Source organism: Gallinula chloropus, assembly GCF_964237585.1.
Source record: "Gallinula chloropus genome assembly, chromosome: 18".
NCBI lineage: Eukaryota > Metazoa > Chordata > Aves > Gruiformes > Rallidae > Gallinula > Gallinula chloropus.
In genome coordinates this window covers 999,234-1,227,393 of record NC_140103.1, presented here as the reverse complement: position 1 = coordinate 1,227,393, position 228,160 = coordinate 999,234, and the positions used below count along the sequence as shown (strand labels likewise).

Below are 228,160 nucleotides of genomic sequence, written 5' to 3'. Positions count from 1 at the left end.
GGCTGCGGTGCCCGGCCGTGTGGGATGGGGAAGGGACACGGGCTCCACCAGGTCCAGGTGCCAAGGGGGCCTGGCTGCCTCCCATGCCTGCTCCAGGGTGCCGGGGCTGCCCGTGGTCCTACAGGTCACACGCAATGACCGGGGACCCTCCAGCCATTGCCTGGCCAGGCTCCCAGAGCCCCTTGGCAGCCAGATCTGTCGTTTCTGGGCGGCAGTGTGGCCGAGGGGCCAAGGCTACGGTGAGGCCTCGCTCCACCGCCCACGGTGAGCAGAGCTTCCATCCCCATGCCTGCTGATGGGGACGGGAAGCAGAGGCCCACGCCAAGCCCTGCAGTGTCCCCAGCTCCAGCCTCGGCCGCCACCATGCTGGGGAATGGCGGCAGCGGGTGGGGGACAGGCAGGACGGGGCGACCACGGTTCTCCCCACAGCTTCATACTCACCGCCAGCTGAGAGCTGCCGCCCGAGGAGTCTCCACGGGGTGCTGGGCACCGCTGCCCTGTCTGCAGCGGGCTGGGGGATTTATGGGACCTGCGTCTGCCGGGAAGGTGTCGGGGCTCTGGCTGCGCACACGCCGCCCCGGGCAGGACACCAGCCAATCTCCTCCCCATGGGGGCCAGGCTCAGCCGGGATGGACCCACTTTGGTGCCTTATTGGCTTCTGCGGCCACGTGACCGTGCTGAAAAACATCATAATTAAGCTACAAAACGCTGCCCATAAACTAGCATTAGAAAGTGACAGCGGAGATAAGTTGGACCCCCGCGGCAGATAACACTCCACTGGAGAGAGACCCCGTGGGGAGGCAGGGGGCACTGGCGGGTGGCGGCAGGCACGCCAGCACCCCGGCCATGCTGATTTACAGCCTGGGGCAGGAGGAAGGGGGTGATGAGCACGGGGTGGGACACCTCCAAAGAACAGCACAAGCCCACAGCACCCACCCCACATTGGGACCTGCAGCCAGGGAGGGGGCCCCTCCACGTGGGATGGGGCTCTTCCGAGCATGGGGCCCTGTTCCTAGAGTCCCTGTGAGCTCACAGCACCCACAGCTGGCAGCTCTGTATGTGCTGAAGTGGAGAGGGAGGATACAGGGTCTCCCCCGGGCTGGGGATGTGTGGGGCAACCAAAGCCCCGGCAGTGGAGGGGTGTCTGCTGCGTGGGTTCTCCCAGCCTCCATGGCCGGTACAGTGCTGGGCCGTGAGGCTGGGAGCTGGGGGAGAGGCCGTGACGACATCTCCTGTCCTGCCTGAGCAGGGCTTTGCTCCCACCGCCGGCCCCACGCTCCAGCCATCCATCACCGCGGCGTCTCCCTGCCCGCTTGCACACAGGGCCTTGCTCTTTGCCTTGTCCTGCAGTGACAACAGCCCCGAAGGGGACTTGTCACCGTGGCCCTGAGTCCCTGTGCCAGCACAGCCAGGGCTGTGCCGTGGCTCTGCCCCAACCAGGCACCCGGGGTGTGGCACAGCAGGACACACGATCCCGGGCTCATCGGGGAAGGGCTGATCCCCCTTCAGCACTGACCCAGCCCTGACGCGGTGTGACGCTGGTGGGACCTGCAGCATACCCATGCCAAGTTGGGGGGGTGGGGGCAGGGACCCCCCCCACACCCAGTGCTGCAGCCACGGGGAGAGGAGTGGGAGCAGCGAGCCGCGCAGCCCTGCTTGTTATTTCCTCACTCTGCAGCTGAAGAGAGGAGAAAAACTAATGAAAACAGAGCTCTGGAAGAAGCGCCAGGCCCGGAGCGGCTTCCGCCCCGATCCCCAGCAATTATCAGCCACATGCCAGATGTTCCGACGCGATGCCAATGTCAGAGAAAATAAATCTGTGGCAGGTTCAAGGTCCCTGCCGGGCCGGCGCGCAGCGGCTCGCGGCTCAGCACCGCACGAGGCGGGAACGGGGCTGCCGGCCGGCCGCGGCCGCTTCCTCCTGCCAGGCATTGTTCCCCCGGGAAGCCCCGGCCTCACACCGGCCACTTGCTATTTTTGCAGCAAGGTGCTTTCGGGGGTAAATACGTCCCCGCCGGCCTTGGGCACCTTCCTCTGCAGGGGCCCTTGCCAAGGCCATGGCCCAGCTCCTGCAGCAGGCGCACAGCCCCGGGTCAGGGCCAGTGCATGGACCACGGCGCAGCCCGGCAGATCCCGGATGGCAGAGGTGGAAGGTGGGTTTGGGATGGATGCTCCAGAGCGGCTGCACAGGGCCTGGGAAGAGCCAACTCCCAGCAGGATGGGTGCATTGGGAGCACTCAGGCCCCTCTGCAGCACAGGCGCCAGCACCAGTGCCGGCCCCCTTTGCAGTGGCAGCACCAACCTCCTGCCCGTTCTCCTGCTCTCCTTTCCCACCCAGTGCTGGGTTTGGGCTGGGACATGGGCCCAGCTGTGCCTGAGGGGACCTGTGATACCCCTGGCAGCACGTGGCACCGTGCGCAGGCAGCATTGTGGAGCCTGTGCTGAAAGCTGCGTGCAGCCCCGTGGGTCCCGGGACAGGGAGAGGGTGCAGACTGGGGTGACATTTCGCTGGCCACAACAGCCAGGAGAGAGGGATAGGGTGGCCCTGGGCTTCCAGCTGCACAGATTCCAGGGGACATGCCAGGGAGGGGCGGCTGGTAGGATGACCCCCAAAGTTGCTGCCCTACTGCAACGCCGTCACGGCCAAAGGGCTGGCACAGCCTCTGCTTTGTGCTCCCGACGGGCTCAAGCACGGGCACATATCTTACCAAAGCCTTGGCTTTTGGCCCAGTGACCGCCCTGCCCCATCTCCCTCCAGCTGGGCCATGGGGCGGGCACAGCCAGAGCCGCACCACCCGCTGCGGGCCGTGGCCATGCTTTGGCTCCCTGCTGGTGCGTAGCCTTGATGCTCAGCAAAGCATATCTCCCTCTGGGATTTTATCTCCATCCACTCAGCTTATCGGCGGCGGGGCAGCCCTCCTGCCTGCGCCACGTTCCCGGAGTGTGTCTGCAGCAGGTGTGGTCGGCACTACCGTTTGCCAGATCTCTCTGCCGGCACCGCGGGGCTGCCCGCAGTCCCTGACTCGGGGCCCCGCGCCGATAATGCGCCCGCAGCGAGGACTTTGGCGATCGCGTTGCCGGTGACATTACCTTGTCCCCCGCATTCTTCCGATGCCACACACGCCTTCGCTCGGGGGCGCAGGCGGGCCCGGCGCATGGCGGCGTGTGCAGATGGTGCGCAGGCAGCGCCGGGAAGCGCTGGTGGTCTCCTCCCGGGGGGACTCATTGACAGATTAGTCACATAGTTCTGCATAATTGGGACTTGGATGCAGCCTCTCTTTATGTTTCCTCTTGGCAGTTGCCAACAACATGAAGCACTCCTGGGTCAAAATGACAGCCTTTTGTTTACTATTCCTGCTTATGTGCCTCATTTTCTTCAAGGATAAGAGCTCTTTATAGGAATCTTTATTGTGATGAGGTTAGCAGAGAGAAAGATTTCTCTCCAGCTTTCTCTCTCTCTTTCACAGCTGATTAGCGGGGTCGGCCCACGGGGACAGCGACGTGGAGCTCAAATCCAGCACCCGCCTCAGGGTGCCCCCAGCCGCGAGCCGCGTCTGCTCCGGCACAGTCCTCCCCTGCCAGCCCCGTGCGGGGTGACCAGGCTGCCCCAGCCCCCGTGGCACCGTCCCCCTCCGGCTCAGGGGCCCACAGGGACGGGATGCCTCTGGCCTGGGCAAAGGTACTGCCAAACCCGATGCCAGGAGCTGGGGCAGGAGTGTACTGGGAGCACAAACCTCGTGCCCGTGTTACCATCCCGGCCGTGGGGGCCCATCCTTTGTCTGATCTCCACGTTCAGGATCAATCCCATCAGAAATGTCGAGAGCGATTCTGGCCCCTTGGCAAACTCTGGCGTGAGGGACTCGTGATGGTCCAGCAATGGGCTGGGCTTCAGCCCTTCCAGAGGGACAGTGGCTGGGCAAGAGATGAGGAGAGATGTGGGAGCAGTTGGTGACAAGATGGGGGGTAGCTCAGGGAATAGATGTGCCCAGTGATGGACACTGGTGTCGATCCTTCCGCACACGAACATCCCAGCGGCTCCTTCACCCGTTGCTGGGCTCGACCCACCGCAGCAGCGCAGTGACCCAGTCTCACCGCGCGGCCCCGTCCCAGCCAGCGGCCGGGGTTGATGCTCCTGGGAACAGCAGCTCTTTTTGAGAGGAAAGCAGCTTATCCTTGAAAGTTACTTTCCGAAGGTCAAGAGTGGGACTGTGACAGAGCAGCCTGACAAACGCATCTCCCAAAGTCCTTGGGCCGGTAATGTATGTCCCATGCAATGTTGACACTAGTGATCCACCAAAGATCAGGTTAACAAGTTTGACGTTAGTGACAGCGTGATTTGTTCAGTGCTGGCTCTGAATTCATAGAGCGCCTGGCCTTCGGTGATAAACTATTGCACCGCACGCACGAGGCTGTGGCAGTTGTCACCGGCCCCAGCACCGAGATGAAAAGGAAGCAGAGCTCTAATCAAAATACAGTGGTCAGCAGAGGTTGAGCTGAAAATTAAAATGTGCTGGTACTTTTCCCACTCCAGCCTTGCTCGCCAGGCAGCCCTTTGTGCTGGTGTGGGGCAAGGTGAGAGGCCACCCCATTGCCCCATCTCCCCATCACCACATCATCCCATCTCCCCATTGCCCCATCGCCCCATCTCCCCATCACCACATCACCCCATCTCCCCATCGCCCCATCTCCCCATTGCCCCATCACCTGTGCAGCTCCTCTGGCTCCGTTTGAAGGTGAGGACAGACCCGTCACCCCACGTGCATGAAGCATCCTCCACCACCTCCCAGGGAGCCCTGCCACCACTGACCTTCAGGGCCCCCTTCCAGGGAATAAATCCAGGGTGGTGCAGCAGCAGAGCTGCTTGAGCTGCACCACAGAGGAGGAGACCCACTGGAAATCAGAAAAATTAACCCAGGAGAGAGGACAGGAGCCATGAGAGGGCTCGGTAGAGGAGCAGGGCAGCACAGCTCATGCCAGGATCGAAGGGAGGATGTGATGAACCCTCTGGCAGGAGCAGGGGGGGGTCACAGCTGCCCTGCAGCGAGCAGCCTGGCAGGCCCGAGGCAGCAGAGCCATGAGGTCTGTGCCACACAGGCACAGGGGCAGTCGGAGCAGGTTTGGGGCATGGGGAGGGCAGGGAGCCATCCGGCTGCTGTCCCTCTGCATCGCCCCAGCAGCCTGGGTGCTGCTGCAGCCTGTGAGCCCACTGTGTCAAGCACATCTGGCTTCACCATGGCCAGTCTCTGCCACATCTGGTCTGCAGAACACATGGAGAAGGGCTGCTGGAGCAATTCCCCCTCCTGAGCTAGGCCTTCCCCTCCCTCTGCCCTCTACTCATCACATGCTCCCGTGGCACTGCGGGATGTGCAGGGGCTGCGGGACAGCGCGAGGTCATGACGCAGGGCTGGAAGGAGCATCCTCCCTGGTGCGAGCTGGGGACCAGTGGCAGGCGATGCTGAAGGTGCTCGGTGCTGACCTGTGCTCTGACACCTTCATCACATCTGCTGTGAGGGACTTTTGCAGGCCCAGCGCTGCAGCTCGGGGGACGATGGCTACACCAGCTGCAAAAGGCTGTCACGGGCCCAGGGCAGGGCAGAGCGCAGCTCCACCAGCTCCCTGGCTCTGCTCTTCTGAGCTGCCCCCAGACCAAAGCCCCTTCTTAGGTCTGAACGAGCAGATTTCTGTTGTCTCCAGAGAACAGACACTGGGGAGTTTCCCATGCAGCAGGACAGCCCTGCCCTCCCAGGTGACCATGGATCCATCTGCTCCATGCAGGACCCAGGGCCACCGAGTCTCCTGTGAGCATGGTCAGGGAGGGCCGAGCTCTTCATCCACCACCCTGCCTGAGGAACCCACCCTTCCCGAGGGCAGAGACCCCCCAGTGCCATCCTCAGCCTCCCGAAAGGGACGGCAGCACTGCAGATCAGCTGCCCCACAGCCAGGGGTCACGGCAAAGGGGCGAGTGATGGAAAGAAAACACTTCAAGTGCCCAGCGCAGGAGAGCAGGATGTCATCCCACACCCCGCTGCCCTGCGCTGGGGCAGGCTGGGCCCCACACAAAAGCTCCTTGGTGCAGTCCAGCAGCTTGGTGCTCAAACCCAGGAGCTCTGTCGTGACAAACTCCTTCAGCTGAAGAGAAACGCGGGGAGGACTGCAAGGCAGACACTCAACTGCTGTTGCTTTGCCACAGAATCTTCCATTATTAAAATAAGTGGGGGAAAAAAGTCCTAAACGCTCTTAAGCACAAGAGCTTCTAAACATTAAAAAGGAAGAATTTCCATTTTGATGAGTTTAGCAGCACCAGGAGCCCCATGGGAGGGGGCAGCGCAGCGCCGGGGCCGGCTGCTCACTTGGAGCCGCCTTTGTGGCAGCGCAGCATCTCCCTGAGTGGGCCTTAATGTGAGCTCTCTAATAGGTGTGGAAATGTAAATATGAAAAGTGCTTCTTAGTCTTTTAACACGCACCCACCTCGGTGACACGAGATCGTTAAGCAATTCCTGCAGCCTCTCCGGAGCACGCTGGTCAAGGATTCCTGGTGTGTTTGCTCGTTCGGATTATTCCTCCCGCCTGCAGCAGCCGCCGCCGCACGGGTCTCCTCCTGCTGCTGGTGCAAACCCTCCTCCTGCTGCACCCCGTGCCCACAGCACCCCACCCAAACCGCTGCGTGCCCCTGGCCATCCCACAGATACCAACCTCCCCGGTGACAGCAGTGGCGTGGCCGTGCTGCGTGTGCCACAGTGGGCTCTGCAGGCTGCAGTGAGACCAGGAGACAGCCAGTCCTCCTGTCTTCAGCTCTGGGATCTGGGAAGGAACCCAACTGCAGGAAAACTTCACATTCACGTTGCCCCCACTGCCACCCCCCTGCAAGGTACAGGACCCCCCTCAGCTCCCCCAGCCGCCCCCACTCGCTGCCGCCCGCCCAGGGCACGGCTTGTGCACCCGCCCAAGTCCCCAGCTCGCCCCCTTGGCACCAAGGCCACCCCCATGGCACTGCCCTGGCTTCCCCCCAGCCTGGTGCTGGGCTCCATCCCCGGCCGATGCCTCCCCCGAGGGAGAGCCGCTGCTGAAGGGGGAAGGTGGAAGCGATCCGCAGACGCTGTGGGTGCAGAACAATTCACATTTATTAGTTCATACAGCTAACACTCACTAAACATGCGTTCAACACTTATTGGTCACATTTCCACAGGTAGTCAAGTCACGGAGCAGAGCAGCGGCGCAGGGGCAGGTCGGGCTGACACGGGCCCGTGCCGGTGCCGCTGCGTGCCGGGGACTGGCTGTGCCACGGCCGCCCGAGATGTGCCAGCAGAAACATTCATTTGGTCGTAGTGTAGTGACAGAAAGGGGCTCCCGAGGGGCGCAGCACCATGCCCCCTCCTCGGGCGCTGCGGGGCGAGGGTGGCAGCAGCCAGACACGCTCCCCTGCCCCAGCCCCGGCTCTGAGCGTGCCAACGTTCACCGTGTGTCATGCCGAGGCAACATCCTGCTTCCCTGATTTACACAAGGGATCATGGGAAAAAATAAGTGGTTTACTTGGAGAAACCATCAGCTGGGACATCAGCAGAAGGTCCTGAAGCCCAGGGCCAACCCGGCTGGGAAACATCCCGCAAACCAGTGATGGGCTGATGCAAACACACAGCAGCAAACCAGACCTGCTTCCTCCTGGAGCTGCCCCCCACGCTCACACCTGGGACACGCTGAGAGGTCCCAGGCTACGACCGCAGCCTCTGCATCATGTCTGCACCAGGACAGAGCGGGAACCGGGCCCGTGACATGACGGGCACCAACAAAACCCAAACTGGCAAGAGCCAGGTCCTGCCCTGGGGCTGCAGGGGCTGGGGGGGCTGCACTGCTCCAGCAGGGACACCAGAGCCCAGCCCTCCCCTGCAGCACCGCAGACATCGGTGTTGCGGTGCAGGGACACAGCTGTGGGACGCTGCCCAGGCTGTGGCAAGGCTTGGTGCAGCAGTGGCTGCGGTGGTCATGGCCACGGCACACGGGTGCTGGGCGAGAGCGTGGTGTGCTCAGCCTGGTGCCTTCCCCGGGGCTGGGCTCCAGGTGGGATACAAAGCCAAACCCCTCGGCTGCAACACCAGGAGCCCCAGCCCAGGAGAAGGGAGACCCAGGCCCAGCCCTGGAGCCCCCCATGCCAGCCAGAAGCACTGGCAGTAGCTTGTTTTTCACACGATCCCTTTGAGATGATAACCAGGATGTCACACGAGGTAGTTTTGTTATGGAAATTGAGTCAATAATGTTATCAACTATTACAAGACATTTTATATATTGAAAGAAAACAATGAATCACAAAAGGCTTTGTTAAGGTTGATCGTCATCTGGTTTCAATTTCTGTCTCTTTCTGCCCTCGGGGGCATTTCTCCCACTCAAACACCTTGCTCCTTTCATGGACTTGCTGCTTCCACACTTAGTTCTTCCGGGGAAGCTATTGCCTGGATGGGCCCCACCATCTCCGAGCACAGACCCCCTCAAACCGCCCCGAGGCTGGGTCAGCCCTGAGGATCTCTGCCCAGACCCTCTCCCAGCAGCCCTAAGGGAGCTGGTGTCACACCCCAGCACCTTTCTCGAGCGCCCCGACTCAGTGTACCACCTTCCTGGCCCCCATGGTGAGTGGGGGCCGAAGGCTGGGTGCCCGGGACACGGCGAGGAGCTGCCCTGCTCTGCCAGCACTCACATGAGGCCACCGGTGGCAGCGGGATGAGGTAACACAGACAAACCTCTCCCAGCCCCAGGAGCTGCTGTGCCCTCAGCGAAAGCAGGAGGTTACCAAGCCCAGTGGTGTTCCACACTTTGCCTCTTCCCGTGGGAGGGAGGGCTGGGTGCTGCAGGGCAGCCCTGGTGCTGGGGGGTCCCGACCCTTCGGCCTCGCTGCGCTCCCAAAGCTCCTCTGCCTCCCCATCTCAGCCTCGCTGTCCCTGTGAGCCCCTCGGGTCCCCTCACCACGGCCTCACGACAGCCCACACAGCCAAGTGCACCTTTGGGATGCTCAGACCACACCCTGGCCTTGCCCAGGCAACCTTCCCCCCCCTCAAAACCTCCTCAGGGGGCTTTGCGCCGTGTCCAAGGGCCCCTCCAAACGAGCCATGAAAGAAGCAACGGTGACAACATCAAGACCAGGGTTTCTCTGGGCCACATTTTAAATACTTATCCCTGAGCTGCCGTGCATTGCGAACAACACACCGTGAACCCAGAGAAACACCCCAGCCTGACACTGACGCCCTACCTATTACCCTCCATTTACACATCATCTACAACGTAAAAATTAGTTTCATACTTCAACTACTTCCCCAAGTTTCCCCCTTTCTCCTGCCTTTCCCGTGGCAGGGATGATTGCCGCTTATTATCCTGAGAAATAACAACATTTTCACAGACACCAAGCTTCACAGCTTCAAATCAAAGCCAGGAAAGAAGAAAGAAGGGATGGGAAATAGCACATTCATGGGAGAACTGGGGTGGGGTGGGGTTTTTTTTTCCTTTTTTTCATTTTAAAAAATGTAGTAAAGAGAAAAGAAATTCAAGTTTTGTTTAAAAAAAAGGTTGGTTTGAAGGACAAGACTTGAGCTCCTTAACCTGAGGTGGCTGCAGATGCCTGAAGAGCAAGGGTGGGTTGTGCTGTGCGTGGCAGAAGGGGGGATGGACCAACTGCTTTGCTCCCAAAACGCCACGTTCCTCCCTTGGTCTTTGTCAGGAGATGGGAAATGCTGGGATTTAAGGATGCAGAAAAATCCAGAGCTGTGCCTGGGTGATCCAGAGCAGGAGCAAGGCAGGACAGTCAAATGTCACTGTCATAATTAACAGTGACAAGGTAGCAAAGCAGCTGGAGGGTTAACTCCCACTGCATGGATCCTGCCTTGCCCAGAGCCCACTGGCTGAGGTACCCGGTGTCTCTGAGCATCCTGTCCATCCCTCCATCCCCCAGCCCTCTGGAGGGATGTGCTGAGGACAAGGACTCACCACTGACACACACAGGGGGGTCTGTGTCTCATTCATGGGACAGAAGCCCGGGCCACAGGCTGGCTGGGGGAGAAGACCCACACAAACTTCTGTGCAGGTCTGGGGTCCTGCCCAGGGGGCAGCAGCAGTGATTTCCGCTCTGTGCTCAGCACTGGAGCCACTGGGATACCTCACCAGAGTCCCTGGGCACAGGGGAGCCCGAGTGCTTCAAATTTATGTCCCGAATCTCTGGTCAGATTAAAAGTAACTCTTCGGCTTTCCAGCTGCACAGATGCTATGGGGGAGAGGAGGGGGTCAGTCAGCCAATTTATCTTTCAAATCGGGGATAAAAATTGACTTGTCATGGCAGAAAATTCTACCAAAGACTATTATTGTTGATTGATTCCTCCGTGACAGAAGGTCAGATAAGCAAGAGCAGATAGAAACCCAAAGATAATGAACTTCCCCCTACCAGCATTAAGCACAAATAAAATATGAGTCCCTGTAAACCGAATGTTACGTGAAGAATGGAACAAAAATTCCAGCCTTTCCGGGGTGTCCTTCAAACCAAATTCACAAATACATCTAGCGACTGACCTAACGTCTCTACATCTCTAGCTACCATCCTACCTTCTCATAATACCTGAGTTTGCAATGCAACACATTCACTTTACCCTGTTTAAAAACCACAAGTCGTTAGAGGACTCGGTGCAGAAGATATTCAGATCGACTGTCGGGTGAGCCAGATTCCCGTTCGGAACGTGAGCTTTTCCTTACTGGTCAGTTCAGTCAGGCTCCTCCACCCCCTACAGCAAATGGGTCATTTGGTAACGGATCCGGCTGCCAATCAGCCTTTGCCAAATTGGCTTTTTACAACAGAGAGTAGAACATTGTCCCCTCATCATCATCATCCATGAAGGAGGGGTCTTTGCTGTTGCTGCTGGTACAGCATTCGTCTCGGGAGTCTGCTTTGGATAAACACAGAGTATCTAAGAGATGATTCTTCTTGGGTGTTTGGCAATAGGATGACCACTTTTATGTACACTAATTAAAACAAACTCTTATTCATCAACAGATTATAATAATTCAGTAACTGTAGAATAAAATTACTCCTATGCAATTTTAACAATTCCTTGAGTGTATAAACAGCAAAGCCAGGAGATAACCCGTAATAAAAAGTTCATATCAAGCTATGGGGAAATTAAAAGCTGAGAAATACATCCTAACTCACACACAGACACGCTACAATCTTCCCACTGACACCTGAGGTATAGGCTGTATATGCAGAAGGCTTTCCTGAGAAGTGTGCGCTCGCCAGCAGAAAGCAGATGGGATCCACGGAGCCAGCGCTGGGCTGTGAGGCTCCCTCGAGCCGAGCGGCTGCTGGGCCCAGCAGCTTTACCCGTAACATCCAGTTAAATAATGGGAAGTGAGCAGCTTGTGGGCTGGGAGAGAAGGGAAAGAAACCATCACGCTGGAGGATGCCCAGGTGGGACTGCAAAGGGGCTGCGGTCAGCCAGCAGCTCTCCGAGGAGAGACGGGCCGTGGCCCGGCTGCTGGCCGGCACAGACGTGCCAAGCCGGCGGGTCACAGCGCCCGCGACTGAGGGAGCACCCACTGGGACAGGGAAGGACAGACAGCTTTGGTGAAGGAGGTTTTGCTCCGGTTCACCATCACATTCATCTCGCAGCAGTTGGGTACCTCGGAGCAGGACCCGCTCTGTGCTGTCACCAGGACAGGACAAAAAGGGAGCGACCGCTCCCTCCTCCTGCCCTGAGGGAACAGGAGTTGGTTCTCAAAGTCTCTTTCAAACAGCATCCAGACATTTGCTGATGAACCCTCTTGCTACAGAACATCAGGTCCATACCTAAGGACACGGGGAAGGAAATCCAGCCAGGGCAACACGGCTGCCTAGGAGAGCTGCTTAATTCTTAACGAAGGAGATGAGAGCAAGAGCATCCCATCCAACCTCACCATCACCACCAGGACACCACAAGGTCACCCAGGAGAACACCCATGCTTCAATAAACAGCTAAGGGCTGCTGGTAAGCCAGTTCTCCATGCAGCAGGGTGGTGTGGAAGTTGTGAGATGGAAAATCCCAGCCTTGAAACACCGAGGACAGAGCAGCTTACCAAGTACTGCTGGGACACCCTTCCTCCTGGTGGGAAGAGGCTCCACAAGCAGCCGAAGGGCCCTGGCAGGATGTGACTGTGGATCACATGTTCCCCGAGTCCAGCCAAGAAAGCCATGCCAGAGGACACTGGGGTCCCTCACCCTGTTACAGAGGTCACATTCAGCCTCAGCATGTGCTAACTGCCCCCAGAAGCATGCTGCTTGGGACTGCTGAGGTCAGATCCCACCTCGGATCCCACCTCAGAGGAATACACTAGGAGGGCAGCACTGCCTCTCCTCCCAGCAGGCTTCTCCTGCTTTTGGGAACCTAAAATGGATGTTAAGGAAGGAAAGAGGAATCACAGTTCTCCAGCAACACGAGTACCCTTGTGTAGCGCCGGGGGCCTGCCACGGGCTGCAGCAACACACGTTCAGCCCCGCGGCGGCACAGCAGAGGCCGGTGGTCAGGAGGGGCTGGGGGTAGAGCCCACTCCAGTGGCACTCAGGAGGGGATGGGGCAGTGAGCCCCTCGCAGCCGGGAGTGCTACAACCCCGCTGAGGAACCACAGGAGATACCACCAGCACCTGAAAACTGCCAGGGGAAGGGAACACCCCTGGCTAGGCAGGCTTCTCCCTCTCCCCCACTCCCTGCCTTTTTAACAACGATTATTCTAAAGAAAGCAAGCTTGGCACGTCTCTAACACCCACCTCTCCACACTGGCCCGTTTGGGATGCTGACAGCTCTGTGAGGCAGGGAGGCCGTTTGCTCTCTGCGACAAACGCTTCTGGATACAAATCATGGAAAGAGCAGTGCGCAAACAGCATCTTCTCCTTGAGGTAGTCTTAGTCATCTTGGTCCCCAGCCCCAAATACAAAAGCACTAACCCTAACAAACACTGTCACATTAAACATCTTCACATTCTGTAAACCGCTGGAGAATGCATCTGCTGCATTCATACAGAACCATGTGCATCGCGTTGAAGATCATACATTCAACTCTGTCGTGAAATAAATATATAGGAAAAAGAGTAAAAAAAACCAAAACCAAAACAAAACAAAACAAAGATTCTTGCTACAATGGCAGGGACACCCACCACCCTGTCCCCTGCCCGGATCGCCTCTGCCCCTCTGCGGGGTGAGCCAGCTCCCTGCCCGAGGCACAGAGTAAGGCACCGCGGGCCAGCCTGGCTCACTCCTTGCTCACGCTCGTCTTGCAGGAATGTAGCACGGCCTTAAAAAGGAGAGGCAGCTGCTCCAAGGGGACACTCACCATTTTTCCTGGTAAGGAAGAAAGAAAACCCAGAATTAGCAGCCACTCCTGAATCAGATTTCAGAGACACCTAAGCCAGCAACGCCGGAGATGGTTTTACCTTGAACCTCTGGCAGAAACAGTTAATCATCCCCCTGCTACATTAGACATTTGATATTCATTCGGACACAACGGGATTTATTATTTACCGAATCGAGAGCAAAATAAATGGGTGAAGTCAGATCACAGCGATGGCTCCACAATGGAGCAGTATTTATAGAAACTGGGAAAGACTAAATACCATCTCTCCTCCGGCTCCCCTGTTGATCTTGATGAGTAAATTACAAGAGCTACTCTGTGATTATTATCTAGTTGGTTACAGCAGAGTAGGATGAAGCATACGAAGCCTTGACACGAGGAGGCGAGTGTCTCCCTTTGCCCTAACATTCAGAACAAACAATGTTTTGGTAACACCAGACCTTGTGGATCTAATGAGCGACATGACTGCATTTCAGAATCAACCTGAGGGTTTCAGAGGTCCAGAGGAGCTGGAAACTGGGTGTTACGCTGCACAACTGCCCGCCGCTCTGCTCATCATCCGGCCCTTAATTAAGCAGCATTTCAGGGATCGCTCTTAAGAGATAACTACTGGAGCCAGGACAGCACCTTTCTGAGGCAAAATGCCTCCGAGTTGGGATAGAAAGGAAGAAGATATGATGAGAACCTGACCGAAGTGCTGAGGGGGCACCAGGTCAGAGCAAGGCACATCTGCTCAGGAGCAGGGAACGTAACGCCGCATCCACCAGCATCACAGGGACAACCTGCAAAGAGCCGGCCTGGCTGGGCGAGCTAGGGAGGTCGGCTTAGAGATGGGGGGAAAAAGGTCCCCCACAAACATCCCCCACCAAAGTCAAGGGGAATTTCACTGTTACAAATGAATTTTCTTTTCAAAAGCCAGTTTCCTGACCCGCACCCGATCCCGGCGGGAGAAGAGCTCGGAAGGTTACCTGCAATGTATCGGATCTCTGGCAAACACATCATTAAATCCGGGAAGCGGTTTGGCTGGTGGGGGTATTTGTACTCCGTGAAGTCCTGGCAGACGTACCAATAGCGCTTGTTCAGCTGCTCCAGCTGGGACGCGTTGGTCAGACCCCTGATGTCTGGAAGGGAACAAGAGAGCAGTGAGAACACGGCGGCAACATCCCGCAAGAGCAGCAGGGGCACGCTCACTGCCAGCCTGCCAGGACAGACAAACTGACCACTGAACCTCTACGCTGGGGCCCTGTTCTGAGGACGGGCTCGGTTGGGCAAAGGCTACAACAACCTGTACACACCAGCTGGGTATGGGATTTCCTCCTGTGAAAGGCCAGGATGGGAACAGCCGATGTCCCGAGCTGCTCATCCGCAGAGCACAAAGGATGCTCTTGGAGATAACGGCTCCAGAGCCTCAAATCCCCACCCGGCAGCTGGAAAGCAGCTGCGTGTCAAGGTTTAGTCCTCACAGCGGATTCAGCGTAATACTTCCTCAGGCAGGAACACGGTGGTTGTAGCTGGATCATCTTGGCTGGGCAAAGTGCCTGGCTTGATAATTCAAGGTATTATCATGTTTCTCTCCATCTGCTTATGAATTATGTCACATGAGCTTTACACACTTGTCAACTCCTTATTTATAAATATAGTTTTGCCAATATCAGGCAACACACGCAGAGGACAAATGGGCATTTCCAAGCCATCAAATGGGCAGCAAGGCCCCACGCTGCCGTTCAGCACGACCAACAGCATCAGCACACCGCTGGGCTCCTGGGAAGGATCCAGCACGGGGGAGCGGGGAAGCTGTGGAGCCTCGGTGCAGGCTGGGCATTGTGGGCCCATCTGACGGAAGAAGCGTTTCTCTGCTGCCCAAAAGCTGACTTTTAAAAATAATACTCAGGTATTTCACATAAAAAATTGCAAACTTCAACTAAAAATAAAAGAAGACAGGAAGTTAATGAAAATACATTTTGGAAAACAATGGGGACAGCTCGAGAAGTGCATTATCCAGTGTCAGGAAACTGCCCAGGGAAGCAAACCGGATCCTCAGCGCGGCAGAGAGTGAAGTGTCAGCACTATCTCCTGCTGGAAACAGGGGGGGAGGAGAGCGCCTGCACCACCCTCCGAGGCTGCGGCACACAGAAGGCTCTGGGGACATTTGTTTCCAGAATTACAGCTGAACACCATCCATTAAGCGTTTGCCTCTCAACAGTTTTCTTCATGTGGTAAATGAAGAGATGTCCTGTGAGCCCCACAGATGTGAGGCAGCAACAAACGATGGGGAACAGGGACCTGCAGACAGCGGGTCGAGACTGTGTACAGGGGTGAGACAGGGAGCGGTGCTACTGAGGGGCAAACCCCTCTGTTCCAAACCATTTCAGCCCACTAAAGCTTTGGGAAGCAACCAGGACCTTCTCACATGTTGAAGAATTACTGTGAGTGGAGTTTGAAATGCCCAGGGCCTTGCAGCAGCCTGGGCTGGTACGCAGGTTAACCGGGGGCAGGACATGGCCCCTCCTCAGGCAGCGTTCATCACCAGCACACAGATACTTCATTCCTGATTACCCTTCACTTTGAAGGGTTAGCATGAGGGATGGAATTTAAGGAGCAGGAAGCCAGCTAGGTGATCCAAGCACACATGCTGAGGGCCAATACTGTGGAGAGTCAGAAAAGCTGGGAAAGGGCAGGGCTGGTTTTACAAACTCACCCCTTAGAGCAGCAAAGTGAGCGAATACTTTTTCTCCCTGGGAGCTTGGAAAGGCTGCTACGCCAATACTCGACGTTTACTTCAGGTAAGAGTCATGCCAATGAACTGGTTCTAAACCATCATGTAGTTAATTGCCAAAATAGGCAGGTAAAGTAATAATTCTTGGAGATGAGACACCTTTGGTAAGTTCATTAGCAGCTGGGGAGTCACTGCTCACCCAAACCTTATCCAGGAAGGTTTCACCAGCCTCTCTTCTCTGTCCCTACTCTGGAATGGGCATCTTGCTACGCATGTCAGACGACACACTCACTGTCCTGGTGCTGATGTTTAAAGGCAATAAAAATTGTCTGAGCAAATGAACTCATTAACCCCTAGGTGTCCCAGTCCACACGATGGCAAACATGGCCAGAGAGGTCTCAGAGCTCGGGTCTCCACATGGCTCTCGGAGCCCTTCCTCCCAGTTCTCACCAGGAAGCAAAGACTGCTCTGACTGTTTGAGAGAACTTCTGCAGCAGGGCCAATACCTTCCCTGCGTCCACTCACCCTGATTGAGGAAGTTAATGGCTTTCATGCAGGCGTACTCCTCGTTGCTGACCTTCAACTGGTTAAACTTGCGAAAGAGGTAGATCAACCGCTCCATCACCTCCATGCCCTCTTCACTGAATCTGGAGGACAGAGATCACACATCAGCGTTACAGGGGACAGTCTGTGCAGGAAGGGCAAGAAGCTGACCAAAATAACCTCAAGATTTTAACATCTTAAAAGAGAATTTAAAAAAATTGTCATCAAACCTGCTTGAGGTCTGCTGGCACCATTAAATTAACGTAGAAGAGGGAAAAGGACCCTGCTACAAACTTGACTGTCACAGATATTGGAGCAAAACACCATCCCCTGGTGATTCAGCTCACATGCAAAATCTCCCTGCATGCTTGCAGGCACCATGCTATGCCTCTCCAAGAGCCTCGTTTAAACATGAGGAATTACACCGACCCACCACTTATTTGTCTGCCAGAGGTGTGGGATCTCATCACCCCACAACTCCCAGAGTCCCTCACCCAGATTCCATACTTCCACAGTCATGGGCATCGCCTGTTCATTAGGGTTTGTTAATTTGTCTTGGCTGAGAGCTTCTGGGGTGGGACATGCTACAGGAAGGCTGGGATCCTTCTCACAAATCCAAACAGGTGAAACCACAGAAGAGCAACGTTCAGGGATCCTCTGCTGGGATGTGGATCCACCAGCCCGACCAGCCCTGTGGCACCCTACTGGGAACAAGCCACACGTTGCTCCTGAGCATCCCCCTTCACCAAGGGAAGCCGGTGAGGGACCGGGTGCAGAGGGGATGCTGGCGCACGGGCATCTCCATCTCCCCAAGATCTCCCAGGAAGTCTCCTGATGGAGACTCTGTGGGTGTGGAACAAGGTCCTCCCATTGAAGGGGGTACTGGCTGCTGCTTTGGGAGCGATGCCCTGCACACACCACGAGAAGCCACGGTGCAAGCAGCAGGCAGAAGCAGCGCTGGAGGGTGTGGAGCTGCCGGTGCCCACGGGCACGCTCCGGAACCATCCCACGCGTGCCGACAGCCAGAGCGGCCTCTCAGGAACACATCTCCCAGCAATAGCCCCGTTTCAAAGCAACCACATATTGCAAAAACCCTCAGAAGTGGGACAGAAGTGTTTAGGGAAGCTTCAGCTGCGCTCCGGCATTGTGCAGCACAAAGCCTGAGAGCACAGCCAGAAAGCCAGCTCTGAATAGAACAAAAATAGAACCTTTTTCAGGGAATAATACCTTATTTTGGCATGCGTGTTTGTTTACTTCAAAGTTATTTGTAAAATGCATGGTGGAGTTTGACCCCAGGAAAGTGAAAACAAGCTATCTGAACCCTGGGTCGCTTCTTCAAGAAAGTAATATTATAAGTGATGAAAGCCTTGTCGGCTAATCTAAAGTTGTACAAGTTTTCTTTGCTCTCAAGTTGACATTAAAAATCTTGCAGGTGCAAGATTGCAAAGCTCAAGAAGTTAATGAGCACAAAGACCACTCAGTCGTCTGTTGGGTTTAATTGTTTTTAGAGCATGCACATTTTTACCAGCCACTCATCACTTCATAAATCCAGGAGAGCTCTTCTCTCATTCCTGCAGTTGAACTGCCTTACTTTTCTGTGCATACTTTCCTCCCCCTTTCAAACAAAGCTGTTCTGTTTTTCACAGCCCTATTTCTTCTAGAGGACTGACTCCTCCACACACTCTTCCTCGCAGTTTACACCAGGCAAGTTTCTGGCTGGGAATTATCGGGATCAGCTGGGGAGGAGGGGGAAAGGGAAACACTATCAGGAGTGCTGGGGGAGGTCAGGAATCTATTCATTTCATATTCATCTCCAGAAAAACAGCACAATAAAAGAAAACATTTGATCTAGCAGGCAAACAGAACATTTAGCCAGTTGTTAGAAGTGATTAAACACAGGGGCTGGGAGCTTGTCCTACGCCACCATTCACTGCAGCCCTGAGTGTTCGCATCGCTTAAGTAGGACCAGAAATTAACCCCACGGTGATGGGCTATGGGTGTAACGAGCTTCCATCGGCCATTGCTACTGACTGACACCAGAGCTCTCCAAAGACAGGGGCTCGAGAAGCCCCCCAGGTTGGGCCTCACTCCGAAAGGGTCCCTCACAGACCCGAAGGGACCAGCTTGTCCATGAGCACATCCAACACGGAGACTGCTCTCCACGGGCTGGTCCCAGCCCCTGCTCCCCACAGGCTGGTCCCAGCCCCTGCTCCCCACGGGCTGATCCCCACGGTCAAGCGATGGCTGAGCTGCCATGAAGGCAGCAGAGAGGGAGCCGTGCAGCTCCAGGCTCCTCATCTGTGCCGCTTCCCGCGAAATGGCTTTTTGGTGTGTTTTCCCCTGTTCCTGAGGACAATGATGCTCGAGGAGCTGCACCAAAAGAGACTGCAGAAACATGTGCTCCCCGGCACACCTATTTTCCTCCATGTGCACGGATCGTCTCTGAAGGACTTTCAAGGCGATCTGCTCTGAATTGCCCGTTTCTGAAGGGCGAGGATTCCTCCTTTGTCTGTCTTTTCCTTACCTCTCGCTCGTATTTATCGCAAACCCAAAATGAAACAAACACTTCTCTGCTGAGGCTCTGACCAGGCCGGCAGGAACAAAAGGACAGCTGAATGCAGAACAAGTGTTATTGCGGTTCTCGATGACCCTCAGTGCTCCTCGCCGGAGCAGCACCAGATGCACGATGAATGGCCGGGCAGAGCAGCGCCGCGGCAGAACCTGCCCCAGGAAATGAGACACCTGGGCCCAGCTCTCGGCTCCTCCACTCCTCTGCCACGGGCTCAGCCCCTCTGGTTGTTGAAACAGACGCACAAAGGGACCTCAAGGAGCCGTTAGGTACGGCGGTGGCTGAGGACCATGGCAGAATTGTACATCTCTGCTGCTTGGACACTTGGATCTCATGGTGACTCTGGCAAAATCAGCAAAGGAGGAGGAGGGCAAGCAGGGTGGGTGTGACAGGGAGGGTGGGCAGCGGTTCCTGTATATCCTGCCTATTCGGCCAGAACACCATGAGACTGAGTCTGCCACCCAAAGGAGGATGTGTCTGGCACCCAGGCTGCAGAACAAAACCAAGCGCCCATCCCAAAACCCAACGCCCTGCCCGAGATGATAAACGACCAGCAGGTTCCTCAGAGCATCAGATAGCACGTACCATGGAAAAACCACGAGCTAAGTTGCAACATCTTTAAATTTATGTAATCAAAACAACAAAACAGCAATTAATAACCAGCACTTTGATAATGCAGACAACCAGCTTTGTGAGCAACCTTTCCTCTGGCCCCACGGGTTTTCAGTAAAACCTTCCATGCTGTATCTCAGGGTTACCCAAAGCAATGGCCAGTCTTACTGTCCCCAGAAAACAAAGCTGTTTGTAGGGCTGTGCTAGAGGAGGGCAGCATAGTACAGGAGCTACAAACGGCACCGCATGGCACCCACACCTTCCCCTGCAGAAAGAGGTTTTGATTCAACACTGGCAGGCCATGGCACGCTTTCTAAGCCTGGAACAACTGCTCCCATCAAGGAGGGGTGGTCAGACACTCACAGGGAGCAGCCTGACCACCATCCTCCATCCCCAGACCTCACACCCAGAGCCACGGGCTCAGCCCAGCATCTCACCTGTGCAGCTCATCGTCAGAGGGAGAGTACTTGGAGGTGACGTCCGCGAGGTCACCGAAGATCTGCTTGCTGTAAAAAGTCAGCGAGGAGAGCAGGATCAGCTCCTGCCACGTCGAGCTGAGCAGGCAGGTATAGTCCTTGATGGAGAGTTCACAGAAGAACGGCAGCTTCTTGATCCAAGCAATCTGCCTGAAAAGCAGCTCATCCGCCAGGCGACACAGCAACGCAAACAGCTCTGCCTGAGTCACTTTATACCTGCAGGCACAGTGAACAGGAAAGCAAAAACCAATTAACAACATTGAGCGACATCATCTGAGGAGGCCTTTGAAAAGCAGGGCAAACACCACAGGATGTTGTGTTCAAGCACCCAATGTGCCGGTGTCCACGGGGTCACCTGGCAGCAGGAGCCACAATGGCCAGCACCCAGCCTGCTGAGCCGGGGGCTGTTGTGATGAGAGCCCCCCACCCCTGGGGACACCCAGCCTGCCCGGCCAGGGGCTGTGAGGGGAGCCCCCTGACTCCTGGGGACACCCAGCCTGCCCAGCTGGGAGCTGTGAGGGGAGCTGCTTGCACTGTGGCTGCCTTTCTGCACCCCAGGCTGCACGCCTCCTGCCCCAGGCCGCGCACACTCACCCGTCCTCAATGAGCATCGGCGTGCCAAGCGGCTCCAGGTCCTCTGCTGACACCAACTGATTGATGAGACTGTGCGACTGGGGGTCCAGGCTGCGCATCTGGGGGGGCATCAGAGCCAAGTGAGCAGAGTAGCTAAAAAGGTGCGGGAGGTACTGATAGTGCGTGGACACCGGCGTCCCGATATACTGATCCCTGAGTGCAGTGAATCCATTCAGCTCCACAGACCTACTGGAAAAGGAAAAGCCTTTTAATATACTCCACAAATCCCCCTCAATTCATGAAAACACCGGATCCAGCTCCATCAGAAACATTAACAACCACGGGGAGGGGAAAAAGGGGACTGGGAAATGGCTTTGTGTTTAAATCTCACCCAGGAATAGCTGGGCACACACAGAGCAGGTCTGCACGCCCGCCTCACGGTGAGCCTGGCTCAGTGCTGGTTCCACTCCACACAGACCTGGGAACTGCTGCCCTTGGGAGAGCGGAACGGGACCCCAACTGCACGCAGCAGCCCCACCCCAGCTCCCTCAAAGGGCTGAATTTAGGACTGTACATGAAGTATTTATGCAGCCAGAGAACACAAGTGTCTCCCAGCTTAAGGGCAGCTGAAGGCAGGTGGAACCCACGCCTGAGATGCTCACTGTGTCTGCAGTCAGAGGCTGCACCAGGCTGGCACTAATGGTAACTGACATTAATGAAACACCAACAATTAGTAACCTAAGTGAAGTCATTCGTTTCCAAAACCTGAGTGCAGTGGAGGAAAAGAGCTTATGCAGAACGAGCAGTGAAAGGTAACCAGTGTCTCATGATCTGCAGGAAAACCACCAACACACACTAAAAGATGTATTTTAAATACAATTTTAACTGAACATTGCCTTCTTTTGTTTGCTCACGGGTATTTCACCTCCCAGTTCAGTTCTTTTCAGTCCAGGGGCTGTCTTCTCAAAACACAACTAGGGGTGCAGGAGTCTGTCAGTCTACACCAAGATGCACTCAAGGTGTATTTTTCCTATATCGACCCAAAGTATCACTCAAGAAAAGGCAGCCAAGATGACTGCAAGAAGGATGCTTCCAGGGGTCATTCCCACCTTGAAGATGGAGTCGAAACGGGCGAAGGCTGGTTGCTCTCCAAAACTCCATTTCCAGGGGAACTGTGGTCACTGTCTCCGTTGTTGCTCCATGACATGTTGGCCTCTCCCTCAAATTCTTGCCCAGACATAATTCTCTCAATCTCTTCCTCTGATATCTGTCAAAAAACAGGACAGCTGTGAGAGCAGAAATGAGTCAGAGCCTCTGCATGGGAACACCTTGGCCATGCAGCTGCATCCACCAGACCTGAACCCACCCTGCAGCAAGAGAAGCACCCGGGCACGGCGACCGAAGGGTGTGACAGTGACCCGGCCTCACCCAGGAAATGGAGCTGATGGCACAAGCTCCATCGCTGACCGACGACACGGGGCCTGTTCTGGGCAGCAAAGGCTGTTGTGCTGCAGCTGCAGTGCTCAGGGAGGCAGCAAAACCTGTTACCTGGCCAGCAATTAACTGTTTGCTGCTCGTGCACAGACCCACGCAGACTTTACAACCCGTAACGGACGCTGTCACACACTCAGTGTTTGCACACAGTGGAAGATGCCCAAAGGCTTGTGAGAGACTTTGTGGTTTGTGCTGGGCTCCCCCTGATGTGGCCGCAGGCACAGCTGCACCCACTCCTCCTCGCCCAGCTCCCGGCTCGCGATGGAGGAGCTTCACCAGCTCCTCTGGTTTGGTTTTGGACTGGGGTGAACCCGCTCCTCACGGGCACAGGGAGCCACAGGAAACGCTTCCAGCGTTCTTTCTGTTTTATTAAAATAAACCATAAACTTTTAAAAGGCCTCTTTTCCAGAGGCGAGCTGGAAATGGCCATCATTCCTCACGCACGCACGCAGCGCGAGCTGTTGTGCTGAATTACCTCGCGCTTTACAAGACACCTCCAGACAAGCTGTGCCATCAATCAGGGAGACATTTACTGGGTGCCCCGCTCACAACAGCCAAAGGAATTGCAGCAGGCAGCCTGGGAGATTTACTGGGGGCTGCGGAGGGACGAGCGTCCTTGTGCGGCTCACAGAGGACAGAGCACTGCGATGGAGGAGTATCCGCACGGGCACCCCGGGACAGTGCCATGTCCCCTCTGGGGACAAGCACCCAGCTTTACGTACACACCTGCTGTTCATGAGGTGTGTTCCCAGTTCTTGTGGGAGTCCAAGCCCTGCCACGCCAGCAGAAGGCATGGGCAGGGCTGAGAAGGGCTCAGGCAATGAGCCCTGGCCCATGCTGAGCTGCTGCCACCGTCTGAGCTCACCACGTGTGCCAAGGGCGCAACCGAAGGGAACGGGTCGGACACACTCACCTGGACAGGTCCGATGCTTTTGTTTCTGCCTCCGGGCATGCCATCCTCTCTGATTGCTGAAAGGAAACAACCAAAACTTGGTGAGACCGTCCCTGCTCAGCATTCCAGCAGCGCATAGGAAGGCAGGCAGCTGCTACTTTGAAAAGCAGTGAGCATCCTTGTGTGTTAAAAGATTCATCCTGTCACCAAAGCCATCCACAGAGAAACCTCCTGTGCTTCCCGGGGCGCTGGAGAGCTCGAGTGATACACACCATGACCTCACCCCGAACGCATCGAGGGGTTACAAGCATTACTTGGGGAGCTGAGCATTCCTTCATGTGCTCCTTGAGTGGCAGGTAACGAAGGAACAGCAATTCATTGTCCCAATTAACCCCAGGATAATTTGGAATGGCACACAGAAAGCAAACCTCCCTCTGCTCCAGAAGAAACACCAAGAATACCCCTGAATGCTGGGAAAGGAAACGTGAGTCCCTGCATCCTGAACTCCCACGTACACAGCTCTGATCCCACTGGGACAGACCCCAACCAGCACAGAGGTGAACACCTCACTGGGAACCAGTAACACTGCTGGTGCTTCAGGGGTCAGATGTCCCACAGCCAGCAGGGACATGGAGGGGAGTGGGTGTCCCCAGCCAGCTGGACACAAAGCCGCTGTGTGAAATCCCAAGTTACTAGACCGAGCTACACTGTGCCGGGCCAGAGGGGCAGCCTATTCTCTCAGCACAGCAGCTTGCTGTTTTAAGACTCTTTAAACAACTTCCAGGGAGCTCCAGCAAAGTCCAATTAAGGGGATTATCCTGGAACTGCTTCTCCACCATCCTCTTCCCTCTGCCTTTCCACACTGGCAGAGCAGCTCTGCTGAACCCGGCTGCGCTCGAGGACCAGCCTGCTCCTTGTGCATCCCCTCTGCCAGGCTGGGTCCCCCCGTTTATCAGGCCCAAATCTCTTTCCCACCACGACCTGGCCAGACTTGGCAGGAGGCTCTCCCCAGCTGCACGGTGACCTTGCTGCTGCCGGCCAGCCCCAGCCTGCTTGGTGCGCGGGGCCGCCGGATGCCCTCCCAAAACACGCAAAATGAGGCAAAATTTCAGGCAAGGTTTCTGTTCCAGAGAAGCCACACTGCAGCTTGACTTAGGCACCCTCAGCTAGGATCATGCCCACCCGCCTCGGCGCTGCGCCTGCAGCTCAGGGGTGACACACACGGGCTCGCTGGCGGCACCACGGCGAGGCAGAGCCATGCACACGCTTGGTGCCAAATCGCAGCCGCGGAGGTGAGCGATGCACATCACTACACACAGCCATCCACCGCCAGCTGCACCCAGCGGTCCCTGCGGCACCTCACATCGCTCCCCTAGAACCCACACAGCTTTCACCCTTCTGCAAGCTCTGCCGCCTCCGTGCAGCTCTTGGAATTCAGTTCCCAGGCAGAATTCGGTGGGGCACGCCGGAGAGCCGGGAACACGGGATATCAACCTGCCTGGTTATCGTCTGCATCACTCAAACCTGGTAAGACTCGGGGAGACCACAAACTCCTTTTAACAAACAGGGCTGGTCGCTTCCTATGAAAGCTCCTTCCAAAAAGCTTTAGTTCCTCGTGGAAGGGACATGGCCCATGTAAAACCACGCCATCACCAGCAGTTCTCCATCATTCCCTTTGGCTTTTTCTAACCTAACAGAACTACAGCATCAGTTTTCCGATTCTGGGGGTGTTTCTCCTCTCCTTCCCTGCTCTCCTGGCGCTTCTGCCTTGCCTGGAATGGGGCTGCAGCTCCGGCCTCCGGCTCAGCTGAATGGGGCTGATGGGCAGAGGCAGCTCCCTGCATCACTCCTGCGCCCAGAGATGCCACGGGGCATGCAGGGGTGCCCAGAGGAACCCAGAGGCACCCAGAGGCTCCCAGGGAAATCTAGGGGCACTGGAAAGCACCCAGGGGCTCCCAGAGGCTCCCTGGGCACGCGGAGGTGCCCCCTGAAGCCTGTACCCCTGCGTGCCGAGGGGGTCTGACTGGGCAGGTCGCAGGAGCGGTGGGTGCCGGTCAAACCCGGGCTCTGCCCCGTTTCGGCCCAGCTCGGGTCCGGTACCCGCGGCGGCCCGGGCTGCCCGGCGCTCCCCCGCCCGGGCTCGAACACCCCCCCCCCCCCCGCAGCCGGTGTTCCGGGGCGCTGCCGGTGGGATCGCTGCCCGCGGCCGGCAGGTGGCGCTCCGCCCCCGCGCGTGAGCCGCCGCAGCGCGCGCTGCCGGTACCGGGCAGGGCGATGGGCCGCGGGCGGGGCCGCGCCGGGCTCGGCGGAGCCGCGACACGCAGCTCACGCCGGGGGAGCGGCACCGGAGCCACGTTCCCCGGACAGGACCCCGGGTGAGGCACCGGTGGCGGCAGCTGGAAACCAGGAGACTTTGGCAGCCAGGAAAGGGCCCCCTGTCCCCCCTCACATCCCGTCCCACTGCAGCACCAGCTCCTGGCAGACTCCCACCCGCTGCCGTTAAACCCAGAAATCCCCCTGGCAACGGGAACTGACCTGCCCTGCGTTAGAAAGCAGAACCACCAGAGGGAAGCGCAGACACGGCACTGAAACTAACCCCAGCCTGCCCCTCATCGTTAATTTGAGCTACAACAGGTGACACCGCAGCATCTCATCACCCCTGCACACGTGGGAGGAGGTTGTTCCTCACCCCGACCACACCTGTTGCCCCAGCAACCCCGTACCTGGCAAAACCACCCTGGGCATCAACCAGAGACCAGCGGGAAGTTGAGACCCTCACACCGTGTTCATCACTGGGCAGCAACTGTGCGGCTGAGCGCCCAGGACAGTGAACAGGTACAGCCTGCCTGCGTCTCCTGGGACTCTCAAAGCCTGTCTGTCCGTTTTGCCATGTTATTACACCGAGGCACAGAAACAGCAACCGCCTGGCTCCGGATACACACGTGGACGGATCCATCGGGAAGGGCAGCGACACGTAACGCTGCTGCAGTTTCACTCTTCCCTGTCAAGGGTCTCAGAGGCAGAACCGTGATGCACAGTGGCAGCTCGGGCAGGGCAGTGTGTGTCTCTAACTCCATCCCAATCTCTACCTCTGGTTTTCTTTACCTTTTCGGTTCATCCCCATCTGGAGGCATTTGAGCAGCCGGCAGTACTGGCACCTGTTGCGCTGTTTGCGTGACATGACGCAGTTCTTGTCCCGGCTGCATCTGTAGACCCGCTTGTTGCAGATGCTCCTCTTGAAGAACCCCTTGCAGCCCTCGCAGGAGATGATCCCATAGTGCAGCCCCGTCGCTCTGTCCCCGCAGATCAGGCAGGTTCGCTGATCCACCCGCTCATCTGCAAAAGAGGAAAGGCTTTGCAGTCAGCTGAACAGCTTCACTGGGCCATTGGGAACTCTGAGGGGACTGGGAAACACTCAGCACCCTGTGCCTGTCCCCAGACAGATGCCTGAAAGTGGGGTGCAGCACAGGGCTCACTCAGGGGCACCAGTCTCAGCAGCCCTGCCCAGCCCAGCCAGAGAGGCTCCTCACCACCATTACTTGGTGAGCAGAGGTGGGGGTGCAGAGGGCTCACCCCCCTTCTCTGGGGCTCCACAGCCCTGCCACAAATCCAGCTCCACAGCTGCCAACAAAGTCATTTCGACACAACATACTCCCGGGGTACCAAGCCCAGAGCAGTGGCAAGAAGAATGAAGTAAAGCTGAAGCTTGTGCCCATACCCAGCCTCTGGGTGATGCCCTGGGTCCCACTGCTGATGAACTGTTGAAGCAGTCTGGGAAATGAAGAGGTGTTTAGATTGTGAGGAGCAGGCGTGCAGCCGTGAGAAGCCACATGGCTGCAGTGACAGGTCTCCTCCTCGGGCAGGAGGTCAGAGCATCGCCTGGGGACCAGATGAGCCCCGAGCGTGTCCCTGGCACCACCTGATGTGCTACATGAGGAACGGAGATGAGAGCAGAGAAACAGGCATGTTGTGCCCTCAGCACGGCCCCAACACACTGTGCTGCCTCACAAGTTTCATTATTCCCATTTTCCCCACCCCAATGGCACAGCCCAGGGTGTGCACACACAGGGGGTGCTCGGCTGGCACCAGTGACTGTGAAACACTGTCACACCGTGAGCGTTCCCAGGGGCAAGCAGGGGGACCCCCTCACCTCCTCCCTTCCTCCCACCACTCCATTGCTGCCAGCACACCCAGGCCAGTGTTAGGACAGAAACAGCCGTACGGGTACACCACAACAGCGTGACCTTACTGCCCCTTTCCCAAATCTTTGGAAAACCATGGGAATGCCAAAGCCATAAACTGCAGCACTCCCAGTAACAGGAGCTGTCACAGGACATCCATTATCTTCAGCCCCCAGCGCTGCCTCTGGGACAGAGCAGGGACAAGGCTCAGCAAGGGCCTGTGAGCAGGCAGCCATCTCCAGCCAAAGGGAAAGGGAACGTAAAGGACGGCTGGAGAGGTGCAGCCCCTGGCTGCACAGGGAGGCCTCAGCCCTGCTCCACCTTGGAAGTCAGCGAGCCTCCAGCAATGCCAGCAAGTTGCAGCCCCAGCTTTTCCCCCAGCAGATGTTTAGAGCAGCCGAGCAGCTTAACCCCTCCTGTGCCAGGCCAATCCCAGCGCTTTAACCTGCTGGTGTCCCGCTGGCTGTCACCACTGCTCTGAACGCTGAGGAGAAACTTCCCTGCCACCGGAGCTCGTGGGATAGCGGTGACCAAAGTACCAGGGAACTCGGGACTACGTGGTGGTGCTGGGGGTGACACCACAACACAGTCAGGGTGTCCCTTGGGCAGGGGAAGGTGGGACAGCCCAGAGCCTTTTTGACCCCAGCACGAGCTGCTCTTCTCCGTGAGCTGCACAGCAAAACCACTCGAGCACTGATGGTCCCATGGGTATGTCTGGGTGACAGGGCAGAAGAGAGTGACCCACACAGCCCCTCTACCCCTCAGTGGGGACAAAGGCTCCTGCCAGGCAGCACCCAAGTGGTCACGACAGCGACATGTCCAGGTGCTGTGGGAATGAATCCCAGTGATGCTGCAGAGAGAGCAGCAGAGCGTTGTACAGCACTGGAGTTGATGGGTCTCCATGGATAGAGGGAAGTGGTTGAGGAGATGAGTAATAGGTGGGGAGAGGGCAAATAAGAGGCAGACAGGGCGGGTCAGGAAAGCAAGGAGACACTGTAAGGGGCAGAAAGAATAAAAAAAACCTTGAAGAGCAAGAAGGAGGAAAGGAAGAGCACAAATTCAAACCAGAGAAAGCATCCGAGATGATTCCTCTCAGAAAAGATGGCCCGGCCAGGGCAGGAAGGAAGGAAGAAGCCAGTGATGTCCCCACGAGTGGGCAGGGGCTGAGATGGAGCAGGGCAGGGCAGCTGCCTGTACCCACTGTCCAGCAGTGTGCGGATAGCTCAGGCTGGGCAGACACAACTACACAGACCCGCATGGTGCCTGGTGTGGTACCCGCACCCCTCGGTCCCCCCTGGTATCACTCCGTGAAATGATGTGGATGGAGAAAATCCCCAACCTTGGGAGGACGAGCTGCTCCCAGGTCCCTTCAGCAGCACACTGGGCCCAGCTCTCCTCTCAGGTTTGATGAGGGAGTTCCAAGACAAAGGTGGCTTTATCTGCAGGATTTCTGGAGCAGCAGGAGGTAGAAGTCACAGCAAAGTCCTCCCCAATCTTGATAAAGCCTAAAGCGACCTAACAAAACAGCCTGTCGCTTCTTACTACTGGATAGCATGTGAACACAATGGGAATAGATGAGCCAAACACACTGGGCTCAGAAGTGAAACCAGCTCTCGGTTACAGGAGCCAAGGAAAAATCTGAACCAGCTGCTCGGTCACAAGCGGCTCTCTCCACAGTTTAACCCGAGCAGAAGCCAGAACCGGTCTGGTTTCATCTTTAAAAGGTTTGTTGATGCACAGCACACAGATCTGCACTCTGCAGAACCATCACAATTGCTACAAACCCTTAAGACAAAAGACACAAGCTCTAAGGAACGGTTCAAGCTGTCAGGAAAGGTTCGGTGCCATCCCAGTCTACAGCACTCCCAGTCTTACAGGACAGACCGGCTCCAGTGTGTGCTCAAGGCATCCCCAGAGGAATCCTGCTACAGATCAGGACGGGGCTATCTGAGCATCTCGCTGAAGGGAAGCAGCTCAACATGACTTTGTAGTTACCCATTGCATAATCTGTACCTTTGGGTATCTGATAAGCACCCCCTTCAGCTGGGGGGGCAGGGGATTAGCTGGGACAGAGGAGTCCTCTATCTGCAGGGTTTAGCTCAGGCTCAGTTAACTCCTGGCCCTCCCCCTGCTCCCACCAGCAGTGCCATAAATCGTGGGCGCCGGGGGATGCCGGGGTCAGCAGCAACGGCCACGCTGGCCGACGGGCACGCCGTGCCACGGCTGGGCCGGCTCCCACGGAATTAGGGAGCCAGGAAACTACCGGCTTACGCACGTGGCAAAGGGCAGAGGAGGAGGCGGCTGCGGGTTGCTGCAGCATGGCTGTGACCCAGCCCGTGGTGTCCCGTGGCGGATGAGGGGGTCCCTCCTCGCGCTGATGGCGGGGATGTAAATGAGGGCTCATTTCCAGGAGCAGATTTTTTGTTGCAGGAAGAATAGGGCCTGGAACACGGGAAGCCGGGAGGAATAAAGCCGGGAGGAACCAGAATCCTTTCCTGGCCATCCCCATCTCCCCACGAGCGGCACAGCAGCGCGAACAGGCCCCGTCACCACAATAACCTCACACGCCTCCCTGCAGGAACTGTTAATTGGGTGGGTTTCCCGATTAAAACGCACGTCAGAGCGGCAGCACACAAAGCCACAGAGCTCCGGGGACCGGAGAGGTGCCTGCAAACCCCGCAAACTGCCGCTCCAACAAACCCACAGAGAAAAAACAGTGGGTTCCTACAGAGAGAGTGAGGGCTTCAGAGGTTTAGAAAATCCTGTAGGAACCGTGACCGGGCCCGCGATGCTCCCCGTGGCCCTGACGGCTCCTGACCTTTGCTGTTTTTCATCCTACTTAATGCAAGCGCCTTGTGCAGGCGAAGGCCGGGACAGCCGGCGCGGGATCGCACCCAACTTTACAGAAACACTAAAGCACAGACGAATTTAAAGCAGTTTTGCACCAGGGATGCTCTGCGCCCCCTCAACCTGAAATTTCACAAGAATATCAACACGCATGGCCAGTATAATAATCCAAGGCGAATAACCCCTCCCTTGCTCCTCCCCGGCTCTGTCATCTCTCCTCTCACGACTCTCCGGTTTTAAAAGCCATACAAGACAGCGTAGATCAGGGAACAAAGCAATCGATAAGAAGAGGGTTTTTCTTCCCCCCAAATACCTCTCACGCGTTTTATTTCAGAGAGAGGGCCGAGGAAGCTCCCCTTCCCCCACCCGCCCCCAATTTTCCTAACGGGTCCTACATTTACCCAACTCATACGCGGGATATTCTGGCTTTGTTCTCGCAGCCCATTGTGGCAGGGGCCACTAAATCAAACAGTTGCTGCTACGACAAAAGCACTCACAAAAATCTCAACCTCATCTTGAACCCTGAAGATTTTTATGGCTACTCCCTCGCTAACCCCTCCCCGAAGGCACATTAAAGGACGTATTGTTTTCAGAGGTCATGGTGGGTTTCATACCACATTTTAATACAATGTAAATTCTTCAAGAATATTATGATGTCGTTACGCAGGAGTTGTGGAAAGCAGTGTGAGAAAGAGAAGAAGAAACCTCTGTGTGTAAGTGTCTGATCAGACGGATGGTCGGAGGGATTCCCTTAATTTTAAGTTACTTTTCCCTCCCAGCAAAACCAGCAGCCTCAATTATTTTGAAGAGCGAATCCCTCTGAATTTCCAAAGGGAAATACCTTTGAACCCGCTGTGGCACACGGCAGAGACACACACAGAGAACCCCCAGGCGCTCGAAGGAGCACATAAAACACCCAGCAAAGTATCAGGACACGCATCCAGCCAGGCCCAGTCTCCCTGCCGCTCCCACCTGTACCGCTCCTGTGGAAAACCCCCTCAAAGCAGAGCTGGGGGAAGCATCACTGGAGCTCTGAGAGCAGCTGAGCAGCACGGCTGCCTTCCCAGACAGGACCAGAGGCTGCTTGGTCCTGGCGGCTTCTTGGGCTGTGAGAAGGATCCCACCCACCCCTGCAAAACGCAGCTTGGGACCGTGCAGCTCCCTGGGAGAGATGTACCCCAGAAATAAGACAGCATGTGGGGGCCACCAGCTCCCGTGGGCTGCAGGATCGGTGCTTAACAACAGAGCCGAAACAAAGACTTTTATTTCCTACGGCGAGGCCAGAAGCGAAGGTGCAACCCCCCGCCCGAAGGCCCAGCGCAGGCGGTGCTGGGGCCTGGTCCTGCTGAGCAGCCAGAGGCTGGACGCAGGAGGCCGTGGCCTGCAGAACCATCGCTACCATGGAGCGTGGTTTGCAGCGAGGGGAACAGCTGGAGAGAAAACAGCTTTTTGTAGCCGAGAAAAGATTGCAGGGCGAGACCCAGCACTGCAGCTCGTTAATGCATTCAACGCCTTCTCAACAGCATATCGTATATTTGCTTCGCGATTAACGTGCCCTACCAACACCCTCCCACTCCCCCAGCCCCCCCCCGCAGCACCCTTGAGCCGGGTTTAAACCTCAAGCTGCTAAATACCAGCTGTTTGGGGAGGGGGCGCGGGAGGGGGGATCTCACAGATGTGTTACTGAAATCCTAACCCTGTCTCCTTCCCTCTCACCTCCGATGACGCCTCCAACACAAACAAACGCGTTAAGGTTTCTTTTCCCCCTGTCTTCCCTACCGACTCCTGCCACAGCCAATCCTCAGTTTCAAGAAATCCATCGCATTAAATTCAGGATGGAGAACTGGGATGACACCCCACCCCCCCCCCCATCACTGCAGAGCGCTGCATTGTGCAACCAAAGCCCCCCCCTCCCCAAAACCAGGCGTGCCTGATTACAGGGCTTTTCTTTAACTTATAATCGATGAACACAGGGATTAAATTTTCTGTTTGCTGGCCCCTCCCCGGGACAGCAGCGACCCCGGCAGCCGAGCCCATCGCCGGGCGCATAATGGGCCGGGGCGTCCCGCTCCCCATCGACCCCGCAGATGGGGGTCCCAGCCCCCACGCCGGCTGGGGGTGAAGGCACCAGCTCCTGCCTGGCCCGGCCGGGCTCAAAGAGCAGATTGTGTGCCCCGGCTCAGGCCGGCCGCGCTGAGAGCCTGAATAGAATTAACCCTCTGTGAGCTAAACAAAAACATTTGTGTGCCCAGCTGGGATAAAGGTTAATTTAAATGGACAAGGCTCTGCCAGCCCTAAAAAAAAGAGAGAGAAGGGGGTAAGAAGAGACTGCTGCAACCTTGTTCTCGGTACTGTAAAAGGCAGTTGGCTCACAGACACGCAGCGAGTGCGGCTGCGTTTTAAAAAGCACCACTGAGCACTGAAAAGAAAACAGCCGGTGCATCTCGGCTTCATTCTCCCTTCCTGGTGATTAAATCCAAACCTCGGAGTCTTACTCCACACTGATTTTGTTCAGTCAAAAGAGAACCCTCGCAAAACCCCACAAGTCACAGGCTGCTCTCTGCCGTAGGTACAAACCCGAGCGTGCAGCTGATGAAACCCATCGCCCTTCCCTCCCCAGCACCATTTGCATATCAAAAACTCATCTGTGAAATGCAACTTCTCCAGGCGGGTAGGAGCCCCTCTCCCCCCGCCCCGCCTCTCCCACTCACCCTAACGCCCGGCCCGGCACCCCAACACACCCCCGTCCCCCAGGACCCCGCTCAGGAGCTGGCCAAGGGACGAGGGACACAGCGAGACCGTGGCCCCACTCCATTGTGCGCCGCAGGGAGGACGGGCGACGGAGCCTGATCCTTCACTCCGGCCAGTTGTTGCACAAAGAGTTTGGAACAAAAGCCCACTGCTCCGAAATGTGCCCCCGGTAGCGAGCCGGCAGCGCTGCTGCCCTGCACAGCCTCAGGGGTCTCCACTGTCCCACCCGCGCTTTGCCGGTCGGCTCCCAGTTTAGTTTAACTGGTGCTTTCCCAAGCCACCAACTTTCTCTAACCCGACTTAAAGAGAAATAAAGCTCTCCACACCGCGCCCTGCCCTTGCTCCAGCCACACGCTCCGGTTTAAAGTCTGCCTTAGGCTCTTGTTTTTTTAAAAAAAAACCGATAGGCTACAAAAGGGGCAAGATTAAAGCCCGGTTTGGCTGCCTAAAAACAATTCCCTCAGACCCATCCCAGGCTGGTTAGGTGTGGAAGGGCTTAAGGATGCTGTGAAATTAAGAAAACCAAAGATTAAAGCAACAAGACCCGGCAGGAGGAGGAAGAGGAGGAAGAGGAAGGCAGGGCCTAGGTACTTAGCTAAAACTAACGCCTTTCCAAAGCACTCATTACCCAAACAACCCTTATTTCTTTAAATATTTTGCTCCAAAGATGGGCTCCTCCACCGACCACAAAATAAAAGGGAACCACAAAAAGAATGGGAACAAAAAAGAGATGCAAAACCATCTCCAAAACTACCAAAAGCTGTGTCTCCCCCCCCCCCTCCTCCTTCCCATGATGGGGGGGGAAGAAGCCGGAGCTACCTTACCGAGCTGCCTACATGACCCCGACGCTATCAATAATTAACGACGCTAAAAAAAGCTCTTTTTCCAGATGGCCGAGGGGATTAGGAAGTTTAAAATCTAAACAAATTAAGCCACAAACCAAACTTAATACCCCTCACCCCCCTTTATATATTCCTTGCCCTGAGGGTCTGCTCCAAACCCACACCCCCCGCAGCCGCCTCCGCACCGGGGTCGGGGCTGACCCATCCCGGCCGCGCCCGGTCAGCCCCGTCCCCCGGTGCGGAGCCGGCTGCGGGAGGCGTGGAGAGGAGGAGGAAGGAGGAGGCGGGGGGGACCGGAGGCGGCATCCCCGGGGCCGCGCATCCGCGCATCCTCCCGGCCGCCCCCCTCCAACAAAGGCCCATCGCCCCCCCCCGCAAGCCCTTCCCCATCCCACCCTCTAGCCCCCTCTCACCTTCCATGCAGGTCGAGTCCCGCTTCATCCCCCCGGTTCCTACGGTTTTTAGGGCCCCCTCATAGCGGAGGTTCGGCGGGGAACGGGGCCAGAGGCACGGGCGGGCGGGTAGCCCGGCTCGGCCATCGCCGCCGACCGCGGGCCGGCCTATGCTAACGAGCCCGTGATGTCAGCAACGCCTCCGGCGGGTCGCCCGCACCGCCCCGCAACCGGCCCGCGGAGAGGGTGTGATGGGGACGGGACACACACACACGTATTGGGAGGGGACCGTCCAGCTCGGGGACCCCACCAAATGTACGGGTGGGTGGCATCGGGGGTACCGTCCCCGCGGTTTTTGACTGAGTAGGGGCAGGAGAAGCATCTGCTGAGGTGTTAAATGAGTTCCCAGGGTGGGAATCGCTGCCATGAGTGATGGCCGAACCCTCGGGTGTGGGGTGTCCATGGGGGTGCCGCTGGAGCTCGGGATGGACGGGCCCCGCTGCCCGGCCCGGCAGTGAGAGGGCAGAGCTGCCTTGTCTGGCTGGCAAGGGAAGGCACCGCGCTGCCACGGCACAGCCGGCAGCCCCTGGCATCGGGAACATGGGCTGGGACTCCCAGTTCCCACAGCAATGGGAACTTGGGTGCTGCTGCAGTGGTCACTGTGGGGCCAAAGCCCCTCTCACGGGGTCTGTCTGAGCCAGCCTAGGAAGGGATGCTCGCTGCAGCTTCCTCACCCAAGGAATGCATCCAGCGGTACAGAGACTTCCACAGGGAAACGTGGCGGTTACCAGACAGGCAGAAGCACAACTGGCTCCAGAATCCCCCTCAGCCATGCCCAGGGCTGGCTTCCTGGAGGAGAGCTGAAGACACCGACGCACAACCCATCCTCTGTCCTCAGAGGCTGGTGGCACGGGCGCGGTTTCGGGAAGTGGCACGAGCATCGGTTTGTGTTTTTCCATTGGCCTCACAAAACAGACTTGAACATGGAAACCAAACCTGCCCTAGGAAAAATCCTACATCTGCTGAGCTGTGTGGGGTGATGGGGTTTCTGCCTCCTGCCTGCATGTACCTCCTGCCATCAGCCCTGGAAGGGCCACTGCAGCAGCTCCACACTGGGATGGAGTGGGGCAAAACCCAGCTGCCTGAAAACCAGCAACGGGCCAGGCAGTGAAAGCAGATGTGCCATGGGCTCTCACCCCGTGAGAGCACGTCCAAATGTATGACCCTTGCTGACAGGATGAGGGGCTGTGGGGCCCAGCTCTGGCCGCTTAACGAGCGGCGGCCGCCGGCCGGTGGTGTGTGCCGAGGGCCGGTGAGCAGCGCAGGGCTGGTGCACACGCAGCCGCTGACGGACGAGCACAGAGGTCAGTCCAACGATCAGATTCCATCAGGAAAGGTTCGTTTTCCCCATGGAAGTCATCTCAGCAGCAGCACTGATAGAATGGAGTTAAAATCACCCTGGCCATAGCTCCAGCAGGGACATCAGCTCCAAGATGGAAGGCACCACACTAGGCTTGGGGTGTTTTGGCTTTTCCCAATTTCTCCCTCACCCAAGAAAAGACAAATCCATGCTGCTCCTCCTCCTGGGGCGGATCATCTCAGCCTTTAAGCTCTCTACAAGCTTTGGTGACAACAAAGCTGTGGCAGATGCAGCTGCCCACCTCAAAAGAGGGACAGCCATGGCAGCACTGGTAATGGGCAGCTCTTCTGCTGCCTGCTTCTCTGCAGCAGGGAATGTTTTCAGGAAGCTTCCCTGCTCCTTCCTCCTCCTCCCGGGATGAACTCATCCTTGGATGTTGCGCAGTGCTTGTGTCCTTAGTGTGGCAAACTTGGGATGCCCAATAACCTGTCCCAGCTGTTGCCTGTGTGTGACCATGCCCCAGCCAACGCTGACCCCACCAAGGCCACCAAGGGAATGGCCAAAAACGTTTCTGCCAATGCCTGGTTCAACCTGAGCAACAAATGCCTACACTGACTCTGTCCACAGGCCAGGGAGCTTCTGCTCCTCAGCTCGAGGACCTCAGGGCTCAGCCGTGCTCTGATAAACGGCTGACTTCAGATAAACAAGGCGCAGAGGCAACAAAAGAGGTCGTGTTTCACTCCATCCCTCGCCGGAGGTTTTATTGCCTTCTGGTGACATCCAGCAATGCAAATAACCCCCCTGTGCACACGAGGGCAGAGCACAGCAGCATCCTCCTGCCAGTCTGGGCATGCTGCTCCGGCTGACCCCAGTGGGACAGGGGGGGTGTCCAACCAGGCAGTCTCAGAGGTCCCTGCCTACCCCAACCCCTCTGTCATGCTGTCTAGTCATGGCCCCGTGTTCAACCCCGCATTTCTGCAGAAGCAGGTGCGTAACGCAGGACCCAGCCCTCACCAGGCTCCGGTGTGCTCATGCTGCCAATCTAAAAGCTGCCGTGTGAGTCCTTGACACGCTCTTCGGATTGACCCCTCTTTCCACTCCGGAGGGTACCGCAGCGGGGCTGTGTGAGCAGCCGAGGCAAGCCAGGGCCTGGCGGGGCTGTTTACACTGCTGTGCGCGGCCGTGCCCGCTCCCCAGGCTCCGCATTCTTCATCCCGTGCGAGCGGCGCTCGCTGCCAGCACCGCTCCCAGGAGTGTGCCCAGGACGCAGCGTGCTCGTCCTGCAACACCGCGGTGTGACACGGACACGGCTCCGAGACACAGCAGCAGCACCTCGGAGAACGCACCGGCACAGAGCTGCTCACGGATCGGGTGTCGGGACTTGGAACAGCGGCACAGGGGGAAAACCCCACTAACTCAGAAATGCAGTGAGTACAGGGAAAAGGGTCACTGGCCAAACAACCCAAAGCTCCCCAACTACTCAAAGCTCCCGTCCAATACACGTGTCACAGTTTGTCCATAATAAATCCTCCAGGGCAGGAAATAACTGCAGGGATCTGGAGCTGCTCTGTAAAGAGAGGAGCCAAGTGAGGAACGGGCAGAGGGCAGGGAAAGAGACAGATTAATCCTGAACCAAAGAGCCTGGAAGCAAGGCTGGTAACGGGAAAAACGAAGGGGCCGGTTCTTATCTCAGCCTGAACCAGCCAATTACCCCCCAAAACAGAAAATCAGGTGCTGACATTCAGAATAGCACCAGGACACCGGGCAAGTGGCACTGTGGCCAGCAGCAGGTTCATTGCACGGGCAGCACAGTCAAAGAACTGTGCATGGGAAGCAAGAGGAGGACATGGGATGTCCAGAGTGTGCTGGGCACTGCAGGGATGATGGCTGTGGGGATGGGTGGCTGTGGGCATGGGTGGCTGCGGAGGTGACAGCTCCGGGTGCTGCTCCTCTGCCCAGGCACAAGCTGTGGCACTGCAGTTCTCAACAATGCGACTTTCCTGGACATAACTGGAGTGAGGAGCCAGCACTGAGTGTGTCAGACACGGCCAAGCCAGTGCAGGCCTTGCAGGACGCTGTGCTCACAGGCACCATCGCTTGCCACAGCCGACCCCTCAGAACTGCCACGGAGAACCCAAACGTGGGTAGAGGGGGTCACAGAGCTGGGTGGCCCCAGGGCTGGGGCTGGGGGGGCAGCCCTTCCTCACTCACCACCATTTCATAATTCCCCAGCGAGGCTTTGCCCAGTTCCATGACAATCAGGGCTTGGCCCCTTCGTGCCACAAAGTCGGGGCTGCAGCTGACACAGCGGATCGCATCCCGGCGCTGAGGGCAGCACGGCCACGCACACCACGGGCCAAGAGGATACACTGCACCGGGCTGGAGTTCAAGCAACAAACAGCACAGAAGCAAAGAGCAGCAAACAGCAAGCCATGCCCCTGGCAGCATCCTGCCTGGCAGCCCCGAGGGTCCCCAGCCCCTGTGGTTTGGTAGGGGCAGGAACAGCCCCACACGAGCCGGAGCCTGGGGATGGGAACAACAACATCCAGCACCCACAGCCAGAAACAAACTGGTTGGCAAACATAGCTGAATAGATCTTATAACTCACACTAACACATCCCAGCAGCCTCGGTACTGTGGGCATCCAGCCACTGCAGCAGGGAAACAGAGCACACACCATCCCCAAAACTCTACTCCCCTCACTCTGCCTGTACAGATATTTCAGAGAAAAAATTTAAAACCTGAAACTGTTTCCAGAAGCCATGGAAGGAACAGCAGGAATAAACACCCACCTGGTTTCTGAGAAGTCCTGTGATAAAGGTTTCATACCAGATGTGGGTAATTCCTCTGCTCCCAGCAATAAACACGCTGGGAACTGGTGTTAACAGTCCTGGTGGAGGCACTCTTGTGGAGTACCAAAAATTTGGCATTTTCTTCCTCCTTCTAGTTCGGTTGGTTGTTGCACAGAATTAACCTGTCTCCCAAATTTCCAGGGGTTTTATTTATGTTTTTATCTGCTCGGCCACCCAATTCCCATCCCAGCCTGTGGGCTGCCTTGCTAGGAGCATTTCAGCTCATCGTGCTCCACGGGTGATGAGCAGCAGAGCCCAGCTCTGCCGAGCAGGGGGTGTTAAGGGCTCCTCAGAGCCTTCAGCGGAAAAAGGGAAAACAAATGGGGCTGTGGGGCTGGGGAGTATATGGCTTTACTGCCTTAAGGGCAAGGACAAGAAAGGGGAATTGCACTGGGACAAGCTTTACATTTCTATGAGCTGGCAATCCAGCTCCTTCCTGCACCCTTCCTACTGGGGGACTTGATCCCAGTCTGGGAGCGTGTTTCCTGGGACTTTCCAGATCCCAGATTGGTCCGGAAAATGGGGGTGGGGGAGAAGTCCTGGAGCTGGGTGTTTGCTACCAGCCCCTGGGCTGAAAGGCAAACGTTCCGTGGGACGGAGGAATGGGAGAAGGCAGAGAGCATCTCCTGGGTCTGAAGAGGCAGGAAGAGCTCTGTGCATCTCAGTGGCAAAGTGAGAAGCCAAAGGATCCCTTGAGGCCTGCCTGGTGATGCTGAGCGGTGCAGCTACACCGTCTGCCGCAGCTGGTGGGGTTTTTACACCAGTAACACCACCAGACCACAGTTGTTGTTGGGACTGTTGTTGTTGTAACTGCTGCTGTTGTTGTTGTTACCATTCAGAGCGTTATTTCCAAACAGGCAGAACAATTCCTGGTATCCCCAGGAAAAACAAGCAGTGGGAGCCCCTTTCCCCCGATGCCAGGCCAGAAGCAGAGCGAAGAAGCCTCAGAGCTAAAGCTGCACATCCTGTGCCGGCACAGAACACACTGTCAGGGCTGCAATTGCTGATTAGCTGGTTGAGCTCATTAGGAGTATGGAAAAGCCCCTGTTTGTGAACTGACCGACTGCTCTGTGCCTCTTGTGCATCAGGGGGATGGGGCAGAGGGGACGGGGAGGTGACACAGCGCAGGGGGCACCCGGAGGGCCCCTGTGACACCAAAGCTGCTGAGCAGGAGGGCTGGAGCATCACCTCTCCTAAGCAGGGCTCTGCAAGCATGGATAAAGGCACGTGTTCCTCAGCCAGAGAGATGCCCCCCACAGCTTCCAATCCCCACAGCCCTTCAGAATCACACTGCCCCCAGCATCCCTGCGCACGCAGCGAGACGGGACCCAGCCCTGGCTCCCTCGCAGCGCCCGCAGAGCACCCCCCAGCACGCACCCGCGCAGGGATGCTCCACCCGCTCCACCTCCCCAGCCAGCCTCCAGCGCTGATTTACAACGCGGAAGGGCCGAGTTCTGCGGCCGCTGGCTCGCAGGGATGCGCGGCCTGGGCAGGGTGCGGGTTTCCAGGCTGATGGCTGGACAGGAGAGGGCAGCATCCGACAGACGGACCGGCACCGCCGGCGGGTTGGCGTCACCCCAATTGCGCCGCGCGGCAGACGCGCGGTCTGCACTGCGCCATCCTCGCTGTGCTCTGAAGCTGAGCTCTACTCAGGTGCAAACTGAGGCTTTAAAGCCATCTCTCGGCATCCTTCGGAGCAGAAACCGATGAGCTGCGGGCAAAGCTCTGGAGAGGAGCCCTCGCGGCCACCTGGTTTGTGGGCGGCAGGGGATGTACCTGGCCCTGGTGTGTGGGGTCCCCTTTTGCTGCCTGGCCATATCGCAGCCAGCTCCCAGCTCCTTAGAAAGCCACTTGCATCATTTCCAGTTTCTGCTGCTGCAGATGACAGGGAAACGTTCCCATCCACTGCACAGGTTGTTCTGCCTGACACTGAACCCTTGGGTGTACAGTGGGCAACGTGAGTTCAGCGTGACCCCTCAGAGCAGGACAGTGCTCTGGAAATCAAACCCTTTGATTCCACGCAGTCCTTTGGAGCAGCATGGAAACCAGGGTGCTGCTGCACTGCCACCCCCTGTGACTGGCACTTTTCAACAGGGCAAGAGCTGGGTCCTGACAAAAGAACTGCTACCACTCCATCTTCCCCCTGCACAGCCTGACCCTTCCCTTTTCTTCGGATAAATCACCTTCCATTTCCACACGATCCGACCCAGCAGCTCCCAGGCCCCAAACACCCACTCCCCAGTAGCACGAGGTCCCCACTGAAGATGTACATGACTGCAAATATTTTCCTAGGCTAACACTGGGGAGCTAAAATACATGAGCATCTTGCAGCCTGCTGAGCCTGCGAAGCTGCACGGGGAGCAGTGTTGGGGTGCTGCAGCCAGCCAGGCTGCGTGCCTGGGGAGGGCTTCTCGGGGTCTGAGGGCTGAATCGAACGTGCAGTGTTTAAGACAATTAGATTTCCAAAGAAACCACACTAAACATTTCTTTCATGTGTAATCAAATTATGTTAAAGCAAACCTCATAATTCAAACCACGCCATTGGTCAGCTCCTATTTGTTTTCCCTGCACCCTCATTTTTGCTCCAGATCTGTCACATTACATTAACACCTTTCCTACTCACTGCCTACAGAAATAACAGCCTTCGACATGCCTGCACAATCCATTTGTCCTGCTCTAATTACTTTTTGACATAGCCTCTTTTGCTGTTATCTTGCCTTTTCTGACCTCTGTCTGCATTAAAGCCATTTAAAACAATCTTTAAACTCGGCATCTATTGTGACGCAGCCTGTATGATACTACCAGAGCATCAGGCAGCCACATTTTGCAGATCAAATATTTAAATCTATGGTAATAAGATAATGTACTTGAGGAGGAAAGCTACCACATACTGGTAACAGCTACAGGGGCTGCTCACAACACGGGTGCCCAGGACTGCAGCACGTTTTCAGGATGAAATTTGTGAAGCTGTTCTACACAACCAGGAGGCACAGAGATAAATGGGGTCTTCTCTGTCCTAGGGACCCTTCCTTAATTTCAGTGATGGGGAGGGAGGCAGGGGAAAGGGAGAAAAGCCATTGTCTGGCACAGAGAGACCCCAACAACCACCGAAGGAACTGAGTGGACAGGAAGAGGAGCAAGCAGGAGGCAGCAACAGCAGCGCGAATGGACACAGGACAAACCAGACTCTTTGCCAAACCCCGAGTCTCCAACCCCAATATCCCTCAGTTTCATCAAGCCCATTGAAAAAATGTGTCCTCATTCTCTTCTGCAGCTGATTCAAGGAAGATGAGCCTCTGATTACCAGCTACATCCCTGGCTTGAGCAGCAGAGCATCTGCTCCATGCCAAGTATCTGCTTCAGAGTCCAGAACTTATTCCACGTGGTGGAACCAATTTTTTGGCTATCAAGCCGATCCCTACGTACATACATCTCAGGACCCAGCCTGAGTACATCTTCACACGTTACTTTCCACATGACCCAGCCTCATGCTCACTTAATGGGGAGGCAGCCGATGCTTCGGTCACGTTAGAAGACACTTCACAAACCTGTGTTTGCTCTGGTTCACTTGGAGGGTAACTACCCCGTTCTCATGGAGCCTGGTCTGAGGCACAGCCCTACAGACACAGGCACAGCTCTGCTGGGAAGGCTCAGCTCGGTATTCTGTCCTCCAGATGACAGCACTATAAAACCAACGGGGGACAAACCAGAGACAATTAAAATGCATTAACTGTAACGTAACGATGCTGTGATTTGTCATAGCCATCCGGGAGAGCTGCCTTCTCTGCATCCCTTTAGCTTTATCCAGATGACATTACGAGCCCATGAATGCTGTGGAAAGCTCGTCCCACGACACTTCCCTACACGCATTTTCATTTCCCCCTTTCTCTTTCCTGTCAGCAGCCCCGACCGCAAAAGCCACTCTCATTAAGGCATCTAAACATAGAAGGGACCCGTGGATCCAGGACCAGACCAGTCTGCTACTGCTCCACTCACAGCATCCCCCTGCAGAGCTCGTGGGGCCTTCGTGCAGCCGCACGCCGGCACCGGGGACGGGCAGGATGAGGCAGACACGGTCTGTAAAGGCTCAGGGCTGCTCAGTGCCCCCCATTTCCCTCCACCAGACCCCCAAATGATGCACAAACCATCTAAAACTGGACAAGCAGGAGCCCGAGGTGATGCTGTGTTGGATCTGCTTGCACAACATCTGGGAGCAGGAGCAGGTCAGTGCTTAATGACTCTGAGTGTGCATATACAGGGCCGAAAGCAACAGCCCAACGGGCCTGGAACTGAGACCCAAGAGATGCCCAGCTCTTTCACCCTGCAAGCACAGAGGCTCCAAGCTCCTCTGTACAGCCAGAGCAGCACCTCTGCCAGCAGCCAGCTCGAAAGCAGCTGCCTGGCAAAGGTCTGGGGCCTGAATTCCTCTTGTAGGAACACGGTACTTGGAGGATGCCCACGTGGGGACAGGGGTGGCATCTCAGCAGATGCCTCTAAATTACCTACCAAAGGAATCCACCTTTCTCTGCGACTGCCTGGGGACTATGGCCCCTGAATTCGGGGGTTAATTTCCCCTCATTAAGCGTGTCCTGAGCTGCACCAGCACTGCAAACTCCAGAGAAACACCAAAACTTCCCACGAGAACGTGGCGATGGTGGGTTGTCTGGCCCAAGAGCCTCTGCCATCCCTCTCAGGGTGCTGAGGAGCAGGAGCACCCGAGGCACATCTGTGGCTGTGTGTCTGTGTGTGCTGCAGCAGGACAGACAGACCACACTGCCCTTCCCCAGCTCTGCCAGCTGAAACCCGGCTCCATAAATACTCCTACAGTGCAGCGCACCCGGGCGCAGCCAGAGGGGTCCCTCTCAGCACCAGGTGCTGTGAGAAATGTGAGGGAATTTTGGAGGAAACCAGGAAGATTCAGCTGGGAACTCAAAGTGACCTACACCAGCAGCAGCTCCCGGATTTCAGCGCTGCATATTTCAAATTCCAGCTGCATGATGCTCTCAGGTTGCTTGTTTAAGATAAGCTGCCCGTTTCTTAGAAGTTAAAAATTAAAATCCACGTTGGTGTCTTGGTCATATACCTTGAAAAGACGGCAGATAGAGACCTCCCCGTGCTTCCCACCAGGCACTGTATCAGCGGGGGGCTGTTATGCTATGCTGGGGTGACTTGGCAGGGCAGTGCTACAGCAAGCAGCCTTTGCTGCTCACCGGAGACGCTCTCCTCACGGTCAGACACACGGACGTGAGCACAGCAAGCCTGGTGTGCGTGTGTTACCGCAGGCAGACTCACACCCAATGCAGCGAGCCCCTCCTGCACTAGGCTTCTAGGAGGGAATGTGAGGTATTGGATAAAGGCAGCACCAGGATTGAAACACGGTTAAACCAAGGGCTGGGCTTACATAGCTCCATAGATACAGAATGGAATATGAATACCCACAGGGCAGAGACCCTGCTACTGAAAGCAAAAAGACACCCGTCTCTTCCTGTGTGAACTGTCATCCCGGAGAGGAGCCTCCCCGAACCCCAACTGCATCACTGTGGGTATCTGTAACCCAACACAAACACTGTCCTTCTGCCCGCAGACAGGCATCACGGAGGAATCCCTACCCACGCCTTCCTGTGCTCCGACCGAGCCTCAGCCGCCCACCAAAGTGCTCTGAACCTCTCCCCACACACCCTGTCCAGAGGTCCCGGGAGAAGCTGCGACGGCAGCACAGCGAGGGCAGGGTGACAGCCTGACATGGTGTCCTGCTGGGATCCAAGAATAGCAATGCCTTAAAAGGCAGCAATGTTGAGATCACAAGGAAAAGAGAATTAGGGCACAGCTGTGGAGTTCTGTAGGCTAAAACATAGACTCAATATGTCAGAGAAAATTAAATCACAGAGCTACATGTAATTTCCAGCCTCGCTGGTAACTTCACTGTAGCTGTGCAGAGTTTCTGGAGGGGTCAGACATGTGAGTCGCTGGGCTTCTGCACTTGGAGATCAAAAATTAAATTCACTTTAAAGGAAAAACAAAGGAGTCATGTGCAAACACCCACGTTCCGAGCGGTGCTTCCGTGCTGCTGCTGCTCCAGCACGGCTGTACAGCCAGCCCACTGCCCAGGTCCTGAGGACCAACAGGAAAGGCACAGCTTGCTCGGGAAGCAGGCAGAGCTCACAGCCTTCCCTGCAGCGCAGAGCAAAGCAAAACTGAACCAGCACACGGTGCAAGCTCCAAGCTGCACTTATCTTTACAATGCCTGGGTTTGTCTATGGTTGTTGGATAAGGGGAGGAGACCCTGCCTCAAAGGTGAAGGTACCCAAGCCAGCAGCACCTTCTCCATAGGCTCTCCTCCCCCTGAAGAAATGATGTCCCTACATTATCCAGAACAGCACCTGCACAGGAAGGTGCTGCCATTCCCCTGTGCGGGAAGGCCGGTGCTGGATACCCCTCCAGAAACATTCCACACCCCTGGCACCCGGTGTCCATACCTCTGCGAGGATCTACCACTGCGGCCTGTGTCCAGCCCACCGGTCGTGCGGGATGCCGGGGTCGGCACCCATCGGCTGTGTCTGCAGCCAGGAGGTTCCCTGCCTCCTCATGTCTCTTCTCCCCAGCCCCAGCCAAACCTCGGGAAGGCACCACCACAGAGCTGCAGAGGAGGACAGCAGGACAGCCTCTCCGGGCCGAACACCATCCACCCGGGAGCAGCTGAGCTGTGCCTCTCCCAGCACACGCGGCTCTGAATGCCAGGGATGGGTGAGAGGGATGATGGAGGAGGAGGAGAAGCTGGAAACCGGGGAACAAGAGCCTGACTGGGACAAGGCAGATATGCTGAGCTTTCCTAAGCAGCTGGTGCTCGAGCACTCTGTGACACAGAACAGCAGCAGCCGGGGTAGGAAGCTGCATGTAACTGCTACTTCGTTCAGCTAAGTCCACTTCCCGCGGCGCTGACGAAGCCCGGCCGCACGCACAGCGTGCAGATTCCTTGGTATCAGCTCTCCTTTGTCCCCGCAGCGGTAAATCAACGTCTGGTTTGTGCACACAAAGGAGAGATTTTACAAAGGGTGCAGAGTCCAGCAGCCATCGGGTGGGAGAAGATAAAACAGGGACCTGGCTGGGCAGCCCAGCGAGTGTCCAGCCCGAGGATGGTGCTCAGTGGGATGTGACCATCGACCCCATCTCATGCCACATGTGGCATCTCTGGGCAAAGCAGGAGCATGCCGTGACAGCCATCCCGTGGGGATGAGGGCACTGAGGGCACAGGGCATGAGCAGGAGGAGTGTGCTGATAGTTTCCAGCCGTGGAGGCTGCTCCGGGACCTGCTGATGCCAGGAAGGGTTAATGCCTCAGTCCTCGAGCACAGCCCTCCACACACAGGGCTACACACCACTCTGTGACTGATAGATCCAGTGCCCAGCGCTCGAGAGGGGCTGTTTCAGCCACACCAAACCACACCTGGCCTCCTTGAAGGCACAGCTGGTCCTTACACACACAGTGCTCCTCACAGACCTGCAGGAAACCGTCCCGCAGACCAGGGTGCGGAAGGAGGCCGGTAATGCTCTGGGAACGCCCTGGGAGCCAGGGCTCACCGCAGCCACACGCACCGTCACCCCCGGCCCGCTGCGGTGGGCCCGCGGCCGCTCGCCGTGACCCAGTTTCCTGCAGGGTTTCTGCACAGCGACAGAGGTCCTGGCAGGACAAGTGTCACCTCCCAGCCCGCGGGATTCTCCCTCTCCCAGCGCTTCCTCCCGAGGCTGTGCTCGCACTGCCACGCCAGCCTGGCCTCACACGCCAGCCCACGGGAAGCGTGCCGATCCCAGGGAGGGAAGGAATCAGTGCAGCGAAAAAACCCTGTCCCTGTTTCCAGAATATTCCTCTAAATCAGACAGAGGGCTGCGGCAGCAGTGAACATCCACCCAACCCCTCAGGAAGCCTGGCTCGTCCCTTCTGGCTGCAGCTCTTTAAAGGGACTGGGCTCGTTTCTCTCCAGCGGGTTTGAGCATCCCTATTCCCTGAATCGCTGCCACCCTCCAGCCTGGGCTAAAGGGGGCACGAACACAGCGAGCCCACCGGTCATTTTTCCTTCTGTAAGGCTGTGGGGAAATGCATCCCCACAGCGAGCCCCACACACCTCCCTGGTGTCCCACTCCCTCGGCCCCTGCAGAATCCCAGGGTCCTGCCTGCGGATGCACTTGCAGTCCTGATGTCACCTCCAGTCCCTCTCCTTTTTCCACCCCGAGGTGAAGCATCTCTCTTCCCCCTGCTCTGAAATCTTGCGCTGAAACTATAACAAGCCGCAAATCTCTTCAATGGGAAATTTCACAAACAGAGGATTATGACTTCAGCCCCAGAATAAGCAGCAGGAGCAGATGGAACTCTTCAGAAACAATGATTCCATTTTCATGCAAATTTCCTTAGTAGTTAAAAAAAGACGAAGGAGAAAAAAAAAAAAAAACCCACCAAGATATCAGCCGGGTTTCTAACCAGCAGGGTTTTGAATGATGCCAGGAGCAAAGGGCTGGGAGCTCTCTGCAATCCCAAGCGTTTTACCAGCAGCCAGGAGAAGAAAAAAAGCATGACAAACCAAAAGCAGAGCCTGTGCCTCCTCCAGCCACGCCAGAGCAAGGGAGAACGGGCTGGGAGTGTATTTTAGCTTTCGTGATTTCAGCATCTTCCCCAGGCTTTGTGACATCGCTCCCTCAGAGCTAATTCTTATGCTCTCTAAGAGCAGGGGCTTCATTCATGGAGCAGCATGACAAAAATTCTTTATCCACTTGATGACTACAGAAGGTGACAGCCGCCGAGGAAAAGGCAGCCACGGGGACACCGTCAGAGTGCTGACCTGCAGCGTGCCCCCCCTGCACAAGTGCTCCCCTGACTGCCAGGGTACAGACACGCATCTCTCAGCGCTGAAACGGGGAGACAGAGCCAATTCCTTTGTTATTAATACTGGCAGCAGACCCTAGAAAACAAACACACGCAGAGAGTTAGCAGACCCTGCTGCTGGCTCCTCTGCTGCTTGGGTTTGGTCCCGTGCCCTTGGTGTTCCCTCCCAGCGACTCCTTGGGCTGCTCCCTCTCCCCCCAGGCTGCGAGGACATGGGACCTTGTGCCCATCTCAGTGTGTCTCTGGCCACGCCGCAGCGTGAGACACGATGCCCCTTCGTACACAGAGCTCAGTGCAGTGGCAGCGAGCGGGGATCCTGCGGGAAGCCCGTGCGGTTCCACTTTTAAAGGCTACTTTTAGCTGAGCTTTTAAAGCAGAGAGGAAGCTGCATGCCCAGAAAAGCAACAACGAAATCCATTGCTGCTCATCACCGCTTCCCCCCACACGATGAACCAGGGGAGATGCTGCAGCCGAGCCTCTCTTGGTGCAGTGTCCGGACACCAGCCCACAGCCAGCCAGTGGGCAAGGCTGGCAGGGACAACCCCAAAGCCAAGCATCCTTCCTAACACAAACCTTCCCTCAGGCTGCTCCCGAGGTTTTGCAGTGAGTCTTCACACCTATCACATCCATCCCACATTCTCTATCTCACTGCATCTCGTGGGTTTGGTTTAGGTTTTTTAATATTAGTTTTCTCCTCCCTTTTTCCTCCAAGAGAGACACAAAGTCAGCTCTCAAGATGACTGTGAAGAGTGTTGGAGTGGACAGTGCCATGAATGCCTCTGTTGAATCACATCCTACCCACACTTACCCTTTCCTCAGGTCACCAGCCAAATCTCTACACTTGGAAAGAGAAAATGATCTTGCACTGAATCCCCTTCCCTCCTCATCGAGGGGTTTAAGTAGTGGCAACTACCAGGAGGACAGATGAAATAACTGAAGAACGAGGCTCAGCAAGGTTCATTCTCGAGCTTTCCCTTGCAGGACACACAAACAGGGACCATTTCCATGCTTAATCCCTCCTCAACACAGATTAACTATTCCCAAAGTATTTTCTTAAATTATTTGTTTTACAGTTGTGCCTGAATGAACTCGACAACAGACACGTTCCTGCGTCCCAAGGCCAGGAGGAGGGGCAGCCCTGGGGTGGGATAGGAAGGGAATGGGGCAGGTCTGCCAGGCACAGAGCCCTCGCCGGCCCCGGGAAGAGCCAGGGTGCTGCGGGGCTGCACTCCAGGCTCCTCCGGCAGAGCCAGGGTCTGCTCGCTTGGTCACAGCGGCTTTTGGCTCTGCACAACTTAATTCACACTCTTCAGAAATGTGGGGAGAGGAAAAATAGTGGCCAGGACCATGTACCTCCCTACCGAAAGGGAGAGGCTTGTGCTCCAGCCCGAGCAGCAGCAGCCGGGAGGATGACACAGGGAAGAAGACGACACGTATCCATCATCCAAGCTGCCTGGCCCTAGGGAGTTCTGAGGCTGTCACAGTCCTGCCTGAGGCAGGCAGCTGTAAGCACGTGCTAATTCAGGGTCTGTGACGTGATGCAGCCTGGGCTGTGGGCCCAACAGTCTTTCAATAAAACCTGCCCCACTCGTCTGTTTTCCAAAGCAAGTGTTGAGAACCCAGCACAGCAGCGATCACAGGGGTGCAGCATCTCAAGCTTCCATTCCTTGGGCATCAGGTGGGGCCTGGGAAGCTCAGGAGCCCTATGAAGGGCTATAAAAAGCTCCTAGAGTTTGGTGGCCGCTCAGACAGCTTGTAAAGGCCACAGTGCCCCCACAGACAGGCCATGGTTTATTACCCATGCCTAGACTGCACGCTTCCCATCCCACAGCACCCTGACTGGTACTCTGCAGCACACTGGTACCCCCGTGCACAAGAACATGATGTCTCACAGCAGCATCAACCACGTGCTAGAGCAACCATCAAGTGACTCCAGAAGTGAAAGAGAACCTTTGACAGAGGAGGCAGAAAGGAAGCCGTCTGGAACCCAGAGAAGTTACTAGAATGCCTATTGTGGGGCAGAGTGGTGAGCAGATAGGAGCTATCTCCTCCACACTCACGACAAGGAGGCGGGAACCCCTTCATCCACAGCAGCAGCAGCTGCGTGACAGCGATATGAGCCCGGGTCACCATCAAACAGCACAGTAACCTTTTTTTTCTCCCCCTTAATTGCTTCCTTTTGGATGAGTTCCATGGATCTGTCATTTGCTTCTCATTTTGTTTTCCATTTATTCATTCATCCAGCCCCTGGGTGTGGCTTGTACAGGGGATCCCATCAGGAATGCCCCAAAGTGACCTCCGACCTGCGCGGCTCCCAACACAGAGGTCAGGACACTGAACCCCAGCTCTGCAAGACCAACAAACAGGCCCGAACCGCATCACACCTTCCTCTCAGGAGTCACCTGTGGCTTCACCACTGCCTGTTCACTGCCTCGGGGAGCTGGGACCATCCAGCTACGAGGTGGGACTGGAGAAGGACCGTCCAGCTGTGAGGAATCCACAGTCCCCGAAACACACAGCGAGAGAATGGGCTCGCAGGGCTAGAAAGGGAACCTTTCCAAGGGGCAAAGAGAACCTTTCCTCCAGGATCGCAGGTCGGAAGGGACCTCAGGAACCATCTGGTTCAACCTCTGCTCCAAGGAGGGTGCCTGGGACTTTGGCCTCCCTGTGTCAAAATGTCTTTGGAGAAGAAATGTCAACTGCTGGAAATGAAGTGGAGAAGACTGAAAGGACCAGAGAAGAATGAGGATGAGGAGACAAAGTGGAGCAAGGACATTAACTGCTCCCCACTTATCTCCATGCTCTTGGGCTTGACAAAACCGAAGTGAGCACATCCTCATTACACTGTTCAGCAACACCCCAGCGTCCTGTCACTGGCTGCAGCACGGAGTGGGGTACACACAGGGCTGTGGGAGTAGCTTGGACCTACAGCAGGCTAAACCCGGGAGAGAGACAGGGAGGGCCGGGGACTCCACCCAGCGCCCGGTGCTCCGCTGCAGAGCGTGCCCAGAGGCATCTCATTTCTGTTGGGCAACGCGGGGCGGCCGCAGCGCAGCCGGGATGCTGCCCCGGCGCCCCGCACGGCTCCGGGATGGGCCGGCAGCCCCGGAGATGCCTCCCGGCAGCCCGCCCCGGACTCGGCGGCGGGGGGACCTGCCCGTGACGCGTTACCCCGTGACGCCACCGACACCGCAGCCGCCTTCACGTGCCGGGGCGCGGAGCCGCCCCGGCCGCCCCGTGACCCAGATTCCCGGCGGCCCAGCACGGCCGGGAACAGCCCCCGCTGCGCGGGCCGGGGGGGCCCAGCGGGACCCGGCCGGGGAGGCAGGGAGGGAGGGAGGGAGGGCCGTGCCGCCGCTGACAGCCCGGGCGCGGAGCCGGGCGGCGCGGTGCGTTCCGCGGGGCTCAGCCGGCCCATTGTGCGCCGGGCGCCGCGCAAAGCCCCGAGCGCTGCGGCGGCGGGGCGGGCGCCCCGGGGGCGGCGGAGGCAGGTGTCGGCGCGGCGGCGGAGGGGAGGGGAAGGGCGGGGAAGGGAGGCGGGGGGTGGTGGTGAAGGCGGCGGGCGGAAGGCGGCGCCGGGCCCGTCAGACGGGCACCCAAACAAGCGGCCCCGCGCCCCGGCCTGCGCCCCGCCGGCGGGGGGGACCCCTCCGGTGCGCGGGCGCGGCCCAATCAGGAGGCGACCCCGCGCCCCGCCAGCGAATCGGCGTCGGCGCAGCGCGCACATGACCGGCTGCGCCCCTGCCCGTCATCTGGGCCCTATATAGCGGGGCGGGGGGCGGCGGACGGGGCTGCGCGGCCGGCGGGGGGACCCGGCGGGGGGACCCGCGGTAGAAACTCCCGCCGCTCTCCCCCTCCTAGGCCCGGGGAGCCGAACGCTGGGGGCGCAGCGAGGGAGCCGCCGTCCCGCCCGTTGTGCCGGCAAGGAACTTTTCGGAGGGGGGAAGCGCGGAGCCTCGCCCGGGGAGCGCGTCCGCGGCGCCAGGTAGGGCGTGAATCGCGATATAAGCGCCCGTCCGCGCCAGCGCCGCCGGGGCGGGGGGGAATGGGGGGGGCCGGGCTGCGTCCCGCCGCGCTGCCGGGGTGGGGGGGGGGGTTGTTCTCCTTATTTACTTGCCCCCCCCGGTCTCATTTCTGCACGTGTTCCTTTGTTCTCCGCGCAGAAGCTCTGCTTTAATATATATATATCTGCCCATAGCCATATCTCCCGCGCCGCAGCGGGAGGCAGCCGCTCCCCGCCGTTACCGGGGGAAGGAGGGGGGTTTTTGGGGGGGAGTGTGCAGCGGTTGTTTCCCTCTCTCACCCTCCCCATCGCCCACTTTTCCCCCGAAGAAGCGATCCCCCCCCCCCCCGCCCCCGCCGCCCCGTCGGTGCTGGAAGTTGCTCCCGGGTCTGGGTCGGTAACCAGACACGCGTGTCGGGCGGAGAGCGGGGGGGGGGGGTCTGGCGGGGAGGAACTGAGCCAGACGGGGACACAAAGAAGGGAAGGGGGGCAACCCCCAGGCGAGGCGCGGCACCCCTGCCCCGACGTAGACCCTCCCGGGATCCCCCCCCCCCCGCCGCGGGGGGGGGGGGGATCCCGGGAGGGTCTACGTCGGGGCAGGGGGGCCCCGGGAGCGTCTGCCGTGGAGCAGGGGGGATGCCCAAGGGAGAGATGATCCCCCTTAAGTCCCCCCACCCTTTTGTCTGGTTCCGCCGCCCCGGTATAGCTCGGTTCTTCTCCGGTAGCACCTGCGGGGGGGGGTGTGTGTCTGTGAGGGACTGAGGAGGGGGGTGAGGAAGGAAGAAGAACCCATTCATCCCGCCTCTATCGCGACTGCTTTAGCGATAGTTGCTCCGCGAACAGGTCTTTTTGCCCTGCATCCTCCTCCTCCTGGCTGTACTTGGGGTGGATTAACTGAACCCCTTAGCCCAGAAAACGCGACCAGCAGCCGCAACAACAAAAAGCAGCGGAGCCCCGAGTGGGAGCGCTGCCGGTTCCCGCTCAAACGGCAGAGTTCCCACAGCACAACTGGCCCCGCCAGGGATGGAGCCGCCGGGAGTTACTGGGGGTGACGCTCGCCATGGGCTCTGCGTGCGATGGGGCTGGGTCAGCACACGTACCGACCTGGTACATCCTCAGAAAGTAACCGCCAGAAACTTTTCCCCGTCACGTTTTCTCATGAAACCAGCTCTGATTTTACTCGTTTCTCACTTTTTTTTTTTTAAAAAAAAAAGCTCTAATTGGAATCCTTCAACAAGTTTCTAAAGTTGGGAGGGGGCTGATTTACCACCACCCCCCCCCCCCGTTTTATCCAGCAATGCAGGATAGCCTATTTCTCAAGTTAATAAGTATTACAAAGCCACGAGGAGCATTAAAAGGCTGTTCCACACTCCGGCGCTGGCCGTGGCCGTGCCACAGCCCCGCCAGCCAGCCCAGCGCCGGCAGCCTCCACGCAGAGCAGAGGTTATTCACATGGCTGTTCGAGAAACTCCATTCATATCTCCGACTACCTGGATTTGAATAGAAACCAGACAGCAATTCTTTGGTCCCAGCCACTATTCGCCCGGCTGGACAATAGAGATTTGTTAGCACACAGGCACAAGCCCTGGGACACAAAGCTGGAGGCAGCAGAGATAGGGGGGCTTCAGTGCACAGGAAATTACGGCTTTTGATGCACTGTTGGCAGGTCTGCCGGTTCAGAAAAGCAACATGACCGTGCCATGTTTAAGAGCTCCTTACTGCCATTTTTAACCACCTAGAATGTCATAAAAGCTTTATTGTCACAGTACATAAAATCATGGAGTCCATATGGTTACTTTTGGGCTGCGGTCGCTGCCCGGTGCGTGGGAGGCAGGAGCATGATCTGGTGATTTTATTTTGGGGGGGGGGGGGCGGAAGGGGGAAGAAATTAAAAGGATTCTGAGGACAGAAAACCCTCAGAGTGTTTATAAAGAGCAGAGATTTGTTACTGAGGCAGCTGATGTCTGGCGTGAGCGGTGGTGTAATGCACTTTGATTTAACAGAGGTGGGATGAGGATGGGGCCGGGCAGCCGCCCCCAGAGTAAAAGGCTCCGTAAATTTACTCCTGTATCAGTTGTGTAGGAGAACGTTGTTTGGTTGTGTCAACTTGGCAAAACCCAAAATAAATAAGAGAAATAAACCCAAAGCATTCGGTGTCTGGTGCCTCCCATTTCCCCTACTTTCCCCCCAGTCTAGAGTTAAAGCCAGAGCTCCTCGGAGACGGGGCTTTAATCCGCTGATTGGAGCCAATGAGCAGAAATTATCAAGATTAGAAAACCAACCAGCGGGTTTTATTAACAGAAAGCCTGCCCCTCGCTGCGCCCCGAGCCTCAGCGGAGGGGCAGGCGCCCGTTTGGGCTCTGTCTGAAGAGCAGGAAGGTTGGGGGGCTGTTCCTTGGGGGGGTTTATTTCCCCATATTTTCCCATAAGTCTTTCCTACTGATTCTGCAATCCCCAGGGGGACTGGGTGCAGAGCTTTAGGGAGCAGCCAGGAGCATCTCGCTGCGAGCGCAGCAGGAACGCCCGGGCTCTCCTTCCCCTGGGAGCAACAATGAACCAGAGCGTCCGAAGGCGCCGCGGCCGCCCGTGCAGCGTGCGCGGTACGAGCTGTGGGGGTACAACACCTCCTAATACACCAAATGCGAAGGTGGCTTGGTGCCCTTCACAGCTCATCCGTGCAGACCTCGTGGCCACGGAGAGCAGGGAAGAATTTGGAAGTGGGGAAGAGGGGTCCCTGTCCCAGGGCACCAGCAGGTACCTGGGGAGACGGGTGGTGATGCTCAGCACCAGCCGCTCAGGCAGACGGTGGATTTGCTCCCTTGAGCAGCACGGGGCACAGAGCAGATGAGTGAAAACCCAAAAAAGTAAACCCTCCCCAAGGGGCTACAGGCCAGGGACAGAGCAGCTGGTGAGGGGACACCCCAGGCAGCTTTCGGCTGCTGGTTCGCAACACCTGAAACGCAAACGCAACTGCAAAGGCTTCTCACAGGAGTCAGTTCTGCCTGAATAATTATATAATTTCCTTGAATTCTCTCCTGACGTGGTACAATGGCTTGGGTGTATTACTTCTCAGCAGCACTTGGGTGATAAGGATCAGGCCAGATAACAATCGAGTTATTTTGATTTCTCATTTTTCTCTTGCTGGTACTGACAAAGGCAGAAAGAAGGTTCTACCTACAGTGAGCCTCTGAATGAAAATATTACAGACTGTTTTTAAGAAGGTTAAGTGTATCAATGGCTCTACCCACAAAGCACTCCAATTAAATACCCTGGTATTCTTAAAATGCAGCAGTCTCTCCCGGTCCCTCTCAGGGTGCTGATACCGGGTGTTCACCCAGAGCCTGGCTTTAAAGCCTACTGCTTGGCAGTGCTGCCCTAAAAATCCAGCAGTGCTGGGAAGTTCAATTCTGCCCTTGCAATGAGGCCTTGGTGTTTGAATACCTGTGAAGCGTATCGCTTTGAATGGAAACCAGACCAGCCAAGGGTGGGAAAGAGCTTCTGCCTAATGGAAACGGCCACAGAAGGAATGTCTGGACATAGCCCATCCCTGTCCTCGTGCTCAGCTCGGGCACGGGAGCGATCCCATCCTGCACATAAGGATGCTGATGGCTGTTCCCATGGGGCTGTATTTCTGGTTTTGTAGCTTTGTTCTGGGTTTTTTAACTGCCCCTAGGAATAACTGGTAACTCAGATGCAAAGAGCTGGAGCTTTCCCAGCTCCAGTTCTGGCTGCTCCAGTAGGAAGTTTACAAGGCTCACCAGAAATTAGGAACCTGTTGACCCCTGGCAGAGTGGGATGTGGCCAATGTGAGACTGACCCATCCATACTGTGGCTGCACAGTGACATGCAGCTCGCTGCAGGGTCAGCTGCCAGTGCCCATACACAGGTAGGCTGGAATCCAGCAACACACTTGGCGACCTGACAAAACACGTGGAATCTGAAGAATTTCACTTTATCTCAGTAATAGCCAGCAGATGCTGTAAGTGCTTCCAAACCACAGTATTGATTGATATCACTCAAAAGTTTCAAACATTGAGAACTCAAAGGCAACAACTGGGTATTTTTATGTAAAGGAGAAAATGAAAGGGCTGCTCTATTTTTTTTCCCTGTAAGAAGCATCACCAACACACTGATGCCATCACCTTTTCAAACAGACACCCATCAGGCTGGCTCTCCCTGAAGGCAGTGCCAGCCATCAGCTCAGGCCGTGAAATGAACCCCCTCACTGCAAACTGCCATTGCATCAAACTGCAAAGGGCGAGTGCACTGATGCTACATCTCCACAGCAGAACCCCTCCTGTGGTACTGCGCTGCCCCACCACCTGTGGGGGAACAGATGCTGGGGTGTGGGGAGGCAGGCATCGCGCCTGTGGGTCACTCTCCACCTTAATCGATGTACAGGGGAACCTGACATGGTTTTGCCACACCACGTTACTCAGACCTGTGGTTAGATTAGCCTGTGCTGACACGAGCAGCCGGACTGTGCGGCGTGAGACGCTGCGATAAGGGCAGGAGGGCAGATGGGCACAGGGCAGCACGGGGTGCAGGGCCGTGTCTCCCCAGGGGATGCTGCCATCGGCTGGCAGGGGCACAACCCAGAGCTGCTTTAGTGCCCAAGAGACCATCCGTGTGCAGCTCCGGTGCCAGGCGTGACCAGCCTCAGAAGTGATGTCACTCCTTGCCAGACAGAGCAGCCCTGAGCTCTGTCGAGCCCCAGGTCACCGTTCCAAAGCCTTCCTGGGGTGCCCCGATTCTTCCTTTGGTAACACCAGTCAGTTTATAGCCGCCTTGAAGCGTGTCCTGCCACAGGAGCATCCGTGGCTGCCCTGCACGGTTCCTTTGGGCTTGCTGGCAGGGCACACCTTCAGCCCAAAAGCACTCATCCATCTCTGCACACACCCACAGAGTGGATGCTGCTGCAGTCTGGAGTCAGGACTGCAAAGGGTCGGTCGGGTCTGTGCCCCGAGGCAGCCAGGGCTCAAGCACACACACAGGGTGCTTCCAGCCCCCGTCACACTGATGTCACTGCAGTGCCCTGGAGGAGCAGCAGCTCCATCAATGCCACTGCAGTGCCTTAAATCCGGGTACCACAAGGTCTCGTGCTTCAAGCTGAACCCACCAGTCCAAGGGAACAGGTGAGCTCCCTCAGACCTTCCCTGAGCTCCATCAGACCTTCCCAAGAGGGGCCAGGGAAGGCTCAAGGGCAGCTGCGTGACACAGCACGGTCCTACCAGGCACAGGAAAGCTCTCCCCTGGGACTGGACGTTACGAGCAGCTGCTCACACTCAGATCTGTTTCCTTAGCTGGAGTCTCAAATTCAGATTTTGAAGCTGATGGAGGTGTTTGCAGGCAAGGTTCCCACGGCAAGCACAGGTTCTGGCTATAAAACACAACACATTCAAGTTTGCCGTGTATTTTTCCTGCTAAAGATTTAAATATCATGTGGCTTTAGCTTTCTTTCTGTTCACTGAATATCAAGGTCAATTAGGAATGATGTCTGGCTAGTACTCTCAGAGCAGATTAGACAGTTGCATCAAAAACTAGGACCATGTATAGGTCATCTGTTCCTGTGACCTAGATTTCCCAGAATCTGTTCAATTTGTTTTATTGAAAGCCTGGTCCTGTCTCAGTTCTGCTCCTCGTAGTAAACCCCACTGTAATAGCAGAAAATAGCTTTATTGGGTACTTACAGACATTGCTTACTACTTCTGCTAAGACACAAAGAAAATCAAATCCATGCAGCAGACCTGTGCCTCTCATCCATTTAATTTTAAAATAACTGAAGGTTCTGAAAGGCTTATGCCTTATAATCTGAAGCATTTGGTCCACATGCCAAATACTCAGCAATCTGAAATACATCATAGCTCAGCGCCGGCTTTGTTTGCCCTATTTAATCCCTTTCCTGCCCTCCAGTAACCAGGGGATGGGTGTGATATTTCTGATGCCCTCTGTGTCACCCAGGGCAGCTTTGGGTGCCCTCGAAGGACAGCTGGTCTGGCTGGCTCAGCCCCAGCACAGTGCCCAGCTTCCCTGCTACACCCAGGGCATCGGGAGGGTGTGCTGCCTGGGTCTTGATGCCGCTGTGTGTGCCCACCTACGCTCTCCAGGCTGCTGCTCCGAGACCACAGCAGAGCAGATTTCCATTTGGAAGGGTTTATGGCAAGTTTCCTCTCACAGCTCTGAATCGTTCAGTTAAAGCAACTACTGAAACACAGGGCATGCAGAGAGGTGGGTTTGTGGGTGTCAGCATCCGAGGGAGGGGGTGCCCTGAAATACTGGGAGGTGTTTGGAAAACACCAGTGAGTTCAGGGTTAAAGGAGAACCCTGGAGATCCACAGTTTGAAGGACGGTCTGCCAGCCACAGCTTAGGATGACTATCACCATCAGACTGTGTGGTTTAGGGTACCAAACACATCCACAACAGTTGTGCTCTCATCACAGTCCAGGGCAAAAGGTACCACAGAACAGCAGGAGAGGGCAAATGCACACAGAGAACACTGGAGATCTGCGGCTGGAAATCTCCAGTCCGTTGCTCCCTCAGATAAGGTACTTGGTAAATCTGGTCCAGTTTTACCCAAAATTCTCAAGTCAGTTCTACCAAGTCATCTGAGTTTCATATCCAGACCGTTCGTGCACCCCTCAGCACACTGGGACCAATTTATTTTATGGGGGAGATAAAAACCCGGCAAGACTTGGGTGACGTTATCCACAGATCATTCTTCTAAATGAACATCAGGACCCGTTCTCCTGTGGGGGCACATGAGGGCTGCGTTTAAACAGGCTAGATGTAGAATTCAGGAAAGAAGGGCTGAGTCCTGCTCACCTGGGGGTCACAGCCACGTCCATCCAATACTCAGAAGCACGCAAAAGCAAAGGAATTAAATATATAAGAGGGGGAGGAGTAAGTCTTCCAATGGAATATCTGCCTGGTAACCAGACATGAGAGTGCTTTTTTCTTCCCCAAATCATACTTAGTTGTTCTACAAGAGTCTTTGAAGTTACTTCTATGCTAAATTTTAACACGTGGAGAAGAGCAGGGGCGATGCTGCGGCTGGCTGGCTGGGGGGAGAGGGGCAGCTCAGCTCCCTGAGGGCAGCGCTGTGCTGCACACTGTGGTTTAGATCATTTGCAAACAGGGATAAATTAATTTGGTGTGAAAATGGGAACAAAGAGCAATGAAATGAGTGGAAATCCATCCGTTGTGTGGACTGGACCAGGTGTAGGATGTAACTGCGCTTTCCCAGCAGCGAGGAGTTCCACACGTTGAGTCCCCACTGTGACTGGACAGGAGTAACCATCCCAGGACTGGGAAGGCAGCATCCTGCTCGAGCCCAGTGAGGTCAGGGCAGGGGTTGAGCTCACGAGGAAGCCACGCTCCTCACTAAGAGAGCAACATGCTCCCAGCTCAGCCAGATAGCAGCACAGGATACAGAATCTCACCACAGCTGGGAGGGATAGAATGGGGAAGGTGATAGGGTGGATTTTTCCTGCTCATTACAGTGTCACCATCATCTGGTCATCTTCACTTCAGTTACTGGAGGCACAGCCTTTACTGTATGACACTCATAGTGACACGGAGTCTGAAGGTGGCAGCATAAAACTGACCCAGAGGTGACACGGTGCCGAAACGGGACCAGAAAGGGAGATCTGAGATGTTTCTTTTAAGAACTCTGAGTCTCAAAATCCATCAGATGAGACTTGTTAGATTATAAAGCTGAAAACCAGAAACTAATTCTCCTCAAAGAGACAGTTATCAGTGAGCCGGGAGGAGATGCTGTGATGGTGAAAAGCAAATCCTTCACTGGATCCCTCTCCATCCATACTGCTTCCCAAGCAGGGGCCCTAAGCTCTTCCCAGATGGAATGGCTAATGTTCCAGAGTCAAACATAAACATCACAATTAATGTCTTAAAATTGAAGAACACCTCTAATTTGACATCATCACACACGACTGGTGTGTGAACACAACGTGCTGCAGCAGGTACAGTGGGGGTCGTGTTGCTGGGCTGGGGTCACAGGAAGCCACCTGTGAAGCATCCTGCTCACGAATGCACCTTCCCCTTGGCAGCAGGGATTGGGGTTTGGTCATCTCTGAAGATCAAGCCACACAAACAAAACAATGACCTCCAACTTCTCTCCCAGTTGCTTTTCAAGATGTTTCCCTGTGTTTGGCAACAGCACACGAGGGTTCTGGGTGTTTCTGCAGCATCTTTACTTTGCAAAACGAAGATGATCCCTTTAAGACACACCTCCCAGGGCAGGCACTGTACCTGGGCACATGCTGGGTCATCAAAGCAAAGGAGACCTTAACTCCAAAACGCAGGAGCCTCCAACATTATAGTCTGCAGCTACACTGTACCATTGGGAAACAATAACAAGGAATCTCCATTTGACTGCAGAGAGGAGGGTAGGAGCAGAAGGCATCTTCTGCCCTCCCTCCCTGAGAGCAACTGGCAGAGCCCAGCCACTGCCAGTCTTGGAGCAAGAAGGCAGTGTGCCTGTCTCCAAAGACAGTCAGGCTGGTTTCTAGGTGTCACATTTCTAAACTGCTAAAAGGCAGAAAACAATCTCAGTAACAGCATCACCCGTAGCTGGGACCATCTCCCTCCTTCCTCAAAACAAGGCACAGGAGCTGTGCCTGAATCCACAGCTAGTGAGGAATTGGTTTATCTTCACAGAGACACAGAGCTGCCAGCTGAGAAGAGCAGTCGGCACAGGAGCATCTTCTGAAGTACTTACCCTAAATCCACCAGCACCAGAGACACAAAGCACCCAAAGCCTGGAGCAATGGGGTGTTTCTGTGATGGAGAATTATTAGTGTGTTTGATACACCACAAGAGATGCTGCTATTTATATCTACAGAAGCTGCTTACCCAGCATTAGATGTGTCAGGGCACAGGACTGTGGCAGGAATTCACGAGGAGAGCACCCAAGACTCCTCCACTAAAACCCAGTAATACAGGCAGCAATCTTCCTGGCAGCAAGTGTTCCCTTCAGAGCTGGGGGTGAATGTTCCCTGGGAAGCTGTGCAAATGCACAGACAAACACACCTGTGGCTGCTGCCATCTCCAAAAGCCACCTGTGTGTGTCCTGAAAAACCTCTGGAGGGTGGGGATGATGAGTAGGAAACACAGGTTTCTCCTGCTGAGATCCTTTTCCACACATCCATTAGCCACCATTCTGATTTTGTTTTGGTGTCAGAAGTGTTTATTGATCCCAGCCAACAGCTGGGATCCAGCAGTGGTCCCAAAGCCCAGGTGGTGTTATTCCAAAGACAATCTCTGCAGTTGAGGTGATATGAAGATACACTGTTCCTGAGGCATCCTGGCCTGGGGTCGTTTTTTGGTACCATGTACCCTGCAGATACCAATAGCTCATAAACACAGCCTCCTCCAAACCCCATCCCTGCTGGGTCTATGTAGGAAGGCATCCCTTGTGCCACCCTCAGGTGCCGGAGAGCTGGTGGGGTCCTGACAGCATCTCCTTATCTGCTCCCGGTTTGCCTGGGTGAATTTAAACTTAGTCCTTGGAAAGATTTGGTAAAGAGTTAGGCAGGTCTTGTGATGCTTAGTGTAAGGTGAAGGGATCAGACACACAAACAACTCTGGAGACAGGATAGTGAGCTGGAGCCTAATCCAGTCCGATCGGTCCTGGTTAAGTAGGTCAGCAAGGATGCTCTAGACCCCTGTAACGTCTTCCAGCCACCCTTCTCACTACAGGCACAGCTGACAAACACTCCCTGCAGCAGGTAGCAGGAGATGGAGGGTTTGGTCCCAAGAGCTTGTGTGTTTGATTTTAGAAAGGTACCACAGGTCTGGTTCTATAAACACAACTATTTCAGTGGCTTGGGAAGGGTTTGAGTCAAGTGCTTAAAAAAACCTAGAGGGCATCTGATCACTCAACCTGGGGTGCCAGACGGCAGGAGCATCCTGACCAGCTGGTTTATAAACACCTTATTTAAAAATACTACTGTGTTTGGCAAAAAGAATCAAAACAATTTTATGTTTCTGCTAAAATGGCTTGTTAAAACTTGGTCCAGTACTTTCCAAGAACAAGGGGTGTGCAGTATCACTTGATTTGCTGCAAAACCCCCTCCCTGTAGTTCAAATCCGGCTTTTTTCCCTGCTGCCACGTGCTCCTGAAACAGGAGGTCAGAGGAAGTTTCTGCAGGGCAAGTAAAACCATTTCCCCTGCTAACACCAACCTTCAGTGCCAGCTTTCCCCTTGCAAAGCCAACCCGTGCCCCAGCCTGGTGCTGCTGTTTGTGCAGGTAGGATGCTGACAGCCAGGACCCAGCTCCCTAACTGCCCTGGCTTAGTTCAGAGCACTGTGTTTCCCTGGTGACAGCCCTGCTGCTGGCTGGGCTGCTCTGCACAAGCCCGTCCAGCCTGGTGATCTCAGGGCAGCCTGTACCACGATGGGACAAAGCGGCACTTCAGCAGTTACAGACCCAAATGCAGATGCAGCAGCCTCTGTCCCTGTGGAGCCTTTTCTGTTTGCACAGTAGTAAAACTCAGGTTGTGCACACACGTACAGTTAATTATCTACCACACAAGTATCACTTCATACAGCTGAACCCTTTTTGTTCACCCACAGTGTGTATCCTGTGTTCCCAGACACCTAACTTTATATTTGACTACACCAAAGCCTTAATTTATGCTTGATTTACCTACAGCCCTAGATTTGTATCCCTTTTCTATCTTAAAAACCCCCAAATGTGCCGATAAAACACCACCCCAGGCCAGTACCAGCAGTGGCAAACAGCCACACTGAGCCTGCACCAGCTTCCCGGTGCATTCAGACCCCCCCATCTGTCACTCTGTAGCCCTTTCAACATTTGCCACAGCAAACTGGTGTCAGGCCAGTTTAAGCTGTCAGACAGTATCAATCCAGCCACCTTGCAGAAGTCCCATCCACAAGCGAGCTTATCACCTCACTCCCAGCTAACAATGCCCGGCACGGCCTCCCTCAGTGGCGGGGAGGCGGCGTTAATGGCATTGTGCTGGGGCCCTGGAAGGGCTCTGTGCTCGTCTCCTCCTGGGCCACCACTGCAGCACGATGCACGCAGAGGGCAGCCGGACATCCCCTGATGTCACAGAGCCCCAAGACCTGGGAGGCAGCGGTGCTGGGAGCTTTGGGGCAGTTAGAGATCCCTGCAGTGCTAGGTGTGGCAGACTCCTGCACCAGAGGGGTTTGGCCATGCTGCTGCTATCCAAACGTCCACCCCAACGTCAGTGAAAGCAGCAGCAGTAACTCCCTGTCATCTCCCCCAGGTGTATCTGCATGCTTACGCTGCTGAAGTCATTTACATCTCCAAAGAAAACACGTTTTCTAGAGCAATTAAAGCTTGTTACAGGACAGAGTAAACACGCTGGCACATGGATGCTTTGAGGCAGGTACTGACACGCTGCCCCTGCTGAGCACAAGCCCAGCCCTGATCTCCACACACTGAGGTCACGTTCCTCCCTCCTAAGAGTGGCAGGTACAGCCCAGCCCGGGGTGGAACAGGAAGGGAAGCCCCTGACTGCTGGGTGCACACACAAAAGGGGGCAGTGCCATGGGAGTCCAGTCCTGCTGCAAATCAAAGCCTCGCAGCAGGGAACCAGCAGAAGGATGGGGTTGGGGTGTGAGAGTTGTTCAGGCACCACAGACCACCAGAAACACCCACCAAAGTATCTACTGCTGTGAACAGCTTCACCTGCTCAGGGCTGTACACATAATCCGATGGTCTTTACACAGAAACCCATTCTGAGGTGCAAGGTGAAAGAACCCCCACCCTGTGCTCTGAATCTGCAGTAGCACGAGGGTAAAGTTCCCCTTGAGCAACCTTCCACCTCCCTGGTTGTCATCACAGCACCCACAAACCTCAGAGGGGTTCCAGTGTGTCACAGCCCAACAGTCAGGTGCTTAGAGCACCAAGCCTGCCTGTGGCATCTAGGGAACGTGTCGGGTCCACTTAATGCTCTCTCCTCCTTGGAAAATAACACCGAAGCACCAACAGCAGCAGGGGGCTGGTTTCAGTGCTTCTGAGGCGAAAGGAGCCTGTGAGGAAGGTGTGCTGAAGGTTCAGGGCAGATACAGCAACAACTTTCAGGCTGTTCCTGAGCAAACTGAGCGGGCTGCAGAGGAACAGCCCCAGCAGCACCTCACTGGCTCTGCCACACTAATGCAGAGAAGCAAACAGAGGTTGTCATACGGTGGGGCTGGGGCAGCAGCTGCTCAGCACAGGCATTTCCCAGGGCCCTCCGCTCCCCCAGCTCAGAGCTGCCAGGGTGCTGTGTGCCCCACGGCAGGGCTTGCATTAAGCACAAGGAGATAGCAATAGGGAAGCAAAACAGGGAAGAAAATAGATGAAAAATGACCTGATGTGTCTTGTGATAGGACACAGGGACTCACTTTGAGCAACAAAAAGGAGAGAAAGTGCCAAGACTCTGCAGAAGAGAATCCTGTCCCCGTGCCGGCAGCACGACTGTAGTTACCAGATGGCAATAAGCCCCTCTCAGTTTCTTTACACTATAGAAGTACAGACATATGTACATACACTACCCTCCACCCCCCCAAAAGAGAGAGAAAGGACTTAGAGAGCAAAACCAGAACACGGAGGTAAAACTGGAGGTAAAACTTCCAAGGGCAGAGCAGCTGTAAAGATTTCATCTCTGCCTGTCCCGAGCCATGCACATGCTCTCCAGAGAGTTACTTTATCATCTCGGAATCTCTCCAGAAATACAGAGCTGGAGAGCTTTGAACTTTGTGAGAGGGAAGGGGGTGCAGCCAGGATACAGAAATAACGTGGACAGTTTGTTTTCCACATTCAGAAGAAACTGAAACTCTCAAATGATAAAAGGAGAAGATGAAAGTTACCACACTGAAGGTCAGCAGAGGTACAAAAGAAGGAGGAAGTAGTGAACTGAGGAAAGAGCCCCTCACACAGTGCAGTTTATATCTGAACACACCATTTTGGTTTGATAAAACCAAAATTTTATGCTTGACTTGAACTCTGTTTCCTTGATTTACATTACACCTACCCCCCCCCCCCCCCTCACACCGGGACACTCACGGGGCTTCACACACCAGGCTGAGCACTGCTTGTTATTAATTCAAGTTCTCTCTGTTCTTTCCACCAGCTCCTGCTCCAAAAGGATGGCAAGAAAAAGGTGAGACTCATTTTGAGAGAATTCTTATTTTCTGTACCAGTTAATGTTTGATGATGCCATTAAAATCAGTCTAAGTGCAGACTACAAACTGTACTGTGGGAGCAAGTTCAGCTCTCAAACAGCTTACTCAACGTAGTAGATTGTTTAGAGTACTTTATTGGACAATACACTTACTGTTAAGCTACACCTATCAGCTCAGGATACTCAGACACTTCACAGTCCCTGTGACAAGAGAAAACACTCTGAATGAAAAGCAAGTCTCCAGAATTTCAGAGTGAGGGATCGTTCCCTAACTCTGTGGGCTCCCCTTCCCTCCCAGCAGTTATTCCAGGCACAGCAGCACATCTCTGTAACAAACAAGCTGCAAGTAACTCCTCTTTCCAACCACACAAGCTGGGGGTAAGGAAGATAGTTGGATGGATGCAACATAGAGATTTAAAGAGAATAGCCCCCTTTGTTGACTTTTCAGGGGGAGGCAATGCCATTCAGTTATTCTAACTATACACTCTTAGGCAGAGCTTTCTGTGTTTAGTTTAAACTTGCAGTTTAACTGCCCCAGTAATGTTAAACCCCCTCTGAGGACCAGGGCTTCTCATGCAGCAGCCAGCTTTGGGCAGGACATCCCAGGGCCCTGCAGGTCCAGCTGCTCCAGCACCACAGGGGATGGTGGAACCTGACTGATCACAACTCCATCACTGAGTGCCAACCCACCCATGGTGTACGCCTCAGTGATGACCCTTCCTGCCTTCCACTGCCACACACCATCTGGAAGGTTTGCTCACAGGTTCCCACAGTGCGTAGGCAGACAGCATCTTGGTAGCTCTGGGTATCAGACAAGTAACTGAGCAGCAGCATCAGAGGGAAGAAATGATGGGGTGAAGTGTGTTTTGTGCTGCCTGCCCCAGCAGTGTGTGAGCATCGTCCCAGCTACACAAAAGCCATTCTGGGGTCAAGTTAATCCAGCTGGGATCAAGTGACTCAGCAGGCATCAGGACCAGTCTCCACCCCACTCTTCAGCATCTCTGCCCAGTAAGATGTTGCTGCCTCTGAAGGTGAGCCTTAGTTCAGCCAAGCACCTGCCCACCCCCAAGCGATGGCTCAGAGAAAGCCTTGACCAACCCAGCAGCCAGCAGAGCAGGGACAGGAGCCACAGGACTATGCCCAGTCTGTCCTGCACTTGGGAGCCATCCCCTTGCCCTCAGTGTGCTGGCTGACAGGGATGGGTGTCCTCCCACCTTTTATTTTAAGTGAACTTACAAAGAAACCCAAAACATTACACACACCCCCAGCACAGCTATGCAGAGTACACATATCCACGGGAGGAAAGGCTTTTTCAGATGTGTTCTGAGCTGCTCTAGGAAACACCAAGTCAACTCCATGTCCGTAACCATAGCGGCACCCTTCTGCAATTCATTAGTCCTCATGGTTCCATTCTGCAATTAAAATACTTGCAGTTTAAGACTCTGCAATAAAGAATGTGCAGTCCTCAGCAGTGTTTCCACTGTTAGTCTATGGAAAACATATGCATGGAAAATATGCACGGTGCATGTACACAGCCATCTTTGGATAGCTTCAGCGAACATTCAACGCTGTCGGTGAGTTTGAGAACTAGAAAAAACCATCGACCGTTGACTGTACCTTGAGGTTTATCACAACCCCTCTGTTAAACGGAAAGCCCGAACCCTCACAGGCTCTCACATATGGTTGCCATTAACAGGTCGTGATTTACAGATTATATTAAGGGCTGCAAAGGCTGAGTTTTTCCAGTTCTACTTTCTCCAGAAATGAATTGGGGTATAAGAAATGTTTGGTCTTGCTTTAAAGAAGAAAAAAAAAATATCCCACAACTTTATAGTAGAGCAGAACTTCTGCAGAGTGTCTGAGAGGAATGGAAGGGTCCTTACGGGCAGTACAGAGCAGTAACGTATCCACGCCATATGGTACACTTGGAAACAAGTCTAAGCATGGTGTATGTTCAAAATAGCAGAATACAGGCCAGAGCAGGAGGGAAAACTCCTTCCCATTTGGGCTGGCAACTTGAGCTTTGCTGGAAAAACCTTTGGAATGTCAGTTCCTTCACTCGCAGGAACCTGCGCTCGATTTCAGCAGCTGCTCCCTGGGAACGCTGGCCGAGGACTGGACCCCTCCTAGCAAGGTCCAGCTGCTCCTGAGACTCACACTGCTGCTTTACAGCCAGGCAGGCACGAAAGTGTCCTTCCTCTCCGAGGAACAGAAAGCCAAATGCCCACACAGCAGCCACATGGCACCCTCCACATCCCATCCAGGCGCATCCCTTCAGCAGCACCTGCCTTCCCAAGGGCACAGGCAGCCAGCTTCACCCCTCTGCGGCTATGGAACCCATGAAAGGAGCAGAGAATCAAAGCACATGCTGGGGAACATCGTCTTGTGCTGCAACCCAAAGGAAACAAGTCACCTGTACCCAAAAAGGGCAATTTATATCATATTTTAACGTAGCTTCTAAACTGAGGAGGTATTTTTCTACTACTCTTCCTGTGCAAGTGCTCTTTCCAGAAGCCACTGGTGTTCTAAGCAGCCCTGAAAAAACTGCACATCCCAAGAACAAGCCGCAGGGACTGTCCCACGTGAGGACAGCGGGGCGGTGCGAAGGAGCGGCGCTGCACACCTTCCCTGTCTAATGGCTGCAATCAACATTCATTGCTGTCGGTGGGTTTTTATTCCTGTCAACTCACTGATCAATGAATGCAAACTGCGGACCAGCTAGCTAAGAGACTGCACGGGGGGGCGGCTCAGGGAGTCTTCCCACCACAAAGAGGGACCTGGGCTTCTGGCTGGAGCAGCATCCACTGGAGCTGCACCTACCGATGAGGTCTGTGGCTCTGCTGGTATTTCAGAGCAGCCCAGGACACGCCATCCAGCTCTACGTGAGGGGTCTTTGCCACCCGACAGCCGCTGTGCAGATTAACATCTTAGTTAATAAGTGGGTGAAAACAACAGCCCTTTACTTCTGTCCCTCTCCCCTGGGTGCCCAAAGTCTCTGTTCTAAAGAGAGCAAGATGATGCTCTCATCACAGATACTGCCGAGGGCTTTTCACTGCACTGGACTCTGCAGTATGTAGCCCATGGTCCTCAATCACTGCTCTGCTGTGGGGTCCTTCTCCCTAGAAACCCTTCACCCCCTGCTTTCCTCCTCTCCTTCAGAGCTTGGGCTCTCCCTGGGCTCTGAGCAGGTCTCAGAGCTGTTTCAGCAGCAGGAGAAGCATCGCAGGGCAGAGCAGACCCAGCATAGCAACCCAAGAGAAGGGTATCAGGGAGCCTTGTAGTGCAGACAAGTCCTGGGAAGCCCAAGTTAGTTCCAGACAGCTCCACACATGGGAAGGAACTGAGCCCTGCCACGCTGCTACTGATTTGTGTGTTGATTAAAAGATACTTCAGATGTTTTTCTAGACACCTTAGAAGTTATTTGGGTAACTTGTGATCTTATTTAGCACAGGTTGGTAACAGTTACATCGTGGTGTCACTGAGCTGCACAGGGTTTGAGAGGGGCAGAAGGGGCACAGCAGTTCATGGACTAACAATGTTTTAATGAGTAACACCTTACTCCATGGTCCTTTGCTAAACCTCTACTTCCACCATCAGTAAAGTGTGCACTTACAGATGAGATTCACATGGTTATAGGAAATTAAACTTCCTCCTGCGTGAGCAGCTGTGGATCAAGGTGGGACCTGTGGGGATCAGCAGATGTGACAGAAGACTGGGGGCACACAGCCTTGGGCTGATGGGGAGAGGGTGAAGCAGAGAAGTCTCCCCAGCTCAGGTGCTGGTATAAGGAGTGGGGTCAGCTCTGGTTACGGGGAGAAGATTGGGGTCAGAAGAGCGTGTGCAGGAGGAGGCCCAGTAACAGCACTGGGCAGGCAGGATGGGACACAGCTCCCACCAGTGCTGCCTCTAGCAGAGCAGGGTGTTCTCAGCAGAGACCTGTCAGTCACCGAGCAGTAAAGGGCCCCAGTGCTTTTCTTACACCTTGCTTACTGGAGTGGCTTATGGGATTAGAGGAGAGCAGCCTGTTCAGACGTGCTGTGCTGATACCCCCCAGTACCCATCTCCCTGAGCATGCTGCACCCTTCCAGTCAGAACAACCTGCTAATGACTCCAAAACACCAGTTAGGTGAACACTGACAATAAATCCCTGCTTGCTGGTCCTGCTCAGAGACAGAAACTTGTTCAGTTTTATACAGGAACAGCTTCAAGTTCAGCAGTTACAGACCAAACAAAGTCTTTGCAAACCCAGGGCTTTAGAAAACCATCTCCCCACTGCCCAGTCTGACAGCACAGGGCTCCATGCAGCACCCTCAGTGAGCATTTCTCAGCAAGCTGACAGTCTGAAACAGAGACCTTACCAATAAAAGTGAACAGCCTGAAAGCACGCCCGCTGCATTGTTTAAGCATCATGCAGACTTGACAAGTGACTCATTTCTGACGCAGTTTTGACATTTTGCCTTTGTGATTTCAAATGTTTCAGCCTCTTTGGAAAACTCATTCAGAAAGAGCACACAGCATGGATTTTTTCCAGTGGCAGCCTACATGTACAAGAAAGCACTGTGCATTATTTACAGACACTTCAGCCTGATGCTTTCCCCCCACATACACCTGTACAAACATTCAAGAGAAAAGTCCTGACAGAGGTGTTCATCCTTACTGCAAGGAAACGTGGAAGTAATTCACTGTGATTACTCTGAATAAGACATTTCAGGCAAACAGGAAAAGCTACAGCACAGGGACCATCCCCACAGCTGCTGACATGCCAAGCAGGAGCCTTAAGCAGACACTCCAGATCTCAGATGCTCTGGATGCTCAAATAAGCCTGGCAAACAAAGTTTTCTACTCTGCTGTAAAACCCCCTACATTGTTTGCTTTAATCATGTTTAGTAATAAGACAGCAAGGGAAAAAGCTTACTGGGGAAAGCAGGTTAGCAGACAAGCTTGGAGTTTTTAGAGTCCATGCTTAGGAAGTTTTGGATGTTTCTGGCACCAACTGTTCCCTCCCTAGCAGAGATCACCACCCTCAGAGCTGCTTGCCCTGGACACTGGCCAAGCCAAACACATCAGGATGATGCTGAGCACCTGCACACTCAGTGCTGCTGCTACAGGAGCTGGGTAGCTGGAGAGGTCCAGTGCCCCAGCAAGTCCTCGCCTGGGTCCTCTGCCAGCTCCTGGGTGCTCTGGCAGGCTGGCCATGGCTAAGCTTGTCTCAGCACTGGAAGGACACCAGTGCCCAGCTGCCTGAACAGGAGCTGAAATCACGTGGTATTTGCACGTGGAATGACCTGTTTGACACAGGAGTGAGCAGGAATACCCAGCTGGATGCACACAGCCTGTGCTGCAGTAACTCAATAGGCAGGGGGGCTGCACACATTTGCCACTCCAAGCCCATCACACGTTCGCTGCACACAACCGCTGCCGTCGCAGCGCAGCCACAGGCTGCCCGGGCCAGAGCTCTCCAGTAAGAGTAAGGGCAAGTCCCCCAGTGGGATGACAGGGGTGGGAAGGACGATGCCCTGACTCCAGAAAGCCTTTAGCATTATTTTAATGCTGCTGTCAGTTAGTAGTCTGCCACACTCAAAAAATCCAGAGACTTCTCAAGCAGTGACATGAAGGGATGCTTTAGGTGGGAGCACAGCGCTCATCCCTCTGATGAGCACATCTCTGCACTTGTGCCAGTACCTCCTGCAATTCCAATGAGGACTTGTTGCCATCTAGTGGATTATAATCAATGAAATGCATTTGATCCTGGGACAGCAAATACCACTAGATGGAGTATTAAGAACTCCCAATTCATTATTTTAGGTGTTCAGCAGCTCAGATTTTCAGTCTCAAAGTTACAGGCCCAGAATGACATGCAAGTTAAAATAGGATTCCAGCTCCTGCTTTGTTGCACCAGGAGTCCCAGGCTGTGGATTTCCACATGGAACAGTAATACACTTTTCTGTCAGCATAATTCCCCAGCACCTCAGGTGCTTATCACTGACACAGACATCAGCCTTTCCACTTCCACCAGTGGAAAGACACTGTGCAACCTGCATCCTGCTGCTGTGAAGAGCAATGTACAGGCCTGGTCTACGCTGCTTTTTGAGAAAGACCAGATCAGCCATCAGATAGAGGAATCCCCACCTCCACAAGTAAGCACGAGCTCTGAAACTGCTCTCTACTGTGAGGTATGAATTCACCACCTTGGATTATCTCAGGAGAAATTCTGCCTCGTCGCGTGCAGCAAGAGAAGGGGTACTTACTGCCCATGGAGTTCACAGCAGGGACAGGAGAGGAGGAACTCATCTGCTCCACATCTGCAGCTAATGGGAAAGTGAAAATGAGAAAGTTGTGATGTGCACGTCACCAAGAGGTCTTTAACTTTAAAAACTTTCATTTACATTGAATATACATTTCGGATCATCTGAGGAAGCTGCTCTGAGACAGTTAATTTAACTCTGTTGTCCTTTCTTCTAAAAATATTTCAACCCCATACACATTATCCACTTCTCCAAGCAGTCACGGTGGGAATCTATAACTTGGGATGCCTTGAAAATGTTAAATCAACAATTCCCAGTGCAAAGAAACCTTGAATATCAGCTTTATGACATACAGAGTCAACTCATAAGTGGAGCATTACTGTGCAACACAAGAACACAGTGATCTCCACAGTGTGCCCAGTGCACCTTCAGATCCTGCCAGGAAGGGACATCCCCTTCCAGAGCCACCAAAGTGCTGAAGCAGCAGCAGAAGCCAGAGTCTTTCAAGACAGACACTCCAAAAGCTTTATTTTAAGAGCTGAAAGAAACAACTACCTTCCCATGTCTTGCCAAGGAGAACCCCCAAAGGTGGAATGCAAGCTGAGCCAGATGCCCTCTGCATTCTGGGACCCAAAGCAGGGAAGAGGCAGCTTCACTAACAGGGAGGCTGTCAGTACCACAGCCTCCCTAACTTTTAACCTTGGATGAGCCAAAACAAGATACACGTTCTGTGGGCTTGGTCTCTCCACACACCACACTCGCTCTTAGCACATCACCACAAACACTCAAGCCAAACAAATCACTTGTGTCATGTTGATGCCAGCAGATACCACATGATTACCTGTTATATAGTTCTCGTTTAGCTTTAAGACCCAATAAATGCAGACTCAGAGCCGCAGAGCACAGCCCCAGAAACACCAGCTCAGCCCAGAGCCAGGGCTGCTGTCAGGCCATATCCTGCCTTTCACATTCCTACAATTCCACTGGGCAGCAGGCAGCTCCCCCAAGACCCTTGTTTACACTGCAGAGCCCAAAGTCCTGCGCTAATTAGGCAGACCACAAACAAACGTAAACACTTCAGCAGACCTTTCCTAGGAGCTGTGAAAAGCAGACACAGGCCCAGGCTGGTGTTAACTTCATCCCCCTGCCACCCTTGGCTCAGGACCCTACTTGGGGTTGCTACACAGCACTGGCAGCTCCAGCTTAACACACTGAGCACCAGCCATAGTCAGGAATGGCAGCAAACACGGCCACAGATCTATTCAGCACCACCCTGGGCTATCCCTGCCCTGCTCTCTGCTGAATACCACTGCCCAGAACATCCCAGCCTTCATGTATAACCTCCCATGGCTCTGCCCTGCAGTTCTTGGAGCAGCGTTCAGAACGCTGTGTGCCATCAGCAGCCTTCCCCACAGCCACACGCTGGGGTACATGGGAAAGGGCTCTGGGCTGCTTACAGGAAAGTAACTTGGATTTTGCATCTTCCTTTTGCCCACCTTAACACCCCAACCTCCCCGACGTGGGAGCTGCTAGCTCTCCTGAGGACCTAGCAGCTCATACCACAAATGGTTTGTAAAGACTCCACGTTGCAGGACAGCAAATGCAGGTGCCTGGGAAGAGTGATGCCTTTTTGCCCTATTTAAAGCTACATGAGCTTTCCCCTTACAGCCAAATAACCCAGAAGGTGAGCACAGCTTTGATGTTACTCTTACTCTTCCCAGAGTGGTGAGAATCAGCCTGTGTATGTCTAAGTACAGCTCAGCTCCCAGGAAGGTTGAAGCAGATCAGCAGATGGTCATGTAAAGGTTACCTGCTGCTCCCTGGCAAGAAGAGGTCAAGAGCCCAGCAAGGCAGCCAGATGGCTAGGAGCAGCCTGCTCCACTTGAGAAGGCAGGGCAAGAGGAACAGGCACTCAGGGTAGTAAGCTACACCTGCAAACATCTGGAATAGTTTATCAAGTATCATTCAGAAAGCAACCAAGTAACACACACACCCTGGGAAGAGAAATTCCCGGGTGGTGAGCACAGAGAGACCCAGCACACGGGTTTCAAGTCCTGTAACCTTAGATTGCTCCCTATAGCACCGTGTTAGAGGCTTCATGGAAGCAGAACAGCGTTTCCAAGCTATCCTTGGAAAGGATCCTTCCAGTTACGTGTTTTAATTCCTATTTCCAACATGTCCACCAAGGCTCAGGCTGCGGGCACAGCTGTCGGGTGGCTCCAGGTTTGGAGTTGCTGGAATCGCCTCCACGCCAAGTGCTGCTGTGACCAAGCGATGCCGCACCCAGCAGCAGGACGCGGGGACATGGAGCCCGGCACGTCCGCGGTGCCAGCAGCACAGGAACACCCCGACACTTCCGCTGGGGTGCTACAGGCAGACAGGCACTGACAGCCCACTGAGCTCAACAGTCACACTAAAGGTTGTTGGGTTTCTTTAAATAAAGTACCTAAGTGCAAGCATTTATCTTGCCCCTTGCCTTCAACGTTTCTCACCACATGAATTAATAGTGAAAAGGTCTGAGGGCTTTACATGGGACACAGCAAGGCTGGTTTGCTTCCCTTACCCACCCCCCAGGCTCCCCTCCAGCCCAGCTCACTGTCATAATTATACACACCACATTAAACCCCAAACAGTCCAGCAAGGAAAGGGGATCTGGATTGAGACCCAGCCAGGATTTTGGGAACTGGCTTGCTCTGTGGGATAAAAAGCCAGAAGCTGGCGCAGCTTTGCCGAACAGCTGCTGCCAATGCAGCTATTTACCCTCTGACCTCTCCCCTGCCCATACGTGAACAGTGCCAATTGTTTTCCTGTATTATACACTGTTTACAAGCCCTGAGTGGCATGAAAGGAATTAATAATTTAGCTCAGGGAGCTGACGCCCTTTATTGGGGTACCCCATCCGCTGGGCAGGAATCAGAGCAAACAGCTCCCTTGAAGCCACGGGGTTTCTTTAGGAGTTCCTCACTTTACAGCCTAATTGGCTGCCATAACATAAATCAATTATTTCTCCCGTTTTAAGCAACAATGCTACTTATTCTCAGGCCCTCGATTCCCGACTTCCCTGGGATCAAGCCAGGCCTTGTTCTTTGACTTTTACAGCTGTATAGTAAACACGATGGCGAGGACGGCTCGGGGAGCTTCGCAGGACTGGAACCCTAGCAAAAGGAGGTTATGCTGTCCTGAACTCCTCTTGACCTTTGACTGCCCTTGTCCCAGTTTATGCTAATTGAAGGGGTGCCTGGGCTGCTCCTAGGAATGAACTTAGCCTGAACCTGTGCCATAGCATTGGACTTTGCAATACCGGTGCATGAGTTTTGGTACCCCCTCCCCAAAGGGCAGCATCTTCCATACAGGTTGCATGTCCTGCACAGATGAAGGACACCCAAGGTCACAATAAGTGAGTTGGGTCATCTTCCAGTGCTGCTGACCAGCTGAAGGTCACAGGTGTGGATCTGTTCAGTGAAAACACAGCAGTGCTGGGGGGCTGCAAGCAGGAGGACAGCGTGCAGCAGCACTGTGGGAAGTTGGGTAGCCCTGTAGTAAGGCTTCCCAAATTGTCCACCTGCAGCCTGACCCTGGGAAAACACTGATAACACAGGGTTAGAGACCTCCCCTCTCACCAACAGCTGGAGGCATCAGACCTTCAGGGTAAGAGGCACCAACAGCATCCCTAAGACCTTTCAGCTGTTACTATACTTTCACTGGGCTGTTGGCAGAGCTGCTCCCCAGCCTGCACCGCCCCACAGGGCTGTTCAGTTCCAGGCTTAACACTCCTCTGCTTAACTGAGGTTCAACCAAGCTTCCCTCCAGGTTAGAGGTCCTTCTGAATAGCAGCTCTGACCTCCAAAGCATCAATCTGATGTTTTTAAGTCTGATGAGCATACTCCATCCCATCATCCAGATGGCTGATGAAGTTACTAAATAGTATTGGCCCCAATATCAACTCCCAAGGACCACCAGTTAGCCTTTGAGCTCCTGACTGCTCCACTCTGAACCAGTTCTTCACCCACATGCACCTTGCAGCCCAGTTTGGCTACAAGGAAAGTAAGTGAGACTGCATCAAAACCTTGCTTAAGGCTCATGACACAATTGCTCGCTCCTCAGTCAGGGAACCCAGTCATTTCATGGCAAAAGGAGTTTGGTCAGGCATGACCTCCCCTTGGTAACCCCACAGCAAGTGGTCCCAGCTACCTTCCCATCCCTTCAAGGGCCTGGAATCACATCAGGAGGACGTGCTCCATAGCCTTCAGGGACTGAGGTGATGCTGACCAGCCTGCAGTTCCCCGGATCAGTTACGACTCAGCAGAGCTGAGTTAAAGGTGATTCATTACCCCTTATCAGCCCAATTTTACTATACAGAGACATTCCTCCCCTTTCCCCTACATCGGGTACAGCTCCTTGTCTCACCTCAGCCCGAGCACACGTGCTGTTTGGAAGGGTGAGAGGGAAGTAAGGAATTAAGTGTTTTTAATTGTTTTCATTAATATGGAAGCCAAAGCACAGCTCCTGCTCACTGACATAACGGAGAGGCAGCACCCTCCCCGGCAGCTCGGTGGCCCCCATACCTGAGGAGCTGTACCTGTGCTTCCCACAAACACTGCACAGGCCTTGCTGCTTGGAACGCCTGTTTACATTCCAGCAGAACTCTGTGGGCCTGGTATCTGATTTATTGATGCCATCAAAAGTCACGGGATTCCTGGGATGCCTCCCGAGACACAAAAATCAAAGCAGGAGACGTGTTCCCGTGGTATCAGCCTTACCACATACACCATGGGCTGCATTGCCAGAAGCTTCTGCTTTTTTGGAAACAGTGCCATGCCCTGCTTGGGCGCTGGCCACGCTGGGAGGGCAGCTCAGCCACAGGATGGGAGCTCTGAGCATCACTGGGTAACAGCAAGCGCGTGAGGGCCGCACCGGGCTGACCCAGCAGCCAGCCCCCTTCTCAAAAGGGGCTCCAGCACAGTCCTCATCGTGTTTTAGACTTCCAGGAGACAGGAAGGGAAGCCTGGTGCACATCAAGCAGCAAAGCTTTTTAGAAAAAGAACTGTGATGAAGAAAGCCCCCAGCTCAGCCCAAGCGAAGTGACGCTCAGTCCTGCGGTGCAGCCCCCGGGGAGCTCCACGAGGCGCCCTGGGTGCCCGGCCAAGGGCAGCTGGCACCTCGACAAGCCAGCCTAAGAGCATGTCTTGCTAAAACAGCCCATTTCTCTGCCTGTAAAGGGACATTCCTGTTAATCTTTCTCCACAGATCAATACTGAAATGTTTTACCATCTTCTGGTGACATTTCCGTTGCCTTTCATAGGCTCCAGTCAGAGCCCAGGCCATGTGCTGACATGCTGGCTGCTCCTGACGAGGCCAGGCCTCTGACCACTGTGGCAGATCAGTGTGTGTGCACATCTGATCAGCACCCACAAGCCAGGATTTCAGGATACAGCCTTCCCCTTAGTCACAAGGCTCGTTAGTTTAAGTGGCATTAGGTATATCCTGACTTGAGGGCAGAACACCTACAAAATGAAGTAATAACTAATGGCAAGTTATATGCAGCTGAAATTGCATTCATAATTTGAATTCAGAGTTTCAGTCTGAGTGTTCTCTCTCTAGGAACCTCTTGCTATCCAAGATCTCACTGCAGCTACAATTCAACAGCCTAACCACAATCTATGTGATAAGCCGAATAAGCCAAGGCTTTGTGCAGCTCCCACTATTTTAAGGTATCAGCACCAGGAGTTTGCAGCATTCCCAAGCAGCACTGTCAGTATCCCACGGGCAATAAACACAACAGACTGGCCTGCAGCTTCCCCAGGGCCACATCAGCAACAGGCACCGACTCCAATCCCTCCATGGGTTTGAGAGCCGGAGCTTCTGAGCAGGGAATGCCCCATCCCACCACCAGCCTTCATGCCCAGATGTGACATTCAGCATCTTCCACGCCTGGAATACGCTTTGGCTGAATAGGATACTGCCTCCCAGGCAGCCCACACTATCCCAACTTTGAAAGATCAATCGTATAATCATTCTCTAGGTCTGTGGAAATTCTTTATTTACTTTTTGATCACTGATAAAGTGTTGGCCAACACAAGGCATACTCCTACAGCAAAACCCATCTGTCGAGTCCACCAGAATTACCTACACCAAAAAACACAGCTGGTAAGAGTAGAGATGCCACTAGGATGTTTAAGAGTTAACATCTGCCCAGATTAACACTCATCCGCTGATAAAGAGCCCATTACAACACATGGAACATGCCAGAAATCATGCTAATTATCCCTGTTCCCAGCAGTGAGTGATTATACCCCAGCATGCCAGGCTGGGAGCACTACAGTGAGGGACCCCTCACCGCAGAGCGGGTGACGTGCCCTCTTCATTCAGCTAGTGTATGATCAGCACTAACAGGCTGCGATCCTGAGGCACACGGTGAGGCTGAAAATAGCTCTTCACCCCCATTATCAAGGTTAATTAATTTAACAGCCTTTATCTTCAAAATTTAATTAGCAGAGATAATATTACAGCTTCTGACTAATGGACTTGAGCTGTGCACTGCCAGCGCCTGCTAGGGCTTGGCTCCCTGCACTGGCCTGGATGAGAAGACTGACTAGAACTAGTACTTACTAGTGGGTGGATCACACTCTGTGGGAGTATCCCAGAATCCTACAATGTGAAAGACTGGTGTAAGCACTACACACTGGAACAAGTTTCTGTGTTACCACATGAGACAATCAAAATCACCCCCTCAATGTATAATTGACATGAAAACAGCATTAGAGGGAAGCAGCTTTACAAGTGCCAAGGGACAGTAACACTCCTACCAGGCTCAGCTGTGACATGGTGGGGTTGAGGCAGATGCACCCACTGTCAGGTAACAGCTCCTGCTGGCATCCCACAGTTACACCTACAAGCCTCACAGTTGGATAAGTGGAAGTGACAAGTTTTAGACCCGTGATATATTCTGTGTTGTGTAAATCAATGACCTGTGGCTCTCACTGCACATCATGAGGGGACCAAATCGATGAGTATCCACTTCATGTGTCATGGTGGATACAGCTGTGGTGGATGCTCTTCCATTTCTGAAAGGTCTCATGTCCTTCAGGACACCAGGAAGCATTGCATGGCTCAGGCTGACACCTGCAGTAACTGGGGATCAACCCCGAGTTCCCCATGGCTGTGGGATGCCTGGGGACTCAGCAATGCTGCAGCACTCTGCCCTATGGCAGGTACAGACAGTGCTGTGCACCACAGCTCCTCTGAGCATCCCACACACCCCAAACTTCCCCAAAACAGACCTAAGGATGGTTGGTGCACTGCCACTTCAGCTACCTGGTCCCAGACTGCAGTGGCAGCTTGCCACAACAACGATGCTTGCCACAGAATGTCAGCTCTACCTGGTTAAAAGTGTTCTCCTGCCATTATTGATTCAAGCATCTCATGAAGCCCCGTGACCTACAGCCCCCCAAGCACTTCCCCTTTGGTCCCACCCACGCCAGCAACATCCTGGGGCTCACTGGAATGAAAAGCTTACAGTGAGGATTTGCCCTCCCAGGGACAGGGATTAGGTACACGCAAGAAGGGAAATCGGATTCTCTCCCCCCACCTACCGCCTGCCATGTTTGCAAACAGCCTCAGCTCCTGCTGCTTGCAATTCAGAAACACTTCCCTTGTGCTCTGGGGCTCAGCCCAGCCGCCTCTGCTGCTACAATCTCATTTTCCAGGATGCAGCATCTCTTACTAGCTTTTAATTGTGCAAACACACACCTCAGCATCTTAAAAAGCTCATCAGCAACTGTTCGACAGCTAGAAAATACTCAAGATAGAAGCGTAATTCCTAACATTTGGATATTTGTCTACACTTGTATTAGAAAGCTGCCCTAAATACAGGGAAGATACCTGTGCTTTTAAAGGCAGCCCCCATGGGAAAATAATTTTCCCAATGGGAAAATCATTTTGGAGTAAGTTTAGTGTAGACTGGTGCTCTGAAGAGCAATCTGAAGGTTTAATCCCAGTGTAATCTATCTGTATAAAGATACAGAGCCCTTGTTTTGCTGGTTTCCATGAAAAGGCAATATACCACTCTGCTTTTTTTCATCTCAGGTTTTAAAGACTGATTACAAGCTCTACAAGTCTAAAATAATTCTGACAGATTGCTACAGGAATCTATTTATATCCTTCCTTTTGAAGCTGAGTAATCTACTAGGTGAGCAAACAAACATTTAAAGATCAGCATTTTACATGGTTATTTAAAAAACCAGGGCAAACATTCAGTAGCAGCTATTTACCAGGTTTTTATGCAGCAGCAAAACCTCAGCTTAACGGCATTAGCCCCTCAGCATACATCTCCAGCTGTCAGCACAGCACACCAGCATCTCCCCAGCCGTACTCAGCTTGCTCCCCACCCGTGAGACACTGCCTGGAGCAGCAGGGGGGCTCTGCCCGTGCCCCCCGGTCTGCGGGCACCACCAGTCTTCAGCATCACCCCCAGCTTCACCTGCTGCCAGCAGCAGACCAGAACACATGCTCACGTGTGCCACGACCAAAGCCAGGGCATACACCCTCCAGCAGCGAGGCACTCACAGCACAGCAGGTCACTGCTGAAGCCGGGGAGCTGCTGCTTGTGACGAGGGGCTCATGCTCTCTCCCGAGAGCCTCGACGTGCTGAAGCACAAAGCAAGCACAGGGCCAGTGATTTCCATGGGCAGCAAATCGAATCAGAAGTCCAGCAAGATTCTGAAGGGCAATTCAGGCCGATGCACGCGGGTGAGGGAAGAGTTCAACACCCCATTGTATCTGCAGTGATCCACACGAGCCTTCCAGCTACCTGACCTGTACCAGCCAATCTGCCAAGCTCAGTGCAGGGAGAAAGCCCTTCAGCTGATCAGAGCCCAGCAAGTATTAGTGTGCTTTTAAAGTTGTAGCTTAGTTCTTAAATCCCCACAGTGGGTCTTGCGCCCCAGCACTCCGCAGGCAGATGCAGCAGCACCCATACAGCACAGCAGCCTTGGGAAGCATCATCAGGTGCTACCATTAGAACTCTTGGCTCTCTACAAGGCCACAGCAGTGATGGGACATGACCCATGGGTCAGTGCCAGGCTCCAGACCAGCCACCCAAGGCACATCAGGACACAAGCAGGGCATTTAACTGCCATCCACACCCCCTTAAGAATATACAGTTATACTTCACCTCTGACAGTATTCACAGCTTTAAGGAGCTGAGCAAGTTCCAGCAGACAGCCTGCAGAGTATCAGCTCAGACATCTCCACTGCATTGATTAAAAACCTCTGGCACCTGCCCCAGCACTTGAGATCTTCATTCTTCAAGCCAGAGACTCTTGTGCCCACTCTCCTGGTCTGCTAATTAGCAGTTAACTCAAAATAATCAGAGGAGCCTCCTGCCCAGACACTTGCTGCTGTTCATCGCTGTTGAATTTTGCAGATGGCTGTGTTCTGCTTGGCCAGCAGTGTGGGTAAGGGTTGTCATCTGAGCACCAGCCTGCTGCACCCCCAGCCCCATCCCATGGCCCACCCCAAACACCCCTCACTCAACCAAAGTAAAAATAATCCCAGTGTGATCAGATCTTCAGTGGACTGAGTAAGATGAGGCTGGCTGGGGCACTGCCGAGGTCCACAAGGGAAGCCAGGGACACTACAGCAGCAGCTTCCAGCACACTTCAGCCTGCTCCACTCCAGATTTCCCTTAGCATTGCTCATGTAAATCCTCTGGTTTTAAGCTATAGATACTTTAGTGGATGCAAACATCCCAGGTATATGGATACAAACCTATATAGGGCAGAAAGATGGGTATTATACAGTATGGCTCTAGCAATTTACCATTTTATGGACTACAGGCTGTTATCCTTAGTGACAAACAGGACAGCTTTTACAAGTTCCAGAAGCCCCAGTCATCACGGCTCTACCCAGAAAGCTGCAGCTCAAGGAGGGCATTAAGATAGAGGGTTTCACCAGCATTTTACACCAGACTAGTGCTGAATTAAGGAAAAACCTCTCCGACAACACCAGCAACATAAGGAAGCTGCAGAGCTGGGACAGAGCCCTTTCAGAGCAGCAGGAAGTAACCATACTTGCTTGATGGTAGCGCTGAAGCTGTCCCAACTCTACCCTCACAGAGCCAGTACCTCTGCACCTCCACTGACACTGAAAAAAGTTTGTTTTTAAAACCAGACACTGACTGTCCAGCTGGATTTCTCATTAAGTGGGGCATGCCATTACAGCAAGTCTCTAAAACCAGTTACATTTCCAAGCAGTGAGGTGCTGCTGCTTTCCAAGCAGTTTCATTCCCTGGTTATTTCCACCTATGGCCCATTTTCTTTCTTTAGCCATTCCACACGATCACGTTGCACACCAGCTGCATTCTGGTTATGTCTGATCGGCAGCGCTCACCCAAGGCTGCCATGAAGCACCAACCACCACCCACACTGCCGCACCTCTTCTGCAGTGAAGGGGAGTCATAAATTTACTCCAAGACAGCTTTAGATTCAAGGTCATTTCAAAGCTTTTAATTACTAGCAGGGATTTTGTCCTCAGCCTTGCAGAGCAGCTGGCAATCTTCATTATGAACTGCTGCACCCGTGCCTTGCACACAAGCCGTTTTCACCACCCTGTACTCCGCTAGCCGGGCTCGCTGGCTCACCTCTGGTACAGCCCAGCTACATCCAGACTCTGAGACCCACTATGCCTGTCAGCCACCCCAGCACGTCGTTTGAGGGTGGGAATTCAGTGCCAGGATTTGAAAAACTTCTTAGAAGTCAAGAGTACCCCTGATGCAGCATTTCTCAGGTTTTAAGGATGAGAAATGCTCCTTCTCAGCAGATCTAGGACGCACTGGAACATGCACTGCGGCCTACAAGAAAGCTAGGGAAGGATCTTTTAGAAGGGCCTGGAGTGATGGGACAAGGGGGAATGGTTTTAAACTGGAAGGCGGTAGATTTAGATTGAGTATTAGGAAGAAATTCTTCACTCTGAGGCTGCCCTGGGAAGTGGTGGCTGCCCCCTCCCTGGAAGTGTTCAAGGCCGGGTTGAAAGGGGCCTTGAACAGCCTGGGCTGGTGAGAGTTGTTCCTGCCCATAGCAGGGGGTGGAACCTGATGATCTCTGAGGCCCCTTCCAAACCACTCTAAATCATTGTTACCCCCAAGATGTTTTACATAAGGGAGCTACACGCCAGGAAAACGCACTCAATGTGTGACAAGATGACAGGCCAGCCCCACAGGCCCCCTCAGGGCAGGCTGCCATGGCCAAAGCCAGGCTGGGGCTGCCCACTCAGCCATGCCCAGGCTCTGGGCACCCCAGGGAACCTCTGTCCCTCAGGCCGTGCCCAGACCAGCAGCTGCCAGCCTGCTCTCCTGGCCAGAGGCACAGCCACATGATGGGCAGGGTGCACAAAAGGCTCCTGGCCACCCACCAACCTGCACTTTTTATGTCTGTGAAGGAGTAGGGAGCTAGACTTTAAAGAGTTACAGCGCTTGTGTCAAGTTTCTGTAGTTACTGAAATAAGAAGTGAACACAGACACAGCACCCAAGTCACACAGCCAAATCCCTGTCAAGCCCTCCACACACACTGAAGCAGTACCAGTACCCAGGGCTGACACCCCCACCGCAGCCCCCAGGCATCAGCAGAGCAGCACTAAGCCAGAGCTCGTTAGAGCCATCACTTCAGTGCCTCTTTTTTCCAACGAGGCATGCAAGAAGCGTTTTCCTGGCAAAATCTACTTGCCAATTATTTTTACCATAAATATCCTGGCTCTTCTTATGTAACAGCTATTGCAGAGTTTTCCATAGAAAGAACAAAGTTATAAACAACTCTTGTTCTGATTTACAGCACCTCACTAGAAAACAAGAATACAAATAACCCCCATCCACTTGCTACAGCAAGTACATCCTACAGATCTCAACAACTGCTGCTTATTCATTATTAGGCAACCTCTTTTTTTAACAGAAGTTAAAGCGAGAAGAGGACAAGCCTCCAGAGGTGCATTCCTTCCCCAGCATGGATTTGCAATACAGGCCACTTCAAACTTCAGTTGTTCCATGGCAGAAGCACAAAACATTAAATTTTTGAGCCTCTAGAAAAACCAGCATGCTGCTGAACTCGGCACTTAGAGAACAGGGAGGTTTGGGAACAGGAGGCAGAGCCTTCACCTGCCAGGCAGAGGTAAAGGGAAGATCTCAAAGCAAAACACAGCTCGAGCCATCACTGGAATCAAAGTCTTTGGTTCAAGCTTAGATTGCGCATACAACATTAAATCCTTTCCTTCACCGATTGTCTTTCCTAAAAGACAGAGTCCTTTATACCAGGGGTGTAAGTTACTACTTGTGAATAAGCCCAAGCACAACACTTTTACTCTGTCAACATGAAGGAACCCTTTGGTAGGGGCAGCGCTCCCCGTTTCCCACATTGGGTGATTGATGACACTCTACCCTTTAGAAGAGTTGATTGGTTTCCTGGTGCCAGGAAAATGATTGATGAATATTTCAAGACATGGGCCTCCCTTCCTGCTGGGTGTCCTTTTCACATGTCGCCAATGGGCCCGGGGATTTTTTCTCAGGACGCGGAAGTGTCATTTTTATGGATATCATCCTGTGGCAGGGACAGTGACTGAGCTGAGCCACTATGTAAATCAGAGTGAAACACCAAAGGTCAGCTCAAGTGTTAAGGTGACAGACCAGTGCAGCACATATCAGGTGTGCAGGAGAACCAAAGCCAGTGAAAAGCTCTGCCGAGCCAGCGAGCGGAGCAGGAGGCGCCAAGGACACCGCGAGTCGGTGGCACCACCGCAGGACACCCGGCATGCTCACACACACAGAGTGGAGTTACACACAAAGATGGAGAAAGCCAAATCCCTCCAGCACCCAAACCACTCTGTCAAGGCAGGCTGAGCAAGGTGACCCTGGCCCCTGCTGAACTGACACCTGGATCTGACTCGGGAATGGGCCTGCCTTAAGCCAAGCCCTGAGCTTACATACTACTGCAAAATAAGGCAAGAACTCAGCTGAACTGCTGTCACCACCTTAACCCAAAGTCCCAGCAACACCACTGTACACCAAGTTATTCAGAGGTAAGAGCAATCACTGCTTGAGGTCTGCAGAACGGGCATTTCTTTACAGCACAGGATAGAGCATCCCCTGGCAGACGCCTACACAAGACACCCAAAGGAACTAAAAGTTATTCTGCAGTGCAACATAAGTTCTGCCAAACAAAGTCAAGTTACAGCTACAAGACTGAACAAAGAAATTTTCTGAGGACAAGTCGGAGTTTGGCAAAGCTTTCCCAGACCAAAAGCTTTTTGAGTTTTTTACTACAACTGTGACAATCAACTCTTAATCCCTTGGCTTCAGTATCTGAGGGCTCCAAAACAATTCCTGCAGATAAACCCTGAGCTTCTCAGTAGGGCCAGAGTCAGCACCACCAAAGCAGAGCAAATGCTGACATTCCAGGGGCAGTTTCTGGAGGGGTACACCTGCCAACCCTAGGGTAACAGCACAGGACCCCCGCTCAGACCCGAGCACACCACACACCATTGGAAGCACATTCCAGCACCGGGAATCACAACTCCTGCTGGAGTAGCTGGTGAGGCTTCACATCAGGGAATTTTCAGATAGAATCTGGAGTTGGGAAGCCCTCAGGACTATAGTTCCATGACAAATATTTAAGGTTTCCATCAAGGTGAGCAGTACCTCCAGACAAGGCTATCCCAGCAGTCTGTAGTCACCCTGGCATTACGGTCCTGGTGGATTCGTAACAAGGGATACCCACAAAGGGATAATGGCTGAAATTAATCCTTCACGCTGACCAGACACTTCTCCAAGTTTAAATTTCACCACCTACACAAGCCCCCAGCTAGGATGAGGCAATGGGAGGTGTACACGTAGCTCATGCTCTCTGAAGGACACTGGGTCCACCCTTTGCAAATGAGACCTCCTTATCGAGGGGCTGGAGGAGAATTAAGATACTTGAGACACATACTGCTTTCCAGATAAGTTATTGGCAATCATTCACCAATACCCAGCTTCACTGAGGCTGGCCTGCCAGGGGTGTATTTCCTCCTTTAACAAAATCTTTGTTAGAAAGAAATGTTTTTATCAACATATGAAAATCTGGAAGTCTAATTAGGTAATTGGAACTGTAATAATTAAAACTTAAGCTCAACCTGGAAGGGTCCTCTCGTCCCACAACTTCCCCTTCTCAATTAACTCTGCAGAGTGATAACCACCCTGGCTTAGAGGCTAGAAAAAGGAAAGGATCAAAAGGGCAGTTTAATACAGCTGGAGGGAAAGAATGCGTTTCAGCTCACCAGCAACCATCTGATGAAACCCTGGGCCAATTCTGTATGTAAATGACTTAATTAGAATTACCAGATTACACTGCTGAAGGCTTTATTTAAATAGGCAGTTTATCAACAGGATAAACCGTGCTCTCATTCCCAGAGAGCACCAGTGTAAATGCGTTTGTTTGAAGCTGCCACCGTGGAAGAGCAGAACAGTAATTTACTGAGTGGCTTGCACATTTACCCCTGCCAAAAAAAATCACAAATGACTTGCCAAAAAACAGGATGGAAAGATGACTGTTGCTTCCCAACAAACAAGAAATAGCCTCCCTCATTTCCTATAGTACAGTATCTTTCCACTGCCTTGGAGCAAAGCAGGGAAGAGCTGTTGCTGCCATGTCACCTCACACACTGCATCCGCTGAGCATACGTTGCTAGCCCTGGTTTTAGCAGAAAAAGCATGCATAAACCCATTTTCCTGATTAATGATCTACAGAAGCCATCAATACCAAATTCCAACTTTACACCAAGAGGTATTTTTCCATCTCACCATCAAATCACAACAGAGGAATTAAGCTCTTCCTGCAACACAAGTATTTTATTTCCCATCACAGACCCAAGCTCAGGGCTCTACAATGTATTACTGCCTGTGAGCATTAACAAAAGCAGGAGCCACGCACATCCAACACGCTGATACTTGGTAACACCGTGGCTTCTTGTTTACTCAGAGACATTTGACTTCAGCAGCATTGCCATTCAACAATTTGTTTTTCTGCCTAAATCTTCAAAGAGATGTTTATAGCGAGCAAACCAAGACCTGACTGTATCAATGAAATAGTCTTTGTTAAGCAAAGGCTTATCTCATCAGATGCAAAGCAATCACGCCTGAAGAACCACTAAAAATGTCAGTGTGTGCCAGTAAAGTCTGAGCAGAATGGGGAAGAGATGCAAGAGGGGGGATTTCTCTTTGAAAACTTTACCTTCTCCCTGCTCCTACAACTTTCTTCATCTCTCTGGTATGAAGTTCATCCAGATTGGTAACCTGCTTATCTGTAACTCCAGCAATTTGAAGAGAACACAAATTCAAGCAGTTTCCCAATACTAGGATTTGTCTCCCAAGGTGATACCTCACAGTGCCCAAAGTCACCTCAACTCTAGGCAATCAGCTTTAGCAGTACTTCAGTTACCACACAAAACCTCTGCAGCTGTGTGAAAGCCATCCTGCTTCATTCACAAAGGGAAAAGACACCAGCTGAAGCTACAGTGAAAATAGTCTTAAACACCACCCAGCTGAGAAATATCTGAGAGAAGTGCAGGAAAAACTGGTGCTGAATTATTTAAGAAAGATGATTTGCTGTACTTCTTGCCATTGATTTGCTGGATGACAAATGATGCCTCTTACACAGAGCAGGATGTACTCAAACCAGTAAAGGAAAACCACCACCTTATTTCAAAGAACATCAAATTCCCCCTCAAATAAGGAGGCTGTAATTCCCCACAGCTGCTGGCACGGAATCACACGCCCGCATTTCAAAGTTACTCTGAGGCTTCTTTCACCAGAGACACCAATAAATTTGCAGCACTTCACTGGGGGTTAACGCAGAAGCCATGTGCAGAGCTTAAGTTCATTAATGATTTTAACACAGCCACCAAGACAACAATCCTACTTATAGGCAGATCCACAGAAGAAGGATACATAATCAAGCAAATTTAACCACATCTGTAGATAGTGAAGAGACTGTATTTGAAGGTATAGAAGCATTATCAATCTTCCTTAAACCTTAATGTTAAAGATTCTTAATTTGCTGTCCCTGTTTGCAGATATTTTCTGAGCCAACAGAGTAACAAGGCAATGGGTTCTGCTCCTCCCCTGTCTCTTTGGAGGGACTGAAGGTCAGGCAGTGTCCCAACACCACGCCACTATTTCACATTTTGTTTTAAGGCAAAGTAGTAAAATGTTGTTACATCATCCATTCAAAATCCTAACCGCAGCCACGGGCAGAACGTCCGTCACACCGAACAGCCACGGAAGGCACCCAACTAATGCTTAGAGCCGGCGGGAGGAATCGAGGGGCGCACCCAGGGGGTCACATTTCTCAGGCGCTGATACCGCTGCGTTATTAGGGATGCTGAAGGAACAGACACTCCCCAAGCTAAGTCAGGGAGCTCAAAACGCACGAAGGATGAGAAGCATCATCTAACCGAGAGAGGAACAAAGTGTTTCTGGCAGCCGCACAAAGGGTCAGAGCTCAGGACGCCGCGGCGCTGCCCGTTCCCCGACGGCCGGCACCGCGCACGCCCCGGCCGGGCTGGTACCCAGCGCTGCTGCCCGGCGAGGAGCCCCTTTTGTCTGCGCAGAGCCCGAGCAAGGGGCACCCCGGGATGGCAAAACGCAACCGCAAACCGCAGAGCGGGCAGGGACAGCCAAGCGCGGAGGCGGGACGTGCACACGGGAAGTGCAAAAGGGACCCAAACGGTGCCCGTAGACACCCCGCGCAGCCCCGCGCGGCGCTCGCCCCGCACCCGCGGGACGGAGCCCCGCCGGGAGTCACGCGCGGGGCAGGGCGCTGCGGGGGGCGGGGAAGGGGCAGGGGCAGGGCAGCGGGGGATGCCCCACGCGTGACAAGCCGGAGCCCCGGGCGCTGTCAGCGGGCAGCGCGCGCCGCCCGCCGCGGCCCTTTGTTGTGCCCCGCGGCCGCGGAAAGTTGCGATCGCCGGGAACCGGCCCAGCCCCGCGCAACCCCCCCGCTCCCCCAGCCCCGCCGCTGTACCGGGTGGGGCGGCCGAGACGCGGCAGGCAGAGCCCCCGGCCCCGCGCCCGGGCACGTTACCGGCGCGGCGGGGCCCGCGCCACACGGCCCCCGGCCCCGCTCCCTCCCTCCTCCCTCCGCGGGCCGGACCCCGCGCTCCACTCACCGGTGCGGGGCGGCCCCTTGGCGGCGGCGTGGGGCTCCGGGAGCTCCGCGGGCGGCTCCAGCTCCATGGCGGCGCCGGGGCCGCGCCGGGCCGGGGCGCGGCGGGTCTCAGGGGCCCCGGCGGCCGCGCTGCCCCATGGCCGCTCCGGGCGCTGCTGACAGCCAGAGCCGCCGCTGCGGGCGCCGCGCTCGGGCCGGGCCGGAGCCGGGCCGCCCCGCCCTCCCGCGGGGCACGACGGGACCCGTAGTCCGCCCGCGCCGCCCGGATGTACCCGCGGGGCGGCCCCGCCCCTGCTCGGCTCCACCCCCTACACACACACACACCCCGCCCCCGGCCGGCCGGCGCGGGCGCCGCTCCGGGCGGGCGGGTTCGGCCGGTCCCCGCGGGCACCGCCCCGAGAGCGGGGCCGCGCCCCGGTCCCGCCTGCCTGCCCGGGGCCGCGCGCCCGCACCGGCGCGGCGCTAGGGGGCGCTGGCCGTGCGAGCCCCGCCGCCGCCCCCCACCCCCCCCACCCCGCCCCTGATCCCCCGCGGGCACCGGGCAGCCCGTGAGGGGGGAACCGGGCGGCCCCGGGGAGGGCCCGGGTGGGAGAGACGCCTCGACGGAGGGGGGAGATCGGGCACGGGGCACCGGGCAGCGCCGGGACGGGGGTAAAGCCCGGACGGCCCCGGGGCGGGCACCGGACAGCTCCGCCCGGGCGGGACCGCGCCGCCCACGCCGCCGCTCCTGGAGCCGGTGCCGCCGGGACGGGCCGAGCCGGGACGGGGCGGGACGGGTGGGCGGCTCCTCCCCGCCGCCGGGCCAGGCCGGGCGGAGCGGGCGCTCGGTGCGGGCGCTCGGCGCCGCTCTCGCCATGCGGGTGCTGCTGCTCCCGGCGCTGCTGCTCCCGGCGCTGGCCGCCGCGCGCGGCCCCGCCACGGTAAGCACCGCCCGGACCGGGGCTGGGACCGGGACCGGGACCGGGGTTGGGGCCGGGATCGGAACCGGCGGTGCGCCCACCCGCCGTGCCCCCGTCGGGGCGGGTGGTGCCGGTCCGGCGGCGGCAGGCGCCGGCGTGCCCGGGCGGGATCGGGGTGGGGGGGTGTGGGGGGGTCCCGTGGCGGAGCGGGGACCCGCCGCCGCCGCCTCCAGCCGCACCGACTCGGGTAGGGACGGCAGCGAGCTGGGCGGGCGGGGTGCCCGAGCCCCGGGCTGGCATCGGCACCGCAACCCGCGCCGGGGACCGCGGAGCCGCCTTCCCGGGGCCGAGCCCCCCCCCCTCGCTGACGGGCAGGCGGCGTTTCCCCGCAGCTGCGGATCTGGGGCAGCTCCGCTCAGCCCGCACCCCTCCCAGGCGTTGCCGGGGCCCCCCGGGACAGCGGGGCGGCTCCCCACGGACGCGGAGCTGGGACGTGCCCGGGGAAAGAAGGGCCGGTGCCGGTGCCCCGCTCGCCGCGGGGGTGCCGGCGGAGGGAAGGCGCGGGGCTGCGGGCGTGCTCGGTGCGGGGCAGGGTGCCCGGTGCCGTCACCGGCCCGTGCCAGCAAGAACAGCCCGGGCAAGAGGTGCCCCGCCGGGATGGGGCGAGCGCGGCAGGGGGACGCGGAGGCCCGTGGATCCCGGTCCCTGCCCCACCCCTTCCCGCTGCTGCTGTCCCGCGGGGTCCGTGTCCGCGGCCGGGTCAGCCCAGGCGGGGCCGGGACACCCCGGGGAGGCAGGTGCTGATGCCAGGATCATCGAGGCGTCCAGCAGCCGCAGGTTTCCCGGTCCCTTGGCGGAGCGCGATGGAAGCGCAGCCGCTGCTGGCACCGCTCGGCTTGGCAGTGGTGCTGGGGGGAGCCCTGCGCGGGGGCTGCCGGTGGGGTTTTGGGGGTGATGCTGTCTGAAGGACTCCGGGGTCCCAGCCCGTGGGCCTGCGCTGTGCCATCACCTCCTCCCTCCCCGCAGGGGCTCCCTGCTGCGCTTGAAGGTATTTTCAGTTCTGGCTGTCTGGATCAGGTCCCATCAGCGGGCATCTGTGTGCCACACAAGCGCTTCCCATGGTCGCGTCCCCGTGACCGACATGGGACACCCCAGCAGCACCAGCGCCTGGGGCCTGGCTGCCGTCCGCCTCGGCCCAGCTCTGCCAACCCGCTGTGCTGCGGAACGGCTGTAAAGCACCGTGCCAAGCCGAGCAGGAGGAGGAGGAGGAGGAGGGTGACATGGTTTCCCTCTCATGACAGGGACATGCCTTGCAGCAGCTGCACGGGAGGCGTGCGGTGTGGCAGCGTGCTTATCAGCGCAGCGTGTTTTCCGGCAAGACGAGTCCTCTGGCAGCAGCCAAATAAAAGCTGGCCAAGGTTCATTGTCAAAGGTCCCGCTTTCTCCAAATAATGGCACCGGCCCTGTGCTCACATGGACGCTCCCCCAAGGGCTCCCAGGAACCAGGCAGTGCTGGGAAAACTACCCGGACAGTGAGAGTGGGAGTCAGGAAACCCTCGGCAAAGTGCTGGGATGCCCTCCCACACCAGCTCTGGGTGTGCAGAGCTGGGACCCAGGTCTGGAGGAGGGGTGGTACCCACCTGCCCACACCCTGGTCTGGCTCTGCAGCAAGCAGCAGGATTTGGGAAGTGAACCACCCTGTAAGGCTGCAGCAGCCCCCACAAAGGCCTCCTGGGGAGCTGCTAGAGCTGCCAGCGCAGCATGCCAGCCTTCAGCTGGGGCTGCCTCATGCCCCTGCATCCCAACCCACCCACGTGCTGCCCAGCAGCAGGTCCCACATGTGTGGAATGGCACAGGCTTTTCCCTGAGGGCCAGGGCAGGGCTGAGCGGAGGCTGGCGGGGGACGCAGGGCAGGCGTCCCGCTGCAGCCGAGGCACCGAGGTGGAGGGAGTGACCCCGCGGAACGGAGCGCACAGGGGCCTTTTTTTAAGACTTCCTTGTTTATAGGCTTTTCCGTCTAAACAGCCCGTACGGTTCCTGTTGAAGGAAGCTGTTTAAAAGGCAGAACGAGGTTTAATGTTACTACCCCACGTGAAGGCAGGCGGCTGCCCTGGCTGCTGCGCAGCGAGGCGCACGCAGTGCCTGGGAAGGGGCAGCCGCGCTCTCCCCAGCCCCCAGCCCCCTGCTCGCACCTCGCCCAGAGCTGAGGGAATTTCTCTGTTGCTGCACAGCCAGGAGACCAAAGTGGGTGCCGGGTCCCTGTGCCGCTGGCTGCCGCCCAGCTGCCTGCCTGACCAGCAGCCCAGGAGGCTGAGGTTGCCCCTTGGTGCCACGGGGGAGCCTCCGTTTGCTGGGCCCCCCGTGCGCTGCGCAGCGTGAACAGGCGTGGATACAGCTGCTCCGGGCGCGCTGGCTGCACACGGCTCCAGCCCACTCGGTCATCCACGGCACGGGACACGCGGGGCCTCCGCACCGGCCGTGCCTCCCGCTGCCCCAGCGCTGCCAGGGGCGCTGGGAGGGAGGGAACACCAGCCTCCTGCTCCCACGGGAGTGAGCTGCGGCCACAGCCCTTCCCTGCGGAAGGTGCTGATGGCGGACGGGATTGCGGCGTGTCCGTGGGTGCTGTGGTAGCTTCACCCACCGGTGGCTGGTGCTTGGGGTGTTGGCAGGAACAGGAGACCCCAGACAGGTGTCCCACAGGGTGCACCAGGACCCCACACAGGGCTCCCACGAGGATACATGTTCACCTCACGCAGCACCACTCACAGGAAGGGACGGAGCTGGTGGTGAGGATGGCGACCCGCGGCCGGGGGCCGAGAGGCTGCCCGGTGTGTGCAGAGGGGCCGCGGGATCGTCCCGCCTGTTTGCACAGCGCTGGCATTGCCGTGGGGAGGTCAGGGGGCCCCCGGGAGGTGCGAGAGGCTGGAGAGGTGGTGTTTGGGGAAGGGGTCCCGCTCCCTGCCCCGCTGCTCCCCGCAGAGAGCTTGATTAGTTCCTGTTCAATTTACAGCCCCGGCAGGCCGGCGTTTCCCTCCCAGCCAGCGGGACCTTCGTTTCCCTTTGAAAGAGCTGGGTTTTTGAAATGCAAAATGCAGGAGAATCTGCTGGAAGCCCCTTGGCCCCGGCCGGGGGCTGTGAGGAGCCGGGGGTCCCTGCGGGGGGACGGCCCAGGAAAGCTGCCAGCCCCTGGGCTCTGGGAGCGATGGTGCGTGGCTGTGGGTGCTGCCCGCGGGAGGGACATCGGTCCCGTGGGCCTCTGCCCTTTCCCACGCCACGCTGTGCTCTGGAGTGAGATGGGAGAGCCAGAGTTAAGCTGTTTCCCGGTTCAACTGCCCTCCAGTTTCCCGTGTGAGTCAGAGTCCCTGCAGGCAGATCTCCCCTCCCACCTCTCCCCTCTCCCCTCCCTTGGGGGCTCAGAGCAGGCACGTCCCCATGCACAGGGTGTCTGGCACAGCCTGGCCGCCTTCCCCACCGACTCCCAGCTGTGCTCCTGGCCAGCCCAGGCGTCCCTCATGGGCACAGAGATGGTGCTGGGGGTGCAAGTGGCTGCGCTCGCCGTCCCACGGGGCAGGCAGTGCCACAGCCCCGTTGCCCAGCACAGCACGGGCAGAGCAGCTCCTTATCCACTGAAACCCGCCGAAAAGCACCCTGGGCGCCGTGGCTGAGTCTGGCCCTGTGTGGAAACAAGGGAGTCCTTGAGCGGGTGCCTCGGGCCATCGCAGGAGTCTGGAGGGGTCACGCTCGCCCCGAGGTGGCTGCGTGTCACCACCAACAACGGACCCTGTGTTGGCTCCAGGGGGACAGAGGCGCGTCTGGGTCTCCTTCCACCACCCCTGCTCGTTCCTGCTGGGTTGTGCTGGAGGCTGTGAAACAGCTACAGAACTGGGACCAAAGTATCTGGGGCACAAACTGCTGTGGTGGCTGCAGGGCCGAGCGGCTGCCACCACCACCCTGGGGCAGGGCAGGGGGACAGGGTGCTTCGTGCTCCTTGGGGCATGGCTGGGAGCCCTCTGGGCATGTGGCAGAGAGGGAGTTGGCCGTGGGGGCTGGTTGGGGTCTGGGGGGCTCTGAGGGGTGCCGGGCTCACCGGCCACCCCGACGCCTTGTGTCCCCGCAGGTGCTGGGCGAGGCAGACCAGGTCCGAATGACATCCGAGGGCTCCGACTGCCGCTGCAAGTGCATCCTGCGGCCCCTCAGCAAGGACGCCTGTAGCCGCGTCCGGAGCGGCAGCATGCGGGTGGAGGACTTCTACACAGTGGAGACGGTGAGCTCGGGGGCTGACTGCAAGTGCTCCTGCACTGCCCCCCCTTCCTCCCTCAACCCCTGCGAGAACGAGTGGAAGATGGAGAAGCTGAAGAAGCAGGCGCCCGAGCTCTTCAAGGTACCTCGGGCATGGAGGGGGCTGGGGGCTGGGGGTCTCCCTGCCACACGCAGTGGCCCATGCTCCCCGTCCCAGCACGCCCACGGGGCAATGGAGCAGTGAAGCTCCCGCACAGCAGCCGTGAGTAGGGATGGGGATGTGTGGGGGCACCCGCAGTGGTGGCGGCGCAACCCTGTCCCCTGCCCCAGCCCCAGTCCTCCCCTCGCAGCTCCAGTCCATGGTGGACCTGCTGGAGGGGACGCTCTACAGCATGGACCTGATGAAGGTGCACTCCTACATCGGCAAGGTGGTGGCCCAGATGAACACGCTGGAGGAGGTGAGCGAGCTCCTGCAGGCACCGTCCCTGCAGCATGTCCCACCTGGCTGCTCAGTTCCATCTCGGGGTGTCATGGGCTCCCCAAGCAGGACTCCAAACCCCTCCTGTCTTCCAGACCATCAAGACCAACCTGAGCAGGGAGAATGACTTCATGAAGGAAAGTGTCCTGCACCTCACCGACCAGATGAGACGCTACGAGAACTACTCTGACATCATGATCAGCATCAAGAAGGAGATCTCCAACCTGGGCTACCAGCTACTGCAGAAGGACGCTGCCGCCGTCCCCGAGAGCAAGGCACAGGTACCCCCCAGTGTCCCAGCCCCTCACAGGCATGGTCAGTGCCATGCAGCTTCTCCTGCCCAGGGGCAGAGCCCCAAGCTGCCCACGGCTTGTGGCAGGGACCAGCAGCACCCACGGTGCATTGGGGTGCACCACACCGGCAGCCAAAGTGCCTGCGCCTGCTGTGGGAAGTGGGGGGGGGATTGGGTGGGGAGGGGGTCTCACTGGGCTGTGCCCCCCAGGACACAGCGGGTGGCCGAGAGAAGGATGCAGGACGGTACCCCAGCCCCCGCAAGGCCCTGGGGGACAGGGCAGCCCCCCGAGCGCCCAAGGAGAAGCAGCTGAAGCCCGAGAAGCCCAAGAAGGATAATGCGAAGGTCAAGGGGGGTTCTCAGCCCACGCCCAAGCCCAAGCCATCGGCACACCAGCAGACCGTGGTCCGGGGCATCACTTACTACAAGGCCGGGCAGGCAGGGGCTGTGGAGGGGCCCGCTGGCAGCCGTGGTGAGTCCCTGGGGATGGGCAGGGGGCTGGGGGGCCAGGAGCACCCTCCTGCCATGGTGCTGCTCAGCAGGGCAAAGGGCTGGGGGCTGCCCCAGCCACCACACCGACCCCCTGGTTCATCTCCCCACAGAGACCCCCGCGAGGGGGGCAGCTGCGCCGGAGCAGCAGGAGGAGAGGGGCCCCCCACCCCCCCCAGCTGAGGGCATCCCAGCCCAAGCTGTTGCACGGGCAGAGCCTACCGTGCCCAGCACCACGGCTGCGCCCAGCACCACCCCGGCCCCCCGTGTCACCACCCGCAGACCCCCCGCCCCCATCCTTGGGCAGGGGCCCGACAGCACCCCAGACCCTGAAACGCCAAACAGAGGTGGGTGAGCGGGGAGTGTGGGGAGGGGACACCCAGCCTGGTGGCTGGGCCACGGAGCAGGCAGGATGCCCAGTGCGGGGGTAACTCCTCCTCCTCCCTGGCACACAGTGAAGGAGGTGGAGTGCGAGGGGACCATTGAGTCGGTAGAGCCGCCCACGGAGCACCACAGCTACGGGCGCAACGAGGGCGCCTGGATGAAGGACCCGGCAGCCAAGGATGACCGCATCTACGTCACCAACTACTACTACGGCAACAGCCTGGTGGAGTTCCGCAGCCTCGACAACTTCAAGCAGGGTGAGGGCTGGTGCAGGGACCTGGCTCCTCCCAGCTGGGTGCCCAGCACCATGCGGTGCCGGCTGGGCCGGCTCCTGGGGTGGTGGGGGATGGATGGGGACCTATGCTGGGGAGCACCCCCGCAGCAGTGAGGGGGACACAAGCCCCTGGACCACCATGCGTGAGGTCCCAGCACTGCAGGGGGTCCCAGCGCCTCTCCTGCCTGCTCGCAGGTCGCTGGAGCAATCTCTACAAGCTGCCCTACAACTGGATCGGCACTGGGCATGTGGTGTACCGCGGGGCCTTTTACTACAACCGCGCCTTCACCAAGAACATCATCAAGTACGACCTGAAGGAGCGGTACGTGGCGGGCTGGGCGCTGCTGCACGACGTGGTGTACGAGGACACGACGCCCTGGAAGTGGAGGGGCCACTCGGACATCGACTTCGCCGTGGATGAGAGCGGGCTCTGGGTCATCTACCCCTCCGTGGACTACGACTACTCGCAGCAGGAGGTGATCGTCCTGAGCCGGCTCGACCCCGGGGACCTCTCGGTGCGCAGGGAGACCACCTGGAAGACGGGGCTGAAGCGCAACGCCTACGGGAACTGCTTCATCATCTGCGGCATCCTCTACGCTGTGGACACCTACAGCCAGAAGGAAGGGCAGATCTCCTACGCCTTCGACACGCACACGGACACCGAGGCAGAGCTCCGGCTGCCCTTCCTCAACCAGTACGCCTTCACCACGCAGGTCGACTACAACCCCAAGGAGAAGGTGCTCTACGCCTGGGACAATGGCCATCAGGTGACGTACGGGCTCCGCTTTGTGGTCTGAGCGCCCAGACGGGTCCCAGCCGCACCCCTGCACCCACCCCCAGCACGTCCCGCCAGGACACCCCGTCGCAGCCTGACGCCAGAACCCCAGCTGGGCCAGGGCTGCGGTGGGAGCCCGGCACCCACCCCACAGCCCTTCCCCAACCATGTCCCCATCACCTGCGCCACGCCTGCCACATCATGGGGCAGGGGGTGCAGGTAAGCACTGCCCCCAGCAGACACCCCATGACAACGTGGCCTCTGTGGTTGTGGGGCTGCCCCACAGCCGGTGGCCCAGCTGGCGTTGCCTTCCTGGGGAGAGGAGCCCAGCTCCGCATCCCAGACCAGGAGGCAGCCGGCTCTGTGCCATTGCGACACGGCAGCGCCCACCCTGTGCCACGGCACTGAGCACCCACCCTCGCTGCACCCAGCCTGAGCACCGCTCCCCCCACGCCCCACTGGAACCCGTGCTTCCCGAAACCACGAGCTGCCAGCGGTGCAAGTGCCTTACCAGCCCGGTGCCAGCCGCCCGGGCACCGTGCCCTCGCCTGCCCCAGCACCGCGGGGTGGGCAGGGCCCCCTTGCTGCCGGGACAGGAGCAGCTGCCGATTGCTATTTTAGGAGCCGTGGTGAAGCCGCCTTTGCTTTTGCCGCTCATTAGCTTGTTATTTAAACGCGCTCACCGGCGCTGCGGGGTCCCCTCTCCCGGCAGTGCCGGGGTGCCCAGCCCGCACCCAGCACCGGGCACGGAGCCTCCTGCGCTGTGCCCGAGGCCGGGCGAGGGGCCGGGAGCGCCTGGCTTGGGTTTGGTCATTTTAGACGTGAACAGTATTAAAGGAATAACAAAGTGCCCCGGGCCTCAGCGCTGTCGTTTGTCCCCAAGCCGGGCGCAGGAGCGCTCCCCGGCCCCGGCCCCGTCCCGCGGCCAGGCGTGCCTGGGGTCACTGCTGCTGTCACTGCACATCTGGCTGCGGGCTGTCCCCGTGCCAGGGCTGGGGAGGGCACCCCCCTCCCAGCAGCCCCCGGAGCCCCCAGCACCCGGCTGCACTCGCAGGCCCCGAGTCCCAGGTCCGGACCTGGGAGAGGGCAACTGGCACGTTCCAGCCGCTGCCTGAGCTGCGGGGAGGGGCGGGGAAGGAGCAGCAGCTGAGCGTGGGCACGGTGGGAGCAGCTGCCCGCACCCTGCTGCAAGATTTGGCGGGTGTAGAGCTGCCCGGGGGCTGCGGGATGAGATCAGCGGCTGCGGCCCGGCCCCTGCCCGTGCGTGCTGGGGCAGCTGCCCCCTGGCACCAGCCAGCCCCACGCACCAGCCGGGTGTCCCTGGGGGCTGCGACCGGCCCCTCGTACCATGGAGCCATCGCCAGGAGCCGGGCCCGGGGCTCTGGGACGCTGGCACGGCCGAAACGTTCCCCACTGGAAAACCCAGTGCCAGAGCTGGGCACGGGGCTGCCTGGCATCCCCTTCCCCAGGCCCCACACTGCACCCAGACCTGGGTGCTGCTCTGCCTCCTGAAGGCACTGACTGCCCCTGCCCCTGCCCCTGCCCATGCCGTGGCCCCAACCCCCAGTGCAGTGCACCCCTCGCCCAGCCACCAGCCCCCGCCACGAGAAAGGAGCCGGCTGCCTTTCCCCCTGGGCTGGGTCCCTGCCAGCCTTTTATCCCGCGATCCCAGCAAATCCCTGTCCAAACACTACGGATTTCTGACATTTTTCTGCGGTAAAGTAAACTCCCAGCACATCTCTGGTTCCCCAGCTTTGTTGTTCTTCAGCGGGGCTGCCGAGGCTCCGCGCTGCCTCGCTGTGCCGGGCTGGGCTGCGGGATGCCCCTTCCCCCCCTCCCCGCGGGAAGAAAACACGGGGAAGGGAGTAATTAAATCCGCGTGGCCAGAGGGCAGCGTCTCCTAATTGCAGGCGCGGGGCCTCCTGCAAAGGCCTCCTGCCCGCCCAAGAGCGCAGCCACTGACCCCGTGGTAACGAGCCCACATGACGGGCGCTTCACGAAACACCTTCGCCCCCTCGATGGGTGCCTGGCCTTGCCCCCCAAAACCTGCAGCTGCACGCCCCAGCTCAGCTGGGCTCCCAGGACACATCCCACCACAGCTGGGGGATGATGCTGGAGATGCTGGGTGATGCAGTGATGCAGGATGATCCGAGTGATGCAGGACGAGTCAGCCAGATCCAGGCTGCAGCCTCACGGGGGTTTCTTGGCAGCGCAGGCTGTGCAGCAGCCCGGGCTGTAAAAGCTGGGGTGCAGTGGAAGCTGGGGTGTGGGTGCTGGGAAAGCAGCCCCTGGTCACCACTGACAAAACACCAGCAGCAAAGACAAAGGAGCTGTTGTTTCCTGAGGGGTTATTGTGTAGGTCCATGGGGCTTCCCTAACCCCCACAGCTCCGTGCCTTTTTCCCAGCCTAAAGTCACCCCAATCCTGTTTCTGCTGCTTGATGCCAGGGGATCACACCCCGGGTCAGGTCCCTGGATGTGCCTCTGAGCTCCAGCGCTCCCCACCTGCCCCCGACCAGCCCATCCCTGCAGCTCCAGGCCCGGCTGTGCTGGCCACGGATTCTGGCTCTGGGACACGCAGAAATCTCCCTCCCTGCTACTGCTGCTGCCCACAGGGACGTGGGGGGGCAGCCTATGGTTGGGGAGCTCCAGCCCAGCAGCCCTTCACCCCCTGGTCCTTGGCCCGGGGGCAAAGGACCCAATCCTTGGTCTCTGATGCCTGATCCTGGTCTCCAGTCCCAGGTTCTGGTCCTGATCCCCCCGGGGAGGATGGGGGTCTCCAAGCAGGACATGGTGGAGACATGGCGGGGGGGCAGGATGGGCTTCCGCCGCGCCGGGCGCTGCTGACTTCCAGACATTCCTCCTGTGCGTGGCCGGCACCACCTCGGCTGTAACGTGATTAAAAGATTAAAATCTCTCAGTTCAGCAGCGGGCAGCAAATGAAGCTTGAGACAGGGATGCTGAGGGGCTGCGGCGCCCGGGGCCCTCGTGACACCAACGTGGCGCCCGGGGAGGGCAGCCGAGGCCATCCGGGCAGGTGGTTCCTGGCTCCTCCGAAAACACCTTCCTGAGGGCACAGCCGGCCCCTCAGGGAACCTGGCAGCAAAGCCTAATCCCCCCCCCCCAGTCAGTGGCCAGGATGGCTTGTTTCGGGTGGGGTTCTGCACCCCTGGCCCTTCTGACCAGGCCGTCCCGCTCCCCCTGCGCTGTGGGGCACGGTGTCAGCACAGCGTGGAGCTGTCTCAGGGCCAGCACCGAGCCCAGGGGGCGGCCAGCTTTGGGTGGGCAGGATGCACAGTGGGCAGAGCGTGGCACCAGCCTTGCTCCGGGTGGCATCCGGGACAGAGCCTGTCCCTGGCTGCAGGCTCTGGGCACCCACCACAAACCTCAGTTCCACCCTGGGTGCCGTGAGCCTCAGTTGGTGCAGCCAAGGCCCCAGGTGTGGTTTGGTCCCATGGGAGGGCTCTATGCTCAGCCCTCCCCGGAGCACGGGACACTCTGACAAGTCGCCCACGGCCACGCAGCCCTTCCCAGGCACAGAGAGCCAGGAGCTGCCTGCCTGGGGCTGTCGGGCTGGGACCAGCTGTGCTTGAGCATCCGACAGGGAAACGGTGCCCTTCCCTCCATTCTTATCTCTGTCCAGGGGCTGCTGACCCAGGGGAAGGGGTGGGAGTGAGTCCTGGGGCTGTGCCCACATTGTGAACACACTTCAGAGCTGGAGGCAGCAGCACTGGGCGTCACAGGGATCTATTCTTGCTCCCTCCCTGCCCCTTCCCTCCGCGTGGTCCCTGCTGCAGCAGGCCTGGGCAGAGCCCTGGCAGCACAGCTGCACAGGGATGGGAGGCATTTCCCACTGCCCCTCCCGCTCCCCAGGGATGTGCCCCAGCTCCCTGGCACAGCAGCAGGATGCTGCTGGCACTGCTCTGCCCACACACTCTGCCAGAACATCCCTGCCCTCCGCACGCCCGAGCCATCAGGCAGGTCCCTGCTGAGACCCACCAGCTCATTGCACCACTGCCAGAAATGGTGCAGTGGGGAAACCGAGGCATGAACCCACCCATGGGACCCAGGGGCCTCTGCATCCCTCCACATCCCCCTCTCCGGGCTGGGGCAGGCACAGAGCTGCTCCCAGCGCCGAGCTGCTGCTGCTGCTGGAGAGCAGGGAGGTCAGAGCACTGGGTGCAGGGGCAGCTTCCTTGGGCCCCCACCACCTCCCTTCTCTGGGCCGCATGGGGCACCATCCTGCTCTGCTGGCTGCCCCAGGGGGAGGAAGAGGTTTCCCTGGGGCTGTGGCCTGGCAGCGAGGCCTCGTGCCCCAGGGTCCTGCCTTCGCCTGGCTGGCTGGGAGCTGCTTCCTGGGGCTGGGGGCAACCTGGCTGCTGCTCCGCCTGGATCCCTCCCGGCACGGCACAGCCACCCGGGCACGGCCTGGCACGCGTGCCCAGCCAGGCCGGCAGCCGATCGGCAGAGCGTGGCCGTGTCCCGGTGCTCCCTGGGAGCAGGGGGTCGGTGCCACAACCAGTGTCCCCCATCCCATCGGCCGCCCATGCTGGGATTTGCCTGGTGGGAGAGCAACGGTGCTGCCAGGTCTGCCGAGCGCCGCGGGGAGATGCGGGTGCCAAGGCTGCTGACCCTGGGCGGCAGCGGGAAAGGGCTGGGCGGCGGGAGGCGGCGGGAGGCGGCGGGAGGCGGCGGGGGCCGGAGGGAAGGGAGGGGAGCCACGGGCCTTGGCGGTGCCGCCGCTGGCTGACTCACCAGTGGAAAGAGAATCTGTTCCCAGGCTCGGCGTCACCACTGCCACCTCCAACCCACCCCAGCCCCCTGGCACAACACGGCACCGCAGTGCCTCGGGGTGCAGCCTGCAGACGTCCCTTCCCCAGCAGCACCCCACAGCACGGCAACGGGGAAGGACAGGGACATCCATGGGGGGTCCCATGGCCAGGCTCTGCTTGCTCTGGCGCAGCAGCTTTCTCCATCACCCTGTGGATGTGCAGCCTGGCTTGCAGGGACCCCGCAGCCCTGGCACGCAGCAGCCCCTGCACGCAGCAGCCCCCATGTCCTGGGAGCCCGGGGGCCACTTTGGTCCAGAAGCCCCCAGGACGGCAGGAGCCGGGCCCCGCAGGGCTGTGCCTGCACCCAAACACTGCCTGTATTCATGGGAGCAGCAGGACGGGGGGACTGGGGCAGCGTGGGGACGAGTCCTCCCCCATCCCAGCCAACAAAACGGGCATTCACAGCCGGGAGCAGGCGGCTGCCCCGGGCAGACCTGGGCTGCCCCACGGCCGGCGGGACGCAGCCTCACAACACGGGGCTCGTTGTCAGCGGAGGCACCAGACACGCTGCTCGCACGCAGAGGGGAGAGGGCGGCACGACGTGGCCAAGGGCACCTGGACGTGCCTAGGGTGGGGGGTCCCTGCCCAACGTGCAGCTCCCTGCCCACCCTGCGCAGCACTGTGTGTGTCCTGCCCCGTGCCTCTCCCTGCACACCCAGCTGCTGGCAGAAACCAGGGTCAGTGCCCAGGAGAGCTGCAGAGCAGCCACCCTGGAGCCAGGAGGTGACAGGAGCAATGCTGGGAGTGCTACGAGAGCTGGGGCGTGCGTCCATCACCACAACCACCAGCCAGGGGAGATGGAGCCTGGGCTGTCGCACCAGGACTGCACAGCACTCACATCTGCCCCTGCCCTCTCCACAGCTCCCCCTTCCCCAGCCCAGGCTGCAGGACGAGGTCCTGCCCGCTCCCAGAGACACCATCTGCACTGGGCCAGCGCCTGCTGTGCCGGGGAGTTGGGGACAGAAACATCTGGTCCTGCCGAAGGCTTTCCAGGGCGCACGGCCAGGGCTCCCTTGGCAGTGGCATCAGCCCCGGGCCGTGCCCCCGGCCAGCAGCCGGCTGTTCCTCCTTCCTCACCCCACCCTGGAAGTGATTTATTTGCTGCAGAGCAGCTTTCCATGGTCAGTCTGCTCCAGCACCGAGGGACATCTTCAGTTACAAAGGAAAAACAAACAGCTGGGTCCTCGCAGGCTCCGCAAACACCAGCACTAAACCCAGGGCCAGCACCCGCAGCTGCGCGGGGTCAGCGCAGGGGAGCAGCGGGTCCCCCCGCAGAGGGTCTCCAAGGACCCCCCCCTCACACCCACGCAGGGCTCAGTACTGCCTACAGTGCCGCCCAGTCCCCTCCAACACCCCCAGCCCGGGGTGCTCCAGCTGGGATGTTGCCAGGAGCTCTCCAGCCCCACAGACACCCCTTTGCCCCCCAGCACAGCCGCCCTGCGGAGCCAGGATGGCACCCGTGTGGGTGCAGGCCAGCAGCTCTACCTCGGTTTTCTGCTCTTGGATGTGTTTGCCACCCCCACACTTGCAGCTGGCTGACCCACAGCAGCAGCTTCTCACAGGGAGCTGGGACCACATGGCCACCCTCTGGGCTGCAGGGACCCCGGCACAGGCTGCGGCTGCTGGTGACACAGGCAGGAGCAGCATCCGCCCCACTGGGCTCTCACAGCAGTGACAAGTGTTTCTGCCTGTGCCCATCACCTCACCTCTGCATCCATCCCAACAGTCCGTGTGTTGCTGCTGGAATTTCAGGGGCTGCTCCTCTGTGGGATGCCTTTGGTAACAGCACAGGGTAGGAAAGGGCTGGATGAGTTGGTTTCGCCACCCTGCTATGGGAGGATGGAGTAATTCAGCCCCAGGAGTCAGTGTGGTGCCAGAAACCCCTTCGACTCTTCCAGCAGCTGCTGCAGACTGTGTGCACAGTGAAGCTGGAGCTGCTCTCCTGCCTCGACCCCCACTGCAGCATGGGGAGAGCTGCTGGGTGCAGCCCCAGCGCAGCGTCTGGCAGGTCCCTTCCTCCCCATCCCAAGGCAGCAGTTCCACGCCAGGGAGCAGGGCAGAGCTGGCTGCCCCCGCACGCAGCGCCGCGCCCCAGCCCAGGGCCGTGCCCAGCAGAGCACCCTGCAGTCTGTTCTCTGCTCACCAGGGCGCAGAGAGGAGCTCTGAGCACACACAGGCTGTAACCAAACCCCCATCAGACACCTGAGAGGTCTGTACAGACCCATCCACCTCCCCAGGCAGCCGAGCTCGGAGCCAGCAGCTGCCCCAGGGGCCTCAGAGGAGCCTCCCAACCCGAGTGATTTGTCTGTGCCGCTGCTGCGCCTGGCACAGCCGCAGGGACACGGAGCTGCCAGCCCGGCAGGGTGTTGGCTCCAGGCTGACAAGAGGTTTCTCTCTCAGCTCAGCCACATGTTAAGCCTTCTCCGGGCGTGAAGATGTCCAAACCTGGGGCTTTGCCTGGCCATTAGGTGGGTTTCCCTGGCCCTGTTACTGACTGGACATTCTCTAGGCAGTGCTGATGTCATCACCAGGGGCTCTCACCCACCTTCTTCCCATCATCGTGGAGCCACCCCACAGCTCGCCCTGCTGGGAGCTGACTCTGGAAGGCTGTCAGGGCCACACCAGCTGCGCTTGCTTTCCTGCATCAGGAATTGTGGGAAGAGCCCCGGGCTCCGCTCAGGCACACGGCTGGGGGAGCACAGGGGCCCACAGCCCCTGCCCAGACTGCCCACTCCCAGCACAAGCACCAGCCTCTCCCTCAGCTCCTGGGGAGGGGCGTGTGGACCGGGGTCTCCATGGGGTGCTCACGCTGGGCCAAAAGCAAGTGCCTCTCCAGGGCAGCTCGGCACTGGCTGCCGGGTTGTGTAACGGCACCGTGAAGCCCTCTAACCCTGCCTGCCCCGCGGCAACGGAACGCGAGCCAGAGCCACCAGTCCCCACACACAACGCTCCATCTTCGGGCACGCTGGAGCAGCACAGACCCAGGCAGAGCTCGGGCCCCGAGCTGCGTCTCCTGCGCTGCCAAAGGGATGGAGTTCAGGCCCACACTAAGCCCTACCAGAGCCATCACACAGCCAGCAGCAGCAGCACTGCAAAGCGATCCCTCCTAACAGCTCAATATATGGGAAAGTCACGTTAGCACACATAATTAGACCTCTCACTGGTTAAAACTTAATTGAGGCTTCAAAATTCTTCAGATTTATGTGAAGTTCAGCAAGCAGAATGAGGATCATTTTCCTAAACAGAGTCTGGATCCAATCTGAGGGCTCCCTCACGGGGAGACTTGTCATGTTACAACATGCTGGCTGCACTAACACAAACCATGACTGCTGCATCTCCAGTGCAGCGCTGCCTAACTCTGCCCTACACCAGAACCAAAAAAGGCCTTGGGAAGCACAGCTCCTTCCCCCAGCTCTGAGGAACTCCGTGGGGACAGTCAAGCTGTTTAACTAGTTCTGTGCTGCGCTGGTGGGAGCATGGAACTGACAGCAGGGAGTGTATCCAGAGCTGCAGAGGTGAGAGCCTCTAGTTCAACCAGCTTTTCTCAAGTCTGGGTTCCTCAATTCACCCCATCAGCCTCCAGTGCACACGTGGAGGGGACAGGCTGGAACTATCACACCCCTGATGTGTTCTCACCCAACAGGTAACTGGAACTGAGCTTCCTCTCTGCCCATCCCACAGCGTGTGTGCTGTTTGCTAACACAGCCTGGGGGGAGGATTCTCATCCAGAAGGAATAACCTGCCTGCCTCCAGAAATGTGTCCTCTTTCTTCTCTTGACTCCCAGGGCGAGCACAGCACCAGCCTTTGCAGCAGGCAGCCCACACAGGTCCCACCTACAAGCACCCCTGCTGCACAGCCCCACACCAGCCATCCTGCACCTTGGGCAGTCCCCACCTTCCCCCCAACAGCCCCCTCCTACTCCCAGGAGCCGTTTACCAGATTCAATGGGCTGCAAGTGGGAACAGACCTGGAGGGTGACACCAGTGCCCAGCTTCCTCACGGACACCGGGAAGTTTCCTGGGAAGGGCACTGCTGCATCCTCCTGTCACCCCGCAGAGCAGCCACCCGAGGCAGCCCCGCCAGGCACCCACTGCCAGGCTGGACAGGAATGCTCTGGCACAACCAGCAGTGCAGAGATCCACAGCAGGGCTGATGGAACGCTTCCACTTCCATACAGGACACTGAAACACTTCAGCAGCTTAGCTCCTCTCTGTAACACTGAACACTGGCACAAGGCAAAGCCCTCAAACACGGAGCTCCTGAGGGCTGAATGCCCAACTCCCAACACCCGCCTCGTGCCTCCACTTCACATCCATCCCTGACACACTAACCCGACCCAGCTCCACACCTCTGTCCTCATCTGCCCCCAGCTGCAGCTCAGCTACTCCCATGAGCAACAGAACTTCAAATACACTCCCCACGAATCCTCCCACCCCTCTGCACGGAGCTGAGGCCTCTTTCTCCCACCACCACACAGAGCCGAACGCAGCAGTCTCCACAGAGGCTGGGTTTAATGACACCCTGGGGCAGGCTGAGCTGCTCCCAGCTCTAGGCCTTGATGGCGTATTTCCGGGCCGGGTACAGCCGCTCCTTCCGCTGCTGCTTCTTGGTCTTGAGGTTCTCCTCGTGCTTGTTCAGTCTGCGCCGCATGGCGCGCGTCTTCTTCGGCCGCAGGTCCAGGGGCTTGTACTTCTTGCCCTGTTTGCAGAACACAGAGAGAGGAGCTGAGCTGCAGGGACTGAGGGCAGCCGTGAGTGCTGAGCTGTCTGCACGAGCAGCAGCAGCTTGTTTCTGCTGGGGCTACAGCAGGGTCTGGAAGTTTAAGAGAACTCCTTGCCTTGGGAACACGAGCTGACTGTAACACATGCACCAGCTCTCACTCAGGTTCAAGCAGTGCCTGACCTGACAGGCACAGTTACCAAACGCCTCTGGAAGAGTCTTTCTCCTGTTCTGCGCAATCTAAACCCCAAGAAGCAACACTCTAAGAATTAGAGAGATGTACCAAGAATTCCTTGCACCGCCAGCAGCATTGCCCACATGCAGGAGTGTGCACTGAAGATGTGTTTCTGGAAACAGCATCTCCTAGAAAGTAACTATCCACAGCCCAGGGAAGCAATGCTGCCCAGAACATCTGCCTGGCAAGAGCAGATTTAGCCCGAGCTTAGAGACTCCAGGGCAGCCCTGCAATCGTGTTTGAAAGGACTTTAAAAGGAGCAGTGAATAAATTTACAACTGAAGATAGATGAGGTGGGCTTGAGGATCAGGCTTTTAACTAACAGACCAGCTCCCTCCTACAAACTGTGTATTTGAAAATCAGGAGAAGACAGACACAGGGTCCTGTGCTTACCTTGTAGAACTTCCTCAAGTTCTCCTTCTGTGTCTGGTTGATGACAGTCAGCACTCTGGCGATGGATTTGCGCACCACACGTCTGCAGGTGGGAACAAAACCCCGTGTGTCTCAGAGCATCGTGAGCTGAGCACCGGGGATTTACACCCCGTGCAGGGAGAACCCATCCGTGCTCCCCCCGGGCACAGACACCGCACGGCGCTGCGGCAGCGCACTAACGACCCGCGGCACGTCCCAGCGAACATCCCCGCGCAAACCGGCTCTCCAGCCGCCAAACACTCGCCCCCTTCCCGCGCCGCCGTTTGCTCCGGTTTCACAGCGCGAAGCGACCGGTCGGGCTGGGAAAGCACCGCGGCCCCCGCGCCCACAGCCCGCTCCCGCAGCCCCCGCTGCGGCCCGGGCGCTTCCCCGCGGCCCCGGAGCCCACTTACATCTTGGAGAGCTTGGAGGCGGCCCCGCCGGTCACCTTGGCCACGCGAAGCTGCGACAGCTCCACCTTCAGATCGTCCAACTGCTTCAGCAGCTCCTCCTTCTTCTTCCCCCGCAGGTCCCGGGCCTTGATCTTGGCCTGCGGGCGGCGAACGCGCCGTCAGCCCCGCTCCCGGCACCCGCCGGCACCCCCGGCCCAGAGCGGCCTTCCCCGGGCCTCCGTCCCGCCGCCCGCCCCTCAGGCCCCGCACCGCCGCCCGCCCGCCCGCCCCCATCCCCCGCCCCCCGTCCCCCGTCCCCCGTCCCCCGTCCCCCATCCCGGCGGCGGCAGAGCCGCGTGAGGGCGGCGCGGCGCCCGCGCGGATGCCGCCGGATTGCCCCAGCGGAGGCGCGAGTCGCTCACCATGGCGGCAGCACCGGCGCGGCTCGGGGCGGAAAGGACGGAAGCCGCGCAGGGACAGGAGGCGGAGGGCGCTGCCGGGCGGAGCCTACCAACCCGCGGCTGGGCGGGGGGCGGAGCCTGTGCGCCGTGCACCACCCCCCCGGGCAGCGAAGTGGTACAGGCCGCGGGCGCTGACAGAGAGGCGGGAGGCGGCGGGGCAGCGCCGCCGGCCCCGGGGCACGGGGGCTGCGGCCCCGCGGGAGGAGGCCGCTGCTGCGCGCCGCTCTGCCGCGGCGGCTCGGTGCTGCTGCTTCTGCCCCCTGCTCCTTCTTCAGCCGCGGGAGCCCTGTCGGAGCGGAGCCGGTGTTCCCGCGCTGGCCGAGGTGCGGCACTCTCAGCCCGGCAGCGGTGGGGACGCGACAGCGGGCGGGGCGGGAGCGGGCGCCGCGGCGGGGCTGGGCCGGGGCAGCGCTGGGGACGTGCGCACAGGTGGCCTGGTGGGCGGAGGGAGGGAAGGAGGGAGAGAGGGAGGAAGGGACGGAGGGAGGGAGCGGGCCGGGCCCGGGCCAGGCCTCCCCACACGGTGGCGCCGCCGCCGCACGCCGTATCCAGGCAGCCGCGCCGTGCCTCGCCGGCCCCGCGCGCGAAGGCGGGGGGCTCCCGACTGACGGCCCGCGCCGCCAATCAGAGGGCAGCCTCGCCGCCAGCCCGGGTGTTCGCCCAATGCCAGCAGGAGGGGGCGGGGCGAGGTCGAGCCAGGCTCGCGTGAGGCGGCAGCCGCGCTCCGCGCAGCCCGAGCCCTCGCCGCGGCGGCGCTGGCGGCTTTGCCCGGGAGCTGGCGGAGGCGGCGCGGATGGTGAGAGGAGCCGCCCGGCAGCGCCTGCCCCGCACCGGCCCGGTCTCCAGGTGTGGGGGGCGGAGCGGCCGCGCGGGCGGGCGGGCACGGGTGGGGAGGCGGCGCGGGCGGGCGGGAGCGGCGGCGGCGGCTGCGGGCGCCTCGGGACAGGCCCGGCGGCGGCGCGCCCCTCACCGCTGTCTCGCCCCCGCAGAGCTCCCGGCCCGGCGGAGAAGCCCTGCCGCAAGCGGAAGCCCAGGTAAGGCGGGTGCGGGCGGCGCGGCAGGTGCGGGCGGGGGCGGCCGGGGCTGTGCCGAGCATCCTCTCCCGGCGGCGGGGCGGGCTCCGCAGCGGCGTTACCGCCTCCTGCCAGGAGCCGCCGTGCCCGGGCCCGAGGGGCGGCGGGGGCTGCCGAGGGCCTGCGCTCGCCCCGCTCGCCGCCGTCCCTGCGGTTACCGGCGGGGAGCGGGACGCCGTGACACGTCTGTGCTTAGGCCTCGGTTCGCGGCGGAGCCGCAGTCGTTACGGAAACGGCCCCCGCGATATTAACTTGGGGTCCGGCGTGTGCCTCCCTCTCCACGCCGCCTCCGCAGGCGCCTCCGCGGGTGCCGGTGCTGCGCGGGCAGGTGAATGCTTTCGGGTGGCACGCTGCCCGGTCCCGTGTGAGCCGCCAGCGCAGGGCTGGGCATCCAGAGGGCAAGCGCGGTGGAGCCATCGTGGGTTTGCCCCCGTTTTAAACCCCCTCTTGGCTAAATCCCTGCTCTGTGCTGAGCGACGCTCTGAACAATGGGTGATGTGAAATGCCCTTGGGGTAGAGGCTGGATGATTGATATGTTGTGTCGTATCCCCCCCCAAATTCCTTGCCCGTTGCTGGCTGTAAAGATGTCAGCGTCCAAAGGCTGTCCCAGATAAAACCCTCAGAACCAAGCCTGCAGGTTTGCAGAGCCTGGCTCTAATCTCCCACCACAGACTGGGGCAAAAACAGGTGCTTATTCTGAGTTGCACTTCCATAATTTAATAACCAGGCTCCAAGTTTCCGTGCTTAAGCTGGGTCTCAGCTAAGCTCTTCCAGTCCTCCAACCTGCAAAATGGATCCCTTAATATAAAAGATCCCTACATCTTGCAAGAGCTGTCCAAGTGCAATCCATAATTCTCAGCATCTTGTCTAAGCTAATGCAAAGCAGCACTCTTGGCCCATAGAAGGACTAGAACGCTAGCGTTAAGTGAGTCTCCCAGCACGCTGATGCTCTCCCACCATTCCTGCAAGCAGCAGAACTGCAGTGTTGGTAGCAGCCTTTGGGAACCATGGAATAGCATCCTGGCATGGCTCTTGCTGTGGACGTTTGCAGATGTGGCCCCTGCCCGGTGCATCTTCTCGCCTCGCGTGAACCCTGTTGTGTAACAGTTGTAGCTTCCCTTGCTCAGGCTGTGGATGGAGCGGTGAAGAAGCCTGACACCTGACTGTGCATCACGTCCGTAGATAGAAAGATGGTTCATTTGCACATCCTCTAAGTCAGTCTCTCTTAAGGTGTTTTGATAAACCAGATCACGATGTGTGTTAAATGAAAGAAACAATGAGTCACTGAGGAGCAAAGAGCACAATTCCCCCATCGCTCTGCCAGAGTAATACGGGCAGCGTACGCGAGATAGCCAGCTTCTCTTACAGGGACTGTAAGAACCATTCATAGAAACTGCACGGAGAGAACTGTTCTGCTGTGCTGCAAAGGAGAGTGTGATCATCGTTTTATCGTGAAATACAGGTACAATGCAGCATCAGAATTCAATTGGCAATCTGCATCCCTTACCCACACTGGGGCATTTTATCACAAAGATGATGAGTCGGGCTGAGCTCTGTGTGTGAGTGATACAGGCAGCAGCAGCACTGTGCTCTCTGCTCTCCGTGCTCCGTTGAGAAACTAGATCTACAAGTGATATAATGCTGGAAGCGCTCAGCAGTGGGAGGAATACATAGCCTGCCTGTATTGTTATCCATTTCTGTGCTGCTGCTTTATTTGGTGGAGAGAGAGGCAACAAAAATGGAGAATGACAATTCAGAGCACTGGGGAGCCTATAACCCGAGTCGGTTCGGCGTGGGGATGAAGCTGCGTCGCCCGCAGCGCTGTGCTGAGGGCTCAGCTCTGGGAAGGTGGGAGGACGGGGGCTGTAGCGCTCCTGCTCTGCTGCCAGCGCCGCTCTGTCACATGATGCCACCGCACAGCCCTGCGCTGCTGCAGCCGCGCTCGCCCTGGCATGTGCTGCTCAGATTTCCCCTCTTTTCCACCAGGCTTTTTTTTTTTCCTCCTTTCCCCTGGTTTCACTCTGTTGGCTTTAAATGGAGTTGTGGATGGAATTGTGGATAAACTGCCATGGTGTAAATGGGAAATGGGAGTTAATTTGAGCATCTGGACGCGTTACCATCTTGGCTTATTTTTCATTCTGCGTGATGTACTTTGGGCAAAGAAGGAAGGGTTCTGGTGTGAAAGTCTATTCTGAGGTGATGTTACAGCCTAGGCAGCTAAAATTTAACTGTATTTTAAACAAAAAGCCCCAACATCCCTGCAGCCCCCCAAAGCGTGATACAGCTATCAGCTGTATCACAGAAATCCATGCATGTCAATGTCTGTCTTTACAGGACTTTTCATAGGGTTTCTTTTCCTAAAGTGTTCAGTCAGAGCAATCCCTGTAGAAGGGAAACCAGGGCCTGTGCATGCAGGTTTTAGAATCATTTTCTCCGTTGTTCTTGCAGGAGGGCATTGCACAGGCTTGGCTTTGCAGCTGAATTGCTCTCTTGAAGCACATAAGCTCTGTCCTGGGTATGAAGCTTTCCAACAGGCTGGAGACAGAGGTGTGGAACGGGGTATGTGTTGCAGCAGAAGGAAGTGGTTTGAAGGAGTGGACCAAATTGTGTGTGGGAGCTGCATGGAGGGTCAAGTAGAGGTCTGTTTCTGTAAAGTATGCGAGTTAGTTGCCAACATAAATATTACCTAGCAGTTTACATGTGCTGAGAGAGTGCAGTGCAGCCCTGCAACAGGAATAGAATAGAATAACCATCCATCTGGTTCCCTGAGGATGTCAGTCAGGAAAGGAAGTGTGCGGTGCCAGAAAGCCTGGATGGAGCAGCAGGTTTAGAGCACTCGCCGTTTGAAGTATTTTTAATTATTGCTATTATTATAATGGAACACAGACCAGAAGCTGAATTTTAAAATATAATTAAAGCAGGAGTCAGCAGAGGGATTTCTCTGCTGCATGGCAGAGGAATGGTCCAGGAGCAGTTTCTGCTCAGGAGGGAGAATTCCCAGCAATGCCCCTCTACGTGCAGTTCCCAAGCTCGCTGGCAGCTTCCCACCGAGCACCAGCGCGCAGGGAAGGGCTGAACTGAACGGCTCAAAAAGCTTTCCTGAGCTTGTGCTGCGTTCTCTTTGGACAGAGTGAGGTTCCAGCTGGCAGGCAGCCATTGACACCTTGGCTGAGAGCGCTACCAGGACGCCGAGTGCGGTGATGACTGCCCTCCAGATCGGATGCTGGCCTGAACTGCCGTTTGGGCCGTGTAGTAAATAGCAAGGCTTGCTAGAAAGAGGTGTCTCCATCACGTTAACATCAGGCTGCACTGTGTGGCAACCCTTCCGTTCCGAGTTAGAACCCTGAAGAGTTAAAGCATCGGTCGCGTTCTGCCTTGTAGCTCGGATGCTTTTCAGGAACTTGGCTGCTCCAGGAGCGAGAGGCATGTGCTTTTCCGCCCTGCTTTAGGTGATGGCTTAGTTCAAGGGGGCCCAGATTTGGCTCAGTCAAGAGTTGTGTTGGCGTCTTGCCATCAAATGTGCATAAAATGGAGCTGACTGCGATTCCCTCCTCACTCTAACATGGAGGGGCAGCCCGAGAGACCTGAGGCCCCAGCCATGCCTGGCTGTAGGTGGACTTGGCTACGAGAGCGACGCTGGGATGTGTGAGCCCTGCAGCACAAACTGTTGTGTTGTGGCTTTTGCTTTGGGGTCCCTGGGTTGTGTTTTGGTGTCTTGTCATAACTAATGCATTTCAACCCTCTGCCTCCAAAATCCTTCTCCCTTCTTGCAGTGGCTTACGTGCTTTTCCAGATGTACCAGGTTCATCCCTCATTCGCAGCCTCTTCCTGTGATTTTGTGGCTTATGTGCGTTTGCCACAAAATCAAGATAAAACACAACTGGTATTTTAGCTGCTCCAAGCACATTGTGTGTAAATAAATCACTAAATAGTTTAGCTTGTGAAATGTAAATACACACAGCTCAGCCCGCTGCAGCTGATGGTGTTTTTCTATCTCCCTCCTTCCCCTCCCGCCCCTGCCAAGAGTAAGCTAGCCTGATGTTCCTTTTTCCATTGCTCTTTCATACAATGCTAATGACTACTGAGTACCACGTAGGTGGTATGGAGGCATCCCCACAGAGTCATGATTTGAATTGGGATGAAAGGAAACGGTCCCATCCTCTTCCACGTTGCTCCAGAACCATCTTCCAGGGATTCTTGGATTCTTATCACCCAGAAACTCTGCTTGGAGCTTGAGCCTGGTTTTGGTAGCAAACTAGTTAAGTCAGTAGAAGAGCAGAAGCCCAACTGTGACGTTTTTAGCCTTTGCCCTTTGTTCATCCTATACACAAAAGGTCATGAACTGCAGTGAAAGAGGGATCACGGAGGGCGCAGAATGGACAAAGGTGGAACAAATTGCCAGTGGCAGAGACATAAAGAAGAGAAGCAAAAGTTGTGTGTTACGAAGGTAATTGGGAAAGGCCACGTGCATCCCAGGGTGATATCATGTCTCTTGTGTTTAACGCGAGTCCGCCCATCGTGGATCGAGCAGTCTGCTGGTTAAGGTGTGGCTGAAATGATGTCAATGTCCAGAGCAGGAGGGGATGGCACTCTGTTTCCATGGTGTGATCTGCATGTGCTGGGAGGAAAGATGCTGCTGTTGCAGTTCTGGGAACAGACAGGTGTGCTTTAAGCAATAAAAGGATTTTTAAAACCTTGCAAACCAAATGAAAAGGCTGATTCTGTAGACTAAGCACATATTGGACACTAAAATAATAAGATTGATGCTGCGTGCTGGGTATTCAAACTCATCTGACTTGGAATGGAGTCGAATTTGTGGTGCTGGCTGTTTCCCTACAGGAAATCTTCAGGCTGTTCCTGCTGAGACGTCACAGGTAATGCAGAGGTGGCAGCTCACGATAGCTCCAAGGTGTTAATATCAGACAGTGTTAGCAAATCTTCTGGTCTTCTGATATGCTGAGTAGTGAGCTACACTTTCATGTGGAACTCTGAAGCTTTCAGTTTGCAGTAGTAAATAAAATCCTTGTATAAGTGTGTGTGCCTGCTGCCTGTCGCTGGTTTTGTTATAGGAAACAGTTTATTCAAATGCACAGTCAGGCTGCTGCTTTTTCAAGCAGCTTTTAAATTGCTTGTCTGATGTAACCAGCACTGTGGTAGGCAGTAGGGTGCTGAAGGTTACCCAGCCAGTGATGTTCACAAAACTTTTAAGAAGTTGAGGGAGAGGGACATGTTTTGTGCATCTATTAAAGGGAGGGACTGAGAGAAGAGAGTTAATCATGTTTTGTGGGAGGTACTGGCCAGCCGCTCGGCATGCGTGGAGCTCTGGGACAGCAGAAGCAGTTCCCTTGGCTGGGTGGGAGAGCTGGGTCACTGTCATGGGTAGGGAAAGGTCTACAGAGCCACGTACAGGTCGACGTGGGGCCAGGCTTCCTCCTTCCATACGAGAGAATGTCTGTCTGTCCCCACAAACGCGTGGGTTGGTGTCACAGAGCCAGTTGTCTGGTTTTATGGTTTTTTAAAATGCCTTCCCTCTTGCTTAACAGTTAGAGCTAGCCCTGTGCCTGCAAGTTAGCTGTAAAATTGGCTAATTTAGTAGGAAAACTGAATTCCCTACTGAGTGGGAACTAGTTGTGTTTGCAGGTGAGTGGTAACATGTTTACAAGCACTAGGTTTTCACCCTCCTAGTTTGCTGCATTTCTCCTTGGTGCCCTTTGAAATCAGCAAACATCCAAGCAGGAAGAGCACCACTCCACCAGCAGCATCAGCTAAACAAAATACCTACTTGTTTTGCTTTCTAAGTTACATTGTAAGCTGCTTTTTATTGTGATGTTCAAACAAAAACAGCCTCCAAAGCCTGGGCTGTGCCCAAGCCCTTCTCCTTGTGCATTCTGTGTGCCTGAGCGTGGCTGGTGGGAAGCAGTCTGGTTGTTCCTTAGCCAGACCTGGGTCCTCTCGGGCTGCTCATGCTGCCAGGAGCCCAGGAGTGCTCTCAGCCTGCTCACAGATGCCTCCCACAGCGGCCAGGAGAGCTGCTGTAAGAGGAGCTTGGTAGGTCTGGGAGCGCTGCAGCTGCTGCAGTGCAGACATGCCCTGAGGTGAGCAGTGTGGGGGGATGAGAAATGTCCATGGTTGGTTCCCACTTTTACTAAAGCCCTTGGAACGATAAAGAAATCCTTTTTTCCTCCCTCCTGTATATTTCTTCATAAAATCACTGTACTGATGTGTCTGCTCCTCCTGCTTGTCAGACTGTAGTGGGTGTGATGTACAGCTGCTCCTTGCCGTTCCCTCTGAGTACTGACTCCACAGCCTGTGAAGCTGCTGGTGTGTCTGTGCCCCTGGGTTTGGGGGGGTTAGCTCCTTATTTCTGCATTTCCTGCGTAGAGCTGAGTGGGGTCCCTGGCACCTGGGGACAGTGGCTCTCCCTGGAGAATTAGGTATTCTGAAGAGAGGAATGAATTTGGGTTCTGACCAGTTCAGTGTGGTCTGAGGCTCTGGCAGGACCAGCACTCTGAGCAGACCACATAGAAACACACAGATGGTTTTCCCAAGATGTGCAGCTTGGCTTTGGAAGGAAACATGAGAGATGAGTACGCTGGTCTGCAGAAGAAAAGCAGAGGCAAATAGCAAAGGCAGACATCTTGCTTGATGAAGCCAAGGTTGGATGTTTCTCAGCAGAGATTTCAGACTCGGTGGTATTAGGCTTCAGGAGAGAATGAGCAAGATCTTAGTTTTATCTGTGCTATTAATTTGCGGATAAGAAATAGATACCAACTGGCTATCTGGCTTTATATCACATCCCCCTTTGGCAGTGAAGCTGTGGGAGATGCGTCAGGATGAGAAGGGAGGAGAGAGCTGGTCTTTTGGCTCAGGTTTGAGGCCTTTAAAATCCTGATGGATTGCAGTGTATCTTCCACGATTGCTTTCTGTGGAGAGCAGCTCCAGTAACATCTTAGTTCGGGGAAATCCCTGTATCAATGAGAGATGTAGAAGGTGTGTTTGCTTTTTTTTTTGTTACCACTTGCATCTCTAAGCAAGGAGTGGGAAGCATCTGAAAAGCAGAGTTTATCTTTCTGTGCTGTGAGCTGCTGGTTAAAATGGCAGAGCCATGCGTGAAGCTGTGGGTCGGGATGCAGCCATCACACCCCCTTCTCATTAGTTCACTGCTCCAAGCACGTGCTTCCTGCTCAGCTCCAGAATTGTAGTCCTGACCAGCAGTAAACCCCAAGCCAGTTGTCTGTGATGCACGCAGTGACACTCCAGATCAGCAGGAGTTTAGGACTGGCAGTCGATAGGGCAGTTTGCCGTGCTGTGTTACACGTGTCACAGCGCTCCCATTTGTCAGGCTGAAGCTAATCAATATAGTCAGCCCACCCTTGCTCAGGGCTTGGTTTGCAGTCAGCTGTCCTCGGGTGGGTGGGTGGAAAACACAAGCACATTTCTTCCAAAATATGGCTCTTCCTCTCCCTCCCATCCCCATCCCCACCGTTAACCCTTCGGGATTGTCCTGTTAGGTTTGCACCTGCTGTCCTCTTCAGAAGATGGTGCACAGGTTATTTAAGGGATGGAGCTGAAGGCTCTGCAAGGAAAACGGCTGGAGCCTGAAATAAAATACAGCTTCTCATTCTAATTTTAGTCCCAAAGCTTCTCTGGGTCATGTTGATTGGTTCTTTGCATTGTAATAAACTTGTTCCTGTGCATCATGTGAATGTTTAACGTGCAAACCTTTACCCTGGGCAGGGTGGAATGCCAGGGGGGTCTGCACTGTGAGCAGGGTGAGCCTGTTAAACCACACAGCAAGTGATGGCCCCTTCTGAAAGATGTGCCCATGCTTGTCCTGACAAATCCATCTTTTGCTGGAAGTGATAGTTCCTGGTGTAAATGTCTGAGGATTTAAGACTAAATTCTTCTGATTTTGAAGTAAGAAAGGCAGGTTTTATATCATGTATGTGAAGTATCCATGCTCCCATCACGCTTCCGTTCAGTACTGCGGACTCTGATGGCCTTGGTAAAATCACAGACAGAGCAAATGTGCCACTGAAGTCTTTGTAAGGAGACTGTCTCTAACAGTACAGGATGAGAGTTTTAAGTCTGATGCTGGTGCTCTAGTGAGAAGAGCGTTGCATTAGGTGAAGCAGATAAAGCACTGCTAATCGCTTCTCCCAGCTTTTATCCTCTAATGCTTGTGTGATGAGGCCGTCTGGGCTGGCTGGAAGGGAGGAGGCACAGTTGGTTCCACAGCTGAGCAGAAGCGATGGCGTAAAGACAGAGCAGTTGTACAGATGCTGTGTCAGGAGGTCAGGGTGCTGTGTCCAGCCAGCTCTGGGAAACAGCTCCTGATCCTACCTGTCCTTAGCAGAGTCTGGTCGCTCCTCACCGCTGTCTGGACTTACAGTACAGTACCACTACACTGTGGAGTGAGGTTGCTCTTCCTTGCAGTTGTCAGGTGTGTGAAGTCACCACCACCCTCTCCTGCCAGGCAGCTGGACAGTGGGTTATAGTGACCCTGGTGAAGTCATAAATCTGGCTGTGGGCAAGTGCTTGTACCAGTGAGTGAGCATTCTGTGCCTGACTTCCACTCTCAGCTTGGTTTCCTTGAGCCGGAGTGTTCCTCCACCGCTCCCAGAGCTTTGGGAACGGGGCTAGCAGGGAGTGCTGCCATTGACTTCAGTGCTTTTTTTCCCTTCCAGCTGAGCCTGGAAAACCTTAGGCACAAGCCGGCAAACCACAGGGAAGTGGAAACGTGTGTGATGTAAGTGACACAGATCTGTAAAAACACTGGCCAGCATGATGACAGCCCACCCGCCCCCCTACCCCTCCTCCCGCCGCCTCTCAGCCCCGACTGCCCTGCCTAGGCCTGCCCTCCTCGGGGACCCTGTGAGCTCCCCTGCCCTGGGTGCTGCAACGGGATGACTCTGTAAAGTCTGCTCCTGGGGTGTACTAAGCAAACCTGGCATCGGGCGATCCGACAGGGCGCTGGAAAGAACCTGGCACGCCAGGCGTGCTGCTTGGCTAGCACCGATCTTCTGCCTTGTATGGCCCGAGGAGCTGGCAAAATCCTTGAGAGAATAATGAGTTCTGCTGGAAGTCACCATTTTCTGACTTAGACTAACAGTCTTCTAAACCAGGGTTTCAGTGTCCCCTCTTGCAGACTCTGGAGATCGTTTTATTTAATATGTGCTGCTTAAGAAAACAAGGAAATAAATTGTCGTGCAAAACAGCCCAAGAGTTTCTTCTGTGTGAAAGAAAGCAAAAAGCTTCAACACAAGAACAAAACATGAAGTAGGTGATATTTCTGGTATAGCTGGGCTGTCACTGGGAGAACTGTCTGTCTGCAGAAGAGGAGCACGGAGCTGTGGGCTACTTCCAGTACCAAAGAGGAGGAGAGGCCCACGTTGTGGATGTACTACTGGTTGCATTTTATTTATATTTCTCATTCGGAGCTCAGCAGTCCCTGAGGAAAGGGCGATGTCAGTAGCTATATTCCTCCCTTTGCTGTGCCCACTTGCTGTTTCTAATAATAATTCCTCCTCCTGTCTGTAATGCTGCTGCATTACAACACGGTCTTCAGTGCTGGGGAGACCTCCTCCTTTCCTGAGCCACTGGTGATGGTAGTTCTGTCCTTGCAGAGCAGCAATCTGGAGCATGAACAGTCAGAACCAATGCATGAGAGAACTGATCCGATTTTCCTTCTCTATCAGCTGGAAAATCCAGCTTCACCTGTCATTTATATGGCTCCCCTTGTCCTTTATCTTTCCATCTCCCCTCCCTGCCTTCCCTTCACATTCAGGCATGTGCTGTGGCTGAGTGAAACAAAGGTTTAAATTCCAGCGCCTGTCTCATGTCTGTAACCAAAATGCTTCATTGAACTTGAGATCTGAAGAAGAATTACCTCCTGGCAGCTCTTCTAAAGATACCTCACAGAGGGGAATTGCTGTGCTTGTTACTCCAGTGCTTAATTCTTCACCACTTCTACTTCTCTCATGGTTGCACTCTGTATTTCTTTTCCGGATTATTTCTCCCTAGAAGGAAGCCCATGATGTGAATCAGTCTGAGTATTTTTTATAATGTGTTTTCTGTGTGGTGTTATTTTATAATCATAATGAAGACAGTTTTGATACATAGTAAGAAACCAGCCTGTTCTGAGCAGGACTCATGCTTACTTTTGAAATGTAACCTCTGGGGATTTGCAGTAGGACTTTCCATTATACCACGTAGGTGTGTAAACACACTGGATGGTTCAGAAACACTCAGTTTAAAACTGAGTGCAGTATGTGGCAGGGCCAGAACAGCCTTTTATTATCCAGCAAGAGAGTGAAACTTGATCTCATCCGTTGTCACTGTCCAAAGTTGATCACTTGGAGCATACTTGTTCTGTCATCCCAGAGGTGTGCTGTGTCTGTCCTGTCTGTTCTGTCCTGCAGGCAATTGTGCTTGCATCTTCAGGTCATTAAGAGCAGGGATCGTTTCATAACTGTCTGGGCAACTAAGGTTTCGTTTCCTTCTATTTTTAACTGTGATTTAGCTGTTTTATTATAAAATAACCCAGAAACAAAGAAGGCACATTAAGGCTTCTGTGTTTGATTTATTGTGTACTAATGAAATAGCTTTTCATAGGCACCCAGAGTTTTTTCCATTCATTCTAATGTCTTAAATCAAGTGTCTTCTGGTCGCCTCCCTCCCTCTAAAAGTGTCAGTAGAAAACAAGATTATTTTTTTTTTGTCTCCTTTACTGTTTAGGTGCTTATGGTTAAGTGAGAGGAATGCCACCAAAATGACAGTGAAGGTGGGCTGAGCATCCCTGAAAAGCCACAGATAGAGTTTTTACAGACCACAATACAGGGCAGAGGTTTTTGAGTTTCTTAATTCAAAACATGCAGATGAAAGCCTGTCTCATATCATGAAATACATATCACAACCCAGGTGAGAACCAGGTAGAAAGCAGATTTGGGATGCTGAATGGTTGGGATGTTTTCATGGCAGTAACTATTGTGATGAGTTTTTTTAGTTTACTGCCCTTAGCTGTATTTCAGTCGTCTAGTATCAACACCCTATTGCTGACTATTGGCTTTAATCAAAGTAATGAACAAATTGTGAAGTTTTAGCAGAAGGGCAGTGAAAGCTTTGCAGTTTGCACCAAAAGATTCCCCCCTTCTTCTGCCTGGCCTTAGTCAGCACACACAGTCTGAGCTGCAGCACCGCAGCGATAGAGGTGCATGCATTCATCACAGTGCCTGGTACTGACAGTAGCTGGGCTCTGGTTTGGGGATGAGGAGCTTCCTGTGAACACTAAGAGCATCCCATGTTGTGATGGTCATCCTCTGTTTAAATAACCTAGGGATGGTAACATGCAGTGGAACTGTGCATTTTTCAACACAGTATAGTTTTTAGAGGTTTGCTGTGTCCGTGTGATGCACGGTTGGGTCAGAAGCCTTTTGCTGTTGTAGGTAGGCATTGCCCAGCAGACAGGCCCTCTCTGCACATAAAGCCCGAAGCTGCTGCTTGCACATGAACATGAACTTTTTGTAAGATACTCCTTTTAGAGGACACAGGTCCCCCCCCAAATTAAATGTCATCTGTGTATTCTAATGCATTTTTGTTCTCCCACCCCTTCCCTTCATAGTTCTGTTTCTGGTCCTTCGTGGCTTTTTTATTTCTTTTATTTTTTAGGTCTCTGCTGTTTGTGCTTGAGGCAGCTTCACTTTGAAGTGGAACTTGATGAGGCATTTATTGATACTTTGATCTCTAAGGCAATACAAGCTCAAGCCTTGCTGTATGTGTGCCCATGTTGGTGTATGTGGTTTTTAAGCTTTCAGCTTGCTTGGCTGCAGCATGAAGATGAGATTTTGTGGGTTCTGTAGTTTCACATCTGTGTGGAACAGTCTGTGTTACCGGTAGGATTCTTTTCTGGGGATGAGTGTGAGTGAAATTTAACTTCATTGCTTCTCTTTCATATAGTAAATCCCTGACTATTTTAGGAAGTGTGCTGCTTCTGTGTGCTTCATGTAAGGCTCTGCCTGTCACTCCTCACCTGGGCTATATAATACCCTAATTTTGCTGGAACTCAGGCTGCTGGTTGCCTCAATACCATCCGTGTGGCTTGACTGCAACATACAGTTTTTAATTTCTGAAGCTGTGAATAAAGGAAAAACTGACTGTCCTAGTGGAGCATCTCCAGGGTATCCTCATTTTCCAGGTCTCTGTGCAGTGCAGGGGTGTGTATAAATGTAGCCTGTTCCCTAGGTTCCTTCCCCAGCAGTCTCTGATCAGAAGACAGGTTGTTCCCTCTGCAGTTTCCTCCTCTGAGCAGAAAAGCTGCTTTTGCCCTCTGCTTCAGCAGTAGGTCCAAACCCACATGCTGGTAGCTGTATCAGGAGGCTGAACATGCAGAACATTCTTCAGTGTTTTGTTGGTAATCCCTCTCTCTTTTTTCCCTTTCTTTTCTTTTTTTCTCTCAGCTTTTCTAACTTTCCACAAACTACCATTGTGCTGAGGATTGAGGAATGGCTGGGCTTGGGGTAGGGTTTCACAATACACCTTAATTAATTGTCTGTAACCCGAAAGAGACTTTTTTCCTCCTTTCTCTGCACCTGTGTTTTTCCTGCCCTCTGACACCTTTCAGGTGGGCAGGCAGTGAAGTTTCTAGCATAGGTTTTACTGGCTGTGTGAGTGGCCCTCCTTGCAGGGGGCTAGCAGAGGCCCTCGAGGTGAGAACTGCAGTTGGCTTCGCTCGCTGCGCCAGGCCTGACACAGATCCAGCTGGGTGATGCTAGTCGGGGTGGCTGCATAGTGTAACTGCAGGGTAGCACGAAATAAAATCCATTTTACTGTTAAACTGACGATACACAGACTGTATGAAACATACTTTGCAACTTAAGCAAGCTCCTCAATTGTTGAAAATGTGTCTGAAGCTGCTGTAGGGTGCCTGGCCTACCCAGTGGAGTGCTGCCGAACCCACGGGCCGCGCCGCAGGATTTAGGTCGCCCTTGCTGCGGAGCACACAGGACCTGGGGTACTGTCCCTCCTCCTGGAAGTCCTGCATCGCCTCCTGGCTGCGCCTGACCTCTGGTTTTAAGCTCTCACTGTTCACTTCGATTTCATATGTTGGTGCTTTCAGTACTCACTGTTGTTTGTTTTGTGTTGTGTGTCAGTGTTCAGCTTTCCAGCCCAGGCCTCACAGTGCCTGTGTCCTGCTTGCACACCCCAATAGCTTCTGACATGGTGGTGTGTTTTGAGCTCTCATACTGCCTGGCACCCATTCTGCTGTCACTTGACTATAAGTAATGCTTCCTACCTTTCTCTGGGACTGTTCAACAAGCAGTTTGTGCAGCACAGCCCATGCCCTTGCACTAGTGCTCTAGTGCACTGTCACGTGGGTGTGTAGAAGACACACAACTGTGTGCAGCATCTTGTCTAAACTGGGAACGGGGGGACTGCTTGGTCGGCAGGATCTGCTCAGTGTGCCTAAAGCCAGGGAGCAGCCAGTCCCTTTGGCATTTGGTAGGGGCGAAGTGTTTGTGCAGGAACAGCTCCTAAAGCCACACTGGTTATTATGAAGGCTTTTCCTGACCACCAGTGAAATGTGCTCCTGGGCACTTCCCAGTACCCGTACAGAGTTAGCCTTGCTGCTTCCCGGCTTCAACTGGGACTTGTAATCAATTATGCAAATAGCATCCAAAGAGCTTCTGCACAAATGGAAACTTGTTGCTTAACAAAAGTGCTCACCAGAACTGGTAGAGAAGTCGCTGAAAGTACAAGCTCTGCGTTTGCCCGGTGAGAGGTGTGTTTATCTTGCACTCTCAGAGAGCACAGAGGAGCCCAAGAGCTGGCAGCCATTTTCAGAGGAGCACAGTCCACTGCTGTGCTGCGAATCTGCAGCTCACCTTTGGATCATCAAAAGGATGATTTCTTATTTATGCATGGTTCATGTAAGATTTTAAAAGCCTCTCTGCCTTTATGGGCTTTCATATACCTGTAGTTACTCAGTGCCAGGATAATCTCTGGTCTATCTTAGGTTTTTGTCCAGGTGATTACAACATGGCATTTTTCTCATACGAGCGCTGAAAATAGATCTGCAGGTATAATTGTGGGCAGTGCAAGGCATGGGCTTTAACAGCCTTGAGGAAGGAGGGAGGAAGCAGGAGATTTTTTAGCATTCTGCCTAAAATTGCTATGTTTTAGCAGTAGCAACCAGCGAGCTGCAGTTTTCAACAGTTGCAGAAGCAAATGAAATGTCAGTAGAGCTGAGGCTGGTCTCTCCAAACGCAGCTGTGGGATAAACACCTCTGCAGAAAGGCAAATTGAGAGAGGATTTCTTTGTCCGAGTATGAAACCCAAGTGCTGTTTGTGTGCTGTCCTTTTGTCGGGAGTCTTGTGCTTGTGAATACAGTCCTCAGAACTGTTTTATTTTATGATTCTTGTACCACCCTTATTTTTGATTCTGCTCTGTTTAGTAGTGCATTGTGCAATAATTAGCCCCATGCTTTGGCTCTCGGCTGTTGTTTTAATGAGTCGTGAGCAGAGTAACCTGTGGGAGAACTGCATGCTCTTTGTTGCCATCCCCATGGAACCGTTCGTGCATCTAATCCGGATGAGCTGATAGTAGCCCTCCATTTTTGAGTAATATGGCTATTTTCTTCTTCATAGGACTGAGTTTGCCCTAAAAGAGATCATGTCATCAGGAGGAGCTGAAGATGACATTCCTCAAGCAGAGAGGAAAACAGTGACAGACTTTTGCTACTTATTGGATAAATCTAAACAGCTATTCAATGGCTTAAGGTTAGTGCATTTTTGACAGTATTCCTTCAGAAAGGCATCGGAACATTAGTATGTGGGTGATGCTGAGTCAGTTGTACAATGAACGTTTTGAACTCAAACCCAGTAAGTTTGTTTAGGAGAACAATGCACACCTATGGATGGGTAGTTCTGCACCATGTGTGTCAGTGTGTCCAGGAGTAGCTCTTGTATTTCTTCTGAGACAGTAGGGAAGGAGATGTGAGGAAGCTGAATGTCAGTTAACAGTAAACTAGATGGTGGAAATCCCGTGAAATTGGTAGGGTTTGTGCTGAAATGCTGTGTACAAAGTGCACAGTTAAGGAGTAGGTGTGGCTCTGTGTAGTCCACAGTATGCAATTCAAAACCCCACAGTCTCTGTACCAAACAAAAAAGGGATGAGGATTGGCCTATGTGGGAAGAAATAGGGGAAAGAGTGGGTTTTTTGGGAAGAAATGTTCAACAGAAACACCCAAACCATAGCCCATATGTGTCTGGTGAAACAAATATCTAATCTGAACAGTGGAGAAAGGTAAAATTTGCATTTACCAACAAAACATCTAGAAAGTCTAGCTGTTGTTGTGCCTTCATTGATAAGAAGGGGAATGAGAGTAAGGGGAGTTGAAGGAAAATAGCTCACGTTTGGACCATGACAGGGGCATCCTGTTGCATCAGATATGCTGAGTTAAAGAGCTGGTTTATTTCTAAGCTTTGCTGTAGAGTCCTTTGAGCAACATGGGTTTTAGCTTATCTTGTTGGCAGTTCAGCCTCTTACTGGTCTCTGAGTAATACTGTATGTTTGGGCCCATATAGCTTGCTGTTACTCAAACACAGATGGTTAGCAAAGATGTTTTTAATTCCTTCTCCCTCCACCCCCTGCTATTGATAATCCTTTCATGTGCTTTAAAAATTGATTACCAAATCCAGGACAAACAGTTTGTGCTCCAGAATCTGAATGGCAAATGGGCAGTGGAGACAAGGAGTTCTTGGTGATGGCATTTGACATCTCGTGAAACAAGGTCTGACATAAAAGAATGGAAATCTTGAGGCCAGGATTTCCAGTACCCTGTGTGCCATTACACTGGCTTTCTGATACAGCTTGCTTGAAACTTTGGCCTGAGTCACTGAAGAGTACAGATGAACACAGTTCATGTCTGGATTCATGATTCTCAAGTGCAGATCACAGGCACGGCAGAGCACCTACAGCCATTCTGCCTTTCCCTTTGGGCAGGGAAGGAGTTAGTGCTTATATCCAATTTCCAGATGAGAGATGAACTTTCCATGTGTATCCATGGTACTTGGCCAAAAAGAAACCTTCTTACTCAGCTTGAGGAAAAGAAAATGAAAAAAACACCCTTGGGGGAAATTTAGGCCATAAAAATAGAGAGATGGGCTGGTTCTGCTGTGTGCAAAGCAAGAACACACCAGAACAGGAGCCTGACACCATCCTTACTGTAACTTGACATAATTAATGCAGCTGCCTCTTGCATGGAACACGACCATGTATAGGACCTGTGATTCCTGTGGGTATAGAGACTGGGTAAAGCAGGGTTACAGTCTTCAGGTGCCTCTTCTGTTGGTGCTTGTTCTCTTCTGGGTAGTTCACCTGGAAATGCCTTGGGAAGGATTCGAGTTCTTAGTCCAGTTGCCTGCTTCTCCCTCCAGCATAATAAACGCATTTGCTGCATCCCTGCTGCCTTCTCCTCTGAAGATGGTGATGGCCTTTGTTGCTGTGCTTGCCATTCACTTGTCCCTACCATGTTTTCTGGAAAAGCAGTGATGGGGGAGGGAGAGGAGAGCAGTGATTTCCTCCCCGAAACCTCCTCTGGGCACTTCAGCTACAGGGAGCTGAGCCTATAGCTGTGTTGGCAGCTGCTTAGCTGTTGCTGCTGCCAAAAATGCAAGGGCTCAGCCTGCCACGTCTTTGTTTCAGTAGCATTTCCTTCCTCTCTTCCCAATACAGATGCCAAATACAGCATTTGAGGAAAACATATGATGATCTGCCAAGGTTGCTGCTCCAAAGTATACTTCGTGCTCCCACTGCCAGTGATACCATCCTTTTGTGGCCATGCCTGCTAGAATAATTCAGGGGGGCTGTGCTCCCTTTTTGAACACCCTGAGCTATAAGTTAGAAACAACGGCTAATAAAATACATCCCAATTGCTCTCTTCTCTCCTTTCCCCACTCCTGCTTGCTTTTTTCTTGGAAGAAGGCTGGGGAGAGGGAGCTTGTTAGGAAGCAGTTTTTCATGGTGTACTGTCATCAGTTATTATTTTCTTTTTAATGTTAAAAAGTGCTTAAATGTGTTCTGTATCACAGAGAAGCTTGAGACTTTAAGGAATCAAAAGACTTTCCACATATATCCTACTTTCCCAGGTTGTAAGGTCTCCTTGCTCATTGTGTGGGCTGCAGGAATCACAGCTGCTGCCCTTTCATGGAAAGAGGTGATGGTGTTTAATCCTTTATTTTGTAGACTTCAAGTAAGATGCAAGTTGCACCTCTCAGTTTTGTTCTGTGCTGCTGATTTAGAAATGACAGGACTCTGTTAGCTTCAGGTAATGCTGCAGGGTGTAGCCAAACAATGCTGGGTAGGGACTGGCTTCTCACACTCACTGCATCCCTGAGTGCTACTGGTGCACTCCTGTCTTTGTGGGTTACTGGAGGCGATGGGGAGACTGTGCCACAACACCATTATCCCACTGCTGCTTAGGTTCTGGGAACAGGAGCCTGTAATTACTACAAGCCTGTGAACATAAAAGGAAATTATCTTTTTTATCACCTGTCAAAGCTGTGAGTGTATTTAAAGCTCTGAATTTTAGAGTTATTGTAACCTTCCTGTTTGAAGTGTACTGCAGAGTCTCTAGGTCTGTCTCCAGAGCTGTATGTCTCTGGAAGTCATCCCTGTCTGACAACTCCCATGTGGTGCTGGCCAGACAAACCTCAGCACCTTTAATTGGTTCTCAGCCACTATTATCTGCCTTCTACAGCAGCACGGCTGAGCTGAACTACTGACAGAAAGTGCACAGTGCTGGGCTTGTCCTTGCTGAGACTCTGCAGCAAGTGAGATAAAATTCCTGACTGTCCACAGAATTCATCCACCAGCCACCCTAGTGTGGCAAATAACCAGTCTCCTGTGCCCAGAGTGAGAAACCCATCCTCCCACAACATCTGAGTTTGTGTCTTCATGCCCCTTTGGAACGTTTTAACAGCCAAGAAATTGGAAACAGTTTCCACTTGTTGGATGCTATTGTAATGGAGTGTGGGACTGTCTTCCTTGTCTGAATAGAGCTGTCCTAAATCAAAGCATCTCCGTTCCCTCCTCTGCGTCTGGATTCCTCCTTGTCCCTCCCGTGGAGCTGCTGTGATCAGTAACAGCAGAGTGAGTGCCCCTACCACTGCCCCCCTGCACCCCGTGCCCTCAGCCAGGCACACCCCCAGGGTGATGAGGCTGTTGCTGCTCTAGCGTCCTTCCACAGACCTGGAAGCAGCCAAACGCTGTGACATGGGTCTTCTGCTGTGTTTGGGTGTGTAACTGCTTCTGGATCTCATATTCCCTGTCTCCTTCCATGGGAGGGGCTGTATTAATAACCTATTCCGCAATCAACCCAGTCATTACTCAAGTATTCTTTTGGGCTGTTTCTCTCCAAACACCACCAATCCTCTGGTCCCATTCATTACACTGCCCTGAACATCCTCTCTTGCTCATGCATCCATTTTCCTCCAGCAGAACTCCTTGATGCTTGGGAGCAACCTGGCATGATGCTGAGAACACAAAGCAGGGTGGCAGCCATGGCAGCTCTTGCCTGCAAAAATCTGTGGTGAAACCACTGCAATGGATTGTCATAAATGAAGTTTTATTACAGCCATGTCAGAATACTATCAAAAGAACAAGTGCTACTGTCTGTTTCCATGGAGATCATCCCCGTTCCCCGGGGAGCCGAGGGATCGCGCGGCATTGTGCAGCTACGCCAGCTGCAATTAGGCGAGCATGCTGCTGGGGAAATGTGCCTGTGGACACCCAGCAGGGACTGTGGGCAGCAGCAGCCAGACACGTGCACCCTGTGCTACCAGAGGCTTTGTAAAACACCACTGATTTTCACATCCTCAGCCCTAACGCCCTGAGCTGGATGAGGGTTTACAGGGGTGGAGGGAGGTGCAGAACGGAGGGGCTGACAGAGCTGTGCCGGGGCTGACAGCTTAGGTGCACAGCCTGTATTACCTTACTGGTGAGGGATAGATGCATAAGCATGATCAGCACATAGTTACCTGCTTATTTCTTAATTTGAGTGCATATCTGCTTCTCAGTATTTGAGAGGAGGAGAATATATGCTGCTGCCTTGCTCAAATGTCCTAAGCAACTTGGCCCCGAAAGCCAAATGTACTGCTGGTAGGGCTCTTTGACTCAACCTGGTAATTCAGTCAGTCTTTAAGTTACTGCCAGGGAACTTTGATTTTTAGTTTTGTTTTTAATGATCAATTTTCGTGTTGTTTTGTATTCTTTTTTTTTTAATACTGAATCTTGTGTTTGTGCTAATAAAACTGAAGTACTACTCTATCAAAGCCTGCAGTATATCCCAGGCATCTATTTGGACAGTTTAACTTCTTTTGTGTAGCTGAAATATTTACATCTATTACAACAGAAAGTGGTGAATCATTGGTTGCAGTAAAGGCTTTAAATCTGCATGTGTTTGGATCGAGCTGTATGTGGATGGAGATACTGGTGCCCTGAAGCACGTATTTATATTCCTGTTTGCCCCTCCTACATAAAATACATTCCAAGATGTTGAGCAGCCAACTGCAACTTCAAGGGGATGATTTTTGTGTGTTTTGGGGTTTTTTGGTAAAATCCTGCCCGGATTCCTCAGCATCTTCATAGAATAGCAGCAGCAAGTGCTGGAATGGTTTTCCAAGCTGGTAAGAGTCGTAGCTGATAACTGCATCATTTTAGATGTGGTAACTAAGCTAGGTCCCTTCAAGCTGTGTGGGAAGTACAGTTAGCTGATGAGCAGAGGAATAGTAATTTCCTTTTCTACCTAGGGTGCTGTTAAAGCAATCACAGAGAGGAGCCAGAATGCTGCTCAGGAAATCACAGTGCACTGTGTTGCTTGTCTCGCTCCTCTGAGGACACGGCGTGGCTGCCAGAAGGCCGGGGTTCCCCTTGGTGGGGACACACTGCATTCTGGTGCATCACCTGTGGGTGCAGTTGTGGGGGGAGGTGGAGGGAAATACATTGTGGAAATCGAGCAAGTGTGGAAGCCAAACTGGACTGCACTAACTCCTCTTATAGCACTGGAGACCACTATGAAACACAAGGGAGGTCTCAGGGTCTGTGTCAGGGGGTGGTGGAACCCGACCTGGTGATTGTTAGCTGTGAGCACCCATGTTTGCTTGGCATGGTGATGTGTGGACAGCTGATTTATGTACAGTGTTACACGGTCTGTTTCTGAAACACAGTGAAACAGCCTCCTCCATTTTAAAAAGATTATTTCCTTAATGAATAGCAAGAAATATCAGTCTAAATGAGTCTAAATGAACTAATTTCCATCAGATTATTCTGTTTGCTCTTGGGTAGTTTGGGTTCCTTTACTGTGATATTTTAAGAGTCCAATTTTGCTGTCTGTGCATAAAACCATAAAATTACTTCTCTTTTAGCAAGATGGTAAGATGTTTTCAATCACGTGTTGAAAAACGCATGTAGGAACATGGTCATTTCCTATTTGGAGTGGTTATTTGTAGGCCTGTTCTTCTGATGCTGTTGAGAACCTGTTGAAGTTGAGGACCCTTGATACAGGCATGTGTGCAGGGGCTAAAGCATGGGTTGCTTTTTGCCCTTTAGACTGTATTTGTCCACAAATACCAGTGGTTTTGCACGTATCCCATCACTTGACCCATATTAACTCACTGCAGGAGAGCGCTGCTTCCATCTGCTGCTATTCTGTGTGTTGGAGTAGCCACTGAGAATCCCAGGCACATCCATCATATGTTCATAATAAATACCATATAAATATGCCCTAAATATACCATGCTTCCTAACTAATTTATAGACAGATGTCTACCTATATAACTGTTGGGGCTGTTGGACAGGATGCACCTTGTTGAATCTTTTGGGAGGGAGAGTCAGCCTTGTGTAAGGGCTCAGCTCTGCAGGGGGACTGTGAGTCTGACGTGAAGCTGCTCACATGCTTTTGGGTAGGACATTAACAACTGTGGATATCGACTGGCAGTAGACACTAGAATCACTGAAATAATCCTGCTGTTTTCTGAATAAGTGATTGAATTACAGTTCTTGCCTTTGAAGGAGTTATTGTCTTGCTGGGAAAAGTTTTACTTCAAAACCTTATGGTGAAGCTGCACACCTTCAGCTTCATGTTAAAGCACCATCCTTTTTGTGTGCAACCTGCAGAGCTCAGGCAGCTGGAGAATTTGGCTCTCTGTTTTCCCATTATCCCCCAACAGTGATTAAGCACAGGCAATCACTCAGAAGATTTGCAAAATGCAGTGGGACCTTTATTAACACTGATAACTTCAATCCTGTTGCATTTGAAAAGTGACTAGAGAATTGGTCTGAAATAAGGAAGTGATAATTAGGACACAGCACTGGAGAATTTCTTCTTCCCCCAATACATGTTTCGTTCTCATATACACATGCAGTCTTTTATAGTATATATGTTAAATGGATATGCTTGTGGCATGTTTTTAGAGATACCATGGTCAGAAATTGATGCATGTGCTTCCTACAAACTGAAGAGGATTCCCTTGCAAGTTCCAGGTGCAGCAGGTTTTGAGAAGCTACGGGAATGGTGGGTCCTGTAGCAGAGTGTTAAAGCATTTCAAGTCAATGGACACAAATACGCTGCTGTCACACCGGGCTGGCTGGAATCTGCTCTGTAACTCTCTGCTTGTCACTTGTCTGTTGCAGGGATTTACCTCAGTATGGGCAAAAGCAGTGGCAATCCTATTTTGGGCGGACATTTGATGTTTACACCAAGCTCTGGAAGTTCCAACAGCAGCATCGGTAAGGGGATGTTGTAGGCAGAGGCGTGCTGTGGATTGCAGTGCAGCTTCACTCCCTGGGCTGCCATGGGGCCCCAGTTAAGAGTGAGATTTCTCTGTGTTACTCAAGCATAAAGGGAGGGACCGCTCGCTCCCTGCAGTGCTCGCAGCCTGGGGAATTACATGTGGAGTTTTCACTGTGATTTTTCTAACAGAGCGTTTTGCTCAAGTTGAATGCACGCTGCCTTAATCTATTACCAAGGAGAAGCTGGGAGGATGGCTTCTGCAGTGCAGAACCCATCTGGAAGGGTGTGAAGCGTTTTGCTGCAGCGTGGGCTCTGAGCTTTCACACCTTCCCCTTGGCTGCATAGCCTGAGTGTTCTCCTGGGAAGTTGTGACTCTGTTGTGTGTGTTTTGTGCAACATGCTTATGTCTGGCTGTCGCGAGTTCACGCAGGATAAATGGCCCCTGTTCCCATGTGTGTCTGCAGTGCTGTTGGCTCTGTGAGGGGCTGCTGCTGGGACTGCCACACCAGTGATGAAAGCTGGGTTTGGCCCCAGGGTGGCTCCTTGTCTTGTCTGGGGTGATGCTCTGAGAAATGCTGGAATGCCTTTTAATCTTTCTTTTCTCTCTTGTGCAATAGACAAGTCTTGGACAATCGGTATGGGTTGAAGAGATGGCAAATTGGGGAAATTGCTTCCAAGATTGGGCAGCTCTATTACCATTATTAGTAAGTAAGCACAGAAGAGGATTCAGTAGGGGAACACAGCTCCGTGCCAAACAGGAGGAATGAATGTACCAGTCAGGAGAAATGAATGCACTGGTTGAGTCATGATGCCTGTTTCTGAATGAGAAGGGCCGTGGGGCTGCTGCCCAGAAAGGCACCCCTGAGCCTGATACCATATTGCTGGTCACACTGGCACCACCCAAGTGCTCGTCTCCTGCCTCCAGAGTCTCTCTGACTCTTCCATGAGTGCTGCATTTGACTCATGTGCAAGAGTGTGATGTACAGGTTTGGGAGCTTCATGTTCCTGTACACTTTGCAGTTACCCTGTCACCTGTACATATGGGTATGAGATGGGCAGATTTGATTGTTATCTGAAATGGAACCCCAGCTCTGAAATCTGTCTTCCCAGCAGGCACAAGGAATGAGAGTCTGGCTTTCATTCCATGTTACTGGAGGAGGGAGTTTTGCCATTGATGCACAAGATGGTTGAGGGGGCAGGAAGGGAGGGTTTGGCATGGATTCCCATCTGAAGCAGTGAGCTAATCTGGTTCTTCCTCTGCAGCTTGCGCACTTCAGAAACCAGCTATCTCAATGAAGCTTTCTCCTTCTATTCAGCAATTAGGCAGAGGTCATACTACTCCCAGGTCAACAAAGAGGACAGGTATGTCTGAATGAATAATCTTGTTTTTTCAAGATCAGAAGGGTGTATGAAAGCAGCAAATAACTCTAAATAGCAGGAGCATGCCTAGGATAAAATCACTGTTGTTGGAGGAAGTTTCTTTTTAATCCTTCTGCCATGGTTAAAAACCTCAGTATTAGTAAGAGCTTTGCTGCACAACTGGAGGAAAATTCTACCTTCTGGGCTGGGCTAGAAAGCCCCAAAGTTCTGTCATTTTGAGTATCAGGCAGTATTGGTGCTGGCATCTAGCATGCTGTGGCTGCAAGATAGGTCACTTGGGCTGCAGCAGAGGAACCTGTTTGATTCTAATCAGGCTTTTCAGGGGAACATCAGTTAGTACTGTGGTACCACAGCCCTCTGCAACTGACTGGGGCAAGGTCCAAGAGCTTCAGGAGGCACAATGATGTCTTCGTCTTCTTCCCTAAGACACTGTACTGACAGCAGGGCTGGGCTGTGGCTGTGCAGAAAATGGACTGCCTGCCAAGAACAGTCATGAACAAGAATGGGGACAGAACTCAGTTCTAGATCTTGCATTCTAGCCAGTAAACCTGGGTTCCCTCGTTAAAGATGCTCTTAAGTCATCAAGATAAAAGCAGAAGGTTAGGAAGGGAATCTCCTGCCAAGGATCCAAGGATCTCTGGACTTAAACTATCTGTACATCCCCAGTCCTGCTGATGTCTCAGTGCACCCATGTGCCACAGAAGGATGGAAAGTTCCCCACTCTGTTCTCATACCTGTTGATCCTATTCTCTTCTCTCTTAAAAATCTCTCCATTTCAGTCTTGAGGGCTGAGCTGGTTCAGGCAAGGTAGGACTGACCAAACAAGATGCTGTTAGAAGACTTTAGGAGAGGATGAGTAATTCTGGGCTGTGCTGACTTGCAGATCTTGAAGCTGTCCCAGGTGGGTGGGCTCTGGGCCAGCTGTGATTGTCATGTGGGGCAGAGGATTTGGCTATTGCCCAGGACCCAGCCAGCTATTATATCTGACTCCTGTGGCTGCTCTTATTGTAAGGAGACTGGTGAAGGGGGAGGCTCTGGCTTTCTTGATGTATATTTTACACCCCTGTACTCAAGTTTAAATAAACCTCCGAGCAGCCAGGAAGCTATTGATCTCCACACAAATCCAGTTAGAATTCTTGATCTGCAGAGTGCTCAGCCTTGCTCTAGCCTTAAACTCCTCCTCTCCTGTACTGCTGTGCCTACCTGTGTGCTGTTTTAATCTCCAATTTGGCTCTGGTGTTTTTCTTGTTGTGTTTAGGCCTGAATTAGTGGTTAAGAAGCTGCGTTACTATGCAAGGTTTATAGTGGTTTGTCTCTTGCTCAACAAAATGGATGTTGTAAAGGACCTTGTAAAGGTATGTCACAATGAGGATAAAGGTGCCAAGGGGTGGGAGGTTGCTGGTTGTTCAGGGTTTTTCTCCTGGTTAAGGAATCCATAATGGAGCCTATTTCAGTTGAAATATCACTCATCTGATCTATGAAGTTAAGTGCTGCTGCAGCACAGCTTTTCATTTGTTTCCCTCATTTAACTGTGCTGCTGGATGCCACAGAAGGAAGGAAAGAATAATGTGAATAAAGTGAACTTTACAAATGCATACAGCTAGTTAGGAATAAACTGAGAGATGCATGTTATCCACTTGAAAACGTGGGGATCATCCGATAACTCTAGGTATGTCTTCATTCCTGTAGTGGATTTAAGGAATCTGCCCCAGCAAGTAAGTCTTCATGACACGCTGTTGCTTGGAAAGTCAGTGTCTCCTAACTTGATGTTGAGCTTATTTCTCTTCCCTTCCAAACTGCTATCACTCTGTCCCATGTCTAGAACACATGCTGAATGGATTTTGCACCTTCCAGAGACCCAACTAAATTAAACCTTGCTAAATGGTGTAGATATTACCATGAAATTGGAGAGGGTGGCTGTGCATATGCCACTGCTGTGGGAGTAAAGCACTGAATGTCTATGAACACAAGGCTTTAGGTAAACAAACAGAGCACAGGCCAATGCTGATGGTTGCTCTCCTAGTATAGCTGACACCCAGTGTAGTGAGTATCTTGTGTGAATTAGACATTCAGTAATGACACTGTGAGCTCAGATGATTTGGAAGCATTGTCTGAACACCAAGTAAAGATATGCTGAGAGCTGCAGCCTGGGTAGGAGACAACAAAGGAACAGCATGCTGCTCCTGGCAGCATATGCTTCCCAAGCCCCTCTGACAACCTTGCTGCAAGCAGCTTCTGGTATTGACAGTTTTGTGTAGGTTGCATTACTGTCTTTGTGTCTAAGCTTACTTGAACTGCTAGCTTAGCTCAGCAGCAGCTAAAAAAGCCGCACCATTCATTGCCTCCGTGTATTTAAAGTTACTTGTAAGCTGAATTTGAGTCCTTGGTATCTGCAGCTTATGGTACTAACCAGTGACATCGTGGTAGGTGAGTGGGATAGTTACACTTGAGCTATTCTGTGCGTTGGGACCTGCTGAGGAGACACTTTGCCAGCGCTCAGGGGAGCGTTGGCATTCTGTCTCCTGAGGGAGCGCGTTTTGGCTGGCACGTTAGTCATCAGTGCACTGCATATGTTCTCAAGGAATTACTCTGTTTCTCTTTCAATTCTTAAAGGCCAGCACAGCTAACCAAATTGCAAAGTTACTGCCTGCCTGCTGAGCGCTCGGCCTGAGCAGTGACTATGTCTGTCTGAACTTTTCACACCAGGAGCTGTCAGATGAGATTGAGGACTACACTCACCGCTTCAACACCGAGGATCAGGTGGAGTGGAACCTGGTTCTTCAGGAGGTGGCAGCCTTTATCGAGGTGAGATTACCATGCCCTTCTAGTTGCTAGTTTGCAAGGTTCTGGCTTGTTTATGCAGTGCATGCATACAAATACGCAAGTACTCACATGGCAAATGATTTTTAAAAATCTGCCTCAGTTATGAAACATTCACTGTGAGTGACAAGAGCTTTGGACTTCTCTCTGACTGCAGAGCTGTATGTTGTCTGGAATTGCTGATTTATTCTGGTTGCTTTTTTTAGGCAGACCCTGTCATGGTTTTAAATGATGACAACACCATTGTAATCACCTCTAACAGGCTTTCTGAAACAGGAGCCCCGTTGCTAGAGCAGGGGATGATAGTGGGACAGCTTGCTCTTGCAGATGCACTGATTATCGGGAACTGCAACAACCAGGTAAAAGAAATTCCAGGGACATGGATCTATATCTTTGGAGCTCAAAGTTCTTTTCCATGTGACATCCCTTCTGATCCTGCAACAAGAGATTCCAAGAGAGATGAGCAGTAAAGTATTTGATTGTGATGTTTGCAGTGGCAGCAAGTAGAAGAGGTTCTAAGAAGCAGCAGCTAAAAATGAAATGTTAGCTATTAGACCTGTGATGCTGATCTCTTATTGCTCATAATTCATCATGTCAGTTAAGTAGACAGAATTGATTTTCATATACTGGATTGTTTTTAACAACATCCAAGCATGAGAGGCCCCTGGGATGCGTCTAGAGAACACTTGACTTAGGCTTTCACATGACATATGCCAGCTTGTTGCAACTTGAGTTGCACAGGAAGGGGTTTTTAAAAGATAGTCAAGATCTTGTTTTTTAGATGATGATAATGAAATCAGACAGAAGTCACGACCTCTCTAAGTCTTTCTTCAGGTAAGAAAGGGAGTTGTATCTAAGCTGCAGTTTGTGTATCTTTTTCAGATGTTGCCTCATAGTACATAGTGGTTTCAGCACTTGATCTGTCACCACCTCAGAAACTGTAATGTGTGGATTAGGGTTCTGCATTACAGGACCTGGCCTGCTAGACATGTAATAAAGAGATTTTGTCCTCTGTGAGCCCTTCTAAAAGTCATTAATAGCTCTTTGGAGATTCCAAGATGACACTGACAGATCCCAGGGAGACAGAAAATGGTCTATCTCATGTGCAGTTGAATCTCTTCCTAGGGTGATTCCAAAGAAATGCTTTTTAATCAGTATCTGGCAGAACGAACTGTTGACTCTCTTGCAGGTCAAGTTCAGTGAATTAACAATCGATATGTTCCGGATGCTGCAAGCACTTGAAAGGGAACCGATGAATTTAGCATCACAGATGAACAAACCTGGCATGCAGGTAAGTTCCAAGTGACAAACTGGGCAAGAGGTCCTACAGGGGGTTTGGTTTTGTTTAAGTGGGGTACCTTTCCAGCGTGGCCACTGTGCAGAGCAGGTTAGTAAAGCTGGTGTAACTCTTACTGGAAGTTAGTGAAGAGCAGCTCAAACCACGTTTGATCCAAGGATTTCCTCCCCCCTCCCCCTCTATTGAGGAAACTTTCAATAGTGAAAACCCAGCAGAAACGAGCCTTTGGGCATCGTTTCACAAGCAGTTCCCCTTGGTCTAGCTGAGGTGGTTCTGATTGGTGCCATGCCACTCCGTATCCATACACACCCAGCAGACATGCAGCATGATAAGTCCATCAGCTCACTAAGGCATCTGGAAGCAAAATAACCCCTTCAGACAAAGCATACAGATGATTTTATCTGGAGGCAAAAGGAAATGTGTAGTTTTAGTTTGTTTAATTGAGGAGTGATTTTTTTTTACCTTTCTCCTTCTTTAGGGACTAAGGAAGATTTAGGTAACAAATCTATGAGGGGTAACAGAAAGTTCTGGTTCTAATAAAAAGAAATCTAGAGGGTGATGAAACTGCTTTGGTAACACACAGTTGTTGGGGGTTTTGTGTTTTGTTTGTCTGTTTTAACAGGAGTCCACAGAGAAACCAGCCAGGCGGGAAAACCCCCATAAATACCTACTTTATAAACCAACTTTTAGCCAGCTATATACATTTTTAGCAGCATCATTTAAGGTTTGTGAATTTATTTGTAATAGAAAAATATCAGAATGTCATGGGATACTGAACACAATGTGGTCAAGAGAGTCTTTTGTGCTTCAAGATAGTGAAGCCTTTTTTGCCTTCCTAAAATGTTCAATATGTTTGTCAGAGGATGGGCAGTTTCTGTAATAAAGGCAAATCTGTTGACTGCTGTTAAGGGAAAGAAAAAGCTCCTTATAGAGTGAAAGCCAGCTTGCTGTTACACAGCAGCTGTGCATTGCTAAGATACAGCCATCCTCAAGTGAAGCTGGGACACCTCCTGTGTGAGTGTGCCTAGTGCTGGCTGTCCCGTAGCAGTGCCATGGAAAGCCTCAAGTAATGCCATGTGATGTCACAGCCACATATGATTTAATCTTACCCAGACCTTTTATCTGTGTTTGTGTAGGTACACAGGAATGTTTGTACAAACATTTCTATACACAGACACATGTATGGAAACGTTTCCTATATTAAGTTTAGCTATTTCCTGTATATGTTAGGAAATATTTCTTGAGGTAAGAGATCTGGAGAGCAGAAGAATCTTAAGAGTGTTCTTCTCCTTCATGTTGTGCCCCACACAATCCAAATTCAGGGAAGTATGTCAAGAAATGGTTGCTCTTAAGCACTGTGTGCCTGGTAGGTCTCTAGTTCCGTATCCCATTTGAACTGTACCTCTCTCCTGCACGTGCTGTGTTGTTATCTGCCTGTCTTACTTTGTTGCCCACCACTCTCTTCCATGTAAGTAATCCCTACATTCGTAGACTCCTTTGACTAGAGTTGCAGAGCTTATTTTGATTAAATAGAGCCACGAGGCTCATTCTGCTTTGGGATGGCTGTACAAGTCAGCGACTCAGGGCTTAGTAGTAAAACCAGAATATGAATCTTAAAATGAAACAAGATTTGGTTTGTTTCAAAGAACAATGGTAAAGAAACAGCTGGTGAGGTGAAGGAAATGGACCCTTACTGCTTGGAATTTGGGGACCCTGCATGCTCAGCCCTTTACAGAAATGAATAGCATCTGTTTCCTCACACAGCCAGCCCATTAGGAAGGTGGAAAATAGATTTCTTTTACAGGTCTATACAGAAACCTGGATGTGTTGTGCTGCTTGTCCTGCTTAGAAGGGGCCAGGGGAGAGGCAGCTGTGGCAAATTCTGGGGCATTTGGAAACAAAGAACTTTCTTTAGGATCCTGGATTGTTTGGGAGTTGGGGTCTGTATGGATCTTAGCAGCTTTTGGTTTCCATGTCTTGGAAAGCCTCAGATCTGGCTAGGTAGTAGAGTGCCTGTAGAAGCAGATGCATTCTTAGTGCTGCTTGAACCTCTAATATCAGCCTAGAGGTCTGTATGGGAAAAAAAAAAAGGTATGAGTGTACCTTCTGTTTAGATTTTAGTCTGTGTAATCACTTGTTGGAGGGGTGTGTGTGGTGGGGAGGGGTGCGTACACTTGGCAAGAGTTGAGTGAAAGGAAGGCAGAGGCAAGAGTAGTACAATCTTAAATGACAGTGTATTAAGAAGGTGATGGTTGAATTCTAAATAACTGTACACATTTATTCCCTTTCTTCTCTTCATTTGAATTGCAGGAGCTGCCAGCAAACAGTGTACTGCTGATTTACTTGTCTGCCACGGGCGTGTTTCCATCAGGTCGTTCGGATAGTGAAGGTACAATAAAGGAATGCTCCCTGTCATGAACAGGGCTTGAATTCTCTTTATGTTCCAGGACAAGTGACCAAGAAAGATGTCACAAAGCTCCTTTTAAAAGACGAGTCAATTTTATTCTCCTGTCTACTTAGTAAGATAGCCTCTTTCCCCCCAAACAGTAGTTAATTCCCTGTGGTTTAATGAGTGTGTATTAACCCGAGACCTTTTCAAAGGACATACCTAGATTTGATGCATCTGAAGTATTAAAAGCTTCACCAATTTTGAAGACCACGTGGCTCAGTTGATGCATCAGTGCAAAGTTAATAAAGTGGCTCAATGGCACTTTGTGATCCTTTCCCATCTCCAGGAGATGGGGGGTAAAAGGGCTGAAGCGTCTGCAGGGACTCTTCTATTTGCACGCTTGTTAACCTGACAATTCAAGCCCTTCTCATGATTATTGATAATTCCCCTCACCTCATCCTCCTGTTCTTTGCAACCTAGCAGAATATTTGGATGCAGCTGCAATCTAAAAGCTGAAAACTGGCTGGCTGAAGTAAATACAGTTGAAAGATCTATTTATATAATTTAAGGAGAAAAAAAAAGTTCTTAACATCCTAAATATTGCACACCCCTCATCTGTTTGAGATTGCATTCCTTTATAAGATGCATGCCTTGTCCATCCCAGTGCATGATGTATAGAGCTCTTAAAATGTTAAAAGGAAAAAAATCCCTGTCAGCTGTGGGTTGTGGCAGTGATTTTTTTTTTAAATGCTTTTAACATTTTCATTTTTGCTGCACCTTGGTGATAGGTTCTACCTGAACGGTGTGCTCTGAAGCCTGTGTTATGTCCACTTCACTGCATGGATTGTTCCAGCTTAATACCTTGCAGTAGAGGCATCCAGGCTCTGTCATCTGCAGAGCTGCACAGTCAGACCTCTGTTTTCATGCCCTGAATCCCATCACAACTGCGTGCTTTTAATAAGGTGGTGTGGTTTGCACAACCCCTCAAGCTCTGCCTTATTAAAAGGGAGAGCAGCCTGTAAGCCTTGTGTTCGACTGATCACGCGAGACGTTTGTACCAGTGCTGTTACTTATGTTCTGTTCCTCATTTTGTATTCCCAAAGCTTCCCTTAAAATGGAAAGGTGTCCTAGGTATCTGAGCCTGAAAAAAACCTGCATTTGGTGGCCAGCTCTGAGCCAACCAACTCTGCAAGTGTGTAACAGAATGAGGAAATCTTAATACCCTGTTTCCCTAATGTTAGTGCCATGTCATACCCATCTCAGCGGCAGGAAGATCTCCCAGTGTCTCTAGCACGTTTCTGTCTGTAGGATTTGGTACTTTTCCAGCCTTTACTCTCACCTTTGCTCTCCATCAGACAGTTGGGCAGGGAGCTCAGCTGTGCAAACTTAGCAGAGTAGTTTTTAGCTGATGTCCAGAATGTGTTCAGGCTGTGGGCAGGTAAAAGTGCGGAATTCTCTGTTTGAAATCTCAAATCTTTGCCACAGATTTCAAATCCTGGTAAAACCTTTTTGTCCTTTCTAGGAGTATTGAAAGCACATTCATTCCATGAGCTCTCTCTTCTCTTTGCAGTGTTACAACTGCAGATGATAGTATTATAAATATGTTGAGAAGCTACAGGGGTTTTGATTGATTTAGCCTTACTTTTTATCAAATTCTGGCTCTAGAATACACTACCTCATATAGTAATTTTACAAAGGTGTTGATTTTCCTGTATGAAATGTGTAATGGGCTTTAATCTTTTTGCTGTGTAGTGTAACAAGAGCCAACATTTGGATCTCTTGTATTATGTTTGTGGATACACAGGTGATAAATGCATTAGAAGTCAGGAAGATGTGTTGTTTGCTTCTATTCGATAGATGCTGCAACTACTAAAACTGTGTAAAATTCAACATGTAGTTAGTAAAGTCTCCACATTCCTCCATCCCATCCTTACAAGTGCAGCAGTTCAGATTCACTTGGTTTTGTGGGATTTGTGGTTGCTTCCTCCCTGTCATGTGCTCATTGAGTCCACAACAGGTGAGCTGCCTCTGCTGACTGTCTCTCTCCTCTTGCCGTGTGTAGGTCCGTATGATTTCGGTGGTGTTCTGACAAACAGCAACCGGGACATTATAAACGGGGACGCCATCCACAAGCGAAACCAGTCCTACAAGGAGATGCACTGGTAAGTTCCCGAGGGTGCCAAACTCAGGAGGATGTATCTTGACTAGAGAAAAGCACATCGTGGCCTCTTGACTTCAAACTCTTCAACGCAGGACGTCATCATGTAGATTGGCTTGAAGTTGAACCACTAGAAGTGAATATGTGACTTTAAATGGTGATTTAAACACTCAGAAAGTATTACTGTGACTTAATTATTGCTGGAAAAATTCAAAGTAATTGTAGATGACTTCTTGAGAAGACAAACATCTGCTGTTGGGAAAGAACTAAAAACTCCAACAGCCTGTGTTATAGAGAATACCAAATGAGCTTTGCAGTTACTCTCTGAGGATGAATCTGACTGGGGCTTGATTTTATCTGGACATGAGCAGCTGTGTGTCTGAGAAACCTGGTCAGTGGTCACAGCTTTGAGTGATTCTAGCGTGCTGTGAAGCGTCCCTTTCTCTTTGCAGTCTTCACCCTGGAGATCTCTACCCCTTCACAAGAAAGCCCCTCTTCATCATTGTGGACTCTTCTAACAGCGTCGCATACAAGGTAAGGCTCTGGAAGGCAGCCACTCGTGTGGTAGGATGCAGTGTCAACCCCTAGTTAGCTTACACTTTTAACAGGCTATTTTTTTTAAACAGTTTGTATTCAGTCTTTCTTTTCTTTTGAGGTTGTGCATGCTAGTCAGGATCTGATCCTATGAATAGGAACAAGAAGGAGAAGCACATGAACAGCCGCTCATTGGAAAGTAATAAATCCTCCTGGAGGGAAAAAAGGTTCAAGATTTCCAAGGTCTCTGGTGGGAGGTTTATTTTTGTTCTATACCAAAGACGAATCTTGGTGTGTGTGCGTGGGGGAGGGAGATAACTAATCTGCTTTCTTTTTTTCCAGTCATCCGACACTCAGTTGCTTGTAAGCAACAGAAAGGAGTCAAAGCATTGAGCCTGATCTTAGAAAACACAGGGTGTCTGTGTCTGAAAAGTATCTGAGCCAAGGAAATAACAAGACCCAAATTAGCACCCAGTGTTACTGTAGAGTGGCACATGCTTGGACAATGAGCCTCCTTCCCTGGGTGCTCTGGACTTGCAGTAGGATTACTCCATGCCAGATCACCAGGTCGGGTGATACAGAAGCAGGCATTTTCGGTCTCAGCTGCTGCTTGCCTCTGGCTGGCCTTCCAACACCGATTTCATCCCTGGATGGGATACTGAGAATGTGCCCTGTCTGGGGAAAGTGCCGCTTCCTCACCTCTTCCTTTCCACAGCCCCTTTTGTGCAGTGAGCACAGCATCGCAGCCGCCTTGCGAGGGGGAGCAGGGACGTCTAGTGGCTGGAGGAGCGTGGTGCTTGGGTATCCACAGGCTGTGTCGGCTGTTCTAGAGGCTGTTGTTGGCCAACGAGACCAGACCTACTAAATCAGGGTTCGCTGATGCAAACCAGTCCTGCACTGAGCCAAGGACCCTTTACCTGACAGTCTCAGTAACCGCCTGGCCCCTCCACAGGGTTTGGGGTTTTGCTGTTGTAATGCATTTCAAAGGGCACATCAAACACTGCTGCCTTAAACTCCACCACACTAGATTTCAGTGCAATCTGCTTTTTATTAAATTCCTTTCCCCATTTAAAGGGAAGGAAACACAATTAGAATGATTTACTCTTCTTTCTGAGAAAATGAGGATTTGGTAGGGATTTATTTTCCTCTGCTCTTTCCTGACATTCATTCCAGTATAACAGCAGGGGTGCTTGGTTCTGTTTCAGGGGGGAAAGTGTGTTTTTTAAATTTATTTGGCTTTTTTTTAACCCCCTTTCTCTCTAAGAGCTCTGTAAGAGAAATGAGGGATTCCTGGTGGTCTTTAATTCAGATAGAGCTTTGAGTTTACCAGGGTTTTGTGGACAGCTTAGAGCACAGGGTCTTTTTGAGGTGACAGATTCCCACATGCAGATTTGTAGCTCTTGTTAGAAAAACTGCCAAGTGTTTATGGTAGAATTTGCTTTTTGTATTACATTTAAACTCAATAACTGCATTTTCTTTAGATTTTTGTGGGCACAAAATAAGCAGAAACTTTCAAATCCATTTAGTTCCTTTTCCTTGTTCTGCAGTGAACTGACCATCAGTGGTGTAAAACACGCCAGTGCTCCATCTGTTAAGCACACAGAGCAGCTGGTGTGAGAGAAGTCCAACTCTGCCTCTATGTAAGGAGTACCAAAGCGTCGGTGCTGGAAGCATTTCAGGCCAGGATTGCTGAAGTGGCTGCTAGGAGCTCTGATCAGATCAGAATCGTGTGGGCACAACTGTGAGGTGTCTGAAAGGAGAATGAAGGGGGGCAAAAAGAGATCATGGACCCCTGTTTGAGCAACATGTTCAGTGTCTGAGGATGGCATCCACCTCCACGGTCTGTTGCTGTAAGCCTAGGCAGACAGACATGTGGGGATGGGGCTAGGGGGTTCGTGTTGTTTGCAGCTGAAGGGACATGGCAGAACTCTCTCAATCCCAGGATTTTCCAGCCCTTGTGGATTCCTGTCTGTCCTTGTCCTTCTGTGTGTGATGCCGTGCTCGGTTCCTTGTCGCCAGGGTACACTGATAGTGCTGTCCTGTGACCCCCCGGGCTCTGGGCACGTTGTGAGATGCTTTGTGCACTCCAGCATGGGCACAAAGAGGTTCTGTGCAGTTGTGTGAAGAGCTGAAGGCAGGGACTTCCTTCCACACGGCTGCTCTGATCTCTCCTGATAGGACAGCAGCTATCCTGACATTTAAATGTCACTGCTGGCAGTTCTGGCAGTAAGAGCAACTGCTCACAGGGCTCTCTCCACAGCCCATTTCTGCTCTCCTGCATGCATTCTCAGCCTCTCCCTCTCTCTGGAGGGATGATGACTGAAAGTAAGTCCTGTGAGGAACTTTCTCAGATCAGCAGCTCTTGGATAGCTTCCTCCCCTAAATAATTATATATTTAGCTGGTAGTGGAAAACAACTGCAAATTGGGCATATCTACTCACAGCCACGATTTTTAACCCTTCCTTTTAAATAGAGGTGGCTGTGTTCCTGCAGGTAACCACTGGATATGTGGACAAGATAAGATTTTAAAATCAGTATCTTCTTGTAGCTGTGGTTGTCTAAGATTGTGGTCAAATGAAAAGTCTTAAAAAACCCAACCCAACCCAAAAGCTCTGGCCAGTAAGAATGCAAGGCCTTTGTCAGTGATGTGGTGTAAATACTCGGCTTAGTAAAGCTTAGAGAGTCCAAAATGATCTTGGAGACTGTCAGTGAGTAATACCTTTCCTGAGATATATGCAACTCTTGGGTTTGCTTTGTAGCTGTAGCAGGGTTTATCTGCACTCTCCTTGGTGTGTATGGAAAGTCAGCTGTGGTCTCTAACCTGGGGATACAGGATAGAGCTCAGCAGGGGAATCTGCTGATGAATACTAAGCATTGAGGACAGTAACCTGTGTTCAGTTCAGACTGGCAATGCCTGGAGTGCCTCCTGAAGCTTTCAGTGTTTCTTTATAGCATGTTTTTACTGATGACCAGTTGGCCTGCAGTTACTGTCTGCATGGCAGTAATCTGTGCTTCTTCCTTAGACACCAAACCTTAATATCTAACACCAAATCACCCTTGGGCCAGCCCAGCCAAAACCAGAACAGCTCTTAAATAGAGGGATCTGAGGACTAGTCAGCACTCTGTCTGACAGGGGAAAGGTTTTGCTTTGATTAGACTAGATTACTGTCTTCAACATTTAGCAGGCTGATATTCAATTAGTTCAGTGAAACTTATTTCATTGAAATATGCTGCCTGGAAGGGAAAGTTCTATTTGAGGTAAACAGAAGCCAGAAGGAATTAAAAAATGAGGGTTTGATGATTCTGTGCAAGCAAATACTGGGGATACACCTGTGCATACCTCACATTTGCAGCCTGCCAGTATGATCTGCAGACCTGCATGTTGTTCTCCTGCTCTGGGTGCAGGGTTTCAGTGTGTGCTCTGACAGGTGCAGACATACACATTTACCCTGTCCTGGCAAGGAAAGCAGCTCTGGGGAGACATGTGACAGCCAATGACCCTGTGGAAACAAGTGGGTTTCCCTTGGGGGTAGCTATTGCCTGTCAGTACACCTACCAGGCAGTAGGGCTGTTACCAGGTAAATGGTGAAGCTGGGCAGTGGTGTCGTTTGAGGTTTCTGGAGGAATTCCTGTGCAACAGGACAGCTCAGCAATATTTGAGGTGCTGGTGGAAGTTGTGTGAAGTGAGTATTGTAAAATGAGGGCTCAGTGTAGCAGAAGTTAAGGTTATGATATACTTGCTTTAAAGGAAACCTATTTTAAAACTTTTCTCCACTGGGCTCTTCTGTTTCATCAGAAATAGTTCCTCCTACTACAGAGAAAAGGGGAAAGAAATGACTTTGGATAGTTGCTATCAAGGAGAGCTGCTAGACCTGTTGTGACATGAGAGCTAGCAGCTTTCACTCTCGCTGCAGAACGTGGGTCTTTTCAAGTCATGTTTTACTCCTGAAAGCCATATTTCCATGAAATTAGTGTCTATCAGTAGCAGTGAAATGAGGGAATTCCATTCCTTTAAAATGTAATGAGTTATGTTCCTTCTGTGCTGTGACCTATGAGTAAGTCGACTTGTCAGCCTTGCTGCCAGTGCCGAACTGCGTGACTGGCCCTAGTGTGTTCTCTGTCATTAATAGTCTCTGTTTGTACCCTTAACCTGATGAATATTCAAAAGCAAGCAAAGTGACCATCAATACTTCAAAATTCTTATTTGTTACAGAATTTCACAAACTTATTTGGACAGCCACTGGTGTGCTTGCTTTCTCCAACAGCATATCCAAAAGCATTGCAAGGTACGTATGGTTTTGTGTTTCCTAATGAGTTGCTGTTCCCTCATAATCTATCCCAAACAAATATAACTTAGATTCTTCAGGAAAAAGTAGCTTTTCATCACTCTCTAATCCCTGAATCAGATTAACACTCCCTGAAGTAATATGATAAAGTTTTCTTAGTGATGAAGCTGGGAGCTCTGTGTGTCATCTCGAACTGCACAGAATAAATGGGCTTTAGGGTATTGTGATGCTCAGGCAAAGGGCAGCTCAGTAGAGTTTGGGGGTGTGCAGGGTATAGGTTCAACTGCCTGGGGTTTGATACCTCTCTTTAGACTTTATAACCAGTATCTTCTATCAGTTGTTTCAGTTACGACTTTTGTGTTCAAATTACGTGCTCACAGTGGAGATGTAGGCTCCGCTCAGCCCATGAGAACACCTCATGTCTCTTGGTGCCCATGCCCATCTCCAGTAAGCCTTTACCACAGTCCCCACATCACCTTGAGGACAGATCTGCCACAAGAGGAGAGATGATGTAGCTAACACAAAAGAGTAGTTCCTCTCTCAGAGAATTTAGTGGGTGAGCAACTTCATTCGGTGGCAGGGGCAGCTTTACAGCTTTTCTGTTCCACCTGCCAATGTACCTTAGTCTGAAGATTGATTCTTTTCTGGCTTGGTTTATTTTTAGATCAGTCTCAGCGGGGCAGCCTCTTCACGCTCTTCCTGAACAATCCCCTCATGGCATTCCTGTTTGTCTCTGGACTGTCGAGCATGCGCAGGGGGCTGTGGGAGAAGTGCCAGGATTACCTTAGGAAAATCAACAGAGACATTGCCCAGCTGCTGACCCACTCCCGATCCATAGGTATGTGCCTCAAGATCCACAACCCAACCTGAGCCTGCTGCCTCAGTGGGTGCTGCCTCAGTGGGTGCTGCTTCTTCTTCTCAGCCTTTCCAGGGGACAGAACAGTGAATGAGGGGAACGCACAGAACTCACACTGGTTTCCCCCAGAAACTTCTCTTTTCTTTTTCTTTTTGGAGCCTTTCTAAACTGAGCTGTGGTTCTGGGTTTTGTTTTCCCTCTCTACAGACCAGTCCTTCCTGCAGTTCTTTGGGGATGAATTCCTTCGCTTGCTTCTAACAAGATTTATCTTCTGTTCGGCTACCATGAGGATGCACAAAATCTTCCGGGTATGTGGGGAAATCTGTCCCTTTCTGAGAGTGACAGACAGTGCAGAGAGGATGCACTGCCTGAGGATGGAAGGGTCTGAGGGCTGGCTTCAGAAAGATAACTGGTGCTCCCATGCTAATGCCTGCAGCTTGTAGTGAATCAGTGCCTCTGTATCCCTCCAAAGGCACGAAGCCTTTGCCTTGCTGAAGCCTTACTCCTCTACAGAAGTAGCAGACACCCTCTAATTCATTTCTGTCACCCTGAACAGCCTTGTCTGCTAGAAAAAATCCTCTTAATAATTCAAGATTGTTAGTTCTACGCAACTGAAAAGGTGTAGAATGGGAATATGAGAGGAAATGGGGAGGAATGTAACGGTATTGCTAGAGTGTATTCTGGTGTGAATGGGTTTTGAAAGGTCTTTGAAGTGTAAATGAACAAGCTAAACAGGAAGATGGTGTTTTCCCTCCCTGTTGGTTAATGCTGTGCTGACAGTGAAGTCTGCAACTGGATCTACACTATTTTATGTATGTCAGTGCTGGCATATTAACTGCCTGCTCCATTTTAAACACTGCAGGAAAAAACCTAAGTCCAAGCACAGAAAGTTCCAGCATTCATCTTGTCTAACTGCAGACACCTCATAGGTTTCCCAGCCTAAGGTTGCTACCCAGGCTTCCTTGATACCAGGGAAAAGAAGCAGGTCTGTTAGTGGAGGTAGATTTGCCCCCAGTGCCTTAGATACTTGTTTTAGGATGAGATGAATCTCCCACTGGACATGCTTACATGTCTAGAATGTCATGAAAGGAACTCCAGCCTGGCAGGTGAGTCTCTGAAGGCTTCTTGTCTCTTTTATTTTTTTTTCCTTTGTTTCCCTGCAAGGGCTCTGTGAGCACACTGTTAATGTCTTAGGTGAGCAGGCCTTTGTCTGGTCTCTGTGACCATGCTGAGTCAATGGAAAAGGCAGGCTGAAAATGCTAGAATGTTTTCTGTGCCATGCTGAACACACTGGGACACCCCTGAGGTGCCACTGGCCTGCTGCAACCTGCTTCACAAAGGGTGTAGAAATAAATCAATGTCTTGTTTCTCTTTGTTTTCATTGTCATCTAGCAGGAGACCCGAAATTACCCAGAATCTTACCCTCAGCTGCCAAGAGATGAAACAGTGGAGAACCCTCACCTCCAAAAGCACATTTTGGAGCTGGCTTCCATCCTGGATGTTAGGAATGTTTTCCTGGAAAACACCCTCGATGACTATTAAAAGAAACTGTCTTTCTGCAAAGGGATTTCCCTGGCCACAGATTTTGAATGGTGCAGTTTTATAATGTGAAAATCATAAAAGGAAGTACTTGATTTTATTTTTAAATTTAGGACCATTATTTTAAAAAAAGTAATAATGAACAGCTGTTAGTTTAGCTGTTCTGTTCTGTATGGGGTCAATTTTATAAGCAAAAAGTTTTCATGTCTTTTAAATGTTAAACTAAAGAATCACTAGAGGTTTATTTCTGGTCTTGTGGCTGTCAACCACATTTCCAACAGCTGATCCTAAGCATAGAAGTATTATTGGTTACCTTTAGCCCACATTTGTGGAAATCCTTTATTTTTATACAATTTTAAGAAATTGGAAAAAAAAATCAATAGAAAACCAATATTTTATCCCCAAAGAGTTTGGATTTGAAATGGTAAAAATGGAACCACACAGTGCAAAGCAACAATAGCAATAAACCAGAGTCCTGCATAACAGATATATTTTTCCAGTCTTAGGCAAGTAAGGAGACAAAACTGTGGACAACTGAGTCACCTTTGGAGCAGTGGGTTTGAAGTGAAGTTGTAAAGATGCTTAATGCTCCCTCTGAATTGGACACAGCAATTTCATGTCTGCCCTGTGCACTGCTGGCCAAGGACACAGCTTCTGCTCGGCCTGACAGGTGGATGGGTGGCAGATGAAGAGGTTACAAGCTGCACAAGCTACCCCCCACCTCCCGCTCTGGTATGGGTCACCTTGCCATTGGTACTGCTGCCACTGTTCTCCAGGAGGAGGGAGCATTCTTCCTTCTGAGGTACTAGATAGAACCCTTCATTTCCCTCCTCTCTCTGTGTGGATGGAACGTGTGGCTCCCAGCGTTACCAGTCCCTGATAGGGGCTGACAGAACGTCCCACACCATGCTGAGTACGAGCCCGTCCTATCACTCCTGTGTCTGAGCCATCTGCACTGCTTCCCCCTGCCCCAGGAGAGATGCTGATGCTCCTCTTGCAGGTTAAACAAAGTGGGTGCTGCCACAAGTCCCTGTTAATGTTCTGCATGCCCACCACTCCTGTCTCAGTCCTTTCTTTGAAGCAGTAAATCTGAGGAGCTGTAATTAATTACGTGTGGCCGTGCTGTAGGTTCCCCCAGCCCGTAACGCTCAGTCTGGGTGTGTTAAGGTGTAGGGTGGTGTGTGTGAAGGCACCTGCTGGAGAAGGCAGCTCTGGCTCCTGGGCAGGGGGCCTGCTGGCTCTGCACTGTACTGCCTGGCAGAGCTGGAGGACCTCTCACAGCTCCTGACAGTGAAGCTGTGCGAGGAGAAGGAACCAAGAACACTTTGAACTGTTCCATGGAAAAGGCCATTTTTGCTGTTCCGTGTGCTGCTACAACAGGGGAGGACGAGTCTGATCAGTGCCTCTGTGTTGAACCCCAGCTGTGCCTCTAATTTAGGTGGAGAAAAATGCAGCCCTTGGTGACTCTGAGCATGCCAACAGGCCTGTTTGCAGTGCTGTCACACGAGGTACCAGCGAGTCAGCTGGCGTAGCACAGGGCTGCAGCTCAGCACGGATGGACCCCGCTCAGCCAAGCCGAGCACGGTACGGAACAGCAAGAGTTGCTGCAACACAGCAGGGAAGTTTGCATGAAGGTTCTTTGTAGCTGGGCTGAACCTTACGCCGCCCACTCTTGAATTTCCCAAGTGTAAAAACCCCTCCGTGAACGCTGGTGTTTGTTGTGAGCAGTCTTGAAGCTGGTTTATTGAGCCCCCACCACCACATGGTGCTGCTCTCCCTGGGACTGGGGCAGGACTTTGTCCCCTGGGATGTGGCGTGTCTTTTGCTGGGTGTGTGTTTGTGTGTGCATGTGTGTTCTAGGCGTTTGTGTGTATATGTACAATACTCATATGTTACTGGCTGGTGTAAATTGTAAATATGTATATATGTACAGGTACTTGTATATGTATTAAAAAGAATGAAACAGTCCCACGTCTAGATACAGAATCTATATACACACAGACGCCGTGCTGATGCGTTCCACGAGGTGCTGCAGGTCATGGGTAGTTGTAGGAAAGGTTGTGGCTCTTCTGCCTTTGTAATTCGCTGTTTCCAGGGGCTCACACCTGGAGGTGATGTAGCACTGACTGGTGTGGGGCACAGGAGGTGCTGACTGGTGTGGGGCACAGGAGGTGCTGACTGGTGTGAGGCACAGGCGGGCTCTGTTAGCCAGGGGAATGGGGCTCCCATGTGTGTTACAGCCATAGGACTCACACATTCTTAACTGTGAGGCTGATGACCTGCCTTTCTTTCTGGTAGGAGGTGCCCGTTGTGAGAAGGTGAGGTTGCATGCAGGAGCTGAAGATACAGAAAGCCTTCAGTGGGAGATGGGTTGTCTGTCGCCCTGCCCACTGCTCCTCCACCAGCAGCGTTCCCCTTGCGTGGCAAAGGGGACTTCACTTTCCCCAGCTCGCTGCCTTCCAGCCAAATGCTTTTGTTTTGCTTTAGCTTTTGCTTTGGTGGAGCTGTTCTCCTCTTGGTTCCATATACCTGGAAAACAGTCTGTCATTTCCAAGCCTCAGAGCGATGCTGATGCCAGCGGTGTGGGTGGTGAACCTCTGTTCCCTCCTGCTAACATCAGCAGGTGTATGAAACTGTAAGCAAAAGGCGATAGCCTGTCTGCTCTAGCTGTAGGTAGGATGAAATACCTGGTCTTGGATTTTGAGTCAGTCCCCTCCCTTCCCACCCAAAGCAACTGCATTCAAGATGCAGATAGTGGGATCCAAGTAAAAGCTTGTCTTGTTTGAACTTACAAGTCATTCTAAGGCTGTGCTGCTGTGTCTGTGTGCTATGGTCCTAGGTACCTTCTCGATGCATGCCAGTATGTACTGAAGAGAAGCTGGGTGTGTGTATCTAGCAGCCCTCAGTGTGGAAGTGAAGCAAAGACTGAACTGTTCGTAAGTGAGAGGAGAACAAATCCTTTTCTTCTCAGGCCTAGTGCCAGCCTTCCTGTCTCGCTCTCCCTCCCGATACCCTTCCTGCTCCCGGTAGCAGAGACGTGCCCCTGCCAGGCAGTGCCCAACCCAAGGGTGAATTTGGTACCTGATGCATTGAGGGGAGAACGTGACCCGGACTAAATGTGTCCTCACTGGACAGCTACTGCCTTGCTCCCTACTTCTTGTGTGCTGTGCTCAGGCCAGCCCTGCGCCCACAGCAGGCACTGGAGCTGCTGTTGAAGCTGCCCTTAGAACATCTAGCCCCAGGTACTGCTGTTGCCTTTTGGTTTCTGCCCTTTGACTGAGGGAATACAGGGTTAGGAGTCTTTCACAATCTGTGTTCTAATTACTCTCTGTGCTGTGTCACTTGGTTCAGGCGCCAGCTGAACAGAGCTGCAGTGTCTCCAGGCTGTGCTCACAGCTCCCTGGAGTGCTTTCTCCAGAAGTTTCAGGGCGGTTGGTTTGGGTAGCTCACCAGAATAATGTCAGTCAAGTCCTGACTCACCACACCCCTCGGACTACTCCCCAGGGAGATGTGCAGAAATGTCTTTGAAGGATTATAGGGAATAAATGGGGGAAACGGGAAATTAGGCTTCATATTATCATCCTCAAAAGCTGCTGCTTCAGTAGCTCTGGTCAGGTCTTCTCTAAGGACAGGGTGGAAGTGCTGCTCCAGGATTCACCCCCAGCATGCTGTTGTGAAGCTCCCTGTGCTGTAACTCCTTGCTGTGCTTCAAGTCTGCTGCTTCCAGAAAGCTAAAAAGCTTGGAATCTGTCTCAATCTTTATGTCTTGAGGCTTCTTTTGTAACAGCTTTATCTGTGTTAGACTCTTCAGCAGCTGTTGTGGCTGCACATCAGCAGTGGGAGCGGCAGAGCCCCCTTTATCCCTCCCGGTCCCTGTTCCGTGAGGTGTGGGCAGCCGGTGGCTGCTGGGGAGCTCTGTGGGCACCGCAGGGGAGAGAATCTCCCGTGCAGAGCTGAGAGCTGCTGTGTGTGCTGAGCTGCTCTCTGCCTCCCTGTGAGGGTACTGGTGTGGCGGTGGGAGCTCCCGGAGCAGAGAGGACACGTTCCCACAGTGCCTCTCTTACATTTGCAGTCTCTCTGGCTGTCAGAACAATGCTGTTTCTGGGACAGATGTGTGGCCAGTGCTTTGAAGATCTGCATCCCTACACCCACCGCAGGGAGGAACACATCAGACACGTACCTGCTCTGTACTCAGGGGTGAGAAAGCAAGCCATTTCTATTGTTTTCCCCCCAAACCACAACTCTGCCAAGAGGAAGGAGATTTAGCTCAAACTTTCTGAATTTGAGTGTCTCTGAATTCCTGTTGACTTATGAACGTGCAGCTGCCCAGATGCCCGTGTAGGTGTTTTGCTCTTAAAGACCCCGATTCATTCACATGAGAGCAGAGTCCAGTGGAGCTTCCTGGCCCCAGGAGCCCCTGCAGCAGCGCAGGTCTCACCAGTAGCACCAGCAGCTCGTCCTTCAGGACTCGCAGCCTGCAGCGAGTGTCTGCCCCACCCCCCCGGGTTTCTTTCGGCACCTTTCTTCTCTCCTCTCCCTGGTGAGGAGAGTTGGGAGCAGGGTCCAGGCTGCAGCCTCTTGCAGGCTGAAGAGCACAAGTCGCTCCTGGCCTGGCAGAGGGGTGAGGGCAGCGCAGGGGAGGACGGAGGGAGCGTCTGGGCCCCTGGCAGGTGAGAGGAGCCGTTTGCCTCTCGGGGAATCAGGTTATTTATCGCCAGAAGTCATTCTACAGTGAATCGGGTTGCAGTTATTTTACAGCCACCTGCCTGTACATCATATTTTGGTAAAAACAGCTATTTTACTTGATCTAGAGCTGTATAAATAAACTCTTTTTGGAGCAAACGGCCTTTTTTTGCAAGGGATCCGTGTGCCGCCCGAGCAGCGTCCCGCCGGGGCCCGGCCCGCCACCGGGACCTGTCCCGCCACCGGGGCCCGGCCCGCCGCGGCCCCGCGTCCTGGGGAGAGACCTGCGCGTCGGCGCTGCCGGGAGAAGCCGGGCCGAGCCCCGCCGAGGGGAGCCAGGGCCGCGCCGCCCCCGCTGCACAGCCCAGCGCCTCGGCCGGCGCAGGACCCGCCGCAGCCCCGCTCGCCGCCCCCGGGCCTCTCTCCGCGGGTCGCGGCGGCTGCCCCCGGCCCCGGCCCGTCCCTCGCTGTGTCCCGGCCGCTCCTGTGCCGCGCGGCGGGGCCGCCGGGGACGCGGAAGGAGTTTTCTGTGAATAAACTGAGGCAGCTGCGTGTGAGCAGCCGGCGGGAGCGGGGCGGGCGGGACCGGGACCGGGATCGGGGCGGGGCGAGGCCGGGCCGGGGAGCGGGTCCGCCCCACCGCGCCTGCGCACCGCCCCGCGCTGCTTCCGGCCTGCGCGGCGCTTCCGGGTCAGCGTCACCGGTGAAGCGGCGACGGGGGGTCCCGGCGACCGGGCCGGGCCATGGGCGGTGAGGGCGCGGGGACCGGGGCGCTGGGCCGGCCGGGCCGGGCCTGGCGCGGGGGACGGCGGCGCAGGCTGCGGGGCCGGGCGGGAGAAGCAGGGAGCGGGGTGGTGGGGCCGGGCCGGGCCGCAGCGCTCGGCCGGGGGCCGCGGGTGAGCGGCGGCGGGTCCTCGGCTGCCTCCGAGCGGGGCAGCGGCCGGCGGCACCGGCCTGCCGGGGACGGGCCCGGCCCGAGCTCCCCTCGCCTCGGGGCGGGGGCGCCCGCAACGGGCTGGCGGCCGCTCGGCGCGGCGGGGCCTGAGGCAGGCGGAGCGCGGGCGGGTCCGGGCGGCGCGGTCCGCGGGGCCGCGCTCGGGGTGCCGGTTGCCCGTGCGTGCTCCAGCGTGCCGGTGTCTCCGGAGGCGGTTAGTGTGGGAACCCTCCCCTTTGCCTCGCAGGCGCTGTGCGGCTGCGGGGGCTTTAGCGGGGCTGGGGACGCGGTGACACCGCCTGGATGAGGCGCCGGATCGCAGCTCCACGCCGGGCGGCTTCCAGCAGAGCGGCTGCGCTGTGACCGCGCTGGAGGGAGCAGCTCTCGGGGCGCCTGGTCACTGCGGCGCTGTGCGGCAGCAAAATGTTCGCGAAGCTGAAGAAGAAGATCGCAGAGGAGGCGGCTGTCGCCCCCAGGCCGGGGACAGCTGCCAGGATCCCCCGCTCTGTCAGCAAGGAGTCCATCGCCTCGGCGGGCGCCGACTCTGGAGATGACTTTGTGAGTCCCCCTTGCTCTTGCATTTCTGTCACGGCTGTACAGGCAGCTGTAACAGCTGGTGTGTTAGTGCCCGTGTATTGTGGTGCCTTCGTAGGTGTGTCTTTTAACGTGGAAATGAATCATGAGCATGAGTAACCTGCAATACTGAAGAGTTAGTGTTCGTATGCTGGCCATAGTAGTTAGCAGGAGGTGTATATTCCTGTGTAAGCCAGAGTTACAAAGCTATCTCAATACCAAACGTTGTTAAACAGACATAAAATGCTGAGTAAAGCTGCAGTAAGGTGTAAGGTTCCTATTTGTGCAATTAATTACTGAAGCAGGAGGAAAGCAAGCTAGATGCTGGTCAGCTTTGATCTTCCTATGGCCCTGTGTTTACCTCTTGGCTTCCTGGTGCTCTTCCTGCTCCAGCATATTGTCCCTGCAGAGTGTATTCAGTTCCCTTGCACCCAGCTGTAGTTCCTCCAGTGTCTGGTTTAAGTTCTCTCTCTCATTGTAAAGCCTTGCTTAATTGAACTGTAGAATTCCAGAGCATGTGGGTTAAATGAAAGCCTGTGATGCTCTGGCACCTCTGCCCCTCAATGGCTCTTGTGTTTTTCAAAACAGATATTAAGATGTGGTGTGGCACCACTCCTGGGGCCAACAGCCCCTGCTGTATCGTGTTAGGATTCTGTTTGCCTGTCTGCACAGTGGAGAAGTTGTTTACCCCGCTGAGTTTTCACTCAGTTTTGCTGAAGCTCAGCTGAAACTGCAGTTCTGTTAAGCAGCAAGCTGTCAGCTGTAGCCCTGTGAAAGCACTGTGTTCCCTGGCAGTCAGCGTTGCAGAGCTGTTTGAGCCCTTGCTTTTTCTTCTTCAGCATTTTTCATGTGTTCTGCTGTGCTAGGGCAACTTTCCCCTTCCCAGGAGAGACTGAAGCATCCATCCCTAGGTGGGAGAGTGCTCGTTATGGCAGGGTTACTACATGGTGGGATCACTTGTACTAAATGGTGTAAGTTATGTGAGTGTTGTCTCTCCACCCAGGCTTCTGATGGAAGCAGCTCCAGGGAGGATCGTTCATCCCAGTTGTTCAGAAGAAATGAACAAATAAGAAAACTGGAGGTCAAGCTGTCTGGTACGTGTCTTCATGCATCCAGAAACCCATTGCTTTGGGAAATACTGTCCTTTGAACTTCAGTTCTTTAATTTATTGAAAATACACAGGGTTAGGTTCTTCTGGAAAGGGGTTTGTAACAACCCTGTTGATTGTCATCCAGCTGGCATCCAGTATAACTGATACATTATAAAGACAACTGAGTTCTGCTGATTTCACAACACACTTATGTGATTGCTTTGAACAGCTGGGGTAGCTTTCTGTCCCCGTGCTTCAGGTAGTGTCTTTCCCCACCTTTATTTTCCTCAATCCATGTACATAATGGCTTGTCTCTTGGTACCTGGGCTTTCTGAAGCTGGGAGTAACACAGTGCCACCTGTGAAGAAGTGAGCTTGGAAAGGATGCAACATAAACCAGTTTTGAGGCTTTCTTCCTGTCAGAGGCAATGCCTGTGGTGTAAAGCTGTAGCAAGGGCTCTGCTCTGACTGCACTTTCCGTCCCCGTTACCCGGAGCGCGTCAGAGACTGACACCGTGGGGTGCTGCCACTGCCAGGCTCCCAGGTGGCCTTGGAAAACAAGGAGATGTTACAGCCAGCTCAGGATTGCTTCAGTTTACTCAGGAGCATGACCAGGCTCCTGTGCAGTTCAAGGAAATACAGGACTGCAGATGATTCCTCCTTGCAAAGTGTTCACCTGTTTGCTTAAAGGAAACTAGAAAACGCTGGTTGGGGCTTAGTGTGAGAGAGGGAGGCTCTGAGTGCCAAGAGGCTCCTGAGCCAGCCCCATCAGTGAGGAAATCCTCCTTTGCATTGTGCACAGGCTTCCCCAAGGGGTGTGTGTGTGTGTGGTTTGGTTGGGTCCTGAAGTGTGCCCTCCCTGTCAGCCCTGCTCTGTAGCTGGTGGTGTAAGAGCACGTGGTGGTTAGCTGTGGGGAGCACCGCGCGGAGCCGGCCGCACACGCGCTCTGAAGTGTGCTTGTATCATAGAATCCCAGCCTGGGCTGGGCTGGAAGGGACCCCAAGGATCACAGGCAGGGCCACCAACCTCCAGGCCTGGAGCTACACAAGGTTGCCCAGGGCCCCATCCAACCTGGCCCTGAACACCCCCAGGGACGGGGCACGCACCACCTCTCTGGGCAGCCTGTTCCCTCTCCAACCAGAGGCACCTTTCCTGAGCACAGTTAACTATGTCACTGTTCTTGAATGAAGTAAGACCTGTGGGTAGCTCCTCATCCTCTGGTACTGCCTTTTTGTGTGTCCCCAGCACACCTAGGGCATGTCCTCCTGTGTGTACCACCCATTTCCCCCTGGGCAGTGCAGAGTGCTGTGCTTGTGTTCATTGTTAAGGTCACCCAAGTTTTCCCCAAGGAGCAGGAATGATTTTCTGGCTGAGAAAATCATCATCATTTCCACTCATCCTTTTTTCCTTTTTTTTTTTTTCTTTTCCCTTTTCCCCTTTCCCTTCCCCAATGTCTGTTCATTCCTGGTCTGTGCTTCTCCCTCCTCACACAAGACTATGCTGATCAGATCCGAAACTTGCAGAAGATAAGAGAGAAGCTTGAAAATGCCTTAGAAAAGCATCAGGATTGTACGTACTTGTCTTTTTCCTTTTTCAAGTAGAAAACTGTTATGGTTGGAAGGAAGCAGGTTGGATGTAGAGATGCTTTAATCATTTGCTTTCAGACTGTGCACCTCCAGCTTGCAGAGAAACAGATCCTCAGTTCTTATTTACAGCATAGAAAGCAGCAGCAGCGTGTTGGTTGTTGGACAAAGTTGTTATTAGATGCCTCTTCCCAAATTTGGGGCTGACGTGCAGGAGAGGCTTTTTTGAAGCCTCCTGCTCTGGTACCATCTGCTGAGGAACAGTTCTGCTGGCTGCTGGGATTCCTGGCCTTTGTCCAGCCTGCACGCAGCGTGCGGCGATGAGCGTCACAGCATTGGTGCTGGAGTCAGGTTGGGGCTAATGACTTGCAGAAGCAGCTCTTTAAAGTTATAAATACCTTACAGAACATTGAGAAACGGGGTTTGAGAGACAAGTTTGTAATGTAGCTGGTGATTCTCTGTTGATAGCCTCCATGAGGAAGTTTCAGGAGCAGAATGAAGCTCACCAGGCCAGCCGAGCCAAGATGGCAGAAGGGATGGCTTTGGCCTTAGAGAAGAAGGACCAGGTAAGGGAGCTTCACCAGCTCAGCCTGTGACCATGAGATCTGGGACTGTGATGTCTCTGTTAATTGAAGCAGTTGTTCTGCATGGGGTTGGCTTAGTGTGCTGAGGGAAGAAGGCAGCATGAAGTTCAGATGCCAGAAGCAGTGCAGGACTTGTTGCTCCCACTGTTACTGCCCTTAGAAAGAGCCCACAGCAGCTCCTCATGTGAGGTTAAGCTTGGCAAGGTTCAGTTGCAGGAGACCCATTGTCACCTTCATTTTATCTGTTTAAAGCTTACTCAGGTAGCATGAACAGTGCTCCAGCTTTTATATTAAAACACTAGCTGTTGGTTTTCCTTTGCTGATTACTTTTTTCATTATTACAGCTTAGTGTCTGTGTTAACAGTATGGGTTTGGGGTTTTTTACTGTAATGGTTCACTTTAAAAGTCTATAAATAGGTTTTGACTGATTTTGTTCTTTCTTGTTCAGGAGTGGATGGAAAAACTGGGTCAAATTGAAAAGGTAATTAAGCTTTGGGGTTTGAGGGTTAGCAGTCTGTGTGTGTGGTTTTAAATGCCAGGCTGTGTGCTTCCTACAGCTCAGCTCTGCTCAGCCCCTTTTATTGTTTGAACTGTGTTCAGAGGGGGAGACCAGCCATCTGCTTTCAATACCAGCCCCAGTGCTCCAGGAGCTGTTCCTGGAGTTATTTCTTGGTGGGGAAGTAAGGAATGATGGCTTGCAATGAGGAAGATGGACTTCTGTAAGGTGGGGGAACAGTTTCCTTGAGTGCAGCTGGGGTGCAGGAAGGGTGGTGGCTGAGGTCTTGCATCTGTCTCATGGAACAAATCAAACAGTTTGCCAGGGGTTTTTGTTACAGGATTTCAATCTTGTTGTTCCAGCTGCTCAGCTTAGTCCATTTTAAAGTATCCCTGATCATGAAGGCGTTAAACATGGTGCTATTTGCTGTCCATTTTTAGGGGGTTTAGGGGATCATTGGCTGCACTGTAGTGAATACAGATTTTTGGGTGATTGTTGGAGAGTGGTAGTTCTCTCCCTGTTGCCTGTGAAGGGTTTCTAGCTCTACGTGTGGTACCATCAGAGTGCCCCACAGCTGCAAGATGAGGTTCCTTTCCCAGAGGGTTTAACTGAACTACCATTGGTCTGCAGTGTGCATACAGATATTCTTGGATCCCTTTTGTTTTGTCATTAGGAAAAAAAAGTGCTTGAAGCACAGTTACAAGAAATGAGGGAGCAGAGTTTGAACCTCTTTCAGAAGAGAGATGAAATCGATGAGCTGGAGGGCTTCCAGCAGCAGGAAATCGCCAAAGTTAAACACATGGTAAGAGCACTTTAAGCAGTTTTTTTTTCCCTTTCCTAATATTTCTTTCAGAATGCCAAGTTAGTGGCAGCTTTGTGTTAAGGCTTTAGCCTTTATGCCTGCACACAGTCTTGGCCAGTGTTGAAATCCCAGCAGCAGGTACATGGACACAGCACTGTGCACTTCAGCAGAGACTCTTCTGGGAGCTCGTTATTATTTCACTAAATTCAGCTCCTAACTGAATAAAAGAGACAGGTTTCAATGAGAAGACCTTATTGGTATTACCACCTGTAATGTCTAAGATGATGTTCCAATGTTCAGCTTCTGGCAAAGGAAGAATCCCTGAGCAGGGCGGCGCGGGAGCTGGAGGCGTGTGCGGGAGAGCTGGCCCACACCAAGGAGGGGCTGCAGGGCGCCAGGGCCGAGGCCTCAGGCCTGAGGAGGGATCTGCAGGACCTGCAGCAGCAGTTCCTGGAGCTGGAGGCACAGAGGTATGGATGGGCTGCCTCAGGAGGAGCGGTCTATTCCTGCCCAGCTCTACTTTTGGAGAAGCTCTTGTGTGTAGTGAGCTGAGTGGTTGCTGCTGGTGTGCATGGAAATGCCAAGTTGCTATTTCTTTTCCAGCCAATTAAAGTAGCACTGATTTAGGACTTTGTAAGCCTATTATTTTTCCCATGGTTTGAATGCTTAACACTTTTATTTTAAAACTATATAATCAAGCAGTGGCTGGGGTTAGGACCAGAGAATCTTGTTGATGTTGCCTAGTCTGTGTGCATAAGAAGCAGAATTATCTGCTAAAGATCATTTCTCTGGAACAATATGTCACTCTTCTTTGTATTCTCTTTCTGTGAAGAGATGAACTAATGACAGCTGAGACAAATGCAGAAAATAAGATCACTGCTCTGGAGTTGAGAGAACAGGAGCTCCAGACTGTCATTCAGCAGCTTTCTGTAGACTTGCAAAGTGTAAGTTTGAGTTCAGTGAGATCTGATCAGAATGCTCCTTGCCTGCAGCAGTTGGGTCAGACACTGGCTGTGTGGCTTTGGCAATCTGTGATTTCTAAGCAAGTAATTCCTCACCATTTTTAGGCTCGAGTTGCTGGTGCTGGTTGTGAGAAGAGACTGGAAACGCTACAGGGGGAGCATGAATCTCTGAAGGTGGAATATGAACAGCACAAGCAAAAGGTTAAGTGTGTTCAGATGCATCTGCTGTGGGCTTGGGTGGAGGTGTACACATGGGTAACACACTGTGGGTGTGAAATTCAGTGTCTGCAAAGTGGTGTCTCTTCAGATGGGACTTTCCTCTTTCTAATGGTGCTTTTGGAAGTTATTCCAGAGTGGACTAGGGGAAAACTCTGCTACCAACAGATCCTCTGATTTCTTCTCACAGATGACTTTGGAATTTGCTGAGAAAATTAAACTTACTGAGCAGCTGCAGGAAAAAGTGTCAAGCTTGGAGAAAAAGCTGGAAAGGAATCTGTCAGGGGATGAACATGTGCAGGAGCTGCTCAAGGAGGTAACTGCATGTCTATAGACTGCTTAAAAGTGCAATCTCAGGGAGCTTTTTTAGGGTGTATGTTACTTATCACACAGGTAAAGGATTTACAGTGATGTAATGGCTGCATGTTTGTCCCTTCAGTGTGCATTGGCACACTGTGTGGGTGGCTGAACTCAGCCTGTGTGTACGTACTGCACTGGGCTTCCTGCACTGCCTGTTTGGGCAGCACACCTGGCAGCTGAGAGGTGACAGAGCAGCTTTGTAACGTGCCCAGAGGAGAGAGGACTTGAGGGTGTATTGGTCAGTCCTTGTGGAGAGTAGTGTGTGCTCCTTGTTTTGCATTTTGGAAAGTAAACCCCATAACTAGCAAAGTTTTACCTCCCTTGTGTGTCTGCTGTGATGCAGAAGTTATGCTTCCAAAGAAACATTTATTTCATCTCTTAAGCTTGGTCTGGCTTAAAAAATGACCTGGCTGCTGATTGGAGTTTGTGTGTGCATCGTGATGGGATGCCAGCAGATTCCATGCTGAGTTACTGGTGACCTGTGCAGGCCCTGTGCAGTAGCATCCAGCTTACTGCTTCCCAAGAGCAAAGCTGTACTGCACATCAAAACAACTGTTCCATTTTAGTCTGACCTTATTAATGAAATAAAAAGAAAAATCTCAATTAAAACCCCTTACCTCTTTGTCCATCTTTCCACCTATTCTGTCTCAATCTAATCTTCAGAAAGCTACTCTGGAGCAGAAGCTGGATGAGACCAGGCAGCAGCTACTGACAGACAAAACACATCACAGTGAGACTGTGAGCCGCCTGGAGACACAGGTGAGTGATTTGCTTGGGGCTTTTTGCTACAAACCCCCCCTGTTTCCAGCACCTTTACGCCCTGTCCCTCCTCCCCTCACTGTCTTGTGCTCTCAGCCACAGTTGAGACTGTGTGTCACATTCAGTCTGGGGAGGTTTGAAAGATGTCTGTGTCTTGTCATCTCCCCACCTTCGATGGTGAAGGGCCTGGAGGTTGTGAGGTTAGAGAGTTCAGCTGTGTCTTCTCTCTGCTGAGAAACAAACAGCTGCAGTGGGTGGCAGTGGTGTGGTGAAGAGTTTGTAAAAGCAGCATGTGTCACGTAGCCAGTCTCTATCTCACCTCTAACTATGTGACTTCATGGCTTTAGTGTCCACCTTCCCCTCCTGAGTCATCTCACATTCCCTATATTTTTTCTTACAATGTAGATGCCACTGGATAACAAATGCAATCTGTGATTATATTGTAGAATAAACTACTGGAACAGAAACTACAGGCTGCAACAGAAGCATTGAAAAAGAGTGAAGAAGCAGCTGCTGAGCAGGATCTGAAGATCCAGAAGCTGGTGAGTACACTGCATGATGTTTCACTCACCAGGACAGATGAGTCTCCAGCATCCCCAGGGAGACTTAATTTCTCTCCCTGCTTTGTGACAGGAGTGTTTCCTTGCTGCTTGTCTCCTCAGCCAGTGTCTGGGTAGGAGTAGGTGATGCTGCTGCCAGAGGAGCAGCATCACTTCAGGCTGAGTCTGTCCCAGGGAAGGGTGTCTGATGCTGCTCAGAGCTTTGAACTGCTATTTTATTCATGCAGTGTTCTTTGCTTCTCTTCAGCAAACTGATCTAGAGGATGACAGAAGTAAACTACAGCAGCAGATTTTAAGTGTGACACAACAGTACGACCAGAAAGTTACTGGGCTGGAGTCTCAGGTCGCTGCTCTTGAAACAGCCTGGGAGCTGGACAAAACAGCTGCTCAGCACAGGATTGTAAGTACACAGGCTGCCCAGGGGGCCATGTGGGGCTTCACAAAATGCTTTTAACACAGCTTGTAGACTTTAATTGTTGTCTGGGTGTTCTTACTCAGCGCTCCTAGTATTACAACAGAAGATCTCATACTTTGGGGAACTAAGTATGAACACAGTGTTTGGAGTGTCTCATTGTTTAAACGAAGCATTAGGATAATTCTGCCTGGGATTCAAGCAATCTTTATTTTACAGAGCCAGCTAGAAAAGGAGAAGGAGAATCTTCATGCAAGCAGGGAAGAGTATGAGAGCTCTTTAAAAAAACAAGAGTCTGAATTGAACAGGCTAAAGGTAAGGGCTCAATTAGTGACATTTGTTAAACACAGAGTCGGACTGCAGAGACAGTTACCTGCAAAGCCTACTGCATTCTCAGCACTTGGGGTCACACTACATCCACGTTGTGTGTACCTGCAGTTGTAAATCCCCTCTGGTACTCAGTGAAAAGGTATTTGAGGAGCTGTGGCTGTCCCTTTTCTGAAACAGGATGCTGGAGTCTGCCTGAATCAGGCAGAAATGACACGTGCCTGTCAGGCATGGAGAGCTTTCAATTCCTGTTACCAGGAATGAGTACAGAACAGTTCAACATCAAATTCCATTCGTAGCATTCAAAACAGTAGCTAAAACTGGAGCTGGTCAGGGGTTCACAGCTCATACTCAGTCTGTTGAGGGTAATTTTAGATTATTGAAAGTTTTTAGCTGCTGTTTGATGCACAATTGGAATAAAGATCAGTTGTGGGAGGGAGCTGCTACTTGGGAGTAGGAACTTCAAGCTAAGAGATCTTATAACCATTGGATATGTTTGGGCTCTGAGGTTGGTTCTGTGTTGCTCTTACGTGTGCAGGTAGCAGCGGTGCAGTAAAGCAGGACAGCAGCTCTCATTTGGAAGCATGATTCGTGCTGTTAGAGAGCCCATAAATTCTAGTTGCTGCTGGCTTGGGTTTAAGGATGAGAAGACTGGCTGGATTTTAGTTGTGTGGAGTGTCTCTGAGTTGCTTTTGGTTTGCAGAGTGAGTTGAGCAGCAGAGAGACTGTCAGTGTCGAGATCGCCAAAGCGCTGGAAGAAACACGAAAGCAGAGAGAGGAGCTGCAACAGCAGGTCAGTCGATCCAGCACTGCTCCACCCTGCCCACACCAGGCCAGGTCTGCACTTTGTTAGTCAGGAGCATCAGTCAGAGTCACATCCTCAGTCTGCATGGTGCCAGTGGTTGCCTCAGCACAGTTGAAACTCGAGGGTGGTGGTGTAGATGCCCACACGAGGATCGATTGGCTCGGGGCAGCTGTTCAATGGGAGCACGGGCAGGGCTCCTGGCTGCAAGTTGTGGGTGTTCCTGAGTTGAAGGCCTGTGAGCTACAGCGTGGTGTTGTGGCAGATGAATATTCCTGAGGGGAAGGCAAGTGCCCAGTATGAAGGGGACTGGTACTTCAGAGCCCTGTGTGTCTCACAGTGCGCAGTCCCAGTAGCTGCCAGCCTGAGCCAGTGTGAGCTGGTGTTTGTTGGAAAACCCCTTTTCCTCCTGATCCTTCCAGTGCTCACATCACCTCCCTGGCCCTCTGAAGCACAGCAGTGCTGCAGCAGTGCCTTTCCTGCTAGGGAGGAGGTTCTGTCAGTAACCAAATACAAACCCTGGGCAGTCTGGTTTGGCTGCTCCTTCAACAGAAGTGCTCATGGTGGGTAAACATGAGCCTGTGTTTGTTCAAGCTGGGAGCTGCCAGCTGGGCAACTTTGAAGGTTGTCCAGCCTTTGGGTTCCTTTATTCTTCAGGGGCTGCTGTAGGGCCGGGGGTGCTTGGTCCTGCTGTAGGTAAAAGGGGCATAAGGCAGTGTTCAGTTTGCTCAGTGGCTGTTCTACAGCTGCCACCTCCTGGTTAGGAGACAGCCTGTAACCAGTGCTCAGAGTTTGAGCTCTTACAGTACAAAGACTTCAGTGCTTTCTGATGAAGCCAGCATTGTTGAGGTGATGCCACCTGTGACTCTGCATAGATCACAGATATCCACATTGTATTTATTATCTGTTACACTGATGCTGCACAGAATTCTGAGCCTCTGAGGTACATTGATAGCTTTAATTTCCTCTTCTAGTTTTCTGTAAGTAATGACTTTTGTCTCTGCCTGCTTTGAAGGTTTCACATCTGGCTTCCTTAATAGAGGAGAAAGACCGTCTGATGGGTGAAAAATGTGATACACTCCTAAAACAGAAGGAAGAACTAAACCAACTCAGCCAAGGTGAGACCAAACGAGCCTGTGGTATCCCAGACAGCTTTATCTAAGTACAGCCTGTAGCTCTGGCCTTGCCTGTCTATAGACTGGTATAATTCTAGATTTTTCTTCCATGTTTAAGCTATTAGAATTTTTAAAGTCTTGAATCCTTCAGCAGCAGTTGGACAGTCTCTCTGCTGCATCCTTAAAAACAAACCCACTTTGAAATTGCATTGTTGTTACGACAGAGCAAGGCAAAGGGCAGGACTTCCCACCACTGGAACTTGCTTTGTTTGAGAGAAAGAAGGAGAAACTGCAGTTTGATTCAGTGGGCTGACACTAAGCAGGTGTCTCCTCTCTCAGAGCACGAGGCTGCCCTGCTACAGGTGCACCAGTTGCAGTTGGACGTAGAAGCCACGAAGAGCCAAGCAGCAGAGAAAGAGGAAACAGCAAGAAAGGAGATTGATGAGCTGAAGCTGCAGATGCAGGAGTGTCTCTTGGCCAGAGAGCACGAGAAGGATGTGAGTACAGTTGCAGAGCTGATCTGTTCAGCAGAGACCCCAGTTGTGTCGTGCCTGGTGACTGGTGCGTGGAGCTGCTTGCTCTGACAGCTTGCCCCTGACCTGAAACACCAGCAGTGCAGACCACTGTCACTTCTTGTTCCTGTCTTCCTACAGAAAGCTGTTCAGTGTCAGACCTGTGACTGGTGTAGGAAAGATGTCCCCCTATTTTATTTGGCTCACAAAATGTCTTGAGGGAGCCATTATGAAACCAGTGAGACAGAGACCTAAAAGCAGGTCAGCAAGGGATGTACAGCTGGACTGCTGCTAATGATTTCTGGTTTAAAAAGGCAACAACCCCCCCAAAAAAACAACCAAAGCAAAGCCTAGTCTGCTCCCTCAGAGTGCTCCTGGGCTGCACATTCCTCTCCCATTCACTCTTTCTGTAGGTTTCAGAACTGGAGGAATCATCAAGAGCCTTGAACAAGCATTTGCCTTCTCCAGAAAGCTGTGTGGTGGAACAGAATGGAGAGGTGGCAGCTGCAGACATCCTTCAGCTTCAGAAGGATAACAGAGAGCTGGGACAGCAAATTGCTGAGAAAAATAAGGTGACCTGAAACCGCTTTTTGTCCCTCTCCCTTAGTGAGGAAGCCTGATAGCTGGTGCTGCCCATGCTGCAGTGGTACAAGGACAGAATTGGCAGATCCAGTTTGATCCAGTATTCAGTCAGTGAGAATTTTTTTCCCTCTGGATTGTACAAGGCTCTGGCAACAGGGGATAAAAGCCACAGCCAGAACTGCAGGAATCCTTATCTGTTTGGGAGGCCAGATGCACCAAGTGATACCATTCACAGCTTCCTGCTTTTCTGCAGAGCCTTTTGTGTGGATTCAGTTCAGTTCCACTGTGCTGCTGTGTGACAGCCCAGGGATCCCATCCTGAGGGCAGCTGGAAAGGCCAGGGTGCACGTTGCTGCTTCAGACCTGTCACTGTTTAATGGTTACTTCATCTATTGCACTTGCCATGTTTTTTTCCAGGCACCCCTGGGTGGGAAGGTGTCCTGAAGTGAAAGCTGTAGTAACACTGTGCTCTGCTTACAGGTGATAAAGCAGCTGCAGCAGAGAATGACAGAACTCAAGAAGACTCTCCAGAAGGAGTTGGTAAGGGTTATGCTGCTTCAGTTTCCTCAGCATGGTTAAGTGCTCTACCAGTTCCAAAAGCTTGACTGGTAGTGAGAGTTCCCTCTTACTGGGAGTGTCTGCCCTTCCCTTGTGTTTGCAGGGAGATCAGGGAACCTGTAAATTAGGGAATTATTAATTATTCTGGATGGCTTATCAAATGGATGGTGTGACAGGTAGCCATGGGCACCCAGCTCTTGCAGCAAAGCATTTTAGCTGCAGAAGACCCATGTTTGGTGACCCTGGGTGTTTGATACATTTCTGTAGGGTGAGTAGCTGAGGTTGGATTGCTCCTCCCCTGCCATTCGGCTGAGTTCTACCATGAGAGTGCCCCAGGGAAAGCTCCCCTTTGGTCCCTCTTACAGTAGTTTTCCTCTAAAAAAACACAAACCCTTCTCTCTTAGAAAAGAATTAACAGCATTTCTTAAATCTCTGGTGATGATTTGTTCTGAGCTTGAGAAGTGTTTTGGAGGAAGCCCACGTTGGAAAGGCACAGGGCAGGTTGGTGGGAGAAGAAAACAATCAGGTGATGGTTTCCACCATGGAGCCAGTTCTGTGGTGGTTTGGGCACTGCACTCCTCAGTGGTAACAGCAGCTGGCTCTGTCCTGGAGCCTGGGGAGTTTCTCTGCTGTGGGCCCATGAAGGATGAGAAGCTTGTCCTGTTGGTGCCTGGGTTGCACCTCCTGTGGGTACCAGCTCTGCGTTGGGTGTCTTGGACCCAGATCCCTTCCCAGTGTCAGGCTGACAGTCTGTGACCTACTTCTCCTTCTGTCTTGTAGAAAATCAGACCTGACAGTGAGGGGCCTGAAGTACGAGACAAAGCCAACCCTGAAGTGCCTAATGCCTCAGTGACTGTCACAAACAACTCGGACTTAAACGACTCCAGGGAGATCAACTTCGAATACCTGAAACACGTGGTACTGAAGTTCATGTCCTGCAGGGAGTCTGAGGTACAGGGGTTCCCCTGCCTTCCCTTTCTGGCTCTCTCTGGAAGCCCCTGTTGCCTGCCAGGGACACTGCTCTGCCAGTTCCTGCTCCTTACACTTACAGAGCTGTTGGCTGATCCAGCACAGTGAAGCACAGTAGGAAGCAGGGATGTGTTGGGGAGTAGATTATTCTGAACTGAAGGAAAGGGAAATGTGAATTTTAGGAGGTAGTTATATCTAGAAGTTAAAAGATCTGAAGCTACAAGACATTCCCTCTGCACCCCTCTGGAAAGGGAGTGAAGGATGTCATTAGAGTGGTTGTATGTTTAAGAAAGATGGGGAGGAAACCCAAGGAGAAGACACAAACCACTCGCTCTTGATCTGTAAGAGGCAACTCTGTGTGTGTCTGGGGCTCCTGTGCATTCTCCATATTGTGTCCACAAAGTTAAAAGGGAAGAAGTCATGCCAACAGTACACTATCTGCAACAAATGCTGAGTTGCAAGGCAGTGAGTAAGATCAGGAAATAGTTGTGCAACTCTGTGGTACCCTGAGTGCTTCCCCTTTTACTAACCCTGCACTGGGTGTCCCGTGGGGAATGTCAGTGCTGTGGAGTTAAAATGACTCAGTGCATGTCTGAAACAGCTGATCCTTCTCCAAGCTGAAAAACACGGGGTGCCCCAGGAGCCAGGTTCCTTCTCTAGTCCAGCAGACTGGGATCCTCATCTGTCCTCCTTCCCCAAAGTGCACAAACCAGCATTAAAGAGCAGAGAGCCAGGGAACACAGAATTTAGATCCAGGCCGTCCTTACCTCTTGGAACTGGGGATAATGGGAAGCTGCTGGTCTGCTCTTCACAGCTGTGATTTAAAACATCTGCGCTGCACCACAGCCCAGAGCACAGAGCCTGAGAGCATCACAAGCATCAAAACACTCTGGTTTCTTTCAGGCATTCCACCTGATTAAAGCTGTATCTGTGTTACTGAATTTTTCACAAGAGGAGGAGAACATGCTTAAGGAAACTCTGGAGTACAAGGTAAGGACTCTGTTCCACCTGCAGCTCTAACGGGCAGGCAGGGTGAAAATGATGGGAGATCATGAGAAGGAGCTTTTCCATGTTGGCTACAGTGATAAATGTCATTTATTATTCATCTGTTAGGTAGTCACATACATCCACTGGTGTTTCTGTGTCAGTGAGGGAAATAGCAGCTTCCCAGCACTGGAGAGAAGGAGTAACAGCACACACAGCCTGGGAGGGGAAGCTGTGAGCTTAAAAGTAGGAAGCTGAATTCTTGGCTTGTTGTTCTGATGTGGGTTAGGCACCTACATCTGTCTCTCCTTCCCATCACATAAAACACCATCTGTGCCTCCCTGGTCATTAGTGAATGTTCACAAACGAGCGCTGCCTCGGTGCCCTGGGTGTCCTGCCCACTGAGCTGGACATCTTCACTCTATGTAGGGGTGCAGCTGAGAGGTTTCCTTGCTGTCTTGACCCAGGAATGGTTTAATTCTAGACTGACTGAAGCTACTGTGTTTAAATACTTGTGATTAGTTATTTTAGAGGGGTAAATGTCAGTGTAATCTTCAGTCAGCATCAGAATGGATGCTGTTTCCTCCAGATTTGATTGTGTGAAACTACCTTCAGTTCAGTGTGGTCTGTGGTGCTGCTTTATAACTGTTTCTTTCCCCCAGCTGAGGGGTAGATGCCCATCTACCACATTGGTTCTCTTTTCAAACCTTCAGCCCCTTGGAATGTGAACCCAGTGTAACATGTCCTGTGCTTTCCTGTCCTAGATGTCGTGGTTTGGGTCAAAGCCATCTCCCAAGGGCAGCATCCGGCCGTCTATCTCGAGCCCCAGGACACTGTGGCCTTAAGGGAACCTGAGAAGGGGCAGGCAGCATCTAGCCACTTTTTTCTGTGAAAAGAACGCTGAACACACTAATCCAGGTGTGTCTTAATCACTGTCATTGCAGTATTTTGTACAAGAACTTTTGACACTGTTTACAAAGCTAATACTGTGCAAGGAGACATTGTCACTACAAACCAGGACACCTCTGGGTTGGACCTGGGGACCGTGGCTCGATGGTCTCAGCTCCTTGTGCTCATCACTCTTGTTTTCTTGGCACCAAAGGGTAACGTAACCTCACTAACACCGGTGCTGGCAGGTCAGGCGTCGCCCACGGCGGCTCTCAGGAGGTGGTTCCAGCTCCTGTGGGCTGGAGCTGAGGAACTCTGGGTGCAGTAAAACCTCCTGGTCTCGCTGTGGAAGCAGAGAGACACCAAACGCTGGCAGGACTGTTGAGAGGACAGGAGCTGTAACCAAACCAGAATCTGCCTTGCCTGGTTCCACCAACAGAACCAACGGTTTGCGTTTCTCATATCACTGTGTAGCTGAAGGTGCGGATATCCTGCCTGCAGCCCCGAGGCTGCATGTTGATGATGATTATTTAATTTGAGAGTACAACTTTAGAGTTGTCTGATTTTACTTTTCTTAAAGAAAAATAATATTTAAAATGGTCTTAATTCTGGTACCTAATGCCCGGTCGCCTTCCCCACTGATCCGTTAGCCTGTCCGTGGGCCGGTAGCTTTGGGACAACGGGGTAGTAAAGCATTTTAAACTTCTAGAGCTGAACTCCAGGTGTTACAAGTGCACCCTGAGAATACCTTTTATTTAAAAAGAAATGATCCAGTGACTATGGGTGAAGAATATTGATACTGAACACTCTGATTTTTAAGGGTTTTTTTCTTCCAAATCTGTTGGCAACAAATCTTCATACCCAGGACCTGCCCCTTCGGGTGGGTCTCCTGTGCTTCAGAGAGTGATGCTGCCAGCTGTGTCCTGAGGAGTGGGGAGAGAAGTGCTGCTCGTGAGGTTTTGGTTCTGAGGGCAAAATTCAACTGTAATGAATAAATCTTGGGTCTGGCAGCTGGGTTTTCTCTCCCCTTAAGTAAAGGGACCCGACAGTTATTGCCCCACGGGAGGTCTGGGGGGAACAGCACTAAGTCAGACCTGATGCCGGTGGGACAAACAGCCTGTGCACAGTCTGGGGAGCTGGCTGCAGCCCTGGCCATTCGCTCACCATGAGGTTTGTGTTACTAACAATATTTAAGTATCTTCTAGAACATTCAGCCTGTCCTCTGGCAGGGATGGAGGTGCTGGTGAGGGTGTAGCTTTGCTCTGTCAGCAGGGGTCTGACTGAGCTCGGCAGTGGCAGGGGATGTGTGTTAGTGACTGCTCATGCTGTGGTGCAGACAGTGTCCTGCCACACCAGGAGTCAGTGGTGAACGTGCCACAGGTCTCTGGGGTTTGTTAACCAGCCTCATCCTGCTCGCAGCAGCTCCCACCTTGGCGTGTGACAGATGCTCCTCGGGTCAGAGCTTGGTCCTTTTTCTCTAAACTTAAGAAAACCAACAAGAGTTTTTAGTCCACTAAAGGCTGTCCAAACCCCATCCCTAGTGACCTGATCCGTGGCACTTACCAGGAGCTGAGGGAAGTTTGTGGGAAGGGGGAAACTGCTTGGAGGTGAAAATAGACAATCAAGAAGTGGGTTTGTATCAGTTGCTCCTGTACTGAGATGAAGTGGGGACAGGATCACCCTGCTGCTCTGGAAGGATTTATTCTCTGTTCTTCACCATGTCCCTTTGCCCTGACCTATTTCTGTGGGACCTACAACCAGGGATCAGGATTCCCTCTGCTCATGCTCAGTGACTAATCGGTTTACATTGATCCTGGCTCAGGAGGTGACTGCAGAGCAGCAGGAAAAGCTGTACAGGCAGCCAGGAATAAACTGACAACATAAACCCTTAGATTACATCCTCACAGCTTCAATTTACACTCCCAAAGCTCATTCAGGATCAACTCACCCTAAGAGCTAATTCTGAAGTGTTGAATTGTCTTCAGCTCCCCGAGCCAGAGTGGGGGTGTGTATACATAGTGTGAGAAGCTGATGCACTTTCCCTTGTATAGAAGTGGGATACATGATCCTTTCTATGGCCATTGGATTTCTCCCCTCCCCTGCTGTAAATATGGATTGTATTATGAAACACTATGGAATTTGTGGTGCAATACACTTTTGGATCAAAACCCTGATCTGGATTTCTTTCTCTTTATGGTTCTGATGCTACAGTTAGTTGAAAGTGAGAGAATTTAAACCTCCTGCTGGGGGTAAGAACGGGCCCCTTGGCCCTGTACTTGGGTCTGTTTCTTGGGGGGAGCTTGTGGCAGAGCTGCTGCCTCTAAAATCATCTCACCAGGGATGGCTGCTGTGCCCTTGCAGGGAGCAGGGCTTCTCAATGTTCTAGGCTGGAGGAGAATGTACAAACCAAGCTGTGGATGATGAGGTGTTACACTCACTGCATCAGAGGAGCCTTGAGGGGAAGAGCTGAGTGTGGTCTCACTCCCCCAGGCCAGCAGAGCTGGCGTTAGACACACACTCTGTAGCAGCTGGACTCTGAGCTGGGAGTTGGTGTGTCGCCGACCTGCCTTGGAGTGTGTCAGCCTTGGGATTCAGTGAACAAGAAGTTACTCAGCTCCTGTGATCCAAGAACTTTATTGATGCAGCAGGCACTTCACAATGAAACCAGCCCCCCAGGCCCACCAGTCCTTCGACCCAGTAACGCTTCTCCTGCCCACCAGCCTCGGGCTTGGGCTTGGCCCGGGCGCAGCTCCCGCTCAGCAAGCAGCACACAGGGGCTCTGTCACCGCAGCAGCACCGCAACCAGCTGCTCTCCTTCCGCAGGAGGAGGCAGCAGCCTCTCTGCCTCGCCAGGAAAGGACCAGGAGAACAGGGGCTCCTGTGTGTGATAGTCAGAATATGCAGGAAGACTTTGCTCTTCCCCCACCCAGAGGTCAGAAGCATCCCAAGAGGAGGTTTCCACAGTAGATTGCAATCTCAAGTAAAGATGGACCAGCGAATTCCTTCTGAGTCCCACACTGAGTGTGTCTTGGGTCAGGTGTAACAGTCCTTTAAACCGTCTTTCTTGCTGTAAGAACTCGAACTATGGAGCCGAGTCCACCTACTGCCAGTGCCTGTGGGGACAGGAGAGCTGGGTTACAGCGGCGCTGCCTCGGGTGCCAAAGGCGGCTTAAAGCAACCACCCAGTGTTTGATGGCAGGAGCAGAGACAGGGCTCCTCCTCAGGAACGTACTTCTCACAGGGGCAGCCTGGGCTGTTCCGCCTCATTCTCCCCCCTTCACTGCTCTCAGAGCTTCACAGCTGTTTTCCCTGGCACGTGTGCCCATGAAAGGCAGCCTGAGCCGTGCTGTAGGTCCAGAGCCGTTGAGCGCAGCGCCGGGTGGCCGTGCTCCAGGCCAGGGTGTCCCAGCACACAGCGCTGCCCCCGCTTGCGCTGCCCCGCGCGTGCTGGCTGCTCCCCGAGGCGCAGCCCCCGGGAAACGCAGCTCTGGGCTGGTCCCCCTCTGTGGTTTGGGAGGTGCCCTCAGCCCTGCTGACACCTCCAGGTGCCTGTGGTGATCAGTTCTGTGCTCACACAGTGACTCCTGTGCGACACACACTCAAGACCTCAGCTCAGATCCTCGCTTGTCCCACCCTGGGGAAGTTTGTGCCTGGCTTCCCCTCTGTCAGGCAGCTGAGGGTGACCTTGGCTGTAACTTCCCGTGGCAGCTCCACAGCAAGGCTCTGCAAATGTGCTCCACGACGGCAGAACCGAGGGCCTGGAGGCCACACGACCGAACCCAGCGAGTCAGTAACCGATTCACCACTAAACCTGAATGGAGGCAGCACATTCCCCAAAATCCAACCACCTGTTGGCTCTAGAAACGGATACCAACGTCACCTGCTGGGACACAGATCCCAACGCGCCTGCTCAGAGCAGCACCCACAGGCAAAACCTCCTGAGGCACCAGACCGGCTCTACGGGCAGAGGCCAGGCTGGTCCCACAGCAGCTGGCTCCTCCCAAGCAAGACAGGGAGCAAGCCAGAGCCCCTGGGGGAGCGCCCGCAGCAGAACATGAGGCTGCAGAGCTGCCTTGGTCCTGTCAGAAGAAAGGGCTGAGATGCTTCACATGTGCCAACACGCTCAGCACCGTGGTCTTTCCAGTCTGGGTGGTGGTGTGTAACGTTACTCACTGGGAACACCCACCCACAGGCACAGGAAAACAGGCTCCAGTGCAAACAACAACGGGAGAAAAGGGGAAAAACCCCACCAGTCATGAAGCAGAAGATGTTCAGATGTTCTCTGCTGTCCTGAGCAGCTCCCTCCTCCTCCCCTGCGGGCTCTGCAGAGCCACTGATGGCTGCTAAAAGCTGGAGTTGCTCTTCACACTCTGTGTCTGTCTCACCAGAGGAACGCTGCACCATGCTGGGGCCCTGCGCAGTGCTGGCTGGTGGGGAGCTGCAGCAGCCCAGGAGCAGCACTGACCGGCTGTGCTGCAGCCAAAGGCGGAGGCACCGCAGCTGCTGCGTGCCTGACATGCCTCATGCTCGCTGAGGGACCCTTCAGGGGTTGGCTGACACACGTCCTGCCCACCCTGTCTCCCAACAGCTGTTCCACAGAGACACAGGAGGAGCACTCTGGATCCCAGAGATCCCGGCGGCCTCTCCTGTCCTGCACAAACCCAGCAGGTTTCTGGGTGCCCGTTGTGGAGCTGCTGCTGCTGCTCACAGCACTGAGCTGGCACAAACTGCCAGAGCCGGGCAGCCTGAGCACCCTCAGCCGAGCACCCAGCCCCGGGGGCAGCTGCCAGCTGCTCACACCCCCCCAGCAACCCCTGCGCTGGGGCCACCGCACTGGTGGGACGCTGCCTGCGCAGACCCGGCCCTGCCCCAGCTGAGTGTAAGTGTGGACAGACGGGCAAAGGCCCAATGAGCCCCAAAGGCACCAAGGCCAGAAGGCAGCAGGGGCTGCCCAGCGCCCCAGGGACGAGCCCCCCCTGCGGAGGGCACAGCAGGGACCCTGGGGGCGCAGCTGGGCCGGGAGCAGGGGGAGGGACACGCACCTTTTCGTGCCACTGCAGCAATATTGCACTGCTGTTCTCTGTCGGCTTCTCAAACCCCTTGTAAATGTACTTCATCAGCAGGTCAACGCCGTTCCTGTCCAAGGAGTTCACCGCCGGCTCGATCTCGCTGCTCTTAAAGGCCGTGAGGACTCTGAGCACGGTGCCCTGGGCCTGCTCCTGCCGAGGGGAGGGGGAGCTGAGAGCCGCCGGGCTGGGGCCGCTCCCGGGGCCGGGCTGCGCCGTGCCCGCGGGTGGCGGGACGGGACGGGGCGGGGGGTGGGGGGGGGCTGCGCGCAGGGTCCGCGGGGTCCCGGCTCCGCGCCCGCGGCCCCGTTACCTTCGCGGCCGCGCTCCGCGCGCTGCCGGGGGGGCTCCTCATGGCCGCGTGCAGGGCCCGCAGCGCGTGCCCCGTGCAGGGCGCGAGTCAAGGAGCGGAACCGCCTGACGGGCCCGGGGCCGCCCCCCCCCCCCGCCCCGGCCCGGCCCGGCCCGGCCCGGCCCCCCCCGGCCCAAAGGATATTGCCTCAGCAGCGCCTCCACCTCGGGGCCGGCGTCGGGCTCGGCCGCCGCCGCCTCCTCGGGCTCCTCCACGAACCGGTTCTCGTCGTACTGGTCGATGTCGAGGCGGCGGAAGCGGGAGGAGAGCGTCCTCCGCGCCATGCCGCCGCCGGAACCGGAACCGGAACCCGCCGGAACCGGAACCCGCGCGGCGCCGCCACCCGCCCCGGGAACGGGAGGGGCGGCGGGGGAGGGGAGCGGGCGGAGCCCGGGGCTGCGGGAGACGGGGAGGGGAGGGGAGGGGCCCGGGCCGGGGGAAGGGGCAGCGGCGGGGGGAAGGGGAGCGCGCGGGGGGGGAGCGGGGCCGGGAGAGGAGGGGACAAGGGGAGGGGCCGGGGGAGGAGCGGAGCGGGAGGGGCCGCGCGGCCCCGCCCGGCTCATTAAACACACGGGAGAGCTGAGAAAAATCCGACCACTGACTTTAATGTACAAACCCGACCGCCGCAGCCGCTTCTCGCGCCAACCGGGACCCGCAGGGCCGCCCCGGGGAGGGGGCGCGGGAGGGAAGGGCCCGCCCGGCTGCCCCGGGCTCTGCGCCCTGCCCAGGCGCGGCCCCGCCCCGCGCACCAACCACTTTGCTGCTGAAACGGCTGCGAAATCTACCCAGCAAAAAAAGCTGATTCGGGCCCTGGGGCCGAGCTGCTGCCCGGGGGGCACAACGGGAGGGGGAAAGGGGCTGGTGTGTCAGCCTCAGGGACGTCTCACAAACACTCTGGGAGCATCCTGGGGAGGGGGACTGGCTACAGACAGGGCAATACACAATAAATCTTGATAATTTAAAAATAAAAAAGGCAAGAGGCAGCATTTCAGCAGCAAAGTGCTCAATAAAAAGTATATTGTCGAGGGAGGGGAGGGGGGAGGCAGCAGGCAGGGAGGGGGCTCAGAGGAAGTAGGGTGTGGTTGTGCGGGGGGGGATGACGCGCTCTGAGTCTGGGACCGCACGGAACAGCTTCGGCTCCCGCGTGTTCACGTCTTTAAAGACCATGATCGAGGCAATGTTCCCGCAGCGGTAGCAGTAATTGGGAGCAGACCATACCGTGACCAGCTTCTCATCAAACATGAACTTATAGCCCTCGTGAACCAGCTGGTGCGCCCTGCAGATGAGCTTCAAGTTGTTGATATGGACAAACTGGAAGGGAGAAGAGGGAGGTCAGTTTACCCTGAGCAGCCACACGCCCGTGCCCACAGCCCAGCCCCCTCCTGCCCCAGCCAGGGTTCAGGGGAAGGTGCACTGAAAACCCCAACTGTCTGGGTTTGGAGACCCAAGCAGTGAGAAACACCAAGGGAGGGGAGGTGGCTGAGGGCCTGAGCCCTCCCCAAGGCACTGCAGGACGGCCACAAAGCATAGCACTGGTGGCACGTCCAGTTTGGGAGCGTGTGGCCCTCAGGAGCCTGCTCACCTTCCCCAAGCAACAAAAGCCAAGTCAGGAGCCACTACAAGAAATGGAACACACTGTTTTTCCCCACATCCCTGGGGAAGCACCCAGCACGAGCCCCAGGGACGCTGCTCAGGGTCTCTGCTTCATCCTTGTTCCAGCAGCACCGTGCCTGGCAGACGCCCTCGCGCTTTTACCATCAAACGGGCCACTTCTCAAGCTGCTGTGAAGGAACCTTCTGCAGCACCACAGCCTGCTCCCTGCGGGCTGACAGGGCACGTCCAGCCCCTCGCGGCACCCGCCACCTGCTCAGCGCTGCAGCAGCTGCAGCCTCACGGCTCTGCCAGCTGCTGCGCCCGCAGCCTGGTTACCTCGTTGGTCACCTTGGCGCCGAAGAGCCAGCCCGCGCCGCGGGGGCTGATGGCCCACGTGTCCACGTCCTCGGGGTCGGACCAGACGAGGTCGCAGAAGGCGCCTTTGTGGGGGATCTCCTGGTTCCGCTCGATGGTTCGGATCTGGTCGAGCGTCTTGATGTCGGGCGAGAGGCCGCCGTGCACGCACAGGATCTGCTCGTCGATTAACTGGGGAAGCGGGGAGACGGGGTTAAGGCAGCCCAGAGGCCACCAGGGACCCCCAAAGGCCACTGCTGCTGGCAGGCACGTTCGGGCAGTCTACTCGTACACTGGAAGGTGGTGTTTGCACTTACAGCTGCTATTGTGAGCATGTCAAAGACTTTGGTACAGTATCTCCAAGCATTGGCATTTCCGTATTTGGTTTGGCACTCATCTGTTCAACAAGAGAATTCGTTAGTGCATCAGAAGGAGTTCAGACTACAAGGTCAGAGCTGGGTGCACAGCACAGCCCCTCCCAGGAGCAGCGGAGGGGCGGTGGGAGGGACTGAGGCACCTGCTGCTCTCTGTGTGCTGCGCCGGGCGGTGCAGCGCAGCCGGGACGCGGTCACACCGTCCCGCGGCTGGGACCGGCCCTGCCCACCCCAGCTGAGTGCTTCGCCTGGCAAACTGGGTGTAAGGGAGCTGAGGTGGGAGGCACGGACCCCCCAGGGCCAGGGGAAGATTCCCACCACTACCAGCAGCCACAACACACCGGGCGCTTCCCTAAGCCGCCTGTGACACTGGTGCTGCCGCTGACACCTACAGCTAAAGCACGCGTGTCACACAGCACGCTGCTTGTGGCAGGCACTGGCTCTTTCCCTGGATTTCCTCCAGCTTTCCCAAAGCCTCACACAACAAAAGTGAAGGCCATTTCCAAGCACTCTGATCCCCCTGGTTTTCCAGGGGTTCTGCTGCTTCCCCTTGCCAGAGGCACCTGCCTGGCTGCTGGCTGTGGACAGGGAACGGCTCCTACAGTGCCCTACGCTGACTGTAGTTATCCTGACACTTCAGGGGACTCGTGGAAGCAGCGTGACTTCACACAGACCCCATCAGCACGAGGGACTGTGGCACACCCTGTACAGCTCTGTGCTGCTCTGGCCTGACCCTGAGCCCGGCACCAAACAGACAGCCCAGGCACCAGAGGAACTGGACACCTTGGTCTGGATTCACGCAGGCGGCAGCTGTTCTATGGAGCCCGCTCCCCCGCAGCCCCAGGCAGCCCCAGGCAGCCCCAGGCAGCCCCTGGGCCCCGCAGTCACGCTCACCGTAGAAGCCGTACACCTGGGTGATCTGCCGGCTCTCGTGATTGCCTCGCAGCAGCGTGATGCGGTCCGGCCACTTCGCCTTCAGCGCCAGCAGGTAAGTGAAAGTCTCCAGACTGTAATAACCTCTGTCCACAAAGTCCCCCTGCAAGTCAAAGAACCGCTGGTGAGTGGAGAAGCAGCCGGAGGGAGAAACACCAAGCGATGCACCCGCTGTGACCACCTCAGGGTGCCACGCAGGAGGCCAGGGGCTGCCTGGCCCCAGGAGAACAGGCTCTTCAGTCACCCAGGCTCCAGGCCTGACCTGGACACAGGCCTGGCAGCCCCTTGGGTCACCCCACGCTTGGGCAGGGCTCGACTTGCACCCACTGCTCTCCCCTCCCCTCGTACTGCACAAAACCAAACCCACGGGAACCGGCGGCCAAAGCAGCCCCCAGGCTGCCGGGCAGGGCCGAGGCCCCGGGGGCTGCCGGCGGGGCCCGCCCGGGCGGCGCCGTACCATGAAGATGTAGTTGGTGTCGGGGACCTGCCCGCCGGTCCTGAACAGCTCGCACAGGTCGTAGAACTGCGGAGAGAGGCCAGGGGTGAGCAGGGGCCGCGCCCGCCGCGCCGCGCGGCGCTTGGTGGGGCAGGGCCGCCCGTTACCTGCCCGTGGATGTCCCCGCAGACCGTGACGGGCGTGGAGACGGGCTGGACGTTGGACTCCTCCAGCAGCAGGTCGCAGACATAGTCGCAGAGGCGCTGCGGGGGAAGAGCGGGACAGCGCCGGGTCAGCGCCCGCCCGGGCCCTGCCCCCGCCCGCCCCCGGCCCCCCCGCCCGGCGCGGCCGCACCTTGAGGTCGTTCTCGGGCAGGTACTTGCAGAGCCGCGCGATCTCCACGTACTTGTCCAGGTCCAGCGGCGCCATCTTGGGACGGCGTCTGGGAGCCGGAAGCGGGACCCGGCGCTTCCGGGGAGCGGCGCGGCCGGTCGACGACGCCGGCGGAAGCCCCGGGCTCTTCCGGCGCGCGCGGCACCGGAAGGCGGCGCCGCTTCCGCCCGGCCCGGCCCGGCCCGCCATGGGGCCGCGGGCGCCTCCGCTGCTGGAGCCGGGATGCCGCCCGCAGCCGGGCAGGTGGTGAGTGGGGCCGGGGGGCTGCGGCGCGGCGCGGCCCGGCCCGGCCCGGCTGAGCGCTGCCCCCCGCTTCCCGCAGGTACCGGCTGTCGCCGCACGGTGACCGGCCCCGCGCGCGCGTGGGCCACGGCTGCGTCCTCCTGCCGGGCGGCGCCGGCCGCGTCCTGATCCTGGGCGGCGCCGACCCCGCCGGGGCCTTCGCGGACGCGCACTTCGTGGAGCTGGGTGAGGGCCGGGGGGGGCCGGGGGGGCGCGGGGCCGGGCCGGGGCCGGGGGTGGGGGGCGCGGGGCCGGGGGGGGCGCGGGGCCGGGGGGTGCCGCGGGGCCGGGCCGGCGCTGACCGCGCTCTCCGCCGCCTGCAGCAGTGCACCGCTGGGCCGCGGCCGGCTGGAGCGGGCTGCGGCCGCGCTACGAGCACGCCACCTTCCTGCCCGCCGCCGCCCGCCCGCGCCTGTGGGTCTTCGGCGGCGCCCACCCGGACGGGAACCGGAGCTGCGTCCAGGTGCTGGACCCGGGTGAGTCCCCGAGGGCGGCTCGGTCCCTGCGCTCACCGCCGGTGCGGGGCTGCTGCCGGGGCGGGACGGGGGAGCCGGGTCAGTTCTCTGCTTTGCTAATCAAACGTCTTGACTAGAAATCGGGACCTGGGAGAGCCCCACAGTGAGCGGCGAGCAGCCACAGCCTCGGACGTTCCACACGTCCGCAGCAGCCGTAGGGGACTGTCTGTACGTGTTTGGAGGGGGAGACAGAGGAGCGGAGCCGGTTCCAGACCAGCGGCTGCACGTGTTCGACACAGGTACCGCCGGGCAGGCAAGGCAGCTGTGCTGCAGCGCAGAGCTCTGCCGAACGGGGCTCTGCGCTTCACATTCGCCCCGAGACCTGGCAGCGTTGGGCCCTGCCCTGGCTGCAGGTTTACGTGGGCAGGGGGACATCCCTTGCTGATGTCTCTGTGGAGCCACTGAAGTGGGGCCAGAACGGCAGTGTCAAGCTCTGGGGTGTAGAACGCCATGGGAATGGTGTGTCACACATGCCCAGTGACTGAGTACTGTGCTGCCTGTGTGCTGTTGTCCTGTCCTTGCAGCCCTGTGTGCACCAGGAAGGGTTTGCTTTCCAGGTGGAATGGGCTTTCCTGCCACTGAGTCATCAGAGCAGCACACAGAGCTCCTCTGGAGGAGCCTTATGAAGGGGCACTGGCTCTTCTCCGGCCCACTGCAAGCACTTCCTTAGGAAGCCTGAGCTGGGGTCCTTCCTCTGGGGTCTCTGGTCTGTAAAGCACCTGCAGTTCCCTTCCTAACGCTTGTGTGCTCCTGTTTTCAGCCACCCTGAGTTGGTCCCAGCCAGATACTCAGGGTGATCCCCCCTCTCCTCGGCACGGACACGTGATGGCTGCAGTTGGGACCAAACTCTTCATCCACGGAGGTTTAGCTGGAGAGGTTTTCCACGACGATCTGTTCTGCATCGATACGAGTAAGTGTGGGGGTGAGTCCTGCACAGCCACTGGTGCTGTGATGGGGCTCGATCCTGGGGTTCTTGAGTGCTTGAAATACCACCCTGTGTGTGTGAAACGGAGCTTGTGGGATTGTCACAACGTACAGCCACAGCCACCCTCCCTTCCCCCGTCAGGTGACATGCGGTGGGTGAAGGTGCCAGCCTCGGGCGACGTCCCGGCGGCACGCGCGTCCCACGCCGCCGCTGTGTTCAGAGGGCACCTCTACATTTTCGGGGGGCTGGGCCCGGCCGGCGCCCTGCACTCCACCTACAGGCTGCACACAGGTAGGAACAGCTCAGCCACGGGGCAGCGGTGTGTGTGCTGGAGTGAGCCCAGCACAGCACCGAACCTCTGCTGGGTTGAGACTGGCCCAGCTGGTGCCACCATTGCTGTGCCAGCTGATGCCACCATCGCTGTGCCAGCTGGTGCCACCATTGCGGTCCCAGCATGCTTTCAAGCCTGTGAAGCCCCATTTAAAGGTGTGAATGTCTCTTTGCCCTGCAGAGAAGCACCAGTGGACACACTTACAGTTTGATGCCCCTCTGCCTGCTGCGAGGCTGGACCACGCCATGTGTGTCATTCCCTGGCACATTGGGAAGAGTGGAGATGGGGGGAATGTCACCTGTGGAGACACAGCTGGGAGAGAGTCCACAGCCCCAGGGGGTGACAGAGCTGCCCCACCCCAGGGTGGGGGTGCTGAAGACACAGTCCTGCACCTGCTGTTAGTGTTTGGTGGGATGGACACAGAGGGGGACTTGCACAGGGACTGCCTTGTGAGCCTGATCGAGTAGCAGAGCTGTGCTCACACACAGCACCACCGAGCGAGTCGTTCTGTCCAATAAAGCTCTTGCCCTCAGCTGAGAGAAGACTAGGGGGGGACCTAATTAAAGTCTATAATTATCTTAAGCAGGGGATGCAGGGGGAATCAGCCAGCCCCTTTTCAGTGTCTGTGGGGACAGGACAAGGGGCAGTGGCTGCAAGTTGGAGTGTAGGAGGTTCCAACACGTGGAAAAACTTTTCCCCAGTGAGGGTGAGGGAGCCCTGGGACAGGCTGCCCAGGGAGGTGGTGGAGTCTCCTTCTCTGGAGAGATTCCAGCCCCATCTGGACACCTATCTGAGTGATATGTCCTAGGGAGCTGCTCTGGCAGGGGGGTTGGACCCGATGATCCCTCGAGGTCCCTTCCAACCCCTACGATTCTGTGATTCTATGTTAGTGGGGCCTGAGGGGCCAGGGCCAGCTCCCTGCAGAGCTGGGGGAAGGCAGCAGCCACTGGCCCTGCAGAGGTTACTGCAGAAGGGGAGGGTGGGCAGCTTCCCTACCAGAAGGGACACTTCCACCTGCCAAGCTGTTGTGGGATCTGGCAGCAGAGGCAGGTCAGAGGAGCTTTAACTGTTTAAAAAAAAAACAAAACAACTGGTAACAAGTTGTACCTCACACCAGGGAAAGGAGGGGAATTTCTTACCAAGCCCAGAGCAAGGTCAAAGGAAGGGGCTCTGGGGGTCCTAGCACTCCAGGGAGCTCTAGGTGCAGCTGAGCTCAGCCCTTCCCTTCCCCACGCTGCAGTTTCCACATCATGGTGTCACACAACAGCTCTCCTGCCCTCCCATGCCCCAGGCAAGGGCAGAGCACCCCTTTAGCAATTACTCATTGCATATCCCCTTCCTTTTAAGGCTCTATTACATCATAGCACTGCAGGGGGGATTAAGGCCACCAGGACACTCCAAAAACAGGGCAAGAGGTGCCAGAGGCCCAGCCCAGCCTGTTTGCACAGCGAGAGCAGAGGACAAGGCTGTCCTAGCCCTAAGGCCAAAGGCCCAGAGCCCCAGAGTGCCTGGCTGGAGCAGTGCCACACCAGTGCATGGTGAGGGGAGGGTTCAGGCACAGGGCCCACGCTGGCTGGAAAAGGAAACAGTGTCCAGTGTAAATAACAAATTTATTGTGGTCACTTCAGGTAGAAAAGTTCTACACCAAGCTCAGGGCATGACCGCGCTGTTAAATACACCACCCCCACTCCCCAGACACCAAGCACCTGCTAACAAAAGCAGATAGAGCCACGTCGGGCTAGCGTTTCCAGCTCCACTCGCGAGTGAAGATTCAGAGTTACATTCCAAATTCAGAGTTCAATATTTTAAACAAGTGTTCCTGAGTCCAATATATACACACACTGAGCCGCCAGTATCTACAACTCGTCCTTCTCGGCCGCCTCCTCGTCGCCGGGGGGAGGCCCGGCGCTGCCGTACAGCTTGCTGACGATGGGCTGAACCACTTCCTCCAGCTCCTTCTTTTTGGCTTTGAAGTCTTCGATGTCAGCATCCTGGTGGCTCTCCAGCCACTCGATCTTCTCCTCCACGGCTTTCTCTATCGTTTCTTTGTCCTCAGATGACAGCTTACCCCCCAGCTTCTCCTTGTCGCCGATCTGGTTCTTCAGGGAGTAGGCATAGCTCTCCAGCTCATTCCGGGCATCGATGCGCTCTTTGAGCTTCTTGTCCTCCTCCGCGAACTTCTCCGCGTCGTTCACCATCCTCTCGATCTCCTCGGGCGTCAGGCGGTTCTGGTCGTTGGTGATGGTGATCTTGTTCTTGTTGCCGGTGCCCTTGTCCTCGGCGGTGACGCGCAGGATCCCGTTCACATCGATCTCGAAGGTGACCTCGATCTGGGGGACGCCGCGGGGCGCGGGCGGGATGCCCGTCAGGTCGAATGTTCCCAGGAGGTGGTTGTCCTTGGTCAGGGGCCGCTCGCCTGCAAGACAGACACAGTTAGATACACTTTTCCCTGTTCTAGCAGTGGTTTGCACTTAGTGAAACACTTTTTCAAGGATTTTTAAAGGTTTTTAGACAGCTGCAGCATTAACTCCTCTGAGGAGCTCCTCAGAACACACCCAGGAGCAAGGGCCCTATCTGGAGAGCAGGATTCCAGTGACAGGCTCTGATGCAGGCCCAGCAGCCTGAGGAGAGCTGCTCCAGAGCCTCACACTATGGCCAGTACAGAGCTGTATCATCCATAACCATCCACTCAGTGCCCACAGCCTCTGGGACTGGACAGTGGCAGGTAGTGAGTGCTACAGATTCCAGCCACCCCATGGGCCACCACGGGTGACACTCACCTTCATAGACCTTGATGGTGACAGTTGGCTGGTTGTCAGAAGCTGTGGAGAAGATCTGAGACTTCTTTGTTGGGACAACAGTGTTTCTTGGGATCAGTTTGGTCATCACCCCCCCAACAGTCTCAATGCCAAGGGTCAGAGGACAGACATCCAGCAGCACCAGGTCACCTGTAACACAAGAAGTGCGGGACTGTCACAACTTCAATCAGAAGGAACCACCACCCCATCACTGCCAACAGGACCCTGAGGCCTCAGAGGCACAGAGCTGCGAGGGCCAAGTAGCAGCAAGCTGGCTGTCACAGTGACAGTGGCCTCACCTGTATCCTGGTCCCCGGAAAGAACACCAGCCTGAACAGCCGCCCCGTAGGCTACAGCCTCGTCTGGGTTAATGCCACGAGAAGGCTCCTTCCCGTTGAAGAACTCCTTAACCAGCTGCTGGATCTTGGGGATGCGAGTGGAGCCGCCAACGAGAACAATCTCATCAATATCAGACTTCTTCAGGTCAGAATCTTCCAGAACTTTCTGAACAGGTTTCATGGTGGAGCGGAACAGGTCCTGGGAAGACAAAACACAAGGCAGGACTGTAAGACTCTATTCCCACATGCCTCATCTCCCAGTTACACACAGCCTCTGGGTACAAAGGATGAGCAGAGGAGAAACACCACAAGGCTTGTGAACAGCCTTGATGAGACCTCAGCTGTCACTACCACGGCCCCAGCTACCCTGGCAAGGAGCAGCCGCTCCATTTTCAGCACAAGCAGCAAGTTATTTATACTCCAAGTGCAATGTCACAGCACGAAACGCTGCACATTCCCATCCCATCTGCAAGCCAGAGCAGAGGCAGTGTAACTTTACCTTCCTAAACTTACCATGTTCAGCTCCTCAAACTTGGCTCGAGTAAGTGTCTCTGAGAAATCCTCCCCTTCAAAGAAGGATTCTATTTCAATCCTAGCCTGGTGCTGAGATGACAAGGCTCTCTTTGCCTTCTCCACCTCCCGTCTTAACTTCTGCACAGCTCTGTTATCCTTCCTGACATCTTTCCCAGTCTTCTTTTTGTAGAGTTTGATGAAGTGTTCCATCACACGCTGGTCGAAGTCTTCTCCACCCAGGTGGGTGTCACCATTAGTAGCCACAACTTCAAACACTCCATTGTCAATTGTGAGCAGGGAGACATCAAAGGTTCCACCACCCAAGTCGAACACCAGGATATTCTTCTCTCCCTCTCTCTTGTCCAGCCCATAGGCGATGGCAGCTGCCGTCCTGCAAAGGCAAAGGCCCGTTCAGCCTCCTGGGACCACCACCCCCACAGCACACAGCACAGGGACAGCTACTTACGGCTCGTTAATGATTCTCATCACATTCAGCCCAGCAATGGTACCAGCATCTTTCGTAGCCTGGCGCTGCGCATCATTGAAGTAGGCTGGCACAGTAACAACAGCATGGGTAACCTGAGTAAGGAAATGACTGTTACAGAAACAGAGCAAAGCAGAGAGCTTGCCAGCAGCCATGGCAGTGCTGATATACAGCCCCAAGTTCTTTAAACACAGGTGAAATCTGAGTATCAGCCCCATTCCACTGGGCCACACCACAAGGCTGGTGCAGGGATTCAGCCCACCCATCTTTTGTTCTGTAAAGCTGCTGCTCTTGTTACTAGTACTTGTGCACTTACTTTCTTTCCCAAGTAAGCTTCTGCAGTTTCCTTCATCTTTGTCAGCACCATAGCAGAAATTTCCTCAGGAGCAAATGTTTTTGTCTGTCCACCTCCAACATCCACTTGAATATGGGGTTTGGCTTTCTTCTCAATAACCTGGAGAGAACACCACATACTGTCTGTGAACTCAACAGTTCTCTGAACCATTCCCACTTGTTTGTGGCCCCTGCCTCTCTGAAGGTTAAGCAAAGCCTCTGTAACACAGATGCTCTGAACACCAGCTGACACACAGAACTGCTGTTCATACACCGCAGCCCTCAGGGGGGCCCAGGAACCGCAGGGCTGCTCAGGGAGGGCACCCTGGTTCAGGAGCCTCTCCTGACCGGACACACAGCCCCACCCCGCCCCAGCATCCCCCATACCCACCTTGAAGGGCAGGTACTTGATGTCCTGCTGCACGGAGGGGTCGTTCCATGTGCGGCCGATGAGCCGCTTGGCATCGAACACGGTGTTCTCGGGGTTGGACGTGAGCTGGTTCTTGGCAGCATCCCCGATCAAGCGCTCCCCCTCGGGCGTGAACGCCACGTAGGACGGCGTGATGCGGTTCCCCTGGTCGTTGGCGATGATTTCCACGCGGCCATTCTTGAAGACGCCCACGCTGCGAGCGGCGGAGCAGTGAGGCGGCGCTGGGGCCCGCACCCCCCTTCCGCTTCCCCCCCCGCTCCTTCCGCTTCCCCCCCCCTCCCCGTTATTCCACACACACACCCCCCCCGCTCTCCCGGGACCGCAGCCCCCCCCCCCCCCCCCCGGGGCCCGCTCCCCCCGCCAGGCCCGGCCGCCCCGCTCACCAGGAGTAGGTGGTGCCCAGGTCGATGCCCACCACCGTGCCCACATCCTCCTTCTTCTCCTCGTCGTCCGCCCGCGCGGCGCCCAGCACCAGCAGCGCCAACAGGAGGTGCCTCATGCCGCCCGCTCGCCCTGCCGAGAGCCCGCCGGTCACAAAATGGAGGCGGCACAGGCGCGCCCCGCCCCGCTCCTCCCCTCCCCCACCCTCCCGGGCCCACGCCGCCGGCCCTGCCCGGCCGCTCTCTTACCGTAACCGCCGGCCCCGCGCCCCCAACCACTGCTGCGGGCCCAGGCCGCGCCGCCCGCCCTTATATACCTTCTGTTACTCCTTCGTGGAGGCTCGCCATTGGCGGCGGGGCCCTCGCTGGAGCCTCCCCATTGGCTGGCTGCTACTAAGCTGGCCTTGCCTGATTGGCGGGAGTCAGGCTGTTCCTCTGACACGCCGGGCGCGCCCCGCTCCCGCCGTGCCATTGGCTCACCCCGCCGGTGCCGCGGACCTATCAACGGAGAAGCGTGAGCCAAGCGGAGGGAGCCCATTGGTCGGGGGCGGCCGTCATGGCGAGGCCCGGGCTAGGGGACGGGGGGACGTTCTGGAAGTTTCCATGGTTACCGGCCCCGCCGGCGGCCGGAGCCGCCATCGCGGGGGTTCGGTCCTTGCGGCCCGCGCACCTGCGACGCCTCCCGGCCCCGGGCGCCCCGAGGCCGCGGGACCGGCGGGGGAGGCGCGGCTGAGGCAGGGGGCAGGGCCCGGGGCCTGGCTGGGCCGCCGCGTCCCTCTGCCGCGGAGCCGGGCCCGGCCCCGCGGGGTCTCCCCAGCCCCCAGGCGGACGCCCCCACCCGCGGCAGCCGCGGAGCCGCTGGGCACACGGGGACGACGTGGGCAGCCGGGCCCGAGGGGCCGCGGGATGGGAGCCCCCGTCCCAGGCCAGGCCCGGTGCGTGGCCCTGGCTCCGGAGAGAGAGCCCGTGGGTCTCCTGGGGGGCGCTGGCCGCCTCCTGACCCGCGATGTCGGGGTGCTGAGTCACCGTGTCCTGGCTCAGAAGTAACCTGCTGCGCAGTGTTACATCAGCCCGGGGCTTCCTGAGGTGGGAGACTGCACAGGAGGGCGAGGGCCTGGCACTTGGGAGGTCCAGCCAGGCCGCCGCTGTGGGGTGCAGGTCACAGGGGCTGCACCCCTGCCCTGTGTTGGCTTACGCAGCCACAGGTCGCCCATGCATGTGGTACCTGCCTGCCTGAAATCCCACGCTAAAGCTGGTGGTACAGGTACAAAGCTCCAAATTAGCAATGAAAGCTTTGGGGGATTGAAGAGGGACACAAAACGAGAACCTAAAAGCTGGTTGTTACCTCCAGATGTACCAGCCCTGAGAACTGGTACAAACAATTCCAGGTAACTTCAGTATAGAGAGGGCTGCAAGGAGGGAGCGCTGTGACCAGGCAGCACTGCCCGAGTGTAATGACTTGGATTTGCCAGGATTTCTCTGCATTCTGAAGTGAGACATTGTCACGATTTCCCTATTTTGAAATATGATTTGTATCCTTTATATCTGCTTGTGGGTGTTGTTTTGTAAGCTGAGTTACATCTGCGTTGCGTTCACACCGATTTGATTTTCTCTTTCAAAAAAGCCCTGAGATGTGTAGTGCAAACGACAGAGCATAGTCCTGAGATGAGACTGAACTCCTGGCTTAGCGATGTGTCCAGGAACTGTCAGTAACGTATTTTATCTCTTAGGAAGCCTCCTGCAGAAAAGGGTTGGGGGTGGGGGCACAGCTTCATGCCTTTGGGCCCGGGGCTCATTTTCCGCAGTTCTCAGTGATGTGGTAAATGCAGCTGGTGCTCTGTGTTCCTGCTGGGAATGCAGCGTGACAGCTGCTGTGTGGCAGCACTTTGCTGGGCTCTGGTGTGTTGGGGCTTGAGAAATTTTTTTCTTAGGACATTTCAGTTTCCCATAGTCGTTTCTAAAACGTTATTTGGACGTTGAACATTCCATTACATAAGACATTCTCTTTTATCAGAGAAGAGAATTCAGGGCAGTAACTGTGTCAGTGTTCCGGGCAGTGAGAGATACCAAGTGTAACGTTTTGGCAGTCGAGTTGCCTGTTGGGGCCAGCTTTGCAGATAGCTGGGGCATAGAAACAAGCAGGTGTGGTGCCTCCGGAGGGGACTGTCCCGTTCCCACTGAGAGCACCACCAGCCCGGCACACCGTGCCCTCCGTCACGGAGTGAGGGGAACTCAGCAGCCCTGGGGGGCCGGAAGGCTGGGTGGCATTCGGAGCCTCAGAGGACTGTTCATGTTGTGCTGTGACCAGGCATCCCTCCCCAGTGAGCTGTGCTGCTGTGTCTCCAGCTATCTCACCCCCCTGAAAATGGGCTTCTGTCGGGACAAATCACCATGTGATTAATGAGTGTCACCCTACTGGGTTTTCCCTAGTATTCCTGCTGGCACGATATTTGGCTTAAGGGCGCTGCAAGGAGCCGCAGCATGCCCCGGGAGCTGCAGGCGAGCTGCTCCGTGACCTGACCACACTCCCCATCAGTCCCAGCTCGTTGTTTCTCACCCCGCGCTGGCGCCAGGCGCTGTCACGTCCTGCGGGGACAGCCTGAAGAGGGAGCGAGGTGAGCCCCGCGCCGCGCCCGCACCGCCTCGGGCTGCGGACGCGGCAGCCGCGAAGCAGCCGCTGCTCTCTGCGACGCTGCGGCGCTCGGAGCGGGGCCGGGGCCGGGCGGGGCTGGGCCGACACGCACGGCGCCATCCGCCGCCGCCTCCCGCCCGCCCCGCCCGGTGCCGGCCGCGGGACTACATGTCCCAGGAGCGCGGCGGCCGTCGCCGCCCGCCGCCTGCGCAGTGCCGCGCCTGGCTCGGGGCCGCAGCGGGAGCCGGGCGGCGGGGGCGGCGGAGCCGGGGCGCTGGCCGGGTAGGGACGCGCTCGTATCACCCCCTTCCCCTCCCGTCCCTTCCCCTTCGCTCCGCGGCACCGCTCGGCTCCCTTACCCCCCCCCCCCCTTCCCCCGCCGTCCCGCGTCGCTCGGAGGAGGAGGAAGGCCGGGAGCGGGAGGAAGGCGAGGCCAGGCCGCCCGCAGCCCTCCCGCCGGCCCGGGGCCTGAGAGAGCGCTTTGGTTTCTCAGGGAGGGGAGCGGGAAGGCGCGGGCGGCGCTGCGGGGACCGAGGTAGGCTGCGTGTGGCCGTGCTCGGCGCCGGGCGGGGGGCGGCAGCGGCGGCGGGACCGGCCGAAGTTGGCCGCGAGGTTTGCGGAGTGTTTGGTCCGTGCCTTTCCTTCCCGGCCCGCCGCCTCGGGCCGGAGCCAGCCCTGCCTGCCGTGTTCGTGTGGGGTGCCGGGGGCCGGGGCCCAGCCGCGCCCGCCCACCGAGGCCCCGGGCCGGTGGCTGTGGGAGCGGCTGGGCGCGGGCGCCGCTGCCGTCCCCCCGCGATGCCTTTTGTGTTGAGCGGTAAAACTCACAACTCGGCGAGTATCGCGACTTCCCTTTCCTGTCGCGAGCAGACCCGTAGCGCGGCAGAGCCCCGTCAAGCCGGGATCTGCCTGGCTGTTCTTGCCAAGTCACGACAGGGTGCTCAGAGGGGAGGTGGCGCGCTGAGGCGCGCGGAGCCAGCGCGCTGTGCTGCGCTCCGGGGGCAGGATGCTGCTGCTGGGGACCACGCCGCTGCCTCGCGCGGAGGAGCTGCAGTTGGGAGATAACGAAGGGCGAGGCTGGCAGGGACAGTAGGTGGGGTGGGGTGTGAAACACTGCGCTTCGTGGCGGGATGGTGGCTGCGGGAGATGGACCTGCTGCTGCTGCTGGGGAGGGTTCCAAACACTTCAGACACGAGGGGGTTGGTATGAGGTTTGTCAGGCCTCCTGTCCATAATAGCAGTTACCCTTCCCAGCGGACTGCAGATGGGCTGTTCCTGTATGAGGAAGGGAGCTGGCCTCCAGAGAAGGGGCCAGCAGCAGGTTGTTTTTGTCAGCGCGAGCGGCCCCGAGTTCTGCACTTCTTCGGACTGGAAGTTTGTTAGTAGGACTCCTTACGTAAGGGGAACTCCTCTCCAGCATCAGGAGCGACTGCAGTGGAGTTCATGTGCGTGGTTATATGCTTGTGTTGGTTTTGTGCAACACAGTAATACTCAATAGATAATTTAACAGCCAACTGATCCTGGTAAATTCAGTTCAGGGGCATAAGAAGTGAGGTGCTCCTTGCACATAAGGCTGGCTGGGTAGACAGACAGCATGTTCAATGCCAGCTGCAGAGTGGTCACTGGGTAGAAACAAACCTGAGGTATGAGTTGGTTATTGATTAGTGTTGAACTGTGGCAAGTTGAAATGCATTTTGCATGTTGTACGTGTGTTGTGATGTGCTGGGCACTGTAACCTGAGGGCTCAGTGGGTAACTGCGAGGCTGCGGTGGAGGATCCTGCTGAGAAATGGATTTTTCTTAGCTCAGCTTTGGGAGATAGGCTGCTTGCTTATCTAAAGAAATACAGCTTGTTAGCCCGGGGTGCTTAGCGTGGAGCTCTTCAGGCCTGCACTGGAATTATTTTTCAGTAAGATGGAGCGATTTCAGTGGTGCCTTGCCCTGCCCTGCCCTGCCTACGGGAGATCTGCCCAAACTTGCTTTGGAAGCCAGGTCTTGCGTAGCGCGGCTCAGGAGGAACAAATAACCCTGGGCAGGAAGCACGGGGAGGGGAGGAAGACTCTGGTGTACTAGCAATATTTACTACTTTGCTTAATCTCCTTTCTGTCAACTGAACTGCAGAAATACTCGGTAGCAGAGATGCTGCTTGTTCCTGTGTGCCACAGTACTAAGCCAGGTGCTTTGTAAGTTGGAGCTCGGTACCCAAAGATGAAATGCAGTGTTCTTCAGGACTGGTAAATGTAGGAGGCAATCTGTGTCCTGGGTTCATCAAAGGCAGAGATTGTCGTTGGTTCTGAACACACTTCTGTCGTGCTGATAGCAGGGCAAAACATCTTAGATGCTGTCAGGTCATGCAGCCTTTGATGTTGATACGGTGGAGCATCATGAAGTGAAATTGTTTGAATTGTTTGCTCAGCTCTTACCACGTCACAGCTTTTAGGAGGTTACTAAGCAGTCTTGAAATAGCTGACAAAAAGTTGGAGTGTGTTTCTTATCAAGGTGAAATTGCCAGGATTGAATAATTATTTGCACACAGCAGGAGCTGTGCGATACCTGTTTCTTCAGCCACAGCAGACCGCTGATATCTCTATTTCCTAAGCTGCCTCCCTCATACTACCATGTACAGACATCTGTTATTTCAAGTGTGATGCAGGTTGTCATAAACCAGGTAATGGGATCATTTTGTTCATGAGAGACTGATAAGGGAATCTGGCAAACAACTTTCTGGAGTGAGTACCAGCCGAAGCTGCTGCCGCTCGCTGTGCCCCAACGCTGCCTTCGCTGGTGTCTTACTGACTGTGGCTGATTGCTCCTGAGTGCTGTCTGGGAGTGCATGGTGTGTAGCCTGGGAAGGTCACAGAACACAACTGTTGTCTTTTCATACCCGTCCTGAAGGGAGGGGGTGTTTGAAGGGGAGTGGTGTGTCAGTGGTGCCGTACTTTCTAGACAAGCTGTGTTACTAGGATCGGTATCTGAAGACAGTAACAGCACGTGCATCTTGCTCAGCCTGATTTTTGGGGTTTCCTTTACTGTGCTGCCAGTTTTCTGCAGAGCCCTCTGAAGCCTGCTGAAGTGCCCTGCGTGTTGAACCACCCTCTCTGTGCCTCTGCTGATCTCAGATGTCTGTGAGAGACTTCAGGTGAAGACACTGCTGTTTGCACTGACTCCTGCTGCACTTGTGGGGCTTGAGAATAACTCCTCTGTGAGAACTGGTAAAGGGGAGTGAGTGAGGCATTCCTCTTCGGGGAGGAGCATTTCAGCAGCAAATCAGTTCAACTTTTACAGAGGATTATAAAGACAGGGAAGCTGCTGACTCCTTTTCTTGTACGTAGGGTCAAAACTGCCAGGGTGCAGTTGACTTCCTGAGAATCCACAGGGAAATCCTGTGGATTTTCATAGCTCTTGACAAAGCAGTGGTACTTATTAACCTGCTGTGGTTCAGTTCCAGATCAGTTCTCCTTTTGCTTTTGTTATTTCTGGTGTTCTAAAATAGGGACAGATAAGATAAAGACATGGGTAGCAGCCAACTGATAAGGTATTATCAAGCAGTCACGGGACCAGTGCGCTCAGGAGTGTGGATGCTGGTAGTGTCATGGTTTGTTTGGGGGCTGAGGGTCACAGCGACAGGTAGTTACACAGCTGTGTGCCAGGGCTGCGATGCTGTCATGAGGCGGTGCCCAGATCAGCCCTGTGTGAGGTGGTAGCTTCAGCTCCTGGGGATGTTGGAGGCCCATGGTTTTTTTTTTAATTTTTAGGTAGCAACACACATGGTACTATATTGGTTTGCAGTACTCTGACATTCTCTGCTGCTTTGCTTGCTGGGCAGGTGGGTTATATGTGTGTCTATTAAGACTCCTGAACGTGCAGGAGACTTACATGCTTTCTGAGTATTAACTGTGTGTTTAATTATTGTCCTTAGCTGCAGCAAAGATTGCAAGCAGTCTGCCTGCTCTTTTGATAATCATAACTTGCCAGAAAAAGTGTATCGTTCCCCAGCCACCTTTATCTCTCTTGCTGACTGGACTTTTGGAGTTTGCTCTTGCTGAGGGCCAGGGGAGAGGAAGGAACAGTCTTGCCCAGAGGCTGAGCGCTGTCAGTCCGTCCCCGATGCCGAAACGTCTGCTCTGCTCAGAAGGACAATACGAACACACCGAGTGACACAGCGGGAGAGCGCGGGGTGTGAGACACACCTCCGGCCTGTCTAGTCGCCTTGGCTGCTGCTAAGAGTCTTTGTAATGAGTGACACAAAAATAGAAGCTTGTTGTGAAATTTGGCAAGGCAGAGGCGTAGGAAGGGGGGTGCTGTGGGTGGGCTGCTCACCGGGAGCACCCCGAGCGGGTCCCCTCTGCTTCCCAACACGTGCTGTCAGGCAGGAGACCCGCCTGGACCCAGTCTGCCCGGGGAAGGGGAGCCCGTGGGTAGACACCTCACAGTGGAGAGCATCAACTACACCTGTTAAGGTCTGATAAACTGTGAGAGGCTCTCTAAGTACAGCCTTACAACAGAAAGCATCTGGAGAGACACAAGGTGGTTCTGCAGACCTCCTGTACGTGTATTTTTATGTGTACAGCTTCTTTTTCCCAGCTGATACCAGTAGCTCACAGCCTGATAGCTCTTTACTACTGGGTTTGCAGGCAGTAGCAGGGTTTGGGGTTTTTTTGGTGAGCCCTAGAATCCTGGGACTAAAAATAAATGTGTTGCAAGAAGTTGTTCTTTGTTTCTCAAAAGAACTTTGGGAGTAACATCAGTGTTTCTTTTTCTAATCATTTCTCTGCAACTGTCCTAGTTAAAAACATCTGAATTACTGTGTCCTTGACGTTGCTTGCTTAATCTCACCTCCTGATGCACGAACTGTAGCTGCTGTTGGGGCTGCTGGGGGGTTTTGTTGGGGTTTTTCTAAGGGCTTGTTTCTTTGGTTGGTATTTTTGAGGGCTTTAGTTACAGTTATCTGTATTCTCTAGGAACGACTTTTAAACCATCAGGTGTAATAAGATTCAACTTTTTGTATGCATAAAGGCTTGTGACAGCATCTCTCTCTGTCTCTGCTAGGGTTTTGGTTGTGATGCTAAAACTACGTGTGGAAGAACTTAATGACACAAGGAGCAGTGATGTTAGTCAGTGCATCTAGTTACCAGGCTTCCTCTGCACACTGAAAAACCTCGACAAGTGTAAAACCTGTGTGTAATTAGAGAGCTAATCTGTATTCTTCAGAGAGGATCATCTCCTGAACAGCAAAACACAGGTCTTTGAAACACTGGAAGGGGAGAGCGTTAGGGCAGTGTGTGGTGTGTTACTTGTAGTTCCTCAGGCATGGACTGAACAGTCTTGCAGAGCAAGGCTCCTCTGGAGTCTCTACAGGCTGCATGGCTTCCTTGGGTTCATCACCAGATCCCTTCACAGCTCTGACATAGATCTGTTCCCAATATAGCTGACAGATAGCTGTTACAGATGATAGCTGGATCAAACCCATTTTCTTCCCAAATTAGCTGGTGTGGCTGTTAGTTCTGGTGGGGATGAAGACATAAAGCAGTTAATCATTAATTCCATGGAAACATAATCTGGTCTGCATGATGCTCCCCCTTCCCCTCTCAGCATTAATACAACTGATGTGGTGTTTGGGGCTTTTTTCCCTAGAGTTAATTTTTAGATAGATGAACTCCTGGAACTTGTTTTGAATGGTGTGGAATTCTTTGTTTATCAAACTGCTAACAAGTAACTCAGAGGTTTTCTGATGAGGAAGTTAGAGCTGATGTTACATTGAGGCACAACAGTGGTTTGTGTAGTTTCTTGTCCCTGATGTGCTGAGAAAGCCTATGGCTGTTTCAGTTTTTCTCTCCTTAAAAGAACATTTTTGGATTGTGGCCCAAATAAATAATCTTCTGAATTTAAATACTTGAGGATTTTTTTTTTTTCTGAATGAATTCTCCTGCTGAGCAGAGTCCCCAGTTATTCTCAACTTTTGCCTTATCTGGGTGTTGATACTCCTTGATTTTGGTGGTTTGGTTTTGTTTTTTTATATTAGTAATATTATTGTTATTTAATATTTCTAGCAGAGAGGACTGATATTGAGAGTTTGGTGCTCCTTGTGCACAGGTGAGAGGCTGCTTGTTTTAAGGGGTCTGAGGTAGGGACACCCAAGTGCTGGGAGAGCGCTGTGCTGTGTGGGCATGCTTCCAGACAGCAGAGAGTGCAGGAAGCTTGTTGCCTGCTCACCAGACAGCGAATTGGAATGGGAATGCTCTTCCTCTCCCTGGGCTTGTGTCACCCAAACCGCAGTAACAGCCCCATCGTCCGTGCTGGAGGTGTGGTGCGGGTGTTCTGTACTGCTGTGCTGTCAGTTCAGATAGATACCATTCGCTGCTATGCAGGTGTCCCTGATGGGCTGACTTAACAAGGGGTTAATGAGGCTGGCTATTAGGGAGCCTCACATGAGGAAAGAGTGACCCTCTCATTAGACAGGGGCTGTGGATTACAGAGGAACACCTTGCGTGCTCACATGGAAGGGGTCACAGCAGTATTTGGTACTAAGTGTAAGTTCATGACCCGCTTTTCACTCACTGGGGCTGACGAGCTCGTTCCCTGACCCGTCTCCTTTCCTGCCTTCCAGTGAGCACCCTGTCACCCTGCCCAAGATGGTGAAGCTGGATATACACACGCTGGCTCACCACCTCAAGCAGGAGCGGCTGTACGTGAACTCGGAGAAGCAGCTGATCCAGAGGCTCAACGCGGACGTGTTGAAGACAGCTGAGAAGCTGTACCGCACCGCGTGGATCTCCAAGCAGCAGAGGATTAACCTGGACAGGCTGATCATAACCAGGTGAGCTGGGAGGTGGTCCAAACAGCAGCAAATCCATCACATTTGTCACACTTGGTGTCTGGAGCCCTTTGCTGTGCTAATGTTTTCTAACAGACCTAGACTAGGGAATGTGACTCACCTGAAACTTGCTTGTGGCAGTTTAAGTGACCTTTTTTTAACATGTGGGGTTCTTTTTTAATTCTGTTCATAGTTTATGGGAACAAACTCTCCTTATTCCTGATTTTGCAAGTCATTTGCAGTAACTGTGTGGAGACACTTTTCCCTGGCACTGGTCTTGATCATAGATCAGCCACGTGGCATCTTCTACAGAGTTTGTTTGCTTAAGAGTTACTTTACCAGTGTCAATGTTTTTCTTTACAGTGCTGAAGCTTCTCCTGCTGAGTGCTGCCAGCATGCCAAGATCCTGGAGGACACGCAGTTTGTGGATGGCTATAAGCAGTTGGGATTTCAGGAGACTGCTTACGGAGAGTTCCTGAACAGACTGAGGGAGAACCCTAGGCTTATTGCATCCTGCCTGGTTGCCGGAGAGAAGCTCAACCAGGACAACACGCAGAGTGTCATCCACACAGTCTTCACCTCCATTTATGGCAATTGCATCATGCAGGAGGATGAGAGCTACCTGCTCCAGGTCCTGCGCTACTTGATCGAGTTTGAACTCAAGGAGAGCGACAACCCCAGGCGGCTGCTGAGGCGAGGCACCTGCGCCTTCAGCATCTTGTTCAAGCTTTTCTCTGAAGGGCTCTTTTCTGCAAAACTCTTTCTCACTGCAACCTTACATGAGCCAATCATGCAGCTTCTGGTTGAAGATGAAGACCACCTGGAAACCGATCCCAACAAGTTAATTGAGAGATTCTCTCCGGTCCAACAGGAAAAGCTGTTCGGGGAGAAAGGCACAGAAAAGTTCAAGCAAAGAGTCCAAGAGATGGTTGACTCCAACGAGGCCAAGCTGGTGACCTTGGTGAACAAATTCATTGGCTATCTCAAACAAAACACTTACTGTTTTCCCCACAGCTTGAGATGGATTGTGTCACAAATGTACAAAACTCTCTCGTGTGTAGACAGGCTGGAGGTTGGGGAGGTCAGAGCAATGTGTACAGATCTCCTCCTAGCCTGTTTCATCTGTCCAGCAATTGTTAACCCAGAGCAGTACGGGATAATCTCTGATGCTCCTATAAATGAGGTGGCACGATTTAATCTGATGCAGGTATGATTCACTTTGATGCTTAAAAGAAAAGTATGAGAAATGTTCTTGGCCTTCTTTTCCCACTAGAACTGATGTTGGCTAGTAAAGGTACCGTCCCTCCTACCTGTAAAACAATTGCTAACAGAATGTTTGTGTTAATTGTTGCTGGAAAGTCATGCTCAGAAGTTTATCTGTTTGCTGAAAATATTGACAGGCAAATCCATCCAATGTATTCCTTTGTCTCTTAGAAGAGTTGCAAATGTGCTTTATAATGTGGTAAGGCACGGGAGCTAAAGAGTGAAAGCGACAGTAAATGTCATGTGAGGTATTGTGCAGAATAATGAGACATCTTGCTGCAAAGCCCTTCCTGTGTGGTGATGACACCCAGAGGAACAGCTCACTGCTGTTGCATTAGGCCTGAGAGTATCCCCACCATCCATGACAGATGCTTGTCTCTGCACGTTGGGGCAGTTCAGGGGTGGTATGTAGAGGTGTAGTCTGAAGGTGTTTGGCAACACTTGTCTGACTGAGGCCATTCCTCACCCAAGTAACAAAACCTGCTCTTGGCTGTGGTCCCTGACCTGGGCAGGGAGTGATGTGCACAGTGTGGTGGTTTTGGGGAGTTTTACCTGGGCTGTTTCTGACAGGGCCTGGCCAGTGTTTTTCTAAGATACATTAGCAGTCCTCTCCTGTGTCACTGCTTGTTGTAGCAGAGCTTGTACTTGGCAGCCCTTGAGAACTGAGAGCTGTTTGGCCGTTAGAGGTTAGCAAGAAATGCATTCTCTGAAACAAGGCTTAGTCCTCTCTTTCTTTTCCCCCTCCAACATACTCTGACTAAAATACATACAGGCATTTGAAAGCTCTAGGTTTAAGATGACCTAGATTCAACTCTCAGCTCTGACGTGCTGTAAAAACAAACCATGCTTTGTTCCTGGGAAGGGGAGGGGGATATGGATGCTCACAGCATCTGTGGCTGCACACAGATTTTCTTGTTAAATGCAACCACTGCTTTTTCCTAAAGCTTGTTGCATTTCTTTCTGCCCTGAAAACAAGCACAAAAGTTTGTCCACTCAATCAGGAGTATTTCTCAGAGTATTAAATGAGAAATCAGAATGGAGGGGTTGTCTCAGCTGCTGTTTGCAGTTGGATCCACCATGGTGTTTTGAGGTGCTCATTCTTCATGCTTCTGTTTCATGTCAGGTTGGGAGGCTGCTGCAGCAGTTGGCAATGACTGGTTCAGAAGAAGGGGATCCACGTATGAAGAGCAACCTTGCTAAATTTGACAAAGTAAGAATCCAGGCTATAAGCCAAGACTCATGTGTACCCTTCATCCTTCTGCAGTCTCTTTTCCAGACATCACAGAGGACTTACTAAGTGTTTAACTTCTGAGTTACATGTACTGAAAAACAGATTAAATCCCGTGCAAAGCTGGGAACAGAATCTAGAGTACTAGAATTAAGGTCAGGGATTCTTGCTTCTACCCTGACATAATACCTCTTAAAAGAAAATACAAGAAAGAAATAAAAGCAAGTTACATTTTAAACTGAAATGTTGAACCTGTGGATTTTCTTCTGAATCTAAAGAAAACACTTTGATCTGAAGAAAATGTTTGTATGAAGCCTGGTTTAAAACCAAGTTAACTTTGTTGGTTCAGGGAACTTCTGTTCCTTTTTTGCATAGTTTTGCTTTTTTTTTTTGTTCAGCTTTTCCTTTGTTAATATGAATCATCTATAACAGTACTGAAATGAGCTTCATCAGAGGAACAGTGAGAGTAATGATCTTTGATGTATTGTCTTGTGTTTGAAACACTGTTGGTTAGCTTGGTGTAACTTCTGAGTTTGTGCTAATTATCCTTGTTACACAGTCACACAGAGTTACACGTTTATTGTACAAGTACCTTTCAGTCAGCTTAGAAAGTGACACTGTGAGTCGCTTCCTTGTTTCACTTTTACTCTATGCCCAGCAGATTCTTCAGGAAAGGCCAGTTTAGTTGCCATAAAAGAGTTGGATTTCATTTTTTTAAAAAAAGAAAGTGTAAGAAGACAGCATTTCTGAATGCAGAAAAGCCATGAAGGAAACACTGGAACTGTCTGTGTGCTTTCCTTGCTTGCTCTTCGGTGACTTTCATGATAGGTGGTATTTTACCCTAGGACTCTAAAAGTAGGAAGCAAAACTTACATTATTATGTAAACTACTTAACTCTTGTCATAACTTGTGTTCTTTCCAACCTCTAGTGAATGGTCTCTGATGTTAAAACTGTTTCTTCTTTTTGCAGAGCTGTGTGGCTGCTTTCCTGGATGTGGTTATCGATGGACGTGCCGTTGAAACTCCTCCACTCTCTTCTGTCAACCTTCTGGAGGGGCTGAGCAGGACAGTGGTTTACATGACGTACAGCCAGCTAACTACTCTGGTAATGTCTTCAATTCTTCTTAAAAAGAAGCAGTATAAACTGGCTCCCCTGTGTTTACAGATGAGATAAACAAGGGTGATAATTTACCAACACCAGTTCTGAATTGTAGGTTGGCTTCATGCGGAACGTGATGTCAAGCGATCAGCTCAAGGAAGATCGGATGGCTTTGGAAAATCTGCTGGCAAACTTACCCCAGAACAAACCAGGGAAAAGCAGCAGCCTTGAAATGACTCCCTATAACACCCCACAACTATCTCCTGCAACTACTCCAGCTAACAAAAAGAATCGACTGCCAATAGGTAAGGAGAGGAAGCAGGCTTGGTGTGTGATTCCTGACACCCTGGTACATTTGCTGTGCCACCTTTTCAGTCACCTCTGGGTTCCTCTGTGACTACACCTTCAGTACTGCTTTTTTCTGTGTGGATGGTGAAGAATTTTGCATTGAAAGCTGGGTGGTTTCCTTACTTTTTGATGCAAGTGTGGTGTCCTTCATCACTGGATTAGCCTGGGCAGATGGCTGCAGTGGTCAGCAGTGTGCGAGGGCAGTGGCATGCAGAGGAAATTTGAAGATGGGAAGCAGATCTGGGAGGGAAGATTGCTTAGGAAAATGGCAAGACAGAAGTGATGGCATTTAATTAGTGGGATAAAATAAGTTTAGAATTTTTGTGTCTGAGAAAAGAGCAAATGTGGAGAAGAATGAAAAAGCAAGAGCAGAACTTCTGGAGTATGTACTGAGAAGAGACACTTTGATCTTTCTCCATCATCTGCCTGGTGTCTTTGGAGTTGTTGGGATATTTCAATGCAATTTTGTTTGTTGGGTTTTTGTCCTCTTTTTGAATACGATTTCTGGGTCATGGAACTTTTCCATTTCAATGTTTTCTCTTGAAATAGGAAGTGTGGTACTCTTCTTCAGGGTATATTTAGATGAAGATGACCACAGGGGATGTTTGTGTATGAGAGATGTGCTGTTACTGTGTAACGGGATGAAAATATGTAGAGCCCAATAAGCAGCAAAACCCCCCATTCTGAATGGTTCTGGTCTTAGCCTATAAAATAGTGGCATAACAGCATTTATTCTCTGGTATAAAATACTTTTGCTCAAAGTTTTTATTTCTTTTGTTTCATTTTAATGCTCTCGAAATCCAGGACAGCAGTTGGCAGCTATTACTGCCTGGGACACCTCTGCCACCAATCTTTCAGCTCACATAACTCTTGTAACCCCTTTTGGTGGGTAATGCCCTCTTTCCATTCTCCTCTGTGCAACGTGTGACACCTGACTTACGCATGCCTTTGCTTTTCTTTGGCAATCACTTGCTTCTTCAGATCTCTTCATTGATTTCCTCATGGAACTCATTTCATACGTACATGTGGATTTTAAACCCCCTTGCTGGCCTTTGTGTGATAAGCAGAGTTTGGCTGTGACTTCTGTGCACTTGCCTTGTCTTCCCTGGATCAAATAAAGCAATAACTGGTGTCATGCTGCCATACTTAGCAATCCTAATTCCCTGTGGGCGTTTTTCCTTCCTGGTGCCAGACCTGGGAATATGAGGCTACTGGAAAAGTCACAGAATAATCAGAGCACACCACCTGATGCTGAAATGTGTGTCTGGGTTTGAGACACCTGTTGGAATAGGATTTCCCTGCTTTTTAGGAGAAAAAAAAAAGTCTAATTTAAACAGAATTATAAACTACTGGAACCTAGACCTTATTTTGTTAGTAACAAGCTTCTTCACTTTCTCAATGAATTTATTAAGAGTCTGTGATTAGAATAAGCTGTATTTGTGTAGGCAAACAGGACGTGCAGTATACCTAGTTTCTCTAAACCTTTTATGTTGAAAGTTTGCTTTTTCACAGCTCAGTACTCAAATGCAAACACTAGTTCCATCTCTCCAAGTCTAAGACGACTTTTCATTTTGTAAGCTTATTTAGTATGTGCATTATTAATTCAAAACATTGCCAGTCTGTATTTCCATTGCATTGCACATGTAAACAAGGAAAAGCTTTCCAGTGTTGATTATTTCAATTTCTTTTCTTAGCAACTCGTAGCAGAAGTAGATCAAATATTCTGATGGATCAGCACGGAGACCACGAGGGATCCTCTCAGGAGACTATCCCAGAAGTTCATCCAGAAGAAGTGCTGGTGATTTCCTTGGGGACAGGTCCACAGATTACTCCTGGAATGATGTCAGAAAATGAGGTATGTGAAAAGTGCAGCTTTTGTGCTCTCTCTTAGCAGAACAGTTAAGTTGTGACAGTAAATTCAAGTACTACATCCAGAATGGGAATTAAAATCCTACTGAACTTTGGGGTTGTAGCCTTCAAGTTTCTCTTTGTCAGATTTGTTTTCCCCTCAATCTATGTGCAAGGTGTGGAAAGCAGTACATTAGCACAGGGAAAGTGAAGCAGGCAGATTTATGAAGAGGCTTTGTTATCTAATATGTTTAGAAGCCAACTTGGGCTGTTGTTTCTGAGCCTGAAGAAACAGACTCAGTTACTTCTCTGCATGCTCTGTCCTTTGGATCCAGTGCCACAGATGAATGACAGAACTGGAACGCTGATCCCAACGTTTCTGGCAGCTCACACTTGAAATGCACAGGCCCAGCTTCTTGTGAGGGTGGATCTGTGGTCCTGTCCCTGTGATGCCTTCAGACGTGTTGTAAGGCTGGTTTTACAGCCTTTCCCACACCAGCTGTGGCACAGCTTCTGCTTTCATCTTTGCTGCCTTGCCTGATAGTTGAGATTATCTCCTTTTGCAGCCTCAGAACAATCAGTTGTCATATTAAATTAGTCTGCTGGGCTGATGATGGAGCTGGTGGCTCCATTATTCTCAGGACCTGCCTTATGTTCACACCTTGGTTACCTCTCGTCTCGTCCAGGATCTGCCTTTGGAGATAGCTGTCTCTTTTCAAAGGGAATGTTAAGAGATTTGGTTGTGCCATTAACACCTGGGGGGGGGGGGGAGGAATGCAAAAAGTGTGCACTGTTTTGTTTACTGCTTAATTATCTGAAAGAGACATTATTTTAAGGAAGTCTTGTTCTTCCCCCCACTCTCCAGGTCTTAAATATGCAGCTTGCAGATGGTGGACAAGGAGATGTCCCTGTTGATGAAAACAAGCTCCATGGTAAACCTGATAAAACCTTGCGCTTTTCCCTCTGCAGTGATAATCTGGAAGGAATATCTGAAGGTGAAGGGCTGCTTAAGTCTTGAAGAAGTTTTGTCCCTTTTGTTTGGTTCTCCCCCTCCTTAATTATAACAGGAAGTTCTGTTTAAGACAGCATGTCATCTTTGCCATTTTGAAGACTCCTCTGTTTTACCTCCAGGGTCTGTCTTTTCTCTTTGCCATTCAAAGAAAAAAGTCTGGAGCTAAATTTTGACCTGCAAAGGCATAACCAAGTATGAGAACCAGGGAGAAAAAACCCCAAGTGTATTTAGAAGGAGAAAACAGGGATTTATATTTTTTAAAAAAACCCAAAACTTAAGTGCAGTACTAATTATCAAGCTAATCTATCTTAGATCTAAACTTAGACTTCTCAGGCTTACTTTTCATTATATTTTAATAAGCTATTGCATATCTCAGAATACTTTCTGGTTGCTGGACAATTACTTTATATGAACCACAGACACAACAAAGCACAGGTTTATCTGTGGTACTGAAGGTGTTTGTACAGACCATGCAGCATGTGTTATTTTCTATAAATTAAACTGTAACTAGCTTTTGCTTGCTCTCTCCTCAAGAAAACAGATTCATAGAGAAGTAAAAAAAGAATAAAGGCAAAGACTTTTATTGACTTTCTAGTTGCAGTTAAGTGCAGTAATGGTGAGATTCCAGCCATTTATAGATTAATTCTTAGATTATTGTAATTAATATGGTACTTTAAACATGGGAAGTATGAATTTCAGTGTGGGTTAAGTGTCTGTAGAATAGGGATTGAGAGCAGAGTGAATATACATTTAGTTCATCAGTTCAGTATTTCCTACTGGAGCTGCTACTTCATTTCTTTCCATCTTTCTAGTTAATTGTGGCCTGGGTTATTAATGCTGTGTATTTATGCACTGTTACTCAGGTCAGATTTACAGTAAATTCTGTTTTCCCAGGTCCATCAAACCGCTCCAACTCTGTGTCATCTCTGGATCTAGAGGGGGAGTCTGTGTCGGAGCTGGGCGCCGGCCCCTCGGGCAGCAACGGTGTGGAAGCTCTGCAGCTCCTAGAGCACGAACAAGGCAGGTGCAGGTTCTCTAATGCAAGTGCCTGAGGTGCTGTGGGTGGTAAAGCCAAAATTCTGTTGAAAAAGGTTGAAAATTTGACTAGTTCAGGAAAAAAATACGTGAAAGTCTTATGGGTTGGGTTTTTCTTCCCCCTAGAAATATTTCTTGTAGTCCATTGCTAGTAAAAAGGAAGTGCCTGGGGTTTTGAGGGCTTGAATCCTTTCTAAGAAGCTGCTTGCAAAATTTTGCTTGACACCAAGTTTTTCCCTTCAAGGAACAGGGTGATCTGGACTGGAATAGTCTTAAAGCATCTGCACAGCTCCCTGTTCAACACATAGCTGTCCCATGCTGGAAGAGGGTGCCCCAAGAGGTTGTGTTGACTCAACCTTGGAGATACTTGAACATGAATATTGACATGATGATGAGCAACCTGCTGTAACTGACCCTGTTTTGAGCGGGGGATTTGGACTTGAGTGAACTCCAGAGTTCTCAACTCTTCTGTGATAAGTTCCTCTTCCAGGAATTGTATCAGTTTCTTGATAGTGTGCTGCTGTAGTTACCTGAGGGACTTAGCAGTGGTTTGCTTTGGGCTTTTTCCCTATTTTCAATCAGAAGTAATCAGAGAAACCTTTTCAAAAAGAACTTTTCTCTTTGCCACAGCCACGACTCAGGACAATCTTGATGACAAGCTGCGCAAGTTTGAAATCCGGGACATGATGGGACTGACTGATGACAGGGATATATCGGAAACGGTCAGCGAGACTTGGAGCACGGATGTCCTGGGCAGTGACTTCGACCCAAATATCGATGAAGATCGTTTGCAAGAAATAGCAGGTAACTCAGGGTGCAGCTGGTATGTGAAGGCGCTTCATGCTTGCTCTAGAGAGGCTGCAGAGCTGCCCTCCTCCTTCTCCTTCTAAATAGGTGTGTGCTCTATGATTAAACTGGAGCTTTGCTGTCGGGGGAGGGTTGTGTGCATGCCCTGTATCATGTTTGGTTGCTTGTTTCTACCTTTTGAACCTTGTCTTTCATGATGACTTTACCAAGGACACCTAGGAGGTGTTCTCACCTTTCTCTGTTGGAGCTGTGGTCAGGAAGCCTGTCTCGAGCTGTATGCTTCGGCTTTACTTTTGCAGGTGCAGCTGCAGAGAACATGCTAGGCAGCTTGCTGTGTTTACCAGGTTCAGGATCCATGTTGCTTGATCCCTGCACAGGTTCAACCATATCAGAAACCACGAGTGAGGCGTGGAGTGTGGAAGTGTTACCAAGTGACTCAGGTCAGAGCTCTGCGGGTTTTGGTTATTCCTTTAGTATGAATCAAGACTCTTCCAGAGGCACATAATGCAAAGCAACAACATGTGTCTCTCTGAGAAATTACTGTCCTAGGGTTAAGGGAATGTTTGTGAATACTTCCAGTATTAAAAGGACAAACTGAGAGAAGGTGAAAAGCTTTGAGAGAGACTTACTGTTACTTAAGAATTTCTGAAGGGCCAAAAAGGGAGAGAAGGGATTGCAAAACAAACTTCTGTTTGCTTTCCTTCCCTGGGATGTTAAGTGGGGTTGTCTGGGATCACATTTTACTTAGGTTAGTGAAGATTCAACTGTATTCTGTTGTCTCTAAGAAATACAATACTTAAACCAGTAAAATCTTTTTAGAACACCACTGCAGATAGACATTGCTATCTATGCAGAGTCTGGCCTTCAGGATGGGGAGAAAACTCTTCCTGAAGTGGACGAGTTAGCTTAGAATTTAATGTTCTAAATCAACAACATCCCCCCTCATCCTTCTGTATATGAATATCAAGGGAGCATGGTTTGAGTAATGATACTTTTTCTCTCTCCTCTCCATTGTCTCCCTTTTGTAGAGGCCCCAGACCTAAAACAGGAGGAAAGACTCCAAGAACTGGAAAGCTGCTCGGGGCTGGGGAGCACATCTGATGACACAGATGTAAGGGAGGTCAGTTCCCGACCCAGCACGCCGGGGCTCAGCGTTGTATCAGGTGTGTCTGATAGTCCCTGAAAACACACTGCTCTCTTAGAACATGACCAGCATCTGCTTTGCTCTGCTTCTTTTAATGACAAGTTAGTTTTACATCATTTCACTCAAAAATACCCTTTTGCACTCATTCTGGAATGTTTGAAGCAGTAACTCCTGGTTCGTTGTACAGAAGGAATAAACAGGCAGCAGAAAGTCGAGTACTCTGTGCTACAGTAACAGTGGCTGGCAGTGGAGTATTGATTTGGAAGAAACTCCAGACTTTCTTGCATTTAGTTCTATTGTCACAACTTTTTTATTGATGTAAAATGCATATATCTATCTCAGTTCATTTTCTGCCAGGTGTTTAGCAGTGTGAAGTGCCTTCCTGGTGGTCGTTGTCAAAGTGTAGTCACTGTGTTAAAACAGTTGGAGATGTAGAGCAGAAATCAAATGTTATTTTCAGAGTATAAGAAGTCATGATGTCTCTAGGTGCTACTGAGTGTCAGGACTTGATTGGTGCAGTGTTCAGCAAACATGTTAACAGCTTCAGGACTTTGCCTCCTTTTTCTCTGAAAGACTATTACAGATGCTTCTTTTGTTATGTGTAAGGTATTAGTGCCACATCTGAAGATATTCCTAATAAGATCGAGGATCTCAGGTCCGAATGTAGCTCTGACTTTGGGGGAAAAGATTCTGTGACAAGTCCTGACATGGATGAAACAGCCCATGGTAAGTTACTTACCTGTAAATGAGAATGAATGTCTCTGATAACTGAAGTATCACAAATTGCATTTATAGAATTCAATTTTACAATTAAATTTACAATTAAATTGTAGAATTAAATTTTACAATTTTTCCCAGTTCTGTTGGCTTAACACTGTGCTCGTTTGCCTAGTACTGTATTAGTTTGACAAAGAGACTCCAGTACTTTTTAGTACTAGATCTACAGGCACCTTTCCTGAATTTGGTCTGATCACATTGACTATCCTCTTGCAGTTTGAAATAGGTCTGTCCCTCAAGATTTCCCCACTTACACATGCCATTCTTCATCATTTCAGCCCACTGCAGGATCTTTCCACATAAGAACTTTCCACAAAAAGACTTTTCTTTTAAAGTATCTTGCAGTATAAGTTTTGTAAACTCTTGTTGCTGAGGGCTGTTTTTCCAGTGTCCTTTATGCTGTTGGTACAGTGCTAACCTTTTCCCCCACTGTGTATTTCAGGACCCAGTCAGTTGACATCTCCTCCTTCTCAGACAGATTCTTTGCTTGCATTGTTTGACCCTCTGTCATCAAGTGAGGGTGAGTTGTAAAGAATAAGCTTTTAATTAAAAATAAACAGGCGTTTTCAGTGCTCTGTGAGTACCAGCTAATTGGGAACACTCCTAAAGGAAGTTTCTTTTATGCCTGTGCCCACAGGTGTATCGGCTGTAGTAAGGCCTAAAGTGCACTATGCAAGACCCTCTCACCCCCCACCCGACCCACCCATCCTGGAAGGAGCCATGGGGGGTAACGAGGCCCGACTGCCCAACTTCGGGGCTCACGCTTTGATCCCCACGGACCTGGAGGCCTTCAAGCAGAGGCATTCCTACCCGGAGAGGCTGGTGCGCAGCAGGAGCTCGGACATAGTGTCCTCAGTGCGGAGACCCATGAGTGACCCGGGCTGGAACAGGCGCCCTGGTAACGAGGAGAGGGAGCTCCCTATGCCGAGCGCCAGCACCGGGGCAGCCGTTCTGATGGCTGCCTCTCAGTCATCATCTTCATCTCCCAGCAAAGACTCTTCTAGGGGAGAGGTAAGGTTTCTATTTCTCATCTCATTCCTTTCTAGCATGCCCACTGTCATTAGGCACCTAATGGCAGAGAGCTGCTATTAACTGTCCTTAGCCAAGGGTTTACAGTGCACGTTGGTTACCTTTTCAAAGTCAGCCAGTACCGCTTTGCAAGCTAAAGCTACAGATGTTCAGAGAGGCTTAAATGAATCTGGCCTCTCTTAAATTTACTGCATGAGCTTTACCTGATTTGGGGAGACTTCAGAAGTAGATCTGTTGTAGTGTTTAGATTGAAAATGCTGCAGCGTTGTGAAAAGTAACTTTCTTTCACAGATGAAGTAAGTCTCTGGTTTTGCATGCACAGGCTGCCCTCATCAGGAGGGCTCTTGCTCACTTCATCTGCTCCTGTTCTCTGTGCTCTGCTCTAGTTCTGGGTTTGCAGCCCAGGTAGCACAACCTGACGTTGAGGAGAAATGTTTGTCTCTACCCTTGACCTGGTAAATGCTCAAAGGTGGGCTGTGCCTTTCTGCAGATGGAAGAGCGGAAGGACAGCGATGATGAGAAGTCTGACAGAAACAAGCCCTGGTGGAGGAAGCGCTTTGTGTCTGCCATGCCCAAAGGTAGGGTTTGGTCCTTCAGTGCTTGGGGACCTATACCCTTTAGTTACTTTTACAGAAGGGATTCCCAGTTTCACTTTGAAAAGCTGAGCAGACTGAGGTTGATTTGTTACAGACTGATAGCTGTCCTCTTTAATTTTGAGAAATAAAGCAGTCTTGTTTAGAAAACTGCAAGTATTGCAGTACAGAGAGAGTTACTGAAATACACAGTGTGCATTGCCTATGAAGAGGAGTGTAAGCCAAAAGGAATTTGGTGAGGCACTGTGTTAATTTACCATTTGGTAACCTTGGAATCCTCATGTGAGGCAAATCACTTCGGAGTTGTTTGGCATTAACTGTGCTGCAGCTTCGCTGAGACCTCGTCTTAGTTCTCTAGGGCTGGCAGTGTGAGGTGTACTGCCCACTTAGGGTATCTCTTGTAACATGGCATGAGAGGAAATTAGACTTTGGCTATTTACAAAGTAAATCTTATTCAAGATAATATTTGGCTTTCATGCTGTGAATAATGACACCTGGGGATGGGACCATGTCTGCAGTATTAGGATACCCTTGCCTTTTTAAAAACAGGCTTTCAGGTAGAAAAGGACCAATGTAATCCTTGCAGCTCTGTGTGACTTCAGATAACATTAGAGTATTTTTAATACCACCCTGTTTGCTTTTCTATTTCACAATGTGCTGTCTTTGCATCTTCTCCCTGAACTTACTAGTGGGAACGTGCTGCCACAGGAGTTTCGTGTCTGTATAACCAATACTGGAGTTAGGGCTGTTGGCTAAAGTGTAAATAAATATTTTAAAAAGGGAAGGTACCTGACTCCCTTGACTCATTATTGGAAGGCCAAACTGTTTTGCCTGGCTCATGGCAGCATGTTAAAGGCAGAGCTTACTGCATGATAACAGTATGATTCTGCTCCACCCTATGGACAGGCTTCTGGTTTTATTGATGTTTATTTGACAAACTTCATTAGCCACTTCCTTAAAGCTTCTTCAGCCTGGCCATTATCTCAGAATAGTCTGATGAGGTACCTTGCATTTTCAGCTCCTATTCCATTCAGAAAGAAAGAAAAACAAGAAAAGGACAAAGATGACATGGTGCCTGACAGATACTCAACACTTCAAGGTATGTGAACAATACCATCACACTAATTTTCCCTCCTGACATGCCCTGTAGAGTTCCAGAGTGCCCACCAGGTATCTATTTCCAGGAAGGTATATGCTATTGTAGCTAATGTTCACAACTGGCTTTCTGAATAGGAAAAAGGATAAAGACTTGTTGCCTTGAAGGCTGTTTTTAAATTGCCACTCTTCTGTCAATGTGTGTACTTCTGGGTTCTTGACTCCACTTTTTTCTTTTCTTTTTTTCCCCTCATTATGAAGCTTGTGCCCTTCTTGTAGCTGAGCTGTGGGGATAGCTGCAGACACATTCCTATAATAATTACTTAAGTACTAAATTAAATAGGATTTGAACCTGTGTTTAGTTTTCTATTTGCCTAATCATTTCTAGAAGTCTCCAAATACACAAGAGCCATTTGTGTATCCAGTATAATTATATTAAGGATCCATCTTAATTTCTTCACTTCTAGTGTATCTCTTTTTCCCTGCTGCTTTTGCTTCAGATTGTGTAAATATATTTGAATTGTGGCTACATGGAACCCAGGCAGCTCTTTGGATGTGACTAAAAACAGAGTCCAAATGTGTAGGTCTACGTTCTGTGCTGCTGCAATACCAGGTTAACTCCTGTTGGCTTTAATGGTCTTTTCAGATGATCCCAGCCCAAGGCTTAGTGCTCAGGCACAAGCTGCAGAGGACATTCTGGACAAGTACAGGAATGCAATTAAGAGAAGCAGTCCCAGCGAAGGAGCCCTAGTAAACTATGATGGTGCAGGTAAGAACCTGCCTTTTGTAATCATCAGCAACATATTTTCTCCTCCTTAAAGATAAAAACACTTGAGTATTCTTGACAAATATTAGTACGAACAGCTGAACAATGTGAACTATGACCCAGGAATGTTTTGTCAAACAACCTGTGAGGCATTCCCGGAGACTGGGAATTAAATCAGTGTTCCCAAGGACAGCTCTTTCTTACTGCCACTGAGGTGCTTGGTTGTTAATAGCACAGCTCTTACCAGTTTGGGGTTTTTTGGGTTTTGTGAGGGGTTTTTTGTTGGTGGTGGTGTTTTTTTTAATGAGCACTGAATGTTGTTTTCCAAAACTGATGCAGTTTCTTCTTGTAAATATATTTTTACTGTACTTTTTTCATGTATTCAGAACAAGGTGTTCTATGTGCTGTCTCCATTCCCTCCCCCTCAACCTTAGCACAACAGGAAGAAAATAGAAAGTATTACTTGAGTTCCTTCATCTGACTCCTCTCTCAAAGTGCAATGCTGTTGTTTTCTTTCTTTCCAAAGAGGCCATTGGGGATGGTGAGAGCATGCATGACTCCCCACGAGATGAGGCTCTGCAGAACATGTCTGCAGATGATCTCCCTGACTCTGCAAGTCAAGTAGCACAGCCACAAAGTTCTGCTTTCTCCTACAGGTAAAGACATTTGCAGGTCTAATCTTACCTTCAGAACAGAATTAAAAGCTGAAGCTGTGTGACTGGTTCCCCCAGAGATCTTCATCTGGATCCATTGTAAACTTTGATGTGCTTTTCGTTTGAAGCATCTCGAACTGTCATACTTCTCCTGATGAAGTGGGATGTGGTAACTTGAGAGGACAGAGCAGTTCAGGGTGTAGGAAAACTCCTTTGAAACTGTGCTGTCAACAGAACTGTTTTTCTAGCCTTACACCATCGCTCTGTTACAGTTATGCTGAATAACTTGTAGGCAGTACTTAAAGAAAAAGACAAGATGGCTTATTGAAGCAGACCCTGCAGCAGCTTTGTTAAGAGAATATTTTTCCTCTTTAAGGGATGCAAAGAAGAAACTGAGATTGGCTCTTTGTTCAGCAGATTCTGTTGCCTTCCCCATGTTGACACATTCAACAAGGAATGGTCTACCAGATCACACAGACCCCGAAGGTAAATGTTCCTTATGTGTACAGATACTCTGCATTGTATGTGTCACTTCTTCCCCCCATCCAGTGGCACTTGGCCCACACTGTTTCCTTCTGCTTGGCATAGATGTAGGGGGCATAGGCTGCCTTTTGCCCCCCAGGAATGCTTGCTTTCTTGCTCCACAGGCAAACCTGCCAACTTAGTCTGGTCAAATGTTTTTGTAATGAAGTATCTCAGTGCAGGTAGAGCCTGAAGCTGTAGAACAGACTCCCAAAGTACAGGTACTGTTGGGAATCATGCTACATTGCTAATAGAGTAAGTTGAATGATTTTACTGAGCCTTTACGTTGACTTGGTATGTATGTCTTGTGTTTGCATCCCTCTAGTCATTCTAAGTTTATTTGCAGACGGGGGAATTTGTTGCCTTATCTGTCTGTCTTCATGTTTCAGAATGGTTCTAAATATTAAATAAGGTGCTGATATGAAAACTTACCCCTTGATATCTGGAAAATTCAAAACCAGCAATTAAATTCTCCTTTAAATAGCATCTGTTGCTCAGTGCACAGTTCTGGTTTGAACTGTAACATGTTTCCCATATCCAAACCTGGTATTGTTTTCATCACACCTACATTTCTTTTCCTTAATAATTTCCCTTTGTCCTTTACTAGATAATGAAATCGTGTGCTTCTTGAAAGTCCAGCTAGCTGAGGCTATTAACCTGCAAGACAAGAACCTGATGGCCCAGCTGCAGGAGACGATGCGATGCGTGAGCCGCTTTGATAACAGGACCTGTCGGAAGCTGCTGGCGTCTATTGCAGAGGACTACAGGTGCTTGGGTCACTGTCTCACTATGAAGGGCTTTCCAAACATGTGTATTTATTAAGAGTTCGGGAAGATCCTTTTTAATTTAAATTGTACTTAACCAAATCAGGTTATTACATCTCTGCTTCTCCACAGAAGTATGAAATTGGCTCACCTACTGCAAATGGCTTAAGGTTTGGACTTCAAGTCAGTCCAGGTAGTAATAAACTTGGGTTAAATCACCAGAGATGCTGCTTGACATTGCTTCAGTCTTGCATTTCAGAGCGCTGCAAGGGCAGTGGATTCAGCCAGAGAAATCTGTATAAGACAGAACTTCGTTTTAAAATTGTCAGGTTGAGAATTCCTTTTGCACTACAACAGAACAGTTTATAAAGCTATTAGCTCTGTCTTTATCAGGAGTCTAATGTAGGACACCCTTTGTTTTAGGAAAAGAGCTCCATATATCGCTTACTTAACTCGATGTCGCCAAGGCCTGCAGACGACACAAGCACACTTGGAGAGGCTGCTGCAGAGAGTCCTGCGAGACAAAGAAGTGGCCAACAGATACTTCACCACAGTGTGTGTGAGGTTACTGCTGGAGAGCAAAGAAAAGAAAATAAGGGAGTTTATTCAAGGTGAGATTAATGCAGACTGTGGAACGATTATATTCCTTTCCTGCACATTTAGGTGCTGGCTTGGGTTAACATTTTAAAATGCACCTTCTGATCCGAGGAGCCAATCCCTAAAACAGCTTCCAGTTCAGCTGCTGAATTAATGGCTCAAATCAAGAGATTACTGTGATTTAACAGTATGTGGTGGCAGCTAAGCCACTGGCACTGCATTTTTCATGGGCTAAGAGGATGAAGGTAATTTGACCTCACTTGGCCTAAAAAGTTCTGCTAAATCATGTTATCTAGCATCTGCCCAATGGAAGAAGCATGAATACTATTAATTATTCTAGGTCTACTGATAAATCATAAATAAAGTTGCAGCATTCTGTCTTCAGTACAGAACCTGGGGAAGATATGGGGAATTGTAGTAGAATGAAACAAAGGAATCAAAGATTCAGAAATCTCATAGCATAAAGAATATCACACCAGGAAGGCAACACTCTCAAAAGAGTCACTTAGAAATAGCTTCTTTTATGTTCTGTATGTACATACCTGACTTAATGAAATGCATAAGAAATGTGGAGTCAGTTCTTGTTCCTGGAGCATACAGTATGAAACGTGTCTGAAAAGCCAGGAATGAGAATGAGAGCTTACACCTTCTGGGGTTTAAGCTCTGGTTTGGAGTGACCCAGGAAGGAGTTAAAGCCCTTTTATTGGACAGAAAGGAGTCGGCTATTTCTGGATGATCTAAAAGAGAAACTGGCAACTGTGGCACTGAGGCTGCTGGCAGATGCAGTGGCAGTTGTCTCCTGCTGCAGAGTGCTCTGAGTATGAAGCTGACGAATGCCCCGTGATTTGGTCACGCTGCATCACTCTGTGTTTTGCAGATAAATATGACTGTTGCTGCTTTGCATACTTAATAAAGGTGGGGGTAGGAAATGGAACACGTGGGGTTTATTGGTATTCTCCCCAGCCCCCTGTCCCACCTCCAGCATCTGACAACTTTGCATGCGCTGGTTCCTCCCAGCGACTGCTCCAGGCGTTACCTCAGTGGGTGGCTGGACAGAAGGCATAGGGACTGGTACTGCAGGGGAAGTGATTAACACGGTGTCGAGTAGAGTAGTTTGACCATATGCTTTGCTAAATGTGTTCTGTAGGCTCTTCCTTTAATTCATCTAGTTATTTCAAGTGTTTCTGCTTGTATTTCCCTTACTGGGGCATGGGCAAAACAGCCTCAGTGCTGCCCAGCAAGAGGCCTGGAGTATTTTATGGGCTCTTCTTTCCAGAACAACCTATCAGCAACTGTGTTTTTACCTAACTGTATGTTCTCTCTCTTTTCCCTTTTTGTCAGATTTCCAGAAGCTCACAGCAGCAGATGATAAAACAGCTCAAGTGGAGGATTTCCTTCAGTTCCTGTATGGGGCTATGGCTCAGGATGCCATATGGCAGAATGCCAGTGAAGAACAGCTTCAGGATGCACAATTAGCTATAGAACGCAGTGTGATGAATCGTATTTTCAAACTCGCCTTCTACCCAAACCAGGATGGAGACATTCTGCGTGACCAGTACGTTCATGTCATTCGAAGCACCTGCTTTCTCATGCAGTTGGTGTGTAGTCTCCATGTGCAGACCTGACTTAGTCAACCCTGCTGTACCAGCTCACGTTTCCTTTCAGAATGTCTTGTGAAAGAGTGAGGAAGAGCTTTAGCATCATGTGCAGAAGTCTGTATTGGCAGCAAGCTGCTAGAACAGAGTAAAGATGGAAGTGCAATGACTTTGTGTGCAGACTTCTGATCTGCAAGTGTGTATGCTGAGAGAATGATCAGAATCTGCTTCAGGACTCACTCCTCCCGTTTCCTGTGGTGGTACAGTGTTTCCCATGCACTGGGGGTCTGGGGTTTTGTCTCTTAGAACATATACTGTACTGGCTGTGTGGTTGTACTCAACTGTGTGGCAAAATCCTCTGCATTTCTTATCGACCTGGTGCCCATTACCTGCAGGTTTACTGTCACACTTATACACAGTCCTGAGCTTTTCCCTCTGGTATTAAACTTAAAACTAGGGGAAACCTGAGGGGATTACTGGCTGGCTGCTGCTTACACTCTTGTTTTCTGTGTTTGTTTCCAGGGTCCTTCATGAGCACATCCAGAGGTTATCTAAAGTAGTGACTGCAAACCACAAAGCACTTCAGATCCCTGAGGTAACAGCTTCTCCTGCCCTTCGCTTTCATACGTGCATTGGGGTGCTTGGTTTGTGTTGTGTTTGGGCTGGAGAGAGCTGGGGTTTTGCAGGTAGAAGCACTGCTTTTCTCTCTGTGACTCCTGTATCCTGCAGGAACACTGTGCCCTGGCCTTGCTTTGCCATCTCCCTCTGACTGATCTTTCCACATTTGTTTTTTTCTGATTTTGCCACCTCTGTCCTGACAGTGAGATTGAATAACTGCTGCTACACTGCCCTAAGACACAGTAACTTTCTGGTAATTTGCTTCCACAGACACAATTTGAATCCTTTACGCTGCCCATGTGATTCCTGTGCCGTGGCTGTGCTTCACAGCTCTCAGGTTAACGAGCTGAACCAGCCACAATTAGTGGGACCTTGCAGAGCTCTGGAATTTGCCCAGTGCTTTCACTTTCTCCTGGTGAACAGGAGAACTAAAAGCAGCTTGGTAGGCTTAAGAAGTCTGTCAGAGGCTGGATGTTTGCAGCTTTCCTAGTTCTCAGTTGAGCATGTGAAGCGTATGACTCAGAACAGTGAGGGTTCGTGAAGCTGTTGATAGTGAAGACTGAGGCATACAGCTCCACCTTCATTTGGGCTCTGGACAAGTACAGGCTAATTACTATATTAGTAGTTGCACTGGGAGCACTGGCTCCTTGCAGTTTTTTATTATAACACAGCAGGAAGCCACCTCTGCTGTGAGCGTAGTGTAGCCACCTTGCCTTAAAGCTTCCCATTTCTCTGGAGCCTGCAAGTCTGTGGTGCTTCAGATGCTCTGCAGTGCACAGCAGTCACCTGGACACACAAAGAGTGCCCCTGTGTTGTGTTTTTCTCCTAGGTGTATCTCCGGGAGGCACCGTGGCCATCTGCACAGTCGGAAATCCGCACAATCAGCGCTTACAAAACCCCCCGGGACAAGGTGCAGTGTATCCTGAGAATGTGTTCCACCATCATGAACCTGCTTAGCCTGGCAAATGAAGATTCAGTACCTGGGGCAGATGATTTTGTTCCTGTTCTGGTCTTTGTTCTCATAAAGGTGAGTTCTTTTGCAAAGATCACAAACCCCAGCTAATTCTTCTAATAAACAAGCTGATTTTAGGAGGAAAAACAATGCATTTGTGTAGCTGGGAGCATGCTGGACAAGGAACAAGGTCTAATTCCCTGGGTTTAAATAGAAACAACAGAAGTGTGGTCACAATGGTGGTTTTTGAATCCACACAAACTTTGGAACCAGGGAAACAGGGGTGCAGGTGTTCTGTGTGGAGAGGGGCTTTCTGAGGTGTTTTCCACCGGCACCTGCCCTCTGTGCCTGCTTAACGTTGTCCTCCTTCAGAGCCAAGATCCACACCAGGACTGACCAGCGTTGTGTTGCTGAGGCCTTTTGGCTTACGGGTGTGTGGGGAAGGGTCTGTCATACCAGAGATGCTGAAACAATAGGCTGTCCTGCGTCCCGAGATCCTTGGTGAATCCTGGTACGGGTTTTGCCAGCGTTGCCCTTTCTCTTGCCCAGCTAATTGGTTTTGCTGGTTGGAAAAAACGCTCCTTCCATCAAGTGTGATGTGTTCTGGGCTTGCAGAACGGGGGAACCACCAGTACCCTGCAGCTGCCTTACGCAGCCATGTGCTGGGAACGTGTGCAGGTCACTCCACAGACAGAACTGTGCTTGTGGGCTGTATCCTGTAACACTTCAGCTTTGCAAACAAGCTCCATCTCTTTCTTCTTTGACCCTCAGGCAAATCCACCTTGCTTGCTGTCCACTGTTCAGTACATTAGTAGTTTCTATGCCAACTGCTTGTCTGGAGAAGAATCGTACTGGTGGATGCAGTTCACAGCAGCCGTTGAATTCATCAAAACCATCGATGAGCGCAAGTAGCACACAGCACGGGTATGGGCAGCCTGTCAGCAGGAGGGAGTGTGTGAGAATGTACAACAGCTGCAAAAGCTGAAGAAGAGACTTTCCTTGTATCATACTGTACAGAACTGAGGCATTTTACAACACACCTTTACTAATTAATTTAACAACTTCTTCCTCTTCTCTTTCGGTTGCGTTTTTCCCCCCTGTAGCTACTGGCACTGCAAAAGGGACCACAGTTTTCAGGTATTTTGGAATCTCAAAACATGCAGAAACTTCTTCATGCTTTTCCCACCACCCCACTCCCTGAATTCCTACTCACCAGAACAATTCACTTCATTTAATTTCTAATAGAAAACTGAAACAAGAAGAATCAGGGCAACCACTTAGCAGACTTTCTAGCTTAATACACCTTTTATTAATAAAACACCAGCCACACTGAAAGTTTGTAGTAGCTGACATTAGTTACCGATTGTATTTCACCTAAATTGAAAATCCAAGAGGACAGTGTAAATATTATATACCTATATTTAATGTGTTGCAACTATCTTTGGACTCATTATCCTTTGAATAAACAAGCAAAAGCCTCTCTGACCTCTAACAGGTTGTGACACACTGTGTTTTGGTGATGGAAGGACTTCCTCGAAAGGATCAGGTTAAAAAAAGGGCAAACTGAACTATTTATTAAAATGTAATTAAGATTACTGAAATTTCTAAAACTGGAATTTATAATAGACAGGGCTTATAGATAGCTAACCACTTTTTGGCTAGGGCATTAGGGCGTTACAAAGGTTTGGGTATAGAGAGGAGAGGGACTGTAAGTTACAATAGATAAGCCTAATATAAAAAAGGAGAAATAAAATACCTTACTGTAATATTTTTTCTGAAATATTGTGTATACTGTATAAACCCCAAACAGAGATCCTTAACAGAACCTTGGACTGTAATATATATTTTGATTAGTGACATTAAATACATATGCCAGGGGTTTCAGTGAATGTTTTTACTCAATGTTCTTCGTGTTGTCTGCTGTGCAGCAGGGCAAGTTTTACTGTTCATATGGAGTATTTTAAAATAGAACACTGTTCTTTATGAAACATATCATGACATCAGTTCAGGGTGTTTTATAGATTTCTCAGCCCACCTTTCCCTTAAACTGACAGTTCCAATTCAAAGGAGTTTTTATGCACAAGGTGGAGTTTTCAGGAGCGAAGGGTCTGGGTGACGGCCGGTGGTTGGTACCTGTACAGGAGCACTTGCTGTTCTCCTCCAGCCAGCGTTACCCTGAGAGGGGACAGCGAGCACTCAGCCTCTTCATGTCAGTATTATTTCTGGCTCTTCCCAGAGTGTTCCTTGCACTTCTGACAGAGGGACGTGTTAAGACCTGGTGTCTGTGAGTGATAAAGACAAACAGAATCCTTCTCTCATTCTTTTCAAAATATGATTGATTTTTGGGGGGGAGTGGTGCATTTTGATGATTAAAACCTGCAAACACTGGGGAAATGGTTTGGCTAACTGAAATCAGAGTGATTTGTGTACAGTATCAAGTGCTTGATTTGGCTGTGCTACTTGTCAAGGCATAATCAGACACTTACTTTCCAGGCTCTGATCTGTAACTCAGTAGAGTGGCTTTTGCCAAACTAATCACAGGTGAGAGGGTGGGACAGTAACTTCTTTCTTTTATTTATAGTCTTTCTCCTCTGTTAGGGACCTGGTTGTGTGGAGGAGCAATACTCAGTAGAAACAAAATTCCTTTGATCTGCCTTACTGTGGTGACTCAGCCTGTGTAGCATTGCAATATTCTAGTTATTTAGCCTTGATGGGTTCTGGTGCTGAACACATAACTCAATATTGCAAGCACAGCCCTGACCAATAACACTCAGCAGCGAAGCACAAATCTGCCCTTCAAGATATGGCCAGATCATATCTAAAGCAATATAAATTTATTTATATTGAAGTGTCCTGTAATATTTAACGATTACTTGAATATCCAGATGGAAAGACCGATGTGTGACAGCTCTTTTAGTCCTGCAGTTTGGGTTTTAGTCGAGGAGAGGATTTGTTTGATCCTTAAGAAGGCACAAAGACACTTAAGTTGCTTGTGTTTGCAGCCTGGCAAGCAGGCTCTGCTCAGCTCCATCGGGTCTTTCCCATTCGCTCCCCTTTAGGGAAGGGGCAAGACCCATTCCCCTCACGACTCTTACCACTTTGGTTTTCTGCCTAGAAAAATACTCACAAGAACTGGAGTCTTTTTTACTGCGATTTACTTGTTTGACAAGCAGTGAGTGTTCCCATGAGCCCCCGATGAGCTGCGACTCTTCATAGCAAGATGGTCCTTTGCTTCTTTTTCTCATCCTACTCTGAAAATCCTTTCTGTAGTCTTGATAGGTGTAGTAGGGAATTAGGCTTCCCAGAGAACTGCAGCTACCCTGTGATACCCTCTTCCTGTTTCCCCCCCGTGTTCCATAGCATTTTGTTTCCAGTGGCAGGTGACAGGTGTAGGCAGTGCTGTTGTGAGGTGTGGGTGTGCAACAGGAAAGGTGAAAGGACGGCGCATAAAGGACCACAAGTGACAGGACTGTTGCCAGACGGTGCCACCCTCAGACCTGTTGCTGTGATCTGGTGCTTTCTGTCAGTGAACTGGCTCCAGGCCCTGCGGGGCGGGCGGAACGTTCCGGGGTCAGGGGCTGGTAGCAGGCTGCAGTCAGGGACTTTGGGCCGGTCCTTGGCATCAGGGCAGGAGGCTGGCTGGCTGGAGGAGCTGCCCGACGCACGGATGGCGTGGCCATGCCTGGCAATACTGCAGAGGTATTTCCCTCTGTGGGCAGAGGAGTGAAAGGGCTGTTGGTTCATCCCTAGGAGATTCCTTCTTGCTCCTAACCCTACCTGAGATTTCTCTTTGAAGCTTTTCCGAATCCTCTCTAAGGAGATCTGGGACATGCATGGCCCCCTAAGTATTTCAGTTCAAAAGTTTTTGTTTTGAAGACCTGATACTACCAAATGCTGAATGTAACTGCCATAAAAATCAGGAAACAAAGCCAGGAGGTGATCTGTGTCCTGTGAGGTGAGTTTCTGGTGAGCGCGGTGTTGGGTCATGTCGCTTGGAAACATTTGTGTTCTGACAGGCCAAATCCTGGCGGAGGTTTGGGAACTCACTGCTGGGGCCATGGTGTCTGGAGGGAGGAGGAGCAGTGAGGGGGGTGTGTTGGCACGAGCGTGGTGTGCGTGGCTGTGCTGCGGGCCGGGCTGCGCAGGCCCCGGCTGGCGGGGCAGCGGGGGAGCGGTGCGCAGGGCCGGGGAAGGGGCCTGCTGCTTGGGGAACAGCCGGTGGCTTGGTTGAGCCTGTACTACTTGAGAATTAATCTCTGCTGAGTTAGTGGTGTGTGTTCTGTACCTTTTAATTGTGCTTTACCTCTATTTAAAAGCTTTGTACTGCCTCTCCTCTTTGAAACTGGTAAAGCCTTTATAAATCTAAATTAATGAGCTTGCACAATCTTGTATACAGGAAACCCATACTGTCTCTAACGTGATTATTAATGTATTATTCTGTAAAAACTGATTAAAAGGAGAGCAGTTTAACCGCTTGGGCTTCATGTTTCTGCCTTGTTCCCACCCCTTCAGCAGCCGTGCTGGGGATGGCAGCGCCAGCCTGGACACAAACACTAGAGCTGTCTGTTCAGCATCGCTGCTGGGCCCTGTCCCCAGGCCTGGCTCTTCAGGGCCCTGTCCCCAGGCCTGGCTCCTCACGTGGGCACCAGCAGCGGGTGGGAGGTGGGCAGTGCCAAAATGGGCAACCAGCTCCAGTTCCAGGGGGAGGACACGGCCCGGCCGGCTGCTTGACACAGGTTGTTTCTTCACCCCAGCCCCACAACAGTAGGATCCCATCCCTGTCCCGCCACCTGAACAGGATGGGTGGGTGACAGGGCAGGACCGGGATGGATACGCGGCAGCGGCGTGTTGCTGCCGTGAGCTCGGTCCCTGCAGTGTTATTGACCTTGATTCTCTCTCATTTGCATCCAGCATTTTTCATCCTCTGGAATATGGTGTTTGGGGACCTTTCCATCATTAAGTGGATTTACAGCAATTTCCTTATGTGTTTTCTCCAAGGGATTCTGTTATGAGAGGCACATTAAATCTCCATTAATACCTCATTATCCGACTGATAAGATTACCATGATAATGAGGCAGAAATTCTAATTGTTTCACTTCTTATTGTGCCTTTCATTAAATCATATACCTGGAAGTTGCTGTCGGAGAGGGGAGCTCCAGCCTGCGGACGTTGGGAGGTGAACCCCAGCCCCTGCACCCTGCTCCTGCCCCTGGTGTTTACAGGATGCTGCGATGTGCTGGCCTTTCTCCTGGGCTCCTGGCCTCTCCTCCATGGCCACCTCACCAGAAGGGCTGTCAGGGCCTTTGGTAACCTGTGCTGGGGAGTGTGGTTTTGGGGAGAGCATGTTTCATGTTACACAGGCGCTGGCTCCTCGGGGCAGTTAAGTGCAGGGGTGTGCAGCCTCCTTCGGAGCTGTTACAGCCCATCAGGTCAATGATCCATGAACTAAAAAGTCTCTAAGCAGGAGCAATAATTGTCTATCATGTGTCAAAGGCACCCGTATTGACCCCGATAGATGGAGCCATTATGGCCTGTTGAGCCAACGATCCATGAATGGGGAGTCCCTGGGAGCAGAGGTCTTGACAGGCCATGCCAGCAGCGCCAGGCTCTCCGTTCCTGCTCTGAGGGATGCACAGGGTGCTGGTGAGGAGACCAAACTGGGGTGGGGGGAGCAGGGTGCTGCCAGACGCACCATCCTGTGCTCTGTGTAGTGCAGGGCACCAGCCCGGAGATGGGGTAAGGGGTTCCCCAGTGTTCCCCTGGCTCCTGCTGCTGCAGAGCCTGTGCAGGGGTCCCCTGTGCTCAGCACGGCTGGGGTCAGGCTCTGGGAGGGTGATGCCTTTGCAGGGCTGTGTTGGTCGGGTGCAGCCCCTGCCTTCTCCGTGCCAGGAACCTGCAGCCACTGTCATCGGGAAATGCCGCAGGGGCCCCGCTTGGCACCGAACCCAGACCCACCCGTGCCTTATAGGGGCCTGAGCTGTCCCTGGGCCCACCAGGATGAGGGTCACAGGAGCCCCCCAGGTCACACTGTGCCACCCCCACAGGAGCTGGAGCTGGGGCCTGGCCCCTGCCCTCTATGGGAGCTCCTCTGGTCCAGATGTGCTGCAGAAACTGTTACCCTGCAAAGTGGACTTCGTTAGTCTCCTCCCGCGCTAACGAGGCTGCGTCTCCATAGTAACTGGCACAGGGGGACCAGAAGCAGCCCGGGTGGGAGCAGCAACCAGACCCCCCAGCACGGCTGACTGGCACCCCCTTGCCCACGGCGCATCCTTCCAGCGCGAGGGGCTGCTTGGCTGGGCGTGACAACTGGGGCTCCTCAGCCCCTGGCAAAGGCGCAGCACCCACGCCGGCCCCGCGAGGAGCCGGGCACGGCCGCTTCATGGCAGCAGCCCCCACGCTCACCGCCACCCATGCGGTGCTGGGGCCATCGCTCCGGGCGGGGGGGCTTTTGGCACCAGCCTGCCCAGGGGCCGTGGCCGTGAGGCTGGTCCAGGGCGGCTGCGCGGTTGAGCAGCACCTGGGAAGGCAGGTGTGTCGCGGGCGGTGGGTGCCCTGCCCTGCCCGCCGCTGCCAGCCCCGCCGGCAGCTCAGCCACTTAACCACATCGCCAGCAGACTCGTTGGGCTGGGGTTAATCAACATTCATTCATGTTTCCAAGTGTAAATTGAGCATTTGTTTAATTATGTGTAAGTAGCAATACATTCTGGCCATTATCTAAATCACTATTTTATTTCCTGGATGTGGTTTCATAATGCTGGGTTTGTGCTCCAGCCTCTGCATCATTAACAGAGAAGAGTTAATGAATATAAAAGCGTAAAGGCTAATTACACTTTAATTTACAATCATGGTCTCATTTTGGGACCACATGAAATCTGTTTTGAAAACAATTAAAAAAAAAAAAAAGCCCAGTGAAGGTCTGGTGAGTAGAAGGGTTTTGGCACAAAGTGAGCGGTGCCGGCGGCTGCCAGGCCCGTGGCAGCGCGGCTGCTCCGTGCTGCCGGAGCCGGGGCTGCCCGTGGCTCCTGCGAGTCCCCGTGAGGCGACAGCCGGGGCCAGTGGCAGGACCCTGCTGGGGCTGGTGCTGCTGCTGTGATGGTGCTGAGGGATGTAAAGTGGTGCCCGGGCGGAGAGCTCGGTTCACCTGAAGGAGACAAAGATTTATTGGGCTGCAGATGTTGAAAGCAAAATTCAGCAGGACTGCTGACTCCAGCGCTTTGCGATATTTACAGTTACTGGGGATGTAACGGCAGCTTCCCAGCCTGGGGGGCACGTTCCAGTCCTGGTCATTACGGGGGGACAGTAACTGAAACCAGAGAGTGCAGCGGGCAGGGAAGGGCAAAGCAGTGCCAGGCTCCACCACTGCCAAAGCACCCGCGGGGGACTGACACCCTCTTGAGCAGCGGCCGGACACACACAGTGCGTGTTCGGTGTGCTGGCAGCTCCCCACAGGCTGCAGTGGGCAGAGCCCCTGGGTTGGACCCCCCCCCCCCCCACCGGCAGCCCCCCCCCCAGCTTTGTTCAGGGCTTCCCTGAGCCCCCGGCGACTCATTGCGTCTGGTGCGCAGCCTCTGTGGGCACTGGGCACCACAGCAGGAGCGATGGCAGCTGCTGCGGGATGCTGAGCTCACGGGGTGGGGGAGACATTGGCCCTGCCATCCTCTGCCCTGCGGCCGCCGGTGAGTGCCGGGCCGGAGCCAAGCGAAGTGCTGCAGAGCTGCTGCTCGTGTGACCTGCCCCGGGGCAGCAGATACGGCAACAGCTGCTTCTGCCGTGGCCCAAACTGCTCTGTCTGCAGCAGCATCCATCACCGTCAGGTCTGCTGCCCTCCGCACCCACTGCCTGCCTCCTCCTCGGCTGGGTTCTGGGGCAGAGACCCCCCCCAAGCAAGGTGCTGCCTGCACTGGTGCTGGCCCTGGCTGCCAGGTCACCCTCCTGGCTTCAGTTGTGGGTTCCAGGTGGGGTTTTGGGAGTGGGGCATTGCCTGGGCCCTGCCGTGTGGGGGAGCAGCACTAGAGCGTGCAGCTCATGCTGGTGAGTGTGTGTGTGTGTGCACATGTGGGTGATGGGAATACGTTTGTATTTCCTTTATCCTTCTGGCTCCCTCAAAAATGAAATAAAAGCCGCGTGCTGACTGCGGGAGGGAGCAGTGGCCTCGGCGCGAGAGGCTCCCTGGCTGGGCTGGGCTGGCTGCCTGCAGCCGGCAGGGGAAATAAATCTCCCCGAGAAAACCACTTTGCTCACACAATTTCAATCCAGCAGGGCACGGTGGCATCGCTCACTTCTTGTTTTATTTAGCTGATAATCTTTTATTGGGCCAGTCGAGCCCTGTGGAAGCACGAGGCCTTTGCCGGGCTCGCAGCTCCCGGAGCCGTGCCGGCTCCCAGGGCAGCCGGGAGGGCCGTGGTGCCCGGCAGGGAATCCTATGCCAGGGCTGAGCTCGGGCAGCACCGCGGCTGTGCCAGGACGTGACCCCAGGGCAGTGGGTCCCCTGAGCTGCGGCCCTGCAGAAGCACCAAAGGGTCCCACAGAAGCACCGAAGGGCCCCGCAGCTCCCCCCGCCCCGGCCGAGGCCAGGACGTGTCCTTCTGCTTGCCAGGTGTCTGGAAGGTGGCTCAGGGCCATCTGCTCGGCGGGATTCGGAGCACTCAGCACTCGTGGTGGCCCCAGGGGCTCTGCGAAGGCCTCTCCCAGTGACGGATGTGCTGAGCCCAGGACAGGGCAGCACCGTCACGGGCTCCCGATTGCCCTTGCTGGGGATGTGGGTGATGCTGTCCCCACGCAGGCAGCGGTGCGAGCACAGCCCCGCTCCACTGCAGGACTCGGGGCACCTCGGCCTCTCCCCTGCCTGCGCTAATGCGAGTGGCTGTGCCACAGCCGAAACCCTCTGCGTCCCTCAGACGGGCTTGTCGGCGGCTTGTCACGGCGTGGCCAGGCCGTGTCACTAATGAACACATCCAGCAGGCTGAGTGCCGGCGCTCGCTAATTGAAAGCATTCACAGCTGGGAGTTACTGTGGGTCAGGCACGCTCCCTGCACTAATGCTCTGCCTTGCTGAAACCCCCGTCTGCTGAAGCTGGCAGAGCAGGAGCTGCGGCCGTGCCCCGGCCCGTGCGGGGAGCAGCCAGTGGCACCGGTCCCGGCAGCACCGTGCCCCCAGCCACGGCTCCAGCCCCAGCGCTGCGTCCTGAGCGGTTTGGGGTGACCGTGTCCCAGTGACTCGTCCTGTGGCAGCAGCTCGGGCTGTGCCGGCACGGCACACACCCACGAGGCACTGCCAGACCCTCCATCCCAGGGCAGCTCAGCCACACCACGCTGGGCAGGAGACGGGGGACATGCAGAATCTGCATGTGCGAGGGGCCCGGGCCCAGCCCCGGGTGCCGGTGTCGGCCCTGCCAGCGGTGCTGTGAGCCCTCCTGCCTGCAGCTCCAGCAGAGGTGGCTGCTGCTCTTCCCAGCGCAGCGCTGACAGAGCGGAGCTGCGGGCTGGCTGCACATTTCCCTTCTCATACATCCCCCTATGAAACGGGGCCCTGGCCCATGGGGGCTGCTGGGGCTGTGGGTCCCAGTGCACCCATCCCTGGGGCAGAGTGATGCTCCTGCCTGGGCTCGGCCACAAACACTCCGGTCCTTCCATTTCTCAGCTGATTCCCAGTACCAAACCCTCACTGGTCCTTCCCTGGGTGACCTCCCATCCCATCAGCAATCCTTGCACCAGCCAGCCGTGCAGCAAAGCCTCCCCGTGCAGGGAACCTGGGGAAGGTTGGGGGGGGGCCCTGGCTCCCTCCTGCACCTTCTCTACACCTCACTCTGGCCACACAAATGGGACTCATGCCCTGCTTTGGGGGCCAAGACCATGCTGACACCCCCCCCCCCCCCCCCCGCCCTGTGGTCACCTGTCCTTTGCCGGGCTCAGCTGCCACAGGGTTCCTGTGTTGGCACTGGGCAGTGTTGCAGCCCCTCTGTAGCCCCTGCAGCCCCCCCGTCAGTGTTCCCACCTTCCTGCTAATCCTTGTCATCCCCAAACTTATCAGCACTGATTTCGTATTTACTCCCAGCTTGTGGATGGAAACGTTAAACATCATCGTGAGATGATGATTCCCCATTGACAACTACTTTTTGAGACCTGTCAGTCAGCCAGTTCCTAATCCTTTTAATGTGGGCTCTATTGATATCATATAGAGCTAATTTTTTAATCAAAACGTCATCTGCTATTAAATCAAATCAAATGCCTAACAGCAGCCTGAGTGTGCCACAGCTTCTCAGTTTCTTTTATTAGTTAAACTTTGAAATAGAAGGCATGAAACCTGATTTTTTGACAGGCTGCACTCCCTGCATGGAGCACAGCCCCGCTCCCGCGCTGCGGCACCCAGCACGGCCCCGCGCCGGGGCGGCCGCGGCCCTGCCGGCTCCTCTGCTGCGGGACAGGCCATGGCTGCAGGTGGGCCCTGCCCAGCGGAACCCCGGGTCTGCTGGACATGCTGGGGAATGGCTGCGGTGACAGGATAGACAGGGTGACAGGGTGGCCGTGGTGACAGGGTGGCCGTGGCATGGAGCTGCTGCCAGGGGGAGAGGAGCCACGTTTGGGCCGTGTCACAGTTGAAGTCCTGGTGGGGAACTGGGAATTGTTCTCCTGCTGGCTGCAGGCTCTGACCTGAAAACCACGGCCCAGCCTCCCCGGGTGCGGCGCAGCGCAGGCGTGCAAATGCGATATGACAGCCCACGACACACCAATATGGTTACCAGCTGTCCGGCCGCCACTGGGCCGTACTGGTTGGGAAGGCGATGGCCCAGTCACAGATGCGTTTCAGGGGCAGGAGGGAGGGCTCAGGCAGGGCATGTACGTGCAGGCAGGCACAGGCTGCCCAGCACCACGTCTCTGGGACGGGCACCGTCATCAGACCGAGACAAACCCACTGGGGTCCCGCCACGTCACCCAGGATGGGTGCTGCACCCTGCCTGATGCCGGGGGCTGCCCTGTGCCACGACAGCTGGGCTTTGAGGAGCACTGCCCAGAGCTGGGGGAGCCGAGGCTTTGGCAATGTCAGTCCCGGTCCCCCCCGCCCAGGGACCCCCCAGCTGCCGCCCCGGTGGGGTCCTGCACGAGTCCATCCTGTGCGGTGCCGCTTCACCAGCTCGCTCCCCTCCTGATCAAGCAACTCTTTGTAAATCTAAATTAATAAGGTTGCACAGCTATAGACACAGGAACGCGTGCTGTATCTTGTCTTTGTCGATCAATGCATTATATCATCCCATAAAGCTGATTAAAAAGCAGAGCAGTTCATCTCACGGGGTTCCACGTCCCAGCATTATAAATTTCATATTATGGTTAATGATTGTCAGTGCAGACGGCGTACACGCAAGCTGATCAGTATTGTAGTTTGTAATTAATTATTGGAGCGTTGCTGCACAGGACACCAAAGAAGGGGTGGCTGCTGATTAGCAATTTATTATCTCTGAAATGCTGAGGAGCGGCGTGGAAGGGAGTTTGTGTGTCTGTGCTGCCCGTGCCCAGGTGCCACTGCCACAGAGGGGTCCCAGACGGGGCACAGAGCAGCCGTGGGACCTGTCACATTCCAGTGTGGGCACGGGGAGGGTCAGCCAGGCCCCCACCCACAGCCCTGGAGCGGAGGGCTGGGACTGTGGCCATCGCTCTGCTATGGGGGAGCATCTCCCGGCACAGCCAGAGGCAATCGGGCAGCACCAGAGCCAGCGGGGCAGCAGGAGCCAGCACGTCCCCTGCTCCCCCTGCCAAACCTTCCCCACACCATGTCCGGACACGGCTGCCTGTCCCACCTACCTACAGCCTCCCGCTCCCCCTATTTCGGCTGCATCCCCCCTCCCTGGGTGCTTCGGGAGCCCCATTGTCCGTAGGGAAGCTGTGATGAACAGATGTCTCTGCCCCAGCTCTGGACACAGGGATGTCGGTCCCTCAGGCTAGATGGTGACCTGGTTGCTGATGCCAGCTGCTTGGAGAGCCCATGGCTAGATGATGCTCTGCTGCGAGACCCCTGCCCAGCAGCCCTGCCCGCGGCCAATGCCCTGGTCGGGGGCACAGCTCGTGGCTGGCGAGGGGCTGCGACCCCCCAGACCAGGGCACTGGCTGCGGGCAGGGCTGCGGCAAGTCCTCTGCTCAGCCCTGAGCGCCGGCTCCTCCTGTGGCTGGTTCTGTTTCATCACCTGGACCAGAGGGAAGGCAGAAAATTCTCCAGGAGAACAAAAAATCCCCAACCCCAAAGTCTCATTAAAACAGAACAAATATTGGCAGGTGATTGGACTGGGGCGTTATCAGAGCTTCTCGTTCATGGCTGGTCAGTGTGAAGGAGGAACAGTCTTGTGGGGATTTAACGTTTATGGACTCGCGGGGATGCTCTGCAGGGGGAGAAGCAGGTCCCAGCCCATGGACAGACCCCGCAGTGAGACCAGCCTCGCCTCGGCCGGCCCCGTGTGTCCCCGCGGCCGGGAACCGCCGCACGGGGCCCCGTCCGCAGCCCGAGCAGCAGCCGCGGCCGGGCCGTGGCGGGGGGCGCAGGCTGCGCGGCGCCGGAGGGCTGCTGGCTGCCGCCTCAAGGTGGCACGCCAGGAGAGGGAACCGCGCCGCAGAACAAAGGCGCCTCAGCCTGGGCCCCGCACGCGTCCTGCAGACACCCCCAGGCACCCACAGGCACCCTACAGCCATGCCCAGCCACCCCCAGCCACCCCACAGACACCCCCAGGCACCCACAGACACCTCCAGACACCCCCAGCCACCCCCAGCCACCCCCAGCCACCCTACAGCCATGCCCAGCCACCCCCAGCCACCACACAGCCACCCCCAGCCACCCCCAGCCACCCACAGACACCCCCAGGCACCCCCAGACACCTCCAGACACCCCCAGGCACCCCACAGCCACCCCCAGACACCCCCAGACACCCCACAGCCACCCCCAGACACCCCGCAGCCCTGCCATGTGCCCCGTCCTGCAGCCACCCCACAGCCACCCCACAGCCACCTCGCAGTGCCCTCCACCAGTGTGTGGTGGGTCCCTGTCCCCAGCACACTCAGCATTTCCACTGGGACAGCCCAGGAGTGGGCTGCCTGTGCCCCAAAGCTCAGCCCCAGCGCTCGGCCGTGGCTCCTCCAGGCCCCTGGGCATCGCCTACCCACAGCTGCCCCTCCCGGAACGGGGTCAGGGGCCCTGGGGTGGGGGATCCACCCAACACAGGAATGTCCAGGTGATATCAGGTGAGGCAGGAGCCATGGGCACCCTGCAGGTGAGGGACCTGTGGCACTGGGACACGGCCGTGCCACGCACAGCACTTCCACTGGCACCACCAGCCGTGCTGTGGTGATCCTGACCACACACCCGGCACGTGCCCTGTCCCCAGCGCTCCGGGCTCACCGCAATTGCAGATCAAAGGGAGTTACTCTCTCCATGCACACACCTTAGGTTAGCTGCCTCTGGGAGGCTCTGCAAATGGGGAACAAGCTCCCAGCAGACCAGCAGCCCCCTGGCATCAGGGCTGATAACATTCCACCTGTCCCATCCCAGTTATCTCCAGAGGCAGCTGGATGTGATGGCTGGGCTGAGCCACGCTGCTTTCCCTGTTCTTGAGCTGCTCTTCCCTTCTTCATCACAGCTTTAATTAGAAGAAATGGGCTCCCTGGGCACCACCAGCCCTCTGGTTGGCATGGGACAGTGGGACCCCCCTGTGAGCACCATGGTGTGAGGGTGTCACCAGGCCATGCTGTGTGTCACATGCACCGGTGTGCATCAGTCAGAGCCCAGGAGGTGACAGGGCTGATGTTACATGTCATAACACCACATGTCTGCAGGGACTTTGGGGTTTTTAATGTTTCTGTGCATCTCTCCCTGCGGTGCTCTGGGATTGGGATGGGGGGATGCTGCAGTGGTGTGGGGCTGGTGCCCGTGGGACTTGGTGGCACGGACCTGTGGGGCCTTTCAGCCCCGGGTGTGATGGCATGGGGGCTCGGCTCCTCCTCCCTCGAGGGGTACCACACCTGAACCACAGTCCAAATACTCGCAGCTGGGCGGGGGAGTCCTGCAGCAGCCAGCTGGTATCCCTGCCTGCTCTGCTGGGGCCCAACCTGCCCGGCTCCACACGCGTCCTCGCCGCAGCGCGCCTGCGCCGTCACTCCCGGGGGAGCGGGGCTGGGGCCGCAGGAGGTGCCCGTCCTGCTAATTAGAGTGTGCTGAGGAGGAGCTCGCTCAGCTCTGTCTGGCTTGACATTAAGACCTAAATTTGCTGTAAAACCAAATGGATACGCACACCCACGTCTATAAGGCTTTTAGTTCAGCAACAAGTGAATCCATCAAAGCCCAGCACCTAATTTAATAGCAATAATGAAAGGTGTGCGTCACTATTAATTTAAGCACTCCAACATTAGCCTTGCACTTAGAAACCAGCAAGGCAAAGCTATTTACAAATGAATGTACCAGGGCAATAAATTGAACGTACTGGTTTGAC

The 228,160-nt window shown here is 53.5% G+C and overlaps 10 protein-coding genes across 14 annotated transcripts; 5 read left to right on the top strand and 5 right to left on the bottom strand.

Annotated features, from left to right (window-relative positions):
* Positions 1-13,247: 13,247 nt before the first annotated feature.
* NR6A1 (nuclear receptor subfamily 6 group A member 1) lies at positions 13,248-88,108 on the bottom strand (the record flags this gene model as incomplete). 2 transcript variants are annotated; one of them, XM_084272624.1, is made up of 10 exons in its annotated part: positions 13,248-13,336; positions 14,315-14,467; positions 16,588-16,709; positions 20,224-20,478; positions 20,857-21,084; positions 21,945-22,102; positions 23,243-23,298; positions 26,327-26,557; positions 70,746-70,805; positions 87,931-88,108. In XM_084272624.1, 10 exons carry the CDS (start codon positions 87,995-87,997, stop codon positions 13,248-13,250), a joined length of 1,419 nt encoding a protein of 472 aa, XP_084128750.1. The 2 variants fall into 2 exon arrangements, with proteins under 2 accessions (XP_084128750.1, XP_084128751.1); XM_084272625.1 differs by lacking the exons at positions 70,746-70,805; positions 87,931-88,108 and adding an exon at positions 34,256-34,283.
* A 516-nt stretch (positions 88,109-88,624) lies between these two features.
* OLFML2A (olfactomedin like 2A) lies at positions 88,625-96,610 on the top strand. Its single transcript, XM_084272374.1, has 8 exons — positions 88,625-88,849; positions 92,946-93,209; positions 93,418-93,525; positions 93,641-93,826; positions 94,048-94,309; positions 94,440-94,673; positions 94,782-94,967; positions 95,180-96,610. Exons 1-8 carry the CDS (start codon positions 88,784-88,786, stop codon positions 95,779-95,781), a joined length of 1,908 nt encoding a protein of 635 aa, XP_084128500.1. The 5' UTR covers positions 88,625-88,783; the 3' UTR covers positions 95,782-96,610.
* Positions 96,611-105,085: 8,475 nt separating this feature from the next.
* Positions 105,086-107,139, bottom strand: RPL35 (ribosomal protein L35). Its single transcript, XM_084272642.1, has 4 exons — positions 106,771-107,139; positions 106,370-106,506; positions 105,939-106,020; positions 105,086-105,289 (listed from the first exon to the last, which is right to left on the bottom strand). Exons 1-4 carry the CDS (start codon positions 106,771-106,773, stop codon positions 105,140-105,142), a joined length of 372 nt encoding a protein of 123 aa, XP_084128768.1. The 5' UTR covers positions 106,774-107,139; the 3' UTR covers positions 105,086-105,139.
* A 463-nt stretch (positions 107,140-107,602) lies between these two features.
* SCAI (suppressor of cancer cell invasion) lies at positions 107,603-146,932 on the top strand (the record flags this gene model as incomplete). Its single annotated transcript, XM_084272336.1, has 18 exons — positions 107,603-107,655; positions 107,799-107,843; positions 122,526-122,657; positions 129,571-129,666; positions 130,288-130,374; positions 130,934-131,032; positions 132,309-132,405; positions 133,757-133,855; positions 134,077-134,229; positions 135,060-135,161; positions 135,790-135,891; positions 137,478-137,556; positions 139,619-139,718; positions 140,167-140,248; positions 144,462-144,534; positions 145,199-145,372; positions 145,598-145,698; positions 146,786-146,932. 18 exons carry the CDS (start codon positions 107,603-107,605, stop codon positions 146,930-146,932), a joined length of 1,821 nt encoding a protein of 606 aa, XP_084128462.1.
* Positions 146,933-152,969: 6,037 nt separating this feature from the next.
* Positions 152,970-167,636, top strand: GOLGA1 (golgin A1; the record flags this gene model as incomplete). Its single annotated transcript, XM_084272420.1, has 22 exons — positions 152,970-153,104; positions 154,123-154,213; positions 155,704-155,778; positions 156,261-156,358; positions 156,825-156,857; positions 157,546-157,674; positions 157,975-158,144; positions 158,507-158,618; positions 158,742-158,837; positions 159,043-159,168; positions 159,876-159,971; positions 160,418-160,513; positions 160,779-160,931; positions 161,163-161,258; positions 161,974-162,063; positions 163,088-163,190; positions 163,527-163,684; positions 164,113-164,271; positions 164,761-164,820; positions 165,619-165,789; positions 166,711-166,797; positions 167,556-167,636. 22 exons carry the CDS (start codon positions 152,970-152,972, stop codon positions 167,634-167,636), a joined length of 2,415 nt encoding a protein of 804 aa, XP_084128546.1.
* Positions 167,637-170,303: 2,667 nt separating this feature from the next.
* Positions 170,304-173,395, bottom strand: ARPC5L (actin related protein 2/3 complex subunit 5 like). The gene is made up of 4 exons (XM_084272377.1): positions 173,242-173,395; positions 173,059-173,131; positions 172,722-172,898; positions 170,304-170,792 (listed from the first exon to the last, which is right to left on the bottom strand). The coding sequence occupies exons 1-4, from the start codon at positions 173,379-173,381 to the stop codon at positions 170,730-170,732; spliced, it is 453 nt and encodes a 150-aa protein (XP_084128503.1). The 5' UTR covers positions 173,382-173,395; the 3' UTR covers positions 170,304-170,729.
* A 286-nt stretch (positions 173,396-173,681) lies between these two features.
* PPP6C (protein phosphatase 6 catalytic subunit) lies at positions 173,682-177,216 on the bottom strand (the record flags this gene model as incomplete). Of its 2 annotated transcripts, none has more annotated exons than XM_084272462.1 (7): positions 173,682-174,408; positions 175,027-175,236; positions 175,362-175,441; positions 176,313-176,454; positions 176,809-176,874; positions 176,955-177,050; positions 177,142-177,216. In XM_084272462.1, the coding sequence occupies 7 exons, from the start codon at positions 177,214-177,216 to the stop codon at positions 174,160-174,162; spliced, it is 918 nt and encodes a 305-aa protein (XP_084128588.1). In that variant the 3' UTR covers positions 173,682-174,159. The 2 variants fall into 2 exon arrangements, with proteins under 2 accessions (XP_084128588.1, XP_084128589.1); XM_084272463.1 differs by having other exon boundaries at positions 175,039-175,236.
* A 143-nt stretch (positions 177,217-177,359) lies between these two features.
* RABEPK (Rab9 effector protein with kelch motifs) lies at positions 177,360-179,779 on the top strand. 3 transcript variants are annotated; one of them, XM_084272556.1, is made up of 7 exons: positions 177,360-177,426; positions 177,503-177,648; positions 177,789-177,938; positions 178,055-178,216; positions 178,738-178,887; positions 179,044-179,193; positions 179,414-179,779. In XM_084272556.1, the coding sequence occupies exons 1-7, from the start codon at positions 177,368-177,370 to the stop codon at positions 179,698-179,700; spliced, it is 1,104 nt and encodes a 367-aa protein (XP_084128682.1). In that variant the 5' UTR covers positions 177,360-177,367; the 3' UTR covers positions 179,701-179,779. The 3 variants fall into 3 exon arrangements, with proteins under 3 accessions (XP_084128682.1, XP_084128681.1, XP_084128683.1); XM_084272555.1 differs by having other exon boundaries at positions 177,786-177,938; XM_084272557.1 differs by lacking the exon at positions 179,044-179,193 and having other exon boundaries at positions 177,786-177,938.
* A 1,045-nt stretch (positions 179,780-180,824) lies between these two features.
* HSPA5 (heat shock protein family A (Hsp70) member 5) lies at positions 180,825-184,781 on the bottom strand. The gene is made up of 9 exons (XM_084272789.1): positions 184,759-184,781; positions 184,513-184,642; positions 184,091-184,322; positions 183,683-183,820; positions 183,349-183,461; positions 182,883-183,273; positions 182,331-182,568; positions 182,014-182,181; positions 180,825-181,649 (listed from the first exon to the last, which is right to left on the bottom strand). Exons 2-9 carry the CDS (start codon positions 184,626-184,628, stop codon positions 181,090-181,092), a joined length of 1,956 nt encoding a protein of 651 aa, XP_084128915.1. The 5' UTR covers positions 184,629-184,642; positions 184,759-184,781; the 3' UTR covers positions 180,825-181,089.
* A 980-nt stretch (positions 184,782-185,761) lies between these two features.
* On the top strand, positions 185,762-215,547 carry GAPVD1 (GTPase activating protein and VPS9 domains 1). The gene is made up of 26 exons (XM_084272658.1): positions 185,762-185,773; positions 193,744-193,953; positions 194,314-195,157; positions 196,337-196,423; positions 197,412-197,546; positions 197,656-197,845; positions 199,583-199,743; positions 200,602-200,668; positions 201,643-201,768; positions 202,414-202,587; positions 202,890-203,030; positions 203,619-203,753; positions 204,341-204,460; positions 204,954-205,031; positions 205,149-205,522; positions 206,031-206,118; positions 207,152-207,232; positions 207,875-207,997; positions 208,521-208,650; positions 209,024-209,133; positions 209,777-209,936; positions 210,357-210,544; positions 211,872-212,085; positions 212,648-212,720; positions 213,573-213,770; positions 214,467-215,547. The coding sequence occupies exons 2-26, from the start codon at positions 193,769-193,771 to the stop codon at positions 214,605-214,607; spliced, it is 4,323 nt and encodes a 1,440-aa protein (XP_084128784.1). The 5' UTR covers positions 185,762-185,773; positions 193,744-193,768; the 3' UTR covers positions 214,608-215,547.
* Positions 215,548-228,160: the final 12,613 nt, after the last annotated feature.

Bases quoted from the DNA above. Each gene is read 5' to 3' on its own strand.
- RPL35 (XM_084272642.1), bottom strand. The intron at 106,021-106,369 runs GTAAGTGGGCTC...TCCCACCTGCAG, and splicing joins GCCTCCAAGCTCTCCAAGAT to ACGTGTGGTGCGCAAATCCA. The intron at 105,290-105,938 runs GTAAGCACAGGA...TTCTGCAAACAG, and splicing joins ACTTGAGGAAGTTCTACAAG to GGCAAGAAGTACAAGCCCCT.
- RABEPK (XM_084272555.1), top strand. From the start codon at position 177,368: ATGGGGCCGCGGGCGCCTCCGCTGCTGGAGCCGGGATGCCGCCCGCAG. The intron at 177,649-177,785 runs GTGAGGGCCGGG...CGCCGCCTGCAG, and splicing joins CGCGCACTTCGTGGAGCTGG to CAGTGCACCGCTGGGCCGCG. The intron at 178,888-179,043 runs GTAAGTGTGGGG...TTCCCCCGTCAG, and splicing joins TCTGTTCTGCATCGATACGA to GTGACATGCGGTGGGTGAAG.
- GAPVD1 (XM_084272658.1), top strand. From the start codon at position 193,769: ATGGTGAAGCTGGATATACACACGCTGGCTCACCACCTCAAGCAGGAG. The intron at 199,744-200,601 runs GTATGTGAAAAG...CCCACTCTCCAG, and splicing joins GAATGATGTCAGAAAATGAG to GTCTTAAATATGCAGCTTGC. The intron at 204,461-204,953 runs GTAAGTTACTTA...TGTGTATTTCAG, and splicing joins CATGGATGAAACAGCCCATG to GACCCAGTCAGTTGACATCT.
- HSPA5 (XM_084272789.1), bottom strand. From the start codon at position 184,628: ATGAGGCACCTCCTGTTGGCGCTGCTGGTGCTGGGCGCCGCGCGGGCG. The intron at 182,569-182,882 runs GTAAGTTTAGGA...TTGTCTTCCCAG, and splicing joins AGTTTGAGGAGCTGAACATG to GACCTGTTCCGCTCCACCAT. The intron at 182,182-182,330 runs GTGAGGCCACTG...CTTGTGTTACAG, and splicing joins TTCCGGGGACCAGGATACAG to GTGACCTGGTGCTGCTGGAT.
- ARPC5L (XM_084272377.1), bottom strand. From the start codon at position 173,381: ATGGCGCGGAGGACGCTCTCCTCCCGCTTCCGCCGCCTCGACATCGAC. The intron at 172,899-173,058 runs GTAACGGGGCCG...TCCCCTCGGCAG, and splicing joins CGCGGAGCGCGGCCGCGAAG to GAGCAGGCCCAGGGCACCGT. The intron at 170,793-172,721 runs GTGCGTGTCCCT...CTGTCCCCACAG, and splicing joins TGCTGCAGTGGCACGAAAAG to GCACTGGCAGTAGGTGGACT.
- OLFML2A (XM_084272374.1), top strand. From the start codon at position 88,784: ATGCGGGTGCTGCTGCTCCCGGCGCTGCTGCTCCCGGCGCTGGCCGCC. The intron at 93,827-94,047 runs GTACCCCCCAGT...TGTGCCCCCCAG, and splicing joins TCCCCGAGAGCAAGGCACAG to GACACAGCGGGTGGCCGAGA. The intron at 94,674-94,781 runs GTGGGTGAGCGG...CCTGGCACACAG, and splicing joins CCCTGAAACGCCAAACAGAG to TGAAGGAGGTGGAGTGCGAG.